The sequence below is a fragment of the Lepus europaeus genome, chromosome 5 (genome assembly GCF_033115175.1).
Source record: "Lepus europaeus isolate LE1 chromosome 5, mLepTim1.pri, whole genome shotgun sequence".
NCBI lineage: Eukaryota > Metazoa > Chordata > Mammalia > Lagomorpha > Leporidae > Lepus > Lepus europaeus.
This window is the reverse complement of record NC_084831.1, coordinates 12,996,884-13,277,725: the sequence shown is the minus strand read 5'-3', so window position 1 is coordinate 13,277,725 and position 280,842 is coordinate 12,996,884. Positions and strand designations below refer to the sequence as shown.

Below are 280,842 nucleotides of genomic sequence, written 5' to 3'. Positions count from 1 at the left end.
AACACATACATAAATTTTTAAAAAAATTTTATTTGAAAGAGTGACAGAGAGGGAGATCTATCATTTGTTGCTTCATTCTCCAAATGGTGATAACCGCCAGGGCTGGGCCAGGCAAAAGTCGTGAGCCAGGAACTCCACCCAGGTCTCCCACGTGGGTGCAGGGGCCCAGGCACTCAGCCATGCCCTGCTGCTTTCCCAGGTCCATTAGCAAGGGAGCTGGATCAGAAGTGGAGCAGCTGGGACTTGAACTAGTGTTTATAGGGGATACTGGCATTGCAGGCGGTGTTTTAACTCACTGTAACACAATGCTGGCCTGAGATAAACACAAAAAAGAAAACAACTCCTTATTGGGGACCTCCCCGTGTCCTGCCCCCGCCCGCCACCGTCTTCCGAGGCCAGCTTTGAGGACCACTGTCTGAACAGTGGCTCTCGAGTTGCCCGTTAGCCTGCCAGGGCCCAGGCCTCAGTGCTGGAGAACCAAGGACTCGCGGTTTGCCGCCGCCGGCTCTGCTCAGTGTAGAAAGCACGACCAGGGTCCTTGGCTCCTTCCCGCCTACGTTCAGGAGGTGAGGCTCGCAGGCGGGCTTTCCTCGCCGAGCAGGGGAAGGAGGTGGCACAGCCACGGTCAGAGCCTGGAGTGGAGCTGGGGCTCATCACAGGTCCTTCGCCAGGGCTCACAGGGTGTAGGGCCGGGGCGGCTGACTTTTGGTGGAGCGGGTTAAATGTGAAGATTCTTGCCGACTGCATCCCCTCTGCCCCGCCCAGACTAAAACACCAAGATGAGGGGGCTCAGAGAGCTGTGCTCTTGACACCGGGCTGACCCTTGAGCTGCGCTCTTGACACCAGGCTGACCCTTCCGTGCTTCTGGGACTGCAGCGCGGGTGGCTCTCCTGGACGGACCCCTGAGCCACCTCCCCACCTGCTGGAAAGAGGACCACTACAAGGCCACTGCTCTGAAGGCCTAGCACATCAATTATGGCAGACTCTGGCAGCATGACCTCGGCCGCCCTCTGGTGGACAGACCGCCACTTGCAGCTGGACGCTCTGCTTTTTTTTTTTTCTTTTTTAATTTGAGAGAGCCAGAGACAAGTCTTCCATCTGCTGGTTCCTCCCCAAATGAACACAACAGCCAGAGATGAGCTAAGCTGAAGCCAGGAGCCTCTTCTGGGTCTCCTACTATGGGTGCAGGGGCCCAAGCACTTGGGCCATCTTCTGCTTTCCCAGGCCACAGCAGAGCTGGGTTGGGAAGTGGGGCAGCCAGGACTTGAACTGGTGCCCATATGGGTCGCAGGCCAGGGTTCTAACCCGCTGCGCTACAGCGCCAGCCCCACTCCTGCTCCTTAAATGCGGAGAGGTGTGGGAGTGGAAGGGTTACAGGGTGTGGTCACTCCTGCAAGTGCCTTTTCTTCCTGACATCTCTCCTTGGCCCAGCTCCATCAGGTGGGGACCAAGCAAGCGGAAGCTGGCTCCACTGAGCCCCCACAACCGCACATGGGAGGCAGGCGTGGGTCTGACTCGCAAACCTCGCCAAACATTTAGCACCCAGTGCCCCCCCCCGCCCCGGCAGCCCCCCCTGGAGACAGTCTCTGCACACACAGCACAGGGAGCAGTGGGGGAAAGCTTCGCTCCCTTTGCTGCCCCGTTTCCCCAACCCCTTCTCCAGCGTGGGCATTCTATGGCGATGGCTGAGCGAACACCTGGTAATGGTACGTGCCAGGCTTGGAGCAAAGCACTTCACAGAACATCTGATTCCCACAACCGCCCAGCGAAGCAAAGGGAGTAGAAGCCGAGGGTCAAGTAACCACCCCAGGTTTACTCGGCTGACATGGCCTAGGGGCGGGGCTTCAGTCTGCATCTTAGCAGGGGTGGGGCTGGGGTGTGTCCCGAACCACCCCTCACGGAGGCCTTTGCTCACGCCTGGCACCTGGCTGCCCAGAGCGCCTCAACTACTTCCGCTAGGCCCAGGCCAGACTTGAGGGCGCAGAGGGCCCTGCCGGCCATCTCTTTCCTTCTCACCCTGATTGCTTTTGGCCTGGAGCTGACCCAGCGCGTCCTCTCCCGCATCCTGGTTATCTCCCACATCCCTGCAATGCTCCCAGCTGCCTTCGCAGTGAGGTGGCCGGGCCTGAGCCCTACCCAGCCCCTCCTGCTGAACAAAGTGGCACTGGGCAGGCTGCGGCGCAGGCCCGGGGGGCGGGCAGGCCTTGGAGCAAGGGCAGAGGCAGGAGGAGGCACTCTGCCCCCACAAGGGTCTCCACAGTGGGGCTGGGCGTGGCCCTCACACGCCTGTGTTGATGGAAGAGAGCGCTGTGCACGCGGACGTGGAGGTCCTCATTCAGCGCTTTGGCCGGATACCTACAGACAGGCAACAGGGGCGAGATCCCCCGTCAGTCACGCAGAGCGACACTCCCAGGGCAGGGGGCCACTTCAACACTCGCCCGGACCCCAGCGGTGGCTTCATCCTCGCTGCTGTCAGTCCTGCTGGGGGAGGGGACGCAGGTGGAGGGATGGGAAGGGCAGCCAGGGACTCATTTTTCTCAGCGAATCCTTGTTTCAAGCAAAGGGCCTGCAGGGTGGGAGGCCAGGAGATGGCCCAGCTCTGGGGTCGCCCTTGGCTGTCCCTACAGTGGCAGAGCTGCACTGCTATGTGGCCCTGCAGGGGCGGTGCTGCAAACGCAGACCCCCACAAATCCAAAGGCCTCTCCTGGGAAATGTCTCTCGTCCACAGGGAGCGCCTGCGGGTGGAGGTTTATTCTTTTTTTTTTTTTTTTTTTGACAGGCAGAGTGGACAGTGAGAGAGAGAGAGAGAAAGGTCTTCCTTTTGCCGTTGGTTCACCCTCCAATGGCCGCTGCGGTAGGCGCGCTGCAGCCGGTGCACCGCGCTGATCTGATGGCAGGAGCCAGGTGCTTCTTCTGGTCTCCCATGGGGTGCAGGGCCCAAGCACTTGGGCCATCCTCCACTGCACTCCCTGGCCACAGCAGAGAGCTGGCCTGGAAGAGGGGCAACCGGGACAGGATCGGTGCCCCGACCGGGACTAGAACCCGGTGTGCCGGCGCCACAAGGTGGAGGATTAGCCTAGTGAGCCGCGGCGCCGGCTTGGAGGTTTATTCTTTACAGAAGCACAGTCCCCGTGGCCCTCCCTTGACTTCAGCCACAGCCAAGTGAGCAGCTGCTCCCGGCACAGCCACACGTCCCGCCAAGCCCTGCCGTCCAGAGGTCCCGGCTCAGTCATTCTCCTCTTCCTCCGACTCTGTCGCCGACTCGGACATGCTCTCTGGCAAGTCGTCTCCCATCTGCTGGAACCTTCCAGACTGCGCATCCCACATGTATGTGATGGTCACCTTGAACTCAGCCATCTCATACCCAAAAAGCTTCTGTAAGAGACACGGCAAGCCGGGAGTTGGGGAGACGGGAGCGCAGATCCGCTGTGTGGGGGGATGCCCGCGGCAGGCAAGAGGGACGTTCCCAGCATAGCCCGGCAGACAGACTCACCAGGACCCGGGCCTGCTCCGGTGTCAGCACGTCGCCCTCCTTGCACACCTCATAGTCAGACAGCAGGGTCACCACACCTGTGGAGGTGGCCCCGAGTTACTGCTAAAGAGTTAGTACTTTATTTGTGGGGAAGAGGGAGGGAGGGAGGGAGGGAGGGAGGGAGAGAGAGAGGGAGAGGGGGGGGTGGGAGAGAGAGAGAGAGAGAGGGAGAGAGGGAGAGAGGGAGAGAGGGAGAGAGGGAGAGAGGGAGAGAGGGAGAGAGAGGGAGAGAGATCTTCCATTCACTGGTTCACTTTCCAGATGCCTGGAACAGCCAGCTTTGAGCCAGGCTGAAGCCAGGAGCCTGGAGCTCCACCCTGGTCTCCCACACGGGTGGCAGGGAACCAGGCACTTTGGCCAGCATCTGCTGCTTTATTCGCAGGAAGCTGGACTGGAAGCAGAGTTTCTGGGACTTGAACTGGCACTCCAATATAGCTTGTCAGTGTCGCCAGTGGTGACTTAAAAAGCTGTGCCACAACGCTGGCCCCTGAGTTACTCCTGGCCCGATGGCCCACACAGCCTTGCTGCTCACTGCGCAGAGTTGGCAGGAATCAGGCAAGCTCCTCCGTCTTCCCAGCTCCAACACACACGAGGCAGCGGCTGCCCCCTGCAGTCCCTCCCATGTATGTCCTGGCTGCAAGTTCCATCCACTTTTTTTTTTTTTTTTTTTGGACAGGCAGAGTGGACAGTGAGAGAGACAGAGAGAAAGGTCTTCCTTTGCCGTTGGTTCACCCTCCAATGGCCGCCACGGCTGGCGCTTCTCCTGGTCTCCCATGGGGTGCAGGGCCCAAGCACTTGGGCCGTCCTCCACTGCACTCCCTGGCCACAGCAGAAGGCTGGCCTGGAAGTGGGGCAACCGGGACAGAATCCAGCGCCCCGACCGGGACTAGAACCCGGTGTGCCAGCGCTGCAAGGCGGAGGATTAGCCTAGTGAGCCGCGGCGCCGGCCTCCATCCACTTTCAGCCCAGCTGTGAGTGGGCAGTCTTCACTCACTGTCACAGAACAGGACAGGGGCTTACAGAAATCCCTCGCTGAGGGTGGGTGAGCTGCTGCTGGGGACCCCATCCCGTATCAGAGTGCTGCTTCTGCTAATCAAGCGCTTTGGCCCCCCGCACCCTCATGGGAGACCCAGATGGAGCTCTACGCGCCCGGCTTCAGTCCGGCCCAGCTGGGGCCATCTGGGGAGTGACCCAGCAGGTGGAAAACCTGTCACTCTGCCTTTCAAATAAATGAATCAAAACGGCAGCAGCAGCAAAAAATACTTCGCTGAGCCAGAATGGAGGTGCTCGAACCCTGTGTCCTTAGCAGTGGCCATGAGCTGTGGGGACAGCCATACCTCTCTTGAGAGCAGTGGGCAGGCCCAGCTGCCTCAGCTGTGGCTCCATGGAATGGGGGAACTGCTCCAGCGGCCCTGGGTCCAGGCTCACGGTGAAAGTGGCTTTGTTCCCAGCTCGCGCATAGTCCATTTCTGCATACTTTGTGAACCACCTTAGGGAAGAGGAAAGTAGTGGGAGGGGAGGTCCCCCGTGGGCCCCCTCCCCCGCACTGGCCAGCTGCCAGCCGGCAACTCCGTGCAGAGGGCAGAGAAGGGCCTGGTCACAGCCCACCCACCTGTGAGAACGCTTCCAGGGGCCAATTCCGAGGCAGCGGCATCCCTCCCTGGGATCCCCCCTCCCCTGCCCTCCTCTTCTCTGGTCCCCACCCACACTTACTCATTCACCTCCTCCTTGGTGCGGTCTGTGAAAAGGAGGCCGACTTCACCCCGCAACTTCTTGCTGACCTGCAAGCCACAGCGTGTCAGTCCGCCCGCACCGGGCCAGCGGTGCTCTACCAGAGGGGCTGCACCCACCGGGGACGTGTGGCCAGGGTGTGAGACATCGTGAGCTGGGGGAAGGGCGGCTGCTCCCTTGGTGTGGAGGTTACGAAGAACCTGAGCCCTGCTCTCCCTACCAGGGACTGCCACGTGGCTCGGAGCACATGGGGAGCAGCAGTAGGCAGCTCTGCCCCCCCCCCCCCCCCCCCCCCCGTGAGGGCTGGCGAGGTACCTGATGCAGGTTGTCTTTGTACTCATCAGCCGGGCTCCGACCCAAAGCCACCATCATCACCTTGTTTTTGCCAAAGAACATCCTACCGAGAAAACGAGGTGTCTGTGAGGGACCTGCCCAGGTCTCCAGCACCTGCGCTGACCCAGGCCCAGGGTGCCATCCAGCAGGGGGCATGGCCAGAGGGTCCCACTTCTCCACACCACAGCCCACCACACTCTGGGCCCTGCCCAGGGACCCTTTCACTATCTCCCCCCGACAATGCCCGTATCTTGTCCACGGTCACGCTGTGAATTCTGCGTGGGATCCCTCCTGGCCTGGGCATATGGAAGAGGCACGTGCCAGCCTGAACCAGAGCTAGCGCAGCCAGAGAGCCACCCCAGAGCCGTCCACACGAGCACGACCCCAGCCAGGACAGCGCTGGGTGTGTCCCCGAGCAGACAACAACTCTAAACCTGGCACGGTGCTCCTAGAAGGCCCGAGCCTCAGCATTAAGGGGCCACATCCCAACCATCCCTGAGTTTAACAACCACTTCCTGCCTCTGTGGAGCTCAAAGCAAGCCTCGCGTTGGCTAGGAGTCCTGTCGCGGGGCGCGGTGGGACCCAGGCGCCTGGCCCCTCCCCGCTCACCGGCTGTGCTTCCAGGCGTTCCGGATGTCTTTCAGCTTGTTGTTCCTCATGTTGGCCACGGAGAAGAGGAACAGGTACTTGTACGTGTCCACGCATTTCCGCAGCTGTGGGGTAGTCGGGGAGTTACCCGGATCCCAGGGACGGCACGGGCTGGGGACCACTCTGGTCTCAAATGGGAAAGCTTCTGCTTTGGGCCCCATAACTGCACAAGTCCTAGGAACTGGACGCCCTGACCACGTTGTCCCTTTGCCTCCATTACTGAATCCAGGACCACTGGGTATGGCGAAAGTGGAGCCAGTAGCCCAGACCCCATGGCTCCACCCCACCCCAACTCATCTGTGATCAATGGCGGACAACACTTCTCTGCTTTGTTCAAGGGTAACCCAGAAACGTCTACTCGCTCTGGGGACCACTAAGGAGAATCATGAGGCCTTATTTGCTCTCCAGGGGAAGCGGCTCGGGTGAAATTCCAGCCTCAAGCAATGGAACTGGTGCAGGAGACCCTGCGCTCACCCAGCCCGGGAGCCAGGACTGGCAGGTCGGAAGCAGTGTGGTCACCCACTCCTGGTGACCCCCGAGTGTTCTGATGGTGGGCATCCTGCTGAACCTAAGCGTCAGTTACCCCAGCTCTGAAATGGCCAGCCCATCACTGGTGTCTACCTATAGCACGCAGTGGGAAAACACGTGCGACCACCTGGCTTGAGATGCGGCAAAGCTGCAGGGCCTCACTGCACCAGTCCTGCCGGGTGGCCTGCTCAGGAGGAAAGGGGCGCCTACGTCCGCCCTTAGAAACCCACCCAACGCAAGCTCCAGAGAGTCAAGAACAGGCGCTCACCTCTTCTATCAGGTTCTGCTTCAGCTCCAAGCCTTTCTTGGCAGTTTTGGTTAAGGACACTACCACAAAAGAAAACAAGCGGAGTGACGATCAGACATGCGGACGCCCTGGAGACCCAGCTTCTTCTCCGCTTCGGCAGCTCGGCCGGGCCAGGCGGCCTGAGGAGAGGCAGCCAGGCCTCTGCCGCCATCACTTCTCGCAGTCAAGGCGATCCCCAGTGTCCCTGGAGGCCTAGATCCCAGCGTTTCCGGAGTCCCTTAGCCCCTTGGGCTGACCCCCAAGTCTCTACTTCCAGTCCCAGGTGAGGCGTGCTCTGGCTGCTGTCCTGCTCTCCCCGGCAGCCTCGGCCTTAGCTGAGCAGGTCCCGTCCTGCTCTCGGCCAGGACGCGCAGAGGCCTGCTCCGGCCGGCCTGAGCTGTGGCAAGTCGAGCTGTTATGTGTCCCCTACCCAGAGGAGCTGCCACGTGCCAGATCCGACCAGGAATCAAATCCCCCCAAACACCTCACACAACACCACCAGCAATGTCCCCTGCCCGGCACTCGCAGTCCCTCTGCACGAGGCACAGCGGACAGAGGCGAGCACAGCGGACAGAGGCGAGCGCGAGAAAGGAGGGCAAATGAAACGCAGCCACTCGCTCCCACGATGCCCGCTGCTCCCACTCGCAGCGTCAGCCTTACTCACGCTCTGCCCCCACCTTCAACCAGGCTACCAGCCTCTGACAGTAAAGACCCCTCCCATCGCAGCTCGGCTTAAGCTCCAGGAAGCCAGGTGTTTCCCTACCTCGGGACCCTGCACGGCGCGTCCCCCCCCTCCCCCCCAGGGAACACCGTTCCCCCAGATACCGCCCAGGCTGCTCCAGGCTGTGGCTCGTCAGTGGGGCCCTCCCGGAACCGCACTACACAGGATGTCACTTCCACCTCTTCGCACCACGTTTATTCCACGGGGGCCACCACGATCTGACAAACCCCGTTTATCCCGCTTCTTATAGCTTGGGGGATCCGTGATAAGCGAGAACTTCCTATCTAAGTGCTGTATCCTCCAATGCCCAAGTCTCAGACCCTTGAGCACTGTTGAAGATGCCAGAGCTCCCGGGCGACAGACGCCAGGAACGGTGTCTCAGGAGGCACCCCCTGGACCGACAAAGCCCAGGCAAATGGGGACGGGGGCACCTGAGTGCGTGGGGCTGAAGGAAACGCGAGCAGAGGGTCAGACGCGGGGACACGCCCGTTCCGCAGCACGGGAAAGGCAGCCAGGGCGGCGGGGGCGCAGACAGAGGGACAACGGGGAGGGGCTGCGGTGGCGGACGCGGCCCAGCCTGGACGCTCGCGGCTGGGCCACAGAGCTGGCGCCCCCGCCCCGCCCGGGCTCCAGCGCCCGCCGGCGGTCCCACCGCCCCGGGCCCCACGCCACCGCGCGGCGAGCTCCCCACGGACGTCCCGGGGGCGCGCTCCGGGCCCCCGCCGCCCCAAAGCCCCACCGCTGGGTCCCGCCTCCCGCTCGGCCCACCTTTCTTGTCCCGCTTGGACTTGGGCATCGCGCTGGAGCCACGTGCGGCTGAAAGCGGTGCGGCTCGCTAGGACCCCGGCGGCGCGGGGGCCTCTGGGAGGCGCCTTGGAGGCTGCCCTCGCGTGTGCCTGACCCGATCTGCTCTGCGACCCGTCTCCCCTGGCCGTGCCGCCGCCCACGGGTTCGCCTGTGCTTGCAGGGCGGCTGGCCGGAGCGTCCCGGAGTCCTCCGGCCACTGAGCGCCCCGCCGAAGGCCTGGAGAGCGGCCTCAACTCTATGGTTCCCGGGAGGCGGAGCCTGCGACCCGGTGCATGCCGGGCCGGCGGCGGGCGGGGCCTCGGGCCTGTCATGGCGGCGGCGTCCGCTTCCCGGGTCTGGTTCTGGGCTGCGCTGCTCATCCCTGCGGCCGCGGTCTACGAGGACCAAGTGGGCAAGTTTGACTGGTGCGTGCGTGTTGGGGTGACTCGGGAAGCAGGTGGTTGTTTTCCCAGCACCTGCGTCCGACCTGCTAACGGGCGGGAGGTTACCGTGTCGCGGGGTCGGCTACGGCACTGCGGGCCCCCGTGCAGAATGAAAACGGGGATCTCTTGTTCCAGAAGGAAGGGTTTTAGGACGAGGTGCACCAAGCCGAGCGCCGAGGGGAGTTCTTGTGGGACGGTGCGGGCTGCCCGCCCGAAACCGGCCCTGTGGGGTTCTGGTGGGCGGTGACAGCCGCGGCCCCCGGTGACCGGGCGTGCGTGGGGTGGGCGGTGACAGGGCCCCCTGCGGCCGGGCGTGCGTGGGGTGGGCGGTGACAGCCGCGGCCCCCGGTGACCGGGCGTGCGTGGGGTGGGCGGTGACAGGGCCTCCTGCGGCCGGGCGTGCGTGGGGTGGGCGGTGACAGCCGCGGCCCCCGGTGACCGGGCGTGCGTGGGGTGGGCGGTGACAGCCGCGGCCCCCGGTGACCGGGCGTGCGTGGGGTGGGCGGTGACAGGGCCCCCTGCGGCCGGGCGTGCGTGGGGTGGGAGGTGACAGGGCTCCCTGCGGCCGGGCGTGCGTGGGGTTGTTCAGTGGGTACAGTGAGAATGAAGTATGTGAAAACACATGTACAAACTGTCAAAGATCATAAAAATCTGCCTCTGCTAACTTAGTTTCTTTTTTGTTTCTAAGTATTTATGTATTGACTTGAAAGAGCAAGAGAGGGAGAGGCAGAGGGGAGCAGGACCTCCTAGCGGAAGAGAAACACTAACAGCCTTCGAGCTAATGCAATGCATCGTGAGAGGGTCATGGTGTCTGGTAATGGAGTGGTTTGCTCCCCAGAGGGCCGGGCCAGGGCAAAGCCAGGAGCCATGGGGCTCCAACCCTGGTCTCCCTTGTGAGTGGCAGGGGCCCACGTGCTTGGGCCATCTTCCACTGCCTTCCCAGGCCCATCAGCAGGGAACTGGGAACAGCCCAAATTCGAATCGCCATGCAACACAGGATGCTGGTACTGGAAGTGACGGCTTAATCCTCTGCACCACAGCACCTTGCTTTTTTTTTTTTTTTTTTTAATTTAATGAAGGAGACCAAGCTGCACATGCCACAGGTGCTGAACGCGCTGGTCTTGCATTAGCTGCAGTGTGCAGGTACCGCCCATACGCGGTGGTTTCCAGCGCGAGAGGGATCATACTCCCTTGGTGCTGAAAGCGACCCAGCCCAGGCACAGCGTGAGCACTGTTGCAGATGGGTGCCCAGGGTGCGGGCTGGCAAGGGCTGGAGAGAACGGAGGCCCAGCCCCGTCTCTGGGGTCTGCATGCTTTATTATCCGGAGCGCAGTGAAGGGAAGGGAAGCTTGGGCTGTGTGCTCTCTGAAGGCAGGGTGGCGTCCTTCACTCGTTTGTAAGCTGCAGACCCATGTTTGTCACCGACGGCGGGGAAGAGTGTGCTGTTTGTTCCAGCGTAGGCTTCTGTTCTTTTGGACGCCCCTTATGCATTGCATTAGCTGGAAGACCTGGTGTTTCTCTTTCGCGAGGAGGGCCTTCTCCCCTCTCGTTCCTGTGCGTCTGACTCCACGCGTGGGAATCTTGCTTCCGGCACCGTCTGTTTATGAACGAGCGTTTCTTGCGCATTCTCAGGAGGGTGGTGGGGGTGGCCCTGTGACTTGTCCACTGCCACAGCATTTGTGCGTGATGGTTTGGGGCCCTCATGTCCCCTTGCACCCTCTTCTCAGGAGACAGCAGTATGTTGGGAAGCTGAAGTTCGCCTCCTTGGAATTTTCCCCCGGATCCAAAAAGTTGGTTGTGGCTACAGAGAAGAACGTGATCGCGGCATTAAATTCTCGCACTGGGGAGATCTGTGAGTGAGCTGTGTGACCGGGACCGCTCAGCTCGGGGGCGGGCAGGCTGGTCCCTTGGAGAACCTGAGTGGCCCGGCGCTCAGACCTGTGTGGCTGGGTCCCAAGTCTGAGAGGTGCCTCTTGTAGTGGGTTCTGATTCTTTCTTGTTTTCCTTTTCTTTCTCGTCTGAATAGTTAACACACTCCTGTTAGCAAGCCGCTGTGGGTTGATTCCCTCAGCCTGAATTCAGAGCACCCCACATGCAGGGTGGCTGTGGAAGCCCCCGTTCCAGTCTGCAGGAACGGCTCCTGTGCCCCCTCTGTTACTCCCTGCGCTGGGCTTCAGGCGCTAGCATTGTGGAAGTGGAATTTACAACCGCTGCTTCTCCTGGGAGTCAGATGGATTTTGTTCCTCTTGCCTTGCTTGTTTATCCATGTGCTGGGTTGGTGGTGGGGACTGGCAGTGCAGAGGCCTCCCCCCCTTACTTGCTGCAGGGGACTGAGTCCCCCCTCAGCAGCACTCCCCCGCCCTCGAAATAGCCTTGGATGCCACCGTGCGCAGCAGGATGTCCTCAGTTCTCCCCTAGTCCTCTGTCGTGGTAACGTCTGGCTTTCGTGTCTCCCAGTGTGGCGCCATGTTGACAAGGGCACAGCGGAAGGGGCTGTAGATGCCATGCTGCTCCAGGGACAGGGTAAGCCGAGGCCTGCTGTGTCTCCTTCGTGGGGGAGGCTCCTCATCCAGTCCCTGGTCCCTGCCTTCCTACAGGGTCTGGTAGGGAAAGGAGAAGGGGGCTCCTGGCAGTGAAGGCCAGGGGCCTGTTCAACAGCTGTTTGCATTCACACGTCAGAGGTGGGGCCACTGCTCCTGGACCCCAGCAGCTGACGGAGCAAGTCCAGGAAATGACTTCACCAGCTTTTTTCCTCTTCCAGATGCAATCACTGTGTCCAACGGAGGCCGAATCATGCGTTCCTGGGAGACTAACATTGGGGGCCTGAACTGGGAGATCACCTTGGACAGCGGCAGGTAAGGGCGGAAGCCGAATTCCATTGTGGCTGGGTCTGGGGCCCTGTGGGCATCCATAAGTGCGTGGAGAGCTGCTCCAGGCCTTTGGACCCTTTCCTCAGGGTCCACGGAAGAGCCGGAGAACAAGAATGCCCATCCTCGGTGTGCTTGAGGTTGCGCGACACGTTGAAGTCAGCACGCGCTTCCCGGGCGCTTGTTGGACGCAGAGCTCTGTGCTGGGTGTAGTGTTCATTCGCATCCTCCATGCCTTTCCTCACCATGCGGTGGTCTGTGGCTTTGCCATGTTCCACGTGTAAGGCTGGCCGTGTTGTAGTTTTTGGTTTTGAGAACAGCTTGAGCTGCTGTCTCGTCTTGTCTAAATTACGGGGTCCTTTGCCTTGGCCTCCACATCTTAGGGTAGTGATTTACTGGGTAAACACGTGGTGGCTGGGCCCCTGGCACACGTGTAAGTGTAACGGTTTCTGTCATCGAGGATGGTGATGGCGGCTTCTCTCTGGGGAGGCAGGCAGGCAGGCGGCTGAATCATGATGGCACCATCTGGTGGCCGCGTGGTGGAGGGTTGGCTGGTTACTGTGAAGTCCCAGGGGATGGAGGGCACAGAGGGGACAGCTCTGAGGAGATTTGGGGGCTTTGGGGAGCAGTGTGGCCCGATGGTTGTGAGTGTAGACTCTCAAGTCAACAGAGGACAGAGTCAGGTGTAGATCCACGCGTATGCGACCCCTGGGCCTATCTTCCTGCCCAGCCAACAGCAGTGACAGCATTCCAGGTGGAGCTCTCGCCTGAGGCTCTGCAGGCGTGGGGCTGTGCTCACCTGTGCCTCTGCTCAGTTTCCAGGCGCTTGGGCTGGTGGGCCTGCAGGGGTCGGTGAGGTACGTCGCCGTCCTGAAGAGGACCACCCTTGCCCTCCACCACCTCTCCAGTGGCCACCTCAAGTGGGTGGAGCACCTCCCGGAAAGGTAAGGCCACCTTCTTGGGGGCCACAGTTGCCTCGTCCTGCTCCGCACAGGACCCTCTTCCTCCCCACGGTTTGCTTTGACCCAGGCCAGCCCCGTGCTGGTAGCGTGTAGAGAGTGTTGCAGCCACCAGATGGGGGCCTGAGCACAAAGACTGTGGCTCTGTTAGGAGTTCCCTTTGCAGCGAGGAGACAACTCTCAGACCAGGGTGTGAGAGCAGGAGCTGCTGGCTCACTCATGGCCACGGTACCTCGGGCTTTTTGACTTGTAGTTCAGGTGAGGCTGAGCCTTCCATTCATATTAAGAATCAGCGCAACCAGGGCTGGCATTGTGGTGTAGTGGGTGAGGCCGCCGCCTATGTCTGACATCCTGTCTGAGCACTGGTTTGAGTCCTGGCTGCTCCATTTTTGACCAAGCTCCTGCCTTTGCACCTGGGAAAGTAGTAGATGATGGCCCAAGTGCCTGGGCCCCTGACACCCACGTGGGAGACCCAAATGTGGGCTCCCAGCTTCAGCCTGGCCCAGCCCCAGCCGGTGCAGCTATTTGGGGAGTGAACCAGTGGATGGAAGATCACCCTTTTTGTCTGTCCTCCCTCTCTGTAATTCTGCCTTTCAAGTAAGTAAATAAATAAATCTTAAAAAGAAAAAACAAAAAAGAATAAAGAGGAAGAAGAATTAGCCCAATAGAAGAAGCGGGGTGAGGTTTGAGATGGTTTCCAGAGATCCTGTTGTGGAAAGCGTTGAAGCTGACAAGGAGCAGGAGAGTGAGGAGGAGATCTGCCCAGGCCAGCTGTGGGTGTTTCCAAAGTCTCTGTCAGGGATCCAAGCTCATATCCTGTGCTGACAAGGGGCAGGAGGGAGCATGGGAAACTGTAAATCTCCCCAGGGCAGCTGTGTGTGTTTCCAAAGTCTCTGGCAGGGATCCAAGCTCAAATTCCTATGGGCCAAGTGCAGAGCATCCGGTAGCAGCACAGGCCCCATAGGGGCTGTAGGGAATTGCAGTTCCCCGGCATCCCCCAAGGGATCAGCCTTATTAGGTGACTGCTGCCCTGTGGGCTGTGGGTAGGTCTGGTGTTGCCACATTGTCTGTCATTAAGAACAGCTAGGCCAGCGCCGTGGCTCAATAGGCTAATCGTCCACCTGCGGTGCCGGCACCCTGGGTTCTAGTCCCGGTCAGGGCGCCAGATTCTGTCTCGGTTGCTCCTCTTCCAGGCCAGCTCTCTGCTGTGGCCCAGGAAGGCAGTGGAGGATGGCCCAAGTGCTTGGCCCTACACCCGCATGGGAGACCAGGAGAAGCACCTGGCTCCTGGCTTTGGATCAGCGTGGTGCACCAGCTGTAGCGGCTATTGGAGGGTGAACCAATGACAAAGGAAGACCTTTCTCTCTCTCTGTCTCTCTCTCACTGTCCACTCTGCCTGTCCAAAAAAAAAAAAAGAAAAAGAAAAGCTAGCTAGGGTCAGTGTTTGGCACTGTTGGTTAAGACACCACTTGGGATGCCTACATCCCGTGTCAGTGTGCCTGGGTTTGAGTTCTTGCTCTGCTTCCAATCCAGCTTCCTGCTAATGTGCACCCTGGGAGGTAGCAGGTGATAGTTGAAGCACTTGGGTCCCTGCCATCCACGTGGAAAACCTGGATTGGGTTCTAGGCTCCTGTCTTTGGCCTGGTCCAACCTCAGCTGTGGTGGGCATTTGAGGAGTGAACTAGTGGATCGAAAATCTCTCTCTGTTATCTCTCTCACTCTGCCTTTCAAGTAACTAATCAAATAAAACTTGAGGAAATTTTAAAAAGCTGAAGTTGGATTTTGGTGTAGAATCTTAGCTCTAATGTTGACAACTGACTCAAATTCAAAACAAGGGGCCTAGTGGTTAAGATGTTGCTTGGGATACCCACACATCATATCAGAATGCCAGGGTTCATGTCTGTCCCAGCTGCACTCCCAGTTCTAGCTTCCTGCTGATGTGCACCCTGGGACTCACTGGTAATGACTGACGTGTGTGGGCCCCTGCCATCCACATGGGAGACCCAGATTGAACTCCAGGCTCTTGCCTTTGGCCTGGTCCAGCCCCAGCTGTTGTGGGCATCTGGGAAATGAACCAGCAGATGAAAGATGTCTATGTCTTTGCCTTTCAGATAAATAAGATAGATAAAGCAAAACAAACAAGAGAAAAACCCAAAATACATGAGCCAGACCAGACCTCTTTGGGGACGGCCAGTTGGTGGCAGCTGCCTAAGGACCAGCAGCCCTGGTGTCGGGAGGCCCTGAGGGTGCCCTGTCCTAGGACTGAGGCTGTTCTTCCCGCCCTCCTTCCCTCTCTCAGCGACAGCATCCACTACCAGACGGTGTACTCCTACGGCTCTGGGGTGGTGTGGGCCCTCGGCGTGGTTCCCTTCAGCCACGTGAACATTGTCAAGTTCAACGTGGAGGACGGAGAGATTGTTCAGCAGGTACGGGAGGGTGTGTGACTCAAGGAGCCTCGTCAATGGGGAGGGCACTGGATGGAGGCCTTCTTGGCACTGGGGACCCGGGAACTGGGCTAGGCGCATGCCAGAGCCATTATGGTCCCCGTTCATTATGGCTCCCTTCTCATCCAGCATTTATTTAATGTCTTTGCTTATGCACATGGAATTCTTTTGGGGGGCTGAGAAATTAGGGTCTACTATTGCCCGTGGGTGTCTTCTGAGAGAGTGCTGTGAAACAGCCGCAGGAACCCACTCACGGTAGACAGATGCTTGTCTGAAGCTTCAGGTACAGAAGTTAGCTGGTGTATTCTTCCAGGGACCAGAAGGTGTCTCCTGGGTTTTTTTGTTTTTTTTTTCTTCTGACTTTGGAGGCTGGGGGCGGGTGGAGTGGGGGAGGAAGCACGCCTGTGGAATGCGCTGTGACCCTCTGGAGTGCCCCGTGGGATTCTGGCAGTGATGTTGCCGATGGGCCGTGAGGGGAGTGCAGCCCTTCCCCGCCTCCCGTGCAGTGCCTCCCCTGCAGGTCAGGGTTTCGACTCCGTGGCTGCAGCGCCTCACTGGAGCCTGTGGCATAGTGGATGACGCTGTCCTGGTGTGCCCTGACCCGAGCTCACGATCCCTCCAAACTCTGGCCCTGGAGACGGAGTGGGAGCTGAGGCAGATCCCACTGCAGGTGAGAGGCTGCCCCAGCCTGAGGCCTTCTCTCGGGGCTGAGAGGGTGGCAGGGGTTCCCCTGGAGGGTGTGTGGGCCAGGCCTGCTGCTTCCTTGCTGGACTGTGGCAGTCACAGAGGTGAGTTCAGGCCTCTGGCTGACTGGGTGTGGGGGAAATGGGCCACTGTCCCTTTGGGGGAGCTGAGGGGTGCTTGTGGAGCCACCTGCTCTGGCCCAGTTACTCCCCTAGGCAGAGGGGCACTGACTTGTTGCCTTCTGGCTCTAATCTCCCTTCTTGGCCTCGCAGTCTCTTGACTTAGAATTTGGAAGTGGATTCCAGCCTCGTGTGCTGCCCACCCAGCCCAACCCAGTGGATCCATCTCGGGCCCAGTTCTTTCTTCAGCTGTCCGCAAGCCACTATGCCCTTCTGAACTACCATCACGGGGCCCTGAGCCTGCTCAAGGACTTCCCCCAGGTAACTGCAGGCCGTGTGGCTGGCTAGGATTCAGGAGAGTCTGGCCGAGACGTGGATGCTGGGAGCCACAGCCTTTGAAGCTGGAGGCATTTGCTGGGGACCGATGACACCTTCCCATCAGCGGTTTGGGCACGCGATGCTTTTCCTTGGGGAAGCTGCAGAGGATCTTAAAATAAAACTGGTGCCCTCCTTTGAGTCCGCAGTGGGGACATAGATTAGAGCTACCCTGTAGTTTCTCAGAGCCGCAGGGGATTTAGGATTGACTTGTGCCTCTGTTGACATAGAGGAGAGTCCTGTTTTCATTTGCAGGTGAATTGGAACCTCCCTCTGCTCTCAGATGCCCTGGCTGTTATGTTCCAAAGTTGAGAGCACTTTCCACTCCATGGTGGGGGTGGGGGGTGAGGGGCTGACCCTGACAGGAGACCCTTTGTAAGGCTGCTGACCGGTACAGGCCCCATTCAGGAGCTGACAGCTCGCTTTTCCCCCAGACTGCCCTGGTGAGCTTTGCCACCACTGGGGAGAAGACAGTGGCCGCGGTCATGACCTGTCGGAGTGAAGCGGTGAGTGCTGGGAATGGCAATGGGGCTTCCCTTGCTGTCCTTGTCAGGAGCCCTGGCAGTCAAAATGGGCACAGAAGTGGGATAGCCTGCCCAGGTCTCACCCCCTGTCTCCCTGGAAGCGAGACCGCTAGATGCCAACCTCACTTTCATCTGGGACTCTTGGGGGTGGCATAGGCCTTGAGGGAGGGCCTTGTGTGTCTTCTTCCAAGTACGGAGATGGTGCAGACATGAAAGCTGCCCTCCGGTGACTGGGGAGTGACCCTTGGAGTGCATTTTCTCCTGTCCTCTTCTCTTGAAGCAGAAACCTGGCAGTTCTGAAGATGGGCCAATGGGGAGCCTTTCAGAGAAGGCCAGCCCAAAGGTAGGGATGGCATTGGGCAGGTTCTGGGCCCAGAGATGTGGGGGCTACCCAGGAAAGCTGGGGGAGTAGCGGAAGCGAGGAGCAGATCTCCCAGAGCTCCCAGCCTCACATCGGGGGGTGTCTCAGATACCATGAGTGATGTTTCTCTTGATCCATTGTTATGGGGAGATAAGGAGGTAGAATTTCTAGAATCTGTTCCTAACCACTCTCTCCTATGGGCCTGAGTTTCCCCATTACGTTTGGGGACGCAGCTGATGCGTTTGAGTGGTAACCGGTGCGCTTGCAGGAGGTGTGAGCCTGGCTGGGGCTGGGTTGCTGCTGGGGCTTCCTCCCTGCCTCCTCTCCTTGCTCCTGGCCTTGCTTCTGCGCCACTGTGCTGGCTTCCTTCTGCAACAGCGTGTGCAGTTGTGACCTCATTCGTGCCTCGGGCCCCTCACTTCTGCTGTGGGATTCAGCTTTCTCTGCACTTTTATTTCCCTTTGCTTGTATTTCACCTTCTGGCCTGGCTCCTTCTCTAAGGTATTTGCCTCTGTCCTTGCACTTGGCTTTGGGGGAATCCCTCCAGTTGACCATGCTGTTTGTACCCCTAGAACTCACTGGCTTGCTTCAACCAGACCTACACCATTAACCTCTACCTGGTCGAGACAGGCCGGCGGCTGCTGGACACAGCGATCACATTTAGCCTGGAACAGAACGGCACTCGGCCTGAGAGGGTAGGTGGAGCCCTTATCTGGATTCAGTCCTGCAGGCTTCTCAGTGTGAACATTCATTTGCTCAGGGTTGGGTCACCGCCATGGGGCCTGGGTAGGCTTCTCGGGACACGGTGCTAGTTCTTCTGAGCCACTGACTCACGTGAATAACAGTAACAGCAGGTATTATGGACTCCGAGTTGGGCCCTGTGCTGAGCTTTTTCCTTGCTTCGCCCTCCCAGCAGTCTTGTGAAAGGGTTGTTACTGCCCTGGCCTCAGTTACTGACCTGTGGCCCAGTGCGATTCAGGCCCCTGTCTGCAGTCACAGAGCCAGTGAGACGTGTTGCTAGGACTCAGGCTCAGGGCTGACTCCAGAGCCTGCACTCAGTGCCACTACCCAGGGTGGCCTCTGTAGACACTGAGCTTTGTTTCTCAGCCTCTTGGCTGTGGCATCTTCAACTCTCAACGGAAAGTCTAACCGTGGCCTCTTGGTTCTTTGTGGGATGTCACTGGAGCATCGTGAATGCCACAGTTTTGTGAAATACTCAATTCCTTCATAGAGTGGTCCAAGGTACCTTGGTCCCACTGTTGTAATATCCGCCATCTGCCTGGCATCCAGGTTGGCTGCGTTGTTTGGACATCAGACAGTGTTGCGTCTGGGGTGCGGTGCTCTGAGAGCATCCGGGTTCTCACTGACCGCAGTGACCATGCTTGGCTTGCAGCTCTACATCCAGGTGTTCTTGAAGAAGGACGACTCGGCGGGCTACCGCGCCCTGGTGCAGACGGAGGACCACCTGCTCCTCTTCCTGCAGCAGCTGGGTGAGGCCCCCACTCCACCTGGGCTCCGGGGAAAGGCTCCAGGGGTGTGTGCCTTGAGCGTTTCCAGAGCCTGCGTTTGAACAATCCCTTGGCATGCCGGGGTGGGACATAGAACTTTCCTCTCTAGCCCTGTTGATTCCAGCTGCTTGCTCTGCTCTGCTGTTTTCACAGGAGGGCTGTAGGGATCTCTGAGCCTCCTGGGAGAGTCTTGCGAGGGCTGGGGAGGTAGACTCAGGTTGTAAATGTGGCTTCCACAGCAGGGAAGGTGGTGCTGTGGAGCCGTGAGGAGTCCCTGGCAGAAGTGGTGTGCCTGGAGATGGTGGACCTTCCCCTCACCGGGGCGCAGGCTGAACTGGAAGGAGAATTTGGCAAGAAGGCAGGTAAGAGCCCAAGAGGCCGGGCTAGCAGAGCTGCTGGAGGGGCTGCTCTGGGGACGGGCCTGTTAGTTGGACTCCACGAGAGACCACCTCATGGTGTCCTGGCTTCCTGGGACGAGCTCTGTGACCAGTATCCAGTGCGATTGTGCCCACACAGTGTATGTACAGCCTCCCTCCTCTGACGGAGCCAGCTGTGAATCTCCCTGGATGGAGAGCCTGAGGGAATAGGTTTAGTGTGGTCATGGTTGCCATTGCCTGTCTGCCTAGAGGTTGGCAGGCCCTGTATCCCATCGTCCCCAAAGGAACAGCCGCATCTGTCTAGAGGGACGTGACTGGGTTGGTCTGGTTACTGTGGAGATAGCTCAGTGTCCTCTGAAACCCACTACAGTCCCAACCCTAGGGTGAACTTGATTCACTCTGTTCTGGTCTGGTCCTGCCTCCTCCGTCTCTCCCGCCCACAGATAGTTATTGAGGGCCTCCTCTGAGCCAGCTACTCTGCCTAGGCATTGCCAGTTGTCGCAAGCCGAGGATTAATTTGAGTTTACTATTTGTTTCTGCTGCCTGGATCCAGCAATTCAAGGTACAGCCTGCTTCTCACTGCCTTGTTGCTCCTGATCTGCCCACTTGGCTAGCTTCTGGTTTACCGCCTGGTTTTCCACATGCATCAGTGTGGCACATACTGTGTGTACCTGGACTGCTTGCCTGTGACTTGTCCTGTTTGCCTCTCACTTCTCTTCCTTAAACTGAGACTGGTGGAAAATAAGATAAACAAAGGCTCTCCTCCTTTTTCGGGAGTGCTTGCCCCTCGTGTGATCTGATCTCTGCAAAGCCTCTGGGTCGCTTGCCTTTAGCAGATAAGGAACCTGAGGCAAAAGGTTCGGTAGGTTTCCCAGGGTCACACAGCAGTGAGTAGTGCAGCTGGGGCTCTAATCCAGGCCCGCCAGACTCCAGACACCACGTATGTTCCTTACCATGTCACCTGGCCTCTCACCAGATCTGTGCTCTCTGGAGGAGATCTGAAGGGTTGTGGCTTCTTTGATAGAGTGAATGAGGACCCTGGGAATGGATTGCAGGTCAGCCCAGTAGTAGCAGATTAAACAGCTGACAAGTAGGAAGGCCGCAGTGGGAAGTGGAGGCACCTGCACCCCCACACGTGCACCTCTTTGGCTTGATCATGGCACCCAACAGCCTTCCTCTGGCCCTCCTGAACGTGGGGCTGAGGAGGGGACATTCAAGCATGGCTGCATCCTGCATGGCTGATCCCTGATCGCCTAGTCTCTTTCTAAGATTCTAGGCAGGTGAAGTGGTGAGAGCCCAGGTAAGTAGGTTTGGAAGCTCCTGCATGGCTGCGCCTGAGTGTGAGACGGTCAGCATCGACGCAGACTGGCCTGTACTGGGAGTGACTCGGACACTGCACAGGAGGGGCAGAAAGAAAGCCCGTGCCTCCTTGCTGGACACCAGGTCTGATGCGGGCTGGGTTTCCTTTTCCTTGACACCAGACGGCTTGCTGGGGATGTTCTTGAAACGCCTCTCGTCTCAGCTCATCCTGCTGCAGGCGTGGACTTCACACCTCTGGAAAATGTTTTACGATGCCCGGAAGCCCCGAAGTCAGATCAAGAATGAGATCCACATCGACACCCTGGCCAGAGATGAATTCAACCTCCAGAAGATGATGGTGATGGTAACGGCCTCAGGCAAGGTGAGAGCCTTCCCAGGTTCCTGAACCTTCTGAGGTTCTGGAAACAAAGCGCCTCAGCGGGGGGTGGTGCCGGTTCCAAGTTTCAAGGGTAGGATGGGTTTTTGGCATCTCTTTCTGGTAGTGAGCCCAGCATTTGTTTGTCTTGCAGCTTTTTGGCATTGAGAGCAGCTCTGGCACTATCCTGTGGAAACAGTATCTGCCCAACATCAAGCCAGATTCCTCCTTTAAACTGATGGTCCAGAGAACCACTGCCCATTTCCCCCACCCCCCGCAGTGCACCCTCTTGGTGAAGGACAAGGTGAGGCTGGCCAGAGCGGGGCTGTGTTTCACACCGTAAGTTCCTCCTGGGCCCTTGGCATTCTGTGACGGTTCAAGGCGAACATTTAGGGCTAGAACTCTGTTTCTTTCCAGCGTATTGCCTGGGTGGAGGTGCCGTCCAGCACTGATGTGGAATTGACTTCCAAGTGGCTGTGACTTCAGCCAGTTTTCTTCCCTCCCAAACATGGCTGTGTTGCTGGCATTGCGTGGCTGTTTGCTCTGTGTGAGGGACAGCAGGACACAGCCTCCCAGAACGAGAGAGGATTTTTATGGATTTGTTCTGTCATTGTTAGGACGTGGCTTGGCAGACATTCTGCTGGGGTGGCCGTCCTGGGGTTGAATGGGTACTTGATCCTTGTGTTTGTGCCTCAGCATGTCTAGTTGGTGGTTAGGTTTGAAGCCCGAGACAGTTTTTCCCTTTTGCCCTGAGCCCAGGGGACCATTCGCCTTCAGCTATGGATTTATTTCCCACAGAGGGTGGGCATGAGGGAAGCCGTCACAGTTGAATGAAGCCCCCAGCTTTCCAGATTTACCCTTGGGATTTGCATTCTTGTGGGTGGAGTCTGATGATTTGCCTGCCCATTCTAGGAGACAGGAATGAGTTCTCTGTATGTCTTCAATCCCATTTTCGGGAAGTGGAGTCAGGTGGCTCCTCCGGTGCTGAAGCGCCCCATCTTGCAGTCCCTGCTTCTCCCGGTCATGGATCAGGACTATGCCAAGGTGTTGCTGCTGATAGATGATGAATACAAGGTACCGTGTCCTCAGATGAGAGCAGGGGGTGGAGTCAGTGTGTCCGGGGCATGACAGACGCAGGTGGCCGGCCAGAGAGGGAGTGCTGTCCATAGTCAGCACACATTGGTGCTGAGGCCAACCCTAAGAGATGTGATTAGAGAAGCATTTGCTTCTCTCTCTCTTTTTTTTTTTTAAGATTTATTTATTTATTTTAAAGTCAGAGTTACAGAGGGAGAGGAGAGGCAGAGAGAGAGAGAGGTCTTCCATCCGATGGTTCATGCCCCAACTGGCTGCAACGGCCAGAGCTGCGCTGATCCGAAGCCAGGAGCCAGAGCTTCTTCCGGGTCTCCCATGCGGGTGCAGGGGCCCAAGGACTTGGGCCATCTTCCACTGCTTTCCCAGGCTACAGCAGAGAGCCGGATCGGAAGTGGAGCAGCCGGGTCTCGAACTGGCACCCATATGGGATGCCGGTGCTTCAGGCCAGGGCATTAACCCACTGTGCCACAGCACCAATCCCATCTCTCTCTCTCTTTTTTAAAGATTTATTTATTTGAAAGGCAGAGTTACAGAGAGAGAGAGGTCTTCCATCCACTGGTTCACTCCCCAGATGGCCACAACGGCCACAACAGGGCCAATCCAAAGCCAGGAGCCAGGAGCTTCTTCCAGGTCTCCCATATGGGTGCAGGGGCCCAAGGACTTGGGCCATCTTCTACTGCTTTCCCAGACCGTAGCAGAGAGCTGGGTCAGAAGTGGAGCAGCCAGAACCTGAATTGGCACCCATATGGGATGCCAGCACTGCAGGTGGTGGCTTTATGTGCTGTGCCACAGTGCCGGCCCCTAGAGCTTCCATACTTGGCAGCACTCAGCTTTTTTTTTTTAAGATTTATTTATTTGAAAGAGTTATAGAGAGAGAGATAGATGGAGAGAGATTTCCATCAGCTGGTGGGACCAGGCCGAAGCGAGGAACCAGGAGCTTTATCTGCGTCTCCCACATAGATGCAGGGGCCCAAGCACTCGGCATCCTCTGCTGCTTTCCCAGGTGCATTAGCAGGGAGCTGGATCAGAAGTAGAGCAGCAGGACTGGAACCAGTGCCCAGATAGGATGTTAGCATTGCAGGCTGCAGCTTTACCCGCTATGCCACAGTGCTGGCCACCAATGCTCGGCTTCTTAATAGAATTAAATTGAAGCCCTAAACTGAGTTCAGGAGGCTTGAATTCTTTTCAGACTGTAATTCTTTTATTCTCAAGGCTCTCTTTGCTGGGGAAACGGTAATGAGCCTTGGGAGTCTGGGTTAGCGACTGTAACCCTTTGCTTTAACGACTCTTCTCGGGCCCCCTGAAGGTCACAGCGTTTCCCGCCACTCGGAACGTCCTGCGTCAGCTGCATGAGCTCGCCCCTTCCATCTTCTTCTATTTGGTGGATGCAGAGCAGGGCCGGCTCAGTGGATATCGGCTTCGAAAGGTAGGGAAGTGGGGTCCTGCCAGTGTCCTTCATAGAAAGAAGGGAGTGCTTCCTAGTTACTTGGCTAAAAGCGGTGAGCCATGCTGCTTATCCTGTTGTAAACTTAGACCAGCGTAATCCTGATGTCTCATACGCCAGCCATCTGTTCATACTGATGGAGCAACAGCTGTACGGCCGCACTGTTTCCACTGCTGCTGATAGAGCAGCGCCCAGGAGGCCCAATCTCTGCCCCACGGAGCTTCCCTTCCACACCGCTCGTCCACAGCAGAGGAAGGGGCCTTTGTCTCCCTTCTTGGGAGGGTGCCAGGTGGGAGAGGGTAGGTGAGGTTGTTGACTGACTGGAGAGAATGTGTACCTTGAATTTTACTTCTAGAAAGGGAGGTCAGTTGGCTCTGAACCTAACATATTTGAGCACATCTCTCTTTTACGATTTTTTTTTAAAAGATTTATTTATTTGAAAGCAGAGAGAAAGAGGTCTTCCATCCACTGGTTCACTCTCCAGATAGCTGCAATGGCCGGAGCTGCGCCCATCAGAAACCAGGAGCTTCTTCCAGGTCTCCCATGCGGGTGCAGGGGCCAAGGATTTGGGCCATCTTCTACTGCTTTCCCAGGCCATAGCAGAGAGCAAGATTGGAAGTGGAGCAGCCGGGTCTCGAACTGGCACCAATATGGGATGCTGGCACTGCAGGCGGCAGCTTTACCCGCTATGCCACAGCTCTAGCCCCCGCAAGTTATTTATTTGAATGGAGAGTGGCAGGGTATGGAGTAGGGGGAGAGAAAGATCTTCCATCTGTTGGCTTATTCTCCAAATGGCTCCAACAGCCGGGGCTAAGCTGGGCTGAAACCAAGAGACCAGAACATCATTTGTTTCTCACATGTGGGTGGCTGGGGCCCAAGCACTTGGGCCGTCTGCTGTTTTGCAGGCACATTAGCAAGGAGCTGGATTGGAAGTGGTGTGGAACTTGAACCTGCACTCTGATATGGGATACTGGTGTTGCAAGCAGTGGCCACAACATTGACCCTCTCTCTTTAAAAAGAAAATTATATTTATTTATTTGAAATCCAGAGTGATAGAGAGGGAGAGCCAGAGAGAGAAATCTCCATCTCCTGGTTCATTGTCCATATGACTGTAGTGGCTGGAGCTAGGCCAGGCTGAAGCCAGGAACCTGGAACTCCTTCTGCTCTCCTTTGTGGGTAAGGGGGCACAGGGACGTGGGCTGTCCTCCATTGCTTTCTGAGGCAAGATTAGCAGGGAGCTGGATCAGAGTGGAGCAGTTGGGTGGTGAACCAGCGCCCACATGGGATACTAGCATTGCAGGTGGCAGCTTAACCCACTGCGCTACAATGCTGACTCCCCAACTTTTTTTCTTACTCAAGTGGAATTGAAATATATTTATTATTATGAATTTCTTCATGTTATATATTTTCTACCTTATTTTTTGGTTCATCAGGTTTTTTTTTTTTTTTTTTTTTTTTTTTTTAAGATTTATTTTTTGAAAGGCAGAGTTTCAGAGAGGGAGACACAGAGAAAGAAAGATCTTCCATCTGCTTGTTCACTTCCCTAATGGCCATGATGCCTGGAGCTGGTCCAGGCCAAAACTAGGATCCTGGAACTCCATCTGGATCTCCCACAGGGATAGAAGGGCCATCTTTCACTGCTTTCTCAGGTGCATTAGCAGGGATATGAATCTGAAGTGGAGCAGCCGGGACTCGAACCGATGCTCATATGGAGATGCTCAGCATCACAGGTGACAGCTTAACCCACTGTGCTTCAGTGCCAGCCCCAGCTCATTTTTTATTGTAATACAATATTGAGAAAAGTACAAAATCACAAGGTTATGGCTCAGTGAACCTTGACAAAAGGGATACACTTGTGTGTGGTGGTCAGATCAGAAATAGCACACGCACCTTGGGAGGCACCTGGGCCCCTTTCTACTCACCCAGCTGCCCTGCCCTCAGGGGCTCCACATCTTTATCTGCCTGTAGAATGCATGTGTGATAACATATTTAGTAACAAATGTATGTTGATTTCCTGTGTCCGTAAAGAGCAGTTCAGGAAACATCTTGAGGTCCCTGCCATCTTAGTAATTGCCTGCTGACCCCATGTGCAAGGTTCTTAGGTTTTATTAATAAGTGACCAGTGTTCCTCGTGTGGTTCCTACTCAGATAAACGACAGACTGTTATCAAGTATTCTGTTTTCTTACTGGCTTTACCATCTTCCTTACTCAAACTGAGAATTGCAATAAAACTTCTTCCCAAAGCAGATCTGCATTGCTGTTGTGCTGGGAGTTACGCTCTCCCGTCCTCAGATCCTGAAGTGTGGGACATGAGCTGCAGCTCTGTCACATCCCAGTGTGTGCTGACCATGAGTGCTTTCGCCCTGCCCTAGGATCTCACCACGGAGCTGAGCTGGGAGCTGACCATTCCCCCAGAAGTGCAGCGGATCGTCACAGTGAAGGGGAAACGCAGCAGCGAGCACGTCCACTCCCAGGGCCGCGTGATGGGGGACCGCAGTGTGCTCTACAAGGTGCAGCCTGGCAGCCCGTCGGTGCAAGGGCCTGCAGAGCTGGGAGAAGGGGGCTTTGAATTCTGGCCCTAGGACTTGGTGGATATAGGACCTGGGGCAAGTCATTCAGTCCCTTTGAGCCTCGGTGTATGGTCTGTGAAATGGACACAGTGTACTTCCTTCTAAGCTTGGTGATGATCACGGCAGACACTCATGTTTAGGGCAGTGGCCGGCAACTGGTAGTTAGCTCTCCCTCTTGGTGGAGGGAGGGTGTTCTGACAGCGTTCTGGGGTTAGCCTTACTGGAGCCTTTGCGAACTCCGTTTCTGTGACCCAGCAGTCTTGTTGATGGAGAAGGGAGGGAGACAGGTGAATAATGGGCGGTGAAACTGTTCCCCGAGAGACTAGCTTGGTCATCAAGCCCTCTGACCCCACCGTCTGCAGAGCAGACGGACCTGAGGGAGATCCAGCATGGGGCACTTACTGTTGCACCAAGCAGGAGGCAGTGCAGCCGAGTGCAGACCTCGAGTTGGACTCTCAGTTCTGACTCGGCTCTGCGGGGACGAGCTGTTCACGGGTGATTGCGTGGGGGCTGCCTAAACTTCATTTCACCAGCACAGTGGGACGAACAGCACTGACACAGAGCACTGTTGGGCGATTGGTGATAATATGTCCAGTGATTAGAACTGTGTCTGCCGTGGAGGTAGTGCCCAACAGTGCTGTTCACTGGAGTTCTGTGTTGAGCAGCGCCTTGTCTGTGGCAGCAGTCAGTTTTAACTCGTTCACAATGAACAAGGTATAAGTCCATTTGACTTATACTAGAAAAATGCATACCATTGTGTAATTTTGCCTTTGCAAGGTAAAGCTGACTAACATACTTGCATTTTAGATGCGGAAAAGAGTACTTGCTAGGTGTAGGGCTGTTGGATTCGTGTTTGTTAGGCAAATATTTTAGGTTAGTCACTTTTCATTTTGATATAGTTTTATAGAAAAGCTGCAAAGAGGGGCCGGCGCTGTGGCATAATAGGCTAAGCTTCTGCCTACAGCTCCGGTATCCCATATAGATGCTGGTTCGAGTCCTGGCTGCTCCACTTCCAATCCAGCTCTATGCTATGGCCTGGTAAAGCAGTAGAAGACAGCTTGAGTCCTTGGGCCCCTGCACCCATGTGGAAGACTGGAAGAAGCTCCTGGTTCCTGGCTTTGGATCAGTGCAGCTCCGGCCTTGCGGCCATTTGGGGAGTGAACCAGTGAAAGGAAGACCTCTATCAGTCTCTCCCTCTCTGTCTTTTTTTTTTTTTTGACAGGCAGAGTGGATAGTGAGAGAGAGAGAGACAGAGAGAAAGGTCTTCCTTTCTGCCGTTGGTTCACCCTCCAATGGCCGCCGCGGCCAGCACGCTGCGGCCGGCGCACCGCGCTGATCCGATGGCAGGAGCCAGGTGCTTCTCCTGGTCTCCCATGGGGTGCAGGGCCCAAGCACTTGGGCCATCCTCCACTGCCTTCCCAGGCCACAGCAGAGAGCTGGCCTGGAAGAGGGGCAACCGGGACAGAATCTAGTGCCCTGACCAGGACTAGAACCCGGTGTGCCGGCGCCACAAGGCGGAGGATTAGCCTAGTGAGCCACAGCGCCGGCCTCCCTCTCTGTCTTTTAACTCCACTTTGCAAATAAATAAATAAAATCTTTCAAAAAAGGAAAAGCTGCAAAGATAGTAATAGGGTTCCCGGAGCCCCGTCACCTAGCTTTCCTTAGAGGACTGTGGTCCATTTGTCTTCTAAGAAAACAGCATTGCTGCATGGCTGTTCACTCACTCGGGGCTTTGTTCGGGCTTCATCGCTTCTCCACTGGGGTCATCCTTCTGTCCCGGGGTCTCACGCCGCATTGGGTTGTCAGGTTTTCTTAGTGCCCCCTGGTCTGTGACCATTTCTCAGTTGGTCCTTGTTTTTCATGACCTTGACAGGTTTGGAGTCAGATGCCGTGAAGAGTGTCTCTCAACTTTGATTGGTCTGACAGTTTTCTTTCTTTCTTTTCCTTTTTAAAGATTTCATTTGTTTATTTGAGAGGTTGAGTTACAGACAGAGAGAGGGAGGGACAGAGAGAAAGATCTTCCATCTGCTGTTTCACCCCCCAGATGGCCACAATGGCCGGAGCTGCACTGATCCAAAGCCAGGAACCAGGAGCTTCTTCCAGGTCTCCCCTGTTTGTGTAGGGACCCAAAGACTTGGGCCAACTTCTACTGCTTTCCCAGGCCACAGCAGAAAGCTGGATTGGAAGAGGAGCAGTGAGGACGTGAACTGACGCCCATATGGGATGCTGTTGCCAGAGGTGGAGGCTTAGCCCACTACGCCATAGCGGCAGCCCCTTTTTCTCTTTTTTAAAATTTATTTATTTATTTTAAAGTCAAAGTGACAGATTTTTTTTTTTTAAGATTTACTTATTTATTTATTTATTTGAGAGGCAGAATTACAGAGAGAGGGAGAGACAGAGAGAAAGGTCTTTTGTCTAATGGTTCACTCACCAAATGGCTGCAGTGGCCGGAGCTGGGCCCATCCGAAGCTGAGAGCCAGGAGCTTCTTCCAGGTCTCCCCAGTGGGTGTAGGGGCCCAAGCACTTGGGCCATCTTTTGCTTTCCCAGGCCATAGCAGAGAGCTGGATCAGAAGAGGTGCAGCCAGGACTTGAACCAGCACCCATATGGGATGCCATAGTGCCGGCCATAACAGAGAGATCTTCTATCTGCTGGTTTATTCCCCAAATGGCCGCAATGGCTGGTCCCAGGCCAGACTGAAGCCAGCCAAGAACTTAGAACTCCATCTGTGTCTCCCATTTGGGTTGCAGGGACTCAAGTACTTGAACCATCTTCCATTGCTTTCTCAGATGCGTTAGCAAGAAGCTAGGTTGGAAGCAGGGCAGCTAGGACTGGAGCTGGTGCTTCAGTGTGGGATGCTGGCATTGCAGGTGGTGACTTAACCTGCTTGTGAATTTTGGGAAGGAATACTGTGGAGGTGAAGCAGCCAATACTACTTGAGTGCTTGCTGGATGCCAGACACTCTCTTTATTTTTATGTTTTATTTATCTGAGAGAGACAGAGAGCTCTCATCTGCTGGTCCACTCCTGACATGCCTGCAACAATTGGAACTGGACCAAGCTGAAGCCGAGGCCAGGAACTCAATCTGGGTCTCCGATGTGAGTGGCAGGAAACCAATTACTTGAGTCATCACCATTGTCTCCTAGAGTCTGAATTAGCAGGAAGCTGCTGGTTTTCAGCAGAGCTAGACATTGAACAGGCTTTCTGGTATGCGACATGGGTGTCTTAACTAGCCTCTCAGCTGCTAGGCCAAACACCTGTCCCCAGGCATTCTTTTAGACACTGAAGCACATCAGTGAACCGGACAGATAAAGCCCTGTCCTCATGAGGCTGTCATTGTGCTTGGGAGGACCTAGTAATAGAGAAAATAGGCAAATGATATAGGCGACTGCTTCTGTCCCAGAGGAACAAAGCCAGGGAGAGGCAAAGGGAGCACAGGACAGGAAGGGGCACAGCTTTAAAGCGGTGGCCACGGAGCATCTTGCTGAGAGAGGGGGTGGCACTGACGGGAAGACTTAGTCACAGGCCACCCGGGGGAAGAACCTTTCACAGAAAAGCCTGAGCTGCCCTGTGTTTGAGAAGCGGCGTGGAGGACTGTGTGGGTGAGGAGGAGTGGCAGGGTCGCTGAGGCCCGAGGCTGACGGGCTGATCCCGCACCTGCAGCAAGGGGAAGAGCCTTCGGGAAGCACTGAGCAGATGGCCTGTCCAGCTCCCTGGGCCGCCCAGACTGGCCCGAGACGAGTGAGGAAGGCAGGGAGAGCGGTCAGGCCGCTGCGGTGTCCAGGTGAGATGACGGCGGCCAGTAGCAGGGAGGGGCAAGGGATCCGCTCGTGGAAACCAGAGGTTTTATTGACAGGGTATGTGGATAGCTAGGGGTGTGTGGCAGTGGGAGGGGCTTGAGGAAGACGCGGAGGTGTCAGGGCTGAGACACGGAAGCCTGACGTTGCTGTGGAGCGATCCTGGCGGGGCAGAGCAGTTCAGCTGGAGCGTGTGGACGCTCCCTGAGGCAGCAGGCAGACATCTGAGGCAGCACCTGGTGTGGGGAGTCTGGCACTCAGCGGGGAGGCTGTGTGGTATGTCATTCGGGCACTGTCCACAGCTGTGAATGGTGTTGAAGCCGCGAGATTGGCTGAGGGCACCATGGGTACACTTTGTGTAGACAGAAATGCCAGAGGCCTAAGTGTGCCTGGTACGTTCCATCACGGAGAGGTGGGGGAGATGTGGGGGACCCTGCAGAGGAGAATAAGCAGGAGAGTCCAGGTCGGCAGGAGGAAAGCCAGTGTTCCAACCAGAGAGTGATCACGTGCATCACCTGGCCCTGGTCGGCCAAGCAGACTCAGCACTGTGTTTTGCAGTCTGGAGGGTTCTGGTGACCTTGAGAATGGTGTTGGTGGAAGAAATGCCTTTGCTGGAGCCAGCCCTTAGGTCAGTGAGAGGACAGGCATGGGTTTATCTTGGTTGCTATCTGCTATCTCTGATTGTGTCTCTTCTCATCACCTATGAAATGTGGGAAATAATCACTACTTAGCGAGGTTGTTTCAGGGAGTAAATGAACTGCAACTTGCCTAGTACCCAGCGGACATGAAGTTCCATGATGAGGAACCCGACGCAGGAGGCCCTTCTACCAGAAATCCCAGTTCCTTTGCCAGGCACTGAGCTGCAGGCTGGCCACACAGCACAGGCTCACAGCAGAATGAACGTGTGATGGACCATCGTGGTTCTGAAGGAGCCGTTCCCTCTCTCCCCAGAGTCTGAACCCCAACCTGCTGGCCGTGGTGACCGAGAGCACAGACGCACATCACGAGCGCACCTTCATTGGCATCTTCCTCATTGACGGCGTCACCGGGCGCATCATCCACTCCTCCGTGCAGAAGAAAGCCAAGGGCCCCGTCCACATCGTGCACTCAGAGAACTGGGTGGTGGTAAGGAGTCGCCACAGGGACGCGAGGTCGCTTGAGAGGCCTCCTTGCGGCTTAGGTCCTTTGCAGAAACCCAGTAGCTGCTTTGGGTTTTCATGGGATCTCAGCGCCTGGATGGCAGCGTAGGGTGCTGGTTAGAGACTCAGGAGTCAGACTGCCTGGTTTCGATCCCAGCTCTCCTGTTTCCTGGCCACATAGCTGTAAGCTAGTCCTGTAAGCTCTCGTTGAACAATGGCTGGCACTCAAAGCTGAGCAGTTGTTATGACTTCTTTTAAGAATTTTGAGAATTCCTTTGTCTTCTGGTAGCCTGTGGATACCCTAGATAGAAAAGCAGTGACCTTGCTAGCTGGCAAGGAAGAAAACTCGGGTGCTCAGTGTTTGTTTTCCTTCCTGGATCTGAAACTAATTGGAAAGGTGGCTTCCAGTGGACTCCCCCCTTTCCTGTTAACACAGCAGCTAAGCCCTGAGCCACTGCTCCCTGTCTCTGCAGTATCAGTACTGGAACACCAAGGCCCGGCGCAACGAGTTTACCGCGCTGGAGCTCTACGAGGGAACTGAGCAGTACAATGCCACCGCCTTCAGCTCCCTGGACCGTCCCCAGCTGCCCCAGGTCCTCCAGCAGTCCTACATCTTCCCCTCCTCCATCAGTGCCATGGAAGCCACCATCACGGAGCGGGGCATCACCAGCCGACACCTGCTCAGTGAGTGTCTGGGACAGGCCTCTGGGTCATCGGGCTCCCCTGGACAGCCACCCTGAAAGTCAGAACAGGGGCTGCCTTGCAGGCCGAGTCCTGTGTGACCGCCCACCCGTAAGGGGAGGGCGGGGAGGTGGGCAGTGTTTGAGTGGAGGAAGTTCCTCCTTTCTGCTATGCTACCTGTGAACACGCTCACTTCTCTCGTAGTCTTCATTTCTGATGAGCCGCTGCCCGTCTGTGTTTAGTATTTGCAGCTAGCTCAGAAAAACGTCCCTGAGCTGTCTGCTGCACACGCCGGCAGCGGGCGACCCCATCCCGAGGTCAGGACTCTGATTGTTGACCAGCCTCCTGTGCCTGGGTGATTTTGCCAGAAACATCTGGGACTCTGAGCTTTGGCAGGCACAGAGGATTATCACTGCTTATTCTTCAGTGTGCAGAAAGCGGCTCTCTTGGCAGTGCCTCGGCTTTAGGCTCCATTACTGAAACCCGCAGCCTGCCTGGCAGCTCTGCCTTAGCCTTGCACACCACCTGTGCTTAGAGGAAAAGTCATTCCCGTGGTGGGGTGCTGGGGGGAAGGGAGAGAGGGACGAAGTGGCTTTCCACATTCTTCTCTTTCCCTGGTACCCGTATCTTCATTCCGGACGTTTATTTTCCCATGTCTCAGCATGCTAAGTTAAGAAACTAGTATCTTCAAAGATTTCACGTGTATTGTTAGTTGACTGTTCTGGGGTCTGTGAGGCCTCCTTGACCCATTGTTGTTGTTGTTGTTTGAAACTTCTGTGATGGTGGCATTGTTGTAACTGGGCCTCGTGTGTGATGGCTTGGCGTGAATGTTGATCTCTTTCTGTGCAGTTGGGCTGCCTTCTGGAGCAATTCTTTCCCTCCCTAAGGCCTTGCTGGATCCCCGCCGTCCCGAGATCCCGACAGAACAAAGCAGGTGAGACCGTGTGGGCAGTGCTGGCCGCTCTGGCCACCAGGAACTTTCCTTGTGTTGGGTCCTTAGTGTGCTGTGAAGCCATGCTAGGGGCTGAGAGTGTGAGGAACAGACATTCGACAATGAATAAGGTAAATGGGGAAGATGTGTGCTATGTTAGGTACTCGAAAATGCAGAGAAGGAAAGACAGACCAGGGACAGGCTGTGAAGGCTGTGCGGTGGGGTGGGGAGTACGTATAATTAACATTGAGATCAGGAGGCCTGGAAAAGCCCTTGTGAAAATGTGACTTGGGAGCAAAGACCTGAAGGAGGTGAAGGAGCCAGCTGTGTGGCTGTCCAGGCAGAGGGAGCAGCGGCCCAGAGGCCCTGCCAGCCTGCCCTCTGAGTTCCCGGAGGGCGCACAGGAGGCCCGTGCAGCTGGAGCAGTGGGTGGGACCTTGGAAATGAAGTCACAGAGGTAACCTGGCCCCATCGTGTGGGGAAGCCGGGAGCTTAGTCACCGCTAGCAGCCATTTTGTATTTCCAGTCACTGTGCACGTTTCCTCCTCCATCCTGAGTTCTCTGGAGGTCGGGGGTGGAGAGCTCGGCAGGGGGAGGACAGACAGATCTGTCTTTGGCACATGGGGAATACAGAAGAGGTTAATGCTGGGATGGTCCCGGGCAAGGCAGCCCGGAGTGAGGAGTGAGGAGCAGTGTTGGCCCTAGGGTTCTGTGTGTTGGTGTGAGATGGCCCTGACGTTCCCCTCGGCTGTGAAATGCCAGTCGCCGCGGTTGTGTCTTTCCAGATTTGGGACACGGGAGGAATCCAGATCTCAGTCTTACTCTCCAGACAGCGTGCTTTCTTGCAGTCCTTCCTAACATCCAGCCGCTACATTTTTAACTACCTAATGCAAGAAGACTTTGAAGGAGATCTGAGGGTAGATAGTGGCCTGGAAGCTACCCAAGAGCTGGCAAGGGAGCCAGCAGTCCTTTTCCATCAGTTTTCACAGTTCCTGTCCTGCCCATGTTTTGCAGAGAGGAGAACCTAATCCCATATTCTCCAGATGTACAGATCCACGCAGAGCGATTCATCAACTATAACCAGACAGTTTCTCGAATGCGTGGTATCTACACGGCTCCCTCAGGCCTGGAGTCCACTTGCTTGGTGAGTGGAGCCCACAGTCACCCGTGTGACAGCTGCTGTCACTGAGGATCCCCTGTCTTCTCTGGCTGGAGGCTGGGCTGTGGGTCGTGGGCTGCCTTTCCTCCATAGCCCCTGTGTCTGCCTTGCAGGTCGTGGCCTATGGGCTGGACATTTACCAAACTCGAGTCTACCCGTCCAAGCAGTTTGATGTCCTGAAGGATGACTATGACTATGTGTTGATCAGCAGTGTCCTCTTTGGCTTGGTGTTTGCCACCATGATCACCAAGAGACTGGCACAGGTGAAGCTCCTCAATCGTGCCTGGCGGTGAAGACCTGGTGTCCCGTGCCAGAGTGGAGAAGCTGCAGGCGAGTGTGGGTCAGCTAAGGAGCTGCGGCTGCAGTTTGGTCCTGATTGTCAGGTGCTGTGCGGAGGAAGCTGGGCCTTCACACAGAGCTCATTCTGGGACACACATGATGCAGACACCTGTGAACAGACACTGAACTCAGCCTCAGCTGCGGGTCTCAGAGCTAACGGCCCTACTCCTGAATCCAAAAGCTGCCGCTCTTGCCTTGCCCGTCCGTGTATGTTCTGGTGTTTGAAGATAAGACCTCCAACTGATTCTTCTCTTCTGTGCAACTGTGTTGAGTTTGCCTTCTGTGCTTACGTTTTCTCTACAAGGTCTTTATTTGCCTCTGTCTCCTGCTTCAGTGTCAGAAGAGAGCTCTTCTGACAGCTCCACCTCACAGGTGCATTTGCTCTTCTACCCTGGGGAGGCAGGATCTGTCCTTAGCTGGGTTTGGGAACTGGTCCAGTCCCTCAGTGCTTCTCTCCAAAGTAACCTTGGCTTGAGGGATCCACATTTGGGATCAAAACTCACTTTAACTGAGCGTCTGGTTTCATGCTGTCATCTGTTAGGTTCAGCTGCCCCAGATTTTGTTTCAGTTGATCGGAGCCAGGTACAGAATCCTATCTTGGTTGGGCATTGGCTGTGCTCATCACCAGAGATGTGTGAGAGCCGGGCTGATTTCAAGCTGCGAATTGTCTGCACCTTGAAGAGATTTCAGTAGAGGAGAGACGCCCTGTCCTTCTCCTGGTGTCTCCTAGTCTCATCTCACCCACAGACCAGTCTAGTCGTAACTAGAGAAACTTCTAAGAATCCCTCTATTTATTCTTAGTTTCAGATGTAAATTAACATGTGGGTCATTTTATTTGTCTTAAAGCAAGCACATTTTACATCTTACTGGTCTAAGGTTTGAAGCTTGAAAGGGTGGAGTCGGAAGCAGGCACACTGTGGGTGGGGATTGCTGATGGCTGGGCTGCTGTGTCTCTGCTGCAGATGAAAGGAACCCTAAAAGTTCTCTCTTGTTTGTGGATGTGGGGAGTGATGGGGCTTATCTGTACTGTGAAGAATGAAATGTACAAATGTACAGAGAGTAGACCACCCCTACCTGTAGGGAGAGAGGTTCACTCAAGTGTCTGAATAAAGCAAATGGTGAACGACACTGCTCTAAGTCCTTCTTTGTCTTAGGAAGATCACTCGGAGCTACCTTTGCATCAGAAGGGATCAAAGCAGTGCAGAAGTGGAGTGAGTGTTCTAGTAAGGAAACATGCAATCATGTGCCAGTTGGTGTAGGTTAATTTCAAATGGAATTTTTCCTCTTTCTGTGTTTGTGTGCTGATGGTAGATTATGGCTGACGAGGAAGAACAATGGTACTCATGTTACTTTAGAAATATAGAGTTGTCAGGTAAATAATAATGAGTGGATGATAAGCATCTCCAGCAAAAAACAGGCATTTTTTTCATCCTGACGCAAGGCATATTTTATTTAAAGTGACATTGAGAAAACAGAATAAGTACAAGTTAAAATTCTGCCATAATGTTGAGGCCTGGCTGGGATTTTGACAGTGTAGAGATAAATATGAGGCAGCTAGATCATGTGGTCTAGCTGTCTCTTATAAAATACCTGTGTTTCTGCTTTAATCATTACCACTTAGTGGAAAGTAACCTCAGACGAGGTGCTTAAGATCGCTTAAGGCGCGGACAAATCAGAATCTTCTTGCTTCTCAACCCTCCTTCAAATTCAAACTATATCTGTCTGACCAAGAACCCTCAGCCTCTGCCAATGGCTTCCTCTTTTGGTTCTCTCCTCCATTTGCTTTCTTTCCCTCCTCTTTTCCTGTGCATAACCCTCAAGCCATCTCTTCCTTTCTTCATTATTTGTGTCAATTGGGAGCCCCCTACAATGGGTGATCCTCAGTATTTTCTGGGCCCTTTTTTTATTAGTTTGGTCAACATACAACGTCTTTGAGCAAAAAACTAAACAGCACTTACTTTATTGATTCTCAGTCTCCATTGGGAATGGAGTGGAAGGTGACAGTGGCTTTTGTTGGTGGTTTCCTTAGCCTTTGACTTGGAATGAGAATTAATCATTGGGTTTGTTCTTGAATTAAATATAGAATTCCAGTTACAACAGGAGATTCAGGAAAGGCAATGCCCCTCCCCTTTTAAGCCTTCCTTGTTTGAAAGGCAGAGTGACTAAGAGGGAGAGTCAGAGAGAAAGAGATCTTCCATGTGATGGTTCACTCCCCAAACAGCCAGAGTTGGGCAGCTCAAAGCCAAGAGCCAGGATCCATCCGGGTCTCCTACATGGGTAGTAGGAACCCAAGCACTTGGGCCATCATTCTTGTGCCTTCCAGGAAGCTGGGTTGTAAGTATGGAGTGTTCAGGACTCAAACTGGCACTCTGCTATGGATGTAGGCCCTCCAAGTGGCGGTTTAACTGCTGCCCCACAATGTCTGCCCCAGAGACCCATTTGTAATTGATGGGATCAGAGTGTGTGTGTGAGTTTAAAACAGTAGTGTGTCATGTCCCACCCACCCTCTTAAAAATCATGGCAGTTGGGGCTGATGTTGTAGCACAGGGGGTTAAGCCACTAAGTGTGATGCTGGCATCCCATATGATGACTGGTGCAAGTCTTGCCTGTTCTGCTTCCTTTTTTTTTTTTTTTTTTTTAAAGATTTATTTATTTATTTGAAAGGCAGAGTTACAGAGAAGGAGAGAGAGAGAGAGGGAGAGAGAGACAGACTTCCATCTGCTGGTTCACTCCCCAAATGGCTGCAACTGCCAGGACTGGGCTAGGCCGAAGCCAGGAGCCTCTTCTGGGTCTCCCATGCGGGTGCAGGGACCCAAGCACTTGGACCATCTTCTGCTGCCTTCTCAGATGCTCAGTAGGGAGCTGGATAGGAAGTGGAGCTGCCGGGTCTCTAACCAGTGCCCATTTGGATGCTGGTGTTGCAGGCGGCAGCTTTCCCTGCTCTACTTCTTTTATTATTTTTTAAGATAACTAAGGATTCAATTTTTTCCTTTCATTTTTTCTAAAAGAATATTTATTTGAGAGGCAGAGTTACAGAGAGAGGGAGAGAGAGAGGGAGAGGGAGAGACAGAAAGGAACACTGCCCCATGCTCCACTTCTGATTCTTGCTAATGCTCTTGGAAAAGCAGCAGAAGATGGCCTGAGTACTTGGACCCCTGCCACCCACTTGGGAGACCCTGAGGAAGAGCCAGGCTCCTGGCTTAGGGCTGGCCCAGTCCTGGCTAATGCGACCATTTGGGGATTGAGCCAGCAGATGGAAGATCCTTTCTCTCCTTCTCTGTATCTCTGCCTTTCAAATAAATAAAATAAATCTTTAAAATATTATAAATGATGCCAGAAAATGAAGGTTACTCTCCCTTCCAAGATCTCTCCCCCACTCTGCTTCCCAGAGGTCACCACCGAGCAGTTTGTTACTTCTCTCTCTTGATTTTCTTGCTTACATAGCCCAGGGCACTCACATATCAGCAGCATGCATCTCCCTCACCATTGCAATGCTCACAAGGTTGGAATCAGCTTTTTACTTTTATCTTATTTATTTGCCAGGTAGAGAGAGTGCACATGTTCCAGTGCACTGGTTCATTCCCAGCCGGACCTGGGAATAGTCCAAGTCTCTAACTGGGTGGTAGGAACCCAATTACTTTGTTTATTTTAAAGATTTATTTTATTTATTTGAAAGGCAGAGGTACAGAGAGAGAGAGAGGGAGAGACAGAGATAGATCTTCCATCTGCTGAGTTACTCTCTAAATGGCTGCAATGGCCAGGGCTGGGCCATACTGAAGCCAGGAGCTTCTTCCAGGTCTCTCACATGGGTGCAGGGGCCCAATAACTTGGGCCATCTTCTACTACTCTCCCAGGCACATTAGCAGGGAGCTGGCTCAGAAGTGGAGCATCTGGGAGTCGAACCAGTGCCCACATGGGATGCCGGCTTCATAGGTGGTGGCTTAGCCTGCTGCACCAAGGCCTTCTCTCCAGTGAGAATTTATAACATCAAGGATGTGTACACACTTGCCCTAGCATTTTTTTCAAGGTTAAGTATGTGATGTCCCGAGCAGACATTCGGTACAGTGTTGTCATCACCTGGGATGCCTGCATCCCACACTGGAGTGTCTGATCTTGAGTTCTAGCTACTCCACATCAGTCTGATCCATCTCCCTGCTAATGCATACCCTCTGGGAGCAGGCTAAGTGGTTAGGTCCCTGCCATCCACATGCGAAACCTGGATTTTGTTCTGGACTCTTGGCTTTGGACTGGCCCAGCCTGGCTTTTGGCATTTTGGGAGTGAACCAGCAGATGGAAGATCTGTCTCTCTGCCTTTCAAATAAAATGAAAGTAAATAAATAAAAATTGTTTTAAAAAAGAAATGTGATGTCAGTTGAGACTGACTTTTTTTTTTTAAGATTTATTTTCTTTATTTGAAAGACTTACAGAGAGAGGTAGAGACAGAGAGTGAGCTCTCCATCCGCTGGTTCACTCCCCAGATGGCTGCAATGGCTGGAGTTGCGCCGATATGAAGCCAGAAGCCAGGCACCTTTTCTGGGTCTCCCATGTGGGTGCAGGGGCCCAAGGACTTGGGCCATCTTCCACTGCTTTCTCAGGCTGCAGCAGAGAGCTGGATTGGAAGAGGAGCAGCCGGGACTTGAACCGGCGCCCTGATGGGATGCTGGCACTGCAGGCGGTGGTTTTACCTGCTGCACCATAGCACCTGCTCCTAAACTATTGTTTTTTAAAACTTTTTATTCTGACACAATTTCAAACCTAAAGAAAAGCTGTAAGAATAGTAGAAAGAATGCCCAGGTGCACTCCTCCCAGGGTCCTCCGTGGTGAACATTTTACACATTTGTTGCTTCTTTCCCCATGTCCATTTTCTCTCAATCCAGTGGGTCCAACATTCCTAAGAGTGTAAGCCCTAGGAGATAGTAGAGCTGAGGAATGAAAACTGACATTTACTTTTTCTTTTCTTTGTCTTTTTAAGATTTATTTATTTATTTGTGAGGCACAGTTAGAGAGGGAGAGACAGAAAGGTCTTCCATCCATTGGTTCACTCCCCAAATGGCTACAACAGCTGGAGCTGACCAGTCTGAAGCCCGGAGCCAGGAGCTTCTTCTAGGTCTCCCATACAGGTGCAGGGGCCCAAGCACTCAGGCCATCTTCCACGGCTTTCCCAGGTCATCAGCAGGGAGCTGTCTTGGAAGTAGAGCAGCTGGGACTCGAACCAGTGTGCATATGGGATGATGGCACTGCAGGCAGATGCTTAACGTAGCACTAACCCCTGATATTTTATTTTTCTAAATATTTATTTATTTGGAAGAGGGGGTGGGGAGAGAGAGAGATCTTCCACCCACTCCTCAAATTCCTGCAGTAGCCAGGTCTGGGCCACTGAAGTCAAGAGCCAGGAACTCTCCAGGTTCCTACATGGGCAGTAGGGGCCCACTGCTTGAGTCATTACTGCAGCTTTCCCAGGTGCATTAGCCAGGAGCTGGAGCAGAAGTGGAGCAGCTAGGATTTGAATGAGTGCCCACATGGGGTGCAGGCGGTCGGCAGCACCTCCGACCCTGATTACTCACTTTCAGAACTTTGTAAAAGTTTAAGAGCAGATTGACATCTCTTGCCCCTGGGAACTAATGGTTTATTCATCTGATTGTTTCTGGAAACGCTGTAGCTATTAGAATTTGTTTCAGACAACTCTGTATCAGATAGAATTTGTTTCTGAAACAAAGATGCTTTTTTTTTTTTTTTTTTTTTTTTATGGCAACCCCATTATTTGAGCCATCATCACTGCCTCCTAGGGTCTGCACTGGCAAACTGAGTCAGAAGCCAAGGCTGAGAATTAAACCCAGGGACTGTGTTATGGGGCCAGATGTCCTAAATGCTAGGCCAAATGCCCACCGCAGTCTTTAGTTTTTAATCTTATTTTCTTGACGAGAATATCAGAAGCTTCTCTTTCATCTAGAAGCCTTTTTTTTCAGTCTGTCATCTAAACTTAGAATGTGGATGCCATTTTAAATCTTGTGGCAACATAAAAGCAAACCTTCAATGTTGGAATGGTGTAAAGGGAGTTTTTTTGTAAGCTTTATTTTTAGTTATTTGAAAGGTGGAATCAGAGAGTGTCCATCTGCTGGTTCATTCCCCCACATGGGCCAAGCCAAAGTTAGAAGCCAGGAACTTAGGCCATTGTCCATTGCTTTCCCAAAAGTAGAGTATCCGGGACTTGAACTGGCATCCATATGGGGTACCAGCATTGTGGGTGTTGGCCTCACCCGCTGCACTGCAATACCAGCCCACAAAGGGAGATCTGGAGTGCCTTCTTGTATCTGGAATGAGCCAGAAACATCAAAAATATAAAATTTAGGTACAGATCTCCTTTTGATAGTTTGCACTTGACTTTTATTCTTTCTTTTCATTTTTTAAAACATTTATTTGAAAGGCAGAGGGACACAGAGGATGGGAGGGAGAAATAGAGAGATCTTCCATGTGCTGCTTCATTCCCAAGATGGCCACAGTGGCAGGGGCTGGGCCAGGCCGAAGCCAGGAGCTAGGAACTCCATCTGGGTTTCCCACGTGGGGGTCAGGGACCCAGGTACTTGGGCCATCTGCTGCTGCTTTCCCAGGTGCATTAGCAGGGAGCTGGATTGGAAGCCGAGCAGCCAGGATATGGGATGAAGGCCTGGCAGACAGCAGCTTAATCAGCTGGACCACACGTCCTGTTCTTTCTCTCTTAGCTACGGAAGATGGCGGGAGATAGGAATGGGAATATTTGATCTTTTATTTCCTGCAACCTTTTCAAAGGAACATTTGTAGATTGTTCTTTGGTTAATATAAAATTAACGTACCAAGGTTACTACAAAATTCTTGGTCTCCAGCTTTTCCTTAGGGCCCTGGTTCAGTATCTTGAAATAAAGCAGGGGCTGGCACTGTGGCGTAGCGGGTAAAGCTGATGCCTGCAGTGCCGGCATCCCATATGGGTGCCAGTTCTAGTACCAGCTGCTCCACTTCCCATCCAGCTCTCTGCTATGGCTTGGGAAAGCAGAAGATGGCCCAAGTCCTTGGGCCCCTAAACCAGCGTGGGAGACCTGGAAGAAGCTCCTGGCCCAGCTCTGGCTGTTGCAGCTAATTGGGGAGTGAACCAGCAGATGGAAGACCGACCTCTCTCTAACTCTTTCAAATAAATAAATCTTTTTTAAAAAAGAAATAAAGCAATATTTATTGTTGTGGAAAGTTCTTTTTTTTTTTTTTTGCGTTCATGTTGGTATGTTCAGGAAACTCTTTGGGGCTGGCGTTGTTACAGAGCCGACAAGGCCGTGCTGCCTGTGATGCCAGCGCCCAGGGCTGTCACAGCCATCTGGGGAGTGCACCAGCAGAGGGACCATCTCTGTAACTCTGACTTTTAAGTAAATCAAAAAGTTTTTACGATTTTATTGGTTTACTTGAAAGGCAGAGAGAGAAAGAGAGGTCTTCCATCCGCTGGTTCACACCCCAGGTGGCTGCAACCGCCGGAGCTGAGCCAGGAGCTTCTTCTGAGTCTCCAACGAGGGTGCAGGGGCCCAAGGACTTGGGCCAAATTCTGCTTTCCCAGGCCATAGCAGAGAGCTGGGTCAGAAGTGGAGCAGCCGGGACTTGAACCAGCGCCCATATGGGATGCCGGCGCTGCAGGTGGTGGCTTTACCCCTTCCGCCACAGCTCCGGCCCCTAAATAAATTTTTTTTTTTTTAAATTTCTGTTCTGAAGGAAGATCCCAGCTGTTACTACTGAAGCCACGATTTCCTCCAAGACCGGCCAGGACTCGACTGAACTTTGTTTCTAACGAAAAACAGGTCCTTTCTCGGGAGAAGGCCCGTTATCACCACGTGCCACTTGCAGCTGGGGACAAGCGCGCCCACGTCGCGGGGAGCTGTCCCCCGGGGGCGCACCTGCGGCGGCCACGCTGCTCGTCGCCCTCGGGTCCTGCACCCCGTCATTTTCCGTAGAAGCCTCCGGTCGGGGGGGAGGCGGGGGCTTCGGCGGCAAAGGTGTCCACAGCGCCGGCCAGACGCGAGGCGGGAGGGCCGCCGCGGCCGCAGCAAACGCAGTCAGCAGATGCGCTGATCTCGGTGCAGGAGTGAGGACCACGCACAGAGGGCATCTGGGCGTGGACATTCGATGATGAAAATGACCGACGTGGCGTGAGGAGAGCGAGGTAGACGAGAAACGCTCCTGTCCGCTTCTCGTCCTAGCGGTCCCTGGCCGGGGCCATTAGCGGATCCTGCCGTCCCACTCCGGCTCAGCAAATCCAACTCCCAAACTCACCTTTCCCACCACCCGGAAGCCACTTTGCTCCCGCCTGCCCGAGCGACTGCCACTGCGCAGGCGCGGGGGTTAACGCTCTTCCCCCCCTCCCCACTGGGCTACATTCTGCGCAGGCGCAACGCCTCTGCCCCGCCCTCTAGCCCGCGCCACTCTCTCGGCGGCGACAGCGGTCGGCGACTGCGGCGCGCCGTCTGACGCGTTCGATTGCGTCACTTCCGCTCCCTCCCGGGAGGCGGTGCTGGGCCGGTGGCAAGCCCCCGGAGGGAGCCGCAGTAGTACGACGGAAGATGGCGACGAGCGGCGGCGATGAGGCGGCGGCAGCGGCGCCGGCGCCGGGGGCCCCGGCAGCGGGGGCGGACGCGACCCCGGGCTGGGAGGTGGCGGTGCGGCCCCTGCTGTCCGCGTCCTATTCCGCCTTCGAGATGAAGGAGCTGCCGCAGCTGGTGGCCTCAGTCATCGAGAGGTACCGGGCGGCGGCCCCGGCGAGGCGGCGCAGGGGGGGAGGGGAGGGCGAGCCGGAACGTCTGGACCCGCTTCCCGGCCGCCCCCCGGCGCTCGCGGACCCCAGCCCCGGCCACGGGCTCGGGGCTTCCCGGGCCTGGGGCAGGAGGGCTTGTGCGCGGGTCCTTCGGCCGGCCTGTGTAAATGATCCGTGCCTCAGTGTCCCCTCCCGAGCAGAGTTTGGGGGCCGCCCTCGCGGGAGGGCGTGGCGGGGCGCGCTCGAGAGGGGCTGGGGGGGCCCGGCGCCGCGAGGGGACGGCCCCGCTGCGGTAAGGTCACGGCCCGGATGAGTCTGCATTTCTCGCCCGCGCTGCGCTCGGCCCCCCGGCCTGGGCGGGAGCGGCGCCCGGGGCTTAGGTTGGAGACGGCCCGCATAGTTTAATAACGGCCCCTCCCGGGAGAGCCCCCGGGGGCGCGTGCCGCCGGTGTCCCCACTCACGACCGTGTGTTTTGACGTTGCCCTCCGTGCGCGTTGCTGCTGTGGCGTGATTAAAGACCTTTCGGTGTGTGAGTCTGAGATCATTTACCCCCAGGAACGTATTCCTTCTCGCCCGCATCACCTCCCGGCTTCCCCTGCCCCGCCCGTGGGTCCGCTCCTGCGTGGTTTTGTCTCTCTGCACCGAGGCTCTTAGATCGCGAGGTTGTCTCGCACCACGCGGAGACCTCCGGGGGCTGGCCTGGTCGCGGCGTGTCGCTCGTTCAGGGCTGGACCCGGGCCCTGAAAGCCAGGCTCAGTGCTTCTAGCCAAGGCTCGCTTGAGCAGCTGCTTGTACAAGTGCTGACTGGGTCATTTTAGCCGCGGGCCCACCAGGGTCTACATAACGTTATCCCGAGGTTGGAACTCGTCATGGGCTCTCAGGGGAGGCCGTGACTCGACAGCTTGTTAATTGCGGTGCTGCTTCTTGGTGTCAGGCTTGCAATGTGTTGGACGGAGAGTTTTTGACAAATAGGAATGGTTGGGTTTGGTAGCTTCAGGGTTAAGTGTCCCGGTGGGTTTTCCTGTGTAATTATGAAGCAGTGTCCTGAAGGAGTGAAGAGGTATCAAGGAGGATGCTCTCAAACCATGTAGTTTCTCTCTTTTTTATTCTTTTTCATGGTTTTAGACATTTGAATTAGTGATATTTTTCCTGAGTCATGTTACTTATGATCAACAATGTACTTTTTACAACATTTGCTTTTGTATTTTTATTTTTATTATTTTTTTTAAAGATTATTTATTTGAAAGAGTTACAGAGAGAGGTAGAGACAGAGAGAGGTCTTTCATCCGCTGGTTCACTCACCAGATGGCCACAAGGGCCACAACTGGGCCAATCCAAAGCCAGGATCCAGGAGCTTCTTCTAGGTCTCCCATGTGGGAGCAGGGGCCCAAGACTTTGGGCCATCTTCTGCTTTCCCAGGCCATAGCAGAGAGCTGGATGGGAAGTGGATCAGCCAGGTCTTGAACCGGTGTCCATATGGGATGCCAGTGCTTCAGGCCAGGGCGTTAACCCGCTGCGCCACAGCACCTGCCCCTGCTTTTGTATTTTTACGAACATGAGCTGAGTAGGTGATGAAGTCCTGTGTTCTGTATTCTGGGGCTATGTCTTTAAGCTAGGATAGTTACGCAGCCTCCTCCAGGCTGGAGAAGGAACCAAAACTAAATACACTACACTAGGTTTTTATTTTGTCCTGCAGTGGATCCATCCGGTCGTCTGTGTTAGCTGAGAAAATCAAGAGTTTGTAGACAGTGAGATCTCTTCTCTCCGCTGTGATGGATGTTTTATTAGAGGGGAAGATCTCGGAAGTCTGTTCTGGCTTGTGTGGTTCAGTTAGCTTCCAATATTATGTGTGCTCCTCAGAGTCAGAGTAGTATGGTTTTTTTTTAATGTTTATTTTAATTTTTTAAAAAGACTATTTGAAAGATAGGGTTACAGAGAGGGAGATGAGGAGAGAGAGCAAGAGAGAGCCTCAGTCTGCTGATTTACTCCCCCAGTGGCTGCAACTGCCAGAGCTGTGCCAGGTTGAAGCCAGGAGCCTAGAATTCCATCCAGGTCTCCCGTGGGAAAGGGAGAGTAGTACAGTGGAGGGGAGAAGGAGGGAGAGCCGGTGAATGATCTTCCTTCCACTGGTTCACTCCCTAATGTCTGCGACTACTAAGGCTGGAGCCACGTGGACCTTCTACATGGGTGTAAGAAACCCAGGAAGTTGAGTCACTCTCTCCTGCTTTCTGGGGTCTGCATCAGCAGGAGGCTGGACAGCAAGTGGAGGAGGCAGGACTTGAACGTGCGCTCCGATATGGAATGCAGGCGTCCCAAGTGGCATCGTAATCCATGGTGCAACAGTGTTTGCCCCCAGAATATCATCTTAAGAAAAATTTCCTGGAGAAGTGTTTGGCTTAGAAGTTCTTTAAAGTGATAACAATTAAATGTAGCAGGTGTTAGTTTGGCATAGAGCACAAGTCAGGCAATGTTCTGCAAAGGCCAGGTAGTAAATAATTGTAGATCCTGTGGTCTGTTTGCAGACTGCTCTACGCTGCCACTGTGGCGTGACAGTAGCCATCCACAGTATTGTAGATTAATGAATGGATGTGGCTCTGTTCAAAATATTGTTTTAAAAAGATTTCTTTATTTATTTGAAAGGCAGAGGGGGCCGGCGCTTTGGCTCACTAGGCTAATCCTCCACCTAGTGGCGCCGGCACACCGGGTTCTAGTCCCGGTCGGGGCTCCGGATCTTGTCCCAGTTGCCCCTCTTCCAGGCCAGCTCTCTGCTGTGGCCAGGGAGTGCAGTGGAGGATGGCCCAAGTGCTTGGGCCTTGCACCCCAGGGGAGACCAGGACAAGCACCTGGCTCCTGCCTTCGGATCAGTACGGTGCACCGGCTGCAGCGTGCCAGTTGTGACGGCTATTGGAGGGTGAACCAGCGGCAAAAAGGAAGACCTTTTTCTGTCTGTCTCTCTCACTGTCCACTCTGCCTGTCAAAAAAAAAAAAAGAAAAAGAGAAAGGCAGAGGGACAGAGAAAGATCTTCCATCTGCTGGCTTACTCCCCCAATGACTACAATAGCCAGGTCTGGGCTAGGCCAAAACCAGGAGCCAGAAACTCCATCCTAGTCTCCCAACATGCGTGGCAGGGGCCCAAGTATTTGGGCTGTCTTCTGCTGCCCTCCCAGGTTTATTAGCAGGAAGCTGGATCAGAAGCAGAGTAGCCAGGACTCTAACCAGCACTCTGATATAGGATGCTGGCATTGCAGGTGCTGGCTTGACCTGAGCCACAATGCCAGGCCCCAAAGTTTGCCAACCTCAGCTTAGAGGGTGCAGATCGTGCATAGCTATCAGTATTGTGTTCTTCAAAAGTTTTATTTGCCTTTCTGGATGTTAGTAAGCATTTCAGAATTGTGGAAGTGTTTATTGCACTGCCAGTTATAGCCCACGGAGTGTAGTGCCACCACTGATAGATGTTGAGGTGGACTTTGTTTTCTAGGCTCTGCTTGGGTGGTTACCATTTCCATCTTCTGTTGTTCCCTTGTTTCTTTCTGTCATGCTGCCATGTTTTTTCTCTCTCTCTCTCTTTTTTAAAGATTTATTTATTTGAAAGAGTTACACAGAGAGAGAAGGAGAGGTCTTCCATCCACTGGTTCACGCCCCAATTGGCCGCAACAGCTGGAGTTGCGCTGATCTGAAGCCAGGAGCCAGGAGCTTCTTCTGGGTCTCCCATGAGGGTGTAGGTGCCCAAGGACTTGTCTTCTGCTGCTTTGCCAGGTCTTAACAGAGAGCTGGGTCAAAGTAGAGCAACTGGGTCTCGAACCGGTGCCCATATGGAATGCCGGCACTGCAGGCAGCGGTTTTACCTGCTACGCCACAGTGCTGGCCCCCCGTGTTCTTTTTCTCCAAAGACCTTCTGTTTTTCTGTTGTCTACTCTCTCTTGTCGGTTTTGATGTCCTGGCTCTGTCATCCCAGCTCTTCCCATCTGGCAGCCTGCTTATCACTGAATTTCTCTGTTTTGACTGTGGGGTGTGATAACACACGCTCTAAGAGAGTCCTTGATCCTCCGCCACTCTACTTTTTTTTTTTTTTTTTTTTGAGATTTATTTTGTTTTATTTGAAAGTGTTACAGAGAGAGTTAGAGACAGAGAGCTTCTGGTTCTGCTGGTTCACTCCCCAAATGGCTGCAATGGCTGGGGCTGGGCCAGGCCAAAGCCAGGAGCTTCTTCCAGGTCTCCCACATGGAGGCAGGGGCCCAAGGATTGGGTCACTTTCTGTTGCTTTCCCATGCACCTTAGCAGGGAGCTGGATTGGAAGTGGAGCAGCTGAGACTTGGACCAGCACCCATATGGGATGCTGGTACTGTAGGCTGTGGCTTTACCCGCTGCACCACAACACCAGCCCCCAAAATTCCTTTCTTAACTCTGGGCATGATGTGCTGGTGAGCGTGTTTGTCCCTGAACAGTTTGCCTGAATGTGTAGATGAGGAAACATAGCTCTTTCCCCTAGCCAGTCCCTCCTGGGCTGGCCTGGCCCCTTCAGTGACAGATTTTACAAGTCTCTGCCTCCTGGGTACTTCACAGAATTCAGGGAAAAGAGCCCTAACAGGGCAGAGGGAGGCTGTTGGAACCATTCCATTAGACAATGTGAAGAAATTTCCTAAAGATCTTGAAAAGGAGAAAAGGACACATGGATGAAATGATCCTTTGAATTTATGATATCGATAGGATATCAGTGGATAGTGGACCTACAGGGCAGAAAAAAACAGTATCACCACCAAAAGATGGTGTGTAATTGCAAGGTTAGTCCTTGTGATGTTTCCATGTTTTGGTGTCGCATTCCCACAGATCTGTCAAGAATGTGAGGGAAGCATCTGAACGAAAGCTTTCAGTTCTTTGGTTGACATGGCGGTGTGTGTGTGTGTGTATGTGTGTGTATGTGTATGTGTGTATATATATGTGTGTATGTGTGTGTGTATGTGTGTGTATGTGTGTTTGTGTCTGCACATGCACACATTTCTGAATAAAGCATGGTTGAAAGTATCGTGAAACAAACATAATGGAGTCTGTACTTGGGAGCTCATGAATTTAGTGAGAGGAAAGAGGCTTATGGAGTTCCCACAGCTTACAAAAAAAAAAAAAGTAGTTTGTTACCCAAGAGGGCGAAGGGAGGTGGATCCTTAGTCTTTTATTTTGCCCCCTCCTTAGGTTTCCATCTCTTCCCAAAAAGAGCTGGACATTTCCAGAGCCTAGCCAGTGCTTTTTTTACTTACACATCAGATTGTCTTTCTCTGACCTGGCTGCTTCGCTGCTGCTCCCCTTTGTATTCTCACTGCATTTATTTGGTCTGGTTATAAAAGCTTCAGATTCCCTGGCTATCAGCAGTGTTTGTGGCTCAGTGGTGCTTTTGTTGCTAAGTTTGTTAGACGAAGCAGGTGTTTCAGAAAGATAATTTGACCAGCCCAAGGAAAGACAAACTTTCATTTTTTTTTTTTTAAGATTTATTTATTTGCTTGAATGCCATAGTTACAGAGAGCAGAGAGGCAGAGGGAGAGGGAGAGTAGACAGTCTTCCATCCACTGGTTCACTCCCCAGATGGCCACAATGGCCAGAGCTGGGCTGGTCTAAAGCCAGGAGCTTCTTCCGGTCTCCCACTTGGGTGCAGGGGCACAAGTCCTTGGGCCATCTTCTGCTGCTTTCCCAGGTACATTAGCAGGGAGTTGGATTGGAAGTAGAGCAGTCAGGAATCAAACCAGTGCCCATACGGGGTGCTGGTGTTCCAGGCGGAGGCTTAACCTATTATGCCACAGTGCTGGCCCCAGACTTTCATCTTTAAGCCTGTTTGTTTTTCTTCTTCCACTGTGTTATATTTGCCTTTGGTTTCTTCATTCTGACCCTTCCTACCAACCTGTAGCTCTTTGTTCCATTTTTTTGTTTCTCAGTATTTGGTGTTTTGGTTCTGTTTCTTAGGGAAGTATGGCAGCACATGTTACTAGGTGACTTGTACATGCTATTTCTTTAGTCCAGAGATATGACAACGTCAATTAATTCTGCACTCCCTCCTTTAAGTATTTATTTTTTTATTTTTATTTTTTGACAGGCAGAGTGGACAGTGAGAGAGACAGAAAGGTCTTCCTTTGCCGTTGGTTCACCCTCCAATAGCCGTCACAACCGGCACGCTGCAGCCGGTGCACCATACTGGTCCGAAGCCAGGTGCTTGTCCTGGTCTCCCATGGGGTGCAGGGCCCAAGCACTTGGGCCATCCTCCACTGCACTCCCGGGCCACAGCAGAGAGCTGGCCTGGAAGAGGGGCAACCAGGACAGAATCTGGCGCCCCGACCGGGACTAGAACCCGGTGTGCCGGCGCCGCAGGTGGAGGATTAGCCTATTGAGCCGCGGCGCCGGCCTCCTTTAAGTATTTTTATTTTTATTATTATTTTTTATTTTTATTTTTTTTTGACAGGCAGAGTGGACAGTGAGAGAGAAAGACACAGAGAAAGGTCTTCCTTTGCCATTGGTTCACCCTCCAATGGCTTCCACGGCTGGCATGCTGCGACCAGCGCACCGCACTGATCCGAAGCCAGGAGCCAGGTGCTTCTCCTGGTCTCCCATGGGGTGCAGGGCCCAAGCACTTGGGCCATTCTCCACTGCCTTCCCGGGCCACAGCAGAGAGCTGGGCTGGAAGAGGGGCAACTGGGACAGAATCCGGCACCCCGACCGGGACTAGAACCCGGTGTGCCGGTGCCACAGGCGGAAGATTAGCCTAGTGAGCCGTGGCACCGGCCGCCCTAAGCATATTTTGAGTGGAACTAAGGACTGCTCTGTTTTTTCTCTCTCATTGTCTATCTTTCCCCAGAGTCCCTCCCTCCCTCCCTCCCTCCCTTCCTTCCTTCCTTCCTTCCATTTTTATATATGTGAAAGGCAGAGTTACAGAGAGAGGAGGATAGAGACAGATACCTTCCATGCTGGTTCACTCTCCAAATGGCTGCAACAGCCAAGGCTGGACCAGGTCAAAGCCAAGAGCCAGGAGCCAGGCACTTTATCCTAGTCTCATGTAGGCACAGGGACCCAAGTACTTGGCTCATCTTCTACTGCTTTCCCAGGTGCATTAGCAGGGAGCTGGTTCATAAGTAGAGCAGCCAGAACACGAACTGGCGCCCATATGGGATGCTGGTGTCGCAGGCAGTGGCTTAACCCACTATGCCTCAACATCGGCCCCTTCTTTCTTTACTAGAAAAAGACTATTGTATATATCTTGGGGAGGATGTTGTGTTTGTTAAATTACAGTGGGGTGACATTGAATGAGACAATTAAATGAGTTTATTCTTACATTGTGGGTGTGTTTCATTATCAGAATAGGAATGAAACAGAATAAATTCATCCTTAAGGTTGACAGTTTCTGTCATACCTTTAGTAAACCTATTCTGAAAAAAAAAAAAAAAAAAAAAGAGTGAGTGACTATGAACTTTTGAAATAAAGCAGAGAAGGTAAATGGCTCATTAAGACGTAACATTATATTATAGAGTGGGGAAACCTTTGACAATGAATAGACATGTACAAGTATGGAAGTGGAAGAAAAACTAATGTAGAAGGAAGGGTTTAGTTGGGAGTTTGGTGACAGATATACAACATGAACTTTTAAGTGTTGCTTGGTATTTATAGGTTTTTGTTTCTTCCTTTTCATCTATCCTGACAAATAAGGAGAAGTGACCTTTGGTGAACAGGAAGATCCTCACACATCATATGTGCTGCATAAGTTTTTTTCTTGATAAGGGGCTAGTCTAAGCTAAAGGACTACTTTGTGATACATTACCATTTATTCTTGATAGATCCCTAAATAGTAAAGTGGCAGACTCCTCAGTGGTGGTTTTTTTTTTTTTTTTTTTTTTTTTTAAGATTTATTTATTTGAAAGACAGTTATAGAGAGAGAAAGAGAATCTTCCATCTGCTGGTTCAGTCTCCAAATGGTCCCAATGGCTGGGGGTGGGCCAGGCTTAAGCCAGGAGCCAGGAACTCCATCCAGGTCTCATGTGGGTAGCAGGGGCTTAAGCACTTGGGCCATCTTCCTCTGCTTTGCCAGGTACATTAGCAGGGAGCTGCATTGGAAGTGGAGCAGCCGGGAGTCAAGCAGGTACTCATATGGAAGTGCAACATTCCAGGAACCTGCTGTGCTACAGCGCCAGCCTCACCTTCAGTGTTTTTAGAGGAGATTCGTCACTCACATTGGTGCCTTCCGAATATCAGTCTTTTTGTTTTTATTTATTTGAAAGACAGAGTTATAGAGAGACAGAAGCAGAGAGAGAGAGAGAGAGAGAGATTTTCCATCCACTGGTCACTCCTCATATGGCCACAATGGCTGGAGTTTGGCTGATGCAAAGCCAGAAGCCAGGAGCTTCTTGGTCTCCCACGTGGGTGCAGGGGCCCAAGCACCTGGGCCATCTTCTACTGCTTTCCCAGGCCATAGCAGAGAGCTGGATTGAAAGTGGAGCAACCGGGTCTCAAACTGGCGCCCATATGGGATGCCAGCACTGCAGGCGGCAGCTTTACCTGCTGTGCCACAGCGCCGGCCCCACATTGGTGTTTTTGACTCCTGTGTTCATTCGGCAGATGGATAGTCTTGCTGGCAGTGAACGGAGTTCTGCTTACATTTCCCTTCCTAGGCTGATACTTCTTGCTAGGAAGCTTCTCCAGGGAAGCTATTAGTCACATCTCTTTGCCCTTTTCATTTAATGTACATTTTAGTGACTTTACATTTCAGGGATTGTGGATTGGCATCTGATTTGGTAGAGAAGCTGATTTACATGTATCCAGGCCTTAGACCGAGGTGGAAGAGGGCATTTCCTCAGTGGGACAAGGGTGGGGATAAAAGTCACTGCATCTGTTGTCATCTAGCTTTAGCCTTCACACAGGGGGAGGGTGGGGATGACCTGTACCTGGTGAATTTCAGACTTTAGCACTGCTCAAATAATTTCTTAAAAAAAAAAAAAAAGATTTATTTATTTGAAAGGCAGAGTTATGGGAGCTGGGAAGACAGACATATAGATATATACATATATCTTCCACCCGCTGGCTCAGTCCCCAAATGGTCACAGTGGCTAGGCCTAGCCAGGCTGAAGCTAGGAGACTGGAACTCCATCCAGGTCTCCCAGGTGGGTAGCAGGGGCCCAAGCACTTGTGTCATTCTCTACACTTTCCCAAACGCATTAGCAAGGAGCTGGATTGGAAGTGGACGAGCTAGAGTTTGAACCTGTGCTCATACAAGATGCCGGCATTGCGGGTAGCAGTCCAGCCTGCTGCACCGCAACATTGGCCCCAGAAATCAGATAATTTCTCTTACCTTGAGTTGTTGATTTTTATTTGAAATTTATTTTAATTTTTTTCTTTGTAAATATTTATTTATTTGAAAGACGGAGCTACAGAGAGAGTTGGAGGGGCTCAGTACCAAAGAGATCTTCCATCTGCTGGTTCACTCCCTAAATGGCTGCAACAGCTAGTGCTGGGCCAGGCTGAAACCAGGAGCCTAGAATTCCCATCTGGGAATCCCATGTGGATAGCAGGGGCCCAGTATTTGGGCCATTCTCTGCTGCTTTCCTTGGCGTGTTAGCAGAGAGTTGAATCGAAAGTGAAGCATCTGGGACTCATACCAGAGCTCATATGGGATGTGTCGCAAGTGGCCTACCCAGCTGTGCCACAACAGTAGCCCCAATTTTTGTTAAATTTTTTGGGTTCACATGTATACTTGTATACCTTTTATGGGGTATAGTGCACTATTTCGACAGATGCGTACAGTGTACACTGATCAAATCAGGCACCTCCCCACCCTTCCTCCATGTTTGGTGTCTACTGTTTCATTGGTGAAATTAACTACATTATGGGCTAACCTTGTTTGATCTTCCAAATGTATTATTTAATTTGTATTCCCACTAATAGTATTTTAGTTCCCTGCTTTACTCTCTTTGGTCATCAATTAGCTTTTGGTATTTGCCAATCAGTGATATAGGAAAATGTAGTATTATGTTTTTTCTCATTTCTTTATGTTCTAAGTGAATTTGAAGATGTTTTCTTTATATTAACCTTTGCTGTTCTTCCTCCCCTATTTCTCCTGCCCCATCCCCACCTCTCCTTCCTCTTCTGCTTTCATTTTATTTGAAAGGGAGGAGGGAGAGAAGGAAAGAGAGGGAGGGAGGGAGAGAGAGAAAGAGAGAGAGAGAGAGAGAGATCGATCATCCACTTGTTGGTCCTGCAACAACCAAGACCAAGAACTCCATCCGGATCTCCCACATGGGTGGCAGGGGCCCAGGTACTTTGGCTGTCACCTGCTGCCTCCCACGGTACACATTAGCAGGAAACTGGAACTGGAAGTGGAGCCAAGGCTCCAGCCCAGGCACTCCTGTGTGGGATGTTGTTGTCCCAGGAGGCTTCATAATTAGTGTGTCAAGTGCTCCCCCTCATCATGTTGAGTCTGATAGCTTGAACATGATACTTAATTCTTGAAGCTTTGCTTTCTCAATCTTGAATTTGCAGATGATAAAACTACCTACTAAGTAGGATTGCCAAAAGAATTAAATAAGCCAGGGCCTACAAAGGGGTACCTGACACATAGTAAGCACTAAGTAAATGTCCGAATTATTTTTTTTTGCAGTGAATCAGAAATCCTGCACCATGAGAAGCAGTATGAGCCATTCTACTCCTCTTTTGTTGCACTTTCCACACACTATATTACAACCGTTTGCAGCCTCAGTAAGTATTCCACTCTGTCACTCCCTTCTGAGAGCTTGTGAATAGGATTGTTTGTTCTCTTGTTAGAGTGTCTGAACAAGTTGTTAATGAAGTCCATGTTTTAGCACTTCTAAGAGTAGAGTTCACCTAGGAGTGGAGACAGCTGTCTGCGATGGTGAGGCCCCAGACGGTCCCTGATCTAGGCTAATAAAAGAGTGGGAGTTAAATTTTATATATTTGCATTTTATTTGAAAGGCAGTGAGATAGACAGATGTGGGTCTGGGCTGGGGTTAAACCCAGGAGCCCAGAATTCTATGTGGATATCCCACAGGGGTAGCAGGAACCCACATACTAAGCATCATCTGCCTTCCAGAATGCACATTAAGAGGAAACTGTATCAGAAGTAAGGTAGCCAGGATTAAAGTGGGCACTTCAATGTGGGGTGGGGTTGTCCCATGTGGCAGCTTAACTGCGGTTCCAAATACTTGCCTGCCAAATGAGGTTTTTCATTTTTTTTTGGTTTTGTTTTGTTTTAAGATTTATTTGTTATTTTGAAAGAGTTACAGAGAAGGAGAGAGAATCTCTTCCATCTCCTGGTGCTCTCCAAGTGGCTACAATGGCTAGAGCTGGGCCGATCTGAAACCAGGAGCTTCTTCCAGGTTTCACACATGGGTGCAGGGGCCCAAGCACTTGGGCCATCTTCCACTGTTTTCCCAGGCACATTAGCAGGCAGCTGGATTGGAAGTGGAGCAACCAGGACTCAAACCAACACCCATATGGGATGCTGGCACCACTGAGGCTTTACCTGCTACACCACAGTGCTGGCCCCCCAAGTGGGGTTTAAAAACTGTTGGGCTTAGATACCTGCTTCATAACCATTAATTCATATCCTTTCCTTTCTTGGTCAGAAGAATTTCATTGATTTCACTAATGTCATTGCTGGTGTTTTAATTTCTTAACATATGGGGTTAGTAACTAAGGCTCTGCTGCTCGTTTGCTTTGGTGAGAGTGTGAGTTCTTCTGTTTGTCTAGTATGTGAAGGGATTTTTAAAAACTATATATTTTTAAATTTATTTCAAAGACAGAGTAACAGAGGGAGAGATGAAGAGATATTCCATCTGCTGGTCCACTCTCCCGATGACTGTAACAGCCAGGGCTAACCAGCCTAAACCCAGGAGCCTGAAACTCCATCTTGGTCTCTCACATGGGTGGCAGGGACCCAAGCACCTGGGCTGTCTTCTGCTTTCCCAGGCATAGCTCCTGAAGAATCACTTTTTTTTTTTTAAAGATTTATTTATTGCTGCTGGCGCTTTGGTGTAGTGGGTAAAGGTGCTGTGGTGTAGCGTGTAAAGCCGCCGCCTGTAGTGCCAGCACCGCATATGGGCGCTGGTTTGAGTCTTGGCTGCTCCACTTTCAATCTGGCTCTCTGCTATGGCCTGAGAAAGCAGTAGAAGATAGCCCAAGTACTTGGGTCCCTGCTCCCGGCTCCTGGCTTCAGATCGGCACGGTTCTGGCCATTACAACCAATTGGGGAGTGAACCAGCGGATGGAAGACTTTCTCTCTCTCTCTCTCTCTCTCTCTGTGTGTAACTGTGACTTTCAAGTAAATAAATAAATCTTTTAGAAAAAGTTTATTTATATATTTATTTGAAAGGCAGAGTTACAGAGAGGCAGAGGGGGAGAGAGAGAGAGGTCTTCCATCTGCTGGTTCACTCCCCAGATGGCTACAATGGCTGGAGCTGCACTGATCCAAAGCCAGAAGCCCGGAGCTTTTTTCAGGTCTCCCATGCAGGTGCAGGGGCCCAAGGACTTGGGCCATCTTCCACTGCTATCCCAGGCCATTGCAGAGAGCTGGATTGGAAGTGGAGCAGCCGGGATTCATAGCAGCACCCATGTGGGATGCCAGCACTGCACGCGGCAGCTTTACCCACTATGCCACAGCACCGGCCCTGGAAGAGTCACTTTTAACCTAAGGAAATTTTGTTTTTCTTTGGGAAATCCATTTAGAACCCATGAGAAAGGAGAGAGTATAATGTGGTGGTTAAGAGCATGAACTCTGGAGGCAGACTTCTTGGGTTTTAATCTAGTTGTGATTTTGTTCAAGTTTTTTCACCTCATTTTGCTTCACACTGATCATCTGTTAAAATTAAGAGAAAGATGGGATGGCACTGTGGCATAGCGGGTAAAGCCACTGCCTGCAGTGCCAGCATCCTATATGGGCACTGGTTCGAGTCCTGGCTGTTCCACTTCCAATCCAGCTCCCTGCCACAGCCTGGGAAAGCAGTAGAGGATGGTCCAAGTCCTTGGGCCCCTGCAGCTGCATAGGAAACCCAGAAGAGGCTCCTGGCTTCAGATTGGCCAAACTCTAGCTGTTGCAGCCATTTGGAACTGAACCAGTGGATGGGAGATCTCTCTCTGCCTCTGCCTCTCAAATAAATAAATAGATGTTAAAAAAAAATTTAAAAATTTAGGGTAAGGATGAGGCTGGCATTGTGGTGTAGTGTGTAAAGTTGCCACCTATGATGCTAGCATCCCACATGGGTGCCAGTTCAAGTCCTAACTGCCCCATTTCTGACCCAGCTCACTGCTGATGCACCTGGGAAAACAGCAGATGATGGCCCAAGGGTTTGGGCCCCTACCATTCACATAGGAGACTCAGATGAAGCTCTTGGCTCCTGGGTTCTTCCTGGCCCCGCCCTGGCTGTTTCAGTCATTTGGGGAGTGAACCAGTGGATGGAAGATTTTTCTGTCTCTCCTTCTCTCTGTAACTCTTTTTTTTTTTTTTTAAAGGATTTTTTTTTTTTTTTTTTTTTTTTTTTTTTTTTTGACAGGCAGAGTGGATAGTGAGAGAGAGAGATAGAGAGAAAGGTCTTCCTTTTTGCCGCTGGTTCACCCTCCAATGGCCGCTGTGGCCGGCGCATCTTGCTGATCCGAAGCCAGGAGCCAGGTGCTTCTCCTGGTCTCCCATGCGGGTGCAGGGCCCAAGGACTTGGGCCATCCTCTGCTGCCTTCCCGGGCCATAGCAGAGAGCTGGCCTGGAAGAGGGGCAACCGGGATAGAATCCGGTGCCCAAACCAGGACTAGAACCCGGTGTGCCGGTGCCGCAAGGCGGAGGATTAGCCTGTTAAGCCACGGCGCCGGCCATCTCTGTAACTCTTGATTTTCAAATAAATAAAAACAACAACAACAACAACAACAAAAATTGAGGGGAAGAAGATGATATCTATTTCATAGAATTGGTTTAAGGATTAAATGAATTAATATATTTGAAGAGCTGGGTGCTGATTGTGATGTAAGTATTTTCTATTATAATATTTTAATTTCCAGTGATTTTAAGATCAAATTGATGTGTAACCAGCTGATGGTTATCTGTCAGATTGTCTTCGATTGTTGGTTGTGAATAATTATCAGAATGATATTAAGGATTCTGGGAATATAGAATTCAAAGCTTGTTTTGCTTGATTTATTGACTGTAAGGCTGAGCAGTCTGAGATTAAGTAAAATTTATATCTTTCTTAGTTCCTCGGAACCAGCTTCAGTCGGTGGCAGCAGCGTGTAAAGTCTTAATTGAGTTTTCTCTCCTGCGCCTGGAGAATCCAGATGAGGCTTGTGCTGTGTCCCAGGTGAGAGTGATGGGCCCAATTTCTGGTCCTAATTTTGAGGCAGGATGGTGACTAATGGAATTGATGGAGAATGGATGACGTAGAGCAGAGGTTGGTAAAACATTTCTGTAATAGGCCATCCGGTATCTCTTGCAAATAGTCACTGCCTTTGAAGTGTGAAAGAAGCCATATACAGGACACACGTGACTGAACTTGGCTGTGCTCCATCAGACACACCTTACTGAGATGGGCCTGGGACTGCACTGGGGCTGTAGTTTGCTAATCTTTTGTACATGGAGCTGTGTGATCTTTTTCAAGGACTGGAAATTTACATACCTACATGGATCAGGCAGGAAACAAAATGAGTAAAATGTGCTAGTTGAGAAGGTTTCAGGCCCCAACTACAGGGGAAAATACTATTGGCTCTGGCTGATTGTAGCTGTGTAGAAATGGAGACTCAAAGTGCTCTTTCTAGTGAATTACTGGTATTTGTAAGGGAAACCTTCCCATTTTTGAAAAGCTGGCCATAACTTCAAATTAAAACAAAATACTGTGAACAGAGTAAGACTGATCTGCAAGCCAAGTATGTTTTCTGAGAGCCATCAGCATGTAGTCTCTGCTACAATGTTTTTTTCCTCAAGTTACAGTTATTTCTATGAGCCTAAATTTGGCCCTTTGCCCATTAGAATTCCTAAAAGTAGGAAGACACCTATTGAAAGACATAATTTGAATTTGTTTTCTTTTCAGAAACACTTGATTCTCCTAATCAAGGGCCTATGCACTGGCTGTAGTCGACTAGATAGAACTGAAATCATCACATTCACGGCAATGATGAAGTCCGCCAAGCTGCCACAGACAGTGAAGACACTTTCAGATGGTGGGTGCCTTCAACAGGCCACCCTCCTAGCCAGCTTCTTCCTGTTTTACCTTTGGGTCGTGGTCTTCTCATCCCTTTTTGTGCTTTTGTATTTCACAGTGGAGGATCAGAAAGAGTTGGCTTCACCAGTAAGCCCTGAGCTGAGGCAGAAGGAGGTCCAGATGAATTTTTTGAACCAGCTGACCTCAGTTTTTAATCCTAGAACTATCGCATCTCCACCTGTCAGTCCACAGACTCTGGTGAGTTCCGTCAGACAGATGTCCTCATCTCTGGATTTAAGAGGGTAACCCTAGGATATGAAAGTGACATATTTTATGTTTGTGATATAAAATTGGGGGTGGGCGTTTGGCACAATGGTTAAGATGCTATTTGGGGGTTGGTGTTGTGGCACTTCAGGTTAAGCAATTTCAGCATCCCATATGAGTACCTGTTCAAGTCCCAGGTGCTCCACTTCCAGTGCAGCTCCCTGCAAATGAACTGGGAAAGCAGCAGAAGATGGCCCAAGTACTTGGGCCCTTGCACCCATGTGGAAGACCCAGATGAAGTTCTGGATTCTGGTTGCAGCCATTTGGGGAGTGATCCAATAGGTGGAAGTTTCTCTCTCTCTCTTTTTCCCCTTGTCTATAACTCTGCCTTTTGAATAAATAAATAAAGCATTTAAAAAAAAGAGTGATGCTGTTTGGGATGTCTGCATCCCGATGTTTGAACAGTGCCTGGGTTCGAGTCCTGTTCTGCTCCTGATCCAGATTCCTGCTAGTGAGCACCCTGGGAGGCAGCAGGTGATGACTACAAGTAGTTGGGTCCCTGTCACCCATGTCAGAGACCACATTAAGCTCCAGGGTCCTGGCTTCAGTCAGGCCCAGGCCTGGGTATTTTGGCCATTGGGAAAATTAAGCAGGAGAGAGAGCTTTGTCTCTTGTGTCTCTACCTTTCAGATAATAATATAGAAATGTGATTTGCATGCCAGAAAAAATAATGGAATAATTCAAACAAAAAAATTCTCTCTAGCTCCTCTCTCCATAGTTACTACTATTTTTTATCACTGTTCATCTAAATATTCCTTATCACAAATGGACAAATATAGCATATTACGGTTTTCTGTAAAAGAAATCACTCTATCAATAGAATCTCCATATTTAGATTTGTTTTATTTATTTGAAAGGCAGAGTTACAGAGAGAAGGAGAGACAGAAACAGACACACAGAGAGATCGATCTTGGAAAAATAAACTGTACTGGGGCCGGCGCTGTGGTGCAGCAGGTTAACGTCCTGGCCTGAAGCACCAGCATCCCATATGGGCGCCGGTTCAAGTCCTGGCTGCTCCACTGATCCAGCTCTCTGCTATGGCCTGGGAAAGCAGTAGAAGATGGCCCAAGTCCTTGGGCCCCTGCACCCACGTGGGAGACCCGGAATCTGCTTCTGGCTCCTGGCTTCGGACTGTTGCAGCCAGTTGGGGAGTGAACCAACAGATAGAAGACCTCTCTCTCTCTGCCTCTCCTCTCTCTGTGTAACTTTGACTTTCAAATAAATAAGTCTTTAAAAAAAAGAAAAACTGTATCATCTCCAACATTAGTGAGGAATGTTTTTCCACCATTAACTGGAAATCTGAAGCGTGTCCACAGGGCTACTGCTTACTTTGCACAGTTGGTTTGATTCTGAACTCCAGGGTGGCAGGCAGTGCACAGTGTCCTGACAGGCCTTGTGTTTTTCTTCAGGTGGAAGGGGAAAATGATGAGCAATCATCCACAGATCAAGCTTCTGCTATCAAAACCAAGAATGTCTTCATAGCTCAGAACGTGGCTAGCCTTCAAGAGCTTGGTAAGATTCCCAATGACTGTCAGAAAGCTGGTTTCTCTGCTTTCAGCAGTCTGTGAGAGCTGTTCGTAAGGTGCCTTTCCATTAATCCAGGTGGCTCGGAGAAGCTGCTGCGTGTATGCTTGAACCTGCCGTATTTCCTGCGTTACATCAATCGCTTCCAAGATGCAGTGCTGGCCAACTCCTTCTTCATCATGCCTGCAACTGTCGCAGATGCCACTGCAGTTCGTAACGGGTAAGGTACTCCACCCTGCTTATCCTTTGCATTCAAATGAAAAAGAGATCCAACTGGTTAGTTTTTTGGATGCTGATTTTCTTTATCAAATTAAAAGTGAGTGATTCTAAGATCTTTTCTGTTATGTTCCAGTTTTCATTCCCTAGTGATTGATGTAACTATGGCATTGGATACCCTTTCTTTACCTGTGTTGGAGCCTCTCAGTCCTTCCCGTCTACAAGATGTGACGGTCCTCAGCCTCAGTTGTCTGTATGCAGGTGAGACGTTATGTCTGATGTCATTTTTTCTGTCAAGAACAAGTACTTTCAGGAAACTTTTTTTCTTGAAGAAGCTTAAGAATCCTCTGAGCACTCTTTTCCCCTTTCTTCTAGGTGAAATGAGGTCTCACTGAGAAACTTTGACATTGATCCTATTATTTCTTTTTTTTTTCTTAAAGATTTATTTTATTTATTTGAAAGATAGTTACAGAGTTAGGTAGAGACACAGAGAGAGGTCTTCCATCTGCTGGTTCACTCCCCAGATGGCCACAATGGTTGGAGTTGTGTCAATCTGAAGCCAGAGGCCAGGAGCTTCCTCCAGGTCTCCCACACAGGTGCAGGGACCCAAGGACTTGGGCCATCTTCCTCTGCTATCTCAGGCCATAGCAGGGAGCTGGATTGGAACTGGAGCAGCCAGGACTTGAACTGGCACCCATATGGGATGCTGGCGCTTCAGGCCAGGGCTTTAACCCACTGCACCACAGTGCCGGCCCCTGATCTGTTATTTCACTGCTGGCATTGTGTTGATTTCATAGGATGTGCAGATATTGTCTACTATTTTAAAGGCCAAGGACTGTTTTTATATTGAGAAAAATAACACGTAGTTCCTGCCCTTGAAGAGCATATCCCTGAGTAATTGAGGAAAGACAGTTGTATCCTATAAAACGGGATGATAAAAACAATAGGAGAGGCCTGCGCCGCGGCTCACTTTTCTAATCCTCAGCCTGTGGCACCGGCACACCGGGTTCTAGACCCGGTCGGGGCGCCGGATTCTGTCCTGGTTGCTCCTCTTCCAGTCCAGCTCTCTGCTGTGGCCCGGGAGTACAGTGGAGGATGGCTCAAGTGCTTGGGCCCTGCACCCGCATGGGAGACCGGGAGGAAGCACCTGGCTCCTGGCTGTGCACTGGCCATGGTGGCCATTTTGGGTGTGAACCAACGGTGAAGGAAGACCTTTCTCTCTGTCTCTTTCTCTCACTAAGTATGCTTTCCAAAAACAAAACCACAAAAGCAATAGGAGAAATATAGAATCTTTTGGACAAAGAGGGGAGATATTGAATCTTGTTCTGGGTGCAGTGTAGGTTTAAATGAGGCTCTCTGGAATATAAAGAATGTTATTCACGTTCCCTTAAAAGCCCCTTTCTTCCTCTTGCTTTTGCTGCCTTGGAAGCGAGGTCTGACAGCTGATGTTTATTCTCTATTCAGTTGTTGTCAAAGTCATTTTTTAACCCAAATCACTGATCCTTGGTTTAACTCTTAAGATGTACCATAGCCTTGATAGCAACTTCAGATGTTTGCTTGGTTTTGCACATGAAGGTTTGAATAGGCAGTCTCAGGAGCACCAAGAAATTGGAGAGGTGGATTGACCTCCCTCAGTTTGAAGCTTGTGTACAAATAAGAATATAAAGATAAAGGCATCTGTGCTCCCAGGGACCTTACTGTCTTTTAGAGGATAGTAGTAGATAATTTTTATGTGTAAAAGATACTGAATGAGAGTGAAGAGGAAATGCTATGGAAATTAGAGGAGGCAGACTTCACTTTCAGTTGGAGGAGGCAGTAGTTATAGAGGAGTTCTGCTGTTGTAGTTTTAAGACAGGTAGCATTCCGTCAGCACCATTGCTAGGTAGAAGTGAAAGCAGGGCCAGAAGTAGCCTAGATGTTGGGGGATGGTGTATGTATAAGCGTATAGTTTTTCCCCTCCTGTTGGAATTTTTATTAGTATTTTATGTATAAGGTCTAGTGTGGTTTTTCATTGGGTGGATGTCTTGGGTAAACCATTCCAGGAAGACCACTTGGTTCAACTTGATGAAGCCTGTATCTTCTGTATACTGTTAGAAATACTGGCAGCATATACTGGGTCTGTGTTTTCAACCATGCTGGTTTTTTTTTTTTTTTTTTAATGTTTTGTTTATTTATTTGATAGCCACAGTGCCAGAGAGACAGAGAAAGAGAGATACTGAAATTTTCCATTTGCTGGTTTACTCCTCAAATGCCTGCAACAGTAGGGCTGGGCCAGTTTGAAGCCAGGAGCCCAGAACTCCATACGGGTTTCCCACGTGGGTGGCAGGTACTTGAGTACTTCAGATCGCCTCTTCTTTCCCAGGCTCATCATCAGGGAACTGGATCAGAAGTGGGGAGTAGCTGGGATTAGAACCAGCACCCCAGTGAAAAATGTGAGTCTCCCAGCAGCAACTTAACCAGCTGTGCCATGATGCCCACCTTGCAGACTATGCTGGTTTGAGTAGACCTGATGGGAGTCAGAACCCTGATTTTATTTTTGCAGGTGGCTCTTGTCAGGCTACTTTCAAGGGTGCAATGAAGCAAAAAGAAAGCTAGTGCAACATAAGCTTTTTGGTCTGTAGGCTTTATGGGTAACGGTGGGTATTGTGTAGCTGAACAGAAGTAGGACTGCAGTCATTTGAACCTTGTCTTGTAGACAGTGATTCAAAAGCATAACAAGATCTGAACCATATTTCAGGAAAATTGTTCAGGCAGCTGTATGCAGGATATTGTGTTGTAGGGAAATACTAGAAGCTAGTGGACCAGTTAGAAGGAATTTGCCATCATTTGGGCAAGATACTCTAAGACCTGACCTAGAGCGGCTGCATTAAGAACAGAAAGCTAGGGGCCAGCACTGCGGTGTAGCATGTTGAGCTACTGCCTGCAGCACTGGCATCCCATATTGGTGCCATATGAGTATAAGGCCCGGCTACTTCACCTCTAATCCAGCTCCCTGCTAATGTGCCTCTGAAAGCAGCAGAGGTAGCCCATGTCCTTGGGCCCCTGCACCCACATGGGAGACTTGGAAGAAGCTCTTGGCTTTAGCCTGGTCCAGCCTGGACCTATTTGGGGAGTGAACCAGTGGTTCCAAGATCTCTCTCTGTGTCTCCCCCTTACTCTATGTAACTCTGCCTTTCGATTAAATAAATACATCTTAAAAAAATACAATAGGTGGCCAGCGCTGTGGCATAGTGGGTAAAGTCGCCTGCAGTGCCGGCATCCCATATTGGCTCCGGTTCAAGTCCCACTGCTTGACTTCCGATCTAGCTCTCTGCTAAGTCTGGGAAAGTAGTAAAGATGGCAGGTGGGAGACCCAGAAGAGGCTCCTGGCTCCTTGCTTCAGATTGGCGCAGCTCCAGCCATTGTGGCCAATTGGGGAGTAAACCAGTGGATGGAAGACCTCTCTACCTCTCCTTTTCTCTGTGTAACTCTGACTTTCAAATAAATAAGTAAATCATAAAAAAAATATAGAAAAATAAAATGTGTTCTCTCCGGACCAGTTTTCAGTGCAGTTTCCTAGTCCTCTGCCTTTGACATTGGATTTGTAAATTTGAGGTTTATTACTTCCAGTTTTCAGGGGATTTCTTATTTATTTGTTTATTTAAGAGGAACAGATTTCATGTATTTCATATATACAAGTTTTTTTTTTTTTTTTTAAGATTTATTTTATTTATTTGAAAGAGTTACAGAGAGAGGTAGAGTCAGAGAGACAGAGAGGTCTCCCAAATGACTGCAGTGGCCAGAGCTGAGCCAGTCTGAAGCCAGGAGCTTCTTCTAGGTCTCCTACATAGGTGCAGGAGCCCAAGAACTTGTGCCATCTTCTGCTGCTTTCCCAGGCCATTAGCAGAGAGCTGGATCGGAAGTGGAGCAGCTGGGACTTGAACTGGTGCCCATATGGGTTGCCAGTGCTGCAGGCAGAGGCTTAACCTACTCCACCACAGCCCCACCCCTGAAAATATATTTTTTAAAGATTTATTTGTTTGAAAGGTTGAGTTACAGAGAGAAAGAGAGATCTTCCATCCACTGATTGGTTCCCCAAATGCGTACAACAACTGGCACTGGGCCAGGTCACGACCTGGAGCTCATGATGCCATCTGGGTCTCCCACATGGTTGTAGTGGCGCAAGTACTCGGACCATCTTCTGCTGCATTCCCGGGCTCATCTGCAAGGTGCTGGACTGGAAGCAGAGTATCCAAGATTCAGCCTCACACTCTGATGTGGGGTGTCAGTGTTGCACATTGCAGCCTACCCCACTGTTAGAACACTAGTTCCTGTGTTTCAGTTTTGTGGATTCTTGAGAGTGCTCCACAATTGCAATCTGTCTTCTTTTTCAGGTGTGAGTGTGGCAACCTGCATGGCCATCCTTCATGTAGGCAGTGCCCAGCAAGTGCGGACAGGGTCTACGAGCTCCAAAGAAGAAGACTATGAAAGTGATGCAGCTACGATTGTCCAGAAATGTGTAAGCCACTATGTGGGAATATGGGAGCCTTGGTTGTTTAAATGAGAGAAAATGACCAGTTCCACTTTCTTCTTGGAGAGAGGAAAGGACTTGGTGTGTTCTCCACGCTGCATTTCCTGGGTGGTAGATCTAGAGGGTAGGTGTTCAGGTTGCTCATTTGGCGTGTTGGTTTGCACAGATGCTTACCTTTCTCTGTGGACCCTATGTGACATACTTCAACTTTATGGTGGCAGTGGTCCTTGTGAAGGACTTGTCATTCATTTGCAAATATATTTGAGGGCTTACTGTGTGTCAGTGTCCTTTCACGAGAGACATGCAGACATGCAGTGAAGGTCATGTCATAGAGTGGGAAGTGCATCATAAATTGTGGTTGAAGCTGACGTGGGGCTCAGTCCTGCTTTAGATGTCACCTCGGAGAGGGTGGCATTGGGACTCAGCTCCATGTGAAGATCAAGGAATGTGATGATTGAAAAGGGACCCAGGGACGTTTAACTGTTCAAGGTAATTTAATTTGGGTTAGATTTAGCATTTATAATGAAATCTGTCAGTTTGCTCAGGTTTTTTGTCTCTTTGATATTGGACAGCTTGAAATCTATGACATGATTGGACAAGCAATCAGCAGTTCACGCCGGGCTGGTGGTGAGGTGAGAAGCATGTCTCTGCAGTGTTTCTGTCTTACAGTTGCTAAGATGTGAATGTCTCTTTGTTCATGTTTCATTTTGTGCCTTTTACAACAGCACTATCAGAACTTCCAATTGCTGGGTGCCTGGTGTTTGTTGAACAGCCTTTTCCTCATTTTGAACCTGAGTCCTACTGCCTTGGCTGATAAGGGGAAAGAGAAAGATCCACTGGCTGCTCTCCGAGTCAGAGACATCCTTTCGCGTACAAAAGAGGGAGTGGGCTCTCCTAAACTGGGGCCTGGAAAAGGGTATGTGTCCGTGTGATGCGTGGAAACTACGTGTAACTCCTGTTTGTATTAGAAATACTTCTCTTTTACCTGGTTTGAAATTAACAGTTCAGCTGATGGCTGTGGTCTCCTGCCTCTGCATCATAGCTGCCCACTTTTGGATAAGTCACCCGTTCCCTTTGGTCCTGTTTCCTCATCTGTCACAGGGAGAAAATATTTTTGTAGTTTATATTTTAGGGTTTTTATGAAGTTCAAATCAGAAAATGTGCTTCTGGTTTGTAGCTGGGTCTGTTTTAGTTGGAGTTGAGTACTTGTGTAGTTAGCCTGTAAGGGTGAGAGTATTGCCATCCTGCTGTTTGCTTCTTGATACATTTGAAACTGTTTTTGATGAAGTCTGTGCCATAAGCCTTGCTTGCTTGGAAAGAAGAATTATTGTTTATTCATTCAGTTCCTATGATGCGCTAAGCACTCAAAGTGTTGAGGGTTTTGCACTAGAAAAAACAATGCCCTGCCTTTATGAAATTAATTGTCTAACTGTGGAAGGGCCAACAAAGTGCACCAACAGATACATTATACATTGTCACATATAGTAAGTATTGTAAGAAAAACAAGCCAGAGCAAGGAGCTAGCAAGAGGTTGGGCAAGTATTTAGTTAGTGTGGTCCAGAAAGGGCTCTGCAGACGGGCTATGGAGATTCTGTGTTATGAGACAGAGAATGCCATGTAAGTATTTGGGGTAGAATGACAGGTTGGAGGCGGAAGTGTGATTGATGTTTTTGATGACCAGCAAGATCAGCACGGCTAGAATGGAGAAATTGAGGGGCAAGAGTTGTAGAAAATTAGGGTCCGGTGTTTTGTCGCAGCGGCTTAAGCCCCCACCTGCACGCCAGCATCCTGGATGGGTGCTGGTTCAAGTCCCAGCTGTTCCACTTCTGCTAATGTGCCTGGGAAGGCAGTGGAAGATGGCCCAAGTGCTTGGGCTCCTGCCACCATGTGGGAGACCCGGAGGAAGCTCCTGGCTCCTGAGTTCTGGCTTCAGCCTAGTCCAGCTGTGGTTGGCGCTACCATTTGGGGAGTAAACCAGCGAATGGAAGACCAATTTCTTTCTGTCTCTGTCTCTCCCTTTCAAATATATAACTAAATCTTTAACAAGAAATCAGAAAGAATTATAGAAAATTAGGTCAGAGAGGAAGTCAGTGGCCAGATCATTTAGGACCAAGTGCAGGGAGTAATTGTTTAGAGGGTTTTCAACAGGGAACAGCCGTGACATGATTCGTTAAGGATCTTAGAATCTACTTGTTGTGTGGAGACTAGGCGACAGAAGCATAAGACAGCAAAGAGGGAAAATAGTGTATTACTCCAGACTTGCAACTTGGAATAGGGTGGTAGTGGCCAAGACAGAGAAAAGAGGTCCAGTTGGATATGGTTGGAAGGTACAGCTGAGAAGCTTTGCTGATGCCTTGGATGTTGGCTGTGAAAAAGGTGACAGTGCAAGTTTTTGGCTTGAGCAACTGGATTGTGTAATGTATTTTCTTAGGTAATGCTGATTTATGAATAGGTTGAGTGGAAGGAAGGAGAAGAAATAGTTTAATCTTGGCTATGATGAATTAAGGTGACTACTACTTTATGAGATGGTGAGTAGGTTGGATATCTGAATCTGTAGTTCAAGGAAGAGGTCAAGTTCTGGACCTCATCAACAAATTATTCATTGAGTATCTTCTCTGTCCCAGGCTGTGGATTAGTTCTGGAATGCTATATGAACAGCAACAAAAATGACATATTCCCAAGAGACATGAGATAGTCATACAAACATATGTCAGATTATATCTAAAGAATACTATAATGTCATTTTAAAAATGTTGATTTGGAAGACAGAGTGATACACAGATCTTCCATCTTCTAGATAATCATACAAATATATGTCATAATGTATCCAAAGAATATTATAATGGGGACTTTTGTTTTTGTTGTTAAAGCTTTATTTGTTAATTTGAGAGGTAGAGTTACAGACAGAGAGAAGGAGAGACAGAGGGAAAGGTCTTCCAGGCCATAGCAAGGAGCTGGATTGGAAGAAGAGCAGCCAGGATACAAACCGGAGCCCATATTGGATACTGGTGCTGCCGGTTTAGCCCTTATATGCCACAGTGCTGGCCCCTAATGGGGACTTTAAGAAAATGTTTATTTTCACTTGCAAGGCAGAGTCTCTTTCACTCTCAGCAAATACACAGATCTTCTATCTGCCAGTTCACTCCCTAAATGGGAAAGCAGTGGAAGATGGCCCAAGTCCTTGGGCCCCTGCACCCGTGTGGGAGACCCAGAAGAAGTTCCTGGCTCCTGGCTTAGGATCTGTGCAGCTCCGGCCGTTGTGGCCATCTGGGAAGTGAACCAGTGGATGGAAGACCTCTCTCTCTCTGCCTCAGCCTTTCTTTCTTTCTTTCTTTCTTTCTTTCTTTCTTTCTTTCTTTCTTTCTTTCTTTCTTTCTTTCTTTCTTTCTTTCTTTCTTTCTTTTTTTGACAGGCAGAGTGGATAGTGAGAGAGAGAGACAGAGAGAAAGGTCTTCCTTTGCCGTTGGTTCACCCTCCAATTGCCGCCGCGGCCGCGGCCAGCACACCGCGCTGATCCGAAGGCAGGAGCCAGGTGCTCCTCCCATGGGGTGCAGGGCCCAAGCACTTGGGCCATCCTCCACTGCACTCCCTGGCCACAGCAGAGAGCTGGCCTGGAAGAGGGGCAACTGGGACAGAATCCGGCGCCCCGACCGGGACTAGAACCTGGTGTGCCGGCGCCACTAGGCGGAGGATTAGCCTGTTGAGCCACGGTGCCGGCCAACCCTCAGCCTTTCTGTAACTCTGCTTTTCAAATAAAATAGATCTTTAAAAAGATAAAAGAACACATGTGCATTGTATAAGCTTCAAATCACACAGATGAGTGTAAATATTAAAATGGAAAAATATCTTCACAATTTCTTTTCTTTTTTTTTTTTTTATCCAAAAGGTAGAGATAGAAAGAAAAAGAGGACTTCCATCCTCTGGTGCACTCCCTAAATGGCTGCCTAAATTGCCAGAGATGGGCTGAGCCGAAGCCAGGAGCTTTTTCTGGGTCTCCCGCATAGGTACAGGAGCCCAAGCACTTGGGCCATCTTTCACTGCTTTCCCAGGCGCATTAGCAGGGTGCTGATTTGGAAGTGGATCAGCCAGGACTCGAACTGGAGCCCATGTGAGATGGCCAGTGCTGCCGACAGTGGCTTTCTCACTATGCCGCAGTGATGGCTCCAGAATCCTCACAATTTCTATGAGATAGATAAACCATTCTTCCAGACAGTTTTTTGTGCACATATATAAAATACATAAATTTACAAAGCTTGTGATCACTCTATATAAAATACTGTAAATATTTTTCAGTGACACTGTTGCAGAGTATATCCAATCGTTTAATGGCTGGTAGTATTCTATGTAAATGTACCATAGGTGACTAATTCCTCTACTCATGCCTGCTATTTAATAGGTTGCTGCAAATTTCTTTTTCTTTTTTTTTTTTTAGAAGATTAATCTTATTTATTTGAAAAGCAGAGTTAGAGAGAGAGAAAGAGAGAGAGAGGTCTTCCATCTGCTGGTTCACTCCCCAAATGTCTACAACAGTCAGGGCTGGACCAGACTGAAGCCAGAAGCCAGGAGTTTATTCCAGGTCTCCCATGTGGATGCAGGGGCCTAATCCCTTGGGCCATATTCTGCTGCCTTCCAGGCACATTAGCAGGGAGCTGGATTTAAAGTGGAGCAGCTGGGACTCAAACTGGTGCCCATATGGGATGCTTGCGTCTCGGCAGCTTTACCCGCTCTGCCACAATGCTAGCCCTGACTCCAAATTTCTTGTTTTGATCAATCATGCTTTGATAAACTTTTGGGAACTTGTTTAGTTGTCCTTTTGGGACAAATTCCTGGAAGTGCAATTGTTAGGATAAAGAGCACACATTTTCAGAACTAAGAGGCAGAAAGAGAGACAGAGTGCCTCTCTGCTGATTCATTTCCCTAATGCATGACACAGCTGGGGCTGGCCTGAGCTGAAACTGGGAGATTGGAACTCAATCTAGGTTTTCCGTGTGGATGGCAGGAATCAAATTCTTCGAGCCATCACTGCTACTTCCCAGCGTCTGCTTGGCGGGAAGCTGGAGTCAGGAGCTGGGAATCAAACCTAGGCACTCTGATGTGGGAGGCAGGTGTCTTAAGAGCTCTGGGCTAAATGCTGGCTTATAGACATGCATAATGTTGCTAAGCTCTTAGGAAAGTAAACACTGATTTGCATTCCCATGTATTGTGTATGCACATGTCCTTTGACACTGGGTATCTCATTAGTCTTCATGTTTGATTAGAGGAGAAAAATCCTATGACATTGCTTCTACTGTGTTTCTTTGGTTAATACTGTAATGTATGCCGTTTCATATATTCATTGGTCCATTTTGTTTGTTTTTGTAAAGTGCCTATGTCCTTGCCTTAGTTTTCTCTTTGATGTTTGTCTTTTCTTTCTCTTTTGTAAAGACATATATTTATTTAAAAGCTAGAGTTCCAGAGATAGAGAGGTAAAGACAGAGAGATCGATCTTCCATCTGCTGGTTCACTCCTCAGATGACTACAGTGGCCAGGGCTGGGCCAAGCCTAAGCCAGGAACTTCATCTGGATCTCCCACATCCGGGGCAAGAGCCCAGCTTGGGCCATGTTTTGTTGCTTTCCTAGGCCATTAGCATGGAAGTGGAACAGTGGGATGTGAACTGGCAGCCAAATGGGATACTGGCATTGCAAATAGCAGCTTTACCTGCTATACCACAACACTAGCCCCTTTTTTCTGTTGAAATTTTTTTTTATTGGAAAGGCAGAGAGACAAGGAGAGAGATAGACTATTAGTGAAGCCAGGAGCCAGGATCTTCCTCTGGGTCTTCCACATGGGTGCAGGGGCCCAAGCACTTGAGCCTTTTTCTACTGCTTTCCTAGGCCACAACAGAGAGCTGGATTGGAAGAGGAGCAACCGGGACTAGAATCTGTGCCCATATGGGATGCCAGTGCCACAGGCAGAGGATTAACCTACCACCACAGTGCTGGCCCCTAGAGATCTTTCATCTACTGATTCAGTCCCCAAATGCCCACAACAGCTAGGGCTGGGCCAAGCCTAATCCAGGAGCCCAGAAGTCACTCAGGGTCTTCCTCATGGTTGGCAGGGACCCACCCAAGTTCTTGAGCCGTCAGCTCCTGTCTCCCTGGGTGCCAGTTAGCAGGAAGTTGAATCAGAAATGCAGCTGGTACTTGAATCCAGGCACCCCAGTGCAGAATACACGCATCCTAAATGGTAGCTTAGTTGCTGTGACGAGTGCTTAAACTGTCCTTTAATATGACTGACTTATATGACTGTTCAATGACATGTATATTCTGCATAAAAAGCAAAGGTTTGCTTAAATGAAATGTAAAACCTTGTTTTCAATTCTCTTAGACTTGTTCCCAGATATTTTATACAACTTGGTAATATTAATCCTTTTCTTCTTAGAAAAATGATTCTTTAAAACTTCAACCAATAGGCCGGCGCTGTGGCTTAACAGGCTAATCCTCCGCCTTGCAGCGCCGGCACACCGGGTTCTAGTGCTGGTTGGGGCGCCAGATTCTATCCCGGTTGCCCCTCTTCCAGGCCAGCTCTCTGCTATGGCCCGGGAAGGCAGTGGAGGATGGCCCAAGTCCTTGGGCCCTGCACCCGCATGGGAGACCAGGAGAAGCACCTGGCTGCTGGCTTCGGATCAGCACAATGCGCCAGCCACAGCGGTCATTGGAGGGTGAACCAACGGCAAAAAGGAAGACCTTTCTCTCTGTCTCTCTCTCTCACTATCCACTCTGCTTGTCAAAAAAAAACAAAAAACAAAAAAAACAAACTTCAAGCAACTATTAAATGTAAGCCTCTTCACATGACACCAAAGCTTTTTTTTTAAGATTGATTTATTTGAAAAAGTTGCAGAGAGGGAGATGCAGAGAGAGATCATCTATCTGTTGGTTCACTCCCCAGACACATACAGTGGCCAGGGCTGAGCCAGACCAAAGCCAGGAGCCAGGAGCTGCCTCTGGGTCTCCCATGTGGGTGGCAGAGGCCCGAGCACTGAGGCCATCTTCTGGTGCTTTTCCCAGGCCATTAGTAGGGAGCTGGATCAGAAGAGGCACAGCTGGGACATGAACTGTGCCCACATGGGATGCCAGGCGGTGGCTCTACCTGCTGTGCCACAATGCTGGCCCCTGTCCCCAAGGCTTTGAAATGATAGCTCCAATTACAAAACCCATTGATTGGGAAGAGTTTCTTCTAGGCCAGGAGTTCCTAACCTGAAGCCTGCCGATCCTTAGGCAGGCCACGGATGGGGTTCAGTGAGTCTGTGACCTTCTGAAATGATATGCAGATTGTGTGTGTGTGTGCATAGGGAAAGAGCTATAGATTCTCACAGGGTTCTGGGAACTCAAAAATAGCAAGATGCGTTGTGTTAGAGGTTGTAACTCATTGTTAATTATTTTAAGTTTTGTTTTCCTTTTTCTTTGTACAGGCATCAGGGATTTGGGGTGCTCTCAGTAATATTAGCAAACCATGCCATCAAGCTGCTAACTTCTCTCTTTCAAGACCTGCAGGTGGAGGCACTTCACAAGGTGAGGAGGTCATTCTCAGGGAATCCGCATACTAATTGCTGGACCCTCTTCTGGGTAACTGAGTTTGGTCTGGTGACTTAGGTCATTCTTTCTGGCTGAGTCATTTCATTCATTCATCTTTGATACCTTCAGGGTTGGGAGACAGATGGGCCCCCTGCAGTCCTGAGTATTATGGCTCAGAGCACGTCCATACAGAGGATTCAACGGCTGATTGACTCCGTGCCACTGACAAACCTGCTCTTGACGTTACTCTCAACTTCCTACAGAAAGGTGGCTTGTTTGTTCAGAACTTATATGTAATCTTTTTGAATAAGACAGATAATAACACCAAGACGTTTATAAATGGATATTTGTGATAATTTTCTTAAAAGATTTTATTAAATATTTATTTATTTATTTGAAAGAGTTACACAGAGAGAGAAGGAGAGGCAGAGAGAGAGAGAGAGAGAGGTCTTCCATCCTCTGGTTCACTCCCAGATTGGCTGCAATGGCCAGAGCTGAGCCGATCTGAAGCCAGGAGCCAGGAGCTTCTTCCAGGTCTCCCACGCAGATGCAGGGGCCAAAGGACTTGGGCCATCTTCCACTGCTTTCCCAGGCCATAGCAATGAGCTGGATTGGAAGTGGGGCAGCCAGGTCTTGAACCAGCACCCATACGGGATACGGGATGCCGGCACTGCAGGCGGCAGCTTTACCCGCTATGCCACAGCGCCGGCCCTAAAAAGATTTTTATTATTTATTTGAAAGAGTGTCAGAGAAAGGGAGAGGCAGAGAAAAAGAAATCTTTCATCCATTGGTTTATTCTCCACATGGCTGCAACAGCCCCGAGGGCTGTGCCAGGTCAAAGTCAGGAGCCTGGAACTCCGTCTGGGTCTGCCATGTGGGTGAGAGGGACCCGTGGACTTGAGCCCTTTTGCTGCTTTCCTTGGCACATTAGCAGGTACTTGGGTTGGGAGCACAGCAGACAGAACTCACATTGATAAACTCCTGTTCCTCAGTGCTTGCCCTGTGGTGATAATTTTGAAGAGGAGAAGAATTCTTAACTGGTTGCATGTAATCCTGACATTTGAATCTGTTGATTATTAGAGTTGTGATATATGTGGCCGCTTGGTGGTTTGTATGATTGGCTTTCTAAAGCAAAAGCAAAGGACATACTTGGAGTGGATATTGTGGCGCATTGGGTGAGCTACTGCTTGAAATGCCTGTGTCCATATCAGAGCACTAGTTTGGATTTCCAGTCCATCTTCATGCTAATGCATCCTGGGAGGCAATGGATGATGGTCAAGTGATTGGGATGTAGTTGCTGGCTTCTGGCTTTGGCCTAACTCAGCCCTGGCTGTTGAAAGCATTTGAGGAGTGAACCAGTGGGGGAAAAAATCTCTCTCTCTCTTCCTCTGATAGTCTGCCTTTCAGTAAATGAAATTAAGCAAATATATATTAAAGACAACAACAAAACTCTGAGGAAAGTCTGGAAGTCTTCCCTTCTGAAGTACCCATCCATATCTGGTTGGGAGTGCTTTGTAGGGGATAAAGCCAGCAGAGTCCTAAAGAAGAAAGTCTTTGGAGAAAGGCTTCTCAGATTTCGAATAAAAAATGAGATATGGAGAAACGTTTTCATGTGCTGAACGAGGTTAAGCAGGATGGCTCCATGTTTGTAATCATTGTTTACAAAAGCTTTGCCGTCTTCTAGGCTTGTGTCCTGCAACGGCAGAGGAAGGGCTCCATGAGCAGTGACGCAAGCGCCTCCACCGACTCCAACACTTACTATGAGGATGATTTCAGTAGCACAGAGGAAGACAGCAGCCAAGGTAGAGGCTGCTATTTGCTTTGTCCAGGAGTGAGCCGCACAGGGCAGTGGGAGGTTTCCCAGGAGGTTACTGTTTACTGCTTTGTTTTTATCTGCCTAGCCTACACCTTGATTGTGTGTGCATTCTAAAGTAGCATGTTATTTAAATAGAGCAAGTTGAACTGCTGAGGTCTGAGTGATGTATACTACTTGCAGCCAAGCCCAGGTTGCTTCTCATTGCTTGTCCTCCAGAATCAAAATATATCTCAGCTGCTCAAATTTCTCCTCATGTAGACCCGTTTTGTGACCCCTACACTGACTGAGCTCTCATAGAAAATCAAAAGGTCACATGAGAGGTATTTCGTTTGGCTATTATAGATTCATAGCTTAGGGAAGCATAAATAAACTCATGACTTGTAACAGATGACAGGGCCAAACTAACATTCCCTATGACCTAGTTTGGAGAGTGAAGAAGTTAAATATCTTAGATCTATGTGAGATACTGAGAGATGGGTGGTTCTTATATCATGGGGTTTACATTTGATAAGCATAAATTTATGTTTGAAATGTTTGGCTCGTTTCCAGTAAAATGTGATTGTTTCTCTTCCTTTCCTGTGCTTCATTTAAAAATAAAGCAGTTTTATTGAGGTATAATTTGTTATAAAATCATTAAAATTCTCTCATGTGTACATTTAGACACATTTTGATAAGTCTGTGTGACCTAAGCCCCACCACAATCAGGATATTCTTGTGTGCCTTTTGACCTAGCCACTTTTACAAAGCAAATCTATCACTATTGAAAAAAATAAAATTGATATTTTTGTTGCTTTTTCTTTCCCTATTCAGATGATGACAGTGAGCCTATTTTGGGGCAGTGGTTTGAGGAGACCATCTCTCCCAGTAAAGAGAAAGTGGCACCCCCGCCCCCTCCTCCACCTCCCCCGCTGGAGAGCTCTCCTCGTGTTAAAAGCCCCAGTAAGCAGGCCCCTGGTGAAAAGGGCAACATTTTGGCAAGTCGCAAAGATCCTGAATTGGTAAGAGTGAATTTCTGAGGTTTCAGAGATGCAAATGTGGGGAGAAGGGACGTGGTGAAAAGCAGATCGTTTGAATGTTTTTTATTTTTTATTTTTTGACAGCCAGAGTGGATAGTGAGAGAGAGAGACAGAGAGAAGGTCTTCCTTTTTGCCGTTGGTTCACCCTCCAGTGGCCGCTGCGGCCAGGAGCCAGGTGCTTCTCCTGGTCTCCAATGCGGGTGCAGGGCCCAAGGACTTGGGCCATCCTCCACTGCCTTCCCGGGCCATAGCAGAGAGCTGGCCTGGAAGAGGGGCAACCGGGATAGAATCCGGTGCCCCGACCGGGACTGGAACCTGGTGTGCCGGCGCCGCAAGTCGGAGGATTAGCCTGTTGAGCCACGGTGCAGGCCTGTTTTATAATTGGATAATTATAATTATATAATGTTTAGATATTTTTGCTTAGGACATAAATGTATTGATAATGTTTCATTAAATAACTTGTACTCCTGGTATTGTTTCTCTGGCTGGTGGTTATTATCATAGCCTCTAGAATTAGAAGACAGAGAGTGTAGGCATTTGGTACAGTGGTTAAGATGCTGGGCCAGCGCCGAGGCTCACTTGGTTAATCCTCCACCCGTGGCGCCGGCATCCCATATGGGCGCCGGGTTCTAGTCCCGGTTGCTCTTCTTCCAGTCCAGCTCTCTGCTGTGGCCAGGGAAGGCAGTGGAGGATGGCCCAAGTGCTTGGGTGCCTGCACCCGCGTGGGAGACCAGGAAGACGCACCTGGCTCCTGGCTTTGGATCAGCATAGTTCCAGCCATGACAGCCATTTTGGGGGTGAACTAACGGAAGGAAGACCTTTCTCTCTGTCTTTCTCTCTCACTGTCTAACTCTGTCAAAAAAAAAAAAAAAAAAAAAAGGTGCTGATTGGGATGCCCCCAATCTCATGTTGCAGTGGCTGGGTTAGAGTCCTGCCCATGCTTTTGATCCACATTCCTGCTAGTGCACACCTTGAGAGGAAGCAAGTGATGGATCAAAGTACTCAGGTCTCTGCCACCACATGAGAGAAGGGAGCTGGACTGGAGAAGGGATAACCAGGACCTGAACTCTTACCCATATATGTGATGTCGGCATTGCAGGCCGCGACTCAACCCACTGTGCCACAGCGCTGGTTCCGGCATCTTGTATTTCTTACAAATATTTGTGGTTTGTAGGAGCTTTGCACTCATAACTGATATGAACTTTTATGCATTTCTTTTAGTTCTTAGGTCTGGCTTCCAACATTTTGAACTTCATCACCTCTTCCATGCTGAACTCTAGGAATAATTTTATCCGAAACTATCTGAGTGTATCTCTGTCAGAACATCACATGGCCACCCTGGCCAGTATCATCAAGGAGGTGGACAAGGATGGACTCAAGGGTCAGTGGATATGACGTGTGCCCGTGGGGATTTTTCTAGTGGGGCTTGGCTGTTGGCAGGGCAGTGTGATATGTCAGCTGCAGGAATAATTGGCTTCCCTTTGTCTTCAAGGTTCATCAGATGAAGAGTTTGCTGCTGCTCTTTATCACTTCAACCACTCTTTGGTAACTTCGGACCTTCAGTCCCCTAACCTTCAGGTTTGTATGCACTATGACTGCATAGGCCAAGAGGCTTTTTTTTAAAATTTTTTTTGAATTTTAAAAATTTTTTTATTTTTTGACAGGCAGAGTGGACAGTGAGAGAGAGAGAGACAGAGAGAAAGGTCTTCCTTTTGCCGTTGGTTCACCCTCCAATGGCCGCCGTGGCTGGCACGCTGCAGCCAGCGCACTGCGCTGATCCGATGGCAGGAGCCAGGTGCTTCTCCTGGTCTCCCATGGGGTGCAGGGCCCAAGCACTTGGGCCATCCTCCACTGCACTCCCTGGCCACAGCAGAGAGCTGGCCTGGAAGAGGGGCAACCGGGACAGAATCCGGTGCCCCGACCGGGACTAGAACCTGGTGTGCCGGTGCCGCAAGGCGGAGGATTAGCCTAGTGAGCCGCAGCACCGGCCTTTTTTTTTTTTTTTAAGGCTTTTTTTTTTTTTTAATTACTCATTTTTAATTTTTTTGGGGTATTTCTTTTTTTTTTTTTTTAAGATTTATTTATTTATTTGAAAGAGTTACACAGAGAGAGACGGAGAGGCAGAGAGAAAGAAAGGTCTTCCATCTGCTAGTTCACTTCCCAGTTGGCTGCAATGGCTGGCGCTATGCCGATCCGAAGCCAGGGGCCAGGAGCTTCTGCTGGGTCTCCACCTGGGTGGAGGGGCCTAAGGACTTGGGCCATTTTCCACTGCTTTCCCAGGCCATAGCGGAGAGGTGGATTGGAAATGGAACAGCCGGGACTCAAATTGGCACGCCGGCCCCTAAATTTACTTATTTGAAAGCAGAGTTAGAGAGAGAAGGAGGGAGGTGGTGGGTGGGGGGTGGTTGGAGAGATAGTTTGATTTTCCATCTGCTGGTTCACTCCCCAGATGGCCACAACAGCTGAAGCTGGGCCAGACAGAGGCCAGGAGCCTGGAAGTCCATCCTGGTATCCCATGTGGCTGGTAGGGGCCCAAGCACTTTGGGCATATTCTGTTGCTTTCTCAGGCACATTAGCAGGGAGCTGGATCAGATTGGGAGCAGCTGAGACTCAAACTGGTGCTCATATGGGATGCCAGTTTTGCAGGCTATAGCTTAACCTTCTGCACCCAAATGCTGGTCTTCCAGAACCTTTTCTACCAGCTCCTACAGGCTTTGGTTCTTCGTACTTTGGAAAGCTTGTAGGTCAGTGAGTTGCTTCACTGGAAAGCATATTGGGAGATTATTCTGGAGGTCTCTGTACTCTAATTAAGATTATTTCAAGAAAAAGTTAACGTGCCTTTTACCCCAAGTCAGTAAGTGTAAAGAAAAGGAAAAACTCCAAAAAGAAACAAAAACTTCTAGTGATTATGCTAGTAGAAAAGTAAATAAGAGAACTATAAATGGCCAAAAGCCGTAAGAAAATATGTTCAATGCCACTAGTAATTGATTGAAGTTATACAAATCGAAATATTTGTTTTAAAATAATTAAATTATAGAAAATGCTCTCATATACACTTTTACCTACAAACCCACATCAAAAACATCTAGACCTTGATTGTGAATTTCCAACCTTAAGGTTTCTCTACCTTCTTAGGTAACTGGTGTCTTGCATTCTGAATCTCAATCTCCTCATTTCCTTAGTTCCATATGCAGCTATATTCCTTACATGAAGAACAGCTTATTCAGTTTTTTCTAGCTAGTGACATCATGCAGTGTGTAATCTTTTCAGGTCTTGTTTTTTTATTGTGTAGCAATATCAATTGCCAAGATCACCTTGTAAACTTCTGTAGTTCTTGTGTGGACTGTTGGATGATACTGTGTTTTGTTTATGATTGTCCACAGTATTCATCTTTTCCTTTTCTACTGATGGACATTTGAATTGTGTCCCTGTTCATTGCTATTCCAGCAGCTCTGTGACCATTCCTGTGCGTGTCCCTGTTGCACTAGACACGTGCTTCCCTTGCAGATGTGGCTGGGCATGGAATTGCCAGGTTGCAGAGTGCCAGGCTGCTGCCTGCTGTGGCTGCACCTATTTTTAACCCAGCAGCAATGTGTCAGATCATGTGGATTCTCACCCTCTCACAGCATCTGGCAATGTCATATTTTTTTAATAATGATCAATTTATTTGAAAGGCAGAGAGAGGGGCTGGTGCTGTGGCATAACAAGTAAAGCCACCGCCTGCAGTGCTGGCATCCCATACAGATGCTGGTTTGAGTCCCCATGGTTCCACTTCCAATCCAGCTCCCTGCTAATGTGTATGGGAAAGCAGTGAATGATGGCCTAAATCCTTGGACCCCTGTACCTGTGTGGGAGACCTCCTGACTTTGGATTGGCTCAACTCTGCCTGATGTAGACATCTGGGGAGTGAACCAGTGTATGGAAGTCCTTTCTCTCTCTCTCTCTGCCTCTCTGTAACTCTGCCTTTCAAATAAATAAATCAATCTTTAAAAAAAAAAAAAAAAAAGAGAGAGATGGATCTCCCCAAATGCCTGCAACAGGAGGGGTTGGGCCAGGCAGGAACCAGGAGCCAGGAAGTCCATTGAGATTTCCCACCCTGGTGACAGGACCCGGAGGACTTGTCCCATCATCTGCTGCCTCTCAGCCACATTTGCTGGAGGTTGGATCAGAAGTTAGGAGTAACTGTGACTCAACACAGGCACTCCAGCCTGGGATCTAGGCATCCTAAGCAGCAACTTTAGGAATATAGTGGTTCTTCCCACCATACCTGGCCTCCCACCCACACTCCCATCCCTCTTCCTCCTTCTTCTCCCATTCCCAGTCCCATTCTCCATTAAGATTCATTTTTCTTTCTTTCTTTTTTTTTTTTTTAATTATTTTATTTGAAAGCCAGAGTTATACACAGAGAGAAGGAGAGGCAGAGAGAGAGAGGGAGAGAGAGGCAGAGAGAGAGAGAGAGAGAGAGGTCTTCCATCCACTGGTTCACTTCCCAATTGGCCACAATGGCCAGATGCGTGCTGATCTGAAGCCAGGAGCCAGAAGCTCCCTCCAGGTCTCCCACACACGTGCAGGGGCCCAAGGACTTGGGCCATCTTTTACTGCTTTCTCAGGTCATAGCAGAGAGCTGGATTTGAACCGGTGCCCACATGGAATGCCAGCACTGCAGGCGGTGGCTTTATCTGCTACACCACAGTGCTGGCCCCAAGATTCATTTTCAATTAACTTTATATACAGAAGACCAACTCTGTACTTAAAGATTTCAGCAGTTTGTGTGTATACTCACACACACACACACACACACAAAACTGTTTGAGAACAAGTTTTATAATTAACTATCATAATACAACTCATTGAGGACAGAGGTCCTGCATAGAAAGTAAGTGCGCAGTGAATCCTGTTGTTAATTTAACAATTAACACTCTTATGTATGATGTGAGTGACTACCCAAGGCTGTTGATATGAGCTGCCTAATCTCTGGAAGCCTTTTGAATCCACAAACTATCAGTATTTAGCGATGTCAACAATGACTTTTTTTTTTTTCTTTTATTTATTTAAAAGTCAGAGTTACAGAGAGGCAGAGGCAGAGAGATAGAGAGGTCTTCCATCAGGTGGTTTACTCCCTAGATGGCTACAACGGCCAGAGCTACGCCGATCTGAAGCCAGGAGCCTCCCCTGCGTCTCCCGCATAAGTGCAGGGGCCCAAGGAATTAGGCGATTCTCTACTGCTTTCCCAGGCTGTGGCAGAGAGCTGGATCAGAGTGGAGCAGCCGGGACTTGAACCAGTGCCTATATGGGATTCTGGCAGTGCAGGCGGAGGCCTTACCCGCTATACCACAGCGCCAGCCCTGATAATGAGTTTGTTAAGATGTTAAAGTTAGTGTTCCTCAATCTTTAGTGTACAAAGGGATTCCTGGGAAGTTGGTTAAAACTGAGTATTCCTAGTTGGAACCTTCCCTTTAATAGACTTTAATTTGGTAGGTCTCCAATAGTTTGCCTTGAAACTACTTTGAAATTTTTTTTACTCTTAAGATTATTTCATGGATTCTCAGAATCAGGAAACAACTCAAAGGGTATGTTTATGCCTAGTGGGTAAGATGCTGTTTGGGATGCCTGCATCCCAAATTGGAGTGCCTGAATTTGAGTCTGGTTCTGCTCTTGATACCAGCTTCCTGCTAATGTACACACTGGAAAATAGCGGATGATGACTGAAGCTTTTGGGCCCCTGCTCCTCCATGGGAGACCTGATGGAGTTCCTCACTCCTGGCTCCTGGCTCCTGCCTTGGCTTTCCCTATATGAGGAGTGAATCAGTAGATGGAAAATACCTCTCTCTCTCTCTCTTTTTCTGTGATTCAGCTTTTCATATAGATGAAAATAAATTTTTTTTAAGAAAGGAAAAACTGCTTCAGTTAGTGTATAGCCTATAGGACTTCTTAGACTGTATATGGAGTGTCCTAGTGTCCTGTCAAAGTTATCAGCTCTTTTCCCAGGTCTTTGTTTGTTTAGGGAAGCTTCAAAGTTCATAGACTTTGGACTTTTCCTGTCTAGACTTGCCCAAACAATATGGAAGTAGTATTTTTCTTTAGCAAATTGCAGTACTTAAAACTCCTATTATGGCATTACTGTTTTAGCATTTAAAAAAAATTTCACAGATCTTGGTGTGGGTGTGCAGCGTGGTTACTGTTAACTACTGATGATATGGAAAAGGATATCTTTAAACATCCCTTTTCATTCTGTCTGTAAACATGGGATTATAAATTCTTCCCCCAAATGTCTTTGCTATGATGGAAGAAAGTAAAGGATAGTATGTGTAATCTTGTCATCTGCCATGGAATTCCCTGACCTTGCATGTTTTTTTTTTCCAAGCATGTGCAGTGCACACACACACATGTGCGCATACACACATGCACAGTATCCTCCAAGGGGGTTTATCAAAGTCTGTCTCAACCTGTGAAAGTAGACAAGTAGAAGTTATATCTTAAATGTCGTTTTCAGCTGTCAGGTCAGTGAAGGACTAGAATTCTCAGGAAGACCTGTAGGACTACTTGGTATGTAGAGAAGAAATTCAACTGTCATTGATGATTTCTTAGGTGTCTTTAGTAGGTGGGCTTTCTGCTGAAAGACTGTGGGAGAGATATACTTAGTGTTCTTTTCATGAATTTGTCTAATAATTGTAAGGTCGACAGGTAACTAAGTTCTTTTTGTTGTTACTGGTTGCTGTGTTTCTTGATTGAAGTCTCTCTCACTAGTCTCTTTAGTTGATATTAATGTCCTAGGAGCAAAGTACCCTGCTAAATATAGATGAAACAAAAATCCTATTGTCCAGGAATACAGCTTGGTAGGTACACAGATAAGTTATTTATTTTATTATTTCTAAAAATACTTATTTATTTGAAAGGCAGAGTGAGAAGGAGAGATGCAGATCTTTCATCTGCTGGTTCACTACCCAAATGGCCACAATGGCAAGGCCTGGGCCAAGCCAAACCCAGGAGCCTAGAAGTCCATCTGGATCTCCCACATGGGTACAGGAGTCCAGGGACTTGGGCCACCTTCCACTGCTGTCCTAGGCCATTAGCAGGGAGCTGGATTGGAAATGGAGCCGCTGGGACTTGAAACAGTGTCCGTATATGATGCCTGCATTGCAGACTGAAGCTTAACCCTGCTGAGTCGCAACACTGGCCCCCAAAATGGTTAATTTAATATAGAATCTGCTGTGTGCCCATGTGGCAAAAATGGAGTAGGAATTGACAGAAAGGAGAGCGCTTGTGCTAGCACACGGAGCTGGGGAAGGTAGGCCTTTACAGAAGCTGTGGCATGGGCCTGGGGGAGATGAGTACTGTTAGAAGGCCAAGTAGGGAATGAAAGGGCAGAAGCCAAGAAAGTAGGGGCTGCATGATAGAAGGGTTTCACATGGACTGAGAGGCTACAGAGTACCTTGGAATTATCAAGATTGTAAAGATTCCTGAAATCCATACAAAGGAGCTGAAATTGTGGAGAGCCACTGGGCTGTGCTTCTGTAGGGTTAGTTTAGAAATAGGATGGACCCTGGGTAAAAAGAAAGTCAGTAACTGGTGTCAGTGAATTAGGACATGAAAGTGTTTATTTTTATTTATTTGTTTTTTGAGATTTGGAAGCAAGAAGAGAATCCGAGACCCCAGCTGGAGTGGCATGGAAGGGTACTGGGGTTTTTAAGCACAATTTTGGGAAAGAAAAAAACTTGACATTAGGTTACAAGGCAGGGACAAAATCCTTTGAAAGACTTGATTTGCAGTCTTTAGTCCTGTCTGGCTTATTCTTGACAAAACAAAGAGCCATCTGAAGGGTGGGATAGGTAACTTGTCACAGTAAACTGTGAGCTCTGAAGGGTGGACTCCCCACTCCTTTGCTATTCTTATGGTAAAATTGGAAGCTTTCAAGGAGTGGGCAGGCATGAAAGTGTCTAAAATAATACCTAGCTCAAAATCACAGTGAGATACCACCTCACACCCATTGGGGTGGCTGTTCCAAAAAAAGCCAGATTCAAAGTGAGTACTGGGGAAGATACCTGTGCTTTGCTGGTGGGACGGTCAAGTGATGCAGTCACTGTGGAAAAGGGACTTGGCAGCTCCATAAGTAAATAGCTGCGTGTTGTTCTGCAGTTCCACCTGAATACCCAGAAGGAGTGAGTGCAGGGACTTGAGTGGGTATCTGTATACCCATGTTCAGGTTCTTCACGGAGAAGAAAACAAATAAAGAAACACACATAGTAGTAGTATTCACAACAGCCAGAAGGTGGAGACAACTCAAGTGTTTGCAGGCATTTAAATAGATAAACAAAATATGGCACATCCATCCCATGAATGTTACTCTTCCTCATGAGGATAGAAATTTTGACACATGCTACAAAACAGTTGAACCTTTTCTTTTTTTTAGATTTATTTTTTATTTTACTTGAAGGGCAGAGTTAGAGAGAGGGAGATACAGAAAGAGACATCTTCCATCTGCTGGTTCACTCCCCAGATGCCCACAATGGCTAGGGCTGGGTCAGGCCTAAGCCAGGAGCCAGGAGCTTCTTTCAGGTCTCCTACATGGATACAGGGGCCCAAGCACTTGAGCCATCTTCCACTACTTTCCCAAGTGCATTAGCAGGGAGCTGGGTCAGAAATGGAGCAGCTGTAATTCAGATTTGTGCCCGTATGGGATACCTGTGTCACAGGTGGAGGCTTTACCTACTGTGCCACAATTCTGGCCCCGTCATGGCTGACTCTTGAACACATGATGCTCCGTGAAGTTTCCTAGTCAAGGCAAATGTTATTTCATTGCATGAGGAACTTAGAGTAGTCATATGCATAGAGAGAAGTTGAAGGGAAGTTCCCAGGTCCTTGGGGGGAGGGGAAATGGGGAATTTGTGTTTAACAGGCATACAGTTTCAGGTAAAGATGAAAAAAGGGTCCAGAGATAGATGATGGTGAGGGTTCCATAATAATCACATATGTACTCAGGTGCTACAGAACTGTGCATGTTAAAATGGGAAAATTTATCTTATGATATTTTTCCACAGAAAAAGCTTTTTTATAAAGTGCTTGGGAGGTGAGGGACAGGGGTTGTGGTGTAACAGGGAAAGCTTCCACCTGCAGTTTAGGCATCCATGTGGACGCTGGTTCGAGTGTCCCAGTTGCTCCACTTCCGAGCCAACTCTTTACTATGGCTTAGGAAAGCAGTAGAAGATGGCCCAAGTCCTTGGGCCCCTGCACCCGCTTGGGAGACCCAGAAGAAGCTCCTGGTTCCTGGCTTTGGATTGGTCCAGCTCAGGCCATTGTTGCCATCTGGGGAGTGAACCAGTGGATGGAAGATTTCTCTCTTCCTCTGCCTCTCTGTAATTCTCCCTTTCAAGTAAATAAATGAATCTTTAAAACAAAAAAAGTGCTTGGGGGAACAGTGCTGTGGCATAGTAGGCTAAGCCTCCACCTGCAGCGCCGGCATCCCTTGTGGGCGCTAGTTTGTGTCCTGGCTGCTCCATTTCTGATCCAGCTCCCTGCCAATGTGCTTGGCAAAGCAGTGGAAGATGGACCAAGTACCTGGGCCCCTGTACCCATGTGGAAAACCCAGAGGAAGCTTCTGGCTTCAGATCAACCTAGCTGTGACCATTGCGGCCATTTAGGCAGTGATTCAGCAGATAGAAGACCTTTCTGTCTCTCTGTCTAACTCTACCTCTCAAATATATAAATAAATCTTAAAAAAAAAAGTGCTTGGTACGTAGTACTATAGTACCTATAAATGATAGCTGCTATCTTTATGATTTGTTACTATTTAGTATTAACACAGCCTCTATGTTTATTGTTTGAACAAACATTATTGAGCATGTACTGTGTTCCAGCTACTGTTGTAGGCACTGAAGAAATGTAGCTAGAGGGGCCGGTGCTGTGGCGCAGCAGGTTAACGTCCTGGCTTGAAGTGCCGGCATCCCATATGGGCTGCTCCTTTTCCTATCCAGCTCTCTGCTATGACCTGGGAAAGCAGTAGAAGATGGCCCAGGTCCTTGGGCTCCTGCACCCATGTGGGAGACCCGGAAGAAGCTCCTGGCTCCTGGCTTTGGATCGACGCAGCTTCAGCCATTGCGGCCATCTGGGGAGTGAACCAGCGGATGGAAGACCTCTCTCTCTCTGCCTCTCCTCTCTCTGTGTAACTCTGACTTTAAAATAAATAAATAAATCTTAAAAAAAAAAAAAAAAAAGAAGAAGAAATGTTAGCTAGAATTATATGGGATTACGAGGAAAAAGTGAGATATGATATGGATAAAGGACTTAGTGCAGAAATCATGGCAAATTATTGAATGTGTTGAAGGTCATGAAGAGAAAAGAGTATTATTAGATAATGACTGGGTTTAAAACTAAGACTGGAGGGATGCAGTTGTCATTGGTGGAAACAAGTCAGGAAGGAGAGTTAGTTTGGTGGTAGGAAACATTGGATTTATTAAAAGACAGAGAGAGAGAGATATCTTCATCAGCTGGTTCATTCCTCAAATGGCTGCAATAGCCAGGGCTAGGCCAGGCCGGAGCCAGGAGCCAGGAGCTTCTTCCAGGTCTCCCATGTGGGTACTGGGACCCAAGCACTTGGGCCATCTTCTTTCCCAGGTATATTAGCAGGGAGCTGGATTGGAAGTAGAACACCTGGGACACAAACTGGCACCCATATAGGATGTGGCATTGTACGCACCATTATACTACAGTGTAGGCAACATTATACCTCAGTGCTGGCCGCTGTCATCTTTTTTTTTTTTTTTTTTTTTAATATTTATTTTATTTGAGAGACAGTATGACAGAGAGAAAGATCTTCCATCCACTCGTCGCTCCTGACATGGCCAGGGGCTGGGCCAGGCCAAAGCCGGGAGCCTGGAACTCAATCTGGGTCTCCTACATGAGTGGAGGGACTCAAGTATTTGGGCCATCTTCTGCTGCTTTCCCAGGTCTGCTGCTTTCCCCGGCCATTAGCAGGGAGCTGGATCAGCAGTGCAGCAGCCAGGACTCCACCTGATGTCCGTATGGGATGCCAGCATTGCCGGCAGTGGCGTAATGTGTTGCACTGCAATGCTGACCCCTGGATTCCATTTTATACCTTTTTTTTTTTCTTTTTAAGATTTATTTATCTATTTGATAGAGTTACAAAGAGGCAGAGAGAGAGAGCTCTCATCCCACTGGTTGACTCACCAAATGGCCATAGCGGCCGGAGCTGGGCCGATCCAAAGCCAGGAGCTTCTTCCAGGTCTCCCACGCAGGTGCAGGTGGTCCTTGGGCCATAGCAGAGAGCTGGATCAGAAGTGGAGCAGCAGGGATTCGAACCGACACCCATATGGGATTCCAGCACTGCAGGCAGCGGCTTTACCCTCTACGCCACAGCACCGGCCCTAAAACCCTCATTTAAAAATGTATTACAGGGGCCAGTGCTGTGGTATAGCAGGTAAAAGCTGCTGCCTGCAGTGCTGGCATCCCGTATGGGCGCTGGTTCAAGTCCCGGCTGCTCTACTTCCAATCCAGCTCTCTGCTCTGGCCTGGGAAAGCAATAGAAGATGGGGGCCTCTGCACCCACGTGGGAGACCTGGAAGAATCTCCTGGCTCCTGGCTTCGGATCGGTGCAGCTCTGTCCGTTATATCCAGTTGGGGAGTGAACCAGCGGATGGAAGACCTCTCTCTCTCTCTCTCTCTACCTCTCTTTCTCTCTCTATGTAACTCTGACTTGCAAATAAATAAATAAATCTTAAGAAAAAAATGTATTACAAGGGTGGGCATTGTGGTGTAGTAGATTAAGCTGCTGCTTGGGGTGCCCACACTGATTTTGTAGTGCCTGACCGAAGTCGTGGCTACTCTATGCTTATGATCCAGCCTCCTGCTAATGAGCCTTGGAGGGAGTGGAAGTCAATTTTCAAACCAAGAGATATGCATATGTAAATATGAATTGTGAGTAACAAATCTACCTCCTGATACCATCTTGTGTGTTGGGAGTGATCATGTTTGAGCAGTGCTTAGCTCAGGACTAGGCCAGGAGTGACTATTCAATGTGTGGAAACCACTCTTGAGATCTGCTATATTTTGAAGTAATATTCATTTCCAAGGAATGGGGTCATCAAGGACGTTTTATAAGAATATAAATTAATTTGGCAGGCTTGGAAATTTATCCTGCATCCTGAGGTAACCATGGTTTGTGTCTTCTGAAGCCAAGTGAGAAAGCACAGATTTGTCTGGTTTTCCATTGGCATCCTACTGATCTCTGTATGCGTGTGTTTGAGAAGATTAGTTGTAGTTGAGATACAACGGAGCTCATTTGAAAGTGAAGCTCATTTGAAAGACATGCTACAACTGGAGGCAAAGAAGAATCTTGATTAGTTCTAGATGCCTTGACATCACACAGGCAAAATTTCCCTGCTAATACGGTTAATAGAAGTTGTTGGATCTCCCCGTTTTGGGTTTTATGTGTATTATGTGACTGATTTTGAAAGAAAAACTGTCAATTATTGCAATTGCTTAAGAAGTTTTCTTTTGGAGATGGGCGTTGTAGCACAGTGGGTTAAGCTGTCACTGGAGATTTACGTATCCTGTATTGGAGCACTTAGTTCAAGTGTTGGCTACTTCTTGCTTCTGATGCAGCGTCCTTCTAACGCACCTGGGAGGCAGCAGATGGTGGTCAGGTACTTGGCTCCCTGCTACCCACGTGGGAGACCTGCCTGGAGTTCCTGGCTTCTGGCTTCAGCCTGGTCCAACCTCAGCTATTATAGGCATTTGTGGAGTGCCTGTAATAAAAATTTATAATTAGTATTTTTAGTGAATCTCTCTCTCTCTCTCTCTCTCTCTCTCTCTCCCTCCCCCTCTTCCTCTAACCCCTTCTCTGTCAGTCTGCCTTTCAAAATAAATAAAATGTTATTGTTTTAAAGAATTTTTCTTTCTAAGGCACCAACTTTTCATGTTTTGTGTCTTTGGAAAATTATCCTGATTCTGCTGTTATGCATTTCTCCCCCTTCAGAAGCTCATTTCATGGGGTTATATTAGTAATTTTTTATTTGTGCTTTTTTCCATGTTTCTGCAGACCGTTTCTAAATCTGAATCTGGGTCCTTTGTTCTTCAATGTACTCCATCTTGTAGTAAAAGAGTGGGCATCAGAGGGCAGGAATAACCTTGTGACCTTGTTCTTGTTTTCTTTCACATCAGAATACCCTGTTGCAGCAGCTGGGTGTCGCTCCTTTTTCTGACGGCCCTTGGCCCTTGTACATTCACCCTCAAGGCCTCTCTGTGCTTTCACGTCTCCTGCTCATCTGGCAGCATAAAGCTGGTACTCAAGGTGACCCTGATGTCCCTGAATGCCTGAAAGTTTGGGACAGGTAAGCTAACTCCAAGAGAAAACCTATAGAGAAGGTTTTGTACTTTTTTTTATTTTTATTTTTATTTTTTGACAGGCAGAGTTAGAGAGAGAGAGAGAGAGAGAGAAAGGGTCTTCCTTCTGTTGGTTCACCCCCCAATTGCCGCTACGGCCAGCGTGCTCCGCCAATCCAAAGGCAGGAGCTAGGTGCTTCCTCCTGGTCTCCCATGTGGGTGCAGGGCCCAAGCACTTGGGCCATCCTCCACTGTCTTCCCGGGCCACAGCAGAGAGCTGTCCTGGAAGAGGAGCAACCGGGACAGAATCTGGCACCTCAGCTGGGACTAGAACCCGGGGTGCCAGCGCCGCAGGTAGAGGATTAGCTTAGTGAGTTGCAGCGCCTGCTGGTTTTGTACTTTTTTTTTTTTTTTTTTTTTTTGACAGGCAGAGTGGACAGTGAGAGAGAGACAGAGAGGAAGGTCTTCCTTTTGCCGTTGGTTCACCCTCCAATGGCTGCCGCGGTAGCGCGCCGTGGCCGGCGCACCGCGCTGTTCCGATGACAGGAGCCAGGTGCTTCTCCTGGTCTCCCATGGAGTGCAGGGCCCAAGCACTTGGGCCATCCTCCACTGCACTCCCTGGCCACAGCAGAGAGCTGGCCTGGAAGAGGGGCAACCGGGACAGGATCGGTGCCCCGACCGGGACTAGAACCCGGTGTGCCGGCGCCGCAAGGCAGAGGATTAGCCTGTTGAGCCACGGTGCCGGCCCGGTTTTGTACTTTTTAAACACATCTGTTTGGCTTCTTTGTAGTTAATCTTTGACGTTGAGATCTTACTGTGATCATAAGTATTTGGCGTGGGGATGATGGATGGATGAAGGGCGAGTTGCAGGAAGATGTGCTGTTAAAAAATAAGTATGTTGACAATGATTTAATAAAGAATCTTCCTGTTATATGTGAGGGATTTGATGATCATCATTAGATAGGACCTGGATCCTAAACATTACCAATTTTATCTTGACCTGATATATATATATATATATATTTTTTTTTTCTTTTTCTTTTTCTTTTTCTTTTTGACAGGCAGAGTGGACAGTGAGAGAGAGAGACAGAGAGAAAGGTCTTCCTTTTTGCCGTTGGTTCACCTTCCAATGGCCGCCGCAGCCGGTGCACTGCAGCCGGCGCACCGCGCTGATCCGATGGCAGGAGCCAGGTGCTTCTCCTGGTCTCCCATGGGGTGCAGGGCCCAAGCACTTGGGCCATCCTCCACTGCACTCCCGGGCCATAGCAGAGAGCTGGCCTGGAAGAGGGGCAACCGGGACAGAATCCGGTGCCCCGACCGGGGCTAGAACCTGGTGTGCCGGCACCGCAAGGCAGAGGATTAGCCTGTTGAGCCATGGCGCCGGCCTTGACCTGATATTTTTGAAAAGAGAGGGAAGGCAACCCTGTCCTTGGCTGTTTTACTTTCAGCATGAAACCATTTAGATTGTTTTTGGATAAATTTTAAAGAAATTTTTTCCTTGGGGGAAGCTCAGATTAATCATCCAAATCCTCCTTAGATGGACCTGTATTTGCCATTTCTGTTTCCATGGTTAGTAGTCTTCAAAGCAGTTTGTTTTCCTAAAAGGCTTTGCTTTTCTATTCTCCATTCTAGGATCAAATAGCTCTAATGCTGGATTTGAGAAATCATAAACCTCCTTGAATGTCAGCTACCCAAATACATTTTTCCTGGTGGAATCTTGCAAAAAGACAGAGAGGATGGGAATGGGAGGTTGGGATTGGGGATGCTGTTGTACAGAAAAGGGAACCCCTGTTTAAAACACAGATGTTTCTCATAGTTTCCAAAGGCAGTGCAGACAACTGGCTGGGCTTTTTTTTTTTTCTTCAGAAAACCTGTTCTGATAAGTTCTCTGAATTTCTCTGTTATAGTTTGATAATATACTATGTTATATTTGACTGTTATGTAGATGTAGTGCTTTTAATGTTAGCATAAACTCTTGAAACTAGAATTACATTTTTTTTGAAGATTTATGTTACTTGAAAGTTACATAAAGAGAGAAGGAGAGACAGAGAGATTGAGGTCTTCCATCCGCTGATTCACTCCCCAGTTGGTTGAAATGGCCAGAGCTGTGCCAATCCGAAGCCAGGAGCTTCTTCTGGGTCTCCCACTCGGGTGCAGGGTGAAAGGAAAGGCCACCACAAAACACACCAAACACCAGAGTCAGGTAAAAGGCTTATTGTCAGGTGGGGGAAACCTGATAGGCTGCCTCCCCGTGCACAGAGAACAGTAGCCTGTACTGGGAAAACAGGTCTTACACAGCTTTGCAGAGTTAAGGAAGGGGGAGTGGCAAGTCCTGTTAGGGTGGGAGTGGAGCTGACACTTGTGATTTGGCTATTTGGTCATCTGACTTCTAGTAAGCCGGGCTGGGCTTAGGAAGATGGCACCATTTTACTTACATGGGGGCCCAAGGACTTGGGTCATCTTCTACTGCTTTCCCAGGGCATAGTAGAGAGCTGGATTGGAAGTGGAGCAGCTGGGACTAGAACTGGTGCCCATATGGGTTGTCGGCACTGTGGTGGCGGCTTTACCTGCTGCAGCACAGCGCCAGTCCCTAGAATTACATTTAGAGAATCAAAGTGTAGGGAAAAGTCATCAAATTGGTTCTTTCTGCATGTATTTACCTGTTACAAAGCAGCAGCAGCACTTTTGGGAGTGATTCGTGGTCTTCCCATCATCACACATCAACAGTGCTGTAGCCACAATTGAGAGCTGAGGAGTTTTAGACATGTTTTATGGCCAAATCTAACTTTTTTGTTGCCAAACTTATCTCTTTTTGTTCTTTTTACCATGTAAATTTTCTTCCCTTTTGTGTTTTTTATCTTAAAGCCTGGGTTTAAGAACCTTAATTCTAGCACTTGACTTAGTAACTCTTTTCTCTTGGTAGGTTTTTGTCTACAATGAAGCAGAATGCCCTGCAAGGCGTGGTACCCAGTGAGACAGAGGACTTGAACGTAGAGCACCTGCAGCTGCTGCTCCTCATCTTCCACAACTTCACCGAGCAGGGCCGGCGCACCGTATTCACCCTCTTTGTCCAGATTATCCAGGAGCTGAGTGGCCACATGGATGCTCAGATGCGTTCTGTGCCTCTCATCCTGGCCCGCCTCCTGTTGATCTTTGATTACCTGCTTCATCAGTACTCCAAAGCCCCTGTTTATCTGTTTGAGCAGGTACAGGTCAACACATTCTGTTTGCTTTACTGGTTTCAAAAACTTTGTTATTCGTTGAGTCTTTCGTGATCCAAAGCCAACATGAATTGCTCACCTTTCCTTTCCGGGGTTGGTGGCGGCTTATGGAAACTACTGAGACTTGTAGAAGTGTGCTTGCACTTGATGTTTAGCCAGGACCGATGCAGATAGATAGCTGGCTTGGATGTGTCTGTTAGTGTTGGAACATGGGCTTTGTTCATGTCAGGGGCCTTGTCTCGCCTATGGCCTTGGGCCTCAGTGAGGACGGTCGATCCTCTGGATGTCTAGATTCTCTATCTTTGCGTCAACGATTTTTGTGGAGCAAAACACTCAAACTTAAAGACATCTGTACTGCACATGTGCAGACTTCTTCCCCCTTGTCGTTATTCCCTAAACAATACGGTGTAAGAGCTGTGTGTTGCTTCCACTTTGTGAGGTCTTGGTAGTAATCCGGAGATGACTTGAAGTCTGTTGAAGGATGTGCACAGGTGTACGCAGGTCCTGCACCGTTTTGTGTAAAGAGCTTGAGTATCTACACAGTTTGGGATGCTTGCGGGTCCTGAAACCAATCCCTACTGAATATACTGAAGAGGAATCATATTCTTCAGTGGTTGAAGGACGGCCAAGCAGTAAATTTATGGATTAGTAAAGTCTTTGGTTGAGGTTTGGGGGAGTGTGTTAAAGGGTTACCTGCATTTCTTAACATGTTTTGTTGGAGCACTGTTCCTGCTGTGCTCCATCAAAACATGCTTTCCAGAAGTGGAAATGCTTTTCAGTTTTTTCTTTTGGTTTGTGAGTGTCTCACGCTTTGATACCTACCAATTGATTATCATGGCTGGAGTGGAAAGTAGCATAGTGACTGTATCTTTCTTAATTTGTGTAATTTCTGTTTTAAAAGGTGCAGCATAACCTGCTGAGTCCTCCTTACGGGTGGGCAAGTGGATCCCAGGACAGCAACAGCCGCCGGGCAACCACTCCTCTCTACCATGGGTTTAAAGAGGTAGAAGAAAACTGGGCTAAGCATTTTTCTTCAGGTGAGAAAGAAGGAGTCACCAAGAAAATGACTTACTGGTTCACCTTGGCAGGGCTGAATTTTACACTGGGCGATGGCTAGAGGATCTTTGCCCACCTGCTGTAGTCTGCTCTCCGGGTGTCTTGTAACGTACCTGTAGATTCAAGATGTTCTTAGGAATTGACTCCCACATGCTCCAAATTTATTTTAAAAAATTTGTCTGTAATAATTAGGATTCCTTGTATATGGATTCTTGCCACTTTTGGTAAATGAATTTAATTTTCCTCAGTTTCTCTTGGAGTTGTGGTTCTGACCACACGCCGACTTTCCTTCATGTGTTGGTGACAGGCTTGTGGAAATAATGGGAACACGGTGTTCTCTCCAGCATGTGCTCTCAAACGGTAGCCTTCCATTCTTGTAACCAGCTACTTCTTGTTTTCATTCTCAGTGTGTATTTGCTGTCAGCCTGAGGGTTATTGGATGTTAACTGTATTTTGTAGAAACTTTGATGAGGCCTTACTATGAGTTTACAGTCATCCCTTATTAAGCTTATTTCATATTGAGGAACAAACGGCATTAAGGTTTAATGCGTTCAGTTTAATAATAGAATTTTGTAGTTAACTTGATTGTAGAGCATATTGGTTAACTCCTATAGCTGTGGTTCTCAGCTGGGATGGTTTTTGTCCCAGTTCAGGTGATTTGGCAATGTCTGGAGACATCACTGGTTGTGGCAGCTCGGGGAGTGCTCCCAGCTTTCACTGGGTAGAAGCCAGGGATGCTGTTCAGTCTGACCTGCATGGGATGGATCTCTCAGCAAAGAATTATCTTGGCCCCAAATCTCAGTAGTGCCAACTTTGAGAAATCTTGTTTGGAAGTATTTTCATAGATTTTACAGTTTATACTTGCTTGGCAGAGAAATGAAACCGTTCGCGTTGCTTTCCAGATGCTGTCCCACAACCCAGATTCTACTGCGTCCTATCCCCAGAAGCCGCAGAGGATGATTTGAACCGACTGGATTCTGTGGTACCAGGAATTTCAAAGCTCCATTTTCTATGTTGTTTGGGTAGTCTCCAGCAAGATCAGGCTATCAAGGGGAAAAGGAATGATTTAGCTTTTGTAATGAGGGAATTTGGCCTGTACTAGGATTTCAGCTTATTCTGAAAGGAAAATGTTATTTTAAGATTTATTTGCTGAAGCTGTATTTTTACTGTAGGGTCATCCTTTCTGATGGTTAACACCCTTCATGCATTATTTCTGAAGATTGTCCTAAGTTAGCACTTGTCACATGCAAATATATTAATGGACAGAAGGAGTTGCCTCACTGTCATTCTAAAGCCTGCGGTTGTGTGCTGACAGCAGCTCACTGGCTGAGTGAGGCCCCAGAGTTAGAATCTGCTGCAAGGAGAAATTAAGGATAATTAATGGGATGTTTTGTCAGTCATGAGATTGAGCGCTCAAGCGTAGGTAGCAGGAAAAAATGTTTTAAAAAATGCGAAATGTTTCTTTCTTTCTTGCTATCAGGCATGTGATGTGCTTTTCTCCAAGCTTGTTAAATACGACGAGCTTTACACTGCCCTGACAGCCCTGCTTGCAGCTGGCTCCCAGCTTGACACAGTCAGGAGGAAGGAAAACAAGAACGTGACAGCCCTGGTAAGACCAGCAAGTCCCAGGAAGAGTGTGGGCTGTGTGTGGTAGTATTTGATAATTTCTCTCAGAAATTTCCTTCTGGGATCTAATCAGTTTATTGAATGGCTGTGCTATTTCTGGGTCATTTGGTTGGTTATTTTCACTTCACAAATAATTTTATCATTTTTTTTTTCTTTTCTTTCTTTCTTTCTTTTCTTTTTTTTGAGTTAGTGCTGAGAGAAGTATGACTTTGAGAGCTAATAACCTTGAAATACTATATCTCCCATGGACACTGATTGATTTGTGATAATGAGAGCCTTGGGGCCAGCGTTTTGTTATAATTGGTTAAGCTGCTGCCTGCAGCATTGGCATCCCATGTAGGTGCCAATTTGAGATCCAGTTGTTCCACTTCCGATCCACATTCCTGCTAATGTGCCTGGGAAAGCAAGCAGAAGATGGCTAAGTCCTTGGGCCCCTGCTCCCGTGTGGGTAACCTGGACGAAGTTCCTGGCTTTGATTTGGCCCAGCCCCGGCCCTTGCGGCTTTTTGGAGAGTGAACCAGTGGATGAAAAATAATCTCTCTCTCTTTCTCTCTCTCTCTCTCTTTCTTTCTCCCCTTCCCTCCCACCATCCTCTCTGTGCCTCTCCCTTTCTCTTTGTACCTGTGCGTTTCAAATAAATAAATCTTTAAAAAATATAAAAAAACCTCACGTTTGTACTTAAACTGTTTTTAAAAAAATTATGTATCTAATTTATTTGAAAAGCAGAGAGAGAGAGAGAGATCTTCCATTGTCTGGTTCAGTCCCCAAATGCCTGCAGCAGCCAGGTCTGAGTTAGGAACTCAGTCCAGGTCTCCCACGTGGGTAGCCGGGCCATCACCTGCTGCCTGTCAGGGTGCACATTAGCAAGAAGCTGGGCTCAGGAGCAGAGCTGGGAATTGAACCCAGGCACTTTGATGTGAGATGCAGGCATCACAAATGCTGTCTTAACCGTCATGCTAAATCCCCCGTCCCTCAGATTTTGTATGGCCCTTGCAGTGAGTGTCTCCATGAGAGGACTTCAAAAGTTAATGCAAAGTACATATTATAAAAAAACTGCATGATTTCAAATTTTGTTTCCACTAAAATAAGCTTATCTTTTAATTCCATTTTCCCATGAACATTTTGAAGTGTTCTTGCATTTGTGGAAGTCCTCACAGCAATTGCAGGCCACAGGAGGGCTGGATGATTGAGAGCCTAGCAAGCAGAAGGTCCTGCTCTGTTTTGTTACTTGGCATATCATTGGGTAGCCAAAATTGTCTTCAAAAAGCCTTTGGGATTGTAAACAATGGAGAATACAAATGCTACTTCTGTGCCTGCTCCTTTTATTGCTTCCAGGAGGCCTGTGCCCTTCAGTATTACTTCTTAATATTGTGGAGGATCCTAGGAATTTTGCCACCATCGAAGACTTACATGAATCAGTTGGCCATGAACTCTCCTGAGATGAGTGAATGTGACATCTTACACACCCTGCGATGGTCTTCCCGCCTCAGGATCAGCTCCTACGTCAGCTGGATAAAGGTACCTCAGTGGAACACACAACTTGCTGCCATGGGGTATTCAAAGCCAGAGTATCTGTGCTTACTGGAACTTTTAAATTAAAGATAATGAAAGCTTTGGACTCTGTTTCCTAAGTCATTTCTTCTTGCTGTCCAAATAGGATCACCTTATCAAACAGGGAATGAAGATGGAGCATGCTGGCTCTCTCATAGAACTGGCCTCTACCAAGTGTAGCTCAGTGAAGTATGATGTTGAAATTGTAGAGGAATACTTTGCTCGACAGGTATGTTATTGTCAGAATTGTAGTGATGGAACTTGGCTCCTACTACAGCCTTTCGTGATCACTAATTAGTATCTTGGCTATTTTTAAAGATCTCGTCATTCTGTAGCATCGACTGCACCACCATCTTGCAGCTCCATGAAATTCCCAGCCTGCAGTCCATTTATACCCTGGACGCTGCCATCTCCAAGGTCCAGGTCTCATTGGATGAGCATTTTTCTAAGATGGCTGCTGAGACTGAGCCTCAGAAATCATCTGAGATCACCAAGAACCTCCTTCCAGCCACGCTGCAGCTCATCGACACCTACGCATCATTCACCAGGTGTGGGGGACTGCCCCCCGACACGGACAGGAGCCCGGCGCTGTGCCCATGGCCCAGTGACTCGGTTTACACTTTTCTTTTCATCAGCATAGGGTCCCATTCTGTACCCCCATCTCCTTCCTCTCTGCACTGGGTATAATGTTTTCTTCTCCAATTTGAATGGGTACCTGATAAGGGGATTTTTAGGTAGTTCAGGAGGAAGTTCAGTTCTTATAATTCTTTAAATATTTTCTGGCACTTTACTTGTAGGGTACAAAGAAAGATAATGTAATTTTCCTAAACACTGTCATTTCTGTTACTGAGATGAAGCTCTTTAAATGCTCTTGAAGTTTCATGATGTGTAGTTAGCTGAAGACATTGTGAATGAGTTCTTGGTTGGGATTTCAGCTCTTCCTGTAACAGACATTGCAGATTACCTGTCCTGTAGACTTTGGCCTGCATGTTTAAATGTTTTAAAATTCAGTTTATAAAGATGTTAAAAACCAATGGATAGAACTTTGTCTTAGTCACTGTCTTTTTGATAAGTAAATGAATACATCTTAAAAAAACTAACAGAAGATATTTCTCTCCCTCTTTTTTTGTGTAAATGTTTATTTGGAAGGGTTACAGAGGGAGAGGGAGAGACAGAGAGATATCATTGATATGCTGGTTCACTCCCCAGATGGCTACAACAGGCAAGACCGGGTCAGGCTGAAGCCAGAAGCCAGGAGCTACTTCTGGGTCTCCCACATGGGAGACAGGGGCCCAAGTACTTGGGCCTTTTTCCTCTACTTTCCCAGGCAATTAGCAGAGAGCAGGATTGGAAGTGGAGCAGCCAGGACACCCATATGGGATGCTGGTGGTGCAGGCTGTGGCTTTACTCGCTTTCACAACTCTGCCTCCCCTTTCTCTTTCTTACTCTCCCTCTTAACTTAGTAAATAAATCTGTAAAATAAATAAATAAACCAATAGATAGAAAATCTTTTTCTGTCTCTCCCATCATCTCTTTCTGTCATTCTGCCTTTCAAATAAGTGTATCTAAATCTTAAAAAAGAAAATTGGGAGACTATTTGAAACTTTTTTGGCATTTTTTGAATTGGAAGAAGTAGCAACACTAGGCTTGACTTCCCACAGAACAGCAATTTAGTAGAGCTGAGCAGGGGCTTCTGTTTGTAGCATTTTTCATCTGATCTTTCTTAAGCCCATTTCCTGTACCCGGTCCCTGTCAGACCTCACTGTTGAGCCCCTCTGCTGTGGGGTTTTCATGCTCATAGAGGCCTGGGTCTTTGCAGAATGTAACCGTGTCTTTTAGTGTGAATGCCTTTAAGTAGAGAGAGGGCTGTCACGTGGCAAGGTTTTTGACAAGTATGAGCAGTAAACATAAACAGTAAGTATGAGTGCCTGAAATGTTAGGTGCTTTTCTGAGTGCTTCAGATGCAACAGTGAGCAAAACAGACCAAATTTTTGCCCCCTGGAGCTTGTCTTGTCTGGATTATTGGTACTATCAACTGTATTTAATAGTAAACGAGGTGCAAGTCTTTCAGCTTGTCTAGGGTTAGTGCCTCCTAGCTATGATGGGCTTAAGTTTCTATGGCTTCACCTATCCAACCCCCTACCCCCCTTTTTCTTTTTTTCTTCAGAGCCTATTTGCTGCAGAACTTTAATGAAGAAGGAACCACTGAAAAACCTTCCAAGGAGAAGCTGCATGGCTTTGCTGCTGTTTTGGCTATTGGCTCTAGTAGGTGCAAGGCGAATACACTGGGTGAGTGAACGAGAGTACCTGTGGATAATGTGTCACTACTACTACTAGGAGTACTGCTTCCCTCCCTCCCGGCCTGTTATGGCACTTTCCCTTTTTTGGAGCCTCCTTGCTATGTGTTGAGCATTCGCATGGGTTTATCTGTCTTGATCTTCACATAACCTATGAGGTAAATATTATTGGTTCTCCTTTTTATTCACTGGGAAATTGATATGTAGAGAAGTTATTTGCCCAAAATCCTACATCCTGGATGTGATGGAGTTGCGATCCAAGCTGAGATCAGTTGGTTCCAAGGCATTGTGCTATGTTCTTTTCATTTCTTGTGATCAGAAAGACTAGTCAGCTACTACCTCCTGCTTGGAAAAATCTTTCCTGGATTAGGAATGATCTGATGGAAATATTGAATGTAAAATCAAAGGACTTTAGCAGGATTGGAGTTAGAGTGCAGCAGTTTCCCTTTATAATTATATCCATTTGTGTTCTCCTTAAATTCAAGCTTTAAGTACAGTTTTTAGTATTTGTTTGAAAGGTAGAGAGAGACAGAGATTTCCCATCTGCTAGTTGACTCCCCAAATGCTTGCAGTAGGCAAGACTGGACCAGATCAAAGCCAAAAGCCAAGAGCTCAGTCTGAGTCTCCCGTGTTGGTGGCAGGGACTCAAGTACTTGAGCTATGTCCCAGGGTGCACATTAGCCTGAAGCTGGAATCAGGAGCAGAGACAGGACTTAAACCCAAGCACTGCAATATGGGATATGAGCATCCCAAATGGTATCTTAACTGTTGTGCCAAATGCCTGTCCCTAAATAGTTTTCATTTAGTGCTACTTAACTAAATGCTGTTTTAAATGTATGTTAGTTAAAAAAAAAAAAAAAAAAAAGTGTTTTAGTGATCCCTGCCCTCATGCTTAATCGCAAGGAGAAGAGATTAAAGCAATATCTGTTCTAAGAAGGGGGAGCAGATGTTTAATGGTGATTTTCAGCATCACTTGCTGTGATTCACCACCCTTTGCATCATGTTTTCCATTTTCTTGTAATATTAGAAAATGAATGTGATAGGAAATGAAAACCTTATAATTAGTATTGTTAGCTGTTGAGCAATTAGCTGGTTCTTGGCTATAGTACTGTTTTTGGAATGTCCATCTAGTAATTACTTTGACAACCTGGGCTGCAGTGTTTTTTTCTGCGTTGGGGCTGGGCTTGTTAAATGCTCTGGGTCGTTCTTTCATGCAGTGCTTCCTTGTCCTTTTTGTTGCCTCCAGGTCCAACACTGGTTCAGAATTTGCCCTCCTCGGTGCAGACTGTGTGTGAGTCCTGGAACAACATCAATACCAATGAATTTCCCAATATTGGATCCTGGGTCAGTCCCTGTCAGCTGTGTGATGAGAAATACTGAGCACTGGCCATCCTGTGTTCTGTTCTTGAGCTGTAGACTGGCCACCAAGAGGTCTTTGTATTGTGCAATGCTGTTTGCTGTGGCCGAATCCATAATCAACAAGTTTAATTATGCAAGTGGTTCTTATATGATCCTTTTCCTTAGAACTTTGTTCTGAGAGGATAAGCTACTTTGTTTCTCTCAGTCCTGGTTTCTTCTCCTATTAATGCTGGGATGTGACAGTTAATAGGTTAAAGGAAAAAATGTCTAGTGTATTACCTGTCACATGAATTCTCAATAAATATTAGTTCTGTTTCATTTCCTTTTTAGATTCTATCCTGTTCCTTTTGTCACAGTTGTTCAGTCTTCTTTTAGTTTACTTGGCTTTGCGTATCTTATGTTCATAATGCCTCTCCTAACAGTTTATTCTGACATGAAGTTCTTGGGAAAAGCTCAGTAGGTTACAGTCTTGTTATCCGTGACCTGTGTGTGTGTTCTGTACACACCACTCAGGGCTGTGGTACAGGATAAATACTTATTATTAAATCTGTGTTACAGAGACCAGGTTCGTTACAAAATCCACATCCTTGTCAGTCATTGCTGACAAGCAGTGGTTTTACTGTTAAATATAATATATTCTAGGTGTTTTTGAAAAAGAGGTATTGGGTATTTGTTGAAGTTAACTGTTATTTTTGTTCTAATGAAAACTTGTGAATATTTATTTGCCTACCCTACTTTTCATTTTTTTAAAGATTTATTTATGTATTTGAAAGTGAGAGTTTCACTGAAAGAGGGAAAGACACAGAAAGAGATCTTCCATGCACTGGTTCACTTCCCAGGTGGCCACAACAGCTAGGGCTGGGACGAGCTGAAGCCACGAGCTTCTACAGGTCTCCCACGTGGTTAGCTGGGGACAAAGCACTTGGGCCATCTTTCATTGCTTCTCTGGGCCATTAGCAGGGAGTTGGATTGGAAGTGGAGTGGCCAGGACATGAAGCTGTACCCATATGGGATGCCAGCATTGCAGGCAGTGGCTTTACCCACTGTACCACAACACCTGTCCCCCTGCCCTACTCTGAATAGAGGACACTGTTTATAAACCCCAGTGGGGTCTTAGTCGATGTCAGCTTTTTTTCCATGTGAGAATTCTGTCCAGTGTAGACTGTCTATCCATTCACATCTGTTTTGCTTCCTTTCAGCGCAATGCCTTTGCCAATGACACCATCCCTTCAGAGAGTTATATCAGTGCTGTGCAAGCTGCTCACCTGGGGACTCTCTGTGGCCAGAGTCTGCCCCTGGCTGCTTCCCTGAAGCATACCCTCCTCTCCCTGGTCCGGTTAACGGGAGATCTTATCGTGTGAGTACTAGTGCATAGCCCTAAGTTAGGTCTGTTCGTCTGTATTCGCTCGTAGCTAATGGAGGATAGTGAGAGATCTTCTAACTACGTAATGATGGTTTTTTGTACTCCTTTTCAGCAGAGAGAACCTGTTGCTTCAGAGTATGAGGGTTCACTTAGACTTTTTTTTTAAGATTTATTTATTTGCAAGGCAGAGTTACAGAGAGGCAGAAGCAGAGGCAGAGAGAGAGGTCTTCCATTTGCTGGTTCATTCCCCAAATGGCTGCAATGGCTGGAGCTGGGCCGATCAGTAGCCAGGAGCTTCTTCTGGATCTCTGCTGTGAGTGCAGGGGCCCAAGTATTTAGGCCATTTTCTGCTGCTTTCCCAGGCCATAGCAGAGAGCTGGGTCAGAAGAGGAGCAGCCGGGTCTTGAACTGGTACCCATATGGGATGCTGGCACCACAGGCAGCAGCTTTACCCACTATACCACAGTGCTGGCCTGAGACTGACTTTTAACTTAGACCTGAGGAGGCAACAGAATACCTCCTTTCTTACTGTGCAGTATTTCAGAAAATACTTGCTTATTCTAAACCATTTTGTAATTTAAAAGTGCTTTTTGGTTTAAATTTTAAAGTGATAGTGACATTGATTATCTGACATTTCCCCATAGTCATTGTGGGAGTAAGACAGGCCAATGAAGGCACTGTTTCATCTTGCTGTATGTAGGCGACAGGTACAGTTATATATCATGTTGCCTGAGTTATCCAGATTCCTGGCACTTCTTCCAGAAAGCTTGTCTGGATGGATTACTTGCTTAGGTTTCAGTTAATTTTATTTAATTTTTTTTTAGCATTATAAAAACGCATCTTATTAACTTAACTATTTAAAGATTTACTTATTTATTCTGAAGGCAATGTTACAGAGAGAGGGAGGGAGAGAGGTCTTCCATCTGCTGGTGCAGTCCCTAAATGGCCACAACTGCCGCAGCTGGACCTATCTGAAGCCAAGAGCCAGGAGCCTCCTCCAGGTCTCCCACGTGGGTGCAGGGGCCCAAGCTCTTGGGCCATCTTCTGTTGCTTTCCCAGGCACATCAGTAGGGAGCTGGATCAGAAATGGAGCAATCGGAACTCAAACTGGCACCCATATGGCATGGTGGTGCCACAGGGAGCATTTTACTTGCTATGCCTCAATGCCGGCCCCTTACTTGACATTTAATAAAGGAATTTTTTCCATGGAAGTGATTTTTGCTCCAACTATGAAGGGAAAAGACTGGAGTAAAAGACCTTTCCCTAGTAAATGGTTGAATCATTCTATTCCTGCCTTGCAGCATTTTGAAGTGTGTGTGTTCTCTAACGTGGCTCCGTTTTCTTTGCTGAAGCTGGTCGGATGAGATGAACCCACCACAGGTAATTCGGACACTGCTGCCCCTTCTTTTGGAGTCGAGCACTGAGAGCGTTGCTGAGATCAGCAGCAACTCCCTGGAACGCATCTTGGGCCCTGCAGAGTCTGATGAGTTCTTGGCCCGGGTTTATGAGAAGCTGATCACTGGCTGCTACAACATCCTGGCCAATCATGCGGACCCCAACAGGTGAGCCTGAGGGAGGAGAACAAAGGTTCTTGTAACAAGTGCTGCACCTGTGTGCATTTTGCATGCATTTGGAAATTAATGAAGAGTTATTCAGAATGGTGTGATTAATGCTTGGGAATAAATATTAAGAAAATGGAAGGCTTAAATGTTCAGATTTGGAGATTTAAATAATTCAGTAAGTGATGCCCGTGTTCTGTGTTAGATGTGATGAGGGTACAGATCTGGCCAGTAGAGTTACCTTGTAATGTTACTGTTTTTTAAATATTTTTAAAATTTATTTGAAAGAAGTCTTCCATGTACTGGTTCACTCCCCATATAATCATAATTGCCAGGGCTCAGGCAAGCCGAAGCTAGGAGCCTGGAATTCCATCTGGGTTTCCTGCACGGGTGACAGGGCCCAAGCATTTGGTCCGTCTTCTGCAGCTTTACTCTGGCACGTTAGCAGGGAGCTGGATCAGAAGTGGGACAGCTGGGACTTCACTGAGGCCCAAATGGGTTGCTGGTGTTCAAGTGGTGGCTTTACATGCTGCCTCACAATGCTGGCCTCGGTTTCTAACATTTTTGAGATCCCACTTCTGAAATAGAATTAGGAGATCCCACCACTTTAGTTGACCTTGATTGTTTAGACTATGTTGGTGTTGGAAGAGCAATAAAAAGCAGTCATGTTGTTCTTAACACTCCATTGAGAACTCTTAAGTGATCAACTATTGAATCATTTTTTGAACAGATAAAGAATTTGACACTGTTCATGCAAAAATGATTTGTCTCAAATTCTCCCCACCGCGAGAAAAGTCAGTGGCAGAATCTAGCTAATACTCTAAGCTTTAGACGGCTTTTCTGTTTAATTTTCTAGGAAAGAGAGTAGTCAAGTAAAATTAGAGTGCTACTGTTATTCATTAAATGTTTATTGAAATCTTCCTGCTGTGTGTCATGCTTTATGTTAAGGTTTTATATTTTTTTCAAACATTTATTTATCTATTTGAAAGTCAGATTTACGCAGAGAAGGAGAGGCAGAGAGAGAGAGAGAGAGAGGTCTTCCATCTGCTGGTTCACTCCCAAATTGGCCGCAATGGCCAGAGCTGAGCCGTTCCGGAGCCAGGAGCTTCTTCCAGGTCTCAAGTGGGTGCAGGGGCCCAAGGACTTGAGCCTTCTTCTACTGCTTTCCCAGGCCATAGCACAGAGGTGGATCAGAAGAGGAGCAGCTGGGTCTCGAACTGGCACCCATATGGGATACTGGCACTGCAGGCTGCGGCTCCACCCCTATTCCACAGTGCCAACCCCTGTGTTAAGCTTTGACAGGGCACAATTGAGCATTGTCTTCAAAATCTGCTTGTAAACAAACAAGCCTACATTTTTAAACATCAAGTTCAGGAAATTGAAACAGGTTTGATTACTGTTAGTTAATTTTTTCTTTTGATTCTCAGTGGACTGGATGAAGCCATCTTGGAAGAATGTCTCCAGTATTTGGAAAAGCAACTGGAAAGCAGCCAGGCTCGCAAAGCTATGGAGGAGTTTTTCTCTGACAGGTGACTACATTTCATTTTATTCAATGAACATTTTTTTAATGCTCCTTGAAAGGAAGGAGCTGCATGTGTTGACTCATTATTCTTTCTTAGAGAATGCCGAAGGCCTACTTCGATGCCTGTATTTTGGGGAGGACTTAGGTTAATTACTGACTCCTTGAAGTAATTGATGAGGGGTTTGATTCCAGGAACACCTTATGTTGTTGACTCCCAGTAGCTATTTCCCTGGAGGAGATGAGATTGTAAAGAAATAGAAACGAATGCCTTTTATGTGAGGCTTAATGTGATTCTTCCATTTTCCCCCCAGTGGAGAACTTGTGCAGATCATGATGGCAACAGCCAATGAGAACCTCTCTGCTAAATTCTGTAACCGAGTTTTGAAATTCTTCACCAAACTCTTCCAGCTGAGTGAGTGACAGCTTTTGGTAATCTTCTTATGGGAACTTTGATGTCCAGCTAATACTGTGCATCTCTTCTGCCCGAGTTTAACTGTAGCATGAAAATGCTAACAAGTGGAGAGAATCCCTCGGAGAAAGTTTAGAAGGAAGTTGAAAACTTGCTTGAAGCCTTTTCCCATTTTCCTGGCCCACGGTTTGCCCTCTTCCCCATCTTCCCTTCACCTTCTTCACTGACCCATAGCTTGTCGATCTGTTCCTAGCTGAGAAGAGCCCTAATCCTAGCCTCTTGCATCTCTGCGGCTCTCTGGCACAGCTGGCTTGTGTGGAACCTGTACGTCTGCAGGCCTGGCTCACACGCATGACAACGTCACCCCCAAAAGATTCTGATCAGCTGGATATAATTCAGGAGAACCGGCAGCTGTTGCAGTTACTGACCACATACATTGTTAGGGAAAACAGGTAAAACTTGTTTGTGTGTTGTGTGTCCCTAACAAGCCCAGAAATACAGTGTGGGTGAATCTGTCTTCCCTGTAGGCATCAGTCTTAGCATCTTCAGGGGTTTCTTGTCTCTGCTTCGCTAGACTAAAGGAATCCGGTTTAGTTCTTGATCTTTCTCATAGAAAAAGCTTTAATTACTGGGCCTGTGTGTTGAAACCTGAATGAATGTTTTGTAGACTACATCCAAAGCTGGGGTTGGTAATGTAGTCGTGTATTTAATTTTTAATTTGAAAGTTCTTTTCGTTACTCTTACACATTTGAGATACATATTCAGGTTTCTATTGGTTATTTATTGACTTCCTCTTTTTTTTTTTTTGCCAGCCAAGTTGGGGAAGGTGTGTGTGCTGTACTTCTGGGCACCCTGACCCCCATGGCAACAGAGATGCTCACTAACGGTGATGGGACTGGCTTCCCTGAACTCATGGTTGTGATGGCCACTCTGGCCAGTGCAGGTCAAGGTGCTGGTCACCTTCAACTCCATAATGCTGCTGTGGACTGGCTGGGCAGATGGTAAGATAATGAAATTGGAGGAACCCATCTGTAGGTTACAACATTGCTTTTGGAGAAGAGGGAGGGTAATTACACATTATTTTCTTTGTAGCTTGGAGTGAGTTTTAAAGAAAGTTCAATCTCTACCTTTTTATTGGGGATTGAGGTGACCCAGTCACTCTGTTCACGTAAGATTTAATATTCATTATTTTCCTGGTGGAATTTTCTGTTCATTATTAATTATTTCCTATTAATTATTTTTAAGAGAAGTCTTGGAAAGAGTATACCACATGTCAGTGATAATCCTAAGACCAGAGCACCCCACACTATGACTGTGTTACTTATAGATTTGCTAAGAATGCTTTTTGCTCAAATTATCCATACATTGATTCAAGGTTTATGAAGATGCTTCCTTTTGTTACTTAGATGATTTTATGGTCCCCCTCCCCTTTTTTTCCTTTGGTACAGTAAGAAATACCTGTCACAGAAGAATGTTGTTGAAAAACTGAATGCCAATGTGATGCATGGGAAGGTAAGACAACCTTCAGGGAGTGGGGAAGAGGTGATTCTCCTCTCAAGTCAGATAGAAGGCAGGCTGCCCTGCCCGTTGTCTTCTGTCCCTGGCTAACCTACAGAGGATACAGCTGAAAGGCCTTTCTAGGTGTGTATGCTGTCAGGCCCCTTACAAGTGGCCATTAGTGATAGGAAGGGACTATTCTGGTAAGGAGCATCCCGCAGGATCCTGCAAACAGCGACTTCCTGCTGCTCTGCGTCGCTGCCATGTGGTACAAACTGCACGGAGTCAGGGCCTTGAGGCTGCAGACGTCTCCTCCACTCCAGGCCAGATGCCACCGTTGTTTAATTTGCCTGAAGGTTCAGGTTACTGTGGCGTGTGAAAGGAGTTTGAAGTTGACAAAAATTTGTGTTCAGCATTTTTTAACCTCCATTCAGCCCACGGACTTGACATAGCTGGTAGCTTGCCTCTGAGACCCAGCACGGTACCATTCCTTTCTCACTCCTTTCTTGCTGAAATGTCAAAGTGTGGAGTGAAGCAACTAGAAATCTCAGTCTCTGGCGCCAGCCTGTTGGGATTTTAGGCAAGTTTGTTAAGCACCTGCAGTGAGTGACTGGATCATTCTTCTCTTGCTCTCTGAAACTGCTCCTCTCAGAATTACTTTCACTAAGAGTTAAAGAAAATGCTAATGTAGGGAAATTATGCTAATGAGATAAGATAGCACCATTGTCTTGAATTATTTTAATATCATTTACTCCATTCTCTTATTCAATTTTATTTCATCTTATAAGGTATTGTAAAGAGTTATCTTTGTGCTTAAGAATGAATGAACATAGGGCGAGCATTGTGGTATGGTGGGCAAAAACTGCCACCTACGATGCCAGCATCCCATATGGGTGCCGGTTTGAGTCCTGGCTGCTCCACTTCCAATCCGGCTTCCTGCTAATGTGCCTGGGAAAGCAGTGAAAGATGGCCCAAGTGTTTGGGCCCCTGCACCCGTGTTGGAGACCCGAATGAAGCTCCTGGCTTCAGCCTGGCCCAACTCTGGCTGTTGTGGCCATCTGGAGACTGAACCAGTGGATGGAAGGTCTCTCCCTCTCTGTCTCCATCTCTTTCTGTAACTCTTGACTTTCAAATACATAAATCTTAAAAAAAGAAAGGGGGGGGGAATGAATAAACGTACACTAATTCAGTACATTTTACTGGCCAGCTATCTACAAATATAGTGATAATTTCTAGGAAAATAGGTAATTGAAACCCAAGAGGCCAATGTTTCTGTGGGGTTGTGATCTTGTCTTACAGCATGTGATAGTCTTGGAGTGCACATGTCACATTATGTCTTACCTGGCTGATGTCACGAATGCTCTGAGCCAGAGTAATGGTCAAGGTCCAAGTCATCTGTCAGTGGATGGGGAAGAGAGGGCCATTGAAGTGGACTCGGATTGGGTGGAGGAGTTGGCAGTGGAAGAGGAAGATTCCCAGGCTGAGGATTCAGTAAGTACTGTGTGATCTCTCAGTTCACCTCTCAACGTAAGGATAGAATAGCACTCTAACAGGCCTCTGGCTCCCTATCCCAGCCCCTCTTGAGCTTCCAAATTTCCCAGTCCTTGTTACTTTGTTCCAGCTTATGTAACTAATGCCAAATTCCGATATTTTTTAGGCATGGAGCACAAGCCAAGGGGATCTAACCTCTTGAGTTGAGAGCTTTTTCATAAGCATATGTGTGTCTTTTATTCAGAGTCACTTGTTGCCTGCTTCTTCAGTCTTTGCATTCAAAATAGAATTTGGGGATGATAGGAACTCCCTTGTTAAGAAAGCATTCAAATTTCTTGTTTTCTTAACCACAAAGTCTGAAGGTTTCACCTGAAATTGCAGCAGATTTTCACTCAGCTGGCCGTCTCCAGTTGGGCCAGGTTGCTGTTGATCATCTATGAGTCCACTCCCCATTCTTCCAAGGGTGTTGAAGTGGGGTGTTTTTATGGGTGTTTAGGGGGAGGCCTGTATTTCTGAGTAACCTGACTTACTCTCGTTGAAGGATGAAGACTCGCTTTGCAATAAACTCTGCACTTTTACGATCACACAGAAAGAATTCATGAACCAGCACTGGTAAGAGTAGTTCTTCCTCTTAGGTGGGAGTTTGCTGGACCTTGATTGTTGGCATTTCCAGGCTTATTTGCCGGTTCTTGTTTTTTTGTAGGTATCACTGTCACACCTGTAAAATGGTTGATGGGGTGGGTGTGTGCACGGTGTGTGCTAAGGTGTGCCACAAGGATCATGAGATTTCCTATGCCAAGTATGGGTCCTTCTTCTGTGACTGTGGAGCCAAGGAAGATGGCAGCTGTTTGGTGAGGGATTTGGGGCCTTCGTTGAACTAAACAGTGTGGCTTGCTAGTGCTAGTAACAGGGAAAAACTGGAGGGTTCCCATATCACCTCTGTGGTACCAGGTCTAGGATTATGTTCTGGGTTTGTCACTGGGTTTGTACAAATCTGGGCTAAGCACTTCACTTAGAATGTTAGAACTAACAGGCTTATTTGTGATCTTGAAGTCAGTTATTTTTTGAAAGATTTATTCATTTATTATTTGAAACTAGCAGTTACACAGAGAGAGAAGGAGAAGCAGAAAAAAAGAGAGAGAGAGAAGTCTTCCATCTGCTGGTTCACTCCTCAGATGGATGCAACGGCCGGAGCTGCATTGATCTGAAGCCAGGAGCTTCTTCCAGGTCTCCCACGTGGGTGTAGGGGCCCAAGAGCTTGGACCATCTTCTGCTGCTGTCCCAGGCCATAGCAGAGAGCATGATTGGAAGTGGAGCAGCTGGTTCTCGAACCAGTGCTCATATGGGATGCTGGCACTTCAGGCCGGGGCGTTAACCCGCTGTACCACAGCGCTGGCCTGTAGTTAATTTTCTTTTTTAAGACCTCCTTTTAATTGCAGATGTTCTAACCAAGGCCTAATGCTGTGAGTGAATAAAGAAGTTAGTGAATGTCATGAAGATAAGGATGTAGCTTGTGGATAACATTTACTTGCTCAACCAATTTCTCCTTTGGTCAGATTTTCATCTGAGATTTTAGGCGTAATTTATTTCATCTGTGCTGTGGCTAGAATTTGGGAACTTTTGACATTTTCTGTCCCTAGGCACTGGTGAAGAGGACTCCTAGCAGTGGCATGAGCTCTACCATGAAGGAGTCAGCATTTCAAAGTGAACCCAGGGTTTCAGAGAGTCTGGTGCGCCATGCCAGCACCTCGCCAGCTGACAAGGCCAAGGTTACCATCAGTGATGGAAAAGTTGCTGATGAAGAAAAGCCCAAAAAGAGCAGCCTGTGCCGTACAGTAGAGGGCTGCCGGGAGGAGCTGCAGAACCAGGTGGGACCTAGTCTATGCCAGCAGGTAGTTCAGAGCCTGGCACATTTGCGTGGGAGTAAAAGATGCACAAGGCTTGCAAAGATGCACAAGGCTTGCAAAGTGATACTTTTCTCTCTCTTAACTTTAGCAGTTTTTGTGGTGTGAATATAGAAACTATGTGGTGTTAGCCCCTAGGGAAGGATTTAGGACTAAGGAGTATTAGGAGTCTGTAGGGGTTGGTGGGAGGGTAATTTGTAGCTTTGTAATGTTCTGGAACACCTCTCCTGGTTGCACAAAATGATTTTTTGTGATTTATTTATTAGTTTTCCAAGGGTGGTGTGTAGCCTATGTAAGCCTATGAAGAACTTCAAAAAGTTCTTGAAAAATGAATTAAAAGATAATAATTTGTGTAAAAAATTTGAAATCCATGCATAATTTTTAAAATAAGCATTTTCCATGATCTTTTTGAAGACCCTTCATATATATATATACACACACACACACACACTTCAAAATGTGCCCTAAAATTAACTTATTCTTTTCATTCCATTTTCCATGAACTTCTTTTTCATTTCTAAGATTTGTTTTATTTATTCGAAAAGCAGAGTGACAGGGAGAGGGATGGACAGAGAGAAAGAGATCTTCTATCAAGTGGCTTATTCCCCTTATTGCCATAGCATTTGGGGCTGGACTGGGCCAAAGCTGGGAACCAGGAATTCCATGTAGGTCTCCCAAGTGGGTGGTAGGGGCCCAACGCTTTTGCCATCTTTGACTGCTTTCCCAGGCACAGCAGGATCAGAAGCAGAAGAGCTGGCACTGTGATATGGCATGCCAGTGTCACAGGCAGCAGCCTAACTCATTGTACCACAATGCTGGCCCCTGAACAAACTTTTTATAAATATTTCATCAAGTATACAAAGAGGAGGGATTGGCCAGTTATGTATGATGATTGCTTTCACACGTTAGGGTTTCTGTGAGTCTCCTGCTTTAGAAAGATTGCTTTAGAGTCGGCAGCACAATAGTGTATTGACTGAAATCAAATTCAGGATTGTGGAGAGCATGAGGGGATGGCTTGCTTAGCTAAATGGAAGTGGGGAAACTGGTTCTGAAGGTACTGGCAAGAGTTTTCTAACTAATGGGACCCCTCTCCCACCTTTTGTTTCTGTACTTCTCAGGCCAATTTCTCCTTCGCTCCTCTTGTGTTAGACATGCTCAATTTCCTCATGGATGCCATTCAGACCAACTTTCAGCAAGCGTCAGCTGTGGGTAGCAGCAGCCGGGCTCAGCAGGCCCTCAGTGAGCTGCATACAGTGGACAAGGTGGTTGAGATGACGGATCAACTGATGGTGAGTGTGTCCGGGCCACACAATTTGGTGGTTATGGAAACCAACTGCCTGGAACATAGAGATGTGCAAAGTACTCTGGGGAATATACTTAGAATAGTTCATCCCCGGCCCTTCAGAACATAGAATTTATGTATTGTGGTTGTCCCAGACTGTCTTATGAACCATGTGAAAGCATACGAGGTGTTTCTTCAAAAGGAGGGAGCCCAAGGTCGTTCGAACCACCACCACCTCATGGTAACTTCAGTTCTTCACGTGACATGGCTTGTAAGTCCATAGCGTTATCCACTTTTTTTTTTTTTTTTTTTTTTGACAGGCAGAGTGGACAGAGAGAGACAGAGAGAAAGGTCTTCCTTTTGCCGTTGGTTCACCCTCCAATGGCCGCCGCGGTAGCGCGCTGCGGCCGGCGCACCGCGCTGTTCCGATGGCAGGAGCCAGGTGCTTCTCCTGGTCTCCCATGGGGTGCAGGACCCAAGGACTTGGGCCATCCTCCACTGCACTCCCTAGCCACAGCAGAGAGCTGGCCTGGAAGAGGGGCAACCGGGACAGGATCGGTGCCCCAACCGGGACTAGAACCCGGTGTGCCGGCGCCGCAAGGCGGAGGATTAGCCTGTTGAGCCACGGCGCCGGCCGCGTTATCCACTTTTAAGACCTGCTGCTCCAGCACTGACTTTCAGACTTTTGCTATGGCCTTCCTGGTCTCTTTAAGAGCAGCTGTGTGAAGTAATGAAAAATAAAGTGATGGCAATTACTAACGGAAAGTGAACAGATATTGTGGATGAAGTAAATGGAGTCAGTCTCACAAGGTGGTGGTTCTAAGGAACAACACTCGACTTGGGAGTACGCATACAGTCACAGCTGTATTCTGGTGTTTTATTAAAAAATCAATCACAGGTTTTTTTTGTTTTGTTTTGTTTTGTTTTTTTAAGATTTATTTGTTTGCAAGAGTTACAGAGAGAGAGGAGAGACAGAGACAGATCTTTCATCCACTGGTTCACTCCCCAAATGGCTGCAATGACCAGACTGGGCCTGGCCAAAGCCAAGAGCCAAGAGCTTCTTCTGGGTCTCCTATGTGTGTACAGAGTCCCAAGCACTTGGGCCATCCTCTGCTGTTTTCCAAGGTGCATTAGCAGGGAGCTGGATCGGAAGCAAAGCAGCTGGGACACAAACTGGTGCCCATAAGGGATGTTAACACTGCAGATGGCGGTTTAACTTGCTGTAACACAATGCTGGTACCATTCGTCATAGTTTTTGAGCACTGGATTTTCAGTTGTTTAAGATGAAGATAAAAAAATCCTGGAGTAGGGTTGGTAACCTCTAACATTGCTGACTTCAATTTGCCAGATTAAAGTAATGCAAAAAAATTCCATCTGTTATCAACCATCATTTTATAAAAGAAAGGATTTTTTTTTTTTTTTGGACAGGTAGAGTTAGACTGTGAGAGAGAGAGAGAGAGAGAGAGAGAAAGGTCTTCCTTTTTTCCGTTGGTTCACCCCCCAAAATGGCCACCGTGGCCATCGTGCTGCGCCGATCCGAAGTCAGGAGCCAGGTGCTTCCTCCTGGTATCCCATGTGCGTGCAGGGCCCAAGCCCTTGGGCCATCCTCCATTGCCTTCCTGGGCCACAGCAGAGAGCTGGACTGGAAGAGGAGCAACCGGGACAGAATCCCGTGCCCCAACCGGGACTAGAACCCAGGGTGCCGGTGCTGCAGGCGGAGGATTAGCCAAGTGAGCCATGGCACTGGCCAAAAGAAAGGACATTTTAACATGTAGAAGGCCAGTAATTTAATTGTGAAAGATTGTTTTGAAAGGCAAAATGGTAGGGGGGAGAGAGAAAGAGGAAGAGAGAGCTTTCTTTCTTTTTTTTTTTTTTTTTTTTTTTTTTTTAAGATTTATTTATTTATTTGAAAGAGTTACACAGAGAGAGGAGAGGCAGAGAGAGAGAGAAAGAGGTCTTCCATCTGATGGTTTACTCCCCAGCTGCAACGGCCGAAGCTGTGCCGATCCAAAGCTAGGAGCCAGGAGCTTCTTCCGGGTCTCACATGTGGATGCAGGGGCCCAAGGACTTGGGCCATCTTCTACTGTTATCCCAGGCCCATAGCAGAGAGCTGGATTGGAAGTAGAGCAGCCAGGACTCAAACTGGCGCCTATATGGGTTGCCGTCACTTCAGGTCAGGGGATTAACCCGATGCGCCACAGCGCCAGCTTTCATTTGCTGTTCATTCCCTAAATGTCTGCTACAACCAGGGGTAAACCCAGTCAAAGCCAGGGGCCAGGAACTACATCCTGGTCTCTCATGTAGGTGGCAGGGACTCAAGTACTTAGGCTATCATCATCTGTTTTCTTAGGTGCAGTAACAGGGATCTATATCAGAAGTGAAGTAGACTGGACTCACACTTGCACTCTGATAGGGGATTGCAGGCATCCAAGTGGCAGCTTACTCCACTGCACTACGATTCCCCCTCTCTCCCTTCAGCCACATTATTGTTGGACTGATAATAACTTCAGTGAATTTACCCAACCATCCAGGGATTGGAACTTGAAATCGCTTTGAATAACTGAATTACACAGTGTTTCAATCACATGAATGGTGTAGGAGTCCATTCACTCTTACTTACCTTATTACTTCTCTGCTTCCGTCTTTGCCAGGTTCCCACCTTGGGCTCTCAGGAAGGTGCCTTTGAGAATGTTCGGATGAATTATAGCGGAGACCAAGGCCAGACGATTCGGCAGCTGATCAGTGCCCATGTGCTCAGGCGGGTGGCTATGTGTGTGCTCTCTTCCCCTCACGGACGCCGCCAGCATTTGGCTGTCAGCCACGAAAAGGGCAAGGTGGGTCTTCACTTCTCACTCATTTTAAGTTAGGTTTGTCCTGAATACTAAGCAAACAGATAGATGACCATGCTTAGCTTGGCTGGCTGAGGAAAAGTCCTTTGAGTCCAAGACTGTTTTTGGGATAGATCTCCCTGAACCCCGAGTTATTTGATGAGACCTACATCTGGTATGACTAGGTAGAGGCTGTTTGTAATTAGTAAAATCCCACTCCGCATATCCTTCATGCCCCTAGGGAAAGGTAGTGATGAGCCAGTGCTTAGACCGCTTGGCTCCAAGCTTGCCCATTTCGTGTACTGCGGTGGGTACAGGCTGAAGGACAGAAGCCTTCCTAGGAAGACAGTGTTCCTTGCTTAATCCACCCCTGCCCTCACAGCTTCTAAGGACACAGGGAGTTTGTGTTGCTTTTTAGAACTAGTAGAAGTTGAAGGAGTGCAAAGTGTTTCAATTGAAATTTTTTTTTGGATATTTTCTGGCTTTACCATCACCACTAATGTTGTTTTGAACTACTGTAAGCGAAAATAGGGATAGTCCATGGAACAGCTCTAAAATGATTTTAAAAGCATTCAGAAAAAGCTAGAAAAGGATAGTTACACGTAAGAACTGTCCGTCGCTTCTGTAGAATGGTTCTTTGAAGAGAAGTGATTTCTTTGCTCCTCCTTTTTGTCCTATTGGAAGTTGGGAAGTGGGGGGGAGACATTTCTTGTCTTTCAACCAGGAGAAATAGAGGCTAATAATCACCCAATAGACCTACCCACCAAAACCCTGTGAACTTAGTCTGTGCTCTCTGAGAGGATGAGGGTTAAGAATAAATTGGTAATTGCTTCTTTGCAGATCACTGTTCTGCAGCTCTCTGCACTCTTGAAGCAAGCCGATTCCAGCAAAAGGAAGTTGACTCTGACCCGCTTGGCTTCTGCCCCAGTCCCGTTTACTGTGCTGAGCCTCACTGGAAATCCCTGCAAGGAGGACTACCTGGCAGTTTGTGGGCTAAAGGTAAAAATCCTGATATTCAGGTTGGATTACCTTGAGCCTTGGAGCCTAGTCCCCCCCCACCCCCCCATTCTGAACCCTGCTGCTTCTTACTCATTGTTTATATTGTTAAAAGCTATTGGAATGCAAAGGATATCTTTCTTTGCATTTCTTCTGGGTTATTCAGATTGCTCCTGTGTCAGAAACACCCTTTGCTTGCTCTTGAAACCTAGATATGTAAGCAGTCATATTCCCTACATGAAGGCAGGGAAGATTAGGGGAGTGAAGGGAGTGCTAGCACCCTGTGTCCTGTAGCCTGCTTTCCAGATCCTCTTTTAACCATTGTGTTCCTTTCGTCTTGTCCAGGACTGCCACGTGCTCACCTTTAGTAGCTCAGGCTCTGTGTCGGATCACTTGGTGTTGCATCCCCAGTTGGCAACAGGGAACTTCATCATCAAAGCTGTGTGGTTGCCTGGTTCACAGACTGAGTTGGCAATTGTCACTGCAGACTTTGTCAAGGTACATTTATAATTCTCTGATGATAGGGTCCTAAAGTTGTTCTGCTTTTAAATCCAGAATGTTTAGTCTCCATTTTATATGCTAACTTAAACAGAAACTAGTCAGCACACATTGTTGCCTTCTGTTACACTCCTGACAGGGGCTTTCTGTGTGTAGGCAATATGGAACTGACCTGCTAACACCTTCCATATACCCATACTATTACTGTACTTGCTGTCAAATTTTTATATGCATCTCTATCATTCCTTGAGGGACAACCAAGGGTACTTCATTCATCTTTGGATACTCAGAGCCTAACACCTATAGGTGCTTGTTGAATGTAGAATGAGGGCTCATCACTCAACAGTTGTAGCTGTGTAGATTCACTGGGATATTTGGGGATGGGACTGAAAAAGAGCTCCCTTATTTAGTCTTTCTCCCGTTCTGCAGATTTATGACCTGTCTGTTGACGCCTTGAGTCCAACCTTCTACTTTCTTCTGCCGAGCTCAAAGATAAGAGACGTCACTTTTCTCTTCAATGAGGAGGGGAAGAACATCATTGTCATAATGTCTTCAGCTGGCTACATCTACACACAGCTAATGGAAGAGGCCAGCAGCGCCCAGCAGGGGCCCTTCTATGTCACTAATGTGCTGGAAATCAACCATGAAGACTTGAAGGTGGAGCACGTGTTGCCATTGCCTTCTGCTCTAGATTTAATCCATTTACCAACTCCTCTTTATTCTCTTTGTTCCCTTCCAACTTTTAACCTAAAAGCAGAAATTCTTGTCCTTTAGGAATAAACTGATACAACTTGAAGTTCCTTTACCATCAGGGTGTTTGGGAGACTTAATCATGACTTAAAACTAGTAACCAGCATCAACTGGAAGCTGGTAGCCAAGGCAAAATGAGAAGTTAATGCAAATTTATTCCTTTGTCCCTACAGGACAGTAACAGTCAGGTGGCAGGTGGTGGTGTGTCCGTGTACTACTCCCATGTGTTGCAGATGCTGTTCTTCAGCTATTGTCAAGGCAAATCATTCGCAGCCACCATCAGCAGGATGACTCTGGAGGTGTTACAGCTCTTCCCCATCAACATCAAAAGGTGGAAATGAGCATGGGATGTGCTGACATTCAGTAGGGGGTCTCTATTTCCCTCCCAAGTACTATTTTGAGTCTGGTGAAATTTCATTTTTCTCCAGCAGTCTCGACTCTTTTTGAAATCAAGCAATGTCCAGGGTTGACAGGTTGGGCTGTCCATGTGGTTTACCATCCACTGTGGAGACCTCAAGCTGTTAAGAGGTAGTTTGGGCCACTGCTAACTCTAAATGAAAACATGTGTGTGTGTGTGTGTGTGTATTTATATATATATATATATTTTAAGACTTTTTTACTTGAAAGAATGGCACATAGAGAGACTGTCTTCCATTTGCTGGTTCATTGTCCAAGTGGTCACAACAGCCAGCCCTGGGCCAGGTCAAAGCCCATAGCCACAGGGCCAGTGCTGTGGCATAGTGGGTAAGACCACCGCCTGCAGAGTTGGCATCCCATATGGGCACTAGTTTGAGACCTGGCTGTTCCTCTTTCGATCCAGCTCTCTGCTGTGGTCTGGGAAAGTAGTAGAAGATGGCCCAAGTGCTTGGGCCCCTGCACCCATGTGGGAAACCCGGAGGAAGCTCCTGGCTCCTGGCTTTGGATTGGCACAGCTCTGGCCGTTGTAGCCAATTAGGGGAATGAACTAGTGGATGGAAATAAATCTTTGGGGGGAAAAAAAAAGACCCATAGACAAGGACGCCATCTTTGTCTCCCACATGGATGGCAGGTGCCCAAGTACCTGGGCCATCTTTTGCTAGCTTCTCAGGTACATTAGCAGGAAGCTGGATCAGAGACAGAGTGGCTGGGGACTCAAACTGGTATTCCAATATGGATGCCAGTGGCTCAGGTAGCAGTTAACCCTCTGTGCCACAACATATACCATAGTGAATGGGACTTAAATGTGCTCAGCAAGATTTGAAAAGGGACAAGTTTCTGATAGGCACCCATCTTGCCATAATGTCCTTTAAAAAAAAAAAAAAGATTTATTTATTTATCTATTTATTTATTTATTTGAAAGTCAGATTTAAATAGAGAGAGGAAGAGAGGCAGAGAGAGGTCTTCCATCCACTGGTTCATTCCACAAATGACTGCAGCAGCCAGAGCTGAGCTGATTGGTAGCCAGGAGCCAGGAACTTCTTCTGGGTCTCACATATAGGTGCAGTGGCCCAAGGAGTTGGGCCATCTTCTACTACTTTCCCAGGCCATAGCAGAGAGCTGGATTAGAAGTGGAGCAGCTGGGACTCGATCTGGCACCTATATGGCATGCTGGCACTGCAGGCAGTGGTTTTACCTGCTGTGCCTCACCACCATCCCACCATAATGTACTTTCAATTTACTTCCTGAGGGAAACTTAACTTTGTTAGTAAACTGAGCGTGAGCGTTGTCGCAGGGGTGGTGTTGGAGTTAGAGGCTTCCATCTGGTTTCTTGGTAACAGAGGGCTATGTGAGGTAGTGAAAATTTTATTTAAGGAGGAGGGAGAGATTTAGGGTTTTTTCATATCTTTCTTAGCTGTCACTGGGTAGCCATTATAGCATTTTCTCTCTGGCCTCTCTTTTGGGACGTACCTGGTTTGAGATGAAATGAAGTGAAATGGACACCAGTTTGCCTAAAACTTAATGAGTCTGGAGATCCTTACAGCACAGTGGGTCACATTCCTTAAGCAGTCATGGCCCTATGCACGTGACAGCCTGTAAGTGCATAGGGCTACCTCTTCCTCAGACTGTAGGGCCCAGCATTGGAGATGCTAAACAAGGACTCCTCCCCGGGGCACACGCTGGGGGTATGAGACTGGGTATGCCTCAGAGTAACACTGACTCGTGCGGAGTCTGGCCACAGATACCACTCTAGAGGCAGGCGTGTGGCTAGAGGACAGCTTCCAGGTCAAGAAAAGAACTCTTTAAGTGGTGATTAACATTCTAACTGTGGCCACTTTTGTTGTCTGCAGTTCCAATGGTGGCAGTAAGACTTCTCCTGCACTTTGCCAGTGGTCTGAGGTGATGAACCACCCTGGCTTGGTGTGCTGTGTCCAGCAAACCACAGGTGTGCCGCTGGTGATCATGGTGAGGCCAGACACCCTTCTCATCCAGGAGATCAAGACTCTTCCTGCTAAAGCGAAGGTCAGTGCCAAGTTCTCCCATCACTTCATTTTGATAGATACCATTATGTTGATTTTTTCCCTGTACTCGCTCTTTTTTTAAAGATTCATTTATTTATTTTATTTGAAAGGCAGAGCAACAGAAGAGGAGAGACAGGTTCACACCCCCAAATGGCCAGAACAGTCAGGGCTAGTTTAGGCTGAAGCCAGAAACCAGGAATTCAATCCAGGTCTCCCCTTAGATAGCAGGGAACCAAGTACTTGGTCCATCATCCGCTACCTCCTAGGCATATTAGCAAAGAGCTGGATTGGAAATGAAGCAGCTGGGCCTCAAACTGGGACTTTGATATGGGAAGCCAGTATCACCAGCTGCAACTTAACCCACTGCACAGTGCTGGCTCCCTTCTCTCATCTGTTCCTATGGGGGCCTACATTATCCATTTTCTTCCAGACACCTTTCAGTGCCACCCTACCTAACTGAACTGGTTGTCTCTCTTCCTCTCTTTGTAGGCTCTGATCTGTACACATGGGAACTAACACATGCCTTTGTGGCTTCTTCCTAGATCCAAGACATGGTTGCTATTAGGCACACAGCCTGCAATGAGCAGCAGCGGACAACCATGATCTTGCTGTGTGAAGATGGCAGCCTGCGTATTTATATGGCCAACGTGGAAAACACCTCCTATTGGCTCCAACCATCCCTGCAGCCCAGCAGTGTCATTAGTATAATGAAGCCTGTTCGAAAGCGCAAAACAGCCACCATCAGTAAGGCCTCTTCTCGGAAGATGGGTGTGTGTGTGAGGGGGTGAGAATGACAGTCTTCTAGACAGTTACTCCGAACTTAGAATCTACCCGTGAGTGTCTGGGAAGAGATGGTGACTGTCCCACTTGCACATTTGTAAAGTTACAGATATGTGCTAGCTGATTTGGTTCCAAATGACAGACACCCATTGGCTGTTCGGTGTAGGTCAGCAGTTCTTTGAAAGAGTGATATCTTGCTCCTTGTTTGAGAAATTTTTCTCTCTGAGTTTAGGGGAAATGGCTTGCCTTCAGGATGGAACTGATTGAAGAGTAGATCCCACTGCCATCTCTGAGCGAGTAATCTTGCTCCTGACTGAGAGGACTCCTCAGGGAAATGAAAGCTTAAATTTTGTAGTGAGTGAATCTGGCTCAGCAAAGACCTTGCAAGGTCATCATATTATCTTAAATTTGTTCTATAGGGTCTATCTTTTCTATAATGGCAGAGCTTATCCTGTAAAGAGATAGCCTCCATTTTTAATTTTAAATAAAGCAACTGCCAGAGAGTCTGTAGGGCATACAATACCAGATTGATTCTTGTTACTGAGCTCTGTTGTGCTTAGGGAGATGACGGCCGGAGAGCTGCCTCATGCAGGCTTCGTGCTGATGCTCACATTATGGTCCAGAATATGCTTAGGCAGGCCAGAGTGTGTGAGTTGGGCTCAGCCTTGGGGAAATGGACTGGGAGCAGAGGTGGTCGAAACTACATGTACCCATGTTCTTTGCTCATCTGATCTCCACAGCAACCCGCACATCCAGCCAGGTGACTTTCCCTATTGACTTCTTTGAACACAACCAGCAGTTGACAGATGTGGAGTTTGGTGGCAATGACCTCCTGCAGGTCTACAATGCACAACAGATAAAGCACCGGCTGAATTCCACTGGCATGTATGTGGCCAACACCAAGGTGAGGACTATGCTGGGCTGCACTCATTCCCTGGTGCAAGAACACATCTTCTACAATGCATGTGTGAAGCACACATTCAGTCACCAACCCTCAGTTCTAGTTACATGGTTCCTTGACAAATAAAGGACTCCTACCTCATAAGGTTAGGTTTCCATCATTACCAGCACGATTGCTGTGCAGAGGGCAACAGGGCGTTGTTAATCTGGGGAGAAGGAAGCCGGACATGGAAGAGAATCTACGCCCTGCCTCTGTGTTCCAGTCCTTGGAAGCAAGGAAGTCATTTCCAGGGAGTTAAGAAGGATAAGCCTTAACCTGGGAACACATCGAGACATATCAGAGGCAGGCATCAAGGCGTGAATTTAAGAATTCCTGTTAATTTTCTGGTATGTGTCTTTTCTCTCTAGCCTGGTGGCTTCACCATTGAGATTAGTAACAACAACAGCACCATGGTGATGACAGGCATGCGGATCCAGATTGGGACCCAGGCAATTGAGCGAGCCCCATCTTACATTGAAATCTTCGGCAGAACCATGCAGCTCAACCTGAGTCGGTCACGCTGGTTTGACTTCCCGTTCACCAGAGAAGAAGCCCTGCAAGCTGACAAGAAGCTGAACCTCTTCAGTGAGTCACCAACCCCTGGTGCACACTCCATACTTCTCATTGTGACTACTGAATTAGGGTCACTGATCTGTGGTCTCCAGTATTCTGGGATCTTTCTGCTCTACTGATTTGTCTGTGGTCTTTGCCATCAGGAAACTTTGAGCTTCATTTGAAAAATAAAAAAGGCAAAGGGACAGGAAAGAGAGTGGGAAGAGTAAAAGAGTAAAGTTCCATTAAGTGTTCATATCTCGGGTGTTGGGTCAGCCTCACTGATGGGGCTGCTTCCATCCTTAGGCAGAGAAGATGCCAGATTGGCTGTGACGTCACAAGGGTTTCTTAAAGCACAGATGAAAATCTCAGGCTACACTTTGCTAAGAGGTGTTCAGCAATGCTTTGCTGTGCCTTGAAAACTTGAAATCCCGAGTACAAATCCAGGAGCCTTTCTTGAGACTGGCTGCTTTTCTTTCATGTACTGGCCACTTGTCTGATGCTCTTTCCTAGAAATTGCCATTGTTGTGAATGACGATGATCTGCTCTTTGAACGGAGGAAGTGCTCAGCAGTTGATCCCATGGCGTGAGGAGGGGGCAGATGCAATGTCCTAAGAGCGCAAAAGCCTCCTCACAGTGATGTTTTGGTCTCTTCCGAGTGGGGTTTTATAGGCTCAATCCGTGAGCTGGTTTACATGCGCTCGGCATCTGTACACAATTAAAGTGCTGCTGATGTCTCTGGAGATGAAGTCCCTCTGTCTCTGTAAAATTGATGTGATCTGCTCCTTTGCCTAGAATGGTGTGGTCTGGTCTTTGGAGGTGTGTTATTAGCCCTTTAGACAATGGGCTTCCTAAAGGCTTCTCTTACTTATTGCAGTCGGGGCCTCGGTGGATCCAGCAGGTGTCACCATGATAGATGCTGTAAAAATTTATGGCAAGACTAAGGAGCAGTTTGGTTGGCCTGATGAGCCCCCTGAAGAATTCCCTTCTGCCTCTGTCAGCAACATCTGCCCTTCAAACCTGAACCAGAGTAATGGCACTGGAGACAGCGACTCAGCTGCCCCTACTACGACCAGTGGAACTGTCCTGGAGAGGTACCAGTGCTGGTGGGGGCTGGCTTCAGTTTTCATCATTTTCCACTCTCACTCCAGACCTTCCCGTGGCTTGAAACAGTCCACTCTAATAACCTCCCTAGTTAGCCTATGACTTCTAAAATTTCATGTAACTCCCTGACATTCACTGTCTCCTTAGTGTGCAGATAAAACCTGAAAAATGTGCTCAGAGCCATCTGATGCCAGAGTCTGCCTGAGCAGAAGTTCTGACCCTTCTCTTAATGCTCAGGCACCCTTTGGAGTAGCCAGAGGCTGCAGACCAGAAGGTGCGTAAGCTGCTCTACTAGACTGGGATCCAGCCTTGCTGAGGTGATAGGGAAGCAGCCTCCCTTCCATCCTGATGGCATCGTCTTCTCATCTTCTCCACAACAGCCACCTCCATGGCAGTAACCTTGCCAGCAGGAGAGGCTGCTGCGACATCTCAGATCAGAGTTCCAGGTCACCTTCAGTCTCCCTCGAGTGGCACTCTTAAGCATTGTGCTTGGCTTCTTTGTGTTAGGGAGCTGCTGGTTTGCCATGGTAGACAAATTAATTCATGATGTAAGACTGTGCGTTTCTTACATTGTAAGTCATAAGAATAGCTTTGCTTGGAGTCACTGCTCCCCACCAGCAGCCTCCTCCACCCTGTCTTTCTCTTTCTTTTCCCCCACCCTGTTCATATATGGTTTGCTGAGGATGTGTTTCCAGGTTTCTCTGAGCTTCACATTTTTTTCCTTTTTTTTTCTTTGCTTCTCCCCCCAAGTTCTGAAACTGAGTCCCTAACCAAGCTGGACCGGTTAGTATGCCCTCTTTCTTTTCTCTGCACGAGTGAGTGTGTGTCAGAGAGCAGTGTGCCCAATGATGTGGCTTTGCATTGATTCTGCTTCTGTTAAGAGTCCTCCTGCTTCTTTCTGTTCTGGTCATTGCATGGCTGTAAAGCTCTCCATGTGTAACAGTGGAGCATACGGAGGACTGTGAGTGCACACTTGATGTTGGCCGTGTCAGACTCTCTCAGCTCTCTGTTCCTTACCCCAGTCCTATCTGCTTCTTCTCGGTAGTGGATGAGAAGGTGGGTGGGGGCAGAGGGGCAAACAAAGAAGTCTTGCCATCGGATGAGCCACTAGAGCGCTCGTTCTGTCCCTGTTTGTTTTCTACCTCAGTTACCTCTTCCCTTGTTCTTTATTGCCTTTCTGTAACCTTGAACTCTTTCCTCTCCGTACTTTCTCTGTCCAGAGCTTCAGCTGTTAGGATGTTGATCTTTTAGTATCTCACATTACATTCAAAGGAATAAGCCCTGGGGAGCTTGTTCCTTGGTACCTCTGAATAGACCAGTTTCCTGCTCCTTCTCTAAGGGGGGAATTGTTCAGTTTTCTAAGGATGCTTTGTATTACCCCTCAAATGCTGGCAGTTGGTATGCACCTAAACATACAGTTTGTTCTCCCTACTTGGAGACTCATGGGAAATGCCTTTGTGCATTTTCTTGGAGGTTTAAGTAAAATAAAACCTTAACCATGCCAGTATAAGAAGATAGCTTTAACCTTTCCCTTTGTGGATCCCTTTTCCCACTGATCTCTGGGCACCTGAGCTTTGGGTCCCATTGCATCGAGACTGTTAAACCCATCTCAGTGATCCCTGCCACAGGCAGCAGAAGGAAGCACATTTATCCTCTTTGAGGAAGAAAAGCCCTGTCTTTGAGTTATGGATTATGAACATGGCCTCAGGTTGATCTTCGAGCTCCTGGCCTGTAACACAGGAAACGATATGCATGGTGCCTGTGGCAGGTCTTATTGTGCTTTGATTTTGTATTTGGCATTCATTAGCTGTCCCCAAGGTCCTCACAGCTATAGTTTGCCTAGGCTAACGCACAAGGCGGAGAAAACGGTGGTTGTACTCAAGCCAGGTTTTCTGTCTCCCCAGGCTGGTTGTGAGTTCTTTAGAAGCCCTGGAAAGCTGCTTTGCTGTTGGTCCAATCATCGAGAAGGCAAGTTACTTCTTCAAAGCACATGGGAGCTTTCTGAAGAACTGGGGAGTCAGTGGAGTTGTTGGAGGCCCCAAGCCCTCGTAGCTATAAAAAAAAAAAAAAAAAAAAAAAGCATTTATAGCATAATCTTGATTTGCAAAGAAGCTCCAGAGCAGGCTTTAGCTTAAGGCCTTGTGTCCTACTTTTGGTGGCTTGTGGTGACAGCAGGTGGGAGAATAGGATGAGTCTTGGAGTCTGCTGCTTCTCCTGTTTTGAAGGATTCTAATTTCTGAAACCTTTTCCTTACAGTCCGTGGAGTATAACCAACTCTTGGGGCCCCTTGAAGGATGGAAAGGGGAGGGTGGAGTGTAGACAGTTTATTCTGCATTGGGTTGATGGGATTAGTGATAACCCTGCCATCTTTTGCATCAGGAGAGAAACAAGAATGCGGCTCAGGAGCTGGCAACTTTGCTGCTGTCCCTGCCAGCACCTGCCAGTGTCCAGCAGCAGTCCAAGAGCCTCCTGGCCAGCCTGCACACCAGCCGCTCGGCCTATCACAGCCACAAGGTAATCGTTCCCTCTCGGGTATGCCTTTTGTAAGAATGGAATTGTTGGTCCTGCAGGGAAACAAGGCAGTTGGTTCTTTGTGTGTAAAGCAAAGGCATAGTGAAATGGAGGAAGGATTGAGATCAGACCCACAGAGCCTCAGGTGTGCCCTGAGAACTTAATGAATGCCACCCAAAACTGAAGACGAGTCAGCTCGTGGGTCTCTGGTAAATCGGGGCTGATTGGCAAGACTTAAGAAACAGAGGAAGGAGTACTGAGCGTGGAGAGCCTCCCTCTGGAAAAGAGTGAGGGGAGGTGGATTGCTGAGCTGTTTCCACTGCCCTCACTGTGGGATGATGTGACAGGTGTGCTTGCTGGCAAAAGTTGTTGAGTTGTTGGAGAGCCTCTTGGAGAAAATCTGGGCAGAGAGAGTCTCTCCTAAGAGAGTAGGGAGCTGCCACAGGAAGAAAGTTGGGCGCATTTCTGTGGATGGAGAAGAGGACAGTTCAGACCCACAAGGAAGAAAGGCCCTGGGAGAAGCGACCAACCCAGAAGCCCTGGTTAGCTTTTGTGTCTCCAACCAGATAATGGAGAAATGTGTGTTTAACCTGCTGAGCCTCTCATAGAAATGCAGTTTTGGAAACACAAACAATTCTAATGCTGTAGGAAAGAAGTCTGAGGTGCTGCAGTTCTGAAGAATTGCATGGGTTCCAATTTTCCTATCATTCTTTCATAATGACCTCATGCTTTTGGGTTTTTGATGACTTTATTGGTTTACATATGATGAAGTTTAACATTGTTGAGCAACTATGAAGCTTAGTCTAAGTGGTAGTGGTAATTAGCCTGTTCTCTTGACAGCAGGTCCCCACCAGCTTTCCTCAGCTCTTGGCGTTATTGCCCAGTTGTGCCCAGTAGTGCCCAGCCCTTGCTTGTGTTTGATCCTCAGTGACCCTGTCGTTCCCTAGGATCAGGCCTTGCTGAGCAAAGCTGTGCAGTGTCTCAACACATCCACCAAAGAAGGCAAAGATTTGGACCCCGAGGTGTTCCAGAGGCTGGTGATCACAGCTCGCTCCATTGCCATCATGCGCCCTAACAACCTTGTCCATTTTACGGAGTCAAAGCTGCCTCAGATGGAAACAGGTGAACTTGGCCTATGTGGCCGTGGTCCTGAAATCTGTTCAGTCTGCTTTCTTTCTCATAGTCTCACTGTTCCCACTGGCCTTGACTGACGTCGTGCTCTCAGATGGGGATTTTACTCCCAGTCTTTAAACCTGACTGGGCTTTTGACATTAGGGTGGTTCCATGTTCATAAATTCCTCTTCCAGTGCCTACCTCTCTGATGATCCTCAAGTTTATTTAGTGTTGTTGACATCAGAAGTTACAGCTACTTAGGATCTTCAGGGTGAAGCTAAGATTGGTTGGGCCCTGCTTGCTTTAAAGTCATAGAGTCATATCTTCCGCTTTAATGCTGTTCTTTTGCTATTATTTTACATGTACACAGTGGCCTTTCTTAGTGTTCCATTTTGTTGCCTTGTCTCTTCTCATGTTGACTGGAGCCCAAACCTGTTCTTCCATTGTCAAATACTTTACTGATGCCTTTACGACTCTGTTACTTGCTTCTGTATGTGGTCATTGTCCCGTTCTTCTAATATTACAATCCCGAAATAATTCTAGAGACATCTCAGATGTTCCCTTAGGTTTTAAAAGTTGAACAGTTTGAACCAACATCTTTGAATCTGCTTGTAAAGATCCTGAATGCCTCCCCTTCTGCTTCTTTCTAACGTACGGTGTTTTCTGTGATATTCCTTTCCCAGACTGTTTTTTTCCTAGATGTGCCTGCTGGAGTCTAGGGATAGTTGGCATATTGACTGGGGCCCCACTTGAAACTCCCTCCCCAGGCAAGCTTCCTTGACCTGAGTTAACCTTAAAACATGTTAAATTTCATCTCCGTTTTACCATTATTAACAATTCTGTTTCTCCTGCTTAGAAGGAGTGGATGAGGGGAAAGAACCGCAGAAGCAGCCGGAAGGAGATTGTTGTAGTTTCATCACTCAGCTTGTGAACCACTTCTGGAAGCTGCATGCGTCCAAACCCAAGAATGCCTTCTTGGCACCTGCCTGCCTTCCAGGTATCAGTGTTAAAAGGAAGGATACTTGGCTCTTGATACAAAGTAAAACTTGGTATGAGTAGTCTCTGAGCAGCTGAGACCTTTACCCCATGGCCCTCTTCATCCAGAATCAACAACTGAGACACTAAAGTCTGTTAGATGTGTGCATCGTTCTCACTGCAGGGATTTAGCAGTGTCAGAGAGTAGGGTTTTCTTGTATTGCATCTTTTCACACGAAGGGTGTGTGTGTGTCTCCTTAGTGGTGTTTATAATTTTGTTTTGTTTTGTTTTGTTTGGCAGGCCGAGTTAGACAGTGAGAGAGAGAGAGAGAGAAAGGTCTTCCTTTTTTCCATTGGTTCACTCCCAAAATGGCTGCCACGGCAGCTGCACTGCGCTGATCCGAAGCCAGGAGCCAGATGCTTCCTCCTGGTCTCCCATGCAGGTGCAGGGCCCAAGCACTTGGGCCATCCTCCACTGCCTTCCCGGGCCACAGCAGAGAGCTGGCCTGGAAGAGGGGCCACCGGGACAGGATCTGGCGCCCCAACCGGGACTAGAACCCAGGGTGCTGCCGCCACAGCGCCGGCCTATAATTGTTTTAAAAAATTCTTTGAAACCATGATTCAAAGCCAGTTCAAAAATTAAAAGCTAAGTATTGGCCTTTCTGTTTTCTTTTTAAAATTATATACTTTTTAAAAAAAAAGATTTATTTATTTGAAAGGTAGAGTTATAGAGAGGCAGACATAGATAAGAGAGGTGCTCCATCTGCTGGTTCACTCCCCAAATGGCCACACGGCTGGATCTGGGCCGATCTGAAGGCAGGAACCAGGAGCTTCCTCAGGGTCTTCCCTGAATAGAAGATGGCTTGGACCATCTTCTATTGCTTTTCCAGACCATAGCAGAGAGCTGGATCGGAAGTGGAGCAGCTGGGACTCGAACTGGCACCCATATGGGAGGCCAGCTTCATAGACAGCAGCTTTACCTGCTGTATACAGTGCTGTCCCTGGCATTGGCCTTTTAATGATTTTATTTTCAGGCTACTACTGCCTTTGATACCTAACTTCTCAATACCAAAAGGTTCAGGTGGAGGAATAAGGATCTGAATAGCAATATAAAAAAGTAGAATGACCCATCCTTTTTATCTGGAGGTTACTTGCATAGTAATAAAGGTAAGCTAAGTTCCTGTTTTGTCATCACCTGATGTTGAGGGGTAGTTAGGGGACATTTAATATCTGCCTGCTTTTTTGCATTTCTCTCACTTTCTGTTGACACTTGTAGAGAATAGACAGCTACTTATTCTGTGATGCAGGATAATCTGGGAAGCCTTTTCCCTTTTTTTTCTCTTTTTAAAGATTTATTTATTGGAGCCAGTGTCATGGAATAGTGGGTTAAGCTGGTGCCTATGAAGCCGGCATCCCATTTTGGTGTTGGTTCTAGTCCCAGCTGCTTCACTTCCAATCCAGCTTCTAGCTAATGCACCTGGGAAAGCAGCAAAAGATGCCCCAACATGGGAAAACTAGAAGTTCCTGGCTCGTGGCTTCAGCCTGGCCCAGCCTCGGCCATTGCAGCCATTTGGAGAGTGAACCAGTGGATGAAAGATTCTCTTTCTCTCTCTCTCTCTCCCTCTCTCCCCCCTCACCCCCACCTTTCCAATAAATAAATTAAAAATATTTATTTATCTGAAGGAGTTACAGAGATAGAAGGAGAAGACATAAAGATAGAAAGTGAGAGTGAGATCTTCCATCTGCTGGGTCACTCCCCAAATGGCCACAATGGCCAGTACTGGGCCAGACTGAAGCCAGGAGCCTAGAACTCCATCTGGGCCTCCCACATGGGTGACGGGTCCAAGCACTCATACCATCCATTGCTGCTTTCCCAGGTGTGTTAACAAGGAGCTGGATTGGGAATCGGCTCTAGTAGCTCAAGTAGCTAGAGGTTTTTCCATCAGGTTTTCAGATAATGTTTTTCTTCCTTTTAGGCCTAACTCACATAGAAGCTACTGTCAATGCACTGGTAGACATTATCCATGGCTACTGTACTTGTGAGCTGGACTGTATTAACACAGCATCCAAGATCTACATGCAGATGCTATTGTGTCCTGTACGTATTGTTGTAGCTCCCCATGTCTCCCACAGCCCAGGATTATCTGGATGACCTTTAAAATCATTTACTAACCTAATGAAATAGACTGAAAGAAGATGATTGGAATTAAGAGTTTCAAATATCAATAAAAGCTTTCAGATCTTACTCTATGAAAAGGAAGACTTAGAAGGGGGATGTACTTGGTTTTTCTTGTCCAGTGCTAAGTCCTGAGGGACTAATCTGGTTATTGCTACATAGTTAGTGATAAGTAAACTTAAATGAACACAGAGTGAGCACATCAAGATTTCTATTCCCAGTGATGTTGTCACAGAAGGGAAGTGTTAGATAAATTGCTATAGCATGGAGCTAGGGTGAGCAGTACTGAGTTGGTCGTCTCATGAGCCCATTCATAGAAAGCCAGAGTGGTTTCAGAAGCACGTGGTCTGCAAGCCTGTTACCAGCCGCTGAGAGACAAGAAGGTGCTCGGTGGGGTTTCAGGCCAAGTCAGGAAATGTGGATGAACTTAACCTGCTAAGCTGTCAACTGAGTTGTAGGTGGGAGTAGATAGGTCTTCCACATGCAAGTCATGATTGACCAAGAAAAACAAGTGTTTTAGATATTGTTTCATGAATAATATAAAACCTAAGCTTGACAGTTCACTTTTAAACCTCAGGATCCTGCTGTGAGCTTCTCTTGTAAACAAGCTTTAATTCGAGTCCTAAGGCCCAGGAACAAACGGAGACATGTGACATTGCCCTCTTCCCCTCGAAGCAACACGCCAATGGGTAATGTGAGGTCTGGGTTTGGACATCAGGTGTGGGTGGGAGGGAAGGAAGCAGGTGCAGCATTACGGTATGTTCGTGTTCACCACAGTCTTGGAGATTTGTATTTATTCATTTTTACCCTTACCATCTTCCATAAGAAATTTAAAATTATATATAAAAATATTATAACTAGAACAAAAAGTAAAATCAAGGCTATAGGAAAACAAAGGTTCCATAGTAAAATCAAATTAAATATGCAGACAGTCTACTTGACAGGATCCTGCATGGTTAAGTGACGATCTTGTCTTTGGCTGAAAACTTTGCAGTAACCATAGCAAAAATAAAATAAGGATAATTAGAAAAATCACAAAGGCCAAAGAGAGAAGATTTTTCAGGAAAAGTATACTTTACCTGGGACAAAAGTTCTTCATTGAAGGCAATGTTTTGTTGCCTGAAGGGGAGATTCCTCAATGAAGTTACCTACAGTCAGTTTGGTGGCAGGTTCACAGACATCTCCCTCACTGTACACATGGACACAGTCAAGGGCGTAACATTTTAGTAAAAGCAGCTTTACGAGGTGCTGGCATTCTATTATAAAATGCTGTCTTGCTTTTATTTAGAAGTAAATTTCAAATGAAAGTCACGTATGTAATTTAAAATATTTTTGTAGCGCGGTATAAAGAGTAAAAGGAAGTGAATTAATTTATTAATAATTTACTGTTTTTATTTTATTTATTTATTTATTTTTTGACAGGCAGAGTGGACAGTGAGAGAGAGAGAAAGAAAGGTCTTCTTTTGCCATTGGTTCACCCTCCAATGGCCGCCATGGCCGGTGCACTGCGGCCGGTGCACCGCGCTGATCTGAAGGCAGGAGCCAGGTGCTTCTCCTGGTCTCCCATGGGGTGCAGGGCCCAAGCACTTGGGCCATCCTCCACTGCACTCCCGGGCCATAGCAGAGAGCTGGCCTGGAAGAGGGGCAACCGGGACAGAATCCGGCACCCCAACCGGGACTAGAACCCGGTGTGCCAGCGCTGCAAGGCGGAGGACTAGCCTGTTGAGGCATGGCGCCAGCCCACTAATAATTTATTGTGTCAAAACTATTGTTTCAACATTGTAGTCAATGTAAGAATTTATTAGGGAAATAATTAGTATTTTTTGGTACTGTCTTTGAAAACCAATGTGTATTTCATGTAATAAAATGCACATCTTCATTTGTGGTAGCCACATTTTAAGTGCCCAGTGGCTACTCTGGGATGGTGCAGATCTAGAGGAATGTATGCAGTGCTGTCACATTCAGACACTCTTCCCTCGATATCACTTATCTAAGTGGTTTTTTTTGTTTTTTTTTTTTTAAAGAGACAGACATTGCATTCACTGATAAACTCCCCAGGTGCCTGAAATAGCTGGGACTGGGCTAGGAGTCTGGGTCTCCCACCTGGGTGTCAGGGAACCATGCTGACTCCCAGGGTCTGTGTTAGCAGGAAGCTAGAATCGGTAGCAGAGCTGGGATTTGGACTCAGGAACGCGGATATGGAATGTGTGCGTCCCAAGTGGCATCGGGCATCATAACCGTTCTGCCAAACACATGCCTCTTATTTAAGCTTTGGAAGAGTTCAGCGGCAGTTTGTAACTGTTTTATCTGACAAGAAGCTAGAATGCAGATAGTCTATGTTTTTGTTGAAGTAATGCTTTCATCACCCACTGAATGGCAGATGAGGTCTCCACCCTTTTCTGACAGTCAGGCGTCTCACCTGGACTTTTTCCTGTGTAGCAGGCCTCCCCTACCTTCCTGCAGAAGCAGACCCTAGTGGGACCTATCGTGTTATTTTTTTTCCATTTGATGCTTTTACATTTCAATTCTGGTTCTTCTATGTAATAGTTATATAGTAGAATAACAATCTCATTGACATAGTTGTTTTGGAGAAAAACCTAGTGAAATAAACTCAAACTGACATGACACATAATGTGAACAAATCAATTCTTTTATTTTTCTGGCCTTATCCAAGGTCTCCTGTGAGTTGGTTGGAGCTTGTGGGTCCTGTGGGTCTCCGATATCTCTGCTTTGTGGAAATCCAGGATCCTAGGTCCTGCTAGGTCAGGAAGCAAGAGAACAAGGCCAGGCATAGCACCCTGGAGCTCTCCCTCTGAAGCACAGGATGCCAGCTGGTAGCTTGTCTTGGGTTTGTGTTGCCCCGTGGCTTATCACACCCTTAGGTGACTGGGATTTCTCTGTCTCAGGAGACAAGGATGATGACGATGACGATGATGCAGATGAGAAAATGCAGTCATCAGGGATCCCGAATGGTGGTCACATCCGTCAGGAAAGCCAGGAGCAGAGTGAGGTGGACCATGGAGATTTCGAGATGGTGGTGAGTCTCTGGCAACAGAAGGGGGAGGAGCTGCATACTCTCTCTGTGCTCTTATTCCGTGGACTTCCTGAAGTTTCCATTTCCACTAATAAAACTTTCTGTCTGCAGTCTGAGTCGATGGTCCTGGAAACAGCTGAAAATGTCAACAATGGCAATCCGTCCCCCCTGGAGGCCCTGCTGGCAGGTGCAGAGGGCTTCCCCCCCATGCTGGACATCCCGCCCGATGCCGATGATGAGACCATGGTGGAGCTTGCCATCGCCCTGAGCCTGCAGCAGGACCAGCAAGGTAGAAGACAGCTCCAGGAGCAAAGCCGTCCCCTGGCCTCGCACAGGAAAGAGCGTTTGGCAGTTACTGATATCTAGCTGACTTAGCTCGACCCCAGATTTGGGGAGAGGTTGATCTGGGTGAGAGCTGTTCAGAGATACAGGTGGAGAGTGAGAGGGACTGTGGTGGGAATTTCAGTCTGGAAGCCAGTCTCATAGTTTCTTCTTGCTGGGTCTTTTGGATTATTTCTCCCTGCATCTGTTGGGTTCCTCCAGCCTGCGTCTCGCTGAAGGAAGCGTTCCATGGAAGCATTCCTTTGTCATTGACCTCGGTGGGCGGACAGCAGTTGTTCTTGGTTACCGTCCTCTAGGCCAGAGGGAGACTGCAGAGGGCAGCAGTTGGCCAAAGCTGTGCTGTGGATGGGGCTGGGAGGGGGCATGTGCTCACTCTCCACTTGTTTCTCAGGCAGCAGCAGCAGTGCCCTGGGCCTGCAGAGCCTGGGGCTGTCCGGCCAGGCACCCAGCTCTTCCTCTCTGGACGCAGGAACCCTCTCTGACACCACAGCATCAGGTAACTGTCCACAGCCAGGAGCACGGCTCAGGGCCCTAGGACCCTCTGGCCTTGTTTCCAGTGCTGTGAGAGTGTAATGGGCAGCTGCTTTGACAGGCCATCCTGGACTTCCTGCTTCTGCCTTCGCTTTAGAAGTCTGGGTGTGGAAGGCATAGTGATGCAGCTTGGCAGTGATGCTCATGGCTCCGCCTCCTTACACTTTGCATGCCCGTTGTGTCTTTCCCCTGCCCCCGCTTCAGCTAATTCCCCAAGGAAAGGCTGAGAGAGCAGCTTGTAGGCTGATGAGTTTTAGGGCTTAAGTTACTGTCAGAGTTCTAACATTTTAGACAATATTAAAAGGGAGACCAGGAATTGAGTTCATAGTTTTTATGTTTGCAAATAAAAGTAAAGTTGCAAGTAGCTAAGTTAAGCTTCAGAGTTTTAAGTCAAAGTAGCTTAAACCATCAAGGATCTGTGAGCTTGAGAGGGAGTGTTTACTTTTAATTTTTCCTAATCTGATAGGAACAAAAAATATTTCCTGACTAGAGACTGGGACCAAATAGAGGATGATGGGACACCTGAAAAATTCACTGGAAAATCAACCTTTGAGTGATTTAGGGTTGATTTATAATTTTTCATACCGATGCAACTCTGTGTTTTTCTTTCTTTTTGGAGGGAGGGGTCTGAGGGGAGTGTTACACCCCTAGATAGACAGGAGAGGGAGAAACTGGCTGTCCCTACCTGCTGCCATGGCTTGTTGCTTTTCTCAGGTCTCTTCAGTTGCTGTCATTTCAGCTGTGCGGTCACCATTACTGTTCCTCCTGTGCCCTGTGGTGTCTCGGCTCTCCTCCCATGTGTCTCATTCAGCGTTCTCCTCCTGTCTCAGCTCAGCCTTGGCCCTGGATGCTGTGGTGTCTCGGCTCTCCTCCCATGTGTCTCATTCAGCGTTCTCCTCCTGTCTCAGCTCAGCCCTGGCCCTGGATGCTGTGGCTGTCTCTGGGGAGTTCCCTTGCTTCATTATTAGCATTTGGTGATGATGATTAGGAAGTGTGGATTTCCCAGAGAGCTCCCTTCTGGGCCACTTGATTAAAAATAAAAACCAAACAGGGTTGATTCAAGAGCTCAGGATAAGTGATTTCCTAACAGAAGCACAAATTAAGTACAAAACAAATCTCATTTAAATTTAGACTTCTGTGCTTTGAATGGCAATGGCCAGTGTAAGATCTCTCAGCAGGTGTCAGTAACACCTAGTCCGTGGTGACCATGAAGCATTGAGCTAGAAACTAGTGTCCATGTCACAGGTTCTGCGCTGTAATGTAGCAGCGAAGGAAATGCCCAGTGACCTGGGTTTTCACTTCTGTCTGAGTACTGTTTGCAGTGCACCATGTGTAGTGTTTGTTCTGTTAGTGATTAACCAGCAAAGCAAATCTTTCCCTTTTTCCTTTGGTGACAGGACATGTAAACTGCACTTTGAGGTTTGGTGCTTCACCCCAAGGAGGGGTTTTTCCCTGTAACAGCTCTTGTTACTCTCTCAGCTCCAGCCTCAGACGACGAGGGCAGCACAGCAGCAACGGATGGCTCTACCCTTCGGACCTCTCCTGCTGACCATGGTGGTAGTGTGGGCTCGGAGAGCGGGGGAAGTGCAGTGGACTCAGTGGCTGGCGAGCACAGTGGTAACGTGTCTGGGGGTCCTGATCTCCTTGGGCAGAGGGTGGGAACAGAGCAGGAATCCCTGCCTGGAGCCTTGACTTGCTGTTTGGCATAGAGATATTGTAGAGATTCATTGAAATCTTGTGAAATTAATTTGAACTCAATTCTGGAGTTTAAAAATGTTCAGTGATAGTAGCCCAGTGGGTTCATGTTGAAATATTATATAAGTGGCTTTTACTTCTGTCAGCAGGAGAAAAGCAATGTGGCTGCATAGTACCCAGTTGTAGTTAGCCTAAGACAGTTGTGGTGTGACCTTGAGACCCATTATCCTCTGGGTTTTTTCCTCTCTACCTGTTAGGGCAGGATATTTCTAGGCAATCCTGTTAATGATCTGATATGATAACATAGCAAGCCAGCCTCCGAGCATACCAGCTGATGAGTTGGGACTCTAGAATGAGGGAGCATGACAAAGGCACTGTGCTTTGACCTTATAAATCAGTCTGTGGTTAACAATTGGAAATGAAAACTTTTTATGGAGGAGATTGAGTAGCTGATAATTTCCTGTATCGGTTTATATTTCCTCTGCAGTATGAGATAGAAATTGATCAGCTGTTGAGATTAAGCTGGTTTTTGTAGGTGGAGTTTATGGACAGTAGAGGCATCAGTGGCTGCTGTGCGAGTGATTTAGCACAGTGCTGCAGGGCCAAGGTCATGAATTCAGTCCTTATTTAACTTCACATGCAAGCAAAAGTGTCTAGATGTACCAGTTATCTTCTTACCATTGCTGATTTCAGAGTGCTCCACACTTTGGGAATTGATGTGTGCTTTTTTTTTTTTTAAACCATTTCTCTGTAGTGTCTGGCCGGAGCAGTGCTTATGGTGATGCCACGGCTGAAGGTCATCCAGCTGGACCAGGAAGTGTCAGCTCAAGCACTGGCGCCATCAGCACCACCACTGGGCACCAGGAGGGAGATGGCTCAGAGGGAGAAGGGGAAGGCGAAACTGAAGGAGATGTCCACACCAGCAATCGGTGAGGGCCCAGCCCTTCCCAGTTAGGAGGCTTGCCTGGCCAAGAAGGGCTCAGGAAGACAGGAGGTAGAATGGTGGTAACAGTACCTTTCTTTTGAAATATAGCAGTAATAAACTCATGAAAAAGTTAAAAATCGTAGGAAGTATTCTAGATCTGACTTGGTTCACTTAGAATATCAAACAGTTTCAGAGAGGTAGGCATTTAGCCCAGTGGTTAAGACCAGCCGTGTCCTACACGGGGGTGCCAGGTTTCAGTACCCAGCTCCAGCTACTGCCTTCAGCTTCCTGCTAATGCATACAAGAGGCAGCAGGTTCTGGCTCAGTTCCTACCACCGACATGAGAAAATTGGATCGAGTTCCCTGTTCACGGCTTTGGCCTAGCCCAGCCTCAACTGTTGTGAGCATTTGGGGACAGAATCCTAATGGATGAGAACTTTCTCTGTCTCTGTCTCTCTCTCTCTCTGCCTTTCCAATACATTTCTAAAATTACTTACTGGCCGATGCCGCTGCTCAATAGGCTAATCCTCCGCCTAGTGGCACCGGCACACCGGGTTCTAGTCCCAGTTGGGGCGCCGGATTCTTTCCTGGTTGCCCTTCTTCCAGGCCAGCTCTCTGCTGTGGCCCGGGAGTGCAGTGGAGGATAGCTCAAGTCCTTGGTCCCTGCACCTGCATGGGAGACCAGGAGAAGCACCTGGCTCCTGCCTTCTGATCAGCGCGGTGTGTCGGCCGCAGCGCGCTGGCCGCAGCGGCCATTGGAGGATGAACCAACAGCAAAGAAAGACCTTTCTCTCTCTCTCTCTCTCTCTCTCTCTCTCTCTCTCTCTGTCCACTCTGCCTGTTTAAAAAAAAAAAATTAATTACAGAGAGAAAGTAGTGTTTTTTCTTAAGGCTCCCTTAGTAACTGTAATGCCATGAAACCATGTATTTTCCTTAATCAAATCTTTTTTGATTCATTGTCCAACATAATCTTTATAAATGACACTGTTCTAGACTCAACAGTGATAATACAGTAATAATGCCAAAAACAGCCCCTTGTTCAGCACTTTTATGAGATAAAGGCACAGTTACAGAGAGAGGTAGAACTGGAGAAAGAGAGAGGTCTTCTATTTGCTGGTTCACTCCCCAAATGACTGCAACGGCCAGAGCTGAGCTGATCTGAAGCCAGGAGCCAGGAGCTTCTTCCAGGTCTCCCACGCCGGTGCAGGGGCCTAAGGATTTGGGCCATCTTCTACTGCTTTCCCAGCCAGAGCAGAGAGTTGGATCAGAAGTGGAACAGTTGGGACTCAAACTGGCACCCATATGTGATGCCGGCACTGCAGGCTGGGACTTTAACCTGCTGTGCCACAGCACCAGCCCCTCCATACAATGTTGACAGTAGCAGGGATGGGTGAATACCCTTATCTCATTCACAGACAGGACAGAAAAGTTTCGGTGTTTTACTGTTAAGTACGGTGTTAGCATGTGGGCTTTTCATGGATTATCTTATTCTGTTCTTTTCCTGGGACACTTTTATTTTGAATAGATTTTTGATACTTTCTCAAGTTAATTTTATTGCATATGTTACATTGGTGTTATTTTTTCCTTTATTCCATGTAGTGTCAGTTACATTAATTGAATTTTTATTTCTCTGTTGCTAAGCCAACCTTGTGGTGGTTTTGGTCAAGATATGTTAACCTTTATAGCACTTCATTTATTTGATTATAGATTGTTTAGGCTTATAATTTGCATTTGAAATATTTTCTTTTTTTTTGAAAGATTTATTTTATTTATTTGAAAGACAGAGTTACAGAGAGAGGTAGAGAGAGAGAGAGGTCTTCCAATCCACTGGTTTATTCCCTGGATGGCCACACGGCTGGAGCTGCACCTATCCAAAGCCAGGAGCCAGGAGCCAGGAGCTTCTTCCAGGTCTCCCACGCCGGTGCAGGGGCCCAAGGATTTGGGCCATCTTCTACTGCTTTTCCAGGCCATAGCAGAGAGCTGGATTGGAAGAGGAGCAGCTGGGACTAGAACTGGCGCCATATGGGATGCCAGCACGTCAGGCCAGGGCTTTAACCTGCTGTGCCACAGTGCTGGACCCCTGAAATGTTTTCATTAGAGATTGTTATTCATGTTATTCTAACCTCATAAAATAAGTCAGGACATGATCCTCCTTTCTCTTTTCTGTGGAAGAGTTTTAGTAAGGTCGGTATTATTCCCATAGTTCTTAGAAAATTTATCAGGTAGGGGCCTGCACTGTGGTGCAGCAAGTTAAAGCCCTGGCCTGAAGCACCAGCATCCCATATGAGTGCCAGTTCTAATCCCGGCTGCTCCTCTTCCAATCCAGCTCTCTGCTATGGCCTGGGACATCAGTAGAAGATGGCCCAAGTACTTGAGCCTCTGCACTTGTGTGGGAGACCTGGAAGAAGTTCTGGCTCCTGGCTTTGGATCGGTGCAGCTCCTGCTGTTGTGGCCATCTGGGGAGTGAACCAGTCGATGGAGGACCTTTCTCTGTCTTTACCTCTCTCTGTAACTCTTTCAAATAAATAAAAAAGAAAACAGAAAGAAACAAAATTTATCAAGTAAATCATCTGGCTGTAGACTTCAATGGAAACTTTTAAATTATAGCTCCATTCTTTAAATGTTAGTTATTTCTGTTTCTTCTTGTATGTATTTTTGCATTTTGGTTTCCATGAGAAATTTGACAATTTAGTTAAATTGTCAGTTTTATTGGCATGAAATTGTTGATTTTTTTTAAGGATTTATTTATTTATTTGAAAGACAAAATTACAGAGAGAGGCAGAGGCAGAGAGAGAGAGAGAGGTCTTCCATCTACTGGTTCACTCCCCAGATGGCCGCAATGGCTGGACCTGGATCGTGGTCAAACCAGGAGCCAGGAGCTTCTTCCAGGTTTCCTACATGGGTGCAGGGGCCAAGGACTTGGGTCATCCTCTGCTGCTTTTCCTGGCAATTAGCAGGGAGCTGGATTGGAAGTGCAGCAGCCAGGACTCGAACTGGCACCCATATGGGATCTGGTGCTGCAGGCTGGGGCACAGCCGCAGGCCTGATTTTTTTTTTTTTTTTGGTAAAAGCTTTCACTTTTATTTGGAGTAAAAGTAATGTCATATTTAATATTTCTTTCACAAATTAGAAAGAACCCACTGGTATTTCAAAGCGTTAAGTATTTTTACTGGTAAATTTTACAAAAAACTAGCATTTTATGCTCTGTTTTCCATAAAAACTGCCACAGGTAACCAACTAACTGATGAGAGAGAATTTCTCTTTGCACACTATTCCAGCTAATAGATGGAGAAAGAATTCAAGAAGTAGCCTATCTCCTTTTTGTAGCCCCTGTTGGGAATAGAGGTATATAAGGATACTTCAGAAAGTTTGTGGATTGTGTTGGCGTGTAGCCTAGTGGTTAACATGCCTGTGTCCCATGTGAGAATGCCTGGGACCCCATCCCTGCCATGCTCTGGACTCCAGCTTCCTGCTAAGGAAGACCCTAGGAGGCAGCAGGCGATGTCCCAAGTGGCTGTGTACCTGCCTCCTGTGTGGGAAACCTGGGTCGTAAGACAGTTGCAGAAGTTAGTCTGTTCTCAGAAGTACGAAACTGCAAGTAATTTTTCAGAAGTCTTTTTGCCTCTTAAAGAACCAAAATGATAATTCATTTAGTGAGGCCTTAAATTGAGCCAAGCTACAAAGGTTTTTCTAAGCTTCAGAAGAGCACAGTAGTTCTGAGAAGTTAGTGTGTGATTTCTACTTTCATAAACCAAATCCTAGCAATTTAGTAAACTTGGGCCAGCAAAAGTCACTAAGCTTTTTATCAGTAGTGTTGCTCTTAGTACCTCAGACTGGCTACAGATAGGTCAAGGTCGCCATCCACAGTGAAATGCATTATTTTACCCTGGTAGCAGAATAGCAGTCTAATAGAGTAACTACACTCAGGAGCAGGTGTTGGGGTGCAGTGGATCAAGCCTCTGCTTGGGATTCCTACATCCCATATCAGAGTGCTGGTTTGAGTATTGAATACTCTGCGAATGATCTAGCTCCTGATTGTGTCCTGTGAGACAGCGAGTGTTCATGCCATACATGTAGAAGATCCAGATGGAGTTCCGCGTTCCTGACTTTGGCCTGGCCCAACCTTGGCTTTTAAAAAAAAAAAAATCTTTATTTTTTATTTTGATTGAAAGAGCTAAGCAGAGAGAAGGAGAGACAGGGAGAAAGGAGCTTTCCATCCTCTGATTCACTCTCCAAATGGCTGCAACAGCTGGAGCTGGGTCAGGCCAAAGCCAGGAGCTTCTTCTGGGTCTCCCATATTGGTGCAGGGGGCCAAGCACTTGGGCCATCTTCTACTGCCTTCCCAGGCACATTAGATGGGAGGTGGATTGGAAGTAGAGCAGTGGGACTCGAATTGGCACCCATATGGAATGTTGGCATTGCAGGAGATGGCTTAACCCACTGTGCCCTGTTTTAGGGATTTTGGGAGTGAATCAGTGGGTAGAAGTTCTCTCTGTCTCTCTCTCTCTTGTTCTGCCTTTTAAGCAAATGAAAATAAATAAAAGTTTAAAAACTTAAGAAAGTGAAAAGCTTTAGAATAAAACTCTAAAACTGAGGAGATATTAAAACTTTAGTTAAGAAATATAAAATTATTTAAATATAAATAAGGTATAACTTATATAAGATAGGAAAAAAGTTCTCACAACAAAAATAAAGGAAGAGAAATTGCAGAGTAATGAGAAATGGAAGTCTCACAATATGCTAAAAAGTACTTCTTTTATTTGCAACTTGTATTTATATATTTTTTCATATGTTCATAATTTTTTTTGCCCTTTACCATTGGGATATGTAATGATGTTCCTGTATTCATTTTAGATATTGGCAACTTAACATTACTGTTTTTTTTTTCCAGTCAGTCTTGGTAGGGCTTATCAACTTTATTTTTAAGAAACTGATGTTTGGCTTTGATTTTTTTTTTTTTTAAGATGTATTTTTATTTGAAAGGCAGAGTTACAGAGTGACAGATCTTCTATCTGAAGAAAAATTAACTCTTTCCTTTAAGTTCTGTTTAGAATATCAGTTATTTATTCAAGTAAGACTGTGTACTTTCATCATCAAACTTATTTTGAAATATGCTAGATAGATGACTGCTAGGATATGTAATGCATGAAAAAGAGCACACTTTGGAAAAACGTATATATAGGCATATGGTTTCTTAGAAATAATCCCTATGGTAAAATAAGGCATGTACAGTTTATTAATTATGAAATTGAGTCCATTAATTTGCTTAACAATTGTACTTTAATTTGTGTGAGAATGTGCGTTGGGTGGGATTGCCATCCCGCTGTCAGCAGAACCTTAACTATCCAGTTCACAGTGGGCCTCCTGCGTCAGCGCGTTGGTCGGAAATCCAGAAGCACACACTCAGTACAGAAGGTCAGCTGTGTATGTCCAGAAGAAGGCCAGGCAGGAGTTGACTAAGCCATCAGAAAGTTCATTAGTGCAGTAGGAAAGTTTTATACTGGGAAATGATGGACGAGGTGGGAACGTGAGCAAGTGAAAGCGTGATTGACCTTCCTAAGGTCTCAAGAAACATGAAAAAGAAAGGTTTGGGTCACCAAGCCACTGGGTAATACAGAATTGATCTATCGAAGAATTCCAGAAAATAACGCTTGAAGGCTGGATGGGGCTTTGTGTTGGGAAGAGCCCCAAAGCCTGCACTTCTCACTGCAGGTTTTCTTTCAGTGCCATCATTGTGCAGTTTCTTTTCACAGAGCAAGGTTTTTTCATGTACTGCTTGTGTCTCAAGCATTTCTTAGCATTTTTTTCTTTGTTAGAATCATTCCCAAGTATTAGACTTCCTGAGTACTGTGGCGGCAAGAGGAAAGAACTACCAGTGCAGTGCACTTGGTCAGATCGTGTTTGTGTACTGCCCCATGTTTCATGTCTTCCTCTTGACCTTTTAGGCTGCACATGGTCCGTCTGATGCTGTTGGAGAGATTACTGCAGACTTTGCCCCAGCTACGAAATGTTGGAGGTGTCCGGGCCATCCCCTACATGCAGGTATCCCTGTGGTCACCGGGGTTTTATCACATTATAGTTGAACCATCCTTGAGCATGCGCATGTCTGCCAGGGGACCTGGAAGCCTTGGTTTGGTGTTACAAGGTCACAGAAAGATGGAATAAGTTGCAAGTCACAGCCCTTTGTTTTATAAATGAAAAGGCTAAGGGTCAGAGAATTTTAAAAAAATGCTCAAGGTCATTTTTTTTTTAAAGATTTATTTATTTATTTGAAAGGCAGAGTTAACAGAGGCAGGGGCAGAAGAAAAGAGAGAGAGAGGTCTTCCATCTGCTAGTTCACTCCCCAAGTGGCTGCAAGTGCCAGAGCTGGGCTGATCCAAAGCCAGGAGCTTCTTCTGGGTCTCCCACATGGGTGCAGGGTCCCAAGGACTTGGGTCATCTTCCACTGCTTTCCCAGGCACATTAGCGTGGACCTGGATGGGATGTGGAGCAGCAGGGACTCGAACTGGCACCCATATGGGATGCTGGCACTGCAGGCAGCAGCTTCACCTGCTATGCCACCATGCTGGCCCCTCAATGTCATTATTGACAGAGCCAGGAGTAAAAGACTACTTTGGGAATTCTTAGTCCAGAGTATCTCTTTGGAGACAAAATTGTTCATTTCTCTCTGTCTTTTTTAAAAGATTTATTTACTTATTTGAAGGAGTTACAGAGATAGAGGGAGAGAAAGAGAGAAAAAGATCATCTGCCTTCTGTTTCACTCTCCAAAACACCACAACAACCAGGGCTGGGCCATGCTAAACCAGGAGCCAGGAGCTTCTTGCGGGTCTCCTGTGTGGGTGGGAGGCACCCAAACACTTGGGTCATCTTCTGCTGCCTTCTCAGGTGCATTAGCAGGGAGCTGGATTAGAAGTGGAGCAGCTGGGACAAGAATCGGCACCCATACGGGATGCTGGCATAGCCAGTGGTGGCTTAGTCTGCTATGCTCTGACTCCAGCTCTGCAAAATTATTCTTTTTTTGTTTTTTGCATTTGACAGGTAGAGTTATAGACAGTGAGAGAGAGAGAGAGACAGAGAGAGAGAGAGAGAGGTCTTCCCTCCATTGGTTCACTCCCCAAATGGCCGCCACGGCCGGTGCTGTGCCGATCCGAAGCCAGGAGCCAGGTGCTTTCCCCTGGTCGCCCATGCGGGTGCAGGGGCCCAAGTACTTGGACCATCCTCCACTACCCTCCCGGGCCATAGCAGAGAGCTGAACTGGAAGAGGAGCAACTGGGACTAGAGCTGGTGCTCATATGGGATGCAGGCAGAGGATTAACCAAGTGAGCCACGGTGCTGGCTCATTTGGGTGGGTATATAATGTAGGTTAGTTCTCTAGATTTATAGATTTTTTGCAGACCATTTTCTGTGATACCAAGCATGACATTTATCAAGATTTGGCTCGTCTGACTCTGGACACTTCAGGTTTGTGTAACCTGGCATTGCAATCCTTAGGTGCAGTACAATTGATAGGGAAGTCTTGAAGGCTGGGAGTTCTTCAGATACACCCTGTGTGTGGAGTGGATTTTCTTCAGGAAAGTGACTTTCATTGTTTTTCTTGACTTCCAGGTCATTCTGATGCTCACTACAGATCTGGATGGAGAAGATGAGAAAGACAAGGGGGCCCTGGACAACCTGCTCTCTCAACTTATTGCAGAGCTAGGCATGGATAAAAAGGTAGAACATTTTTAAAAGGTCATACTGTATGAGAAGCAGTGCTTGTCAGAGATCCCACCTCGAGTTCTCTTTCCCCTCTTAAAGGAACTTCACTGAGTTTCAGGGAGTCTCAGTCTACTTCAACAGTCATGTGTTCAGGGGCTAGTTTGGATCCTGGGTATAAATGAGGAACAAGACAGCATCCTGGCCCTCATGGATCTTTGTAGCTCCTTGGATGAAAGCATTAAATTAGGTGTTTGTATCTTAATCTGGCCTCCCAAGTGTCTTGATCATTAGTTATCCTGGGTGTAGGCCTTGATACATTTGGAGCTGTTCTCTGATTCAATTTGACCAACATTAGGACTTACAGGGTTGAGGAAATCTTATTCATAGGATGCCTCAGCCTGGGAAAGCAGTGGGAGATAGCCCAAGTCCCTTGGGCCCCTGCACCCTTGTGGGAGACCTGGAGAAAGCTCCTGGCTTTGGACCAGCTTGGCTCTGGCTGTTGCAACCATTTGGGGAATGAACATCGGATGCAAGATCTCTGTCTGTCTCTCTCTTTGTGACTCTGCCTTTCAAATAAATAAATAAATCTCTAAAAAAAGAAAAATACTTCAAGCGTAAAGTAAGCGTAGGCTTCTGGGCCTCTGCTTCTACCTGCAGGATGTGTCCAAGAAGAATGAGCGCAGTGCCCTGAATGAAGTCCATCTGGTGGTAATGAGACTCCTGAGTGTCTTCATGTCCCGCACAAAATCTGGGTCCAAGTCTTCCGTCTGTGAGGTATTTTTGCTTTGAGAATGTGGGTTTGGGGAAAGGTAACAGACTGTCTGGATGGGCTGGGGCTGAGGGCAGAGGTGAGAGTTCCCTGTTGATACAAGGCTGCTTGTACCTAAGGGGAGGAGGCGTCTAAGCTGTCACCTCTTCAGGAGCAGAACCTCTACCTTTTGCAGAATCCTTTCCAAGCCCTGGTCTTTGCCAACAATCCCTCCATTGGAGGGGTTAAAGGGTTTGGAAGTTCCATTATTGAAAAGCAAGGGCCTGTTCTGCAAGGCACAGAGTGGCTAAGAGGATTCTCTGAGTGTCTGTTGCTATAAGGTATGGTAATAAAGCAGAGAGAAAGCAATGTGTGTGTGGTGAAAGGAGATTAGCACAAAGCAGAGAAGGTAGAAATTGAGGCTGAACTGCATCCAATCTTAATGAGCTTATGAGCTGTGGGGTTTGCTGGGATTTGCAAGGCTCTCCTAATGGTCTTATTTACAGTAGCTTTACTCCTACTTTTCTATGCATGTGATCTCTCACCCCCATCTCCTTTGGAAGCTGGTGTTGTGGAAGAGCTCCTGCAGGAGGCTGGGGGTGATGAAGAAGTAACTATAGGAGAAAGTTTTCTCTCTCCTTGACAAGAGCTTCTCTTCTAGTTGCCCAAGGGGAAAGAGAAAACCTAGCCCCTCCAGGGGAAGAGGTTCTCTAATCCTTGTCTCCCTGTACCCCTGGCACTTACGTGTTAAGAGTGGAGAATGGTATGTCTTTGTTTTCTCTTACCATGCAGCTGTTCAAAAGAGTTGAGCAAATGTTTGAGCTAGTTGGTAAACTTAACACAAGAGGCTGATTAACTCACTTTTGTAACAGCTGATCCTAAGACTGTTGTGACTGTTCCCTACTCCTGAACACCACTTGGCCTCCAGCTTTTACAAGGCATGCTTACCCTCTCTGTGTATTTGTTCTCCCTTCCAGTCATCTTCCCTCCTCTCCAGTGCCACAGCAGCAGCCCTGCTAAGCTCTGGGGCTGTCGACTACTGCCTGCATGTGCTTAAAGCCCTGCTGGAGCATTGGAAGAGCCAACAGAGTGAGGAGGAGCCTGTAGCTACCAGCCAGCTACTGAAGCCACACGCCACGTCGTCCCCACCTGACATGAGCCCCTTCTTTCTCCGCCAGTACGTGAAGGTGAGGTCTTTTCTCTGGCAAAGAAACGCTCTGTCCCCCGTGCAGAACGCTGCTCTTTGCTCTCAGTGAACAAAGCTGGAGGAGCTAAGAGGAGGAGCCGCAGGAAGGGTTGGGTTCCTTGGTGGGTTTTAATCTCCGTGTGATTTAATAAGTAACCGCTTCTTCCCAGCCTTTTCTACTGGGATTCTGATTTCTGCTGCTTTGTAAACCTGAGGAATTGAATGCAATTGGGTGTCTCATTTCACATTAAGCTCCTTAGAAAAAGATGAGAATGTAAAAGCTGTGGGTTGTGTGCTCCTGTGTGTGTCAGATATTCCCCCTGTCGTAAGAGGCTCTTTCACCAGCTAGTTGAGAGGAGGGCTTTTTGATCAGATGAATTCATGAACACATCTCACCCAGTGAGCTTACTTACTAGCCAGGAAGTAGGGAGAAATTCTGTGTAGCTTCAATAAGCCTGTTTCTACACTTGAGAAACAAGGTTACAAACAGTGTCTGCCTCATAGAATTGTTATGAGCACGGGATTAGGTGATGTTTATAAAAGACTCAGCACAGGGGCCAGCGCTGTGGTGTAGCACGTGAAGCCGCCACCTGAAGTACTGGCATCCTAGATGGGCACTGGTTTGAGTCCCAGCTGCCCCACTTGCGATCTAGCTCTCTGCTATAGCCTGGGAAAACAGTAGAACATGGCCCAATTCCTTGGGCTCCTGCACCCACATGGGATGCCTGGAGGAAGCTCCTGACTCCTGGTTTTGGATCTGCCCAGCTCCAGCCATTGTGGCCATTTGAACAGTGAACCAGTGGATGGAGGACCTGTCTCCTCTCTCTGCCAGAAAAAGACTCAGCATAGTGCCCAGCGCACACCAGTGCTCCATAAACGTTCATCGTTGTCACAGCTTCTACCCCTCTGAATCTAAGGAGTGCAGCTGGATGGGTTCAATCAGCGGTGCCTCCTACTGCCTTCTCAGAACGGCTTTGAATACGTAGGGATGGAATAGGCATAAGATGGGAACTTGATCTGTCCCTCTTGTTTTTCACAACCCCTTTGAAGTTTTCTGTAACTTCTAAGCCAAAAATTTGAGGATGCAACTACCCACTTAACCCACCTGCCTTATCACCTCCCACTCCTCTGTATGCGGTCCTACCAGTCTGTGTATTTCCCCATGTACACTAGATTGTTTTTGTACTTGCTGTTTCCTTGGAAATTCTTTCCTCTCCGTCTGTACCCCTTTCTTCCTCTCTATAATTGCTAGTCCTTCAAGACCCAGCTCAAGCATTAGCATCTCTGGGAAACCTCCCTACTATCAAGTCTGATCAAGAGAGCCTTTCCCTTCACCACCATGTTTATAGTAGCCCTGTTCACAATAGCCAAAATATGCAGCCAGCCATGGTGTCCATCATCAGATGAATGGATAAAGAAAATGTAGGAAATATATACAATAGAATATTACTCAGCTATATGAAAAGAATAAATTATATCATTGCATCAGAATGATTGGAACTAGTGGACATCATGTTGAGTGAAGTAAGCCAGACATAGAAAGACAAATACTGCATGTTCTCTCTCAAATGTGCACTAAAATTTAAAAGAAAGATAAAAGGTAGAAATGCCTATATCAGTTTTGCTGCAAATAATGTTTTGTCAAACTTTGTTTTAAATCTTTGTCAAATTGTTTAAAATTATATACTGTAGTTTTAATGATTTGGGGACTATTTAAAATTTACTTAATTTGAATGAAATTGAATATCTCTTCATTTGACTATTGTTCATAGCCCTTGCCTATTTTCCTGCTTAACTGTGGTCTTTTTACTTTTTGTTTGTTGAACTCTGTAGTTAGTGGAGCATTAAATCTTTGATTATAATATAAATTCAAAATATGTTATCTCAAAAAAAATAATCTAGGGAGGAAAAAAAGAGAGCGCCTTTCCCTGCTCCCCAGAGCACCCTGCTGCTTTCTCGTCCAGACTGTCAGCAGAGGCTGTCTCCTACTTGTGCTTCAGTCACAGGAGAGAAACAGAGCCGCAGTTCAGTGCAGGAGGCCTGATGTGCTCCTTAGCTCTTGCACAGTCTTCTTTTGATCACACGGCTTACGGGAGGCCATTGTTTCCACTGTTCTCCAACCTTTGAGTGCTCCTGCCTGTTGGTGTGATGTGAACCCAGGGATCCTGGCTGAGTTATTGTTCCTGGCCCACATGGTTTATTTCAAGTATTTCTTGTTGTGGGAGGTTTTGGTTTCTAGGAAATGGAATGCATTTCTTATGGAAAATGAGAAATCCCACTACTCTATTTTTATTTCTTTGCCATTCTAGCTGTTCTAGCTCTAGTTTTATAGAAGCAGAGAATAATCAATCCCATGTTACAAACCACAAAGTGAAACGTTAGAACATTTACGAGCAGTGAAGACTGTCTCCACTGTAAACTTTGCTTAAGTTAAATTGCCCCAAAGGGCCTGGGGCCTTATGGATTTGTAAAATAAATTTTCAGTCAGGGATGGCCCCAGCTTTGAAAGGCACCTTTCTCAACTCCAACATGTAGTATGCCAGTGAGCAGGAAGCCAGCCTGCTTTCCAGTTGTCATTATAGAGAACTGGCAATCACAGGTTCTCATACAAATGTTCTTCTCCTAGGGTCATGCTGCTGATGTGTTTGAGGCCTATACTCAGCTTCTGACAGAAATGGTCCTGAGGCTTCCATACCAAATCAAAAAGATCGCGGACACCAACTCTCGAATCCCACCTCCTGTCTTTGACCACTCGTGGTTTTACTTCCTCTCAGAGGTAAGTGCACGTCCCAAGCGGTGTCTCTCAAGGAAGGGGCACACCTGCATTTGCCTTCATGGCCTCGGCTCGCCTAATCCTCACTGAGCATTTCCCCTCGCGGAGTCCTTCCTGCTCTGTCAGGTCATGGTCTTGCCCTGCAGAACTTGCTCTATAGTGAGACTTCGGCAGCTGCATGTCAAAGCAAGCCATCTGCTGTAGTTTCTGATTCTCTGTGTTTGGCTTCCTCCACATGGATATAGGTGCAAGCCAATAATTCAGATGCCGTCAGGAGAACAGTCAACTAGCTATCTTAACAGAGATTACAGTACAGGGGATTGGTTAAACAGCTGTTTGAGAGCCAAAAAAATAAAGTGGACATTAAAGTAACAGATACCTCCCAGTAGCCGTAAGTATGAAGAAACAAGGAGCAGTGGATCTGGGACGTAGCTCTCTGCAGAAGGGGCGCTGCTGCTGGAGCCTCAGGAGCTCTGAGTGGAGAAGCTGGTGATCAGAACCGACTGCTGGGGAAAGGCTGTTGTTGGCGCAGCTAGCGAGCGGGAAGGAGCAAGCCCTTTCTTCCTCCTGCCTCCAGCTTCCTTCTCATGCCCCTTTGGCAGAAACTGAGAGCCTGCTGGCCGAGAAGCATTGCAGTAAACCTGATTCTGGACTGGGTATCGTAGCACAGTTTGGTGGGATGGGTTTAGAGCCCAGAGCCTGGAGCTCAGTCAGCACAGCAAGCTGGAAAGAATCACCTGCTGGCAAACCTCAGATGACTTTGGAGTTGGTGTGTGCTAGATCAGTTCTGCCCCTTCCCTGGCTCTTTGACCTGAACAATGATTCAAAATGCTTTCCAGTCTAGTTTCACTCTGGGTGGGCTGGAACAGAGGGCAGCCTCCCTGTAGATTCCTAGGAACCTGAAGAAGAGGAGCATGAAGAGTCCTGCTTTCTCCTTGGCTTTTTTCTGTCTCTTCTCCTGGTCCCTTTAAGGAATACTTAACTTCACCAGAATCTGATTTGACTGGGAGGAGGTAGTTTGTTTTGGGTTTCTTGTTTTTAGTAAAATTCACTAAAAACCAGGGTTCTAGAGTCACTGTTGGTACAGATATAGGCCACAAGTCACTGACGCTTCGTTTTGCTCGTTCTCCCAAGTACCTGATGATCCAGCAGACACCATTTGTGCGTCGTCAAGTCCGCAAACTTTTGCTGTTCATCTGTGGATCCAAGGAGAAGTACCGCCAGCTCCGGGATTTGCACACCCTGGACTCCCACGTGCGTGGGATCAAGAAGCTGCTGGAGGAACAGGGAATATTCCTCAGGGCCAGTGTGGTGACAGCCAGCTCAGGCTCTGCTTTGCAGTACGACACCCTCATCAGCCTGGTAAGAGGGCTGGGGAATGGGAGGGCAGGAGCACAGCATGTGGTGAGGCTCAGCTAAGCCAGAAATAGGGTGGAACAGGGCTCTTATAGAGTTAGAGGATGTGGGCTCTAGAGTTGAGGTCTAGGTAAATCTGTAACACCCAAGTAAGTGCTGCATCAGTTGGCTTCAGGGTCTGGGATGTCTCTCTCACTACTCCTGTTCCCACCCCAAGAGTATTTCTTCCATTATGAGGTGGGATCACCAGTGTGATTTGCACATATCATGGAGAAGACCAACTTGAAATTTGTGCAACTTTGGTTTCTGTCCTTGAATACTTAAGAAACTGGGGGGTGTCATTTGAAAGTATTTTTCTGCCTAAAGGAAAACTGGACTTTGGGAGTAAATTGTATATTTTTCATATGAACATCTGGTAAGAACTTCTTCAATATTAATGCCTCCTGGGCTACTTGTCTGGTGTTCTTGGTTGTTGTGTTTGTAGTAACAACAACAGCAGCAAAAGCAAGCTGGAATGCAGTTTCTCGGTTTTTGGCTTACCTTTGTTGCTGCCTTATTGATGGTCTGTAGGTTTCTGAAAACAAAAGGCATTAGTGATGGAATAGAGCAGAGGCAGGCCTGTAAGAGCTGCCATTGTATGTGGGCCTTGGGCCCAGGTCAGCAGACAGCCCTGAGAAGAGTGCCTTGCAGGGCTGGGACCACTCCAGGCAGCAAGTGTGGTGCTCTGTGGGCTGCCTGCCGGAGGCACTCATTTCCTGTGGCCGCTTCCATTGCAGATGGAGCACCTGAAAGCCTGTGCGGAGATTGCTGCCCAGAGAACCATCAACTGGCAGAAATTCTGCATCAAAGATGACTGTAAGCTCATGTGTTTCTTCCAGAGCTGTGTGTTGAGTCTGTGTGGGCTGGACATACAGCCATGAATGAGATAGGTAGAACTCTGCCAAGTAAAGATGAATGAAGAGTGATAAGGGCTGGTAGTCAAAATTCAGGGTGTTCTGGGGGCACCTAGTAGGAGACTCTTACTCCCAGTTGTGGCAATAAAGCTGAAGGGGAGCAGAGGGGTCTGTAGAATTCCTTTTGGGCCAGGGTGGAAGGAGAGGGGTCTCGGCTTTGTGGCAGCTGATCCTGTTCACGTAAGTAGTCGCGGTCATCTCAGAGCTGACCCTTGTTCTGCTTTCAGCGGTCCTGTATTTCCTTCTCCAAGTGAGTTTCCTGGTGGACGAGGGGGTGTCCCCTGTGCTGCTGCAGCTGCTGTCCTGTGCTTTGTGTGGCAGCAAAGTGCTCGCTGCCCTGGCGGCCTCTGCAGGGTCCTCCAGCACAGCTTCCTCCTCTGCCCCTGTGGCCTCCAGTTCCGGACAAGCCACAACACAGTCCAAGTCTTCTACTAAAAAGAGTAAGAAGGAAGACAAGGAAAAGGAGAAAGACGGTAAGAATCACCCTCTTGTCTTAGTGACCGAGACGATGGGTATAAACTTTGTTTTGGAGCACAGGATTTGTTCTGTTCTTCTGGAGGTGGGGGACCTAAAATACAGAAGCAGTTTAGTCTGCTCTGGTCTCGTGTTACACTGAAGGTGACCCCCAAACAGTGTGACTTCCCATACCAAGTGGAAGTCGTAGGAGGATCAAAGTACGTGGAACATTTTTAGCAGGCCAAGTTTCTTTTTCCTGGGGACACTTGCTCTGTGGCGTGGTTGTCCAAGTTAAGTGAAATGATGCTTAGTGCACTGCTCATTGCGTGGTGAAGTAAGTTCCTTGTGCACACCCTCGTCAGTTTCACTGCTTCCCATAGTCTTGCAGCCCTGAGACGTGATCAGGACATGGGAGCACCAGCGAGGATCATCGTCCCCGCAGTTACTCAGATGTCTCTGTGTGGGCGTGGGTTAGTGTCAGCTATTGGATAGCACACTTTTGAATGGGAATTCTTCCAGTGTAACTCTGTTTGGGCAGTGCCAGGCATATAGGCAAAATATCCTGTGCCTTTTTGGGAAGCTTTATTATTATGTTTCATTTGAGGCTGACTTATTTGTCCCCCAGTAGGCAAGTGAGAATTGTTTGGGAATTAGAACCATATAACAGAAACTTTCAGGAAGGGACAGAGTGTTCTCTCTCTTCACCTGGCAGCACAAGCCTTGGAACCTTGAGTGGTACTGTTCGGTTCCTCAGCCCTCAATTTTGCCCTCATCTTGCAGGTGAGAGCTCAGGCAGCCAGGAGGACCAGCTGTGCACTGCTTTGGTGAACCAACTGAATAAGTTTGCCGATAAGGAAACCCTGATCCAGTTTCTGCGTTGCTTCCTGTTAGAGTCCAATTCTTCCTCAGTGCGCTGGCAGGCCCACTGCCTGACGCTCCATATCTACAGGTAAGGCCAGGCCTTGGTTTGGCAGATCTGCCCTGGTCCAGAACCGAGGAGCACAGCATGTTTCTGTCCAGTTGTATGTCACGTACTCACTCCATCAGTGTCATTGTTTATACCAGCCTGAATCCTCCTCCTTTTTTTTTTTTTTTTGGGCAGGCAGAGTGGACAGTGAGAGAGAGAGAAAGGTCTTCCTTTGCCGTTGGTTCACCCTCCAATGGCCGCCGCGGCCAGTGCACCACGCTGAGCCGAAGGCAGGAGCCAGGTGCTTCTCCTGGTCTCCCATGCAGGTGCAGGGCCCAAGCACCTGGGCCATCCTCCGCTGCACTCCCAGGCCACAGCAGAGAGCTGGCCTGGAAGAGGGGCAACCGGGACAGAATCCGGCGCCCCGACCAGGACTAGAACCCGGTATGCCGGCGCCGCAAGGCGGAGGATTAGCCTATTGAGCCGCGGTGCCGGCCGAGTCCTCCTTCATTAACCCTCTTTTTCTAGCTGTTGAACAAATGTAGGCAAGAGTTTGGTTTTCCACTCAGAAGGCGATGTTTAAGAGTTTGTAAAATGACCAGGCTTGACTCTTTGGGCTAAAATAGTTGAGTTTGTGCTCTGGAGTAATGTTGGATGGTGGGAATGGACCACTTACTGAAGATAGTCAGTGACGATGCTGTGTCTTCTGAGCTTGACCACCCACAGAACAACTGAGCCATTCGAGCTTACCTCTACATTGTGGGGAAATCGATACATCTACAAAAACATACCTGGGCCTTGTGGTAAATAAAGGTGCCTCACGGCTTTCTGCTGCTTGTTAATATGAGCTGTTGTTTACCTACAGAAACTCCAACAAGTCCCAACAGGAGCTCCTACTAGATCTGATGTGGTCCATATGGCCAGAACTCCCCGCATATGGTCGGAAGGCGGCCCAGTTTGTAGACCTTCTAGGATATTTCTCCTTGAAAACACCACAGACTGAGAAGAAGGTAATAGCTGCTTATGGTCAGAGAGGCTAGTTTAGTTTTGTGTCTCTTACTAACTGTTCCCAGGATGTATACATCCTGTAGATAATACAGAAATGCAGTCTGAATTTAACTCAGTCAGAAGTAGTAGGTCAAGTAGGGGAAGAAATGCAACTCACGGAAGTGGCTTGGGAAGCAGAGTGCCCCTGGTTTTGGTGGTAGCCTCTGTGCGTACCAGAAAACGTCCCTACAATTACACAACATTTCATGGCTTTTCCATAAAAATAGAAACTGCCTTCTTCCACAAAGTGACAAAATGACCTATCAGTAAGATTGGGGAACTTCTGCTAGAGATTGAATCTGTTAATGATTGGGAATCTGGCTCAATTTTGTGTGATTTTCTGAATGGGAACTGAGACATATGGTACTTTTAGGGCAGTGTTCACTTCAAAAGCCAGATACCAAAGTCTGTCTCCACTGATTCTCTCTCTCTCTGTTGAATTCTGTTTCAGCTGAAGGAGTATTCTCAGAAGGCAGTGGAGATACTGCGCACTCAGAATCATATTCTTACCAACCATCCCAACTCCAACATTTATAAGTGAGCTTTGTTTGCTTTCTGCCTTTTTGATGCTCAGTTGACATGATGAGCAGGTCTTTGCTATTTGTGTGTTGATAGGCTCTTACGTATGAGCTGAGGAGCTCCTTGTGCAACAGGAGACCTACCTGGGCGGTCTTGGAATCCCTTCCACGTAGCCCAGATTTTGCACACAGAAGGTGCTCAAAATGTGATTGCTGATTTGAGGGTTTGCTGAACAGTGATACTCATAAGAAGAATCCTAATTTCAGGAGTTTAAGTCTAAATAATATAAAACAAGTTTATAGAAAACATCTCCCTTTCTTTTAAAAAAATTTTTTTTGGAAACATTTATTTATTTGAAAGATGGAGAGACAGAGAGAGGGAGATACCTTCCATCTGCTGTTTCCCTCCCCAGAGGGCATCAACAGCTAGGATTGGGCCAGGAGCCAGAAGCTTCTTCCTGGTCTCCCACATGGGTGCAGGGTCCCAAGCATTTGGGCCACTTCACCGCCTTCCCAGGTGCATTAGCAGAGAGCCAGATTGGAAATGGAGCAGCTGGACTTGGACTGGTGTCCACCTGGGACGCTGGTGTCACAGACTGCAACGCTTTATCCCTGTCCCCGTTTTTTAAAAGAAAAAAAAAAATTTTTTTTTTTGACAGGCAGAATGGAAAGAGAGAGAGACAGAGAAAAAGGTCTTCCTTTTTTTTCTGTTGGTTCACCCTCCAATGGCCGTACTGCGCTGATCTGAAGCCAGGAGCCAGGTGGTTTTTCTGGTCTCCCATGCGGGTACAGGGCCCAAGCACCTGGGCCATCCTCCACTGCACTCCCGGGCCACAGCAGAGAGCTGGCCTGGAAGAGGGGAACTGGGACAGAATCTGGTGCCCCGACCGGGACTAGAACCCAGTGTGCCGGCGCCGCAGGCGGAGGATTAGCCTATTGAGCCGTGGCGCCGGCCTAAAAAACTTTTTAAAGAGGACATTGGTTAAATTGAGAATTTATTATTTCCTTGGCTTATTTATTTTTTAATGCTTTTCTGGGAACTTTTTTTTTTAAAGATTTATTTATTTATTTGAAAGAGTTACACAGAGGAAAGAGAGAGAGAGAGAGGTCTTCCATCCACTGGTTCACTCCCCAATTGGCCACAATCGCCGGAGCTGCACCAATCCGAAGCCAGGAGCCAGGAGCTTTTTCCAGGTTTCCCATGTGGATGTATGGGCCCAAGGACTTGGGCCATCTTCCTATGTTTTCCCAGGCCACAGCAGAGAGCTGGATTGGAAGTGGAGCAGTTGGGTCTCGAACCACTGCCCATATGGGATGCTGGCAAGGCAGACAGTGGCCATATATGCTATGCCACAGCGCTGGCTCCTCCTTGGTTTATTAGTAACTTTATTTTTGTTAAACCTTTATTGAGGTATAATTTCCATATCACAAGATGACCAATTATAAATGTACAGTTCAGTGATTTTTTAGAAAACTTATTTATAATTCCTTTATTTTAAGAAAGCTTTTATGTAATGAATACAAATTTCATAAGTATAGCTTTAGGAATATAGTGGTTCTTCCCCCCATACCCTTCCCTCCCCCAACCCACTCCCGTCCCATCTCCTACTCCCTCTCCCATCCCATTCTTCATTAAGATTCATTTTTAATTATTTTTATATACAGAAATCCAACTCTATACTAGGTGAATATTTCAACAGTTTGCACCCACACAGACACACAAAGTATAAAGTACTGTTTGAAGACAAGTTTTACCGTTAATTCTCATAGTACAACTCATTAAGAACAGAGATCCTACATGGGGAATAAGTGCACAGTGACTCCTGTTGTTGATTTAACAATTGACACTCTTATTTATGATGTCAGTGATCACCCGCAGCTCTTGTCATACAAACTCTGTCAGTATGGAGTCAGGGCCATAAGCAAAGTGCAGGTTCTCTCCTCTCTTCAGAGAAAGGTCGCTCCTTCTTTGACGGATGTACTGGATGAGCCTAGTGCTTCTTCTAGGTCTCCCACGTGGGTGCAGGGGCCCAAGGACTTGAGCCTTCTACTGCTTTCCCAGGCCAAAGCAGAGATATGGATTGGAAGTAAAGCAACTGGGACTCGAACCGGTGCCCCATGGGCTGCTGGCGCTGCAGACAGCAGCTTTATATGCTGTGCTACAGCGCCGACCTCTCCTATGACTTCTAATCCCCATTGGAATTTCTCACATTTTCTTGTATCTTCACTGGAGTGGGGCTTTCTTGGGGGATATTGCCATGGGTTTTTCATGGCTTCCATGCTTCCAAAAATGAAACTTTCCTCATGCTGAGCCTGGTTTCTTCCTTAGTACCTTGTCCGGCTTAGTGGAATTTGACGGCTACTACCTGGAGAGTGACCCCTGCCTGGTGTGTAATAACCCAGAAGTGCCATTTTGTGTAAGTAGCATCTTTCACATGACAGTCTTGAGGCCCGCGGGTGTTTGGTTTCTCATTTCCAGAAATTGGTTGTTGCCATTTGGATATTTCCTTTGTGATGGTTGGGCACTGACAGTATGGATGCTTACCCGACACACTTGTGACCTTAAATAGAAGCTTCATCCGTGGATGAAGACGGGTTATACTGGTGAATTCTGAAGAAGGCCGGAGGAGCTGTTCACCTGGAATTAAAGCCAGGTTTTTGTGTACTCTTGCATTTAGTATATCAAGCTGTCTTCCATTAAAGTGGACACACGCTACACTACCACCCAGCAAGTTGTGAAGCTCATTGGCAGTCATACCATCAGCAAAGTGACAGTAAAAATTGGGGACCTGAAACGGACCAAGATGGTGCGGACTATCAACCTCTATTACAACAACCGAACTGTGCAGGCCATCGTGGAACTGAAAAACAAGTACGGGCTTTTCAGATTTGGCAGGGTGGCAGGTTTATAAGGTTCAACACCAGGTGCTGGCTTTGAGCCCAAGAAAGGGGCAAAACAACACAAGTGTATCCTCTTAGCCACATTTGTGTCTGAGGGGCAGTAGTAAAATACCATTTCCTAAGGTTATTGACAAAAAATTATTTTAAAATCCGTCCACTGGAGTGCCAGGGTCTATGGAAGTTTCTCAGTAGCGTGCCTGGAAAAGGGGAACACAGCACGGGACCCTCCAGGCCCACTCATAGCTGTCCTGACTAGGGCAGGTATAAAAGCTCCCATATTAGAAAGCAGTCTCTTGTCTTGATTGACAGCTAGGCTCTTGCTTGTGGAACAGGAAGCATTTCTCTGGAAGCTCCTCTGGCACTTGTTCCTTCATTTCCGTTCAGTGCTCCTTTTCTTTCTGCCCATGTTGGGTCTTCTAGCCTCTGAGTCCCCATGTCTAAATCAGGGCGTGTCATATAGGTCACGACAGGCATTAGTGTGCACTGTTACATTTACTGTCACAGAGATGGAGATGGATCTCTTTGCAGTCTCGGACATTGCTGCTGGACAGAGAGTATAACAGATGCTGCTCACATAGTAAGCCTTGCAGTGCTGTTCTCCACACAGAGTGAAAGTATAACTATTATTCCAAGAGGCAAAATAAGGCTGGTATATACCACATCAACAAATGGCCAGGAGCTCTGCCTAAAGGAAATTTTCCTTTGAAAAGCAAGGTTGACATTGACAACCTGGAAGTAGAAGCTGCCTATTAGGAGAACCAGTCCATCTTCTGGTTTACTCCCCAAATGTCCATACAGCCTGGAGTTGAGGTGGGGAGATTGGAGGGAGGTGGGGGCTCAAAGCCAGGAACGAGGTACTCAGTCCAGGTTTCCCATGTGGTGGCAGGAACCCAACCCCTTGAGCCATCACTGTTGTGCCTCCCAGGGTCTGTCTTAGCAAGAAGCTGAAGTCAGGAACCAGGCGTTGAACCCAGGTACTCCGAAGTGGAAAACAGGTGTTCTAACCAGTGTCTTAACCGTGAGACCAAATAAATGCCCACCCCCTGATTTTCTGTTCTTCTAAGTCAGGACAGCTACTGTAAGTGTGTAGGTTCAGATTCTAGCTCTACCCCTCCCTGTATGACCAGGGGGATCTTGACTCTGGTTTCTATGAATGTAACCTGGAGATAACTGTCCCACTTTCAGGATTTTACATTCCTTAATTAAGTGAATAAATACATATAAAATCTGACAGCAAGGCTTAGCACGTGGTAAGTACGTTGTCTAGTTGTGTTAGTATGGTCACCCTAAATTATTACGTGCCCATTATCTTTACAACTTTACTTCGGACTTGCTCCAGACCCTAGTTATGTCCCTCTGCCTCTCTGGAGCAGCTGAGCTCTATCCTTGAACATGGTCGTCAGCATGGGAACTCGGTTGCCATCATTACCACTGCAACTCTTGGGGTTGTAGGCTTCAGTGTGGCATACTTTTGAAATGATGTCTTCTCTTGTTAGTGTGCTTCTGTTTTTCTGGACTCTCAAAAATAATTATAAATAACAGCTTAAAACACTAGTATTTTTTATCCCTTTTTACTGAGAAAATGCAGTGGAAGAATTGTTTTTTAAAGTTAGCTTACTGTTTGCCAGATTCCTTTCCTTGAAAGTAACCACTGATCGCCTTATAAAAACACATAGAGCAGTCTCTGTCTTCATTCATCAGACTGCCATCACTGAGAGTCAATGAGAGGCTCTCAGAACCTCTGTTACTCCACCTGACCCCCTCTCTCCTAGGCCCGCTCGTTGGCACAAAGCCAAGAAGGTCCAGCTGACCCCTGGGCAGACAGAGGTGAAGATCGACCTGCCATTGCCCATTGTGGCCTCCAATCTGATGATTGAGTTTGCAGACTTCTATGAAAACTACCAGGCCTCCACAGAGACGCTGCAGTGCCCACGCTGCAGCGCCTCGGTCCCTGCCAACCCAGGGGTCTGTGGCAACTGTGGAGAAAATGTGTATCAGTGTCATAAATGCAGGTAAGCCAGGGCCTGTTTCCCAGGCGAGGGCTATTGAGATTCCGTGCATGTTTCTCTTTCTTTCTTTTCTTTATTTGAAAGGCAGATGGCTGAAATGACCAGCGGGTACTGGGCCAGGCCAAAGCCAGGAACCTGGAAATTGGGTCTCCCACATGGGTGTAGGGACCCAAATGCTTGGCTCATGTATCATTGATTTCCCAGGGAGCAGGCTTGGAAGTGGAGCAGCCAGGACTCAAGCTGGCACCCATATTGGAAGCCAGTGTCATAGGCAGCTGCTTAAACAATGCTGGCCCCACCTTGTGTTTTTCTGTAGCCTCTTTGTGGGCAATTAGAGAATACTTAAAGGATTATTGTAATGTACAGTAGGTCTGTGGATCTAGAGAGGAGGGAGGGAGATGGAAGAATGGTGTGTGTGTGTATGTGTTTGCTCTCCCCATCCCGAGGTGGGCCGTGGGGCCAGGAGGGAGGCCCCTAAGTTTAGTTCTGGATCTTCCTTTCTTACCTGGTTACTTAAGTCATTCTCTGTCCCTGCAGTAATTTCCAGAATATAGATGTGGTACGATGTGTCTCCCTAGAGTCATCTCACCGCACCAAACTTCTGCTGTCCTACTCACTCCAAACACTGTGGTTTTCAGGTCCATCAACTATGATGAAAAAGATCCCTTCCTCTGCAATGCCTGTGGCTTCTGTAAATATGCTCGCTTTGACTTCATGCTCTACGCCAAGCCTTGCTGTGCAGTGGATCCCATCGAGAATGAAGAAGACCGAAAGAAGGTGAGGCCACGTCTGGCCTAGTGTAAGGGCAGTGGCCTTGACCTGAGCTTGCAGTGAAGTATGGTTTCCTTCTCGCCCGAATCTTCCATGCAGCACAATTTCAGGCCCAGCTTCTGGGTGGGAGCAAATAGTGGCATAAGGTGTATTAGAACATGGTTTGCCTGGGCTTTGGGGGAAATGTTGGTTAGTGATGAAACTTGAGTATTTCAAGTATTCAGAAAAGCCAAAAGTAGTTGGATGATTTGCCTTGCACTTGTTCATAGACTGCTTCTTACTGGGGCTGTTGGCCTTTTCTTGGTATTGGGTTTTCCCACGGTTAGTTCCCAGTAAGCATAGTGTGGTGTCTGGAGATTTAAAGGACAGTGAAAGCTTTGGGACCCACTGGGACAAAAGAACATTTAGCTTTAGAGTCAGAAAAACCAAAGTTCCCATTCCATCTCTGCTTTTTAATTCTTGTTTGACCTGGCATAAATTACTTATTTCCATATTGTGTTTTATTGTGTGTCAAGTGTGTAGTATATATTCTTTTTATAAAAAATTATCTTCATCCACTTCAAAGGCAGAGCAACCTCTCATACACTGGTTCATTCTCCAGATGCACTCAATATTCAGGACTGGGTCAGGCCAAACCCAGGAGCCTGGAGTCTGAGTCTCCCATGTGGGTAGCATCATCCACTGCCTCCCAGTATGCGTTGGCAGGAAGCTGTATTGGAAATAGAGTAACTAGGACTTGAACCAGCACTCTCTTATGAGGTGCAGATGTCTCAAGCAATGGCTTAACCCACCACACCACAGTATCTGCCCCAGCTGTGTATAATTAAAAAAACATACCCAACTTGCAGGATTGTCATGAAGAATAGAGAGAATGTGTGAAACACAGTGCCTGACTTACAGGAAATGTTTCAGTAATGGATGACAATTAGGATTATTCCTAATTAGGAAAATCAGGGAAAGTCGTTATGCTAAAAAGCCTTCACACAGGTCTTTTCCTGTCTAGGCTGTCTCCAACATCAATACGCTCCTGGACAAAGCTGACCGAGTATATCATCAGCTGATGGGACATCGGCCGCAACTGGAGAACCTGCTCTGCAAAGTGAACGAGGCAGCCCCAGAAAAGCCGCAGGTGATCCCATGCTAGAGAAGGGGCGTGTAGAAAGGACATGGGTTGTGATGAGAAGACTGCCCCTCGGTGAGGTCATTCTAGGGCTCAAGTCTGACGTTTCACCCTTGGGGTTGCAGGATGACTCGGGAACAGCAGGAGGCATCAGCTCTACTTCGGCCAGTGTGAATCGCTACATCTTGCAGTTGGCTCAGGAATACTGTGGAGACTGCAAGAATTCTTTTGACGAACTCTCCAAAATCATCCAGGTAGAGATGGGAGCAGCTTTCGAGTGTGTTTTGTTGGCGTGTGATCAGTGTTTCCAGAGCAGTTCAGTTGTCGGTGCTGTGCTTGCCCTGTCCAGCTGAACAACAGAGCAGCCACAGCAAGCAGCATCTTCCCCACTGTGAGTTCTGGTGCTTATCAAAGAGCTGAGTTTGCTCTAGGAAACAGAATAATGGCGATGGGCAGGTTGCATAGATCAGTTTTTCTTGGCCATTCACAACTCATCTTTTAGTAGAGGGGTTACTGGTTTTCAAAAATGGAAAACCAAGATTTCCGTTCTTTTTTGTTTCCTGGTGTGTGCTGTTTGCAGGCTTGATGGGTAAGGACACTCCAGCTGCAGTCACCCTGAGTAGGTCAAGCATTAACTGGAATGTTACAGCCCTGATCTCTGCGGGAGGGGAGGCTGGCCACTGACAGTGGCACCTCATATAAGGAGAGCAGCCAGTTTACCTGCCCCTCAAATTACTGGGGTGCCGTTTTTGCTACTTGTGTATACATTTCTGACATTTAGGTTCGGTAAGAGACAGTTTGACATGGGAGTTGGGAGCCTGACTGTGGTCGGAGTTCACTTCTGCCTCTGCCCCTTACTTCGTCAACCAACTTCTCCAAGCTTCAGTGTCTTCCTTTGTAAAATGGAGATAAAATATCTAACTGGTAGAGAGTATTGAGAATGTTCAGTTATATAATGCACTTAAAGTTTATTTTCCAAAGCAAAGCTAATTCCTCTTTTTCTTTACTTAATTGCTATTTTCTTTTTGTCTTTTATTCTTAGAAAGTGTTTGCTTCTCGCAAAGAGTTGTTGGAATACGACCTGCAGCAGAGGGAAGCAGCCACCAAATCATCCCGGACCTCTGTGCAGCCCACATTCACTGCCAGCCAGTACCGCGCCTTATCTGTCCTGGGCTGTGGCCACACCTCCTCCACCAAGTGCTATGGCTGTGCCTCAGCTGTCACAGAACATTGTATCACACTACTGCGGGCCCTGGCCACCAATCCAGCCCTGAGGCACATCCTTGTCTCCCAGGGACTTATCCGGGAACTGTTTGATTATAATCTTCGCCGGGGGGCTGCGGCCATGAGGGAGGAGGTCCGCCAGCTCATGTGCCTCCTAACTCGGTGAGAGCCTGTACCATGTTATTGGCACTGGGGTCAGTGGCAGCAGCGAAGTTGGGAGCACTAAAAACTGCCAAGAATTGTGCTTCTGGTGGCCAAATGGACTAGATAGCATAAAAAGAGGAAAACAAGAAGATATCTAGGGTATAATGAGTGATCCTAGGGAGCACTGAATCTCGGATTTCCTTGTAAATGGTTTATTTGACTTGTATTTGTGTTGTGTCCTGGTGAGGGAGGAGAAGGGAATGACTGGACACTTGGACTGTAGAAACTCTTACAGAAAGAAGGTGGTGGAGCGCTGGGGCTTAGGGAGCAAGAGCTTAGAGTTTGGACCAAAGAGACCCAGCTCTGTATCTGCTTTGCCTGGGCCGTGGACAAATTACTTCATTTCTCCGAGCCTCTGTTTTCCTCATCAGAAAAGTGCTAATGGTAGTGAACGCCCAAAAGACTTGTGGTGAGGATGGATGAAGTAATTCCTAATTATTAACTTGCATTTGTTGAGTATTCAGTACTCATGTGTACCAGAGACTGCCCCAGAGTTTTGTGTGGTTTATTTACTAAGTGTATGTCATAAATTCTGGGCCAGGTTCGATGCTTGATAAATGTTATTTGCTAAGTTATTTATTCACTCATTTAACAAGTTTGTACTGAGCATGTGCTACCCCAGGCACTGTTCTAGACCCTGGAGATTAAGTTCTTGCCCCTACGTGGCCTGCATTCCAGCCTGAGAGAACTACAGGGAAACCATTACGTAGAGTGATTTTAGGAAGTACAGTGGTGAAGAAAAACATAGCAGAAGGGTGACCCTGATTTTGCAGGGGGCCTTGCTGTTTTGCCTAAGACCACTGAGGAGGACGTCCTGGAGGGGGTGAATACCTGAGCAAAGTGCTGCCTGACAGTGGGCACAAGCCGTGCCAAGATCTCCGGCAGAGGGCTGCATGCAAAGGAAGCAGCCAGTGGAGCCGAGGCTACAAGGCAGCATGTGCAGGAGAGTCAGGGCCAGATCCTGTGGGGTCTTAGCCTCCGTGTGATGACGGAGAAGCAAAAGAGCAGTATGATACAATTTATGCCTTTTCTACTCATAGTGGAGACATTATTGCAAAGGGCCACAGTGGGAAATGTAGATGCCTTGTGGGAAAGGACATGGAGGTACGTGGAGAAGAGGAGGAAAGAGCTGTGACAAGACCAAGTGGCCTTCTGGGTTTTGGAGAGTGATGCACCAGGCAGCAAGTGTGGGCTCTGCAGCCTGGGTTACAGGTCCTGTAAGCTGGTGCTGCTCTTCATTCAGTTAGCGTCTGTTTCCAGGAAAGGTGGCTGCGATGGGCCCTTTCATTATAGACCAGGGTTTTGTGAGGGTCGGGAAGAGGAGGAGGAGGTAGAAAATTTCAGGGCAGGTGGCCCTAGCCATTGGTTGGTTTTCCCTTGGCTTCTTCGGGCAGAATGATGGGTCACAAGCAATCAACAATAGCACAACTCTGTTTCTTTGCCTCTCTCCACCCAGAGATAATCCAGAAGCCACGCAGCAAATGAATGACCTGATCATTGGCAAAGTCTCCACTGCCCTCAAGGGCCACTGGGCCAACCCCGATCTGGTGAGCAGACACCAGGACAGCTGCCCTCTAGGTCTCGCCCCTCATGTTCCTTACGTTTCCCTCGACCTCCCCTCCAGTCCCTTTGTGGTGACTGACGAAGGCACCAGCAGCAGAGCTGCTCATCTCAGACGGACGTTCCCGGGGAGAGCCTGCACACAGGGGTCTCCACCCGAGACCCTTTGTCTCTCACGGGGACACCGTGAGTGAGCAGGCATTTTAGTTTTGAGGCTCTGGATCAGAACTTGGACCTAACGCCAGTGCTTGAACTAACTCTTCAGACTTGTCTCCACTCACGTCTCTCCCTTTTGGCCTCCTAGGCGAGTAGCCTGCAGTATGAAATGCTGCTGCTGACGGATTCCATCTCAAAGGAGGACAGTTGCTGGGAGCTCCGGTTACGCTGTGGTGAGTTTGGGGAGCATCTAGTTAGAAGCAAAGAGAGGCTTCACTGTGCAGTCCTGACTTTAGAAGGGGGGAAGCAGAGGGCAAATGACACTTGGGCGGCCCCGCTAGTGCAGCTGGCCTGTCTCTCGTGATTGTGACTCTGCCTTTGCTGACCATGCCTAGCTCTCAGCCTTTTCCTCATGGCTGTGAACATTAAGACTCCCGTGGTTGTTGAGAACATTACCCTCATGTGCCTGCGGATCTTGCAGAAGCTGATTAAACCACCTGCTCCAACCAGCAAGAAGAACAAGGTACTGGGCCAAGTTGGGGAGACTAAGAGGGATGGGCAGGAAGGGCAGCAGCCCACCTTGTTCCCTGGGCACCTGTGTGTCCTGAACTTGAAGATACAGAAGTGCAAGCGAAGTCCTATGAATAATGACCTCTTTCTCTGGTCATGTCTGATGTCTTGAGTTTCTAGAAAGCTTACTCCGGTGTCTTAGCCCTTGCAGTATGGATTGGACATTCTAGATTCTGAAGCAGACTTCTTGAGGTCACATCCCAGCTCTGTTCATTTCTGGCATTGAGACTTTCAGCAAGTTGCTTACATTCCTCATCCGAATGGGCCATCCCTCAGTGGGGATTAGAGCGCCAGGGTTTATGCTCATGGGGGAATCTAGCCTGTTCTTGTCCAGGTCTGCCCAGACAGTCTTCAGGAAAGACAGGGTTGGGCTTCCCTTTGAGGAAAAACTTTGCCCCTCAGAGCTGATTCCCTAGCAGTGAAATTGGTCTTTGAAAAGTAGAACTTCATCCACATGAGGGAAAAGGAGATGTTCGCCTAATTACTTACTCCCTAAGCATGGAAGCCCAGTGTTTGCTTTGTGCTCTGGTTTGACCTAGAGAGAGCACCACTTCTCAAGATAGGGTTCTCAGACCCCAGCTGTTCCAAGACTTCCAAACAGGAGTCTGTGAGGACTAAATTCTTTTCCTAATTACCCTAAGACACTCTTTGCCCTTTTCACTCTCTTGATGTTTGAGCTAATGTGCCAAATCTAACACTGGCTGAGACTGAGCAGCGGGTTCACCCGCTGCGCTGGCAGTGCTGCACTGCTGTGTTGTTTTCATTCAAGAACATCCTTGAGGAAGCAGCACAGATTAATTTTATTAGGTCTCCACTCTTGAGTGCTAGTCTTCTTAAGGCCCAGTATAGCAGAAATGGGAAGTATACCAGAAGCACCCCTCCTGCAGCCCAGGGGCAGTGATTGGCCTGAAGGCCAGCACCATGTGAGACGTGAGCTGAGCCAGGCAGAGCCCACTTGTGCTTGAAAGAATGGCTAACACAGGCACGTGGTGGTTGTTCAGACATGGATATTTGGTAGCTGTTTTCTTTCAAAAATCAATGAAGTAAGCATGTCACTTTAAGAAAAATTGACAGAACTCTACGTGCTAGTATTTTTCCAAATGATCAGTGTATGTTAGAGTATCCTGTGTGAGTAGAAGATAAAGTTTAGTATCCTGGAATATTCACTAAAGTTATTGATGTGTTTTCAGAGTTCACATTAAAGCTGATCTTTTTTTTTTTTTTTTTTTAAAGATTTATTTATTTTGCTTGAAAGAGTTACATAGAGAAAGAAGGAGAGACAGAGAGAAAGAGAGGTCTTCCATCCGCTGGTTCACTCCCCAATTGGCTGCAACAGCTGGAGCTGTGCTGATCCGAAGCCAGGAGTCAGGAGCTTCCCCTGGGTCTCCACCTGGGTGCAGGGGCCCAAGGACTTGGGCCATCTTCTACTGCTTTCCCAGGCCACAGCAGAGAGCTGGATCAGAAGTGAAGCAGCCAGGACTTGAACCAGTGGCCACATGGGATGCCGGCACTGCAGGCTGTGGCTTTATATGCTACGCCACAGTACTGGACCCTAGAGCTAATCTTTAAGAATATTCAATTTGTTGAATTTTGGTGTTAAGTTCAATTAAATAAACTATTAAAATATTCTTCCCTTTTCGAAAAGTTTATCTGTGGAGGCCGGAATTTTTTCATGCCCTTAACTGACACAATGTATCACAACAGTTTAAATTCAGGAGCAGATAGGAGAGTCTAACTGCTTTATTCCTAAAGCAATCATTAAGCAATTTTCAAAAATATTAAATGGTGTCATTCCTTCCTCTAGATTATTTTTGCGTGGGAAAATGTTTAAAATGTTATTTAGGTTGACAAGTAATTATTTTGAATAAATTCATAAGTATTTTTAAAATCTCTCAGTTTTAATTTTTAATGTAATACATATCAGTAGATATAACCACAAACGAAAAAAGCTCTTTGGAGCCCTCGGCACCTTTTGAAGAGTATTAGCAAGGTCCTGAGGTCAAAACTTCAGAGCAGCCGCTTACAGTGCCGGCTGGGGCTCACTCTGGTTAGAAAGGGCTCCTTGCGTTCTGGTGACTGTTCGTTATCCTTGAAGACTTGTGCTTTAGGAAACTTCAGATCAGTCTGGGTAGGAATTAGTGTATGCTGTTACAGGGCTGTGTGTAGGAAGCTAGCTATGTCTTTCCCACACAGTCAGTGACCTTAAGTGCAGTATGGAGGTGCTGCTGGATCGGGTGGTTTCATAGGAGCCCCTGTGTGGAAACAGAAGATCTGCACGCTGCCCTTCCCGAGCTGCTTGCCATGCTGTGGGGCCTGGGGCTCAGATGCGCTCTTGACCTCTCCCCTTGCTCCCTCCAGGATGTCCCTGTAGAGGCACTCACCACAGTGAAGCCTTATTGCAACGAGATCCATGCCCAGGCTCAGCTGTGGCTCAAGAGAGATCCAAAGGCATCCTATGAAGCCTGGAAGAAGTGTCTTCCCATCAGAGGTGCGTCTGTCTCTCCCAGGCCTGGGGAACAGGGCACTCCGGCCTCGGCCTCTTTTTTTTTTTTAAGATTTATTTTATTTATTTGAAAATTTGAGTTATAGAGAGAAAGTGAAAGACAGAGATCTTTCCATCTGCTGGTACACTTCCCAGATGGCTGCAATGGCCAGGGCTGGGCCAGGCTGAAGCCAGGAGCCAGGATCTTCATCAGGGTCTCCCATGTGGGTAATAGCGGCCCAAACACGGGCTATGTTCTGCTGCTTTTCCCAGGCTGTTAGCAGGGAGCTGGATCAGAAATGAGCATCTAGGACATGAACCAGCACCGAAATGGGAGGCTGGCGTCACAGGCAGTGGCTATACCTACCATGGCAGTACATTGGCTCCCTCCTGTCTCAGTCTTGACAAGTCCCTGTCTGCCACTCTCTTGCACTTACCCATCCCTCCCACCATTGGCTTCTCAGGGATAGATGGCAATGGGAAGGCCCCCAGCAAATCAGAGCTCCGCCATCTCTATTTGACTGAGAAGTACGTGTGGAGGTGGAAGCAGTTCCTGAGTCGTCGGGGGAAGAGGACCTCCCCATTGGATCTCAAACTGGGGCATAACAACTGGCTGCGGCAGGTGAGTGGCCATCTCCTGGGTCCCTCAGCCCCGAGCCTAGCCCTGGACGCCATGCAGGGTGTGTCTGCCCTGCTCTGCGGTCTGCGTGCTCTTCCAACATCCTTCCAAGCAGTGGGGAGGCAGGGTCTCTTGGTTGGCAGCCACTAGCACGGGGGACTGGCCAGACAGAATCTGCTTCTGCCTTTCCCATCAAGCTTGTGTGCTTATCTCCTCCCTGCCGTCTTCACAGAATGGACCGCAGTGCCTGTGCTGCCCGCTTTTGCTGCTGTGACCAGAGACTTTGCTAAGCACAGTCCCTACTTGTCTTTTTCCCTCCGTCTTCTGAGGGTGTGTTCACCAGTTTAGCTGATGTAGAGAAGTGCCCTTCCCGGCAGTTGGATCTTGATTTAGCTGGGGAGTTGTACCTTTGACTTTTTCTTAGAGAGGCTCGTGGAGAACTTCCCAGGGGTGGGTAGCAGGTGACTGCCCACTGAGGTCTGGGGAGACAGGGCGTCCTCTGACCTGGGCTCTGCCACACTTGTCCTGCAGGTGCTCTTCACTCCAGCCACACAGGCCGCGCGGCAGGCTGCCTGCACCATAGTGGAAGCTCTGGCCACCATCCCCAGCCGCAAGCAGCAGGTCCTCGACCTCCTCACCAGGTACCCCTGGGGTCTGGGACAGGGAAGGTGGCGAGAGTTCACCTAGAACCTTTGCCTGTTTCCTGAGGAGTCCATGGGTCAGGGTTTGGGAGGCACATCTGTGGTCTCTGACTGATTCATCCCATTTGGAAGACCACAGGAACAATGACGTGTTAGAAAGCTGAACTGCAGTGTGCAGTAGTAGCAGCAGGAGCTAACATTTATTGAACTCTTAGGAGTGCATGTTGTGGTATGTATTATCTTGTGTAACACTCACAGCAAAAAGGATAAAAATAAGAATGCTTGAAGAGTGCGGCATTCATTCCCTGTTTTGTGCTATGAGTTATTCCCAAGGGGTGGGTTTGGGATTTTTCTCAGATGCCCTCCCGCCACCTCCTAGACCCTGGAGGGAAGAGGTGGACAGCAGGAGATAGGAAAAAGAGGAGCTGTTGGTACTTTGGGCTTCTCTGATGGGCCCTGTCTCTCTGGTGGCAGTTACCTGGATGAGCTGAGCGTAGCTGGGGAGTGTGCGGCCGAATACTTGGCTCTCTACCAGAAGCTCACCACTTCAGCTCACTGGAAAGTCTACCTGGCCGCTCGGGGAGTCCTGCCCTATGTGGGCAACCTCATCACCAAGGTATCCCATCTCACTTCCAAGAAAACCCTCTTTCCCCTTGCTTTCCATTCATTGTACTGATACAAACTTTGTGGTATTCTTTTTGCTGAGAAAAAGAAATGCTGAAAATACATTTTGTGGCTTTATCGTTTGGCTACAGCAGTCTTTGGGGGTGTTTAGAGTCTTCCCAGTTTTTACGCAGTCTCTTAGCACCGAAAGAGAGTCATAGAAAGGAATTCTGCAAGAGCGTCCTTGGGCGCTGCGATCTCCCGCAATAGTGCTGGTGGCCGGGACCATGGACAGTGCTGTCATATTAACTGTGCTTGTCCCTTTTAGGAAATAGCTCGCTTGTTGGCCCTGGAGGAAGCCACTTTGAGCACTGATCTGCAGCAAGGCTATGCCCTCAAAAGCCTCACAGGTAGAGTTCCCTGGCCTTGCATTAGGGCCTCCGGGGTTTGTGTGAAGCACGGAGCCTTAGTTGTGTGGGTGATGGAGAGTTAAGCTCTGTTTCCCTCCTCGTTGATGGGTTTATATATTTGCATTTCTGTTTGGTATTGGCCAGTTCCCTTCACTGAGCACCTACTCTGGGCTTCCCCTGTCTTTTTGTTTACAATCTTGTAAAGACACGGAGCTTCCTTGCTCCTTTTTTATGTCCCCACAGGCCTTCTCTCCTCTTTTGTTGAGGTGGAATCAATCAAAAGGCACTTTAAAAGTCGCTTGGTGGGTACAGTGCTGAATGGATACCTGTGCCTGCGGAAGCTGGTGGTGCAGAGAACCAAACTGATTGATGAGACGCAGGACATGCTGCTGGAGATGCTGGAGGACATGACCACAGGTAGGACTGCTGAGCTTCCCAGAGCCTGGGGCTGATGTCCCCGGCCCCAGAGCCGGAGGAGTGGCAGACATCGCTCTGTTCAGAGCAAGAACCCAGCTCTCAAGAGAGGATTGGCTTTGGATTAGTGATGCCAAGCTAGGCTCAGTCAGTTTGGACATTTAAGCTTAGAGATCAAGGGTTTTCAGATGATAGCACCTAACAGTCTGGAAAATTCTCAGCCATTGTTTCTTCATTGCCTCTGCTGTAGTTTCTCTCCCTATTCCTTGTGGAACTCCATTCTCACTCTTGGCTACGTCTCTGCTTTTTAAAATGTTTATTTACTTATTTATTTCAAAGAGTTACATAGAGGGAGAGACCGAGGAATCCTCCATCTACTGGTTCACTCTGCAATGACCAGGCTGAAGCCAGGAGGCAGGAGCTCCATCCGGGTCTCCCACATGGGTGCAGGGGCCCGAGCACTTGGCTCATCCTCCTCTGCTTTCCCAGGTGCTTTAGCAGTGAACAGGATGAGAAGCAGAGCAGCTGGGACTCCCACCAGTGCTCCAGTAGGGGGTGCCAGTATCACAAAGGGTGGCTTAACCTGTTCCACACTGCAGACCCTTTTTGTGTCTCTTCAGCCTCTCTTTGATAGTGATCTTCTCATGTATATTTATGTTGTATTTTGGGTAATTTCTTCGGGTCATCCATTTTTTTCTTTACTGTGTGTAATTTGGTTGTGCCGCCCATTGAGTTCTTGTAGTTTTAGATTTTATAGTCCTTGTTTTTTATTCACATTTCCCATCTCCTTTATAATTTTTAAACATTAATTATATTTGTGTCTGATAATTCTAAAACCTGAAATGTGTGTGAACCTGAATCTATTTGTTCTCTGGCTCTTGGTCATGGTTCCTTAAGTCTTGCTGAATTTTATGATTTTTGAATGTGACCTCATATTTTTGAGGTTTGCCTGGGGAAATTCTTTAGGACCTGGTCAAGAATGAGTTTTCCCAGAGAGGCTTTGTAGCTACTTCTGCCAGCCTCACAGGGCAGTGCCATCCTGAGCTGCCCTTGTTCTGAGCTTCACATTTTTCAGGCCTCCTAGCAAGTACAAGATTTGAGCCACAACCTCTGTGAGGGGACAGCTTGTTAGGAGTTCTCACTGGGGAAATTTCCCCTCTACCCAGTGCTTTATTTCTTTTTTTTAAGATTTATTTATTTATTTGAGAGAGTTACACAGAGAGAGGAGAGGGGGAGAGAGAGAGTCTTCTATTGCTGATTCACTCCCCAGTTGATTGCAGTGGCTGCAGTCGTGCCGATCTGAAGCCAGGAGCCAGGAGCTTCTTTCAGGTCTGCCACGCGGGTGCAGGGCCCAAGCACTTGGGCCACCTTCCACTGCCTTCCAGGTGCATGAGCAGGGAGCTGGATCTAAGAGGAGTAGCAGGAGCTTGAACTGGCGCCCATATCAGATGCCAGCGCTGCAGGCTGGGGCTTTAACCTGCGTCACCACAGAACTGCCCCCAAGCCCAGTGCGGTATTTTAAGGAAAGACAGTTTCCCTTCGGCTGTGCAGTTGGAGGAAAGGGGAGCGTGGTTTCCAGCTGGCCCTTACCCCAAAGGTTTATGCAGGAGAGCGTGTGTAGCTCTGTGGAACTCACGGCCTCCACACATTTGGGGCTCTTTTTTTTTTGACAGGCAGAGTTAGAGACAGAGAGAAAAGGTCTTCGTTCCGTTGGCTCACCTTCCGCTATGGCCGGCGTGCTGCGCCGATCCGAAGCCAGGAGCCAGGTGTTTCCTCCTGGTCTCCCATGGGGTGCAGGGCCCAAGCACTTGGGCCATCCTCCACTGCCTTCCCGGGCCACAGCAGAGAGCTGGACTGGAAGAGGAGCAACCGGGACAGAATCCGGCGCCCCGACTGGGACTAGAACCTGGAGTGCTGGCGCCGCTGGCAGAGGATTAGCCCAGTGAGCCACGGCACCGGCCAGATTTGGGGCTTTTTAAGGTTGTAGAGATCAAAGTTCAAAGTAAAACTGGCTTCATTGTTTTGCTTATTTCCTTGGGTTTTTTTTTTTTTTGGACAGGCAGAGTAAGACAGAGAGAGAGACAGAGAGAAAGGTCTTCCTTCCGTTGGTTCTCCCCTCAAATGGCCACTACGGCCGGCACGCTGATCCGAAGCCAGGAGCCAGGTGCTTCCTCCTGGTCTCCCATATGGGTGCAGGGCCCAGGGACTTGGGCCATCCTCCACTGCCTTCTCAGGCCACAGGGATTAGCCAAGTGAGCCATGGTGCCGGCCTCCTTAGGTTCTTGTTTCTCCTAGTTTTTGGCTTTTGCTAATGTGTCACTTCATTGCTACCTTTTAATTCAAATTTTTTAAAAGACTTATTAATTTATTTGAAGGCAAAGTAACAGAGAGAGATAGAGAGATCTTCCATCCCCTCATTCATTCCAAGGGACTTGGGCTATCTTCCACTGCTTTCCCAGGCACACCAGTAGGCGGCTGGATCGGAAGTGCAGCCACCAGGACTCAAACTGGTGCCCGTGTGGGATGCCAGCCTTGTAGATCAGGGCTTAACTTGCTGTACCACAGTGCCAGTGCTTACTTCAACATGTTAAATTGTTTTTACCTCGTGGGGAGTGGGTTGTAGGTCAGGGAACCTCATCTGCCATTTTGCCCACAGTGGACACTTTTGTTTTTTATTTATTTGAAAGGCAGAGAGATGAGGGGAGACAGATCTTCCATCCACTGGTTCACTCCCCAAATGGCCACAACAACCGGCCAAAGCCAAAGAGCCTGGAGTTTTTTCTGGGTCTCCCACATGGGTGCAAGGACTCAGGCACTTGGGCCATCTTCCACTGCTTTCTCAGGCACATTAGCAGGGAGCTGGATTGAAAGCAGAGCAGCCGGATCTTGAACCAGCTCCCATATGGGATGCCAGCGTAACAAGTGGAGGCTTAATCTGCTAGACCATGATGCCGGGTGGTGGGACTCTTAAAAACACCGTATTTCCTCCCTTTAAAAAAAAAAAAAAGATTTATTTATTTATTTGAAAGTCAGAGTTACACAGATAGAGGAAAGGCAGAGAGAGAGGGGTCTGCTGGTTCACTCCGCATTTGGCCCCAATGGCCTCCTGAGCTGTGCTGATCCGAAGCCAGGAGCCAGGAGCTTCCTCAGGGTGTTGCACATGGGTGCAGGGGCCCGAGGCCCTGGGCCATGTTCTACTGAGATGATGAGATGGATCAGAAGTGGATCAGCCAGGATTCAAACCAGCACCCATATGGGATGCTGGCACTGCAGGCGGTGGCTTTACCCACTATGCCACAGTGCCGGCCCCTCCTCCCTTTCTTATAACGCAAAGTTATCTCTGACTCATAGTGGGCAATTTACCTAATCTTTAGAATGGAGCTTAAAACTATAACTTCCCAGGGCTGGAAGTAAAAGATGGCCCAAGACCTTGGGCCCCTGCACCCACATGGGAGACCTGGAAGAAGTTCCTGGCTTTGGATTGGCGCAGCTCCGGCCATTGCAGCCATCTGGGGAGTGAACCAGTGGATGGAAGATCTCTCTTTCTGTCTCTACCTATCTCTGTAACTTTGTCTTTCAAATAAATAAAATAAGTCTTTAAAAATACAAAAACTACAACTTCCCTTTGATTGAACTAGAACACAATTAAGATTATTATTTGGCATTTTTTGAGTACCTGTTTTGGACAAGGGGATGCTAAGTTGAATAAGGCATTGCGCCTTTCCTTAAGGAGTAATATACTCAGGGCAATACATGTTGACCTGGCATTAGTTTATTGAATCGAATGTAGTCTGGGTATAAAGCAGTCAGTCTTGAGTGTCCAGTTGAACTATTGGTGCTGCCGTGTAGGGCGTTCATAGACTAACTGGGCTTCAGGAATCTGTCAGTGACGGTATTGTCATTTAAAGTCTCATCTGTTTACACAAGTGAGCTGTTTCCTGACTGACTTGGCCACTGTGGTTTTTTGGCAGGTACAGAGTCGGAAACCAAGGCTTTCATGGCTGTGTGCATTGAGACAGCCAAGCGCTACCATCTGGATGACTACCGAACTCCTGTGTTCATCTTTGAGAGGCTCTGTAGCATCATCTATCCTGTAAGCAGGGTGCTCCTTCCTTAGGGTGCCCACATGTGAGCGTGAGACATTTGGCCCTGAAGCCTTTTGGTGATTCATTGTAGTTATGGGGAATCTCACTGAGCACTTGGGGGCCAGATCCATTGACATGAAACACAAACACAAGCAACCGCAAAAATCTTCCTGTTCCTGGTGAGAAATCAAGACCTCCCTTGGTCTTAGTTCCTAAATTCAAGGTCAAGGTTAACTTTTTTTTTTTTTTTTTTAACTAGAGCTAATCTTCCACTGTGAAAATCCCATTGCTTAATCAGCCCACCATGTTGTGGAAGAGGTTTTTTGTTTGTTTTAAAGATTTATTTATTTATTTGAAACGGAGATATTTCTTTTTTTTTTTTTAAAGATTTATTTACTTATTTTAAGGATTTATTTTATTTATTTGAAAGACAGTGTTACAGAGAGATGTAGAGACAGAGAGAAGTCTTCCAACCCGCTGGTTCACTCCCTTAGATGGCCACAACGTCTGGAGCTGTGCCGATCTGAAGGCAGGAACCAGGAGCTTCTTCCAGGTCTCCCACACGGGTACAGGGGCCCAAGGACTTGGGCCATCTTCTACTGCTTTCCCAGGCCATAGCAGAGAGCTGGATCAGAAGAGGAGCAGCCAGACCTAGAACTGGCACCCATCTGGGATGCCAATGCTTCAGACCAGGGCTTTAACCCGCTGTGCCACAGCACCGGCCCCAAGATTTATTTATTTGAAAGAGTTACACAGAGAGATGAAAGCAGAGAGAGAGAGGTCTTGCATTCGTTGGTTCACTCCCTAATTGGCTGCAACAGCCAGAGCTGCGCCGATCCAGGAGCTTCTTCTAGGTCTGCCACTTGGGTGCAGGGGCCTAAGGACCTGGGCCATCTTCTACTGATTTCCCAGGCCATAGCAGAGAGCTAGACTGGAAGTGGGGTAGCCGGGACTCGAACCGGTGCCTATATGGGATGCCAGTGCTTCAGGCCAGGGCGTTAACCCGCTGCACCACAACACTAGCCCCTGAAACAGAGATCTTTCCTCTGCTGATTGACTCCCCAAATGACCATAACTGAAGCCAGGAGCCAGGAACTCTGTCCAGGTCTTCTACATGGATGGCAGGGACCCAAGTGCTTGGGCCATCATCTGCTGGTTTCCCAGGTGTATTAACAGGGAGCTGGATCAGGAGCTGAGCAGCCAGGAGTCAAATCAGCACTCTGATATGGGATGCTGGAGTTGCAAGTGGCTGTTTAACCCAGCACCATAACAGTTTTGAGCTAGAATTTAAAAACTTTCTCTTTTTTTTTCTTTTTTTTCATAAAAATTTTTTTATTTGTTTGAAAGGCAGAGTGAGAGAGAGAGAGAGAGAGAGAGAGGCAGGTCTATCTGCTGGTTTATTCCCCAAATGCCACATCGGCTAGAGCTGGGCAGATACAAACCCAGGAGCTTCATCTGGGTCTCCTATGTGGGTGCAGGGGCCCAAGCACTTGGGCCATCTCCTACTGCTTTCCCAGGTGCATTAGCAGGAAACTGGATCAGACGTGGAGCAGCCAGGACTCAGACCAATGCCTGTATGGGATGCTGGTGCCAAGGGTGGAGGCTTAACCTGCTGCGGCATGGTGCCAGCCCCTATAAAGACATTTTCATGCTCTTCCTTCTTTCTTACCCCTTTGTTTTGTGCACACCCGTAGCGTGTTTGTGTTTCCCCTGTCCTGAACTGTGTGGAAGCGTGGTATGATCAGAGACCCCTGCTACAGTTGAGGAAGGCTGCACTGATTGTGAGATCAGTTCACAATGAGATTGTTGAACGTTGTGTCCTACAGAGAAGCCCTCTGCATGAACCTCAGGGTCAGCAGTGACAAGTTGTCCAGCCCCTGTGTGGGTAGCTTCGCAGGAGGCAAGCCTGCCACTTCTCATCTGCTTATTTTGTTAGACTCTCCTCATCCTCCCGTGAGTTTCAGAGCAGATGCTTAGTGTTGCAGGCTTCAGGAATCGTGTCTGGATGTTTTGGAGTTGCCCCTGAGCTTCCTGTCCTTTGTGTCTTCATGTACGAGAGGCCGTCAGGTGTCCGTAGAGAAAGGTAGCCTGGTGTGACTGCATCTGCAGGCCCCTTGATGCGCCCTGCACTCTGTCCTGTAGGAGGAGAATGAAGTCACTGAGTTCTTTGTGACCCTGGAAAAGGACCCCCAGCAAGAAGACTTCTTACAGGGCAGGATGCCCGGGAACCCATACAGCAGCAACGAGCCAGGCATCGGGCCGCTCATGAGGGACATAAAGAACAAGATTTGCCAGGACTGCGACCTGGTGGCTCTCCTGGAGGACGACAGTGGGATGGAGGTAACACACCTGGAACCTTATTGCCCTTGATTAGAAGTAGGTTAAGGATTCGGACCCAGGTGCTTCCCTGAATAACCACTTGACGTTGGGCAAGTTCGGTTTTTTATTATTATTATTTTTTATTTTTGACAGGCAGAGTGGACAGTGAGAGAGAGAGACAGAGAAAGGTCTTCCTTTACTGTTGGTTCACCCTCCAATGGCCGCTGTGGCCGGCGCACCACGCTGATCCGAATCCAGGAGCCAGGTGCTTCTCCTGGTCTCCCATGGGGTGCAGGGCCCAGGGACTTGGGCCATCCTCCACTGCACTCCCAGGCCACAGCAGAGAGCTGGACAGGAAGAGGGGCAACCGGGACAGAATCCGACGCCCTGACCGGGACTAGAACCTGGTGTGCCGGCGCCGCAGGCAGAGGATTAGCCTATTGAGCCGCGGCGCCTGCCTGGGCAAGTTCTTGATTCCAGTTTCTCACCCATAGATTGGGGTTAATGATTCCACCTTCCCTGTGTTAAGGTTCACTACCTGTGAAGGGCTCTGCCTGGTGCTCGGCATGGAATAAGCAAGTGGTTAGTGCCTAGTGGAGATGGTGGTATATTTTTACTGTTGTTGTCACTGCTGACAGAGGCATCTCAGTGATTCCAAGTTAATTGAGCTCCCTGAATACTGGCATTATAAGCCTTTGCAAGTGTGTGGCCTGTGTCTGACACCTTCCAACAGAGAACCTTTAGGATTGGGCATTATTGTATACACGAGATGGACAAAGGACAGCAGAACGTCCTTAGCAGGGTTTCTAAGTGGGAGACCTTGGTTGTGTTACGGATTTTTTGCGACCCCTGAAACTGTGCACACATGTACATTTGTTTAGAGCAGGAGCATCTGTTGAGAGGTCCCTGAGCCCTGAACCACTGATATAAGGTGCCCTGTGATCTTGAGATGTATTTGCCTTGCAGTTGTTTGGGTTAACAGCCTTATCTGCTTCTCTGTTCAGCTTCTGGTGAACAATAAAATCATTAGTTTGGACCTTCCTGTGGCCGAGGTTTACAAGAAAGTCTGGTGTACCACAAATGAGGTAGGTGTACCTTACTTGCAAGTGTGCTTTTCCTTTTCTGACTTGGGCTGACTTGAACCAGGAGAAGCCATTGTGAATCATTTCTCATCCAGCTTGCTGCAGGACTTGGAGCTTCCCTTCTGCTGTGTGTGGGCAAGTGGAGGAGACCAGTGATCTTGTCATCCTCTGGAGGTTTCTGACTCGTGAGGGTGGAAGGGCCTCAGGAGAGCCTGAGCCTTTCCTGCTTGTGCACAGCCCAGAGCCTCCAGGCCAGCTGGCTCCTGAGGGCACACTGATGGGGAGGGCCTGATGCCTTGCACCTTTCTCTTTTCATTTGAATGCCTCTCAACTGAGGTTCATTCTCAACTTTTTATGGACTTGTTCACTTTTGAGAACATTTTCCCAATAGTTGGGTCAAAGGTCTCGTCTATGGTTTTGTTTTTTTTAAAGAATTATATTATTTATTTGAAAGAGTTATAGAGAGAGAGGTCTTCCATCCATTGGTTCACTCCCTAAATGACTCCAACGGCCGGAGCTGAGTTGATCCAAAGCCAGGAGCCAGGAGCTTCTTCCTGGTCTCCCACACGGGTGCAGAAGCCCAAGGACTTGGGCCGTTTTCTGTGCTTTCCCAGGCCATAGCAGAGAGCTGATGGAAAGTGGAGCAGCCGGGACTCGAACCAGTACCCATATGGGATGCTGGCACTGCAGGTGGCAGCTTCACCTGCTATGCCACAATGCCAGCCCCTCTGCCTTTTTTTTTTTGGTCTTTATTCCTTTTCTTTCTTCCTGTGACATTTCCATCCCCATTTGTCTTTTAAATGAATAAAATATAGAACTTAATTCCAGCAAGCTACTGTGCCAGTGAAACACAGCAGACTTTTTGTTTTTAGACTTATTTATTTGAAAGGCAGAGTTACAGAGAGGCAGAGAGAGATAGATCTTCTGTCTACTAATTCACTCCCCAAATGGCCACAGTGGCTGGAGCTGAGCCAATCTGAAACCAGAATTTTGGTGCTTCTTCTGGGTCTCCCACGCAGGTTCAGGGGTCCAATCACTTGGGCCATCTTCCACTGCTTTCCCAGGTACATTAGCAGGGAGTTGGATCAGAAGTGGAGCAACCAAGACTCAAACCAGCGTCCTTATGGGATACTGGCACTGCAGGTGGCAGCTTTACTCACTATGCCACAGTACCGGCCGGCCCTCTTCTTCTGAAACTAAATTGAACAGCATACTATTTGTACCTTTGACCTTTAATTAGTTATACATTTTGGCCTTGCTCATTTCTATTCTCCTACTTGTGCTGAAGTATCCTTGCAAATGTTGGTAGTGAACTCAAAGAATACAAATGGGCATCTCCCCTTTTGAACCGTAAGGCAAGTTACAAGTTGAGAATCCTGGCCGGTGCCACGGCTCAATAGGCTAATCCTCCGCCTTGCGGCACCGGCACACCGGGTTCTAGTCCCGGTCGGGGTGCCGGATTCTGTCCCAGTTGCCCCTCTTCCTGTCCAGCTCTCTGCTCTGACCCAGGAGTGCAGTGGAGGATGGCCCAGGTGCTTGGGAGCATGGGAGACCAGGAGAAGCACCTGGCTCCTGGCTTTGGATCAGTGTGGTGCGCCGGCCGCAGCACGCTGGCCGCAGCGGCCATTGGAGGGTGAACCAACGGTAAAGGAAGACCTTTCTCTCTGTCTCTCTCTCTCTCACTGCCCACTCTGCCTGTCAAAAATAAAAATAAATAAAAAATAAAATAAAATAAAAAAAACAAATTGAGAATCCTTCCTCCCTCACATTGGTGTGCACTGTCCACAGAGGAGTGCTCTTGCCAAGTCCAGAGTTTGTAGTGGCCTCAAAGACTTATTTGTTTATTTGAAAGGCAGAGTTACATGTAGAGAGGTTGATAGAGCTCTTCCATCTGCTGGTTCACTCCTCCAATGGTCACAACAGCTGGTGCTGGGCTGTGCTGAAGCCAGGAGCCGGAACTCCGTCTGGGTCTGCCACATGGGTAGCAGGGGCCCAAGCACTTGGGCCGTCTTCTGCTGCTTTCCCAGGCGCATTAGTAGGGAACTCGATCAGAAGTGGAGCCCCTGGGACTCGAACCTGTGCTCATGTGGGTTGCCAGCATCATAGGCAGCAGCTTCTCTTGCTGTGCCAGAATGCCAGCCCCCAGCCTGTCTCTTTAGCTACTCGCCACAGCCTGTTTTGTTTTCTGTCTATTGTTGGTGGTTGTTCTGTCTAAGGAGTTCCCATTGGGCTTCCAGGGCTGAAAACCCTTGTGGAACTGGCCTTTCTCTGCAGGTCCCACTTCTGAAGCTGAGTATGAACTTGAGTTAGGGTGGTAACTGCCTCCCACTGAGTGTCTTGTAGTGTGACTGAGCCTGTTTCTCATCTCCAGAGTGAGCATCACTTGTGATAGTGCTGTGCTCAGTGTCTGGCATACAGTGAACTCTCCTGATTTAGTTTAGTAGAAGTGCTATGATCTGATTTGAGGAAGCTTTGTTTCTATTTATTTCTATCAGGCTATGGATTTTAAATTGAAAAAATATGGATGAACTGCCTCCTTTTTTATGGCCATATGAAGACCTGAGATTCACCATATGCAAAGATTGATTTCTTTTCTTGCTTTTGATTTTTGAGTTTTGAATCAAAGCTCTTTGATATAAAGGAATTCACTTGTCCTGATTCTTTGGGTAGTGGGCTCTGTTGATTACGGAATATCTACTCCAGGGAGAACGCAGGTTTGGGTTTAGACCTGGGTTTAAGGTGGGTAGTTTTGAACAAGCTGTTTGACCTTACTTAAAAGGGAGTTATAAAATGCTTAATTAGCATAGGACCTAGCACGGAGTAGAACAATAAATAGTCATCGTAGTTATTACATGGTGTTTTGATGAGATTGAATGAGATCATGTTTGTGAAGTATTTCATACAATGTCTAGCCTGAAGTAGACACTGAATAAAATAACTTCCTTGCACCTCAGTAGGCTTCAGTGTGTTTGGATTCTGAGAGATTTTGTGGTTAAGCGGTTCTCCCACATTGCTGAAGCATTAAGCAAGAGTAGGTGTCGAGTGCTTTGCATTTTCTGGTCCTGTTGACAAGTAAGTTTCTGTGTTCAGGGGGAGCCCATGAGGATTGTTTATCGGATGCGGGGGCTGCTGGGTGATGCAACCGAGGAATTCATCGAGTCGCTGGACTCCACCACAGGTAATAGTGGTCCTTCCCCTAGACAGTGTGGCTAGGTGGATTTGAGATTTTGGACTCCTGAGTGGGTCACATCCCAGGACTTGAGTATTCTTAGCAAATACTCTGCAGTACCTCTGCATCAGAATTGTGGAAGGGAAAGCCATCAGCATCTGTGGCCTAATTCAGATACCTGTAGGAGTTGAGAAAAACTTGGCTTTTATAGGGGAAAAATGCAGTAAGCAACAGACTTGTTCAGATTTATTTTTAGATAGTTTTTTCTGCCATTGATGGTAGTAGTACATATTTTCACATTTGAGTAAGTAATTTTAATTGAAACCTTAAGCTCACAAGAGGGAGATGCTGTAGTTTACTATCCAATTCTGACCCTTTTATGAGCTGAGTCTTTATTGGAGATTAGAAAAAGGCTCTTGGCTGCCATCCTGGAAGGGGGCCATCTGTCTGGTTTCCACGTTCACCTGCCTCTCTTTCTGCTTGGCTTCCTTCTCTGCAGATGAAGAAGAAGATGAAGAAGAAGTGTATAAGATGGCTGGGGTGATGGCCCAATGTGGGGGCTTGGATTGCATGCTTACCAGACTGGCAGGGATCAGAGATTTCAAGCAGGGGCGTCACCTTCTAACAGTGAGTTGGGGTCAGCAAGGTGGGGGCCAGCCTTCCAGCATTGACAGAAGCCATCGTGCCACTTCACCCTAGAGGGCAGCATGGTGCTGTGGGCCCGGGCAGGCCAGTGAAGGACCTGGCAGTTCCCTCATCCTCCCACTCCTACAACCATTGTGATGGAGCTTTCTCTGATAGCTCTTCAGTCATCCCTGGGGCCGTGTCTGATTGTCTTTACCCAGATAACTGCACTTGTGTCAGTCATCGTTACTATTTTATTACTGCTTTTTAAATGGAATTTTGTAATGTAGCTCATTTCCCACATCATAGGATTGTGTTTGGGGGTTTATACAATTGTCTCATTAATAACGATTAGAGGCGTCCATAGGTACCTTTTCACCACTCGGGGTGCATGAAAACATGTATCATTGTGCCTGTGGTTTAAATGACTGACGCAGTTCTGAGCTCATGGAAGCCATGAGCTTTGGGATCATTCTGCCTGCCGTTGGTGCTGGGATTTCCCCAAGGCAACAGAACAGCACCTGTCCCATTAGGAACTGGGTCCTTGCTGTAGAGAGGAAGGAAGATGTACCCAGCCTGCAGGCACCATCCCTGGAAAACACTGCTATTCCCAAGCTTATATGAGAGCCCAGCCGTGGCCCCTGGAGGGTCACCACTCCTCCCTGTGCTCCTCATTTCAGAAAGTGCATGTGGTGATTGTGCCCAGCCCCTCTTGGCATTTCTTTCCTGCTCGTCCCTGCACCTATACCTGCAGATAGCCTCATGGGTTTTGACTGTCTTCTCTTGTCAGGTGCTGCTAAAATTGTTCAGTTATTGTGTGAAGGTTAAAGTCAACCGTCAGCAGCTGGTCAAACTGGAAATGAACACTTTGAACGTCATGCTGGGGACTCTAAACCTGGTAAAGAGTGTGGGCTGTGGGTGATGAGGAAGGGAGCCTTACATGTCCTGGTGGGGGAAGACATCTCAGTTCTGGGCTCAGATAAAGTGGCCTCAGAGCTTCATCTCAAGCCCTTCTGCTGTCTGGCTGTGAGGAGGCCAGGCTTGGGTCACTGAGCTGACGCTTCTCCTCCTGCTGGCTCACACTTGTGCAGTTGCCATGGCATCCAGAAGGTCCCCTGTCCCTCTGCTGAGTTCAGGTGAGAGATGAGAGAAGGCACTGCCTGCAGCGGTCCAGATTCTACGGTGCACACTAAGTCTCTGGGAATTAAGACCATGAAGGGCATCCTTGAGCAGATGAGTGGACGTAGGGTTGTTTTGTTTGTTTTAATGACACAGAGAGAAAGAAAGACCTTCTGTCTATTGGCTTACCCTCCAAACGCCCACAGTGGGAAGGGTTGGACCAGGCTGAAGCCAGCAGCCTGGAATTCTGTTCCGTATTCTCATGTGGTGCCATCCACTTTGCCTCCCAGGATGCATTAGCAGAAAGCTAGATTGGAGGCAGAGTAGCCCGGACTTAAATTAGTACTGTGACATGGCAGCTTAATCTGTGCCACGGTGCCAGTGTCGCCCCCTGTAGCTGAGTTTGGTTCTGAGAGTGACTGGCTCTCCCTCTCCTACAGGCCCTGGTAGCTGAGCAAGAAAGCAAGGACAGTGGGGGAGCAGCTGTGGCTGAGCAGGTGCTTAGCATCATGGAGATCATTTTGGATGAGTCCAACGCTGAGCCCCTGAGTGAAGACAAGGTGAGTGGGGTCCTCTCCCTGCATCTGCAGTCGTGGAAGCCTGCACTGTCTCGTTGCCAGCAGAAGACCTGCTCGCGTCTTGCCGAGTTCCACCAAGGGTGACTGGGTCTGCTCGTACCATTGAATCCCTGGCTGCAGCTCCCACTTGTGCTGACTTGGGTAGAGCTGTGAGCGCTGAGTGTCCAGGAGCCTCTCTTAGGCAAAGAGGAGATTGAATGGTTGAATGAATGAGACTGTAAACAGAACCACCCAGAAACTTAGACCCTAACTTGAGTAACACTGAATCCTGTTTCTTATTCCCTAGGAGGTACTGGGACACAGTTCTCCTTGGGCCACTTCTGGTGGCTCTAGATGGATGGGTTGACCTTTGTGGTCAGCTGTTGGCTGCAACCACAGTCCTGACCTCACTAAGGGCCTTCCCCTCTCTTTGTTGCAGGGAAACCTCCTCCTGACGGGTGACAAGGATCAACTTGTGATGCTCTTGGACCAGATCAACAGTACCTTTGTGCGCTCCAACCCCAGTGTGCTCCAGGGCCTGCTCCGCATTATCCCATACCTTTCCTTTGGAGAGGTGGAGAAAATGCAGATCCTGGTGGAGCGATTCAAACCATACTGCAACTTTGATAAGTATGTAGCTGGGGTTCCTACAGCTAGGTAGGAGTCTACACAAAAGTCCTCAGCTAGCCCTCTGGGACTAAGGACGAATCACCTGAATTTCTCATAGATTGTTGTGTGCCACATCTGGCTTTTAAGGGGCTCAGTCTAGTTGGGGAGTCAATAGTTAAAGTACGTTGTGTTCAAGTAGCAACTGGCCAGAAAGAGGTGTTGCTGTTGGTGAAATGGGAAGGGGTCTGACAAATTGGAGAGGGTGTGAAAATGCAAGAGACACTTGTTGAGTGGGGGTGGGGTGGGGATGCTAGGAGCCAGGTCCAAGGGTCTTAATGTTGTGTGAAGGGGTTTTGACTAGGTCTGTAGCTGGTTGAAGGTTGTTCACCAAGAGAGTGACCTGATGGGCTGTGTTCTGCCTGTCGCACCCTCAGACTTGCTCTTCCTGCCTAGGTACGATGAAGACCACAGCGGCGATGACAAAGTCTTCCTGGACTGCTTCTGTAAGATAGCAGCCGGCATCAAGAACAACAGCAACGGGCATCAGCTGAAGGATCTGATCCTGCAGAAGGGAATCACCCAGAATGCCCTTGACTACATGAAAAAGCACATCCCCAGTGCCAAGAAGTAGGAATCCCTGCCTCTGAAGGGCTGCTCCCCTCCCCTTTGCTTCCCCACAGCATCTTGGTGTATGCACGCTTCATGCCTGCTTCCTTCCCCTCCTTGAGGCCTCATGCTTGCTCTGAAGCTCTCAGAGTGACCACTCAGCCACTGCAGAGTCCTTAGGGGCTGTGGGGAAAGAGCTCATGTTTTGGTTTCTCTTCAGTTACTCACCTCGTGGGGACTTCACAGCGGAGCTGGGTGGTCTTTGTGATTCTTTATGACACTCTAGGAGTGTTGTGTTTGAACAAGCACTGCAACTTCAGGGAAGCCAGAACTAACAGCTGGTTTCTAGGTAGTCTTTGCTTCCTGGACCTGCTAACGGGCCTTCCTCTGCTCTGCAGTTTGGATGCTGACATCTGGAAAAAGTTTTTGTCTCGCCCAGCTCTGCCGTTTATCCTGAGGCTTCTCCGGGGGCTGGCCATCCAGCACCCTGCCACCCAGGTGAGTAGCTGATGTGCACGTGTACCTCACTCTGCAGACAGGACGAGCAGGGTGAGAGCCCTGCGCACCTCTCTTCTGTCTGCCTCTGACTGAACAAATACAGCCGCCTGATTCACTAGGGACATGACTTGCCCTAGGAATGAGACTGGAGTTGAAGGGCCTCGGGGGTCAGCTAGTTCACCTCTGTGCAGGGAGGAAGTTGTATTTCTGAATTTCTCATTCAGATCACTCTAAGGTGGGGCTTCACTGTCTCCTGGGTCCGCTGTGTGGCAGTTGAACTATAAGGGTGGTGACCAGACTGGGTTCTGGCCAGAGTCCCTGAGCCCTCTGACTACCCTCTCTCCCGCGTTCTGCTCGGCCTGAGGCAGCTGAGAGCTTCGTTCTGGGGGAGGTCTGCCTGTGTCACTCTGCAGCGCATTTCCTCGTCTCTTTCCCACTGCAGTGAACTGATGTCTGTTAGTCCACACAAACTGGCCCTGCAACAGGGGCGAGGGCCAGGTTCGTTTTTTTCTTTCAGTCACAGGTTTTGAGTTAATTGTGGGTTCACAGTTAGAGAAATCGTGGCTGGGAAGTAATTCAGAGGGCAGGCTGTGTGGTGCGGCTGCCTGAGCCACTGCTGGGGATGCCTGCATCCCATGTCTGAGTGCAGTTCAGCTTCTGCTTACTCGACTTCTGCTTCTGCATCCTGGGATACAGCGAAGGATGGCTCCAGTGCTCGGGCCACTGCTACCCGTGTGGGGTACCGGGTGAGTTCCCAGCTCCCAGCTTCAGCCTGGCCCAGACCCAACTGTTGTGGGCATTTGGGGAGTGAACCAGTGGATGGAAGATACAATCCGTGCCCCCCCCTTTCTCTTTTTCTTTCTCCCTATCAAGTAGATGAAAAAATAACTCTCTCTCTCTCTCTCTCTCTCTCTCTCTCTCTATATATATATATATATACATATACACACATACACTCCCTATCAAGTAGATGAAAAAATAATATATATATTATATAAATAATATATATAATATAAATATAAATAATATAAATAACATATAAATATAAATTTATATACTGTGTGTATATAATATATATTATATAATATATATATGTATATATATATATTATATATACACACACACACACAGAGAAAATGTGTGGATGATTTACCCAGTATCTTGCAAAACAGCGCACATCATGGCCAGAATGTTGATTTTGATCCAGTCGAGATACAGGACAGTTTCATCACAAGTACTTCCTGTTGTCCTTTCATAGCCACATCCACCTCACCCTGTGTACCGGTGATGAAAACATGACAGCCACTGACATGTTCTCCACTTCTCTCTTTTGTCATTTCAAGAATGTTACATACAGAGCTGCTTTTTTCACTCTGTAGTTTTCTGGACATTCATCTCGGTCAGCACATGCATCGATTCCTTATTCCTTTTTCCTGCAGAGTATGGGTTATCACAGTTGTTTAGCTATTCATTGATTATAGGATATTGGGATTGTTTCCAGCTTGGGGCTGTTCTTATAAAGTCATTATGAACATTGATGAGGTTTTGCATAAATATCAGTCTTCATTTTTCTGGGATAAATGGCCAGTGCAGTTTGCATCAGTGTTGTGAAATGTACTCAACTGACTTCTAGAGTGGTTGTATCATTTATAGTTGTTCACAGTCATTAGGTGAGGGATCTAGTTTTTCTACATCTTTGCCAGTAGTTGATGGCTCTTTTTCTTTTTTCTTAAGATCTTTTTATTTATTTGAAAGGCAGAATTGGGGGGCGGGGTGCGGGCGTTGCATAGAATGAGGTCTTCCATCTGCTGATTTACTCTTTCCAAATGGTTGCAATGGCCTGAGCTGGGCCAGGCTGAAGCTGGGAGCCAGGAGCTTCTGAGTCTCCCATGTGGGTGCGGAGGCCCAAGGACATGGACTGTCTTCCACTGATTTCCCAGGTGCATTAGCAGGGAGCTGGATCAGAAGTGGAGCAGCCAGGACTCAAACTGGTGCACATATGGGATGTGTGCTCTGCAGGTGGTGGCCTAACCTGCTATGCCACAGTGCTAAAGTGGCTCTTTTTAATTTATACCATTCTGGTAGACGTGCAGTGATGTCTCATATTGGGGTTAGCTTGTGTTTCTCATGTTGGTTAATGATGTTGAATGTCATTCTGTGCTTAATGTCTTCAGTGTTCAAATCTCACCCCTCTTCTCTTCTCTTCTCTCTTTTTTTTTTTTTTGAAGATGTATTATTTATTTGAAAGGCAGAGTTACAGAAAGGCAGAGAGAGAGAGAGAGAGAGGGAGAGATCTTCCATTTACTGGTTCACTCCCCAGATGGCCACAACAGCCAGAGCTGTGCCAATCCGAAGGCAAGAACCAGGAGCTTCTTCCAGGTCTTCCACATAGGTGCAGTGCGGGAGGCCAGGGACATGGTCCATCTTCTACTGCTTCCCCAGGCCTTGGCAGAGAGCTGGATCAGAAGTGGAGCAGTGGAGACTCAAACTAGCGCCTATGTGGGATGCCAGTACTACAGGCGGTAGATTTACCCACTATGCCACAGCGCCAGTCCCTCACCCATTTTCTAATAGGATGGTTTAACTTTGAGTATCCGGAATCCTTGGGGTTGGATACTTTTCCTGTTTATAGTTCCTTCATTGAATATTGGTCCCCTTCTCATTTAATAGTCTGTTCTGATAATCTATCCAGAAGTTTAGTGACTGGATTTCATGTATCTGGCACAAGTCTCTAATAGTCTAAACTATTAGACTATTAGACTCAATGGATATAGTCATAATTAGTACATCTTTGGGTAAATATTTTTCCTATGTTTCCATATCCTATTTTGCATGGGAGTAAATTAAGCAGCAGAGTTATAACTTGGCCAGAGACATGATGAGCTTAAAGTACAAGTCAGCTGATTTCCAGGCTTATTCTTAGTAAAGTGGATTATTTACTTTAGAAGGTTTTATCTAGTTAGATACTTGCTATTCACACCCTGACCATTCATTTTTCTTTGGACATGCATTTAGTCTAGAGGGAGCCAGAATGGAACAACAGTGTGAGAGGTAGAGTGTGGAAGGGGGTCAAAGGGAAGAGGAGCTCTTTTTTAAAGATTTATTTTATTTAAATGAGTTAGAAGTGTTCTGTCTGCTGGTTCACTTCCCAAGTGGCCATAATGGCTGGGGCTAAGCCAGGCTAAAGCTAGGAGCCAAGAGCCACATCCGGGTCTCCCATTTGGGTGGCAGAGGACTAAGCACTTGGGCCATCTCCCACTGCTTTTCTCAGGCCATTAGCAGGGACCTGAATCAGAAGTGGAGCAGCCGAGACACGAACTGGTGTCCATATGAGATGACTGTTCAGAATCAAAGGCTCTTACTGCACCTGTTGGTAGGGTTGTCTGTAATTGGAGGCATATATACCTCTCTGGTCTTCTCGCAGGTTCTGATTGGAACTGACTCCATCACAAACCTGCATAAACTGGAGCAGGTGTCCAGTGACGAGGGCATTGGGACCCTGGCAGAGAACCTGTTAGAGGCACTGCGGGAACACCCTGATGTAAACAAGAAGATCGACGCGGCCCGCAGAGAGACCCGGGCTGAGAAGAAGCGCATGGCCATGGCAATGCGGCAGAAGGCTCTGGGCACTCTGGGCATGACGGTAGGGCCCCACCTCAGTCCCTACTTGCTTGCCCTCCTAGTTAATGAGGAGGTGGCTGTGGCATGGCCATCTGTGCTTCAGGACAGAACTGGGGCCGAGGATGGGGAAGGTGAGGAGGCGGGAACTGGGTGTGCTGGGCACCCACAGAGGTGTGGCCGTTGTTGTTCTGCCTCCAGAGGAGACGAGTAAAGTGAGCGGAGCCCGTTCACAGTAATAGTGAAAATGGGCGTCACAGCCACAGTTCATTGAGGATTTGCTGTGTGCTTCAGGTTCTTCCTTTAAGCGTTTGTTTCAATGGTTCTGTGAAGTTGACATTATAGCCATTTTCCAGAGGAAACTGAGATGGAGAGGTGAATTCAGTAGACCTGAGCCTGTAACTAAAACGCAGTTGAAAGGATTTTGGACCTGGGTCTGTTGGACACAAGGACTCTGCCCTTTTCAGGGTCCCACCTGGGAGGAAGCAGCAATCCCAGGAGAGCATTCTCGCAGCCAGTGGAGTTGTCAGCAGCTTAACACGTGGGAAATGGATCTTGGAATGGCCCTTGGCAGCTGAGACTCGGTGCTGCTGGCGCAAAAAGGGGCTTTTTTTTTTTTTGCAAATGGCAGCCTTCCAGGGTTCCCACTGGGTGGTTTCCTGTGCTTCAGCGGCTCCTGTCGGAAGGAGAGAACAGAGGAGTCTGGGCTCTCCTCGTGCTGCAGCGGTCCTTGCAGTCTGTGTGGAAGGGCACACTGCTCCATGCGTCTCCTGGCTAGGGTAGGAGGGCGTGTGGAAATGCTCTTCTGACCCAGCTCCTGGGTCCCTCTGCAGACGAACGAGAAGGGCCAGGTCGTGACCAAGACGGCACTCCTGAAGCAGATGGAAGAGCTGATCGAGGAGCCGGGCCTCACGTGCTGCATCTGCAGGGAGGGCTACAAGTTCCAGGTACAGCTGCTGGGCTCTGCCTGGGCCTGAGGACACACAGCCTTGCCCCTTTTCCAGGTGGCCTCTCTCTCCTGCAGAGCAGCTTGTGCTTGATAGGCCAGGGTCAAGGCTGGTATCTTGGGAGCTGACTGGAGGACCACTGATGGGAACATTGGTCTTCCTCCTGCTTCTCGCTCACAAATAGCCCCCTTTAGATTCTCTTTGTAGACAAGGCCTCAGGCCCAGAGCTTGATATAAACTAGATAATTTTATCTTTAAACCCATGTAAAATGCCCGAGCTTCTGGTTAAGAAAACAGAGTCAGAGCCAGAATTCCAGCCTAGGCTCCTTGGACTCCAAAGCTGAGCTTTTAGAAACATACCATGCTGCTTCCATTCAGGGCACCTGGGGAGAAGACCAGACCCTGCCCCTCGCTCATTCGAACAGATCATCCCTGAAAGGATGGGGGGCCTCCTTGCTCTCCTGCAGGCTGCAGAACGGCCCTTTCCTCTCCAGCACGCATTCAGTACTCGGCACCCAGGCACCGTGCAAACCTGCTTGGTCCTGTGGTAGCACAGGCTCCCCTGCTCCGCCTGGCAGCGTTTGGAGAGCAAGTGACTTGTCGGTCAGCCCTTTTTGTCATTTTCAGACAGGTGAGGCAGCTTAGCTTAGGCTTGCATTTCTGCTTGTTTGCACAGCACCCCCTTCCTCTCTTCTTGAGGCCGTGCCTGGCCAAGTGCTTACCCCGTGGCTGAGGGGCTGACCTCACCCACTCTCCAGCACCCACACGTCCTCAGCAGCCATAGTGCCAAGGCGCTGCCTCAGAAGGGAGACAGACACTCAGTTCCCCTGCTCTGCTTTGCCTTCCGAAGCCTCCCTGGGACGTTGTCCTCACCTCGCCTCCTTACGTTGTCGTCTTTGCAGCCTACCAAGGTGCTGGGCATTTATACCTTCACGAAGCGGGTAGCCTTGGAGGAGATGGAGAACAAGCCTCGGAAACAGCAGGGCTACAGCACCGTGTCCCACTTCAACATCGTGCACTACGATTGCCACCTTGCTGCTGTCAGGTAGGCCCGGCTCTTGGAGAGCAGGCTTCTGCAGCAGGCGCGAGTGGGCCTGGACCTGGAGGCAGTGGCACTGCCAACCTTGAGGGTGCTCGCCCTTAAACCATGTAGGTTCCCGAGCTTCCCTCCGCAGCCGGAGGTGAGAGCAGTCTTGCCTGAATCAGGGAAGCTGGCATGTGCTGTCGAGGTTGCAGGCAGTTGTTCCCACAGGGGCAGGAGCGCGGGTGGTTCCTCTCCTGTCCCACTCACTCAGTCAATTCCAGCAGTCACTTGTCCCTGCTCTCCTACCTGTCCAGGTTGGCTCGAGGCCGGGAAGAGTGGGAAAGTGCTGCCCTTCAGAATGCCAACACCAAGTGCAATGGGCTCCTTCCTGTCTGGGGTCCCCATGTCCCTGAATCAGCTTTTGCCACTTGCTTGGCAAGGTGAGTATTGCACATTTTTCTGGTAGAAAGGAGGAGATTCCCAGGAGGTAGCTATGAGCCCAGCCACCAATGGCACCATTTCCTGTCTCCTCCACGGGAACCCATGTCTCTCCTGGCTTGTTGACTGGGGTGCTGTCCAGAGCAGCTGCGGATGGGGGAGGAGGGCTTACTGTAGGGGTGGCTACTGTGGCCCACCCACAGGGTGCCAGCAGCCAACACCCTCAGCGTTTGAGGCATGGGGTAAAATATCTAGTGATTCACGCTCTCCCCTCCTCTGTTGATCTTGCAACCTAAGACCTGGGGCCTCCAACCTCTGACTTGGTCCTTGAAGCCAGGATTTCCCAGTTCTTTTGTACAGTGGGTAGGTGGCTCTGATGTTTAAGTAATGAAAGTGGCTCAGTGTTGGGGGCGATATTGGGCTCCTGTGAAGCCTCTGTGGTTGTAAATTCCAGACAAGAATAGCTAAAGCCTCCCCAGGGGCCTCGTGTCGCATTGATGCCCTGTTGTAAAGCTCAGGGATGAAGAGGTCCTCACCGTGACATGGGCCCCTGGCAGCAGGGACAGTAAAAATGAGCGATGGATTGGAGTGCTTACTCTGTGTTGTTGTTGTACCCATTCTGCAGATGAAAGAGATTGAGGTGACTTACTCAGGGTCACCCAGTTACATAAGCAGGGCCCAGATGAATGGGAGTGAGTACTGAAAGCCTTTGATTCGGAGGTTGAAGAGCTTGTTTTTATGGAGAGATGACCTTGTCAGACCAGATAACTTCTGCTGTTTTTCCTCCATAATGTGCTTTCATAGATAGCCTCCCTGTGTCCTGTGAAGTCTGCCAAGGAATGGGCAGAAATGACCGTGTCCTGCAGGCCCAGCCCCGTCGTGGGCGTCCCCTTGCTCTTGTCCATTTATTCACCTTTGAGGCCATCAGGCTAGGGGCACCCAGGTGGGGCTCTGTTTTCCAGTCTGGGCTTTCACCTGGAATCTCACTTCCAGCATACGTTCTGCTTTCTGCAGGCACAATACTTACCTCCAGGAATGCACGGGCCAGCGGGAGCCCACGTACCAGCTCAACATCCACGACATCAAGCTGCTGTTCCTGCGCTTCGCCATGGAGCAGTCATTCAGTGCGGACACCGGCGGGGGTGGCCGGGAGAGCAACATCCACCTGATCCCATACATCATTCACACTGTGCTTTATGTCCTGAACACGTCAGTATCCCATCACCTGCAGGCGACTCTTGGCTCACCCACCTCGCAGCCCACACCCCTCTGCCCCAGCTTCCTGTCTCCTCCCTGACCAGTTCCAGGGAGCCTTTGTTGAGGTGGGGAGGTTCATCTGTCTTTTGAAGTCACGTAGAACATAGCAGCAAGGGTGACTTCCTTTCCAGTACTGTCCCATCTCCCAGTGTGGGCAGCCAGGAGCTGCATCCCTTAACTGACCTTCAGTCCTGAGGGCAGCCCGGCCATCGAAGTCTCTGGTTTGATGCAGCCACTGCTGCTACTTAGAAGATTCTTCTTGTGAGCTGAGAGAGGCCAAGGGTTGGGCTGCACTGTGATCTTTAGTCCAGGACATAGGAGTTGTTACAGGGGAGGGTTGTTGTCAGGGAGGGGCAGCAGAACTGAGGGCCCGTCTCCTCAGTGCAGAGCTGGATTTGTGGTCCCTGCTTCCTCTCCAGTGCGTAATGCTTCGGGCAAGTGCAAGGGGGAAGGGGGTGGTGAAGGTTTATCTGGGAAGGTCAGCCGAGGAGGCAGCCAGCGGCAGCAGATGGTCTTTTTGTCCAGTGCACATTAGGTTGATATCTGAAAGTGTGATTTTAAAGAAGCACTTAGAGGGGGTAGGGAATATCCTTTTGTTCCACCCAAGAATTTAAAAGTAGACTAAGAGGTTTACTATGCCTTAGCACGTTGATTTCATTTAAATGGGTTTGTGCTTGTAAGCCCCATTTGCTGCAGGCCTGTTGGGCAGGGCCTGGCACCTATGGCAAAGCTGTGGACTGCCCGCCTGTGTGGCCGGCACGCAGTTCAGACAGCAGGACAGCCTGTCTCTTGTTCTTTCTGATCCTCCCTCTTCAACAGTGTTATTTTCTCCTTCCCTCCCCTTTCCTTGTGAGACTGCAGGCCTCATTGTTAAAAACACAAGGCAGGTCTCCATCAGCACATTACATCACCTGCTAAGCCGCAGGGGCTGTCGGAAGAAACACCTGGCTTCACAGACATTCCCACTGTGCAAGCCGTGCAGCAGGCCCGAGCAGGGCTGATTGCCAGTACTCCTGGGCCCCCGCCAGCCCTCGGTTTTTGCAGAGACGTGTCTCTTGGCAGCCTTAAGGTGGAATGGACTGTTCCCTTCTGCATGGAGAGAACAGACTCAGCCAGGGAAACAATTTCTACAGACTTCAGGTGTTCCATGTTTCTCACATGCCAGGGTTGTTTTGTTTTTGTTTTTGTTTTTGTTTTTATTTGAAAGAGTTAGGTAGAGCCAGAGAGAAAGAGATCTTCCATCTGCTGGTTCACTCCCCAAGTGGCTACAACGGCCAGAGCTGAGCTGATCCAAAGCCAAGAGCCAGGAGCTTCCTCCTGGTCTCCCACGCGGATGCAGGGACCTAAGCACTTGGGCCACCTTCTGCTGCTTTCCCAGGCTATAGTGGAGAGCTGGATTGGAAGTGGAGCAGCGGGGACCTGAACCAGCGCCCATATGGGATGCCGGTGCCACAGGCCGGGGCTTTAACCTACTGCACCACAGTGCCTGCCCCATGCCAGGCATTTTTAACTCCTGCTTGTGTCCCTTCATTGGACAGGGAGTTGGCTCTGTCACAGTGGCCTTGGTCAGTCCGGCTGAGCCAAAAGTTTTGTCGAGGGGCACTCTGCTACAGGCTGTCTCCCTAGCCAGCTACTTGACATTGGTGTGCTTGGTCTCAGGGCATCTAGGTGCCGATGGTGAAACTTTTGCATGTGAAGACAAAAGTGTGTCACACCCTGGCTACCATGAGCCAGAGTGGGGCCTGAGTAGTCCTGTAGTGGCAGAACGTCACCTGACCTGTGGGTTCATCCAGGATACCCCTGCATTGTGTCCACGCCCATTCTGCTGGTGCCTCGCACCCTGCCCTCCTTCCCACAGCCCCGTCTGGCAGTGCCACGTGCAGCCCTGGGAACAGGGATCCTAGTGACTGCTGGTGTCGTGCTTGTCGTCTCCCTGTGGACGTAGGCGAGGGCACCAAGTGTGCCTGGCACGCGAGTACCTTAAGGAGAGTGGAGCCGGAAGCAAAGCGTCAGGAAGGACCTCAGTGACTTCTTAGTGCCCGCTCCACGAGCTGTTGTCAGAGCTTCTCCTGAGGAGGGCAGTAGAGCGTCAGCATGGAAGGCTCCGGAGCCAGGCTGCCTGGGTTCAGCAGTGCGTTCTGCCCCCAGCGTGACTCTGGACACGAGGTCTGCCGGCTCTGTACTAGCTTCCTCCTCTGTAAGGTTGGGGCAGTGCTGGTAGCCGTCTGTTTCTCTGGTGAGGCTCAAACGAGAGGATCCACACAGAGCACGTGGAGTGGTGCCTGGTGTTGTTTGTTGTGATCGTCATTGCAGTTCTGGTGAGAGCGAGGACAAGAAGCAGGGTTCACCTGGGAGAAACGATTCTCAGGAGCGAGGGTGCACGGGCCATAGGGAAGCTAACCCAAGTAGGGAGCCTAAGGGACGGGACCAGACACATACTTGGTGCAAGCCCCTGGGATGTCGAAAGGCTGCTGGAGTGCAGGAGAATTGAGGTTGTGAATGCCGGTAGGGAAGCAACTTTGCTCCCTCACTTCCGAGCTTGGTGACTTTGGGCTTCCCAGTGGTTAGGACAGTCCCACATGGAGTGTCCGTGCGCCTGCAGCAGGCTTTCAGGAGTCACTAGTTGTTTGGAATTGTGTTGGAACCACAGGGAGGTCGGGATAGTTGTCACAGAGGAGGGCCTGGGAGGGAGAAGGCGCTTGGATTGTCCGGGAGGAAGGAAGGAGGCCTCGCGGTTGGGGTTGGGGAGTGTTCAGTCAGAAACTGCAGAGAGGGCCGGCGCTGCGGCTCACTAGGCTAATCCTCCGCCTTGCGGCGCCGGCACACCGGGTTCTAGTCCTGGTCGGGGCACTGATCCTGTCCTGGTTGCCCCTCTTCCAGGCCAGCTCTCTGCTGTGGCTAGGGAGTGCAGTGGAGGATGGCCCAAGTGCTTGGGCCCTGCACCCCATGGGAGACCAGGAGAAGCACCTGGCTCCTGCCATCGGATCAGCGCGGTGCGCCGGCCGCAGCGTGCTACCGTGGCGGCCATTGGAGGGTGAACCAACGGCAAAAGGAAGACCTTTTTCTCTGTCTCTCTCTCACTGTCCACTCTGCCTGTCAAGAATTAAAAAAAAAAAAAAAAAAAAAAAAGAAACTGCAGAGAGACAGACATCAAGCCTGTCCTGCTCCCCTCCTGGCTGCTGCTGCCTCCCCCAATCCTGCTCCCGTACCCCTTTCCTTCCAGAACCCGAGCAACTTCCCGAGAAGAAAAGAACCTCCAAGGCTTCTTGGAGCAGCCCAAGGAGAAGTGGGTGGAAAGCGCCTTTGAGGTGGACGGGCCCCACTACTTCACAGCGCTAGCACTGCACGTCCTGCCCCCTGAGCAGTGGAGAACCGTTCGCCTGGAGATCCTGCGGAGGCTGCTGGTGACCTCACAGGCCCGGGCAGTGGCTCCAGGGGGTGCCACCAGGTCAGTACTTGTTTCAGAGAGCTGCTGTTTGCCTGGTGTGTTTCAAGACTTGTGTGCTACGCCGAGGCTTGCTCTTTTGACTCAGCAGTTGGCACGGACTTCAGTCTGTCAGGCCAAGAGGCTAGGCCAGTGGCTGGCAATTGCCTGGTCTCTGGGTTTTTGTTCTTGTTTTTAAACTCCCCAAATGGGCACAACAGCTGGAGCTGCGCCAATCCGAAGCCAGGAGCCAGGATCTTCTTTTGGGTCTCCCACGTGAGTGCAGGGGCCCAAGGACTTGGGCCATCTTCCGCAGCTTTCCCAGGCACATCATCAGGGAGCTAGATCAGAAGTGGAGCAGCTGGGACTCAAAACTGGTGCCCATATGGGATGCCAGCACTGCAGAGGCACAGCGCCAGCCCCGGCCTCTGGGTTTTGTGTCTGGCCACTGGCACGGTGGAGCCAGGCTCACCTGCTATAGAAAATTTCAGAGGATGGCTGCCAGGCACAAGTGATACAGCTAATGAGAAGATGAAGCCATCAGGGGGCTGAGACTGGGGCCAGATGGATTCTTACTGGGTTGGGCATACGTAGGAAGGTTTCAGTGGAGCCACAGTTGGGAGTTTTCTGGTCAAAAACTCATTGACCCTCAGCCCCGCCCCATTCTGTTCCCATCCCACCTGTACCACCTCTGTGCGCCTTTTACCTCTGGACCCACTCTCCTGCTGGTGTGCACACCTCCCAAAGAGGATGCCTCTCAGCAAGGCAGTGGCCCTGTGTGTGTGACCTGTGCTGTGATTTCCGTCAGTTGGGAGGTGTCTGCGAACAGCAAGCGCCACCATTTCTTTGAGGTGACCCTGCTGATGGCTGTGCAGAGCCAACCCATGGGCACGGCTCTGCTGATATTGCCCTGAACTGTCTGTCTGGGAGCTGCGGGGGGCGGGGGGGGGGGGGCTCCGCAAGTCTTCGTTTCCGGAAAGTCTGTCCCTGTGATTCTGCTGCTCCCCTGGGATCCTTAAGTCTGTGTCCCAGAGGGTCTTTCTAAGTCTGTAGGTCAACATGGAAGCAGAGCGGGAACTCCTGGGCCCCGGATAATGGCAAACCAAGTGAAACGCCGCTGGGAGCTTGTCTGTGGGCACCCCAAATGCACAGTAGGAGGGGGCGAATCTTGTTAGATTCCTGTGTAACCCCGCCCGCCCCAAGGTGTCACATTCCACTGTTTCCCAAGAGCAGTGATTGTAAGCCGGCTGCTAGAAATCAGCATTCAGCCCAGGAGGACGCCAGGGAGTTGAGAGGGCAGACCCGGCCTGCATCCATGGCCAGTGGAGCAGCTGCTGTCGGGCAGGAGCTCTGACTGTCCCGCAGTTAAGAAGCCAGCTTGTCACAGCTGGCGTAGGAGATCCAGTACGAGCTACGCTTGTGGCTGCCATATTCTCGGGGGTGGAGTGGGGCAGGATCACTCGGGAAGCCTGCTCCCCAAAGCAGAACGGTTCCAGGGAAGGACCCTGGCTGGCCAGGGGCCAGGCCCGTGAGCCCGGTGCACAGGAAGACTCCTGACAGGAAGGCGTTGGGAGGGTGTCCCCTGCTGCTGGCAGTGTCCCTGGCAGGCAGGCCTTTGTGTTCGCTGATGGAGTGGGTGCAGGAGCAGACACAGAAACGCAAAGCAAGGTGAGCTGACCTGCATGTTTTAGTCAGGAGAAAATGGTCCTCCTCTTCCAGGAGCTTGCCGGCATCGAAACCTGGAGTTGGATAAGCTTCCCTCACGGCCTCGGCGGTGATGTCTGAAAGTGATTGTCCTCATGCAAGGCCACTTTGTTTCATTTTCACTTCAGGCTGCAGCATCTGCAGGCGTCATAGGCAGAGGAGAGAGTGAGTGGAGGACACTGGAGTGGAAGCAGGCTGTGGGAAGCACAGTTCAACACACAAGGGATTGTTCCATTACTTTATGTCTTGGGAGTTAATTAAACAGTGAGTGCAGGTGTGAGTGGCTGTCCCATGCTGGGTAGTTCCTGCACTTGAGGCCAGGTAGTTTTAGCGTCTGAACTAAATACCATCTATACTTGTCCCATTTTCACAGTTCTTCTTTGAAGATTTATTTATTTATTTGTAAGTCAGAGATATCTTCTATGCACTAGTTCACTCCCTAGATGGCTGCCAATGTCAGGAGCTGGACCAGTCTGAAGCCAGGGCCAGGAGCTTCTTCTGGGTCTCCCATGTGGGTGCAGGAGCCTAAGGACTTGGGCCAACTTCCACTGCTTTTCCCAAGCCATTAGCAGGGAGCTGGATTTTGGAAGCGGAGCATCTGGGACTCAAACCAGCATCCATATGAGATGCTAGCGTTGCAAGTGGCAGCTTTACCCGCTTCGCCACCACACCAGCCCGTTTTCACGATTCTTACACTTGCAACATGCATGTTACCAAACATTCTGATACGTGTCCCTTTCGTCGTAGGATATTTTCTAAGATTTAGGGTACTCTGGGACAAGAGTTGGTCTACCCTTGACTTAGGATAGATATAGTGGCAGTTTGTAAATGAAGTTTCTCATGGAGTGTTAGATGATAGAAACCTAACCCTGACCCTGGTATTTCACTTCCTCTGCCCTGAGAAGTCTGGTCTTTCTCTGTTTCATGGTGGCTCTAGCTGCTCTACTGTTTCCTTGAACCGAGAGTGTCTCCTGAGAAGGCCGTGAACATTGTGCGAGCACCCCTGCGCTCCGAGGCACTGTCTTTAATCCTGAACTGAACCACTAGGTGAAGTAGAGAGATAACAGCTGGAAACCAAGGAGTGTGGTGAACAGTTCTGGGACATCCCAGGGCCCAGAGGTGGCTGCACATCTCACCCGAGACCCTGCTATTGTTCAACACCAGATTCTACTAGCTGGCTGTTTTGTCACAGAACACGCATTTGAAAATCCCCATGTTTGGCTGGCTTGGGTCTTCTGACTGATGATAAATCTTTCCTGATGGGAATGGAAAGACTGAAGTACAGAGCCTTGTTTTCTACTTAATTAATTAGGCCCACTGAGTGCATGAGCTTGTGTGGGGCTACATAAGGAAACTTGGGGCTCCTTCACATTTACGCCAGGAACCTTTATTTTAAAAAGACATGTATTTATTTGTCTTTATATTTGCTTAAAGGCAGAGCAACAGAGAAAGAAAGGAAGAGACAGGTCTTCCATCTGCTGGTTCATTCTCCAAATCACCTCAGTAGCCAGGTCTGGGCCAGGCTGGAGCTAGGAGCCAGGAACCACCCACATGGGTGTCAGGGCCCCTGCTACTTGGGCCATCTTCCACTGCCTTCCCAGGAGCATTAGCAGGAAGCTGGATCAGAAGCCGAGCAGCTGGGACTCAAACTGGCACTCTGATATGGATGCCAGTGTCTCAAGTGGTGGCTTAATCCGCTGTGCCCAACTCCAGCCCCAAGAGGCTTTTGATTGCCGTTGTCCTGTTCTCATTTTCCTCAGATTTGGAAGTTGAGTACTAAGCCAGTCAGATGCATTTCATGGAACCTTCTCGTAGTAAATAAGCCGCTGGGCCCCAGGTCTTCAGAATTTCTTGCCTGTGGCTGCTTTTCTCCAAGAGGTCGGGCAAGTAGCTGGGACCACGTGACGTGTTGCTTACAGGGACTCTTGCCTGGCACCCCAGTGCTCTGCTCTGTCCCATGAGTCTCTTGGGGACTTCATGGGATGGGACTTGATTTTCTTTTCCAGGCTGGCAGACAAGGCCGTGAAGGACTATTCCACCTACCGTTCTTCCCTTCTGTTTTGGGCTCTCGTCGATCTCATTTACAACATGTTTAAGGTAAGGACACGGCATCCAGGTGGCTCTCCTCTCTGGCCTGGGGGTGCTCTGCTCCTGAGACGTAGTTGGCTCTCCCGTGGGGGGGGGCGGCATTATGTTTTCAGCCTTGCTGTAAGCCCACTTCTACAGGAAAGTCTACCCTCCCACCTCTGCCGTAGTTGCTCGTGAGCCCCCGTTGCCCGTGGGACACTCACTGCAGACTGTCCAGTAACAGGCCGCTGCCCATGCCTGGAGAGGGATCCTTTCACCCTCTGAAGGAAGCAGTGCATCCTGGGAGCGGTCGACAGTTCCCTTCAGTCTGCACACGCAGATGTGACTGTAGGGAGGAAACAGTGCAGTCGCTCGTTGGAGCTGTAGGTCCAAGCGACGCAGTGAGAGTAAAGGTCCTGAAGGGGTAGCACACCCCAGGGAGAGCTCGGATGTGTGGGGTTGGCTAGGCTGGGGACTGGCTGCCTTGAGCCATTCGCTTGCCCAGCCCTGTCTCCTGTTGGCTCTTGCAGAAGGTGCCTACCAGTAACACGGAGGGAGGCTGGTCCTGCTCTCTGGCCGAGTACATCCGCCACAATGACATGCCTGTCTACGAGGCTGCCGACAAAGCCCTGGAGACCTTCCAGGAGGAGTTCGTGCCAGTGGAGACCTTCTCAGAGTTCCTCGACGTGGCCGGTCAGTGTCAAGGTGGCCTCCTCCACCCGTCCTCTGTGGGGAGGCCCAGGGCTTGGTCTTCACGTAGCAGAGGTAACCACGGGCAGCACAGCCTGTGAGCTACTACTGGTGGGAGCAGCGGCTCGACCGTGTGCCACCCAGCACTGGGCTGCTCACCGTCCATCAGCCCAGTTGAGGCCACCCTGGGTAAGGTGGGAACTTCGGTTACCTCCATTTTACAGAGCGGGTAACTGAGGCTTTGAAGGTTAACTTGCTGCCCACAGGAGCGTAGCTAGAGGATGATAGAGCCCCCTTGTGGTTCTGGCTGTTAATGACAGTTCACAGGATCAAAGTGCAAATAGGAGTGTGCCCTTCTTCTCCGCCTTTTGGGGACTGGGACCTCTGAGTCGCAGCTGCCCCTGGGAGATTCTGAAACAGATGAGGAATGTCAGAGCAGAGCATCCTGAGCCTCCTGGGTGACATCCGGGTGACAGTGGCCGGCCCTCAGCCCAAGGCCATCCTTCTCTCCTGTGTACGCAGTTTTTGTATGACAAATTGTCGTACTAACTGCAGACACGTGAAAATGTGTTTGGATTCCGTAAGAAACATCAGATGACAGCAAGGGGAGGTGACTTGAGCTTGGAAAATCCACCTAGGATTAAAAGCTCCCTTCCTCTTGGGTTGTGGGCACTTTGACGTTGTAACCCATCAGTTCAGCCACTCAGCCAAAGCAGAGGGCAGCAGATCTGGGTGCTGTCCCGATAGCTTGCGTCGCTGTTTCCTGATGGTCGTTGTAGAAATTTTACACTGTGCAGAAGCAGGCGGGAACTCCCCAAGGTGCCAGTGTTGGGAGGACGTCTCTGTTAGCATGTTGTCTGCTTCCCTCCCCGGGAACAAGGTCTGCGGAAGGCCTCGGTACTGCTCAGCGGGTTCATCTTCCCAGCTCAGCGCCGACTGAGCCATCTTTTTCGGAAGCACTGGGTGGTCTCAGCCATGCGTGACCCCACCCACCTCTGTGTCTTTGATAATTGCTCACCCCTCTCTGGTCTCTTCAGCCTGAACGTGAGCACATGCCGTGCTTTCTCCCCAGAAAGTTAGCCCTGACTCGGAGCAGATCGCCTGCTTAATTTTCTCTGTCCTCAGTGCGGAGCCCTGTGCCTGTCACAGGGGACCCTGTCACTGTGGCTGTGAACACCAGGGCTCTGCATCAGCCCTGAGCTAGTGATGGTGGGGAGAGCCATGGCCCCTGCCGGGCAGAAGCCACTGGCCTGCCCCTCCTCAGTCAGCTTCTTACCCGGTTTCAGCTGTTAGTGTCATTGCAGCAGACACACCCTGCTCCAATGCACAGCACCTTCCAGTGCCAGCTCCAAACACTTGGTGCCACTCCTGCCTCGGTTAGTGCAGGGACTTGGGAAGTGACTTTGGTTTGACTGTGGCCATGCCAGCGGGGTTAACCACTCCACATCTGTGTCTCCTGTGCCCTGCCTGGTGAGGAGGGGTGGGCTCTAGGGGCTCTGTAGGGACCTAGCACCTTTGTGCACAGGGCACTATCACACGATTGGTCTCATTTCATGCCCGCCCTGAGGCATCACATGGCTCTGCACGGTCTCCGTCTGATGATTGACAAGTGGAGCTCCTGCGCTTGGACCGCGTGCGCAGGAACTCAGGACTGTGGTGGGCTCGGAGCTCAGGAGAACCCAGCCCCCTGTCTGCTCTGCCCCTCCCCGCCCTCCAGCGCAGCGCATCAGCCTCGCGTTGGTCCAAGATCTTGCTGAGAAGAAGGGAGAGGCTGGCGCGTGCTCCCTTCAGAATATTCGGTTCTTGTCGTTGGCAGCTCTTCTACCTGAGCCAGGTTCACATCCTCCACCCCAGGCTCGGGCTGGCCTCTCACCACTTCCCCTGCAGCAGAACAGGGCGTGTGCTCGGTGACTGCCTCTCCATTCACTGCTGGTGTCAGCGAGTGGCTGCCTCCGAGCTTGCCGGGGCGCAGCGTGGTCTGTGTGGGTGCACCAGCCGTGACTCAGTGGGGCTGTGCGCGACGCTCCTAACCAGCCTGGGCCCTGTGTTTTCTAGGTCTCCTCTCAGAAGTCACTGACCCGGAGAGCTTCCTAAAGGACCTGTTCAATTCAATCCCCTGACCGCCACACGGACACCACTGTTGACGAAGACTGAAGCAAGCTTGCTTCCCGCCCTCTGTCCCCTCCCGCGCGCCGACTCCCCACGGGATGCTGCATCATTGCCTCCCCCATCCCTGGTTTTTTCTTGGAGTGGCTTGGGGTTTTAGGCTTCCTGTTTCTCTGTGCGTGTGGTGCGCTAGCGCTGAAGTTGTCTGTGACCCCAGCCATAGAAGGACCTGTACAGACCTGGGAACCACGGCTTGTCCTGGCCAGCGTGATACTTGAGTGTGCACACCTTGAGAAATAAATGAATGACTGAATACACATAGAAAGCGAAGGTGTTGGCTCTGCCGAACCCGTCCTGATGGTGCAGGCCACACGCTTTGCCTAACTGTGTCGCCTTTCTGGTGCCTGCCTGGGAGACCGCTGTACCAAGATCACCTGGCCTCCCGTCAGCACCCAGAGGAGCCAGTCCAGTCTCAGCCAGCGAGCTGGTGTGTTCGATGGTTTTGATTTTTTTTCCCCAGCACAGAGCCCTTGGTCTTGCTCTTCATTTTTTGGCTCTGGGAGCTGGAACCCAACATGGAGCGCGTTGGCTTTCGCGTGCGCAGGGAAGGCAGGCGCGGTGGAGCAGGTGTGGTCTTTGTTGGCGACCACAGGCCTGGGGAGCACTTGCCATTCCCCTGCTGACGCTCTCCGGGGTTGTTGTGTTAAGGAAAGGCCGGGAGCAGGCGTGGGGTCAGAATGCTGAGGGGGCTGCCTCCGCTTGCAGGCACCTAGTGGGCTCTTGTTTCTAGTCTGACAGTCCTGGCAGGAGGTTGTCCAGGAACCAGCCATGCTTGCCGGAAGCCACCGGGCCCTCCGAGAGCCTCTGTGGCACTCTGGTGAGGCTCTAGTGAGGCGGCGAGACTGGAGCAGGCTGACCCGACGTGGTACCTGAGAGGAAGTGCTTGCCTATGTCTGTCTCCTTTTGTTCCCTGCGGCCACTCTGTGTGGCATGAGCCTCCCCATCTGCCAAGTGGTTCATGTGGCTGACCCGTCAGGCCAGACCATCTGGGACGGGACTCCTCTGGGAGCAGAGAGATCCACAGCCAAGCTGCCCGCCACTCCTCAGTGCCCTGACCGTGCAGCCGCGAGCAGCATGGACGTAGACAAAGGCGGCTTGTTGCCAGGCCCTGCTGGCAGCCCTGGCAGCCCGGAGCACATGTGCCCTTGTGCACGACTGCCCTCGTGTTCATGTGGGGACGCAGGCTCCTGTGGGACCAGCTTGGCCCTGGCATGCGGGAGCAGCGTCAGGTTGTGGTCAGGCCTCGCCTGTAAAATGGGGGCGTTGGTCTGCACAGGTCGGGCGTGGCGAGGTCTGCGTGAGGTCAGTGAATGGTAGCTTATTAATAGTGAACTCGCAGCCCAGGTCTACTGGGCTCTGAAACCCCTTGTCAGGCCCTTGCTGACCTGGTGGGAACTGGTTGTGCTTAATGCTGGGGCGGGAGGAACACAGTGGGGAAGGGGGTTTTGGGAGTGTGGTGCACGGTGCCAGGGAGGCAGCCTTGGGCCTGTGCCGAGGGATGAGGCTGGCCAGAGTACATTTCCCGAGACTGCGCCAGCGCTGCTGCACCAGCTCTGACCCCCGTGCTGCCCCCACCAAGATGGGAGCCGGGGCCTGGGGGCCGGGAGCAGAGGCGAGAGTGAGCTCTGCAGGGGCTTGGGTGCGTTTCCCAACCTGTCTGCATGAGGGCTCTGGGCATGAGTGCAGGAGAGGGTCCTAGAAGCAGGCCCCGCCCAGCACAGCCTGCCCTGGCTGTGCCCAGTGCCGCCTGGGGCACAGGAATCTCATCACCCTTGCTTTCTCTGGGTGTCAGGATAGACATCCAGCCTGACGCGCATGCACGTGTGTGTGTGTGCACGTGTGTGCACACGCCTCAGTCAACACAAGTCCCGTTGCTTTGGTGATGTCTGCTTCCCGCCGCAGGAGGCTGCTCCCTTTCTCACCTTCCTTGACTGTTGCCTCGTCGCAGAGCCTGGCCCATGTCTGGGTGCTGCTGGCTCGTCCCCTTTGGCCTCCTGATGAGCCGGGAGAAGCTGAGCAAGACATGTGCAGCTGCAGAGTCTCCCTGTTGCTCAGGGGCGTGGGTCCAGCCTGGGGGGGGACGCCGCCCTGGCCCTGCTCAGCCGTCCTCCACATCTCACCCTGGGCCCCTCTGCTCTGACCCAGGACACAGACAGGAGGAAAGGACTGCTCAGGGCCCTGGCTTCAGGCCGTGGCAGTAACCCTGGCAGCTGCCCTGGTCACAAAGTGGGAGAAGAGGGGCCAGGCTCCGAGGTGAGGAGGAAGGAGAGAAAGTGACAGTGAGGAGCACCCCCGGCTCAGCTCCTCCATCCACCCTGGGCTCCAGCTGCCCCCACCCCCATCCCATGCAGGTCCTGGGCCACGATCAACGTCAGCGTCAGAGATCGGCCAGGCCTCCAGGGTGCAGGGAGCTGATTTCCTGGGGCACCCCTGGGTGAGGAAATGGGGCTGGGCAGGAACAGCAGGAGCTGGCTTTCCTGGCTTGGGGAGCCCAGGTATGGGGGAAACCAGTGAGAGCCTGGTCTCACCCGTGGGGGCAGTGTGGTCTCGGGCAGGAGTGATGGCTTGATGCTGTGTCCCCCAGGTTCCTGTGCTACCTTGCCAGTGACTCTGTCACTCCATCTACCCCAGCTGTCCCCGATCACCACAAGGGGCTCTTGCCAGACCCCTGCAGGCTGTTGATGGTTGTAGAAACTTGGGGAACCCCCCAGGACTCCTGCTATGTCACTAACCCTCAGTCCCTGTGTTTTGTCTCTCTATTTTAGATTTATTTATAAGTCAGAATTACAGAGAGAGATCTTCCATCTGCTGGTTCACTCCCCAAATGGCTGCATGGCCAGGGCTGGGCCAGGCCAAAGTCAGGAGCTTCCTCCAGGTCTCCCACATGGGTGCAGGGGCCCAAGCATTTGGGCCATGCCCTGCTGCTTTCCCAGGCACACTAGCAGGGAACTGGATTGGAAGTGAAGCAGCCGGGACTTGAACTGGCGCCCATGTGGGATGCCGGCACTATAGATGGTGGCTTAACGTGCTGGTCACAGCAGTGGCCCTGTGTTGGCCCTGATTTAAAGAGAGGGAACCATAGGCTCAGAGAGGCAAACTCACTCGCCCAAGGCTGCACAGCCTGTAAGCAGGATGCAGCCCGTCTGCCTAGGTGGCCTGAGCCCTGCTCATTTGCCTGATCTTGCTCTCCCTCTGGTCTGGGTATGGACTTAGTTAACTCATCCCAGCTCCCAGCTGGAGAGCACAGCTCCAGGAGCCAGGGCTTGGCCAGGTCCCAGTGGGTGGGGCAGCCGCAGCCATGGGTTAACAGGCTGTTCACAGGGAACTCTGCTTAGGGCTGGAGCGGGTGAGGGGCAAGGCCCTGGGAACCAACTCTGCATTGGGATGGCAGGACAGACACGTGGGCTCCACTCGTCCCTAATGTCAGGGCCACAGGGCGGTTACAGGGGGGCTTGTGTTGGGGGAGGCTGCAGGTATCCCAGCCCTGGTCCCTTCATAGGGCAAATATCTGCCACTTCATGGGGACAGGGTCCTGGCCCTGCCCAGCGTGCCTGCAGACAGCCAGACAATGCCACTCTTGTCTTCTCTCCCGGCTCCTGAAGTGACAACCGGGGGCTGAATCTCCCGGCTTAGTTTGCCTTGGGTCACCTACCCCGCTTGCTCCTGCTCCCGTTGCCGAAAGGGACTATGAGCACCTCCAAAGGGAACCCACGAGAGTGTCCCAGGCCGTGGCTAACGGGCCCGCCGCCCTTCCCATTTTCCTGGTTTTGGCCTCGGCACCCCTACCTCAGCCTGTGCTCACACAGGGGCTGTGTCCAGTGCCTGACCGCACTCACCCATGCTTGCTGAGGTGGGCGTGGCTGGTTCAGTTACCACGGGGGAATTGGGGCTCCAGGACAGGGTACCTTGCATGCAGTAGGCTTAAGCCGCCAGAGGGAAGTCAGGATGCTGAGTTCAAGTTGAGCTTGTCAATGACAGATGTTTTAGTATAAGAATATCCCTTGTAGGGCCGGCCGTGGCTCACTTGGTTAATCCTCTTCCTGCTTCGCCGGCATCCCATATGGGCGCCAGGTTCTAGTCCCGATTGCTCCTCTTCCAACCCAGCTCTCTGCTGTGGCCCGAGAAGGCCCAAGTGGTTGGGCCCCTGCACCTGTATGGGAGACCAGGAGGAAGCGCCTGGCTCCTGGCTTCGGATCGGCATAGATCCGGCCGTAGCAGCCATTTGGGGGGTGAACCAACGGAAGGAAGACCTTTCTCTCTGTCTCTCCCTCTCACTGTCTAACTCTGCCTGTCAAATTAAAAAAAAAAAAAAAAAATCCCATCAACAGTTGGGACAGACTTCAGAACAGACATCCTGGTTATTTCTCTGACATCCAGACTTGCATCCTGTGTTTTTGTTGTCGAGCTTTGGTGACCCTGGCTCTTGCTTGCCAAGCACGCTGATTCCTGACCTGGAGGAAGCCCTTGCTCTTAGCGGCAGAGGTGAGACCCAGACAGGGATCGCACTGCGGCCTCCGCCCGGAGAGCTGGGGCGCCTGGGGGACTTGCAGCTGCACAGGCCTGGAGTGTTGGTGTTGGTGGTGGCGGCATGACAGGGCCCCCAGGGGAGCAGGTCCCAGAAACCTTGGCTTTGATCTTTGTGCAGCGGCTTCCCCTACGTGGGACCGTGCTGGGACCCCGTGGGCCAGCACAGGGCCTCCACAGCCCCTCCAGCCTGCTGTGCCCGTCACAGCCACTCAGCTCTGATCAGACGACCCAGCAGAGTGGCAGGGGTCGGATTTGGGTTGAGGGCTGGCTATGTCGCCTGGGACAAAGCCCTTCAGCTCTCCTGGCCTCTCTTCCTTGGTGTGTAAATGGAACAAGCCTTGGGGCCCGCCTGGTGCCTACCCAGGGGATGCTTGGGGAACGGAAGTGCTTCGGCTGTGAATGACTGAGCCCCAGCAGGGCCTGGGTCCCCCGAAAGGCAGCAGAGCTCCTACTGGGCTGTTTAGGGTGAGGGAGACTTCAGTCGTTGGAGGTGTCCGTGCAGACACCCATCTGTCACCCATGTGTCAGCTTCCCACGTTGTCGTCTGACACCAGAGCGTCTCTATAAAATGCCAGGACCAACTCTGTCCTCCTGGGTGACCCCAGGGCAAGCCAGGCACCTGTCCTTTTTTTTTTTTTTTTTTAATTTATTTGAAAGGCACAGTGACAGAGAGATAAAGATCTTCCAGCCACTGGTTCACTCTCCAAATGGCTGCAATGGCCAAGGCTGGGCCAGGCCAAAGCCAAGAGCCCCCAACTCCATCCAGGACTCCCATGTGACTGTGGTTGGGCCATCTTCCACTGCTTTCCCAGGTGCATATGCAGGGAGCTGGACCGGAAGTGGAGCAGCGGGGACTGGAACCAGTGTTCAGATATGGGATGTAGGTGTTGCAGGCGGCGGCTTACCCCACTCACTGACCCTCAGACATCTATCTTTAGTGGACACCTGAGTCCACCTCCTGGTCTGGGAGGAGGCATCGTATGGAGGCCACGCCCACAGTCTCCTCTGATGGCCTTGCCAGCCTCCCTTGCAGCTGGGATGTGGTCATGTGACCAGGACTTGGCCCATCAGATGCCCCTGTCCAGACTCTGAACCCAGAGCTGGGAATGCAAAAAACGGGGGCAGGTTGAGGAGGCTTGCGTTGACCAGTTCTGTTAACAAGAATAAAGGCAGGGAGGCCGCCTAGGAGGTCCAAAGAATGGACAGGCAGACGCAACTGCTGCCCAGGGCTGGCACCAGGGCCCCCTGGGTCGGCAACTGGACCCTGCCTCAGCAAGAGGCCCCGTGGCTTGGCGACCTTGGACAAGCCCTGGAGGGGTCGGGATCCTCACCTGCAGGATTTAGCCACATGCAAGGTGCAGGTATGTCAGCGTGTCTGGTGGTTGCCATGGTTACCACTATGCTCATAGTTCTCGGGGGTACGTGAGACAGAGGTTCAGAAAGGTGGATTCACTCACCCAACACTGCACAGGCTGCAAGAGGCAGAACTCGACTTGGAACCCTAATCTGTCGGACTCCCAACGGCGGGCTCCTCCTCCCTACGGAAGGGGCAGACGGCCTGTAGAGCGGCCGCGGGAGGCTCGGTGGTGTCCTGTCTCTTCCCACATCCAGGCTTTGTCTGAACCCTGGGTTTGGCTGACTTCATCTGTATAGAGCCGGTGAGTCCAAGGGTGTTCAAAAAATCTGCTGGAAAATTGAGTTGAGAGAAACGCTGACTTCAGTGCAAAATGTGTTTAAATCCTTGCAGTTCTGCCACATCCCAGTGCGAAGTGCTCTGTCACTTCTGACAGGGAGGCCTCAGTTTCCTCATCTGTCAAATGGGGCCTCCTAGGGTGGAGGTGAGGAGTGAGCACCCTACCTGAGCGAGGCACGTGTTGGGCTTAGTGTGGATTCAAAGTGGTCAAGTCAACATGGAATCTGGCGCGAGCCACGTGTGGGGAGCTCCTGGCCACGGGCACTTCCTCCGGGTGGTTCGGCTGTCAGTTTCCCGACACAGCTGTGAGCCCGGCCATGTCTGGGACCCACAAGCGTGGGCAAGTCCCTGCCCCTCTTTGGGTCTGTTTTCATGTCTCAAAAAGTTGTTGATTGGACCATCTCACCAAGGGCCCGCCCACCCCCTGGAGGTAATAAAGTGGACATGCGCAGGCACACAGAGGCCGCCTGGTGCCCACTGCTCCCCAGGCCGGCGCCATCCTCGGAGTAGCTTGGGCACCTGGCCAGGAGAAAGCCCCAGGGCCCAGACGCGAGCCCACACGGCCCACCCTGCAGAGGGTGCTCTCAGCCAATGCCTTTTCTTTTTTTCGGTTCTCAAGGAACTTTATATTTGTGGGGGCAGAAGGAAAGTGGGGAGAGGAGAAAAGAAGAGGAGGGGCCACGGCAGCGGCCGCCAACAGCGGCGGCCGCGCCCCCGCCCAGATCCCAATGTCCCTTTATGCTGGTATCGTCCAATCAGATGAAAGGGCGCGTACAGCCTCAGGTCGAAAGTTCATCTGTTTCACCTGGTTCTTCCTAGTTTATGCAGAGTCCATTCTGTTTCATCTGTTTCACCTGGTTGTTTTCGTAGGCCTTGTGGTCGACCGATTGCTGCAAACCATGTAGAGGAGGTTCCCACAGGTGGCCAGCCTGCGGTTCCCCACAGCTCCCCCTTTTTTTGTTATTTATGGCGCGGAGTGGTGCCTGTCTTAGGTTCCCAGCGACGCACCACCTGCTTCCAGCGACCGGTCCAGCTATCCGAGTCACGGCACCACCACAAGGAGTCCCCCTTGGGACTCCTTTCTTGCCATCCCCACCAGGGCTAACCAGCAGCTCGGAGCCAGCCCAGGAAAGGCTGTGGGCTGTGGGCTCGAAGAAACGGCTGCCCAACGTGGCTCTGGCGTCTGTGGTCCCGTTTATCCAGGGAGGCCGGGCAGGGCTGAAGGCATAGGCAGGGCCGCTGTCCAGGGTCACACAGCCAGAATTCGGCCCCAGCACTGCGGCGCTCTCCACCTGCTACCCAGGCCTCAGAGCCGGACATGACCTTGGATAGCATTGTCCCCGGCGTGGCCTCCACCACAACTCAGGCGGGAGCCCCCCGCTTAGGACGTGTGCTCAGCTGCTGGCTGGACAGGCCCAGACCAAGGACTTTGCCCTCTGTGGCAGGCGCCAACCCACCCCTGGGCCACCCAGAAGGCCACAAGTGGTATATTACAGGGAAGCCTTGCTGTATGACCAGCTCTGGCCCCTAGCTGTCTTCTATTCTCTGGTTCTAGAGACGTCCACCCCCACCCCACCCCACTCACCGTGCTGTGCACCTTGGGCAAATGGCTCAGCCTCTCTGGGCCTCTGCTTTCTCAGCCCCAAAAGGATGCTGCAGGAGCACCAAGCACTTAGCCCGAGGCTGGGCAAGCGAGGGGCACCGTCACTAACCCACACAGCTCTTAGTGTGAGCTGCTCACGGGGAGGCTGGGAGGCCAGAGAGAGGGCGGCCTGGCTGCAGTGGACGGGCGGTGGCACCAGCCCGTGTGCCCAGCTCTAACACCAGAGGCTCACAAGAGCCTTCCTCCGCCTGGGGCTCCCGGAAGCTTCTCGCCAGCCCCTGAGAGGATGTGACGCAGAGTCTGGGGCCCCGGCCTGCGGAGGTTGGCACTAGTGGCCACTAAGGCGCCTCCTTCTGTTGATGCTCGGAATGACACCAGTTCCACTCCACTCACGGAGCGCATCCTGTGTGCCCAGTCCGGGGAGTCAGGGAGGGGCGAGGCACCAGCAGGTGGGCAGCCTGGAGGGTTCTTTCCCTGAGAAGCTCTGCTCTGCCTGTGTGGGCGTCTCGGCGGGGACGGCGGGGACATCTGTCGAGCACTCATCGGCGGGCATCAACTCTTGTTGGACTCCTCGGAGCAGACGTCGGATCATCCCCACTTCACAGAGAGGAAAACAGAGGCTCAGAGAAGCCGAGCGCTTCCCCTGAGGTCTCCTGGGAGGGGGGGTCGCGGCGGAGCGGGGACAGAAACCCGGCTGTGACGCACTCCAGAGCCTGCGGGCTGGGCTGCTCTTGTGAGTGGTTCATTCCCGAGTGTGCACAGAGCCTGGAGTCCTAGCTCCCAGTCTGGCCCCTGCCCTATTCTGCTCCCCTGGCCCCGGCAGCCCCCGGCAGAGCTGCTGAGCCGCCCCTCCCCCCTCCCAGCTCGGCAGTCTTGGAGGGGATGGATTTGTCCCTAGCACCCTAGGCAGCAGCAGGTGGCCCACCTTCAGACAAGAGCGCGCTGTGCAGGGAACCGTGTGGGCGGGGAGTAGGAGGGCTTGGTGACCCCAGCTCCGGGTCAGCTCTGGGCTTAGTGTTAAGGCCACCCTTGGAGCCAGGGCGCAGAAACACGGCTGGGATTTGGTCAGGTGTCATCATCTCCCAGACGAGCCCGTTTGGAGCTTGTTAGGAGCAGGAGAGCCCGAGACTCCGTCCTCGGTCCTCCCAGGCCATGGGAGGGCGCCCCCTTGTGGCGGGGGAGGCAGAGCCTGATAGTAACACCTGCCCCCACCCAAGCCACAGCCCTCAACGAGGTCGCAGGTCACTGGGTGAGCGGGGGGAGGCACCCAGCGCAGGGCCAGTCCTCCTGGGGAGGGGCTGCCGCTCTGTGGTTGCATGGGGAGGCCAGGTCCGGCCCCGGGCCCAGCTCGGCAGCACGTCGGGCGTGTGCGCAGGCCATCCTGCCACCACCAGGGACTGCAGGTTGCCCTGTCCCTCACCTTTGAGACCTGTCCCAAACTCGGACCCCATCCCCCATGGGATCCCTGTCCCTGTCCTACACCAGGCTCAGCTACACCCACCTCCTCCCTCCCCCGCTGCTGCCCTGAGCACGGGGCCACGGGGCTCCAGCTTCTTGCTTCTGGAACCTTCCATCTCCCCGACTGTGTCTTACCCTCCCATTTTACAGATAGGCAGACTGGAGGCTGGGCTTGGGACAACGGGGACCTCGCAGGGCCGGGGTCCGTGAGCGGCTTCAAGACAGGGATCTGTTTTCTTCATGCACAGCATTTAGCTGTCTTTTTTTTTTTTAAATTGTTTATTTTATTTGAAAGGCAGAGTGAGAAAGGGAGGGAGACAGAGAGAGAGAGGAAGAAAGAGAAATCTTCCCCCCGCTGATTCACTCCCCAAATGGCCATCTTGGCCACTGTGGCCAGGGATTGACCAGGCCGAGCCAGGAGCCTGGAACTCCATCCGGGTCTCCCACATGGGTGGCAGGGCCCCGAGCCCTTGGGCCATCTTCCCCTGCTTTCCCAGGCGCATTAGCAGGGAGCTGGATTGGAGTGGCCCAGCCGGGATGCGAACGCTGCAAGCAGTGGCTTAGCCCACCGCACCGCAACGCCGGACCCCAGCTGTCTCCTATTCTCTTTGGTTCTAGAGACGTCCACCCTCGCCCCGGCAGTGCGGCTGCTGTCCTCTCTGCCTAGGGTGTTTACCATAAGTGGGGGGCCGGCCCTGGGGGGCTGACCAGGCCGGTGCTGAAGTGTGACCGGCTGCGTGGCCTCTACGTGGGTGGTCGCGCGGTTCAGGGGGGGCTGCAGACCCGCAGCTGGCTTCCAGTCATCTTCTGTCTTCTTGCCAGGCAGAGTTAGGGGTGTCCCTCTGGGGTGTGCTGTGGACAGGAGGGGCAGTGAGGCCGTAGGGGGGCCTGGGGGGACGGGACTTGGACAGAGACGGGATGTCAAGGGCAGCGAGAGGACAGCGCAGGACAGGGTGCGAGGCCAGGGGCTGCATGGAGTCCCCGGGGCACTGAGAGGGTGACAGGAGCTGGGGGTGTCCCTGAGAGGGGAGTGCGGCCGAAGGCAGGGGCCCGGAGACCTCAGCATCCGCGAGGGGCTGCCGGCCACGGCGTGGGGCTGCTGCGCTGAGCTGCCAGCCGAGCCACCGCGGGGTGGGGACCTGCCTGCTGCCTCCCTCCACCCTGTCTGCCTGTCTCTGCCTGACACTTCAGTCTGGAACATCAGCCAGCCCAGCCCTCGGTGGGAAAACCTGCTCGCAGCGCGCCCCTCCCCCGCCCCGGCTCTGCACCCTCCGCCCTGTCCTCTGGGGAGGGCTGGGGTCCACGGGTGCAGTCAGGGGACGGCCTGCCCTCCCCTGCTCTCCCTACCCTGCTGTCACTGTCTCGTCACCCCTGGCAGAGCTGGTCCCCAGGCCAGGAGGTCCAGGGTCACCTCCTCTTGGGCAAGCGTTGTCTGCCAGGGCGGGGCGCCACCATCAGAGGCTGGCACGTGTCAGGGCACCTGAGCCCACGCAGCCTGGGAGGGGACCAGAGTCCCTCTCTCTTGGGGGTTTTCTCAGCCTGCCCTGGCGGCCTGGGGTCTGGTCTCCTTGGGTGCAGGAATTCTCTTCTTGCAACTCTGGGTCCAAATGTGACGCCGAGATGGGCTGAGTCGCCGGAGATGGGGGAGGCAGGGAATGCACTGCGCGGCTGTCCCAAGGTGCCAGCGTCGGGCTGGGGGGCTGGGCAGGTGTCCCCAAAAGCTGAGCAGACCTCCTGGCATGTGAGGAATTTGTTCTACTCACACTAGCCCCTTCACCCCAGGGCCTTTGCTTGTGCTGTGCCTGTGCCTGGAAGGCTCTTCCCTCGGGTTTCCAGGGCTCCTTGTGGTTGTGCGGCTCTCAGTTCCTCCCCAGAAGGGCCTTTCCCGGGCAGGCCCCCTGCCACGCCCCTCACTCCGCCCCCTGGCCCTGTCTATCATCTCGCCACACTCTGATCTTACTGCCCGTCTCTCCCTGCCCACCAGCCCGGCTCCGTGGGAGCCACCCCAGTGGGGCGCAGTCGTCTCTCTCTGTGGACACACAGGAGTCTGCTTAGGGGGTACAACACAGTGTCCTGGACTCTGTGCCAGGGTGATTGCCACGTGCCTGGCCGTATGCCCCTTGGTGCATCTTGGTGGCCAGCACACGTGGACTGCACTCTCTCAGTGACCTGCAGGTGCACAGTATACCTTGACGCCACCACGGTCACCATGGTGTCCCATCTGTGAGTGCGTCCTTCCCGGCCAGTGGCAGGTGGGTCTCCTTTGCTCAGCCCCTCCCTGGTGCGCACCTGCTTCCCTCTGCGGTTGTGAACCCAAGGAGAGAACACGTGGCGTGCCCCTTTCTGACGTACTGCATGGACTGGTGTGTCCGCGGGCTCACCCACGCTTCCTCCTTTTTATGGCCGTGTAATACTCCGTGGTGTGGCAATGCCACACTTTCTGTCTCCAGTCGTCTGTGGCAGGACGCAGGCTGAGCCAGCACCTGGGCTGTTGGTGCAGGCTGCAGAGAGCACGCGTGCCGGTGCCTTTCCTTGGGACGTATTTCCCCAGGTGGGATGGCTGGGCCTGCGGGTTCGATCTTTAACCTTTGAAGGATTGTCGTCTCTCAGGTGCGTCCTGGCACTCTGAGTCCCCCCACCCCCTGCAAGGACAGGAACGCGCCCCTGACCTTGAAGTAGGAACCTGGGGCATGTGTCCAGCCTCCCAGTCGGTTTAATCTTTGGCGTTTCAAAGCTAAGTTCTTAGGAGAGCTGGGTGGCCCTCAAGTCTGCTCTGTCCGCAGCCTCATCCCCCAGACCTGAGCCCGCTCCTACTTGGGCACCACCTGTCTGGGTGGCGTGGGTGCTGGCTAGGAGGCTGGGAAGGGCTGCCCGAGGGCTCTGGGCTCCTCCCGGTTCTTGCGTCCTGCTGTTTCACAGCCAGGCCTCAGCCGGAGCCGCCATTCCCCGCCCTGACCTGGGCAGAGGTGGCCAGGCTCCAGCGCTGGGCCAGCCTCTCACCCCGCCCACCCGGGGAAGCTCCCTGGGAAATCGTCAGGCAACCACTGATGGGAAACAGTGGGCAAGCTGAGGCCCCACTGGGGAGTGCATGGTGCTGAGCCAGCCAGCGCCCCCCAGGGACCCTCCCAGAAGCCCCCCCGTTCATTCCGTGGCCTTGGTTAATCTGCGTCCTGTTCCCCCCACCCCACGTCCTGGGGACAGCATTTTGCGCAAGGCACATCCTTTACTAGGGCCACAGAGGGTCCCTGGGGCCACAATCCTGCCCCAGCAGCCCTCGGCTGCCTGTGACCCGTGCCCAGGACCACCTCCGTGGAGGTGAGGGGGGCCAAGCCACAGGGAGTGGCGGCCCTGGCAGGGCCAGGCGAGGAGCTTAGAGCTGAGCTCAGCTCAGGGCTGACTTTCGGCAGATGCCTCTCCTACCCTCCCGGACCTGTGGGCCAGACCCACTGTGCCCCTGGGACGGGGCGATGGGAACGGACTTGACCTTGGCTGTGGTTTCTGAGATGGCACCCGCTCCAGGGAGGCCGAGGGTGCCACAGGGAGGTGAGAGCAGTGTGGGGGCTGGTCAGGGCGTCACCTCTTTAGCCCTCAGCAGGGGTGGGGGAGCTGTGAGCCCCTCGGAGGGGAGCATAGTGGTTGGGGGTGGCAGAGCAGGCTAGGGCAGCCAGCCCCGAGTGGGATCCCTGACACCCCCGGCTGTGTGAGGTGCACTAGGGTCAAGGGTCTCAGTCGAGTCCCCCACCTTCTGGGTTGACCGCTCCTCCCCGGTGGGGCTGCCGAGGAGTCCCAGCCGCTTGTCCGCGGGCCATGGGAACCGCGGGGTGCAGACGCGCAGCTCACCCCGACTCCTGCGTTCCCAGGGGAGGCTAATCCCCAGTGGGAGTGGGGCTTGCTCTGCAGTTTGGGACGGCCTGGCAGGGGTGTGCCCTCCCACGGCGGGGCCGGTCCTGCCCCCACCCAAGCCCCGATGCTCTGACTGGGCTCGCTCTCAGGCGTTGGGGAACCCCGGGATCCAGAGCTCAGCGCCGGGATTCCACAGAGCTGGGTTTCTGTCCTGGGCGGCTTACAGAGGGCGGCTGAGTGCCCCCTGCATGTCGAGGGCGGCGGGGAGGGGGCGGGTTGGAGAGAGGGCACTGGGGCTGATGGGACTGGTCCATATGTTAAAGGTAAAGGAAGGTAGGACTTCCACCCCAGAGAAGGGACTGACAGCCCTGAGGGGAAGCGAACCGAGACCCTGAGGTTTTACACTGGGGTTTGGGCCATCTGTGTGAGCTGACGGGTTTTCTTAAAGGTTGAAGATAAAGTCGGAAAGACTTTTTATTATTATTTTTTTTAAAGATTTGTTTCAAGACAGAGAAGGTCACACACACAGAGAGACACAGAGAAACAGATAGAGGAGAGATCCTCCATCTGCTGGTTCACTCCCCAAATGGCTGCACTGGCCAGGGCTGGGCCAGGCCCACGCCAGGAGCCAGGAGCTTCTTCCCGGTCTCCCGTGTGGGAAGACTTGGGCCACCTGCTGCTGCTTTCCCAGGCGCATCCGCAGGGAGCTGGATGGGAAGTGCAGCAGCCAGAACTCGACCCAGAGCCCAGATGGGTGCTGGTGCCACAGGCAGAGGCCCAACCCTCTACGCCACGGCGCTGGCCCCAAGCCGATGGTCTGACACACAGAAACACATAAATGCAGGTATGAGTGTATGTGGTGTGTGTTGACAAAATGCCCACATGCACTACCCCCTTCCGCCTGGGGGACAGGGGACAGGGGAAGGGGCAGTGCACCAGCTCGAGCCAGGGCACTAGGGCAGGTACTGCGGTCTCGCTGCCTGTCCCCATCACTGGCCACGGGGCCCCAGCTCCCAGCAGGGACCAGCTGTGGACGCAGGTGAGAGCGAGCAGCTGGTGAGCGTGACAGGGCCCAGGTGTCAGCCCAGGTGTCAGCCCAGGTGCCAGCCGAGGCAGCCCGGTCCCCAGAACCACGTGGCGAGGCGGTGCAGGCTATGGCTCTGTGTTCCCTGGAAACGCAGGATGCAGCTAAGGTCCATGTCCCAAGCCAGCTTAAGAGCAACTCAGCCAAGAAATGGACCTGTGGGCCACGCGCACTGTGACCCTGGGACTTGACCTTGGCTTGGTTTCTGAGACGGCAGCTGCTCCAAGGAGGCCGAGGATGCTCAGATTGGAGGGAGCCCCAGCGAGGGCACTGTGGGGATTAGAGCAGTGTGCGGACTGGGTCAGGGGTCACCTGGCTTAGCCCTCTCCTTGGCTCCCTGTGCTACCGGCAATGGTGAATCAAAACAAAGCCGAAAGTCAGGGCGCCGAGGATGCTGGGTGACTGGAGTCACCAAGACACGTGACACTTTTATGAAGTTCCTGGAGGAGGTAACTTACCTGGACGGGGTAGCCTTTGGGAAAACTTTTATTTATTTAAAGGCAGAAGGTGGGGGAGAGAGAAACCTTCCATCTGCTGGCTCACTCCCCAAATGGCCACAACCTCCAGGGCTGGGCCAGGCCAAAGCCAGGAGCAGAGAACTCCATCCGGGTTTCCCATGTGGGTGGTAAGGGCCCAAATATTTGGGCCGCCTTCCGCTGCCTTCGCAGGCGCAGTGGCCGGGAGTACCGCTTCAAGGACTCCGGTTTTGCCATTTTTAGTCGCCTGACGCCTACACAATTCGGGTGGAGGAGGAAGCCTGGGAGCAAAGTAAGGCAGGGGCGGGCGTTGCGGTGCAGGGCGCTACGCTGCCACTTGGGACGCCCGCGTCTCAGCAGTGAGGGCTGGAGTTCAAGTCCCAGCTCCGCTTCCCACCCAGCTCCCTGCTAACGCGCACCCCGGGAGGCAGCAGGTGACGGGTCCCTGCTGCCCAGAGAGACCCGGATGGAGCTCCAGGCTCCTGACTGCAGCCAACTTCAGCCTGACCCAGCCCTGGCTGTGGTGCGCATTTTGGGGAATGAACCAGCCGATGGAAGGTCTCTTTCTCTCTGCCTGATCAAATAAATAAAAATTAAGGTAAATTAAAAGAAAACCAATGCACAAATATCTCACCTTTGCTAACTGTGCAGATATATCCATGCAGGTGGGCCTATTGCTGCCTCTCCTTACCGCCCCCCCCCCCCCCCCCGCCGTTACCACCCGGGACTCTGGAGAGGCCTTGGTTGAAGCCCCTCTGCTTCCTAGGAGATCTGCTGGGCCCAGAGCCACAGAGCTGGCTGCCCTGGGTCCTTCCGCTCCTGAGGAAGACTTGGCCCCATTTCCTGGGTGAGCCCATCCCATCCTCTGCGTCCCCCCACCCCCTGCTGGAGGTGAGAGCGGCTTCCTGAATCCTGCCACACCCCTGTGCCAGATGTGGGAGGGGCTCTGTCCGGTTTTCGGGTGCAGAGGGGGCTGGAAACCCCACATGGAGGCTGGGCTTCAGAATCACCCCGGGAGTTTGTCAAGAATGCATATTCCCGGGTGCTCAGCGCCCAGACGCGGAGTTCGTGGGTCAGGGCCAGGACCTTGGGAACCTGTCGTTTCAAAGGTGTCTCCAGACACAGCAGGGGCATCACCCCCTTGGGACCCACTGTTTTGGGGCACCTCTGCCTGCCCCGTAAGCTCTGTTTCTGGGGCCCTTCCGGGCTGGGCTGGCACGGCAGGCAGGCGAGGTTTGGGTTAACAGGCTGCAGGCACAGTGCCTCAGCCCTTAGGTATGCAATTAGCAGCCCTGACAACAATGCCCTTGTTTTAATCATTACCCTCCCAGCCCGCTGCTAATTTGTTGCTTCTTTCATTGCAGTAACACGCTCTGGCCCGGGAAGGGAGGGGTGGAGGAGCTCTCTCTGCACCTCTGGCATCCCCGGACATCTGCTGAGTGCTGTGGGAGGGCAGGCGACACCTAATGCTCTCTGGGGCAACCTGGGAAGACTTGCTGGGGGAGGTGGCTCTGCCAGGACCCAGTAGGGGCTGGAGTTGAGCCAGGCACTCGGGATGGAATGAGTGGACACCATCCAGTCAGCTGGAGACCAGTGAGGAGAGAAGTCACCGGGGCGACAGAGATGACCGAGTTGGTGGACAAGAGGGCGCCCAGCTCAGCCAGGCTGGGCGGTGGTCAGAGCAGACTTCCTGGAAGTTCGGGAGGACTGGGAGCCGTGTCCAGCCCTCCTCGGCTCGCTCCGTCAAACTCCTGACCCTCGTGGGGTCAGCAGCAGCCACTGGAGCCGCCACAGGTGCGACACGGCAGGAGGGGCACCTGGGAAAGCCCGCATTGGAGGGGCAGCCGCATGCTAGACAAACCGAACTTGGAGTTGGAAGCCCCAGGATTGATCCAAGCGCGAGCCCCAGGACGTCCCCTGCAGAGCAGGGATCCTCACCCCACTGCGTCCCTTGCCCGTCCAGCTTCTGCCGGGATGCCCGAGTGACAGGCGCTCAGGCCACCCCACCACGCTGCCCTGGCCTGGGTCCCCCTGCTCCGGGAGTCGTGAAGTCCCTTCTCGGGACCAGCCGCAGTCAGGCCCTGGGCTAGCCTCGGCGTCCCGGAGGTATCCTTGTCCCCACTGTGCGCTTCTAGGATTTGGTGGTGGCTGCAGAGCTGATGGCTCCAGCTGCGCCACCTGCTCCTCAGACGGGCTGTTTCCATGGCACAGACCTGGGGTCAAGCTCTGCCACTTCCGGCCAAGTGCTGCCCCCGAGCCCCAGCGTTCTCGGCGACCAGGGATGACGACGGCGCCCACCCCACGTCGCCATGGCGAGGGGGAAGCGAGTGACTTAATGCGTGTGAAGTGCTTAACACAGAGCGGGCGTGCAAGAAGCGCCAGGGCCTGCCCCGCAGCCCTCGCCCGCACCTGGTGGCCACTCCTGGCAGGGGTCACAGCCACAGGGCAGGAGGCTTTCAAAGGAGGGGAGTGGCCAGAGCTCGTGGCGCTGTCCCTGCTCCACTATCATATATTTTTAAAGATTTATTTATTTATTTGAAAGGCAGAGTTACAGAGAGAGAGAGAGAGGTCTTCCATCCATTGGTTCACTCCCCAGATGGCCATAATGGCCAGAGCTGCGCTGATCCAAAGCCAGGAACTTCCTCTGGGTCTCCCATGTGGGTGCAGAGGCCCAAGGACTTGGGCCATCCTCCACTGCTTTCCCAGGCCACAGCAGAGAGCTGGATCGGAAGTGAAGCAGCCGGGACTGCAGGTGGCGGCTTTACCCACTACACCACAGTGCCAGCCCCTGTGACTTTATTGAACCAGGTTGGCATTAGCCTAGGCTGCAGGGACACTGGGCAGGCATCGTCCTCCCGAGTCCAAGGCAGCTCTGCGTACGGCTGTCATCCTCTCCCCATAGCCTGGCTTCATCCAGGTCTCCCACGTGGGTGCAGGGCCCAGGCATTTGGGGCGTCCTCTGCAGCTTTCCCAGGCGCATCAGCAGGGAGCTGGAGGGACCAGGACATGAACTGGCGCCCACATGGGATGTTGGCGCCGCAGGCAGTGGCTTTATCTGCTGAGCTACACCGGCCTGAAGGTCTTTCTTTTTTTAAAAAAGATTAATTAAAAATTTGTTTATTTACTTAAGAGGGAGGCGGAGAGAGACAGCACTCCCACCCGCTGGTTCACTCCCCAAATTCCAGGATGAAGCCAGGAGGGAGGAGCTCAAGCCGGGTCTCCCATGTGGGTGGCAGGGACCCAGCTGCCCGAGCCAGCACGGCTGCCTCCCAGGGGGCGCTTAGCAGGGAGCTGGAGTCAGGCGCCTGAGCCAGAACCTGAATCCTGGCACCAGATGTGGGCCGTGGGTTTGCCCGAGCTGGGTTTCCTGAAAGGGCTGAGGGGGCCGGGCAGCAGTGGGCAGATTCCCTCTCCTCTGCAGACAGGATCCCTGGTTACCCGCTTGGTGTCCGGGCTCTCTGGACATTGGTCAGTTCAGCTGGGGTTGTGTACCTGCCACTGTGCTGGCGCCCCCTACAGGCAGAGGCAGGAACATCTTTCAAAAAAAGTGTCCTTTAGAATAGAGTTAGGAACACTTGCCATAGTGCCCTGAGCTAGAGAGGGGAGCAGCACCCACGGAAGTGGGTCCACTGGGGCTCCCTGCCTCGGAGAGAACCCATTTCCCCCTACTGGGTGTCCCAGTCCCCAGGTGCAGGCCCAGCTGGAGCACGTGACCTGAATTCGGCCAATGGGTATACACCAATGCTTTGGCTTCAGGGATTGGCTCAGGGGTTCACACGTGATCGAAGCAGGACCAATCAGAGTGAGTCTCAGGATGGGCTGGGGATGCTGGGACAGGGATGCTTCTGTTTCCTGCTGGAGGCCATCGGGAGGCTTATGGGGAGCCATCTTGGTCTGAGATGGTCCCGCCACGAGTGGCACCGACTCTGTGGCCGTTGCAGGGGGATGGTGGGAAAAAAGTAGGAGCCTGGGTGATTTTTAGAGCAGCTGTCGCCTGCCTCACCCGAAGCCGGAAGTTGTTGGGACCAGGTGGAATCAGACTGCTGACCCTGTCCTAAAGCAGGTCCGTCCTTCCTTCCCAGGCCCGGGCGGGCAAGTGGCTGACCAAGGGTGTGTCCAGGCTCCTGAGCCTTTGACCTCTGAGCCCCCCTCCCCGGTGCCCTGAACCCTGCCCCCTCCAAAGAGCCTGGCCGTGGGACCCAGACGAGTCGCCCACACCTGACTTCTGGCCCTGGGGCCGCCGGCGGGGCTGCCATCCCACCAGGCCCTTCCCAGCCCGCCCCCGTCCCCAGAGCCGCAAGCCCCAGGCTCTTCAGCTCCTGAATCATCCTCCCTCGGAGGCCTCCGCACGCACCGGAGCCATGAGGAAGTCGCCTCTGAGCCGAATTCCCCTCAGCGCAGGGGAAGCTCAGCATGCCGCCCGCCCGCCACTCGTGACCCAGTTGCGGCCCGGTGCTGGGAGGTCACCCAGGGGCGCTTCCCACGCCGGCGCTGGCCTCAGTGGAGGGTGGTAGCAGCAGCAACGGTTTGATGCAGGGTCTCCTGCAGGCCAGACGCTGAGCCAGGCGTCTCCGCTCAGTCCCCGGGGGCCAGCAGTGTAGACCCGGGCATCAGCAGAGGGGCCCAGGAGCTGAACCCCAGCCCAGCCATGTCTGAAGGGACTTGAAAAAATTCATGGAAAGTGGAGTTAAAAGTTTATTTGGGGCCTGGCGCTGTGGTGTAGTGGGTAAAGCTGCTGCCTGCAGTGCTGGCATCCCATATGGGCGCGGGTTCGAGTCCCGGCTGCTCCTCTTCCGATCCAGCTCTCTGCTCTGGCCTGGGAAAGCAGGAGAAGATGGCCCAAGTCCTTGGGCCCCTGCACCCACGTGGGAGACCCGGAAGAAGCTCCTGGCTCCTGGCTTTGGATCGGCACAACTCCAGCCTTTGCAGCCAATTGGGGAGTGAACCAGTGGATGGAAGACCTCTCTCTCTCTGTACTCTACCTCTCATATAAATAAAATTTTAATAAATGTATTTACTTATTTCGGAGGGCACAGAGACAGTATACAGAGAGCTGTTTCGTTCCCCAAAGGTTCACAGTGGCTGGGGCTGGGCCAGCCCAAAGCCAGGAGCCAGAAAGTCAGCCCAGGCCGGGACCTGTCAGCTGCTCACTCCCAGGTGCACGTGAATAGGGAACTGGAACAGGGAACAGAGCTAGGATGGAGCCCAGCGTGTTCCGTGTGGGATGCAGGGGTCCCAGGCGGCATCGAGGCCACCACGCCCGACGCCCTCCGAGTCACAGAACTGGCAAGGCTCTAGGTGCCCACCGTGCACAAGACCCTGCGCCCTACACAGTCAAAATGCAGGAAGTCGCACGTGTACAACACACGCTGGCTTGGGAAGACTCAGACACGGATGAGGCTGTCGGGAGCCGTCACCACTTCCTGTGTGCAGTGCCTGTCTGGGTTATGGAGATGCTGGGTTGAAATGCGTTTCGCGGCCGGCGCTGTGGCTCAACAGGCTAATCCTCCGCCTGCGGCGCCGGCACACCGGGTTCTAGTCCCGGTTGGGGCGCTGGATTCTGTCCCAGTTGCCCCTCTTCCAGGCCAGCTCTCTGCTGTGGCCCGGGAGTGCAGTGGAGGATGGCCCAAGTGCTTGGGCCCTGCACCCCATGGGAGACCAGGAGAAGCACCTGGCTCCTGGCTTCAGATCAGTGAGATGCGCCAGCCACAGCGGCTATTGGGGGGTGAACCAACGGCAAAGAAAGACCTTTCTCTCTGTGTCTCTCTCTCACTGTCCACTCTGCCTGTCAAAAAAAAAAAAAGACGTTTCGCCCGAGTCCTTTACTCCTGGGTGTGGCTGCAGGCGCGTACGTGGCCACGTGGCCCACGTGGCGCATTCCTGTCGTGGATTTGGCCGTTGTTCCACTGCACGAGTGAGGAGCACGGGGGCTTCACCTAGGGGTTTTTGTTGACTGAGCTGGGCCTCCAAAGTCAGGCTCCAGGCTTTTCCTGGGAACACTTATTCCTGTGGGATGTGAGAAAAACAATTATTTTTCTGAAAGAGAGAGAGCTCAATCTCCCATCCTCCACTGTGTCATTTCCCAAATGCCCGCAGTGGCTGGGGTTGGACCAGGCTAGAGCCGGGAGCCAAATACTCCATGCAGGCCTCTCGCGTGGGAGGCTGGAACCCGAGTACTTGAGCCTTTGCCTCCCAGGGTGCCCAGTAGCAGGAAGCGGCAATCAGGCGTGGAGCTGGGACTGGAGCCTGGGCACCCAGATGTGGGTTGTGGGTAGGGGACTTGCTACAAAGATCTCTTCCCTGGGCCACTGTGGCTCTGTCCGTCCCACGCTGACTGCCCCTCCCCCGCGCACTTCCTGCCCACCTCTGCCCAGGCTGTGACATCAGAGCCTCGCCCACAGGAGACACCTGCCCACTGTTCTACACAGAGAGCCCATTCCTGTTCTCAGAGACCTCCCAGATGGAGGCCCCCTGCCCCTGCCGCCCCCATCCCTGCCTCCGGGGCTGTCCCGCCGCACCCCTCCCGCTGTCTCAGGCCTCCGTCCCCTGGGGCCGGCACCTGAGGATTTCCCCAGGACAGGCTGGATGTGGGGGCGCTGGAGGAGCTGCACGGAACCTTCTGGAAGGAGTGAGCTCTCAGCAGAGGGAGCCGCTGCCCACCTCCCTGCTGCTGCTGCTCCCCCCTCGCTCTCCCCCAAGCATCCTGCAGGAGGCACTAATGGGGGTGATGCCACCCTGAGGTCTCCTGGGGCCTCACGTCTGAGTGGCCAAAGGGTGCCACCCCACCCCTTCCGTGGGAAGAGGGCGCGCTTTCTGAGAGCAGGGGTGGGCGTGGCTTCCCAACACCCTGGTCCCCGCTCACAGTGAGAGAGGCACGTCAGTGGCCCAGGTGGTGGCATCTCTCTCTCTCTCTCTCTCTCTCTCTCTCTCTCTCTCTCTCTCTTTAACTCTGCTTTTCATATAAATAAGCAAGGCTTCAAGAAAAAGAAATACATTTTACGGTATCCTGCACACTCTTGCCACTACACAGCGGAGACGGGCGTTTTCTTTTTCTTATTATTATTTTTGACAGGCAGAGTGGATAGTGAGAGAGAGAGACAGAGAGAAAGGTCTTTCTTTTTGCCGTTGGTTCACCCTCCAATGGCCGCTGCGGCCAGCACATCGTGCTGATCCGAAGCCAGGAGCCAGGTGCTTCTCCTGGTCTCCCATGGGGTGCAGGGCCCAAGAACCTGGGCCATCCTCCACTGCACTCCCTGGCCACAGCAGAGAGCTGGCCTGGAAGAGGGGCAACCGGGACAGGATCGGTGCCCCGACCGGGACTAGAACCTGGTGTGCCAGCGCCGCAAGGCGGAGGATTAGCCTGTTAAGCCACGGCGCCGGCCGTAGTCTTTCATTTTTAAAAATGCTGCTCCTGGGGCCAGCGCTGTGGCATAGCAGGTAAAGCCACTGCCTGCAGTGCTGACATCCCATATGGGCGCCAGTTCGAGTCCCGGCTGCTCCACTTCCGATCCAGCTCTCTGCTCTGGCCTGGGAAAGCAGTAGAAGATGGCCCAAGTCCTTGGGCCCCTGCACCCTCGTGGGAGACCCAGAAGAAGCTCCTGGCTCCTGGCTTCGGATCAGCACAGCTCCGGCCATTGTGGCCATCTGGGGAGTGAACCAGCAGATGGAAGACCTCTCTCTCTTTCTGCCTTTCAAATAAATAAATCATTTTTTAATGCTGCTCATGGCCCCCAAGCCGGATCTCACACCCCAGGTGTGTGACAGCCTGCAGCTTGAAAACCACAGGACTCGTGGCCGGGACCCAGGCTCCGGCACAGGCTTGTCTGCCTCATTTCGGTCTGGAAAGAGAACTGAGCCATCCTGAGCTTGGGGCTGTGAGAGGGCTGCGCCTTGTGGAGGGAAGCCCTGGTGGCCGTGTGTGCCACTGGGGGCTGTGATTCTGGGATGCCAAGGAGGGGTCTCTGCCCTTCGCCGGGACCTTGGCGTGGCCATAGGCAGTGATCAGAACCTGCCCAGAGTGGCTCATTAAGACGCAATAAAAGATTTATGTTACTTATTTGAAAGGCAGAGTGACAGAGAGAGAAGGAGAGACACAAAGAGATCGTCCATCCGCTGGTTTACTCCCCAGGTGGCCACCCTGGCCAGACCTCCGTCTGGGTCTCCCACACGGGGGCAGGGGCCTAAGCTCCTGGGCCGGCCTCTGCTGCTTTTTCATCAGTGGGGAGCTGGATGGGAGGTGGAGCAGCCGGGACTTGAACCGGTGCCCATGTGGGACGCTGGCACGGCAGGCGGTGACCTCACCCAGTGTGCCACAGCCCTGGGCCCACAGTGTGGCCCCTTTCAGGTGTAATTGCTTCCTGTTGGGGGGAGGCTCGGGTCCCCCATGCTTGGGACAAATGGGTCTGCCAGACTCTCCCGCCCTGAGGGCTGAGAGGGAAGGGTGTGTCTGCGGGGTGGGGTTAAAAAGCTGGTGGGAGGCCTGGGAAGGGATACTGGATGGCTGGACGTGACCCCTGGACGTGACCCCGGCCTGTGGACTTCTGCCCCCGACCACACCCAAGCTGAGTGGGGTCTTGGGTGAGCCCCTCACCCCGCCGAGCCTCAGTTTTCTCATCTGCTGTTCTGTGGAACAGAAAATTGGACAATCCAGGTAAAATGTTCCCGTAAGGGGAGCGGCGCAGGTGGAGGGGGTGATGGTGGTATCAGGGCAGGCTCCCTGGAGGAGGCGATGCCTAGTGGCGCCTTCGAGGGTGCTGAGAGGAGTCAGCTGGGTGGAAGACAGCAGACACGAGAGGTGCAGCCAGCTCCACCCCACTCAGTCCTGGTGGGTCCCATCCTTGCTTAGCCACTGTGCCAGGTGACCAGGTGAGGGCAATTCTCCACAGCCAACACACACTGTGGAACTGGAGTTGAAGTGAGAGCCGGGGATGATCTGTGTTCCTCGCTCATCTGACCTCTCGCCCCAGCTTCGCTGCCCGAGTCACCGTGATTGCGCGCACTGTTGGCAGGCGTCGCAGCCCAGGGCCGTCCCCTCCCCTCCTGGGACCTGCCCGGGACGCCTGCGGCCTCGGGGTGAGGGCCATGAAACATCTGCATAGCAAGGTGCCCCCTGCCCACTGGGAGTGGGTTCTCAGGCCACTGCGAGTCCCGGGAGTGTTCCGTGCACAGGGCGATGCTGGCCTCCCGGGAGGGGCCTGGGAACGCTGGCTGATGTGACCGGAATTAGCCCAAAGTAGGGAGGAGGGGGTGGGGGGGTTCACGGCAGGCCCTGGGGTGTGCAGCCGAGCCTCTCAGCCCCTGGTGACCACGTGGGTGCTAAGCTGGAGGCTGGCTCCAGCTGGGAGGTGCTGGGCGGGCAAGGCCACCCAGGGGTCCTAGTTTCCAGGTCCTGCTGGCTCCCCCATCCTGAGCAGGTCCCTGGGGAGCCCTGCCCTGGGGTCCCAACCCTGCTGGGGCTGGGGCTGGGCTGGGCCTGACTGCCGGGGAGAGACCTGGGTCCGTGGTGGGGGCCTGCCCGGGAGGTCTGCAAACACAGCCAGCTACATCATGGGTGGAGCCCATGCAAGGTGGACCTGGGAGCCCCAAGTTGCCAAGGCCTCCAGGATGGTGAACCCGGAGCACCAGGTCAAGCCTGAGCCCTCCTGAGCCCTGGATCCTGCCCGGAGGCCGGCCGGCCACGGCACAGGGCTTCTGTGAAAAGGGCCGCGAGCTACCAACAGGAGGGCATCTGGTCCCCGGGGCTCTGGAGGGAGGGGCCCTGAGAGCGGGTGTCAGCAGGGGGGCGCGTGGGCGGCTCCTGGCGTTGGGGGTGCTCTGTGGCAGCCCTGGCTGTGGGCACCTCAGCCCCTGTGTGTTCCTCTTCCCCAGCCACTTCCCGGGTGTCTGTCTCCGGCTCCGATTCCCCTGCGGATGGGGCCATCCGTTGTCCGATTCCCCTGCGGATGGGGCCATCCGTTGTCCGATTCCCCTGCGGATGGGGCCATCCGTTGTACTGGGTTAGGGGCTGCTCTGACGATGCCATCGTAACTTGCTCTCCGGCTGTTTCCAAATGCGGTCACCTTCTGAGGTTCTGGGGTCAGGATTTCCGTAGCTTTTTTTGTGGGGAAGACACAGTGTGACCCATAGCACTGGCCACACCAAGGCCTCCTGGGGGTCGGTTGGGCTTGGTGGGCATTAGCAGACACCTGTGCTGTGCCCCGCTCCCCCATCCCCTGGGGCAGGTGGACTGGCCCCGGAGGAACCTAAGGCCCCAGGAGGGATGGTGCACCCCAGCACCCAGACAGAGGCCTCACAGACAGGGTGGGGGTACCCTGCGATTTTGGGAGGGCACAGGACCCGGCCACGTCCCACGGGTGCTGTAACCCACCCACCACCCTGCTGCTGTGGCCCCTGCCTGCCCACCTGGTCCTCACCATGGCCCCGGGGAGTGGTCATCGCCTAGGCGTGATGGCGATGGTGTCCCTTCCCAAATGGGTCACACCCAGGAGGCTGCGGCCCAGGTGGAACTCGAGGGCCCCCTTGCTCCATCTCCTCCTCTACACTGTCAGGTCCCACGGAGCCAGGAACCCTGACTTTCAGAGCCCAGCTCCGTCCGAGGTGTGGGGGCCTCGCACGTGCCCTCCCCAAGCCTGCTTGACAGGTGTGGGGGCAATGTCCCAGGCACAGCGCGAGGGCCGGCTCCTGGGCCTCGCTGCTGTCCTCCCTGATTCCCGGATGAATGCTAGTTGGGCCTCCCGTGGCCGCCCTCTCCCCGTTCCTGCGTGGGAGTGATGTGTGCAGAGGGACAGGTGCGAGGGAGGAGGCTCCCTTTGAAGGGCAAGGCGTCCCCCCTCCCTGACTCACCCGCCTCGCCTGTTGGCCCCCACCATGTCCCTTACCTGTTGAAACTGTCCCAGGCACCGCCCCTCCAGGGAGGGGGGACCCCACGGGGTGGCTGACTCAGTGGTGAGGTCACCCTTGGCTGGCTTCTCAGACAAGCACCTTCTTGCCTGGCCTGCTGGGTTCTCACTGGCACCCCAGCTCCACCCGGGCTGGCACGTGGGCCGGAGCCCTGGACAGGTGGTCAGTGTGCAAAGCGTGGCCCCAGGCCCGTTGCTCCCCTGCCGTCGCTGGGTCCTGGACCTGGGGCTGTGGGCTGACTCTGGGCGTGGGCAATGAGGTATGAAGGTGAGGGTCTTCCCAGCTCCTGCTGGGCCCCCACACGGAGATCTCTTTCTTATTGTTATATATGTGGAAGGGTGAGGTGATAGGCGATAGATGGTAGCTAGATCAATAGACGATAGACAGACAGACGGACAGATCCATCTTCCATTCATTGGTTCACGCTCCAAATGCCTGCAGCAGCCACACTGGCCAGACTGAAGCCAAGTGCCCACACTCAACTTGGTCCTCCCACGTGCGTGGCAGGGGCCCAAGCATTTGAGCCATCACCTGCCACCCTCCAAGGTGTGGATCAGCAGGAGGCTGGGATCAGCAGCGGAGCAGGGACTTGAACCCCGCTCATGGGTGTCCCATGTGGCGCGTTAACCACTGTGCCGAATGTTCAGCCCCCACGGAGGTTTCAGACTTACCCAGAGCCACACGGGGCACTGAGGAGGGAGCACCTCCTACCCCGAGATCCAGGGAGGAAACCACCAGGACGCTGGGGGCCGCAGAGGGGTTGGGAGCCAGACAGTGACAAGGCCAGGTTCTGTTTCGAGGGCAGTGGCGCCTGCGACAGGGTGGGGAGGGTGGACACAAGGTGGAGACAGGTGGCAGGAAGCCCAGGCAGAAGCTGTCACAACACCCAGGGGAGGTGGGGAGGAGCTCTGGACCGGGCTGGGGCAGGGGAAATGTTTGGAAAGCCCAGGGCCCCCGGCTGTGAGAGGCACACAGGGGCCGCTTCTCCAGGACGGCTCCCTGCAGGCTGGCTCAGCCCGGGGTCACCCCCTCCGGTCCTCCCTCTCGTGTCCGTCCCCTGCCGGCCCTCCTGTGGGCTGTACGAGGCGGTGTGAAGCGCCCATTGCTCAGAGAAGGGCACAGCTCCCGGAGGCCTGGTGACTCCTGCAGGTGCACCCGTTCTAGAGGGTGGGGGTGCGCCCCCACCCTCAGCGGGATCCAGGCCCCGAGCACCGGTGTTGAAGGCAGGCAGAGAGCCTGGTGCAGGGTTCCCACTTCCCACGGTGTGCCCTGGGCGATTTCGCCACCCCCTCTGCGCTATCGGTTTCTTCCCTGTAAGGGTGGGAGACTTGGACAAGTCCGTATGCGCCTGAACGGGGTCCACCACGCATTCAGGGCTTTCATCCTGCACGGGGTCGCTGCCCCCCAACCCCGTGCCTGTCAATCACCTGGCTACCCTAGGTTGGGGCCCGGGGTGGGGGTGGGGCTCCCGACCTCCAGGGCTGGCTCTGCAGGGCGTCTTCCCCACTTTCCCTGGAAGGCGAGGAGTGGGTCTCCTGGAATCTGCACACTTCAGCTGCCCTCACAGACATCCGTGGCAGGGGCCACTTCAGTGTTGCCTGGCCTGAGAGCGCTCCGGGGCTCAGGGCTGGCGGCCCCATCACCTGGCCAGGCCCCGATCATCTGGGCCCGCTGCACGGTGGGGCTTCATCTGCTCTGGGGGTCAGAGCAGGTGCCGGCCGGCACCTCTGCTTCTGTGTCCACCAGCACCATCCGCTCCTTTGCACCGTGGCTGGAAAGCCACAAGAGAAGAAACATAAATAATAAAACAAAATAGCCAGCAAGAAGCACTTCCTTGTGTCCACTGCGGGGGTCCTGCGGGGGACGCAGTCCAGCAACTCCACCCACCCGCTGCTCGGCTTTCTGGTCTCTGCGCCCAACAGAGACGAAGTCAAGGACACGCGAGGCCCGTGCCACGCAGCACTGCCTGTCCTGGGGGCTGGCGCTGTGGTGTAGTGGGTTAAGCCTCTGTCTGCAGTGCCTGCAACCCATATGGGTGCCAGTTTGAGACCCACCTGCTCCATTTCTGATCCAGCTCCCTGCTAGTGTTCCTGGGAAAGCAGAGGAGGATGGCCCAAGTGTTTGGGCCCCTGCACCCCCGTGGGAGACCCAGATGAGGCTCCTGGCTTCTGGCTTTGGCCTGGCCCAGCCCTGGCCATTGCGGCCATTTGGGGAGTGAACGAGCGAATGGAAAATCCCTCTTTCTGCCTCTGCCTCTTTCTCTCTGTAACTCCGCCTCTCAGATAAATAAATCTTAAAAAAAAGAACACCCCAATGCCAGCATCCTGGCTCCACCGTCAGTGGCATGAAGCTGGGGCCATCCCCGGCTGTCGACTGTACACAGCCAGTGAGTGAACAGTAGGAGGGTTTAACTCTGCATTGTAAAATGTAGATTACGCAGGAGCCTGGAGAAACTGGCGGAAATGTCGACAGTGCCGATTCCTGGACGGGGTTTACACAAGCTCCTCCTTTTCTAAGATGCACATATGTGAAAGGCGGAGTGACTGGTGGTGTGTGTCGGGGAGGGGGGCGGCATGGGCAGAGAGAGAGAGAGAGAGACAGCACGCACAAATGAGCTCTTCCACCTGCCGGTTCACTCTCCAAAAGGTCTCCATATCCAGGACTGGGCCAAGCCGAAGCCAGACCCAGGAACCCTACCCAGGCCTCCCACGTGGGTAACAAGGGGTCCAAGCGCTTGGGCCATCTGCTGCTGCTTTCCCAGGAGCATTCGCAGGGGCTGCAACAGAAGCAGAGCCGCCGGGAATCAAACCAGCGCTCCAATGAGGGAGACCATCGTGGCATGCAGCGCAAGCCCTGCGCCGCCCGGCAGCCCCGACCTTTCTCTCCTTACTGACCCCTCTCTGGGTTGTGTAGGGTCCAGGCTGGCCCCGGCCTGTGTTTGTGCAGCCAGTTAGCTAAGAGCAGCTTCTGTGTTTTTAAAGGGTTGTGAACACAAACAACAGAAGAATGTACCAAGATGAGCACAGAGGACACACAGAGCCTAAAGTATGTAAGCCCTCCACACACACACACACACACACACGTGTGCGCGTGCACACACCCACACCCACAGGTACACACATGTACACACACACATACTGATCCTCCGTCTAGGACAGAAATGCACTGGCGGGTAGCACTGCTCCAACAGCGCGAGCAGCCACACTGTCCCTTTGTTTTCTTAAAACATTTATTTTATTTGAAAGGCAGAGTTACATAGAGAGGGAGAGGGAGAAGGAGAGGGAGAGACACAGAGAGAAAGATCTTCCATCCGAGGGTTCATTCCCAAATGGCCAAAATGGCTGGGGCTGAGCCAGGCCAAAGCCAGGAGCCAGGAGCTTCTTCCGGGTCTACTACATGGGTGGCAGAGGCCCAAGCACCTGGACCATCCTCTGCTGCTTTCTTAGGCACATTAGCAGGGAGCTGGACCAGAAGTGGAGCAGCCAGGACTCGAACCAGAGTCTATAAGGGATGCTGGCATTGCAGGCAGCAGCTTTACCTGCTAAGCCACAGCACTGGCTCTGACATTGCCCTCTCTTTGAAGGTAATAAGTTCCCCTTAGCAAGACGAGCCTGCCTGGTGCCCTCTCTCCCTCCCTCCTTTCTTTCCACCCTCCCTGTCTCCCATGTCCAACCTCTGAGTTGGGGTTCTAGGCGCCGAAGGCTCATAGCCTCATGGGGAGACAGGCGCAGGAAGTCGCCATAACCCCTCGTCCTAAGGGCTACAGCCACCTGTTTGGGAGCGGGGCGCCATGGTGGGAGCACCGGCTTGGCCTGGCTGTCCGTGCAGGGTGCTCCAAGGACTTAGCATGGGGTCTCCTGCAATCACGTGGGAACCAGGACAGACCCCTGGGCGGGTGACTCCCATCTCCAAGTGACCCAGGCTGGGCCCCAGTGGACAGTGCTTGGAGTCTCCAGGACTAGGGTGACCAGCAGTGGCTTGGTGGCCAAGCAGGGGCTATAATAGTTGGAGTCAACACATGGGAAACCCAGTGTGGTGTTGGGTTGGCGGGGCCTGGCGTGGCTGAAGCCCAAATGGCAAAGACGACAGGGGCAGAAGGTTTGGAACGTGGGGACTTGCGGGCTGAGCCTGGCGGACAGGGCATCGCGTGCCAGGCCGAGGAGTGGCTTCCGCTTGGCTGATGGAGATGACGGCCAGCTCTGTGCCAGGGCCCGGGGGCGATGACGGACACACGGGCATCCTGCCACGGCCCGGGCGGGGTGGGCAAGGCGGCTGGCTGGAGGCAGCCGGGCTGCGGCAATCACACGGGCCCACACCTCCTTCCCAGTGGAGGGAATTGGGCAACGGCTGGGAGGGTGGGGGCGGGGAGCCGAGGGACACCTTTGCTTCCTCTTAGTCACCGGCACTAACTTTCAGCACATCTTTCCAGCATTAGTCATGCCTGAGCTGGTGGTGACTTCCCTAGCACCTGGGACAACTGAGGCAGGGCGCCAGGTTGCCAGGGAGGCACTCCCCGGAGGCTGCCCACCTGCTGCCCGGTCTCCTGGGGGCTGGGACCTAGGGGACAGCTTGAATGGGCCGGCCAGACCCAGCCATGGGGTTTCTGAGCTGATGCTTTGGCGACTCAGATCATGGTTCGAATCCCAGCTCTGCCTCTGGGGGACTGGGGCGGGTCACTTCCCCTCTCTGGACCTCCCCCTCGTCAGCCTCCTTCCCAGGCTTATAAGGAGACCCCGGGAGGCTGAGCTCTGCCCTCCAGGGGTCGCCCGTGTAGCTGGGGCAAAGCCACCCTCCTAAGACATTTAGACACCTGTGCAGAGCCCAAGCATCCTCCAAGGCTATGCAGTGCTGTTCACGCCCTCACTCCAGGCTCCCTACGGCCATGGCCAACTCCGCCTGCTCATCCGGGGCTCCAGACAGTGCCCCGAGCACGCTGGGTCCCCAAGCAGGGCCTTTGCACGGGCCATTCTTTCCACTTACATCACATCCTTCTTGCCGCCTGCCTGGGTCCTCGCCCCACTGACAGCCAATCAGCATCCGGGAAGTGGCCTCCGGGGCTGTCCTCAGAGCTTAGAACAGAGAGGCCCAACCCAGTTTCTGCAACACCCTGGGGAGACTCCAGTTATTCCAAGGAATGTCAGGAAACTCTCCAGGCAAGATTGGATTTGGATTTGATTCACTTTAATTAAAAATGAAATGACAGCCACCTGGCACTTGGGTGGGCGGGAAGTGAAGCCAACAGCCGGGTGGCCCCACGATCTGGACGCCCAGGAGGTGGTGGCTCTGAGCCCTGGAAGAGGGTGACGGCTCCCTCCTCTGTGCCCCCAGCCCTTGGGACTCGGGGGACGCCTTGCCACATTGCTTTGCAATGATGGGGTCGCATGCCTTTCTGTCCCCCTGGACCGGGCAGCTCAGTCTCAATCTTGTAGCACGTGGAGGTCAAAGCAGACGTTAATGTGGGTCAGCGCCTGCAGTCTCGGTCCCGCACTGGCCTCCCCCACAGCGGTTGCCCCGTTTTCCTTTGCAGGCCTGCCGAGGTGCGTTCACACCCACGGGAGCCTCCACCGAGTCTCAGGGAACGTGCACAGCCACGCAGTCACACTCACGGCCAGGCTGAGCCTTCTTCCAGCGCCCGAAGCAACTCCTGTCCCTTTGCCATCTGTCTCCTGCCCCAGATAACCGCCAGGCCGGTTTCTGCCACTGTGGTTTTGCTATGCCCAGTTTCCTATAAAACCCCAGACCCTGCCCGGCTGTCCTCCCGGGGCGTGCTGGCTTTGGGGTCAGCCGCCGGGGGCAGGGAGCAGGGGTTCAGCCCTTTCTGCTCAGTGGCTTTCCACGGGGTGGATGTGTCACCGTTTGTCCCATGTTCTCTTGCTGAAGCACGTTGGGTTGCATCAATTTTTGTTGCTCGTCTGAACAGCGCTGACGCGATTCTTTGTGTGTACATCTTTGTGTGGACGTGTGCTTCTAATTCCCTCAGGTAGACAGAGGTTGAACATTCCGACTCCAACGATCCAAGTCCAAAATGCTCCAATATCTGACTTGTGGAGGACCAGCCCGACGCCACAGTGGAAAATTCCGCGCCTGAACTCATGGGCCGCGTTGCAGGCAGACTGCAGCCGCATTAAAGGTTTTGTGTGATTTTATCTCCAGGCTACGCGTATCGGGTACATATGACACATGCATAAACTTCATGTTTAGACTTGAGTTCCGTCCTCAGGGTATGTCTACACACATATACAAATATTCCAAACATCTAAAACACTTCTGGTCCCGAGCTTTTGGGTAAGAAATACTCAGTCTATACTTAGGCAAAGAATTACTAAAAAGTGCTTTAAAAAGATTTATTTATTTATTTATTTATTTGAGAGGCAGAGTTATAGAGAGAGGGACAGACAGGCAGAAAGGTCTTCCACCCGCTGGTTCACTCCCCAAATGGCCGCAATGGCTGGAGCTGATCTGATCCGAAGCCTGGGGCCCAGAGCTTCTTCCGGGTCCTCCACGTGGGTCCAGGGGCCCAAGGACCTGGCCCGTCTTCTGCTTCCAGGCCATCAGCAGTGATGCTGCATCGGAAGGGGAGCAGCTGGGACTCGAACCAGCACCCATACGGGATGCAGGCACTGCAGGCGGTGGCTTTACCCACTACGCCAGAGCACCTGGCCCTGGCTGGCTATTCTACTTCTGATCCAGCTTCTGCTATGGCCTGGGAAAGCAGAAGATGGCCCAAGTCCTTGGGCCCCTGCACCTGCGTGGGAGACCTGGAAAAAACTCCTGGCTCCTGCCTGCAGATCAGCCCAGCTCTGGCCATTACAGCCATCTGGGGAGTGAACCAGCGGATGGAAGACCTCTCTCTCTCTCCCTCTCTCTGGCTCTACCTCGCTCTGTAACTCTTTCAAATAAATAAAATAAATCTTAAAAAAATAGTTCTGTATCCATGCTCACGAGGAACCTTGACCCACAGTTCCTCCCCCAGCCGGGGAGTGCTTCCCCCTGTAGTCTCCAAGTTTCTGGAGGATTGATGGGAGTCACCAACGAAGCCAGCGAGGTGTGACTGACGTTTTCTTTGTGGCTCGGTTCTTAACCGCCAATTCAATTTCTCTTTCTCTCCCCTCAACTCCCCCCCTGAAGTATTTATGGGCATACACCTATAACTGCTATATAGTTAGGCCACATGTACTTTTCCCCCCTGAAGTATTTATGGGCATACACCTATAACTGCTATATAGTTAGGCCACATGCACTTTTACCGTTACAAAGTGTTCCCCGCTGTTTACAATAACACACCTTGTCTTAACATCTGTTTTTGTTATGAATACGACCCACGGAGCCCTCTTGGGCTTCTATTTGCACGTTATTTCTGTCTCCAACCTCTCTCCTTCTTAGACAGCACATAGCTAGATCTCGCCTTCAAATCTAGTCTGAAGTGTCTCTGCCTTTTGATGGAAGGTTTAGCCCATTCACATTTTTTTAAAATTTTTTTTAAATTTATTTGAAAGGCAGTTACAGAGAGGGAGGGGGTGGGGTTTCATCTGCTGGTTCACTCCCCAGATGGCCGCAATGATTGGAGCTGAGCCAAGCTGAAGCCAGGAGCCAGGAGCTTCTTCTGGGTCTTCCATGAGGCTGCAGAGACCCAAGGTCTTGGGCCATCTTCCACTGCTTTCCCAGGCCATTGCAGAGAGCTGGATAGAAAGTGGAGCAGCCAGGACTCGAACCCGGCTCATGTGGGATGCCGGCACGGCAGGTGGCGGCTTCACCCGCTACACCGCAGCGTTGGCCCCATAGCCCATTCACATTTAATATAACTATTGGCCTAATTAGAATTGATCTTAACATTTGCTATTTTTTTTTGGACAGGCAGAGTGGACAGAGAGAGAGAGACAGAGAGAAAGGTCTTCCTTTTCCGTTGGTTCACCCCTCAATGGCTGCTGCGGCCAGTGCGCTGCGGCCGGTGCACCGCACCGCACTGATCTGAAGCCAGAAGCCAGGTGCCTCTCCCGGTCTCCCATGCGGGTGCAGGGCCCAAGCACCTGGGCCATCCTCCATTGCACTCCCAGGCTACAGCAGAGAGCTGGACTGGAAGAGGGACAACCGGGACAGAATCTGCCGCCCTGACCGGGACTAGAACCCGGGGTGCCAGCACCGCAGGCAGAGGATTAGCCCACTGAGCCGCAGCGCTGGCCAAAATTTGCTATTTTTTAAAAAAGATTTATTTATTTGAAAGGTGGAAGAGAAAAAGAGAGAGAGAGAGAAGCTTCCATCATCTGATAGAACATGGCTGCAATGGCTGAGGGTGGGCCAAGCTGAAGCCAGAACTCTATCCAGGTCTCCCATGTGGGTGGCAGGGGCCCGTGCTGTTGGGTCACCTCTGCTGCTTTACCAGGCACATTAGCTGGCAACTGGACTGGAAGTGGAGCAGCCGGGATTTGAACCAGTGCTCGTATGGGATGCTGGAGTCACAGGCTATGGCTTAACCCACTGCGCCACAACGCCGGCTCTTGCTATTTGCTTTCTACTTGCCTCATCTCTCTGTTATTCCTCTGTTTCTTTCTATACTGCCTTTTTTGTTAAAAAAAAAAAATTCTAAAGGATTTATTTGAAAGGCAGAGTGACAGACAGTGCATCTCCATCTTACTACAATCAACTTCAAAGTACGAAGGATCAATTTCCACCCAGTTTGTGCCAGCATGGTTCAGTCAGCCGCCTTCCTTTGCCCTATGGTTGTGATATCAATGTGTTTGTGATACAGTTTTTGCCTTAATCATCATATATCTTTTAAAGAAATTAAGAAAATGAAAAAAAAAATCGTCAGCCCTTAACAATGCCAGGGTTCTTCCTTCCTCCCTCGGCTCTGTGTGACCACCGGGTCCCGGTTTCCTTTGGTTGAAAGCTTTGATTCCGTTTTCCTTGTAAAGCAGAACTCGCGTAGACGCGCAGCTTGTATGGTTTTGTGCACCTGTAAGAGGCTTTGCTCCACGTTGAAGGCCAGTGTTGCTGTGCAGAGTTCTGCGGATGAGGTTCTCGTTCTGCACGTGGTGTCCCCCCGGTGTCCCCTCCTCTGACGTCAGCTGCATCGTGTCCCTGTTCCTGCCTCCAAGAGCTTCGCTGTGTCTTCCCGCAGGTTGACCGAGACCCCCGGGCGCGGCTGTGTGTGCCGAGCCTTCTTGTTGGGCTTCCTGGATTTGCTGGCCAAGGCTTTCCATCAAGTCTGGGGCGACCTGGCCGCGTTGCTTCCGTTTCCTTTCCGCCTTCTTCTCTCTTCCAGGGCTGCGTTACACGGATGCTGGGATGCTCACTTTGCCTTTAGATTCCTGAGGCTGTTTTTTTATTCTTAATTTTCCCCTGCTTTTCAGTTTGGAGAATTTCTATTGATTTCTTTTCAGATGTAACATTTATCTTTTCTGCTAACTCATCTTCTATTAAGACTACCTGGTGGATTTTTAAAAAATAATCAGTTATTACACCTTTTCACTCTAGGATTTCTGTTTGACTTTTAAATAATTTTCATTCCTCTGTTGAGAAATTCTAGTTATTCACTCACATGTTCATTTCACTCTTTGACGCATTTATAACAGCTTCTGTGGAGTTCGTGGGTCCGCTGAGAGTCAGTTTCTGTTGACGGCTTCTCCCCCCGGTACGCAGCGTCCTCTCTCTCTCTCTGTGTACCACAGTGTTTGCTTGAAAACTGGATATTGCAGGAATTGCAATGCGGCAACTCCGGGCTGTTTCGCTTCTCTGAGGCTGTCGGAGTGTTTGCTCTCACAGTCGATGCATTCACGCCAGCAGCCGGCTCTCCGCTGCAGGGCGAAGCTGCTGTTGCTCCCGGTTTCACGGTGGCTCCTGGGGTCTCCTCTGTGTCCCACGCGCCCAGGGTCAGCCAGGGACTGCACAGAGCTCTGAGAAGGACTCAGCCCTCCGCCACCTGAGCTCGGGGCGGGCTGAGCGCCTTCGGAGCCTGGTTTCGGGCTGAGAAGGAGAGGGAGGGAGCGTGCAGGTGTCGGAAGGCTGTGCCTGTCCCGTGGGCTCGCCTGCCCGGATGCTTAGGTGACCAGGCAGTTGAATCCATGTGGAGAGCCCATTTCCTCGGCTGTCCATAGACACCTCCTTGTTCTCCGAACTGTGGCCATCACCTTTGGCCAGCGAGGCTGTAGGCTTTTACCGCCCTTATATGGACAAACCGGAACCCTTCCGGGTGTAAAAGCTGATGTCACTGTCCCCAGCCCCGGCTGCCGGCAGTGTTCCCCGCGTAAACACTCGGGCGAGTTGTCCCCTGCCTGCGGCCACTTCCTGCTGAGGGACCTGTGTGCCAGTGCCTCTCTGTTCTCATTAGCACAGCCTTGCCGGGAGTTTTGCAACCCGGAAGCAGGAGGCTTCAACTTTGTTCTTCCTCGAGATTGGTTTGATTACTTAGTGTCAAGTTTCCACGTGAGTTTTAAGATGGATTTTTCTGTTTCTGCAAAAAATGGAGATGATAGACACCGTGGTTTCTTGTTTGGTTTTTTACAAGATTTACTTATTTATTTGTAAGGAAGTGATAGGGGGCTGGCACTGTGGCGTAGTGGGTGGAGCCACCGCCTACAGTACTGGCATCCCATATGGGTGCTGGTTCGTGTCCTGGCTGCTCCACTTCCGATCCAGCCCTGCTATGTCCTGGGAAAGCAGTGAAAGATGGCCCAAGTGCTTGGGTCCCTGCACCTGCGTGGGAGACCCAGAAGAAGCTCCTGGCTTCTGGCTTCGTATTGGTCCAGCTCTAGCTGTTGTGGCCATTTGGGGAGTGAACCAGCGGATGGAAGACTCACTCTCTCTCTCTCTCTCTTTCTCTCTCTCTGCCTCTCTATAACTCTCTGGCTTTCAAATAAATAAATATTAAAAAAAGAGAAAGGTAGTGGCAGAGAGAGAGAGAGAGAGAGAGGAGAGTAAGAAAGACAGAGAGAGATCCTCCACTTATTGGTTCCCACCCCAGTGCCCACAACAGCCAGGGCTGGGCCAGGCTGAAGCCAGGAGCCTGGAACTCCCTCTGGGTCTCCCACACAGGTGGCAGGAATCCAAGTGCTTGGGCCAATATCGGCTGCCTCCGAGGCACATTAGCGGGAAGCTGGATTGGAAACAGAGCCGGGCTTGGCCCCAGGCACTCTGCTATGGGCTGTGGGCATCCCAGCGGGGGCTTAGTCTGCTGCCCCGGGACACCTGCCCTTACAGATGGCTTTTAACCACCTCTCGCTTCACAAGGTATTACGCACACGTGATAAACGTATCCCGAACGTCCTTCATGTTCGTGATGCACTTCCACGTCACTTGTAAAGGCTGCGTCGTGGAAACATTGTAACTTACGTGTGTTCTATCATCTGGCTGCTGGCTTCTTGATACGGAAAATGTGAGCTGTCTATTCTTGGCCATTAGCCTTCCTTCCCAGGCTTTTTTGATGAGGGAGGGGAAGTCTCATCAACAAGCCTAATTACGGAGAGAAGAGGGTCGGAGCAGGAACTTTCCAAGATTTCTGCTGTATTTCCTCTGTTTTGCAAACAACGCAAATGGCCCCCTGAGGGCAGGTGGTTTGTAGCTGGTCCCACACTCAGCTGGGGCTGGGTTCGAACACCCAGCTCTGCCACTGGTCAGCGGGATGAGCTGGGGCTTCCGCCCGCTCTGTGAGCGCGGGGGCTGACGCTGGACTTGGGGGCCCCGTGGAAGATGTGAGGCGGGCAGCTCCTCCTTCTCCCTAGTGCAACTGAAACTCCAGCTCAGGGTCTTTCTGAATCTAACTTCTCTGTGACTGCAGCCAGAAGCCTGGGGCGTCGTCCGATTCCTTAGTCTCACTTGAAGGGAAGGGAAAGGAAAGTCTTTCTCCTCCTTTTAGCTCAGCACAGCCCTTCCTCCATCACTAAGGAAGACCTACAGTAGTCACAGAACATTGTGTGGTCTAGTGTGTTTTATGTAGAGGGAGCTCTATTCCGAATAGCGTAAATTACCCACTTGGCGAGTGTTAACGCACTCAACGCCTTCTAGCTGAGAAAGCAAAAATCGGCGTGGGCTGGGAAGGCACAAGCCAGGCTGGCGACGACAGAGGAGGATAAAGCCGGCCGCCGAGTGACCAGGAGACAGGGACAGCCATGTGGGGGGAATCCCACAGGAGTCCCAGAAGAGTTACGGAACACACTAACCCAAAAAGAGAGAAAGCAAAGCCAAAATGGAGCTACTTAAGCTAAGGCCACTAAGCACCAGGAACTGCCCAGACCATCTGTCAGAACAGACACAGGTGGTGAGGCCTGGCAAGGACTGGGGGACACTACATTGTAAGAAGCAGCCAACCAGCTTTGCTTCCCCCCCACCACTGCACCACGATTGGCCACACCCAGGAGACCCCTAAAACACCCAGACACTCCAAAGGATTGTGATGTTGGTGACACCCCAAAGGATGAGCTTGTGGTTGGTGATACCCCAGGGCACCTTCACCGCCCACCTACCCCAGCAGGGGGGGGGATGAAAAGGCTCTGCATCCCCTTGGGGACCAGGGCTCAGTGCAAGTGATGGAAGCTCTGCTCGCCTCTCCGCTGGAGCCCACCTTGCCTGGGCGTCCCAGCCACTGCCGGAGCTGACGTCGGAGCCGCACCAGACCTCTCATCAGGTGACATCAGAGCTGGACCGGACCTCTCATCAGGTGACCTCTCCATCCCTTCACCTCGCCGACCATCTGGGAACGTCGCGCCTACTGCCCAAAGCGCCAGTCATCCCGCGACTCCTGCCCGTAAGTGACTGTTCTGAGATCCGTCTCTCCGAGTGGTAACGGAGACTTTGGACTCTGGACTTTGACTTTTCGTGACCATGGTACGAACCTTGAGAATGCAGCATTGGTATTGCATCCTTAGCCGTGAGTGTTTAGACTGGTTATGTTTTGATGCTTTGCATGTGTTACACTTATTGCTAGTGCTGGACATCTTTAGATTGTCTTACTCCTAGGTGTGTGGACTAATGACATATTGAGTGGTACTGACCTTTAGATGTGTGCGTTGAATGTATATATTGAGTGGTATTGAACAATAAAGTCTATTGAAAAGGCTGTTCGATTCTGTGTGATTCTTCCCCGTGCTCCGACATGTCGCATTAGCCTCGTCGAGCTGCGTGACAAGCGGCGTTCACGACACTGGCTGAACAGCCTCACAGCAAACCACTTCTTCCAGCGACTCCTGCTTCCTCACCAGAGGACTTTGTCCTCTAACATCATAGGCCCCAGGGGCCGGCATGGCACGGCGGGGTAAGCCACGGCCTGCCACAGTGGGACATCCCATATGAGCACTGGTTTGAGTTCTGGCTGCTCTGTTTCCAATCCAGCTCCCTGCTAATGTGCCCGGGAAAGTAGCAGAAGATGGCCCAAATATGTAGGCCCCTGCCACGCCCGTGGGAGGCCGGGATGGGATTCCTGGCCCCTGGCTTTGGCCTGGCTCAATTCTGGCTGTGAAGGCCATTTGGGGAGTGAACCAGCAGAGGAAGATCGATGTCTGTCTGTCTGTCTGTCTGTCTCTCTCATCCCTCCACATTTCAACTCCTCACTCACTCACTTTTTTTTTTTTAAGGTTTTTTTTTTTTTTTTGACAGGCAGAATGGATAGTGAGAGAGAGACAGATCTTCCTTTTTGCCATTGGTTCACCCTCCAATGGCCGCTGCAGCCGGCGCACCACGCTGATCCGAAGCCAGGAGCCAGGAGCTTCTCCTGGTCTCCCATGCGGGTGCAGGGCCCAAGGACTTGGGCCATCCTCCACTGCCTTCCCAGGCCACAGCAGAGAGCTGGCCTGGAAGAGGGGCAACCGGGATAGAATCCGGCGCCCCAACTGGGACTAGAACCCGGTGTGCCGGCGCCGCAAGGTGGAGGATTAGCCTGTTAAGCCATGGCGCCGGCCAACTCACTCACTCTTAAAAAAGCCCTATTGAGCAGAACCACCGATGGAGCCTGAGTAGGGAGGTGACGGCCGAAGGGCGTGAGGTTCCAGCCGACCCCGACCCCCGACAGCTCTCACCGAGTTTTTCTCCCTCTTGGAACAGAAACTGAGCAGTGAAAGCTTCTGGGTGAAAACCCTGACTCTTTTCTGTAGAATTCCTGGACTTCCTGATCCTCGCCCCAGGTGAAGGCTCCGGGGGCAGCGCACCCACGCTCAGTGCGGGCCAACTCCCCGCCCCACCTCCTCCCTGTTCACCGCCCTCTCTGATGCTCCCTTTTCTTCCCTGGTCTGAGAGAGCCGTGGCCCTCTTTCAGCTTCCTTTACTCTGTCCCTAATGACGCGTGAATTGCTTTATGGATTTCCAAGGAAGTGTGAGGCAGGCATTTCCTGGTGACCGGCACCTGACCCAGGCTTGGCTGCGGCTCCATCACCCAGGCAGGTGGTTCTCCTATGTCCGCACTGAAAAATGGGTCACCTTTCAAACGGAGCTGCTGCTTCCGCCGCCATCACCAGCGACAAACCTGACCTGTGTCTGGGGCACCCCCTGCCCGTGCCGCCACCTGCCCTGGCTGCACAGCCTTGTGCCAATCGCAGATGCCCCCAGCCGGCAGCAATCTGCCCTCCGCCGAGGGCCGTGCTAGGGGCTGGATTCCTGATGCACTCTGTCTCACTTAATACACACCCAGCCCGGCAAACACCTGGTGGCCCCATTCCACAGCCAAGAAAACTGAGCCTCTGAGCAGGGGGACTCGCCCAGCTGAGAAAGTGGTTACGGAACATGCTAACCCATGCTGGAAGTCAGGGCCCGGTCCCCAGGGTGCTAACTGCCCCATCGCAGCCCCCGGGGCCGACTGTGGGTCACCTGCCCAGCCAGAGCCTTCCTGCTGCCCGGGGCTCACCTTGTGTTTGCAGCCCTGCGCACCAAGCCCTGCTCTGTCTTCTTTGTTCGCCAGCATCAGGGGTGCCTCACTTGCCTTTCTCTGGGTAGCCTGGGCTCAGCACAGGCCGGGCACACAGCAGGCACTCAGAGTTGCTTCAGGTTCCCCCTCTCCCTTTGCCTCCGCCCCTCTCTTCCCAGAAGTACTGACTTGGTGAGCATGGTTGTCGCAAGAAACTATCCCAAGGAGGAGGAAGTGTCCCCACTCCCACCTTGTGCGTCCACTCTGTAGAGAGACCTGCGTCATCTGAACCACCCTCCCCGCCCAGGGCTGCGGAAGCTTTTCTCTGCCAAGGGCCATTCGGATCTTTGTAACATCATTTGAGGGCCATGCAAAATCATCAGCTTCAAGATTAGCCTTCTGGGGTTGGCGTTGTAGCACTGCCTGCAATGCCAGCATCCCCAACAGGCACAGGTTCAAGTCCAGGCTGCTCCTCTTCTGATCCACCTCTCTGCTAATGCACCTGGGAAAGCAGCAGAAGTTGGCTCAAATCCTTGGGTCCCTGCCACCCATATGGGAGACCCTGAAGGAGAGCTAGGTTCCTGGCTTCAGCCTGGCCCAGCCCATGTCTTTGTAGCCATTTGGAGAGCGAACCAGTGAATGGAAGATCTCTCTCTCTGCCTGTCCCTCCCTCTCTGTAATTCTGCCTTTCAAATAAATAAGTAAATAATTTTTAGAAAATACTTAGCCTGGAGCCGGTGCTGTGGTGCAGCAGGTTAAAGCCCTGGCCTGAAGCGCCAGCATCCCATATGGGCGCTGGTTCTAGTCCTGGTTGCTCCTCTGATCCAGCTCTCTGCTGTAGCCTGGGAAAGCAGTAGAAGATGGCCCAATTGCTTGGGCCCCTGCACCCATGTGGGAGACCCAGAAGAAGCTCCTGGCTCCTGGCTTCTGATCAGCACAGCTCCGGCCATCGTGGCCATCTGGGGAGTGAACCAGAAGATGGAAGACTTCTCTCTCTGCCTCTACCTCTCTCTGTAAATCTGTTTTTAAAATAAATAAAATAAATCTTAAAAAATAAAAAAAGAAAATACTTAGCCTGCTCTACGTTTATTGGATTTTGAGTCTTTCCCACGGTCGCCTTGCCAGGGCCTGACCCAGTGATGCTGCCCACGGGCTGGACATTTCCCACACCTGTGGCCTATACCCAATACAACCCAAAAGAAAGCAGCGAGAATTCCGGGTTGTTGAGTATTTAGTGTTCATGAACTTGACACCACCATTGAAGCTGCGACCCGACACGCCTAGAGTCTCATATGTCAAGCAGTGGTCTCTCCTCTCCCTTCTTTCTCCTCTCCCTCGGTGTTTCCTGAGCGGCCTCCCTGCGCTGAACCCTGAGCTGGGGCCATGGAGGTGCTCACTGTTGGGTCCGGGCGACGGGCTGCCCCACGATCGGCCCGTGTGCCCTTTGTAAGACAGGAGTAGTGTCCGGGCCAGCACCTGCATTTTCTCCCCTCCTGAAACAGAAGGAAGGGGACCTCGGACAGGGTGTGATTTACTCTCCGGCAGTGTGGTGGGATGAGAAGGCCATGCCAAGATGGCACTGGCAAGTGAGCATCAGTTACTCAGGAATGGCTTTGGAACCCACCTGGCAAAGGAGCTTGCCAGGCGACAGGCTGTGATTGGTTAGGGCATAGAAAGCCCCTTGACTGGATTGGCTGCCTTGGCTATATAAGCTGCTGCTCCAACTGAAATAAACGAGTCTGCCAGCTGCTCGCCTCTACCCACTTTCACCCGGCTCCAGGGTCTGTGTGCTGACTCCGCGCCTCTTGCCCCCACTGCACTCCTCCTCTCAGAATGAATCCACAGCATCCGGGTGGCAGCCCAAGGGTCCCGGGGCCCCTACCCCCGGGCACAGCCTGGTGTCCCCGAGGATCCTGCATCCCAGGCAGGCGAATGCTGAGTTCAGCCGCAGACTCGCCTCCCAGGAATGACTGCTGGGCTGAAGTCTTGTTGTTGTTGTTCGTAAACACCAGATCATAGCAGGGGCTTTTCAAATCACAGAAAAGTATAGTGATTGGCTAGAATACCGTCAGCCGCCGCTTGTCCAGTACTTACCGCCTCCGCTCTACACTGTCACTGAGTCTATGATGGTGTCTGCTTTGGCCCCAAATTAAGTTTCACCCACATTTCCCAAAGTCCCCTAGGAAGGCAGCTGATCGCAGCAGGAAACTGCACCAGGCAGCTGCCAGCCCGGTCCTGACTCCCTCCCTCCTGCTGTCCACAGAGCAGCCCTGTCCTGGTGGTGGCCCCTGGTCCCGGTCCTGCAGGGGCTCTGCCATCTTTCCCATCTCCCACTCGGCTGCCACTCCTGTGGGATGGTGGCCTGGTACCACCTTGCCCACTCTGGTCTGGCCCAGATCCACCCCACAGGCTCCTGGAGCTCCCGGCACTAATCATGGCTGGGTTTTGCTCACCGTGTGGCTCACATCTTCTTGTCCACCAGAATGTGAGCCTGCTGAGGGCAGGGAGTGGGAACCGCACGTGCACATGTATGTATGCCGGTTCAGCATGTATGTCACATGCATCAGCATACATGTGCATGCATGTGTACATGTGTGAGTCACGTGTGTTTCCCTGGTGCCAGCTTGACATGAAGCACTCAGTGAACATCTGTGGATTTTGTGAGTGTGTTGCACTGTGTATTTCTTTTAAGATTTCTTTGTTTTATTTGAAAGGTAGAGTTACGGAGAGGCAGAGGCAGAGAGAAAGACAGAGGTCTTCCATCCGCTGGTTCACTCCCCAGATGGCTGTAATGACCAGAGCTGATCTGATCTGAAGCCAGGAGTCAAGAGCTTCTTCCAGGTCTCCCATGTGGGTACAAGGCCCAAGGACTTAGGCCATCCTCCACTGCTTTCCCAGGCCACAGCAGAGAGCTGGACTGGAAGAGGAGCAGCTGGGACTCGAATTAGCACCCATATTGGGATGCTGGCACTGCAGGAGGCAGCTTTACCTGCTACGCCACAACACTGGCCCCCCCCCCTTTTTTTTAAAGATTTTATTTGAAAATCAAAGTTACAGAGATAGAGAAATCTTCCATCCACTGGTTCACTCTCCTAATGGCCACAATGGTGGGGCTGAGCCAGACCAAAGTCAGCAGCCAGGAGCTTCTTCCCGGTCTCCCACGTGGGTGCAGGGGCCAAGGACCTGGGCCATCTTCTGCAGCTTTCCCAGGTGCATTAGCAGAGAGCTGGATCAGAAGAGGAGCAGCCGGGACTTGAACTGGTGCCTACCCGGCATGCCGGCTTCCTAGGCAGCAGCTTTACCCACCGCGCCACAGGGCCGGCCCTGCTGTACGTTTCTTTAGAATCATCTCCATTGTGGTGACTTCATTTTACAAACAGAGAAACCGAGGCTCAGAGCTGAGACGTGCCTCGGTCAAGGTCCAGCAGCTCGAAGGGGACAGAGTGGGACCTGTGCACAGGCCAGGGCTCAGCCCGGTGGCCTTGGCACTGCCCCAGGCCGCCAGCTCCCCTGGCGGTTTGGCGGGTTCGACAGAAGTAAAAAGCTCAGAGTTTTGCACGCGCTCAGCAGCCGCTGACTGCACCTGGGCCGCGGTGAAAGGCTTAGAAAAGCGCTGAGGAGAGAATACTTTCACAGTGAATGAGCTGGCCGGCCCGCGGCCTGACTCACCCAGGGTTTTCACTGTATAAGGACGTGAGCGGGCCTCCCGCCCCTGCCCCGGGTGTGCCTCGTGCCCTGTGTCCCAGTGTGGGAGAGGCTGGGTGACGTGAGCCCAGGCAGAGCGCTCACAGCCCTGGCTGGACCCCGGGCTCTGCCGGTGCGTGTCCTGGCCCTGCCCCTCCTTGCACCCAGCCCGTCTCCCCAGGTGCCCCAGCCCGGGCCTGCAATCAGGGTTGCGCTAACAACTCCCCCAGATTTCAGGAGCACCCGGCTCCTGCCAACCTTGCCTGATCAGGTCTGGGGGTCGAGTGTGTTTCCGGAGTCTCAGGTGCTCACAGCCACCGCCCCTGCCAGTCAGCCTGGCTTCTTGGCCACCGCCCTCCTCTGGAAGGCCATGTGCCCTTGAAGTCGCCCAGGTGCCCTGACCCCAGGAGCCAAAGTCTCCTGCAGGGACGCCCAGGAGCTGTGCACTGGGGCTCCCCGCCTCCCTGCGCTCCTGTGCTGAGTTCCCAGCCTGCCTGTGCTGCCTGGGTCCACTGGGGGCCACGTCCTCCCGGGCACACACACCTGGCTCCCTGCCCTGGTTGTGTCCCCTCCTCTTCTCCCAGGCGAGCTTGTCCCCTGCACTGCCAACCAAACAGACAGACAGGCCCAGGCTGTGTTAGGGTCCTGGCAGCCACTTCCACGCACCCCTAATGCTTCTCGCAACCACGTGGCAGGCCACGTTATAACCCACCCATTTCAGAGCTGGAGAGGCTGAGGCCCGTGAGGTGAAGACATCCGTCCATGGCCTTCACCTGCAAGGTCAGGTGGGGAGGGGTCGGCAAAACCCTGGGAGCAGGAAGGGGCCCGGGGGCATCTCAGGAATTTGTGCCACACACGGAGCCCTGGCTGCTGCTCGCCCGGGTGTTTGTGCTGTGCCAGAGCAGGGTAATGATTAAGCCAAGTGTTAGGAGGGGGAGCTAAGCAGGGTGGGTTGTGGCCCAAGGAGAGAGGCCAGGTATGAACAGAGCAGGGACCCAGCCACCCCCGCCCAAGGAGCCGGCACCTGGCGCTGTCTCCGCCGCCAGCGGCAGCACCTGCTCTGCAGGCCTGGAGCAGACTGAGGAGGGAGACCGCAAGGTCCGGGCTTCTGCGTCTGGGCTGAGGTGGCAAAGGGCCCTGGTGTTCTGACCGGGCCGGCTTCTCCCAGCAGCCTGCTCCGCAAACAACATCGGTGCTCCCATCCTGTCTGGGGGCAGACCCTGGGGCTGACCCCCACCTGTTGAGCCTGAGAGAGTCGTCTGTCCTCCCTGGAGCCCAGGGTCCCTCATAGCCAGGGGTCTGACTTCAGCCGCATGGTAGGATTTGTAGCAAGTCTCCAGCAAGGCGGCGCACGATGACGCAATGACGTCCAGCGGTTTCCGAGCTGTGGGCCAAGAGCCAGAGGTCTGGAGCGGGGCCCGAGTGCCTGCCTTTGTGGCAAGCTCTCGGAGGCACCGATGCCCGGACTGGGACCACACTGAGTCGTGAGCTGCGAGATGCAGGCCGGGATGGGGAGCGGGAGCCACAGAAGTGCCTGCGAGAGGAAGTGGGCGCCGTCGGGCTGCCGCCGCAGATAGGAATGAATGAACCTATCGTTTTATTGTTCAACCAGGAAACGCTTCGGTGAAAGGGGTGGGGGCGTCAGTTCCTGCGCGGGGAGACTGGCCAGGGTCTTTGCACCTCAAACCAGGGGAACTGTGGCTGCTCAAGGTCTAAGAGAGGGTCCTCACCCCAGTTCAGGGGTCAAGGGTCAGGGGTCAGGGGAGGCCAGCAGAAGGTAGGGGCCATCTAGATGGGTGTCCAGCAGGTATGGGAACAGGGGTCGCACGGACATGCACAGTGGACAGAATCTGTGCCCCCATGTCACGGCCTCCCGTGGAGGAAAGTGCCAGGCGGGGAGGGCGGGGGTCACAGCTCTGCATCATTGGTGCTGTGTGATGTCACCAAGGGACAGCCCCCTTCAGGGCCTAGGTTTCCTCTTCTGAGTGCTCTGGGGAGGTGGCTGGCCACTCTGGCAATGGGGACAGTCCTGTCCCAGCAGGAGGCTCTGTCTCCCAGGGGCCTTCATGGTGGGCGGGGAGCCCTGCCCTGTGCTCCACACAGCTTCCCACAGCCCCCAACCAGGCCTCCAGGCAAGGGTCCCAGGGCTTGGTTGTCCCTGCCTGGCAAGAACCCCGGCTTCTGGCCAGGATAACAGGTTCTGGGCACACAGAGCCCTCCTGGGCCAGAGGGAGGAGAGCTGGAGCAGAGGCCACTGTCCTGCCCCGGCTGACACCTGGTGGCATTCCTCCCCCCACCCAGACCTGGCTTCAGAGCTGCCCCTGGGTCTCGCCCCCTTCCAGACCCTGCCCGCCCGCACCTGCCTGCACACTGTTTACTCTGAGCAGGCAGCAGGTGGGGAGGAAGAGGGCGTGAGACCCGCCAGCGGATCTGCTCCCGGAGTCCGCCCACGGGAGGCGCTTCCTGGGACAGGGGCCTCAGTTTCAGCACAGAGCAGTCCCGGGAAATCCGCAGGGGCGGCCTCTCTGCTCACCCCGTGAGCCTCAACTCACTCATCTCTAAGACTGAAGGCCAGAGTTGGGATGCAGCGGGTTAGGCCAGGTCAAGATGCCGGCGTCCCCTGTGAGCGCTGGGTCGAGATCCGGCTGCTCCACTTCCAATCCAGCTTCCTGCTAATGTGCCTGGGAAAGCAGTGGATAACGGCCCAAGTGCTTGGGCCCCTGCAAAAGTGGGAGACCCGGATGGAGCCCCTGGCTCCTGACTTCAACCTGGCCCAGCCCAGGCCATTGCAGCCATTTGGGGAATGAATCAGCAGGTGGAAGACCTCTCTCTCTCTCGCTCTCTCGCTCTCGCTCTCTCTCCCCATCACTCTACTCTGCTTTCACATACATAAACCGATCTCTAAAGAGGAATAAAGCAGAGACGGCACCGTGTGTCGGAGGTGCCAAGGGCACAGCCCAGGAACACCTTGCCCGCGGGGAGCCCTCAGCAAGTTCCCTCTGGTTCCTCACCTCCCTGCGCCCAGGACCTTTGCAAACCAACCACAGGCGGGTTCGCGGCGCCGTCTGCAATTGAGAAATCATGACACCTGTCTGTTCTGCTTCTGCCCCTAATGTCTCTTGATTGACAAACTTGAAGCAATGAACACGGGCCGGTTAGTAAAGTGAGGCAGATGGGAAACCAGGAGGCCGGGCTCACTCTCCGCTCTTCACCGATCTGCTGTGTGACCTGGGGCGAGGTGCTCTGCCTCTCTGGGCCTCAGTCTTCCCACCAGCAGAGTGGAAGGGTGAACAGGAGGGCCCCCGGGTGGACCTCCAGCTGCAGCACTCGACACCCCGCCGTGCTGATGGTCGCTGCCCAGGGCCGTTCAGGGGACAACAACGGTGGAGGGTGAGGAGCCAAACTTGCTCGCCCTAAGCACCAACCAAAACCCGGCGTCAGCTGGAAACCGACAAGGGCGTGTTAGAGCGAGCGCGGCCAGCTGGCGTGGGCAGCGCCCACCGGCACGGTCTCCTGGTGCCCTGTCCTGGCAGCCGGTTCCTCACTCACTGGCTCCTTCGCACCCCCTTCATTCGTTCATTCATTTATCCAGTTAATGGTTCACTGAGAGGCATCCCAGCACACTGAGTGAGAGGCCAGCCTGCCTGGGTTCGAATCCCGGCTCTGCCTCTTCCTGGCTGTGCCGCGACTTCTTTGCGCTTCCGCGTGCTCATCTGCTAAGCGCAGGCACAGAAGTGCCCGCCTGGTGGGGGTTCCGTGCTAAGGGAGGGAGTGTGTGCAAATGCCGGAGCCCTGCCTGGCGCGCGCCAAGGGTTGTATACACACCTGCTGGTGGTGTTTGTTTGTTCTTTTGTCATTTCCTAAGAGACGGTGCCCCGGCAGGCCCTGGGTTGGGCAGCTACCAGGGATTCAGACCTGAAGGGCGATCCCTGACCTTGAGGAAGTCGCAGAGGGCGAAACAGGCAATTACCAAGCTATGAAGTCAGTGTTATGGAGCAGGTAAGCACGGGCGCCATGGAAACACAGGGGCGGGCACCCAGGCTGGACGGGCTGGGCTGCAGATGAGTGTGAGTGTGTGTGTGTGTGTGTGTCTGGGAGGGCTTCACGGCAGAGGTGGCTCTAGCTCTGGGCCTCATTAGTCTGGAAGTGGAGTCGGTGAGCAGACGGCAGCTCGGGGAGAGGCTTGGAAGGGAGAACGGCAGGTGTTGAACAACGGGCCTGGTTGGGGGTGGCGGGCGGGGGGCCGGGGCCGCTGGACGTTCCCGGACTGCGGGGAAGTCAACATTTGATCAGCTGGGCGAGTGTCTCCTGCTGAGGATCACGCTCAAAAAATAAACCACAAGCCCCCTTTCCTGGCGTGAGACTTATTCGTGGCTAAATGATTCACGCACTCACACAGATACAGCGGGTGTGTTACACACACACACAGACAGGAAAACGGAACCCCTAACTGGAGACAGAGGAACAGACATGCTGCGCTTTGTCGACCTTGAGCCAACGGCTCTTCTTCCGCACTCCCGGGATCACCCCCCACGCCCACTTGGAGCTCATTGCTGTGTACCGCGGGGCGCCCCAAAGGAGGGGAAGGAGGAGAGCAGGGGCACGCCTGGGCGTCGCTCCCCCTGCCCACCCGCACCGTGGCCCTGTGAAGCTCAGCTGCGTGTTATTCTCAATGGAAGGGGCAGGGGCACCAAGCCCGCACTTACCCGGATGCAGGAACTCCATTGCAAAACCCGAGACGGCCCCCGGTGGTCTGGGTCATCCTCGCAGGCTGCCTAGAACTGTTCGCAGGCTGTTCCCCCCAATGTTTTTTTTTAAATTTATTTATTTGAAAGTCAGAGTTACATAGAGAAGGAGAGATAGAGAGGGAGAAGTCTTCCATCCACTGGCTCACTCCCCAGTTGTCCACAACGGCCGGAGCTATGCCGATTTGAAGCCAGGAGCCAGGAGCCAGGAGCCCCCTCTGGGTCTTCTCACATGAATGCAGGGCCCAAGCACTTGGCTCATCTTCCACTGCTTTCCCAGGCCACAGCAGAGAGCTGGATCGGAAGTGGAGCAGCTGGGACTTGAACGGTGCCCATATGCAATGCCGGCCCTGCAGGCGGCGGCTTCACCTGCTACACCACGGTGCCGCCTCCCCCCCCCCCCCCCCATGTTAATGTGCTCCAAATGGGGCAGGGGCTCAAGGGGAACTCCTTCTCACTTCTATTTATTGGTTCATTAATTCCTTTCTTTGGGTTTTGCTGGCCTGTAGTAAATATTGTCACACAGGAAATGTGTCTTGTGTGGCTTTAAGCACGCGGAGCCTGGGCGAGCACAGGCAGAGCAGACAGGAGGCGGCGGAGGCCCGGGCCGATCAGGGGATGGAGAGCCTTGAGCTGGCAATGGGGAGGGGGAAATCGGACTGCGAAAGCAATGAAAGAGAGAGACCCCACGGGGCTTGGGCCATTAACTGTGGGAATAGGCGCGGGGGGAGGGGGGGTGAGGGGGGGAGGGGGGGGCTACTTCCGAGCTTCTGCATGGTGCCATTAGCTAAGGTAATCACTGGAGAAAAGCAGCAGTTTTTTTTTTTGTTTTTTGTTTTTTTTTTTTTTTTTGACAGGCAGAGTGGACAGTGAGAGAGAGAGACAGAGAGAAAGGTCTTCCTTTTTGCCGTTGGTTCACCCTCCAATGGCTGCTGCGGCCGGCGCACCGCACTGATCCAAAGCCAGGAGCCAGGTGCTTCTCCTGGTCTCCCATGGGGTGCAGGGCCCAAGCACTTGGGCCACAGCAGAGAGCTGGCCTGGAAGAGGGGCAACCGGGATAGAATCCGGCGCCCCGACCGGGACTAGAACCCAGTGTGCCGGCACCGCAAGGCAGAGGATTAGCCTGTTAAGCCACGGCGCCGGCCGAAAAGCAGCAGTCTTGAGGAGGGGAGGAAGGGGGGAGCGCAGAGCTGGGAATGCCCTGTCGGCTTGGAGTCGGAGGCATTTGGAACCCCCAGGAAGGGAACGGTGGGGGGGGACCCATCCCGGAGCCTGGGGGGTGGAGGTGGCACCACAGATGCTGACTGTACCATCTTCTCTGCAGACCCTCAGTCTCCCGGACCCTCCACGGGCCTGGACGTCCCTCCTGACGCACAGCCTGGGTGGACAGGAGCCAGGTCTTTTTTTTTTTTTTTTTTTAAAGATTTATTTTATTTGAAAGTCAGGGTTACACAGAGAGAGAAGGAGAGACAGAAAGAGGTCTTCCATCCGCTGGTTCACTCCCCAAATGGCCGCAATGGGCGGAGCTGCGCTGATCCAGAGCCAGGAGCTTCTTCCAGGTCCCCCATGCAGGTGCGGGAGCTCAAGGACTTGGACCATCCTCCACTGCTTTCCCAGGCCATAGCAGAGAGCTGGACCGTAAGTGGAGCAGCCAGGACTCGAACCGGTGCCCTATGGGGTGCCAGCACTGCAGGCGGCAGCTTTACCCACTACATCACAATGCCAGCTCCAGGAGCTAGGTCTTAAGACCCAGAAGGGGCTCTTGGCTTCAGCCTGGCCATCGCGGCCATTTGGGGAGTACACCAGTGGATAGAAGACCTCTCTCTCTCTCTCTCTCTCTCTTCCTCTCTGTAACTCTGCCTCTCAAATAAATAAATTAAAAAAAAAAACAGTAAAAATACACACAATTCTCATTCCAACATTTCTGGTTGTGTCTTTCGGCTGAAGGAGCCTGCGCCCCACCTTATCTTTCCCCTCCCCAGCACGTTGGCGCTGTCAGTCCCTGGGAGTGCACGGAGACTCACTTCATGCCGCAGCTGTCCGCGCACCCGGGAGCGGGTGCTGTGTGGCCTGGGAGTGCTGTGTGCCAATAAAGACAATTAGGCCAAGTCAGCTGCTGGTGCCCAAGCCGCCTTGATCCCCGCTGGCTTCCCGTCTCCTGCCCTGTGCGTTACAGAGGTGTCGGCACTGCCGGCTCTAATTAGGGATTTGTCATTTTCTCCTTGCAGGTGTGTCCATGTTGGCTCCAGGTATTTGCTGCTGTTATGAGACGCAGGTGTGTTTGGGAGAGTTCTCGCCTCTTGGTTGATAGATCCCTTTCTCATGGATGAGTGTGGTTTTTTTTTTTAAAGGTTTATTTATTTGAAAGGCAGAGTTAGAGAGAGAGAGAGAGAGAGAGGTCTTCCATCCAATAGTTCATTCCCCAAGTGGCTGCAATGGCTGGAGCTGAACTGATCAGAAGCCAGGAGGCAGGAGCTTCTTCCAGGTCTCCCACATGGGTGCAGGGGCCCAAGGGCTTGGGCCATCTTCTACTGCCTTCCCAGGTCACAGCAGAGAGCTGGATCAGAAGTGGAGCAGCCAGGACTCAAACTAGCATCTTTATGGGATGCCGGCACTGCAGGTGGTGGCTTTACCCGCTGCGCCACAGCCCCAGATGAATGTGATTCTAATCTCTGGTGATAACCCTTGTCCTGAACTGCACTGGGTCTGCTATTAATACAGCCACTCCAGATTTCTTATGATTAGTGTTTTTTTTTAGAACATATTTGCTCATCTTTTTATTTATTTATTTTTTGACAGGCAGAGTTAGACAGTGAGAGAGACAGAGAGAAAGGTCTTCCTTCCGTTGGTTCACACCCCCCCCCCCAAATGGCCGCTATGGCTGGCGTGCTGCACCAATCTGAAGCCAGGAGCCAGGTGCTCCTCCTGGTCTCCCATGCGGGTGCAGGGCCCAAGCACTTGGGCCATCCTCCCTGCCTTCCCGGGCCACAGCAGAGAGCTGGACTGGAAGAGGAGCAACCCGGACAGAATCCGGCGTGCTGGCGCTGCAGGTGGAGGATTAACCAAGTGAGCCGCGGCGCTGGCCTGCTCATCTTTTTATTTAACTTAACTAACCTTTAGGAAGCATCATTTAATCCAATCTGACGACCTACCTTTAAGGGGGATGCTTTGGACATCTGTGTGTAATTATTGGTACGATTGCTTTTAAAACTTGCTGTTTGCCTTCTATTATCTCATGTCCTCCTCTTTGTCTCAAAGGATTTACTTGTTTGTCTGAAAGTGAGAGTTACAGAGAGAGATAGAGAGATGCAGACAGATCTTCCATCGGCTGGTTCACTCCCCAGATGGCCGCAGTGGCCAATGCTGGGCCAGACCAAAGCCAAGAGCCAGGAGCTTCTTCCAGATCTCCCATATGGATGGCAGGGGTCCAAGCACTTAGGCCATTTTCTGATACTTTCCCAGGTGCATCATCAGGGAGCTGGATCAGAAGTGGAGCAGCTGGGACACTGTACGGCACCCCCCACCCCGCCACCTCCTCCACAGTGCTGGCTTTCCCGCAGTGAATGACCTACGGGAGAAGCTGAAGCCCTTCCTTGTGCATTTGAACTACACCTGGGTGCTGGATTGTGGCATAGCAAGTTACACCTCCACCTGTGCTGCTGGCATCCCATAGGGACATGGGTTTGAGTCCCAGCTGCTCCACTTCTGATCCAGCCCCCTGCTATGGCCTGGGAAAGCAGCAGAAGATGGCCCAAGTGCTTGGGCCCCTGCACTCGTGTGGGAGACCCAGAAAAAGTTCCTTGCCCTTGGCTTTGGCCTGGCCCAGCTCTCCTGTTGCAGCCATTTGGGGAGTGAACCAGTGGATGGAAGATCGCTCTGTGTGTATGTGTGTGTGTGTGTGTGTCTCCTCCTCTCTCTGTAACTCTGCCTTTCAAAAAAATCTTTACAACTAAACAAATAAACAAACACACATCTGGTCCAGGGCACAGAGAGACTGTGGGGTGTCCAGCTGGAGCAGGAGCTAGGGAACTCCCTGCTGCCTCCAGACAATGAGGTGACCCAGTGGCGAAGGGCCAGTGTGTGTGTCCGGCAGCATCTGCTGTCCCTGCACCGGCTTTCTGAGTGACAGGGAAAAAACGGCAAACAGCTGCTATTCTACTGGATTCTCCAAATGTCATGCAAAATGTCTCCTGTGACCCGGCTAATTCAAGACCATGTGGGGAAAGGAACCATGGCTCTAGCACGGCTCAGTGGGCATGAGGTGGACCCACTAGGGGAACCCAGAACAGCACCCCTTCCCTGTGTGCCCATGGAATACAGCTTGCTTTGACACTCACGCTGCTCCACTCCCACTGTCATCTTTTAGAGAAACTGAAAAGTGAGAGGAACCCCTCTGTATGAACTCAGCTGTTTCCAGCCCGTCTCATTTGGCTCTCACTTGAAGAACTTCCTTTACTAGTCCTTGTGGTGCAGATTTGCTGGTGACAAAAAGCTTTACTTTTGCCATCACTGCTTAAAGGGCTGGGTATAGAACTTGAAGTCAGCAGTTTTCTTTCTTGTTCTAGGGATGTTCCATTGTCCCTCAGCTTGCATAGTTTCTGATGAGAAGTCTCTGAGCATCCGTGTGTAGCAAGTCTTTGTCTGCTTTAAAGATCATGTTGTCATTGATTTGTTGGTGTAGGGTTTCAAGTTTGTCCTGCTTGGGGATCTATGGATTTATAAATTTATAGTTTTATCAGATTTAGAAAACTTTCAGACATTATTCTTCAAATATATCTTCTGTGCCCCTCCCTTCCCCTCTGCTCTCCTTCTTACCTTCAGTTGTACATATTTTAGACAATCTGATGTCTTATTGCAGGCACTAAACTTCATTCATTTTTCTCCAGGCTTGCTTTTTCTCTATTTCAGTTATTTATTTATTTATTGTTTTATAATGTGCATTTTCCATGAATTTTTTTTATTCACCCAGTTTTATTTTTGATTTGAGAGTCTAAGAGACAAAGACAGACACACAGAGAGAGATCCCATGTGCTAGTCCACTCCCCAAATGTCTGGACCTGGGGCTGGTCCAGGATGAAGTGAGGAGCCAGGAACTCAATACAGGCCTCCCACGTGGGTGACAGGGACCCAACCACTGGGGTCAGCACCTGCTGTCCCCAGTATCTGCATTGGCAGGATGCTGAGACTGGGAGCCAGAGCTGAGACTCAAACCCAGGCACTCGCATATGGGATGTGTGTTAATCATTAGGCCAAACACCCACCCCAGTGCTTCAGTGGAAATAAATTCTGTCTCCTTTGGGGCCAGTAGTATTTTTCTTCTGTGGTGTATAACCTGCTCTTAATTCCAGCCAATACATCTTTCATTTAAAATATTAGGTATTTTCATCTCTAGAAGTTCCAGTTGGTTCTTTTTTACATTTTCTATTTCTCTCTTCCCTGATTAGCTTTTCCTTTACATACTTCAGTGTAGTTATAAGACTAGAAAGCTATATAAAAACAAACTATAGAACACTGTGAAAGCTGACCTCTTTGGGTGCCACTTGCATCGTGTCTCTTCTGGGTCTGCTTCTATTGACTGGTTTTGCTCCTGGTTCTGGGCCCTGCTGCCTGCTTGTTGGCATTTTCAGTCATTTCTGACCAGCTGCTGGCCATGATGGATGTACACTGTCGAATGACACCAGGTTTTTGGTTTTCCTTAAAGAACATTGGGCTTTGTTCTAACAGGCACTTGGGTTACTTGCAAATCAGTGTGGTGTGTTTGAAGCCTGTTTTTAAGCTGGTGTGGACTAAGTCCACACCCTGGGGCAGCTCAGCCAGCTGCTCAGGCAGGAGCTCTGCCGAGTCCCCACAGAATGTGTTATTAGTGAGTTCCCGGCACTCGGAGGGTTGCACCCAACCATCTCCTGACCTGCTGGAGCTCTGGGAACTGTCAACTTTCCAGCTGTTCTTTGCTGAGTCTTGGGATTTCGCCCCACATGTGCGTGACTTAGAACTCAGCACCAAGTCAAGCAGACCCCGACACATGTCCTCGGCTGCACAGAATTGTGTCCCACAGTGTCTAGCTGCCCCCATGACTGCAGTCTCCGGTTCCTGCACCCAGCAAGACCCCAGTCTTCTGCTTAGCATGCTTCCTCCCCGTGATGGTCTGGAACTTTGACTCTAGGCAGAGATCCAAGGCGATTCCCAGTCTCCCTTTTGATTCTCTTCTCATTGGGCTCACATCGTCCCATCCCCAGGCTTTCATATTTGCAAACAGTAGTTTGCTTTATTTTTGCCCAGTTTTCTAATCACCGATGCTGTTCATCGCATCTGGAGGCAGAAGTCAGGACCTGGTCTAGATACCACCTGTCCCCCTCCACTGTGCAGCCTTCCCAGCTTCTGTCTCTTCTGTGTGGCCATCACCCTCCACCTTGACTTGCCATCTCACACCTAGGTGACTCTCTCAGTGGACCATAGGGCTGTGAGGTTGGGCACAGCGAAACTTCCCTGAGCTGGGCCGATGAGAGGCACTTGGAAAGTGAGGTTGGATTTCCTTGTGTGGCTTGGCAGTGAACTGAAGTGACCCCGATGAGGCACTGGGTGTCCCCAGCTGGCACCCAGGAGGACTGGCTCTCTCCCTGGTGTGGTCACCAGCAGGCAGACTCCCAGGTAAAAATAACAAGGCTGCACAATCCTCCCTTATTAGGGCAGGAAACCAATAGGGAGATTGGCTGAAAGAATCCGAGCCTGCCCAGACCCGCCAAGCACATCACGCTGACATCAGAGCTCGCAAAGCCACCGGTCCTGACACAGGGGAAGGCCTTGACCACAGGCGCCCTGACCGTGTCAGACCGTCCTCCCCAGGGGGCCAGACCGCTCCCATGGGTGGGTCCCTGGGCACAGGATCCTGGAGCCCGGCACAGCTCCTCTGGAAGTGGAGCGAGGACAGGCAGTGGCGAGGTGGGGGTACCAGCCCTTGCTCTGTGACTCAGTTTCCCCAATTGCACAGTGACATCTCAGACAGATGGACTTTCCAGTTCTGGCAGTTGATGCTTGGTGGTCTTGTTTCTTGAGCTGGGGATTCTAAGAGTTATTTATTTGTTTAAAGATTTACTTATTTATTTAAGGATTCCCTTAGTTGTTTGAAAGGCAGAGTTAGAGAGCGAGAGAGAGAGAGAGAGAGAGAGAAATCTCCATCTGCTGGTTTGCTCCCCAAATGGCCACAAAAGCCAGGGCAGGCTGGGCTAGCCTGAACCCAAGGAGCCGGGAGCTCCATCCGGGTGTCCCACGTGGGCGGCAGGGGTCCAAGCACTCGAGCCATCTTCCCCTGCCTTTCCAGGCACGTTAGCAGGGAACTGGGTCAGAAATGGAGCAGCTGGGGCTTGAACTGGTGCTCATATGGGATGCTGGCCTGGTGCCATGGTCCTAGCCACCTGTGGTTCTGACGGCCACAATCTGTGACGACTCTGGGGCACTCTGCTGGGGCGATTTGGGACCTGGTGCATCCGCTGCGCCCGTCTCCGTCAGCAGCCACGGGGTGGGTGTCCCTGGGAGCCAGCCCTGTGTCTGCCTGGGAGAACCTGAGCCTGCTCTTTATCTGCTCCCCGTCGCTGTTCCCAGGGTCATTCGTGCCCAGTGATTCGCTACGGGAGCCAGAGGGGAGCAGAGGTGCGGGCAGAGCCAGCGCGGCTGCCCTGGGCCTGAAAGGGCCAAATTGTCTCCTGCCTGAGAGGGCCTTTGTGCTGGGCTGCTCGGTGAGGGCCGGGCTGGCTGTGCCGAGAGCGGGGGCGGCCCCGCGGCCCTGGGCCCTAGCTAGAGAGAGCGTCTGCTCTCGCCGCCCACTCTCCTGCACCTGGCTCTCCTGATGACCCGGAGCCGCAGCGGGAGCAGTGAGCAGGAGGGCAGGGTGGGGGCCCACTGCTGACCCTGCCCGATTCCTCACTGGCCTTGTCTGGGGCACGCCATGCCGGGGCATGCATGCCACAGCACACCAGGCCATGCCACGCCACGCCATGCAGTTCTCTGGGGTTCTCTCCTCGGGATGTCTTTGCTTCCATTTCATCTCCCTCTAAAGGAGGGCAAGGATGCTGCTTCCTGACCTGCCGGCCCATGGACCTGGGACAAATTCCTAGCAACCCATTCCTGAACTGTGGCTGCTTGGGGTCAGATCCCAACACATGGGGATGGATGGGGGGCGGGGGCAGGAGATGAGGCCAGAAGATGAGACCCCCAGTCTGCCCCCTATTTCCTGTGTGACCCTGATCAACTCATGTCCCCTCTCTGTGCTGTACCTGTAAAATGGGACAGTGGTACCAACCTCACAACGTGTGGTGTGTGTTCTGTGGACAAAGGGTTTGTGGGCAAACGGGAGGCTTGGTTCCCCATGCCACGCCACAGGCGGGTTCCCCGGCCCAGCTCTGCGCCTTCCAGTGGGAACTGCAGCCTCTGAGAGGAGCGTGTCATGGGGAGATAACCACCCATTCACTCATTCATCTACAGAGCGATTGGTTCATTTATCTGCTCACTCACTCCTGCACACATCCATTCACCAAGCTCAGCCTGCTTGTCAGTTCTTGTTTGAGGCACGGGTTTGTTCTGAGACTCAGCCGAGGGAAGGCTCCACTGTGCCCTGGACTCGGGGTACGCGGGCGAGGAGGGGCCAGCCAGCCTCACCTCGGCCCTCGTGGGGAAAAGAGCTCCCGGCCTGGGCCCAGAGCAGGTGTACTGGGGTTGAGCAGGCGTGGGTCTGCCGTTACTGGCCTTGCTCCGCAGCCTTGGCCAGATGCCTCAGCCTCTCTGAGTCTCCGGTCATCCAAGTAATGATCTTCTCGCTCGAGTAACTGTGACAACCGAAAGCTAGCAGGTGCAGCCCTGCATGACCAGGCGCAGGCTCCGGAAACAGCCACTCCAGGGCGGAGGTCGAGGTCACTGGCACCGGGTGAACTGCGCCGGAATCTCAGCTCGGCTGCTTGTTGGCCTTGAGAGCCCCATGGCCTTTCCTGCCTCGACTTCCTGTTCTGTCAAATGGGGCTCTTGGGTAAAGTGAGGATTAACTTTTTTAAAAAGATTTATTTATTTGAGATGTAGAGTTACAGAGAGAGAGAGAGAGAGAGAGAGAGAGAGAGAATCTTCCATCCGCTGGTTCATTCCCTAAATGACCACTATGGCCATGGCTGGACCAAGTTGAAGCCAGGAGCCAGGAGCTTCTTCCAGGTCTCCTACGCAGGTGCAGGGGCCCAAGCACTTGGGCCATCTTCTACTGCTTTCCCAGGCCACAGCAGAGAGCTGGGTCAGAAGTGGAGCAGCTGGGACATGAACCGGTGCCCATATGGGATGCCAGCGCTACAGGCAGAGACTTAACCTCCTGTGCCACTGGCCCCCAGGATTGAATTTTTAAAAATGTAGATCATGGAGCACCAAGGCTGGGTCATGACACCTGATGGCCCAGCCTGCGTGGGCTTCGCTCATGACCGTCTTGGGGAGGCTGGGGGCTGTGCAGGCGTGAGCGTCTGCTTATACTGCTCATTTATTTAACAAAGCCGCTCTTCCACAGTTCGTATTTTGTGTATTGATATCACTACAAGGTACATGGGAGTGTGATTTATCGATAGCTTGTAAACACATAAATCTAGAGATGAGAGTTTGGCACAGATATTAGACGTCACTTGGGACTCCTGCATCTTGTGTCCGAGTGTGTGGTTCGAGTCCTGGTTCCTCCACTTTTGACCCAACTTCCTACTACTGTGCACCCAAGGAGGCAGCAGGGGGTGGCTCAGCATTTGGGTGCCTGCTCCCCAGTGTGGGAGACCCAGACTGAGCTCCTAGCTCTTGGTCTTGGCCTGGCCCAGCCTGGGCTGTTGCAGATTTTTGGGGAGTGAATCAGCAGATGGAAGATTTCTGTCTTTCAGAAATAAATAAATACATAAATAATAAATAAAAACCTCTACATTTTGAGAGTGGACAGATAGGTTGGGGAGCTACAGGCCTCTGGGTAGAGGAGAGCCTCTTTCCCCGCCCCACGCCAGGGCGGCTGTGGCTGGGGCTCTGTGGCCTTGGACAGAGGCTCTGGCCACAATGGGGATTCGTGGTGGAGCTTGGGATTTCTTTATATGGAAAGAGGCTGCTCCTCTGGCACCCCTGACCCAGTTGGCCGCACCGGAATTTCTGGATTCCTAAGCCATTGGTGAAGGAGCACCCCTCCTCACCTCTCGCGTTTCCTGGGAAGGGTTTGGTCTCTGTTTTGGAGCCTTGTTTTGGGTTTCCATGGGGCTGCCTGGGCTTGGTGATCGCACGGATCTCAGCTGCAACACCCCACTACCAAAACCGTCCAGGCGTCCAGAGAGGCCGCACCTGCAGCCACCTTCCTTCCGGGGTGGGGTGGAGGCAGACCTGTCCCTGCCCGGTGCAGCATCACTGAGCCAGGAGTAAAACCCTGTAACGGGTCTGATCCACAGCACGCGGCCCAGGAGAGCCAGGCCAGGGCCCTGCTGGTCTCAGGAGCAGCGTGCTTGGCCTCCTTGCTCCGAGGCCAGATTTCTGTTCCCTGTGTGTTCCTGCTTCTGATGCAGTGGGCTCCCAAGGGGTCTGAGAGTGAACAGGGGCTCCGAGAGCATTAGTTCGTTCATTCATTCATTCAAGATGTCGCTGAGATCTGCCCATTGTATGCCGGGCCCCCCACCAGCATTTGGGAAACTGGGGGGTTGGGGAGTTCACAGCTCTCAAGCAGCCCACAGTCAGAGGACCTGGTCAAGTTATCACTCAACTGAATGACCGCAGTGGCACAAAGCTCTGTGTGTGTGTGGGATGAGCCCTCGTCCCCGGAAACACCACAAGGCCACACATGGGCATTCCGCGTGTGGTGTTCATGCACTCCCCCTCATCCTCCTGTGAACCCCAGATCAGGAGTTCCAGAGCCGGGGCCGGCGCCGTGGCGTAGCAGGTAAAGCTGCCGCCTGCAGCACCGGCATCCCATAAAGGCACTGGTTCGAGTCCTGGCCACTCCACTTCCAATGCCGCTCCCTGCTAAGGCGCCTGGGAAAGCGAAAGCACCAGGGCGTGGCTCCTGGCTCCTGGCTCCTGGCTCCTGGCTCCTGGCTCCTGGCTCGTGCAGTCCTGGCCATTGTGGCCATTTGGGGAGTGAAGCAGAGGATGGAAGATCTCTCTGTTTCTTCCGCTCTCTCTCCACTCTGCCTTGCCAATAAAAAAAAAAAAAAAAAAAAAAAAAAGTCTTAAAAAAAAAAAAAGTTCCAGAGTCACAGAGGAGGCCCTGCCGAGATCCGAGCTGGGAGCCTGCGGGAGAGCGGCCTTAGAGAATGCCTCTTCGTCGAGGATTTGGGGACATTTCTCAGCACCAACTCAATGCCATCTGTTGGGGTTGTACCATGGACAAGAGAGGCAACATCCCTCCTCTCCTGGAGCTTACAGCCTGGTGTGGAGCCCGAGGTGGGGCGGACAAGCCCAGCAGCGTGTGGAGGTGCGGGTGTGGGGGGTGGGGGCGGGGAGGCGGTGACCTCGGGGGAGGGGCAGGTTGAAGCACCAGGCAGGGCACCAAGGTTAACAGGAGCCAGAAGGGCAGCGTGGCTGGACCTTTGTGGGTTGGGTGAGCTGGAGGCAGAGACACAGGCAAAGGCCAGATCACAGAGGCCTTGTGGGCAGGAGGAGGAGGTCGGGAGTGCCCCCTGTGGGTCATAGGGAGCCAGGTTTCATCTTAAGTTTGGGGTTTTAAATTTGCCCAACTGCAAGTAGCAGGTGCATGGTGCCTGCCTCCTTTCATATGATGTTTGATAGGCATAGATTTCTAAAAAAGACTTCTTTTATTCCTTTGGAAGGCAGAGAGAGAGAGAGAGAAAGAGAGCGAGCGAGCATTTTTATCCTCTGGTTCACTCCCCAATGTCTGCAATGGCCAGGGCTGGGCCAGCCCAAAGCCATGAGCCAGGAGCCCAATAATCCACTCAGGTCTCCCACATGGATGGCAGGAGGCCAAGCACTTGGGCCCTCTTGCCCTGCCTTCCCAGGCGTCTTAGCAGGGAGCTGAATCGGAAGTGGAGCAGCCAGCGCAGCCAGCTCCCGTACGGGATGTTGACATTGCTGGCAATGATTTAACTCACAACCCCCTGATAGATGCAGGTTTAAATCAGTTCATTTTGTTTTAACTTCCGTCCAGCATTATTTTGTTTTAAAGATTTATTTATTTATTTGAGAGGTAGAGCTACAGAGAGAGAGAGACAGAGAGAAAGGTCTTTATCTGCTGGTTCACTCCCCAAATGGCTGCACTGGTCAGAGCTGGGCTGATCCAAACCCAGGAGCCAGGAGCTTCTTCCAGGTCTCCCACATGGGTGCAGGGGCCCAAGGACTTGGGCATCTTCCACTGTTTTCCCAGGCCACAGCAGAGAGCTGGATCAGAAGAGGAGCAGCTGGGACTTGAACCGGGGCCCAAATGGGATGCTGGTGCTGCAGGTGGAGTCTTAGCCCACCAGGCCACAGTGCCGGCCCCTTCTGTCCAGCATCCCATGGCACACACACATCATATGTTATTCTTAAATCCTGCTGTTGAAGGACATTAGGTCGCCCACTGTTTTTCACTCTTACAACTCGTTCAGAAGTGGGGAACTCGGCCACAGGCTGTGCACATCTCCAGGTGAGAGATTGCCCGCGGGCTCCCCGGAGTCGGCAAGCTGATGCTGACTCGCTCTGGCCGCATCTGAAAGTTGCGATGTCTTTATATCCTTGCCAACAGTTGGTCATGTCGGCTTTTTAAACTTTTGACAATGCTTTGGGTGTAAAATGGTAACTCGCTTTAATGTGTGCTTCCACGATGACTCGTGAAGTTAATGTGTAATTTTATATTTACTGGCTGTTAGGATTTCCTCCCCTGTGTGCGTTGTCTGCTCATATCCCATGCCCATGTTTTCTACAAGACTCTTCTACTTGACCTGCGGGAGCTGTTTCTGTACTTGAGTTACTACCCCACCGTCTTTTAGGATCGTCACAGATGTCCTCGCCCACACCGTTGACCAGTAGGTTTTAGGGACAGGAGGGGCTTGATCTGATTGACGGCTTTGATTGATGGCTCTGGCTATGGGTTGACACATGGATGGTGATGGACAGGATGGAAGCGGGCAAACCAGTCGGGTCACTCTGGTGGTCCAGGGAGGGAAGCTGCCCGTCGGGCCAGGGTGGTGGGAGGGGAGACAGGGAGAGGCAGACGGTTCCAGGGCAGGTTCTGGAGGTAGAGACGACAGAACTTGCTGATGGGCTGGAAGTGGGGTGAGAAGAAAAGATAAGGATCGGGGTGACTCCAGGTTTTTGGCTGCGCGACGGGGCGGATGGTGGTGCCGTTGGCTGGGATGGAGGACGACAAGTGGAGAAACTGGTTTAGGCGGCAGATGTAGGGATCAGGATTTCTACTTCCAACACACGAAGTCTGAAGTGGCCCATAGGTATCCGAGCGGGAATGTCAGCTAAGCAGTTGGATCTAAGAGCCTGGAGCGCGGGAGGCTCGGCCAAGGCTGGGGCTTGACACTTGGGAGTCACCAATCTGTGGACGGAATTTACCAGAAGACGGGAGAAGATGGAAAAGACAAGGAGTCTGTGGTTGAGCCTCGGCACTTGCCAACACAGGGGTAGGGAGCCTTTCTCCAGCCAAGCGCCATTGGGGCATTTATCAGACCATACAGAATTATCAAATTAAAAATTAGCCTGCTATAGAGGTATTGGGCTTCAAGTCCCGCCTGTGGCTGTCCAGCAGGGCAGACACGATGATCTCAAGGGTCTTCTTCTTCTTCTTTTTTTAAAAATATTTATTTATTTATTTGAAAGTCAGAGTTACACAGAGAGAGGAGAGGCAGAGAGAGAGAGAGAGAGAGAGAGGTCTTCCATCTGCTGGTTCGCTTCCCAGTTGGCCGCAACGGCGGAGCTGCTCTGTTCCAAAGCCAGGAGCCAAGAGCTTCTTTTGGGTCTCACACTGGGTGCAGGGGCCCAAGCACTTGGGCCATCTTCCACTGCTTTCCCAGGTCATAGCAGAGAGCTGAGTTGGAAGTGGAGCAGCTGGGACTTGAACCGGCGCCCATATGGGATGCTAGCACTGCAGGCAGCGGCTTTACCCGCTATGCCACAGTGCCGACCCCTCAAGGGTCTTCTATGGCCTGTGGGCCCGGCATCCCCTGGGCCTGCTAGCTGGTGAGCAGAGGCAGAGAATCAGCGAGGCCTGTCCTGCAGCAGAACACCACGAGCCGGGACTTTGTTACCACCGACTGCAGAGCCCAAGGCTTAGCACACAGAGGCTCCCCGCGCACGCTCGCCGAGAGGACACGTGGAAGAACCAGGGATGGGAAGAAGAGGCTGAGAATCTCCAAGACAGTGGAACGGTCGGTTGGGTTGAATGTCGTTGGGAAGCTCTGCAGGAGCTGGACCGAGAAGTGACCTCTGGATCTGGCGACACGGAGGTCACTGGTGACCTCGGCAAGAGCAGTGGAGACTGTGAAGATGAGGAGTTTGCCGGGTCCGGTGAGGTGGAGTAGGGGGTGGGGGTGATGGGGGAGAATGGCGTGGGAAATGCCGGAAGACGAGAGCACGGGGCTGGCTCGCGGCCCTGCAAGTCGCTCCAGCCGGTGACAGAGTGGGAATGACGACGGCCGTGAGAGAAGGGGCTGGGGCCATGGGAGGGGTGGGTTTCAAGGCCACGGGCAAAGCCAAGGAAGGGTCAGGTGCACAGGGAGCTGAGGGCTGAGAGCGGCCTGGTGGTTTCTGACTGTGGTCACTTGAGCTGAGGCTAAGGGGCAGGTAGGTGGGTCTGGGTGTCATTCAAATTTTAGGGTTCGGAATTCCAATTCAAACTGGCTTAAGAGAAGGGATTTTCCCCCAATGGAACTGAAAAGTTGCAAGGGTGGGTGCTGGGGTAAGCCTCGGGCCCCCTTCACACCAGTTCTCTTCTCCTGTGCCCAGCTCCTTCTGGGGGGCTCTCCTGGCTCAGAGGCAGGGCTACGCTCCCACCCCAATCCCGGAACAGCCCCAGCAGAAAAGCCAAGCTCATTTCCAAGCTCCCAAGCACACACAGTCCCATTGGCTCTGCTGCCGGTCATGTGTCATTCCTGAACCAATCACAGCGGCCAAAGGAGGAAACTCTGCTCTGATTGGCCAGGCCTGGATCGCACGTCCATCCCTGTGCCCATAGTAGAGGTTCTATTTGAAAGTCTTCCTGAAGAGCAAGGTGCCCACAGGAAAACGGGCTGAGGAGAGGTGCAACGGCAGACAGGCGAGCCCGTAGCACCTGACTACCTGTAGGTTTGTAGAATAAAAGAACTGCTTTAGGGGCCAGCGCCATGGCATAATGGGTAAAGCCACCACCTGCAGTACCAGCATCCCATATGGAAGCCGGTTCAAGTCCCAGCTGCTCCACTTCTGATCCAGCTCCCTGCTACGGCCGGGGAAAACAGTGGAAGATGGCCCAAGTCCTCGGGCCCCTGCACCTGTGTGGGAACCTGAAAGAAGCTCCTGGCCTGTGGCTTCAGATCAGCTTAGTTCCAGCCATTGCAGCCATTTGGGGAGTGAACCAGCGGATGGAAGACCTCTCTTTCTCTCTCTCTGTCTGCCTCTCCTCTCTCTGTGTGTGACTCTGACTTCAAATAAATAAATCTTAAAACAAACAAAAAGAACTACTTTAAGAGGCCCCCCGACTCAGTGCTGTGCAATAAAACAGTGTCCGTTACCCGTGCATCTTCAAGAGTTCTGGGACCCACACTGCACGTGAGAAAGAGAAACAGGTCAAATAAGCTCTGATAATCGTTGGATTTGGCCCATTAAATCAAAAGTGCGATCACCTCAGCAGGGATTCAACATAAAAAGCACTGGTATAGTTTATCCCATTAAGTCTTCAAAACCTGTGTTTTCTAATCTACACCGCATCTCATTCCCAGTGTTCAGATCTTACCAATTTGCAATCGAAAAAGTAGGTAGTTGTTCCAAAGGTACTTACAAATCCTCCAGTGACTGACTTGAGTAGCCCTACTTTTTAAACTCAGGTGAATTAAAATGCAATAAGGTTTCAGGCCGGCGCCGCGGCTCACTAGGCTAATCCTCCGCCTTGCAGCGCCGGCACACCGGGTTCTAGTCCCGGTCCGGGCCACTGGATTCTGTCCCGGTTGCCCCTCTTCCAGGCCAGCTCTCTGCTGTGGCCAGGGGGTGCAGTGGAGGATGGCCCAAGTCCTTGGGCCCTGCACCCCATGGGAGACCAGGAGAAGCACCTGGCTCCTGGCTTCGGATCAGCGCGATGCGCCGGCCGCAGCAGCCATTGGAGGGTGAACCAACGGCAAAAAGGAAGACCTTTCTCTCTGTCTCTCTCTCTCACTATCCACTCTGCCTGTCCAAAAAAAAAAAAAAAAACCCTCAATAAGGTTTCAGATCCAGTGGCTGCGTCTCACTGACCCCGTGGAAGTGTGTGGCCGCCATATTGGACAGTGCAGCCCTGCCCCAGCGGGGACTCCTGACCAGGGACCGGGGAGTGCCCAGCGCCCACAGTCCCTGCACTGAGCGGGAGCGGCCCAGGGCCCCTCTGGCTGTCGCAGGGCCCTTCCGCTCTGCTTCACTGCCTGTCCTATTTTCAGTAGCTGAGGTCAGCGTTTCTGAAAAGTAGAGCGAGGCTCCCACGTCCCTGGTCCGCTTCCCAGCCAAGAGCGCCCGAGCCTGCAGTGGGCACGGCCTCCCCAGGGAGCTGCCTGTCTCTGGGCGCTCAGATTCCTCCTCGGGCTGTGACCTCGCAGCGTGGATCTGTAACCGTGTTCGCCGCTGCAGAATGAGTGCGCAAGGAGGCAGTGACTTAAGTAGGCACCTGCTGAGCACCTGCTGGGTCTTCAGCACAGCACCTGGCCTTGCGGGGGAGGGGGAGCGCAGAGATGAAGAAGGCCCCACTCCTGTCCTCGGGGACATCCCTCTGCCCAGGGAGGACTGTGACAAACACGCGACCAGGGTGTGCACTGGGTGGTGTGGGGCCCTGCAGAGCTGCCGGAGAGCCCTGTAGGGCAAGCAGGTCATGAGCCCTGGGAGTGGACAAAGCAGCCAGCAGCCTCCCGGGCCTGAGTCCGCTCCCAGGGCTGGATGGGACCTTGGGAAATCCGTGGGGAGCCCACACCTGGGACTGCTGGGTGCCGGGCGTGGCCGGCTGGGGTGGGGGTGTTTGGGTAACAGCCCCAAGGCTAGGAGGGGCTGTTTGTCTCGCTGTTTGGAGCTGAGAGGGGCCATTGTTGGGTGAAGTCTCGGCTTGCTGGTGTGTGGGGTTGGCTCAGGACCTGGGGCGTGTACTGGCTGGGGTGTCATTGCCCTTGAATTTCAAGCTGGGGACAGCAGAGTATTCAACCCAGCGCAGGAGCGTCTGAGCACAGGTCCCGTGCCCAGGAAGCTGGCCCTGCACACACAGACACACGAGGCCCCCACTGCTGGCGCTGGCTATGCCTTCCCCACTCACCGCCGCTGTGAGGATGCCAGCTCACGCCCTCCGCCAATCCCCGACGGAAGCCACGGCTGTCAGGCCCACTCCACCTATGAGGACACGAAGCCGCAGAGAAGGATCTGGACTGAAACCCAAAATGCATCTCGGTCCAGAGCTCCAGCTCCCTCCCGGCCTGTCCTCCTGAGAGCAAGGGGCCACCCATTCTTTGTGTTCTTTCTATTTTGCTCTAGAATTTCTTTCCTCTGAAGTTTCAGATGGTGAATCTGGTAGGAAGATGGAATTGGGGTAGGCGGTGTAGCGCAGTGGGTTAAGCTGCTGCTTGCAACACCAGCATCCTATATCAGAGTGCAGGTTCAAGTCCCGGCTGCTCCACTTCAGATCCAGCTCCCTGCTGATGCGCCTGGGAAAGCAGTGGAAGATGGCCCAAGGGCTTGGGCCCCTGCACCCATGAAGGAGATAGGAAGCAGCTCCAGGCTCCTGACTTCAGCCTGGCCCAGTCCTGGTCGTTGCAGGCATTTGGGGGATGAACCAGTGGATGGAAGATGGCTCTGCCTGTCTTTCTGTCTGCCTCTCTCAGTCTCTCTGGCTTTCAAATTGAAAATGAATAGTAAAAAAATGTTTAAAAAATTAAGAACATTCTTCCATGTGAAATGTGACTTGTGTGTGAGACATAAATAATAGCAATGGCATTAATAATACTAACAAACCCATGGACCCAGCACCCAACCGTGGAGGGCTGATGTTGCAGATTCCAGGAGGTGCCGTGCACCCTTCCTCAGGTCTTCTCTGCCCGAATCCTGCGCCGGTTACTCCTGTGCCTTTTCCCTAGCGTTTCCACACGGTGGGTGCAGTTCTGTGCACTGCCTCATGCAGTGTTTCCCTATAGCTGGGGTGTTTCTGCTCCACAGCGCAAGTATGCCTGTGAGATTCGCCCAGCGTCTTAGACCATTTTTTTCTTTTTCTTTTTTTAAGATTTATATATTGATTTATCTGAAAGGCAGAGTGCCAGAGAGAGAGAGAGTGAGCGAGCGAGCTATCAATCTTTCATCTGCTGATTCATTGCACAAATGGCCACCATGGCCAGGGCTGGGCCAGGCCAAGGCAGGAGCCCAGAACTCCATCCGAGTCTCCCACGTGGATGCAGGGGCCCAGGAAAGTGGGCCGTCCTCTGCTGCTCTCCCAGGCGCATTCGCAGGGAGCTGGATCGGAAGCAGCGCAGCCGGGACTCTGAGAGGAGACGCCAGCATGCCAAGCAGCAGCTTCCCTGGTGTGCCGGATGCCAGCCCAGACCTAGTGCGTCTTCTGCCGCTGGGGGAGCACAGCACAGACCGGGTGACTTGGAAACAAGAGGAGGGATCTGGCCCAGTGCCGAGGGGCCACACGGTGAGCGCTGTCGGAGCCTGAGACAAGGAGAGAGGGGCGTGTGACACCAGGAGAGGAGCTGGGGCTGCCCTTGGCCTTTGCTCAGCAGCCCACTCCCCTGAACTCCCTCCTGCGGGTCCCTCAGGGCAGAGCCCCCGTGGCCTGATCAGCTCTCATGGGTCCTGCCTCCACGTTTGTCATTGTAGCCATTCAATTCCACACGCATTTTGGAGGGGACACTCACAGTCCAGCACCCGTTGAGCGCGGCTGTAATTCGCTCGTAAACAAATCACACACCCCAATCCTTTCTCTTCTTGATGGGCATTTATTGTGTCTTGGGGCTGTCACTGTGGCACAGCTGGATAAAGTCACCACCTGCAGCGCCAGCATCCCGCATGGACGCCAGTTTGAGTCTCAGCTGCTCCACTTCCAATCCAGCTCTCTGCTAATGTGCCTGGGAGAGCAGTGGAAGATGACCCAAGTGCTTGGGCCCCTGCATCCCTGTGGGTGACCTGGAAGAAGCTCCTGGCTCCTGGTTTTGGCCTGGCCCAGCCCCATTGGTTGGGGTCATTTGGGCAATGAATCAGTGGATGGAAGACCTCTCTCCCTCTCTCTCTCTCTCCCCCTCACCCTGTCTCTGTCTGTCTCTCCCTGTCTCTGCCTCTCTCTCTCTCTCTGTAACTCTGCCTTTCAAATAAATAAATAAATCTTAAATTAAAAAAAGGTTTATTGCCTTTCTCGGCGTGAGAGTCTCCGGGTGAGGCACCCAGGTAGGGAAATGCTGAGGAGTCAGGGCTGTGCGCCTGGACTTGGCCAGACAATGCCGAGCTGCTTTCCAGCACGGTTGTGTGAATGTTCGCCCGCCCGAGGAGTGGATAAGAGCTCGCATTGTTTCCCGGTCCAGCAGACACTCGGTGTCGTAAGACTTCCACACTTTGCCAAAGCGGTGGGTGTGAACTGGCATGCTGCGCAGGTTCTAAACTCGCATTTCCTTGCTAGCAGGATGAGTTTGGACATCTTTCCATGTTTATTGGCAACACTTGCTTCCGCGTCTGTGCACTGTCTGCTTATGTTTTTAGTTCTTTTTCTAGCGCGTTGCCTTTTTCTTATTGATGCTTCAGGAGCACTCCATAGATTCAGATCCTAATCCTTCATAAATCATGTGCACTTGAGCTTGGCATTGTGGTGCAGCAGGTGAAGCCACCGTTCATGACACCATCATCCCCTGTGTGTGTTGGTTCCAGTCCCAGCTGCTCCACTTTAGATCCAGCTCCCCGCTAATGCGCCTGGGAAAGCAGCGGAAGATGGCTCAGGTGCTTGGTGGGTGGAGTTCTGGGCTCATGGCTTCCACCTGGCTCAGCTCTTGCCATTGCAGCCATTTGGGGAATGAACCAGCGGATGGAAGATTTCTGTCTCTCCCTTTCTCTTTTTAAAATAAATACATTTTTGAAAAAATTACATAAAATTTCAAAATTATATGTGCGGTCATTCGCAATCTGTGGCTGGCCTGTTCATTGTTCGGGCAGAGTGTTCTGGGAGCCTGAGCTCTTATATTTCGTGTAGTCGAAGTTGTGGATGTTTTCCTGGCTGGGATGTGCTTTTGCTCTTTTTAGAGAAATCGCTCCCTCCCCTGAGGTCCTGGAAACAGTCTTTTATATTTTCTTCTAAGCGGCTTGCCTGGTACATCTAGGCCTAATCCACCTGGAATTGATTTTGCATAGATAAAGATCTAATTTCATTTTTTCCGTGTGGATGAGCAAGTGCCGGAGCCCTGTTTACTTAGGAGCTCGCCTTCCACGTGGTTATGCAAGCCATGACTTCTCTACTGATCGCATTTCCACACACGCCCAGACTGCCTCTGGACCCCCGGGTCTGGTCCCCGAGCCAGTTCCACGCCGTCCCAATTACTCATGCTGTAAAACTAACCTTTTCTTTATTTTAAGATGTATGTATTTATTTGGCAGGCAGAGAGAAAGAGAGGGAGAGACAGGGCTCTTCCATGCTCTGGTTCATTCCTCTCATGCCTGCAGAGCTGAGGCTGGGCCTGGCCGAAACAGGGGCGGGGAACTCCGTCCTGGACTCCCACGTGGGGGGCAAGCACTTGGGCCATCGTCTGCTGCCTTCCCAGGTGCATTGGCAGGAAGCTGGGTCGGAAGCAGAGCAGCCGGGAATCGAACCTGCAGTCCGATGTGGAATGCTGGCCTCGAGAGCAATGGCGTAACACCCGCTGTGCCACAAAGCCGGCCCTGTAAGGCAAGCCTCAATCCCACTGTTGGCGGTGTGTCGGAATATCTGGCAGAGCAAACCCTTCTTTAGTATCGGGGTTTCCCCCTGGATCTCGGGTGAGACAGGATCGTACTGTTCATCGTGAGCCCAGGAGAAGCCCCAAACTTCACACCTGGAAGTGTGGCTTCCATGAACGCCGAGCGCCATTGCAGCGGTTGAGCCACCGGAAGTTGACGACCGGAAGTGTGGCTTCCATGAACGCCGAGTGCCATTGCAGCGGTTGAGCCACCGGAAGTTGACGACCGGAAGTATGGCTTCCATGAACGCCGAGTGCCATTGCAGCGCTTGAGCCACCGGAAGTTGACGACCGGAAGTGTGGCTTCCATGAACGCCGAGCGCCATTGCAGCGGTTGAGCCACCGGAAGTTGAGAACCAGCAGTGTTGTTCATTCCTACACTGTTCTGCTGGGTTCTTTTCCAAATCTTCATGGCTCTTTTATAGTCTCCTGTTCCACGTTCAGTTTGAACCTCTTTTCAGTTGAATGGTTCTTTAAATTGAATTTTGGGGGCTGGCGCTGTGGTGTAGCTGGTAAAGCTACACCCAATATGGGCACCAGTTTGAGTCCTGGCTGCTCTACTTCCGATCCAGCTCTCTACTATGGCTTGGGAAAGCAGAGAGCTTGGACCCTTGCACCTGTGTGGGAGACCTGGAAGAAGCTCCTGGCTCTTGGCTTCTGATTGGTGCAGCTCCAGCCGTTGTGGCCATCTGGGAAGTGAACTAGTGGATGGAAGACCTCTCTCTCTGTCTCTCTGCCTTTCAAATAAATAAATCTTTCCAAAAAAAAAAAAAAAAAGTGGAACCTGAACTCAACCTGGTCTCAACTCCGATATGGGACACAGGCATCCCAAGCGGGATCTTCACCCTGAGCCAGAAGCCTGCCCCTGAACATAACTTCTTGCCCTTCTTTTCTTTTCCCGGCCCTACACCAGCGCCCATATGAGATGCCAGCACAGCAGGCGGCGGCTTTACCCACTATGCCACAATGCCGGCCCCTCCAACACTTTTTTTTTTTTCTTATTTGACAGACAGAGTTAGAGTTAGAGAGAGAGAGAGACAGAGAGACAGAGAGAAAGGTCTTCCTTCTGTTGGTTCACCCCCCAAATGGCCTCTACGGCCGGCACACTGCACCGATCCGAAGCCAGGAGCCAGGTGCTTCCTCCTGGTCTCCCATGTGGGTGCAGGGCCCAAGCATTTGGGCCATCCTCCACTGCTCTCCCGGGACACAGCAGAGAGCTGGACTGGAAGAGGAGCAACCGGGACAGAATCCGGCACCCCGACCGGGACTAGAACCTGGTGTGCCGGCGCCGCAGGTGGAAGACTAGCCTATTGAGCTGCGGCGCCGGCCCCCTTCACCACTTTCAAGTCAGCTTCCTGCTAATGCACACCCCGGGAGACAGTAGTGACGGCTCCCACACCTAGGCTGCTGCTGCTGATCTGGGAGTCCTGGATGGAATTTGTGACTCCTGGCTTTGTCCTGGCCCAGCCCTGGCTGTTGTGGGTATTTGGGAAGTGAACCAGTGGGTGGAAGTGCTCTCTCTCTCTCTCTCTTTTTCAAATAAAGTGAAAACAAATAATTAAAAATGAAAACAATCACCTTAAGGCAAGGCAGAGAGATTTCTATGGTGAAGAGAATGCCCCAGCTGACAGAGCAAGGTCCTGGCTGGCAGAGGGGGTTCTGCGCCCACAGGGAGGTAAGAGCTGGGGATCCACGCACAGCATCAGGGGGACGGCGGAGTGTGGGGCCACCTGGTTTGGGAAGGAGGTGATGTATGGATGTGTGCTCTCTCTTCTGGTTGCTTCTGCTGCCCCAGGAAATCGGAGAGACGGGCATTGGCTGGGAGGGAGGAGGTTCCAGCTAGGAGACGGGGAGGTGGGTGGGCGCATGAGTGGGTAGGGAGGTGTAACGGGCCTGCCTGGGAGCACACAAGGCCCAGGGGAGCTTAGAGGGCTGGATTTGAGAGGCTGAGCAGCGGGGCTGTGCTTTGCCCAAAGTGCAGATTTGACCGCCTCCTTGCTAGAACCCTCATTCTCTCCCCGCTCTGGACTCCTGTGTATGACATTCAAATTCCCCCGCGAGCTCAGCTCTCCTAAGTCCAATCCTGTCCTCTACTCCCCAACAAGCCAGAGCTGTCGCAGTGCCCTTTGCACTGGTCTGCCCTGCACCTGCTGTTCCCACTGCCCAGAGCGCCCTTCTGCGTCCCCGCCCTCCAGCAGTGAGCCTGCCCCAAAGCTGGCTTCACTTCAGCCTCCTGCACTCACGCACCATTCCTGGTGCAGCCTCTTCTCGTCTGTTATAGCTTCCATTAAACTCCATGGCCTTCAGTCCCCAACGGTCCTGTCTCTTCCACCAGCCTGTGGCGTTGCTGGGGGCGCAGACCGCGTCCGATCCTCTGTGTCCCCAGCATCCTGCACCCAGCAGCAGGTGCGGAGACAGTGGGCCAAGACTTCCGGAGGAGCGCTGGGTCAGGCCATCAGGGGTATCCCCGGGGAATGTTCACGGCATCACTGGGCTGTAGAGAAGAGACAAGAGTGGTAGCCAGGAAGCCAGACCAAGGCTGGAGGGCAGGAGGAAACAGGCCTCGCTCCCAGGGGTAGCACCATCTATGAGGACAGAGGGAGGCAGCCGAGGCTGGGAGAGGGCGAGGGAGCGGGCGAGGTGGAGCTCGAAGCACCCAGCGGGAGGGTCCCATGCAGGGCTCTGGACCTGGGTGCTGGGCAAGCTCACAGGCTCCCCGGGGTGTGCAGAGCCGGCTGCACCGAAGCTCTCTCCATGGGGATTCTCTGCCAATCCCAGGACTTGCTGAGGTCCGAGGACAAAGAAGCCTCTCATCTCTAAAGAACCACAAGGAGTAAACTCAAATGGGATCTGGAGACAGACAGGCTGTGGAGCTGTGGGCACCTGCGGTGACTCTCTGTGCCTGGGGAAGGCGGGGGGGGCGCTGTGGTGTAGTGGGTAAAGCCCCAGTCTGCAGTGCCGGCATCCCATATGGGCAGTGGTACGAGTCCTGGCTGCTCCACTTCTGATCCAGCTCTCTGCTATGGCCTGGGAAAGCAGTGGAGGATGGCACAAGTGCTTGGGCCCCTGCACCTGCATGGGGGACCTGGAAGAAGCTTCTGACTTCTGGCTTCAGATCGGCACAGCTCCGGCCGTTGTAGCCATGTAGGGAGTGAACCAGCAGGTGGAAGACCTTTCTCTCTGCCTCTTCCTCTCTCTCTCTGTAATTCTACCTGTCAAATAAATCAACAAAATCTTAAAAACGATAAAATAAAAGTGGACAAGAGATTTGCACAGACATCTCCAAAAAGGACAAACTTCTGACAAGCACACAGAAGCTGCTCCCTGTCCTTTGTCATCAGGGACACGCATGGCAAGACGCTGCTCCGTGCCCCCAGCACGGCCGTCCAGAGAAGCCGGACGCTAGCAGGTGCCATCGCTGGTGTGGTGAGCGGCTCAGCGGCAGGGGTGTGCCCACGTGAGGAAGTGCTGCTCGGCTATACAGAGAGATGGAAGCATGGACTGTCTGGTGGGGATGAAGCCCTAACCAGTGATGCTCAGTGAGAAGCCAGACACAAAGGCCCGTGTCGTGCGTGACTCCATTTATAGGAAATGTCTGGGACAGGCAGCTCTCCAGAGACTGAGAGCAGTGAAGTGAGCACTCAGCCAGTGCCTGGGGCTGGTGTGGGCTGCAAGCGATGGGTGGGAAGTGCCGTGTGGGGGCAGAATTCTCACGTTAGATGGTGGCCTACCCTCACTAGACTAAGAACATCGAATTGTACACTTAATGTGCCAGTTCTGTGGTATGTAACTCATGCCTCAATAAAGCTGCTTTAAAAGAGGGCAGTGGGGCACTGGTGGCCGAGTGGGCTAAGCTACCACCTGGGATGCCGGCATCCCATACCGGAGCACCAGTTCAAGTCCAGGCTGCTCCGCTTCCAATCCAGCTTCCTGCTAATGTGCCTGGGAAGAGAGCAGATGATGGCCCAGGTGCTTGGGCCCCTGCCACCCATGGGGGGGACCAGGATGGAGTTGCTGGTTCCTGGTTTCAGCCTGGACCAGCCCTGGCCTTTGCAGCCATTTGGGAAGTGACCCAGCCAGTGGATAGAAGAGTCTCTCTCTCTCTCTCTCTGCCTTGCAAATAAATACTTTTTTTTTTTACAAAATGAAAGGGGGAGGCAGTGTTACCCATCTGGCAAGGCGATGGGGGGACTGCATGCAGAACCTGTGTGCCGGGAGCCCCGTAGGCGCCTGTAGCAGAGGCAGGGGCGCCCCCTAGTACACCCCTCCCAGTGGGACTGAGCTCTCCTCACTCACAGTGGTAGCAGCTGCCTTCCCTTTTCTGTCTCTCTTCCCTGCTCCCCTCCTGAGGATCCCCGACATCACGTCCCCAGCAGGCGAAGCTCAGGTACGTGAACCCTTGTGTCCAGTGAGCTTCAGGGGAGCCCCATCTGGGGCAGAGCTCCAAGCACGGGCTGTGATTGGTCCCAAGGGGGCCAATTGTGTCTCAGGCCCTCAGCGGGTCCACCTGCATCCAGCTCCCATTGCGCTGTGCAACCCGGGCTCCCTGTTCTTGACAGAGGCAGGGGTTGGGGGTGACTTAGCTGGATGGAGCTGGGGCCCAGAGGGAGCGAGCCAAGCACTCTCTGGGAGCCAGAGGCAGTGCCTGCAATGACACAAGAGCTGGGCAAACTGAAAGTTTGCTGTGTGCCTGGCGCGGTTTGCAAAGCACTTCCCGAGTATTCATTCATCCTCAAACAGCTCTGTTCGAGGGGAGCTACGATCCCCATTTTACCCAGTTGCACACTGTGGCTCAGAGAGGTAAAGTGAGTTGCCCAAGGTCACACAGCTTCGATGCTGTGAACTCTGAGTCCAAACCCAGGGCCAGGTTCTGTGTCACTGCATGTGCCTGCCTCTCGCGGGGACGCGTCTCACAGCTGAGCCCGCCCCTTCCCACCCAGACTTCTGGGAACCCTGGTTTTACAAGGGAGGCTCCACCCTGCACTGCATGCTGCAGCCTGGGCCCCTGACAGCCGTAGGACACCGTCCAGGCCTGGGTTGCTTTTTTATGGTTTGGGGCCGCCTGCTCACAGGAGACAGCCCAGGGGCTGGACGGGAGCAATGGCACCACTGTGGCCTCCTTTGAGGCCTCACGGACTCAGGGACAGGCCAGGCTCTTAGTCCATTTCCAGGCCTGTGGACTGCATGGATGGGCTACCAGGATCAGATTTGCAAGGGGCTGCAAGAGCTGCCCAGGGACCCCCGTGGGAAGGGGCACTCGCAGGAGGAGTCTCCCCACCCTCCCACCCCACCCAGGTCGCTCTGCTTTGTTCATCCGGGGTCAGGGTAGGGAGGAGGTGCAGAGGAAAGACATTAGGAGGGAAACGTCCCTGCCCCGAGTTCCTAACCTGGAGCTGGCTCTGCCCGAGGCTCTGGGGAGCCGCCCCACATGGAAGGAGCCAGCCCCCAGCCCCACGGAGCCCCTGATTAACTGGGGGACAAGGGGATAAAGACACTGACAGCTACAAACCCAGGGCAGTGACATGGTGACAGTCACTGAGCACTTATTACACGTGGGGGCTCCCTGGGGGTTGTGCTGTCCAGTCCTACATGGCCCTGGGGACAACCCACCGTCACTGCTGCCCAGGGACACACTGCCAGACTGGAGCCCCAGCGTCTCATCAGCTGAGCCACCCATTCTACAGCCTCACCCACAGTGAGGGGCCGGGAGGCAGCCCCAGGTGGGGGAGAATCTTCTCTGCTGAGGGAAAACAGGGCACACAGTGGTCTTTGTACTGATGCCTGTTTGAGGCTTTGTGGGATGAATAGGAGTTCGGTGCAGAAAGGGTGGGGAGGGAGTTTTCAGCAGGAGTAGCCCGCTTAAGGACAGGGCCCTGAGCCGGCGTGGTTAAGGACAGGGCCCTGAGCCGGCGTGGTTAAGGACAGGGCTCTGAGCCAACATGGTTAAGGACAGGGCCCCGAGCTGGTGGTTAAGGACAGGGCCCCAAGCTGGCATGGTGGGTTTGGGGAGTCACAGGTGAGTACTGGGGGAGCTTCAGGCCGAAGCAGAAGAGCGATGAGCTGAGGCTGGAGACCAACGCAAGGCACGGAGGCCACTCCTGTCCTGCTGAGGCCCTGGGACGGTGGATAAGGCACTGCCTCACCCTCCAGGGGTCTTTCCTGAACATGGGGAGGGGAGGCCTGGCAGAGGAAACAATGGTGAGTAACCCACAGCCCTGTGGGCATAGCCCCGGCTGGCGGCAGGAGAGCAGAGGATCTGGGGCCACCCTGGGACTGGGAGAGATGGGGGCTTGGGGGAGACTTCCTGGAGGAGGGGCCATCCTGCTCCTCCCTCCCTCCCTCTCTCCCTCCCTCTCCTTCCTTCCTCTCTTTCTTTTTCCTCTTCTTCTTAAGATTTGTTTATTTGAGAGGCAGAGAGAGAGAGAGAGAGAGAGAGAGAGAGATCTTTCATCTGCTGATCCACTCCCTAAATGACCCCGACAGCCAGGCAGAAGCCAGGAGCCTGGAACTCCATCCGGGTCTCCCACACAGATATCGGGGCCCAAGCACTTGGGCCATCCTCCACGCTTTCCCAGTCACATTAGCAGGGAGCTGGACCGGAGTGGAGCAGCCGGGACTCAGACCGGCGCTCGTGTGGGGTGCTGGTGTCGCAGGAGGCAGCTTAACCCTCCGTGCCACAGCGCCGGCCCTGGCGAGTGTTTCCCGTGGAGGGTTGAGTAATAAACATTTTGGACTTTGGGGGCCACTTGGTCTGTGTTGCAGGGACGTGGCTCAGCTGCTGCAGCCTGAGACAGGAGGGGCCTGGGTGCGCGTCAACTCAACTTTATGTGAGGGCTCCGATGGGGACATTTCATACATTTGTCACACGTCACCAAATATTCTTCTTCTTTTGATTTTTTCCCAGCCATTAAAAGATGTAAAAACCATGCTTAATCCGTAGACTGTACAGAAACTGGCAGGGAGGCGGGCAGTTAACTTAGCAGTGGAGGCGCCGGTTAAGAAGCCCCGAGTCCCACGTGGGAGGGCCTGGGTCTGAGTCCCAGCTCCACTCCTGACACCCTGGGAAGCAGCAGGATTGAGCTGCCAGTCGCTGGTAGATGGGTGCTGTCTGTCTCCCAGGCAACAACCATGCACCGAAACAGGCATGGGCCGCTGCTGGCCAACCTCTGCCCAAACCTATCATTTCTTTGGTCCTTTGTTTAGATTCACCTTTGCCTGACTTGAAACGGGAACTTCCTATCGCACCAACATCACTTCGCCTCAGTAGGAGGCGAGTGTATAATAACCACGACTCCAGCAAACCGGCGTGGCTAAAGTTCCCGACAGGTGCGGAGTCCGGCCTGCTCCGGGTCCTGGGGGGAGAGAGGGGGTCATGGACAGAGCAGCACAAGACCGCCTCCCTCTCTCGGTCAAATTCAGAGAACAAAACACCTAGGGGGGTTATTGCACCATGTAAATCAACGTTTCGATGCTGTGCCTTGCACGGCCTTAACCCAGCCTGGCCCCACCGCGCGGACGGCACCACGCCTGCCGTGTGACTGCGACTGCTGGTGGTGGTGTGTTGTCCCCACGTCCAATCAAGATCCCTGAATAACCTGGGGAGAGGACGCTGTCCCTGGCCAGCCCGCGGCGAGCGAGTCAGCGTTTGCTAAGGGTTTTGAGGGTGCCTGGGAACGAGTTGATGGCCGGTGCAGAGAATTATGATTGCTAATAAAACCCTAATCACAAGACTCGTGGCTCCGGAGTGATGAGATGTGAGGCCCGAAGGCTCAGAGCACCTTGGAGAAGCATCGCGAAGACAATAACGCAAATCCCAACAAGGCTGAGCCAAGGGCGCAGAGGTGGCAAAGGCCTGGTGGAGAGGTCAGCTGAGGGCCCCGCGACCCTGGCCGCCCCGTCCGACCATGGCCGGCTTACACAGGGTCTTCAGAAGACGAAACGACTCAGGTGGTCGGGAACTGTAAGTTTCTGAGTGAGATGAGGCCTTCCGACTTGCCAGGCTTCAGTGGCTTCATCTGAGAAATGGGAATAAAGACACTTTATGTGCAGAGGGAAAGGGCTGGGCTGGATGGGCTCCCTGGGCCTGTGCCGAGCCTACCAGCTCTGATCTGACGAGAGTCGTGAATCCTGGCAGCCTGGCCATCACAATGTGCCAGGTGTCCCCTGTCTGGGAGAAGACAGACGCCTAACTCGGGGTTGCAGCCTTGCTGCCTGGGGCGGCATTTTTGGACTGGTAGAGTTAAGCCCCGTGGGCTCAGTTACGGCTTGGGACACTCTCATCCCACGTCAGTGCCTGGGATCACTCTGCTTTGGAACCGGCTTCCTGCTGATGTGCATCCTAGCAGGTAGCAGAAGATGGCCCCACGGACCTGGGTGACCCCGCTATCACCTGGGAGACCCCGGGTGGAGCTCCTGGCTCCTGGCTTCTGTCTGGCCCAGCCCTGGCTGTTACAGGCATCTGGGGAGTGAACCAGCGGATGGAAGATCCTCCCCTGTCTCTCCCTCTCTCACTGTCACTCTGCATTTCAAATAAAAAGAAACAAAGAAAGAAAACTTTAAAAAATAAAATGGAAAAAAAATTTAGGGATTTATTATATAGAAAATACTTCAAAAAGTTCATAGAAAAATGAAATTCATTTATCAGGAGCTTTTAGAAATCCCTGTGTGTAAGGATTGCAAATTATCTTTGAATTCATTTCCATGAACTTCCTCCTTTTTTTTTTTTTTTAACCTGTCTGTGACTGCACAGCTTTCTTTTTAAGATTTGTTTATTTTATTTGAAAGGCAGAGTTACAGAGAGGAAGAGGGAGAGAGAGAGCGAGAGAGCGAGAGAGCGAGAGAGAGAGAGAGAGGTCTTCCATCCACTGGTTCACTCCCCAGCAACGGCTGGAGCTGCGCTGGTCCAAGGCTAGGAGCCGAGAGCTTCTTCAGGGTCTCCCACGTGGGTGCAGGGGCCCAAGCACCTGGGCCACCTTCCACTGCTTTCCCAGGCCACAGCAGGGAGCTGGATGGGAAGTGGAGCAGCCGGGACTCTAATCCCATCCCACATGGGCTGCCGGCCCTGCAGGTGGAGGCTCCCCCGCTGCGCCACAGCACCGGCCCCTCCAGGAGCTTCCAGAAGTGATCTCATAAACACGTGAAGCAGCGACAGGAAAACACGCGCAGTACAGACGCAAGGAGCTCAGTGAGCTGTCGCCTTGCAGACGCAGGGCCACCCAGGGCAGGACAGGCGAGGCGGTGTGGCACACAGGCCTCCCCGGACACCCAGCTCCGCCCACCACATCGCACTCGATTTTTCTTCGGTTTCTGGTTTGACCAGGCACTGGTTTGCTTCTAACAGCACTTCTGGCACCAAATCGGGTGTTTTTCCTTTTTTCTCTCTTTTTTTAGATTTATTGATTTATTTTAAAGAGTTGTAGAGAGAGCGAGAGAAATCTTCCATCTGCTGGTTCACTCCCCAAATGGCTGCATCAGCTGGAGCTGGGAAGGTTCAAAGCCAGGAGAAAGGAACTTCTTCCAGGTCTCCCACGTGAGTGAGGAGCCCAAGCACTCAGGCCATCCTCGCTGCTTTCCCAGGCGCGTTAGCTGGGAGCTGGATTGGAACCGGAGCAGCGCCGGCCCTGGTGGTTTCTTTCCCACACCAATTCTGCCATCCTCCGACATCAGCTAGGGGTCAGAGTCAGTGCTGACACTAACTTCTTGGAATCAGTGCAGACCCCACAAGTCAGGCTCAGCCCACAAAACTGTCCCCATGTCAGGCAGCAGCCCGGAGTCCTGGGAGGCCACCACCTGGCTTCTAAGTCAGAGATTCCCCTAACTGCCTCTGCAGGTTTAATAATTCAAGGGCATGACTCAGAGAAGTCCGGAAGACACTGCTGACATTGGCCATTAGTTACAAAGGCTGCCACTCAAGAACAGCTAAGGGGACAGGTGCAGAGGGCAAGGGCACGGAGCTGCTATGTCCACGGTCCTGAACCCTCCCGTGGTCAACAACCCGGGAGCCCGGCAAATCTTGTCCTTTGGGGGTGCATGGAGGCTTCATCACATAGGTGTGGGTGAGAAACCATTGGCCATCGGTGATTAAAATTGGTCACCGGTCCCTCTCCCTTCTGGGGGGGGGGTGCGGGGGGGGAGGGGCGCCCTGGAAGTTCCTGTCTAACCACAGTCTGTCCTGAAGCTCTCTGAGGACCCAGGAGTCATTTCCTTCGCACACAAAAGGCAGTGAGGGGGCCTGCACCAGGCCTGCCAGCTCTGATCTGACGAGAGCCGTGAATCCTGGCAGCCTGGCCGTCACAATGTACCAGGTGTCCCCTGTCCGGGAGAAGACAAATGCCTAACTCGGGGTTGCAGCAGTTCAGGCCACCTCTGACCAGGCAGCCCTGGTGCGCCCGGTTCCAGTCCCAGCTGCTCCTCTTCCCATCCAGCTCTCTGCTATGGCCTGGGAAAGCAGTGGAAGATGGTCCACTCCTTGAGTTCCTGCACCAGCGTGGGAGACTTGGATGGAGCTCCAGTCTTCTGGCTTCTGCCGGGCCCAGCCCTGGCCATGGCCATCTGAGGAGTAAACCAGAAGATGGAAGAATCTCTCTCTCTCTCCCAAATAAATAAATCTTTCTCTCTTTTTTAAAGATTTATTTTATTTATTTGAAAGAGTTACAGAGAGAGTTCCATTCACTGGTTCATTCTCCAATTGGCCGCAACGGCCGGAGCTGCGCCAATCCAAAGCCAGGAGCCAGGAGCTTCTTCCGGGTCTCCCACACGGGTGCAGGGGCCCAAGGACTTGGGCCATCTTCTACTGCTATCCCAGGCCATCGTAGAGAGCTGGATCCGAAGAGGAGCAGCCAGAACTAGAACCCATGCCCATATGGGATGCCGGCACTTCAGGCCAGGGCTTTAACCCGCTGCGCCACAGGGCCGGCCCCAAATCTTTACCTTTTTAAAAGAAAGACTGCGATGCAGGAGTTTTGGGTGCTCTGAGCCTGGAACCAGGAACTTG

General features: G+C 51.5%; 3 protein-coding genes across 6 annotated transcripts; 2 read left to right on the top strand and 1 right to left on the bottom strand.

Annotated features, from left to right (window-relative positions):
* Positions 1–2,707: 2,707 nt before the first annotated feature.
* On the bottom strand, positions 2,708–8,803 carry MRTO4 (MRT4 homolog, ribosome maturation factor). The gene is made up of 8 exons (XM_062190531.1): positions 8,548–8,803; positions 7,041–7,099; positions 6,206–6,309; positions 5,579–5,660; positions 5,246–5,313; positions 4,870–5,021; positions 3,494–3,570; positions 2,708–3,375 (listed from the first exon to the last, which is right to left on the bottom strand). The coding sequence occupies exons 1-8, from the start codon at positions 8,573–8,575 to the stop codon at positions 3,226–3,228; spliced, it is 720 nt and encodes a 239-aa protein (XP_062046515.1). The 5' UTR covers positions 8,576–8,803; the 3' UTR covers positions 2,708–3,225.
* Positions 8,804–8,876: 73 nt separating this feature from the next.
* EMC1 (ER membrane protein complex subunit 1) lies at positions 8,877–36,008 on the top strand. Of its 3 annotated transcripts, none has more exons than XM_062190529.1 (23): positions 8,877–8,990; positions 10,736–10,860; positions 11,466–11,531; positions 11,770–11,863; positions 12,691–12,819; positions 15,134–15,260; positions 15,799–15,948; positions 16,235–16,402; positions 16,891–16,962; positions 17,264–17,323; positions 17,914–18,036; positions 18,735–18,831; positions 19,089–19,211; positions 20,708–20,907; positions 21,056–21,205; positions 21,814–21,975; positions 23,300–23,419; positions 25,810–25,947; positions 30,755–30,928; positions 31,416–31,626; positions 32,473–32,557; positions 33,569–33,698; positions 33,827–36,008. In XM_062190529.1, exons 1-23 carry the CDS (start codon positions 8,896–8,898, stop codon positions 34,004–34,006), a joined length of 2,979 nt encoding a protein of 992 aa, XP_062046513.1. In that variant the 5' UTR covers positions 8,877–8,895; the 3' UTR covers positions 34,007–36,008. The 3 variants fall into 3 exon arrangements, with proteins under 3 accessions (XP_062046513.1, XP_062046514.1, XP_062046512.1); XM_062190530.1 differs by having other exon boundaries at positions 17,261–17,323; positions 19,092–19,211; XM_062190528.1 differs by having other exon boundaries at positions 17,261–17,323.
* A 6,614-nt stretch (positions 36,009–42,622) lies between these two features.
* On the top strand, positions 42,623–200,213 carry UBR4 (ubiquitin protein ligase E3 component n-recognin 4). Of its 2 annotated transcripts, none has more exons than XM_062190527.1 (106): positions 42,623–42,798; positions 53,436–53,533; positions 57,032–57,135; positions 57,862–57,991; positions 58,091–58,230; positions 59,706–59,808; positions 59,899–60,040; positions 60,173–60,297; positions 64,410–64,534; positions 65,119–65,178; positions 65,272–65,462; positions 71,998–72,097; positions 72,230–72,367; positions 73,785–73,902; positions 74,727–74,914; positions 76,154–76,313; positions 76,425–76,510; positions 88,109–88,278; positions 91,194–91,476; positions 92,393–92,528; positions 93,450–93,529; positions 94,028–94,156; positions 95,509–95,691; positions 95,831–95,953; positions 96,043–96,272; positions 97,892–98,013; positions 99,268–99,365; positions 100,580–100,737; positions 102,096–102,305; positions 103,730–103,831; positions 104,136–104,236; positions 104,487–104,685; positions 105,046–105,234; positions 105,682–105,745; positions 107,030–107,221; positions 107,763–107,833; positions 107,925–108,072; positions 108,862–109,089; positions 110,244–110,414; positions 113,059–113,241; positions 114,076–114,234; positions 114,577–114,729; positions 115,159–115,386; positions 115,653–115,810; positions 117,747–117,918; positions 118,460–118,661; positions 119,438–119,601; positions 120,006–120,222; positions 121,067–121,283; positions 123,198–123,261; positions 123,673–123,807; positions 124,752–124,926; positions 125,774–125,914; positions 127,869–127,990; positions 128,646–128,757; positions 130,975–131,105; positions 131,214–131,391; positions 131,836–131,940; positions 133,461–133,592; positions 134,425–134,599; positions 140,541–140,637; positions 142,201–142,308; positions 142,951–143,067; positions 144,019–144,228; positions 146,854–147,003; positions 148,135–148,362; positions 149,133–149,211; positions 149,537–149,782; positions 150,546–150,714; positions 151,538–151,682; positions 152,171–152,256; positions 154,567–154,654; positions 154,916–155,109; positions 156,911–157,150; positions 157,786–157,924; positions 158,922–159,047; positions 159,164–159,292; positions 160,081–160,424; positions 161,923–162,013; positions 162,331–162,415; positions 162,578–162,705; positions 165,111–165,240; positions 165,699–165,856; positions 166,385–166,494; positions 166,969–167,110; positions 167,426–167,507; positions 167,751–167,924; positions 171,893–172,014; positions 174,149–174,346; positions 175,330–175,410; positions 178,498–178,585; positions 179,076–179,203; positions 179,991–180,098; positions 180,760–180,879; positions 181,316–181,506; positions 181,939–182,112; positions 182,490–182,589; positions 186,014–186,232; positions 187,041–187,154; positions 188,057–188,199; positions 188,493–188,618; positions 189,631–189,825; positions 193,097–193,321; positions 197,008–197,098; positions 197,599–197,761; positions 199,814–200,213. In XM_062190527.1, exons 1-106 carry the CDS (start codon positions 42,623–42,625, stop codon positions 199,876–199,878), a joined length of 15,540 nt encoding a protein of 5,179 aa, XP_062046511.1. In that variant the 3' UTR covers positions 199,879–200,213. The 2 variants fall into 2 exon arrangements, with proteins under 2 accessions (XP_062046511.1, XP_062046510.1); XM_062190526.1 differs by having other exon boundaries at positions 133,455–133,592.
* Positions 200,214–280,842: the final 80,629 nt, after the last annotated feature.

Excerpts from the sequence above, each read along its gene's own strand:
- UBR4 (XM_062190526.1), top strand. The coding sequence starts at position 42,623 with ATGGCGACGAGCGGCGGCGATGAGGCGGCGGCAGCGGCGCCGGCGCCG. Across the intron at positions 93,530-94,027 it reads TGAACCGACTGGATTCTGTG|GCATGTGATGTGCTTTTCTC; the intron begins GTACCAGGAATT and ends TCTTGCTATCAG. Across the intron at positions 160,425-161,922 it reads CTCATGTGCCTCCTAACTCG|AGATAATCCAGAAGCCACGC; the intron begins GTGAGAGCCTGT and ends CTCTCCACCCAG.
- MRTO4 (XM_062190531.1), bottom strand. The coding sequence starts at position 8,575 with ATGCCCAAGTCCAAGCGGGACAAGAAAG. Across the intron at positions 7,100-8,547 it reads GTCCAAGCGGGACAAGAAAG|TGTCCTTAACCAAAACTGCC; the intron begins GTGGGCCGAGCG and ends CTTTTGTGGTAG. Across the intron at positions 3,571-4,869 it reads GCCCACTGCTCTCAAGAGAG|GTGTGGTGACCCTGCTGTCT; the intron begins GTATGGCTGTCC and ends CCACCTCCACAG.
- EMC1 (XM_062190528.1), top strand. The coding sequence starts at position 8,896 with ATGGCGGCGGCGTCCGCTTCCCGGGTCTGGTTCTGGGCTGCGCTGCTC. Across the intron at positions 21,976-23,299 it reads TGATAGATGATGAATACAAG|GTCACAGCGTTTCCCGCCAC; the intron begins GTACCGTGTCCT and ends GGCCCCCTGAAG. Across the intron at positions 32,558-33,568 it reads ATCCCGACAGAACAAAGCAG|AGAGGAGAACCTAATCCCAT; the intron begins GTGAGACCGTGT and ends CATGTTTTGCAG.